Below are 221,675 nucleotides of genomic sequence, written 5' to 3'. Positions count from 1 at the left end.
AGGCTGTTATCTATTTCCAAAGAGAATTACAGGTTAAATTTCAGATCAAGCATATATAAAAAAATAATTTTAATACTCACGTCCTCCAGCTTCCACTCCCCATCACGTCGGGGTCACCATTTGTTAGAAAAATTGCATGAGGAAACCTTGAAAATTGATAATCTGTCACCGACAGATTATCAATTTTCAAGGTTTCCTCATGCAATTTTTCTAACATTACTCATTAATCATGATGTGTGACTTGTGGCCACTGAAGAGATAAAAGGCATACTATGCAGGAAATGTCACTTCCTGTTTGAGCAATGGAGGAGGGGAGACGTTTGAATGTTTTCAAACAGTGACACCAAACCTCAGAATCACTCTCATTTAGGAACGAGCTTGGTGGACAAACCGTGTTTGCATTTTTTCAGCATGGTATTCGGTATTTTTGTAGCTTTGAGCCCAATGGTTGACAACCAGAAATGTCCCATGCAAAATGCAAAGAAAAGGAAAAAAAAAAACAGTCAGACGGCAGGTCTATATATTGTTTTTTAAGGGAAAATCCTGCTTTCTATAACTCAAAAAATTGTTGGCGATAAAAATATTAGATGACGAGGAAACCCTTTATTCCCACCTACATTTTTTTATGAATGGGGCTCTTTCTTTCTGTGCACATTAAGCATGTTCATATGGATAGTATGGCAAAAGTACCAGGATGTCCTACTACATCTGGTCATATTTTGCAGTATGCAAGCCTGAATGCTTCTGGCTGTCTTACCCACAATCCTCTGCTCCATATATTTGTATGTCCCGTTGTATAAATACTGCATGCAACAGTACGAACGTTGTAAAAGCAGCTGCAGTTTGTACTAAAAGTAAAAAAGAAAAATGATATGATCTAGAAAGCAGATCTCATTTTGCCCTATGTTCTTTACCTGCAGTGGTTTAATGGGACCTGACAGGAGAATTAGTGCTACCAACTAATCAAAGCAGCTCCTAATATTTGCACAACAGCCGTCAAATTAATTTGCATTTTCCTTTGTTTAAAATTTGCTCTAGTATTTGGATGGAAACTTGGCTTGTGACCAAACACCAAACTGTCATCAGATATGGTTTAAAGAACCTGGTCTCACAGGAATCCGTGAAATAGCCACGGATTCGCTTAACTCAAAATCCGTGGAATAGCCACGGAATCACTCAAATTTCCGTGAAACTGACACAGATTTTGCTACAATGCAAGTTAATATTTGTTCCTATTGGTTTGTTCCAAGTCACGTGACTTTTAAGGTCCCGGCGGTCAGAACAAAAAACATGGCGGACAGTTCTCTCATTTTTAGTGAAAAAAAATCAATATTCTGACTTAGTTTCTGCATAAAAATGGATTTTGATCACATTTCTAGCGAGAAATATATGTTTTATTTTCTAAATATTCACTCAGTGAATGTACATAATCACTTTGTATGTTGGAATAGCCACGGGATATGACTGTCATTAACTTGCATTGTAGCGAAATCCGTGTCAGTTTCAAGGAAATTTGAGTGATTCCGTGGCTATTCCACGGATTTTGATTTAAGCGAATCCGTGGCTATTTCACGGATTCCTGTGAGACCATGTTGGGTTTAAATGTTGCTAAAAATGCTGATGTGGCATTATCTTTTTTTTTTTAACATTGCCCCGCCCACTTCAACCTAGTGCAAAGAGCACAAATAGAAAACTCTGTCATGTGAAATAACCAAAACTTTTAAAATTTTTTCAGAAATCGGTGTGTGAATGTAAGATCCCATTAGCTGATGGAGAAAGTTTCACTGTCACTGTATCAGTTTAACACGTGTGTCCAAATGAATCAGTGTTAGTGTGCAGAACACTGACAGAGCTGCCTGAATTTCAAATGCTTCTTTTTTAAATTTTCTTTTTTAACCAGTGTATCCTGTTTGTTAACTTTCCTCACCTTTATATTCAGTCTGAATCAGTCCTGTAAGTGTTGGATCGGCCTGTTGATTTAGGCCACAAAAGGGAAGAAACATAACATGCCGTCTACTTTTTTTGCATAGTTTTGGTTGGTTTTGGCTTGCTTGCTGTGGAGAGATGAATGTGTTTAACTCTGTGGGGATTTGTTGAAAACAAGCTTGTAGGACATTTAAAAATATATATATTATAGCCGTTTCTCTTTTATTCTTTTTTTTTTTTTTTCCTTACAAATGAAACATTTGTATTCTTCTTTTTGATTTTGTTTCTTGAACATAGAATAACTGGATATGCTCCACCAGGCAGCTGCATTGCTTATCGGGGATAGTGGACTTTCTTTTTCTTTGCATATTTTCTATATGCATGTGAAATAACAAGCATATCTGCTCTGCTAAGGTGGTTATGGCAGCGTTGGTTTTACTTCTATGTGGACTGCATCATTCTAGAAAAAGCTTCTTCTTTTTTTGACATTGTAGTTTACACACGGGCAAAAAAAAACTTCAAAAAAAGAAAGAAAAACTGCAATGAGGGGGAATGTGAATAGCATGTGAAGCACTTGTTATCAACACCATGGGGTTATTTTTTATTTTTCTAAGCTAGTGTTTTTAAATGGTCTTGGTTTACAGAACTGTAAATAGACATTTCCATTTCTTATCTTTCTTCTTCCTTTTCTTTTTTTTTTTTTTTTCCAAATAATTTCTTTTGTTAACTTTTATACGGTTCCAAAGAAGTCTGTGGCTCAGACTTTGAACTAACTAAACAGTGATTTCAAAGGTTTTTATCTGTTGTTCTGATGCCCTGAATGCATCCACATTAACAGCAGGAGCCAAAACAGTCATTTTAATTTTCTAATCTCCAGTAATCTTTTGTTTTTATGCATATCAGTTCATGTTCTCCCAAACAGTGTTCTGTTTGTTTGTTTGTTTGTTTCCAGAAATTATCCTACAGACTGTACATTGAGGTAAATTACATAAAAATGTAGAATAAAGATAGTTTTTCATAATTTGCTTGTGGTTGTGTTGTTTGTATCCTATTACAGTGACAAAAAAGACACAAAATTACAAAAAAAAGATAAAAATGACTGAAAAAAACACTAAATTACTTAAAAAAGACACAAAATGCCCAAGAAATACACAGAATTACCCCATTAGCCCCAACCAAATATTGAGTCATATAGATGGACATATTTTTCAGAGGCCAACATTTCCATATTAAACAATTTTTTTTTAAATTGGTCTTTTGTAATATTAATTTGAATTTTAGGTCTTCATTAAATGTAAGCCATAATCATTATAATTAGAAGAAATGAAATAAATTAAGACATTAAATGTTTCATTCTGTGTGTAATGGATCTCTAAAATGTGTTATTTCCACTTTATGAACTGAAATATTGACATAAATAAACTTTTCTATGATATTCTAATTTATTGAGATGCACCTGTATCTTATTCAGAGGAATCCTATATCTCGGCTGTTTTCATACTTAACCCTTAATAGGGTGCACATTGAAATACTTGCAAATTCCAAATTTCAACCCGAGAGAATATTGGAGGATATTACATTCTGTCAGAATGTGTAAAAAAACATACGGAAATAATATTTTGAGAAAAGTTTACGAGATTAAAGTGGCAAATCAACGAGAAAAAAATGTGAAGATTTATGAGGTTTAAAGTGGTGAATCTGAGAGAAAAAAAGTTGCTTTTTTCCCCACTTTTTTCTCGTAAATCTGCAACTTTTTTCGCACAGATTTGCCACTGACTTTTTTTTTTTAACCATATTACATATTACAACTGGGCTGGATTAACCCTTTATCAGGCAAAAAACTATATTTGGTCACTTCAGGTAATATTTCGAGAAAAAAGTTGCAAATTTACTAAATTAAAGTGACAAATCTACAAGAAAAAAAGTCGCAGATTTAAGAAATTTAAAGTGGGAAAAAAAAAACTTTTTTCTCCCAGATTCACAACTTTAACCCTTAATAGGGCACTCATTGAAATACTTGCAAATTCCAAAAAAAAAATTTCCGAGAGAATATTGGAGGATATCACATACTGTCAGAATGTGTAAAATTACATACAAAAATAATATTTTGAGAAAAAAGTTTACGAGATTAAAGTGGCAAATCTACAAGAAAAAAATGCGAAGATTTATGAGGTTTAAAGAAGAAAGAAAAGTTGCTTTTTTCCCACTTTTTTCTTGTAAATCTGCGACTTTTTTCGCGCAGATTTGCCACTTTAAATCTCTTAAATCTGCTACTTTTTTTCTTGTAGATTTGCCACTTTAATCTCGTAAATTTGCAACTTTTTTCTCGAAATATTACCTGAAGTTACCAAATATAGTTTTTTGCCTGATAAAGGGTTAACCTTGGGACAGAGGAGTGTTCATTTGGGTGCAATCTGCAGATTCACCGCTCAATGCCACTTAATTATACACACTAAAGGCAAGTAAAAATGCTAGAACCAAGAGTTGAACCAAGATTAAAGTGGCAAATCTACAAGAAAAAAATGTGCAGATTTATGAGATTTAAAGTGGTGAATGTGGGAGAAAAAAGTTGCTTTTTTCCCACTTTTTTCTCGTAAATCTGCAACTTTTTTCGCGTAGATTTGCCACTTTAAATCTCTTAAATCTGGGACTTTTTTTCTTGTAGATTTGCCACTTTAATCTGCAGATTCACTGCTCAATGCCACTTAATTATACACACTAAAGGCAAGTATAAATGCTAGAACCAAGAGTTAAAAAAACACTTATTCTGCAGTATAATATACAGTCATGGAAAAAAATATCAGACAAAAATAGCTGATATGAGTTTAATTTAAGAACTGATATCTAGACATTTTCCATGGTTTTGTTGGTAAAAACTAAAATCATTATCAAGAAAATCATGGAAATGTCTAGATATCAGCTGTTAAATTAAACTCTTAGCAGATTTGCCACTTTAAATCTCTTAAATCTGCGACTTTTTTTCTCGTACATTTGCCACTTTTTTCTCGAAATATTACCGGAAGTTACCAAATATAGTTCTTTGCCTGATAAAGGGTTAACCTTGGGACAGAGGAGTGTTCATTTGGGTGCAATCTGCAGAATCACTGCTCAATGCCACTTAATTATACACACTAAAGGCAAGTAAAAATGCTAGAACCAAGAGTTGAACCAAGAAAAAAATGCACAGATTTATGAGATTTAAAGTGGTGAATGTGGGAGAAAAAAGTTGTTTTTTTCCCACTTTTTTCTCGTAAATCTGCAATTTTTTCGCGCAGATTTGACACTTTAAATCTCTAAAATCTGCAACTTTTTTTATTGTAGATTTGCCACTTTAATCTAGTAAATTTGCAACTTTTTTCTCGAAATATTACCCGAAGTTACCAAATGAAAGAGGAGTGTTCATTTGGGTGCAATCTGCAGATTCACTGCTCAATGCCACTTTATTATACACACTAAAGGCAAGTAAAAATGCTAGAACCAAGAAAAAAATGCACAGATTTATGAGATTTAAAGTGGTGAATGTGGGCGAAAAAAGTTGCTTTTTTCCCACTTTTTTTCTCGTAAATCTGCAATTTTTTCGCGCAGATTTGCCACTTTAATCTCATAAATTTGCCACTTTTTTCTCTAAATATCACCTGAAGTTACCAAATATAGTTCTTTGCTCGATAAAAAGGGTTAAAGCCTTGACAGAAACATTTCAAAGCAGCAGAGCTTTATGTTGAGTCCATTGAGTCACCAACTGTCTGTCTGTTAATCATTCACTTTTTTATTAAACCACCAGCTGGAGGAGGCAATGGGAATGTCGTCATCAGGTAGAAGAAGCATTATGGACAGCACATGGGTACAGTAGCAGCATAGGGATGGACAAAAGACCAGTTAAACAGGCCTGCAAAGCATTCACATAATGGAAGGATGATAATCTGCAGAGTGTGTGAGAGAAAAAGATAACGTGTGTGTGTGTGTGTGTGTGTGTATAACAGAATATTGAAAGATCCCAGTCGCAGCTGATGCATCCCCCAGTGTTTCCTGTTGTGCGTTTTGGACTTTTGAATTGTCATTATGCTTCTCCTGTCAGGCACTGAGTCTGTAAAGCGGAGTATGAATGTCCCAAGCACAATCTTACAATGCGATCATCATTCATTGCTGTATCTCTGGAGTGATTGTCCCTGCAGAGCAGGAGCGGGGCCTGTTGCATAGGAGCACTTTCAAGTAAACAATAAACAACAGCGAACACAGCTGCAAACAATGCAGACGCACTCTGTGTCCGGTTATACAACCGAGACGCCCCTCGTGGCCGAGCAGATGGAAGGGCTGTTTGTCCATGTGTGCTGTGTTCAGGGGCCGTTACACACACTGTGGATTACATGTGGAAACAGCGACCACCAGTGGTTACAAACTGCAACTGAACATTAAATTAATTCAGCTTTAGGACACTGATGTTGCCTGTAAAGTGGCAAGAAAACTGCCAGCAAATAATACAACACCCGTTCTGAAAAAAGTTGGGACACAGTGTAAAACATGAATAAAAACAGAGTGTATATTTACAAAACAAAAGTCTATCAGTTTCAACATAAAATACATTGACCTTGTATGGTTTTTTAAAAATCAAATTGTCAATTTCTGTTTTATTTACTTTGAAAGAATGTCCCAACTTCTTTTGAATCGGGGGTTGTACATTTAATGTTAATGAACAGGCCTGGATGTGAAATCAAAGTATATGTTTAGTTAAAGAGTTAAACCTCTACGCCCCTAAAGATATAAAGTAAACAGAATTATTCTACACTATGTAGCTTTAGAAAAAAAAAAAATCAAGCATACAGTATCTTAAAACTCATTCCTGTCTTTATGAGGTAAAACAATAAGATAAAGCAAAAAACAAAACAAAAAAAAAAAGACTTCAAGAAATAGTTGGACATTTACACTTTATAACTTTTTTTGCGAAGAATTGATGAGAAGATTGAGATCCCTGTGTGCTAAATATGAAGCTAACATACAGTCTGTTAGCTTAGCTTAGCTTAGCTAGCATGAAGACTGAGAGGAAACAGCGAGCCTGGCTCCGTCTAAACAAAACAAAATTCACCAAAAATAACATGACACCGTTATAAAGATGGGCTTTAGACATGCTGTTAGGGTTTTTGTTTTTAAACTTTTGAACAAAGACAAAAGAGTTTACAGTTTTTAAGCTAAGTAATTTACCCATGGAGCTAGGAGACGTTAGCTTAATTTAGCATATAGATGAAAGATTACTAATTAATTAAAAAAAGTCAGAGGAATATGAGTTTCTATAAGCATGTAACCAACTGAAAAAAAAGAAAGTGTCTTTTTTAAAATTTATACTTTGTTTTTTGGATATATAACTTGCAAATTAGCGTAACGTATAATGTATAATATTGCAAAATGTAAAGACGCAGAGCTCTTTGTGTGTTTTTGCCATATAACTTATTTATCAACTGATATATACAAATAAATGATGCATATTAATTGTATAAATGAAACTCTTCCACCTTTAGCCATAATTAAAATTGCTGAACCAGTTTCTTTTTAGTTATAAAATTACACTAATTTACTATAAACCAGCAACTGAATTGAATAAACAAAGCCTGTTAGCTAATTAGCTAATTCCAGAGGGAGTTAGCATACAGTGTGTATGGTCTATCCTTTTGTCTACTACAAAAGTTCAACATTTTTTAAATTCTTTATCTGGGAAAAAAAAAACGCAATGAGGAAATTCACAAACAAACACTTTTTTTCAAACACTTTTTCTTTTTTTTTTTACACCTGAACACAGATTCAGGCTAGCTCGCTGTTCGTCCTGTTTCCAGTCTTTATGCTAGGTGTTATGCTAACTGCTAGCTGTAGCTTCATAAGTTGCGTAAGAAAAGTGAATGGTATCAATCTTCTCATCGACTGTCAGCAAGAATGCAAATTAGCATTTTTTCCCAAAATGTCAAACAATTCTTTAATTGCGTGTTCTTGAAATTGTAGAAGAAATAAACATATGTTGTATATGGGTACAGTGTTTCTAAGATAAAATGAGATTAATATAAATATCGCTCTTTAATAGCAGCCAACATTTGTGAAAAATAGTTTAGATTTTGATCTGAATTAACTCAAGAATTATTAAATAAGGATTATAATCTACATTGTGTGGGGGGCAGCCAAAACAAGTACAAGTCTAGTCTCTTTCACATTCACTGCTTTAAAAAAAAAAAAAATAGCCTTCATGAACCGAACCGCCGGTACCACACATGCAAAAAAACTAAAAAAAACAAAAACAACAACAAACAAAAATACATTCACACACATAGACAGTGGAAAAGCATAGCTGTGTATCATTCATGGACATGTTTAATGTCGAGGTTACTTTTTGTGACGTTGATGATGCTCAACATGTTAGATGAGGTCATTAATACTGTGCATTTATCAAGTTTGATTATGCGTAAAATTGGCCCAAAAAAAAGAAAGAAAAAAGACATAACCTCCACATGCATAGGCGCCAATTTGGCACTTTGACATTACCCGCCACCCGGTAACCCCCCTCCCCTTCCAATATATATACATATATATATGTATATATATATATATATATATATATATATATATATATATATATATATATGCATGCATAGGCGCCAATTTGGCACTTTGACATTATCCGCCACCCGGTAACCCCCCTCCCCCTCCACTATACATATATATATATATATATATATATATATATATATATATATATATATATATATATATATATATGCATGCATAGGCGCCAATTTGGCACTTTGACATTACCCGCCACCCGGTAACGCCCCCTCCCCCTCCCTCCCCCTCCACTATATATATATATATATATATATATATATATATATATATATTCTCAGACGTTGTGTTTGAGGTCAAAGGATGCAAAAACATGAAAGAGACAAAGAGAAAGAGAGACTCACTAATAAGGACAATTTAGCTTGTGGATGGCTGCAGTTTAGCATTTTTCAAAAACAAAAAGAAACAAAAAAAAAAACAAATATACATATACATACAGTACATACATACAAATATATCTGTCAATTTTTAATACAGTGATTTTTTTTTATTCATAATCATCTCTTAAATAAATTGCTGTTCATTGCACTTTGTTAAAATAATTAATTATATGATTTCTCTTTAAAGGCAATAGTGTGATTTTTTTAAAGGTGAAAAAGATAGTGTACCATAAGCCTGATTTAGGATAATAGTAAAAATAACAAGATCTGTAATATACATAACTGTATCTGTAAAATACCCTCACCTCCTCATATACATGAACGGATGTTCGTCTCCATATATGTAGCATGTCCTTTTTGATATGACACGTGTGCCCCACGCACACCTGTGTGTACATGCTCGTGCATGCTCGTATGCCAGTTTATGTCATATCTCCACGCATACATATATACATACAATATTATAAAATAAATAAATACAGGAAAACATTCTTGGTTCGTGGTTTTAACGGTTTCTTTCAAAGCGGTTTTTGGTGCAGTCTTTGACCAACCGTACTCTCTTGTTTCGCTTGTTTGGGTTTGAGTCCTCGCTGATGGGACCAACAGTCGACTGAGCCTCCCTGAAAGATGCACGGGTGTGGGGGGGGGGTTGTATTTGTGTGTGTGTGTGTGTGTGTGTGTGTGTGTGTGTGTGTGTGTGTGTGTGTTTGAATATGTGTGTGTGTGTGTGAGCAAAAGCAGTCTGTGTCCAGTGTAACAAGGGGGGACCAAAGTCTTTGGCCTGAGGAGAAAATACAGCAAATGTTGTGTTTTCTGTGTATGTGTGTGTGTGTGTGTGTGTGTGTGTGTGTGTGTTTGAATATGTGTGTGTGTGTGTGTGTGTGTGTGAGCAAAAGCAGTCTATGCCCAGTGTAACAAGGGGGGACCAAAGTCTTTGGCCTGAGGAGAAAATACAGCAAGTGTTGTGTTTTCTGTGTATGTGTTTGTTTGTTTGTGTGTGTTTGTTTGTGTTTGTGTTTGTTTGTGTGTGTGTGTTTGAATATGTGTGTGTGTGTGTGTGTGTGTGTGAGCAAAAGCAGTCTATGTCCAGTGTAACAAGGGGGGACCAAAGTCTTTGGCCTGAGGAGAAAATACAGCAAGTGTTGTGTTTTCTGTGTATGTGTTTGTTTGTTGTTTGTTTGTTTGTGTTTGTGTGTGTGTGTGTGTGTGTGTGTGGGGGAACGGGACAGGGTTTGCATGCACTCTGTCGTCCTCTAGTCCAAGTCACCGCTATGAAAGTGTCAGATTGTCCCAAAATAGAAGCTCAGCCACAGGAACTGTCCGAGGGCACCCTCTGCCTGTCCGAGGGTGTAGTACAGCAGGGATTCTGACAGCGTGCAGGTGGGGGCGTTCAGGGTGACGCAGCACCCGTCCCCCCCACTGCCCCTCCATGAAAGGGTCTCACTGACTGACTGGGGGGGCTACTGGTTGGAGCAAAACCCTCACTCCACCCGCCTCCGCTTCCCTCATCTCCATCTACGCCAGCGCTCTGTGTGTGTCCACTAGACAGGGTGGAGGGTCTGGGGTCTCCACCGGGCTCGGCGGGGCTAGATGGGGCCCTCGTTGTGGGCGCTGTGGTTGCTCCTGCTGAGGCCCACACAGTTCTGCTGCTGGTTAAGCAGGTGGGACGTCTCGTTGGCCACGGACACGGACACGGCGGGGGTGGTGGTGCTGGTGGTGCTGGCGGTGGTCGTCGTGACGACGGCGGGAGGCTCCACTCCGTCGTGGAGCTCCGTCAGCGTGAGCTCGATCTTAGTGAACTCACTGTCTGTGGATTGGGGCGTTTTGTCCATCCGGGACGCCATTACAGCGTTCTGGTACTGTTGCCGTGTTACCTAGGCAACAGAGAGAACACACATATAAGACTCTTTGACCTTGACGATATAAATGTTTACTTTTACGAGTGAATAATTAAAATTACAAAGCAAATAATTTAATAATAGAAACAGCACAACATGATGCATTTCTTGCTCCTTAAACGATTCAGAGATGCAAAGACAGCTACAGGTTCTAATAATAAAGGGCTGGAACCAGGCGGCAACCTCCGGGTCTGAACAGGGAGGCAAACCAGGAACTGTGTTAACCCACTGACGCCGGGAAAGCATTACCGCATTTCTACCATTAAAACCGGGATCGCTGTTGCGTCACTCTAGCATTAAGGCCGGCACAGCGGATATGTCATTTTGTAGTATTTGTATTTTTTTTCACCTATTTTCGGTCTCTTGGCCAATGAAATGCATCAGAACATGATCAGAATACATGCGGGAGTGTCGCAATGCATCATGGGACTTTTCCAGAACTTTAAATCATGGAGGAAGACGACTATAGCGGAGGCATATCTATATATATATATATATATATATATATATATCTATATATATCTATAGCGGAGGAGCTCAGCAGGAAGTGACGGAAGAGATCTGATGAAAACAGCGCCGATGATTTTATTGCTGATCTGGACTTTGAACCCTCGGAACCAATCGACCGACATTTATGGATGAGGAATATGTTTTTAGACGACATATTTTCACCGAAGAACAGACAGATTTGTGGCCATCTGGAGATAATAATAATATTAATAATATTATATTAATAATAATAATAATAATAATAATAATAATAATAGATTGTGATGATGATATAAGAAATCATGACTGTTTATGTCTTACATTACTTTATGTGTCGTTGAGTACCCTGAAAAGTGCAATATAGATAAATTATATTATAATTATTTATTATTATGATTTTTTTATTTTTTTATTACAGTAGGCTAATGAGAACTATGTCTTGTTCTTCCAGTGGTCATATCATGTTAGCATCTTGCTAATGGGCATGTATTAGTATTATGCATAGGATTTTTATTCAGTCAAATGTAACATTTGCTGAGTTTGTTGATTTTTTAAAAAACTTTATTGAAGGTTTGGACAAATAAACTCAACTTCTCATGAAAGCCACGGGTATAAGCTCTCAAATACTTTTTGAATTTCATTTCTATCTGCCACAGAGGCTGAAAAATCTTCTGTTGAATTTCCAGAAAAACTTCAGGTTTTAGGGGCTTCTTTCAAAATCGCCCAGAGGTTTTCCAGCATGTTTTCCAGCCGTTTTAGGCCTAAATGGGTTAAATGAAATACCAACAGTAGTCGCCATGTGCAGGAATCTCCTCTACCAGCATCAGTCTCCACACCTGTGAGCCTCGGTGTGTCTTTCTTGCTCACCTGTGCGTGTTCTCACCTTTATAAACTGCAGGTCTGTGCGCGCTCTGACGGAGTAGTCAGGGACGTAGATCTGCAGGAAGGAGTTGAGCTGGTTGTTGCTGCTGCCGAGAGTCGGGGTGATGGCGTCTATACGATCGCTTCTGTTCAGAGAGTCGGAGTGGTTGAGTCCAAACGGCCGCGGAGGAGATTTATTTTCTGTTAGGATGATGATAAGAATACAATTAAAACCCCCAACTAGCTGCTCCAGCTCCGCTGTCAAAGGGACAGATATAAAAAATCTTTCCTGCCACATGCCATCACACTTTACAATAACAAATAATAACCTGGTTCATTACATACCGTCGATATGCATTTTATGTGTTCTTTATGCACACTGTTCATTGCACCTTATTTGTTTCATAGCACCAACATTTTTATACTGTATATTCATATTTATTCTGCACTGGAATTCTACTCCTTAATACAGGGCTGTCAAACTCAAATACACAATGGGCCAAAATTTAAAACTTGAATAAAATCGCGGGCCAACATTGAACAAATAAACCTTTTAATATATACCAAACATGTTTTGCTTTAACATTAAATATGGAACCAGCAACGCTTATAAACATACAATATATAACTAAATAGTGCAGACATGCAAAATCAAATTTCAAATAAAAAACACATCAATGTCATTAATTTATTAAATAAAAATTAAATAAATATCGTATGCCTCTTTTCTATTTGCATCCTTCTGATTTAAATATCAAAATAAAGTTTTTCAACAGGTTAATACATTTAAAAATAAAATAACAATAATAAATTTAGTATTAGCGGTAAATGCGCCGTATAATACCGGCGGGTCAGCTTTTATAGTACAATAATTATAGAATAATTTGGTATTGCCTCGCGGGCCAAATAAAATTACACTGCGGGCCAAATTTGGCCCGCGGGCCAGAGTTTGACACCCCTGCCTTAATACATACTCCTTCTTTAGACACTTTATTTTTACATTACATTTTATTGTATTTTATTGTATTTTTATATTTTATTGCTTGAAGTATGCCTAGGTTGTTCTTTTTATTTAATTGTGTTGTTATTGTCTCTGTGTGTAATGCTGCTGCTACACTGTAATTTCCCAGCTTGGGATAAATAAAATCTATCTATCTATCTATCTATCTATCTATCTATCTATCTATCTATCTATCTATCTATCTATCTATCTATCTATCTATAGTAGTAATGCAAAGAAATGCAAAACTTTCAAAACATTCAAAACTACATTTATACTGGAGCAGAGACCTTTTGGTGCAGACTACTTTCTGCTAAAACGTTTTATTATGGAAACCTCACACTGCACATGTCTTGTCTCTCCAGTGTGTTCAAATCTACAAAAAAAACCTCAAGAACAAGAACAATTGCTTGTGGAGTTTTCTTATAGGCAGAATTTGAGAGCAGGGTGAGGAGTGTGCAGTATTGTTCACTTGAGCTGCTCCACAGCTTCAGCAGCACCTGAGATCCTGTGTCCTGGTGACTTTTTTCCAGGTCAAGTGTTTGACATTAGCGCAGCGGCTTGCTGTGATGTATGGAAATCTAATTTCTACGTAAATCTTTAGGCGAGGGGCATTTCATACAGCAGTTTTTATTGAGTCGGTGGTCTCCAGTGATGCTGCTTCCTTCCATGTGCTACCACATACACTTGTTCTTTTTTTTCCCTTCTAATTTTTTAATTAAAGGCAGATTATGTTTTCCACTTCTTAAAGAAGCCTAGTGAAAATCACACACAACAAAGTGGAAACGGCTTGACCAACGCTAATGCTACTACGCCGACTGGAATGTATGTAATCCCATGTTGGAATATGTGTGTGAGCGTGTGTGTGCGGACCCAACGCAGTGGGCCAAAGACCTGGCATGTGAACTCTTGCGGATTAGTACTCCACTTCTAGGGGCCGCAGGGACCGGGTCAATACAAAAAAAAAAGAAAAACGGCAGTGTGTTTGTCCAGGATACACACATAATGCATTTACGTATTGTACATGCAGACACACACTGAAACGTGTGCGCAGCGGGGCGTCAAACTGTGTGAAAGAGGTGCACTGTAGGTCACCGCTAAAGAGAGGAAGAGAGTGTGTTTGTTCAACTGCATTTCCGGGTACGTGTGTGTGTGTGTGTACTTGTTCTTCCTACATAGTGAGGACCGGAACACGTTTTTAACCAACAGAGTGGTTTTATTCCTTGGCTTTTAACCACACATGAGACTCTGCTCTTGTTTTTAGTGTTTTATGGTTTGCTTTTATTTTTTTTTTTTTAAATTGTCTTTTAAAAAGCAATGAATCTATTTATTTTAGTGTTTATTTCCTGTTTTATTTATTTTATTGTCTCTTGTTCTGTTTGCTTATGTACAGCACTTTGTTGCGGCTGTTGTTGTTTTAAAGTGCTTTACAAGTAAATTTGAGTTGAGTTGAGTTGAGTTTAAAAAAAAAAAAAAATTTGGGTCTTTTTTTGGGTCAGTGTGTGTCTTTTTTAAGTTATTTAGTTTTTTCTGTCATTTTATGTCTTTTTTTGGTCATTTTGTGTCTTTTTTTGGAAATTTTGTGTCTTTTTTTGGAAATTTTGTGTTTTTTTTGGTCATTTTGTGTCCTTTTTAAATAATTTTGTGTCTTTTTTAGTAATTTTGTGTCATTTTTTTGGTAATTCTGTGTCTTTTTTGGTCATTTTGTTTCTTTTTTAAGTATTTTTCTTCTATCATTTTGTGTCTTTTTTGGTAATTCTGTTTATTTTTTTGGTTGAGTGGGGGTCACGGAAAACATGCATGTTAAATTGGGGGTCGCGACTCAAAAAGGTTGAGAACTACTGCACTAGACTGTCTTACAGCCTCTAGTTGTGTACAAACAAATAAACATGGTTATTAAAGAATTTATTAGACTGTTATACTGTTTCATTAGCTTGGCAAACTGCTGTACTTGTTCTTCCTACATTGTGAGGACCGGAACACGTTTTTAACCAACAGAGTGAGAGCATTTTTGCGTCTTGTGTCTTTTTAAAAAAATAAATAATTTGGGGTCTTTTTTTGGGTCAGTTTGTGTCTTTTTTAAGTAATTTAGTTTTTTCTGTCATTTTTATGTCTTTTTTGGTCATTTTGTGTCCTTTTTAAATAATTTTGTGTCTTTTTTTTGTAATTTAGTGTCATTTTTTTGGTAATTCCGTGTCTTTTTTGGTCATTTTGTTTCTTTTTTAAGTATTTTAGTTTTCTTCTATCATTTTGTGTCTTTTTTGGTAATTCTGTTTATTTTTTTGGTTGAGCATTTTTGCAAAGTGAGGACATTTCGGCCGGTCCTCACAAAACTAACTAAAATCATAGTGAAAATGTCCTTTGTTTTCGTCTTTGTCAACTTTTTTCATACATAATGAAGATTGATGAACCAAAGGACATAAAGGCAAAATTTACTCTGACCTCTTTTAATCTCCCACCCAACAAATAACCCATTACAAAAAAACTACACTGAAAAAAATGTCTGTAGATTTTACGGCGAAAAACTGTTAAACCATGACAGTAAAAGACCGTAAAATGATAAATGGGTTATTTCAGTTTCAGTAACAATTAAACACTGTAAATGTATATATCAGCCAGAACAGTATTTTTACAGGTTTTAAATTAAAAAAAAAACCCATTACTCTATTACTGTAAAATACATTGGCACCGTGTTTGTAACAAAAAGCATCACTGTAATTTTTGCATTTATTTTTTGTAAAAATACTTTTTCTCACTGTTAAATGTACTAAACACCATATCTCTAACAGAAATAAACTGTAATATTTAATGGTAAAATCTTTAATTTATGCGGCATTCATAAAGTATTTTCTTGTCAATTATATGTCAAATCCTTTGATGGAAAAACCTTTTATTCATACGGTAAAAAATTGAATAAATGCAATCTTAAACGTGAAATCAACAGTGCCAATATCTTTTTACCGTAATATTAGAAAAAAGTTGCACCGTATTTATTACGGTAACGTTCTGGCAACCACAGCTGCTGTTTTTTTACCGTAAAAACAACGTGGTTTTTTTTACAGTGTACTAAACTAAAACTATAGCATTTCAAAAAACTAAATACTAATCTTAAACAAACAAACTCACTCGAAAACTCATTAAAACTAACTGAATTTGAAAACAAAAAAATCACAACGAACTAATGAATAATTCAAAACTATTATAACCTTGCAAGGGAATTCACTATTCCAATGAGGGCCCTCACAAAGATAGAAGTACAAGAATGTGTGTGTGTGTGTGTGTGTGTGTGTGTGTGTGTGTGTGTGTGTGTGTGTGTGTGTGTGTGCATGCTCTGTGTACATGTGAACATATGTGTACGTGCGTGTCTTTGTATGTGCGCTCCGTGGTGTCCGGCAGGGGGCTGTAACTGTAGGTCTTGTTTATGTAGTCAGAGGGTCAAAGGTCAGGGGCGAGGGGGGCGGAGCCTGGTCCGCTCTGGGGCCTCCAGTCTCCGACACCATTCAGCCACTTGACTAATGGCTCAGGGGACGAGGGCGTTAAGTCTCAATCTGAATCTGTTTTCTTCTCTCCCTCTTTCTCTTTCACTTACACACGCATGAATATACAGTACGTGTTGCATTCAGGTACAAACAGTAACTCTCAGACATGCACCCATTGACACACTTTTTTTCCACACTTGTTGAAGTTTACAAAGCATGCATGCGGGGTTAAACTTTGAATATAATCTTCTGTTTTACTTTTTCACTTCAGCAAAACTAACACTTATTGATGCAGTAATTATTATTGCACTATACCTTGATTGTTTGTTTTTACTCTTCCTGTAAGTTGCTTTGGATAAAAGCGTCTGCTAAATCACTAAATGTAAATGTGGTTGTCAGGGACATTAAACGAGCCTCTAGTCGTGTACAAATAAACATGGTTATTAAAGAATTTATTAGACTACTGTTTCGTTAGCTTGGCAAACCGCTGGTTAGCTTGACCAAATACCTGGAAAACTAGTCAGAATTTGATCATCCTCAGCTGTACTGTATTTAGTGCTAATGCTAGCATGCTAACATCTAAACTAATGGCAAACATTACAGCTTCAGAGCATCAGCATGTTAGCATTGTCAATGGGAGCATGTTAGCATGCTGGTGTTAGCATTTAGCTCAAAGCACCAGTGTGCTGAAAAACAGCCTCAGAGAAATCACTAAATGTAAATGTAAATGTAAATATTTGGTAACGCTTTATAATAAGGTCCTTAATAACCATTAATTAACAAGTAATAAGGCATTGTTCTCGCTTTAGATCCGGTAGTTGCAAAAAGCATAGTTAACTTATAGTTAACTTATAATAGATGAGCAATAAAGTATATTTCAATATCAATAAGCAAACAAAATAAGATTAATAAAGGCATGGCAAAGACATAATGGGTGGGTCATGGGTGTTTGTAATGCCATTATTAACACTTATATAAGCTTATAAACACACAATAATGTTAATAATAAGCATCTTGTAAGGACTTACAAGGGCCTTATTACTTGTTAATTAATGGTTATTACAAGGACCTTAATATAAAGCGTTCCCAAATATTTTTTCAAACAGGTGATATTATTAGTTTGGCATCATATGTGAGAATTTTTGGTTTATGTGCTGTCCTGCTTTTGTTTTGTTTTGTTTGTTTGTTTTGTTTGTTCTTTTTTCTCGTGCTTTGTCTGACTGGAGACTGCAAACTGAATTGCCCTATTTGGGATAAATAAAGTTTTTTGAATTGAATTGAATTGAGAATGTGTGTAAATATAGAGAGGAAAGACGATCGTACCTGGAGATCCTGCTAATGATTCAGCCCTACTGACCACAAACGTACGAGACAGGGACAGAGGCACTGCAGGGAGAGAGGGAGGATAAAAAAAAGAAGAAGAGAAGAAAGAGGAGAGCATGTCAAAACCATCAACAAACACAGTAAACTCTACTCTACTGCACTGTAAAAAAAATCTGTTTAATTTACGGTAAAATACCGGCAGCTTTGGTTGCCAGAACTTCACTGTAAAAAATACAGTGACCGTATGTAAATGTAAATATCAGCAAAAACTGTAATTTATACTGAATAATCCCATTACTTTTAGGATAATTGTGTCATCATGGTATTTCTCCATTAATTTTACATCAAAATTTTATATTTCATATACAAAAAATTGACCAGAAAAAAGCCACAAAATGACCAGAAAAGACACAAAATGACAGAAAAGACACAAAATGACCAGAAAAGACACAAATTGACCACAAAATGATAAAAAAAGACACAAAAAGACACAAAATGACCAGAAAAGACACAAAATGACAGAAAAGCCACAAAATGACCAAAAAAGCCACAAAATGACCAGAAAAGACACAAAATGACCAAAAAAAGCCACAAAATGACCAGAAAAGACACAAAATGACAGAAAAGACACAAAATGACCACAAAATTTACCAAAAAAGACACAAAATGACCAAAAAAAGGAAACAAAATTACCAAAAAAGACACAAAATGACCACAAAATGACCAGAAAAGACACAAAATGACAGAAAAGACACAAAATGACCAAAAAAGACACAAAATGACCAAAAAATTTAGCAAAAAAAGACACAAAATAACCAAAAAAAAGACACAAAATTGACCAAAAAAACACACAAAATGACCAAAAAGACTTTTGTGGCAGTTGAATTTAAAGTTTTATGATATTCTTTGATTTACAGTAATTAAAAGTATTCACTACGGTGATGTACAATGTTTAATTTGACAACCTATTTCTGATGCAATTTGACAGTGTTTTACTGTCATTTCTACAAAGGTTTTTTACAGTGTGTCATCATCATTTAATTTCTGATTTCTGACTGCTGAATGGCAGTAGAAGATTATTCTCCTGTTCCACCAGTAGGTGTCTCTCAGGTCTCACCACCCATTGGATCAGAATAGTTTGAAGGCTGAGAATAGAACTGTAGTTTATGAATGAACTAAGAGGATCACTAGGTGACGCATTTTATGATGTCACTGCAGGACAGCCTTGTTTTACTATCATTGTTCTTAAATATTCATCAAAGGGAAAGTAGGCTTTTAATTATGGAAGCTCCGTAACTGATCTGTCCTATATTAGTCTAGATGGATTTCAGAATAAAGGCCTCCTATAAGAAGTGAGGAGCATTTATGGGTACAAGTCAGGAACCGGCCTACCTTACATATCTCAAGGGTGCTGAGTCCAAAAAAAATGGTTCCCAAACGAAATTTTGAGTTTTTGACCTTCTAATTTGTATCAAATGGCCACCAAATTGCCCATCTTGCTCAGTCCATGGAACATTTTCCCCTTAGTTTTTTTGTAAGTAGGCAATCAAGATGAGGAAATTAAGTTTCTGGATCTATAGTCTAGAGTCAGAGCAAGGATATAGTGGAGGCTCAGTGTCTTTTTTATGTATATTTATATATATATATATATATATATATATATATATATACAACTGGAACATTTAAAAGTGATATTGATAGAATATTTATGTTTTTGCATATATACATATATATATATATATATATACACTACTGGTCAAAAGTTTTAGAACACACCAACTTTTCCAGAATTTAATTGAAAATGATGCAGTTTAATGTCTCAGTGTACTCTGAAATTAATGCACATTTGCAACATTTAAAATTCTTGATTGAGCATGATAGTGTTTTGAAAGTAAAAAAAAGATTCAAAATCACATTTTATGTTGGACTAAAGGACTAAAAAAAGACACAAAATGACAAAAAAAACCACCAAAAGACACAAAATGACTAAAAAAGACACAAAATGACTTACAAAGACATGAAAAGAATTAAAAAATGGACAAAATAGCCCGAGACTCCATAGAGTTAAGTTGTTAACCCATTTCTTGTTCCCTGAAAAAGGCCTACTTGTATAATTCTGAAATGTACATTATTTTTCAGTTTTGGTTCAGCTTACCTTTTTTTATTTACCTCTGGCAGTTCACCACTTACCTTTGTACCCTTTCAAGCTGTTCATTTGACTTGAACTGCTTGAATTTCAATAAAAAACTGGAAAAATTGGGGTGTTCCAAAACTTTTGACCGGTAGTGTATATACATATATATATATATATATATATATATATATATAAAGACACTGAGCCTCCACTATACTCCACTATACTCCACTTGCTCTGACTCTAGACTATAGATCCAGAAACTTAATTTCCTCATCTTTGATTGCTTACTCACAAAAAAACTTGGGGAAAATGGTCCAACAACTGAGCAAGATGGGCAATTTGGCCGCCATTTTGATATGCAAATGAGAAAGTCAAAAACTCAAAATTTTGCTTGGGAACCATTTTTTTGGGATTCAGCACCCTTGAAATAAGTAAAGTAGGCCAGTTCCTGACTTGTACCCATAAATGCTCCTCACTTTCACTTTTTGGACAATTCCGTCTAGACTAATATTGGAGCGGTGACACAAAGGACAATGTGAAGACAGATAAACAACAAGGCTAATTTAATTTATATTTCTGCTAAAAGGCTTTTTAACATCTTCACACCAGCACTGATATGTTATATATATATATATATATATATATATGCTCTCTAAGTACAGGAAGCTTGTGACTATATCGATTCCAAATAACAGAAACGTTTGAACACACTGTTTGGCCTGTCTTTTCATTCTGTTTAAACCAAATATTTCTGCACAGTTGCAGATACAGATTGATAATATTATTAGTATAATACTATTTGTTGAATTGTTGAATTCCAGCTTTGGCTGCGGTAATCCGTATTTGTTGGCACTGCAGTGAAACAACTGTTTGCTGAACACAATACAGCTGCAGTCTGGTAGTTTTCTCAAAAAATGAATAACAACATTTGAATCAAACAGAGAATTATTTTTCCAAAAATTAAACTGACTTAACCCTCTATGGTACGCATTATGATGCCAGTTAGGAAAAAAAATGTTTGGAGTGTTTTTTTGTCTTAAAATAGACAAAATAAACATCTGTAGAAATGAAATATATATACATATATACAGTACAGGCCAAAAGTTTGGACACACCTTCTCATTCAATGCGTTTCCTTTATTTTCATGACTATTTACATTGTAGATTCATCAAAACTATTAATGTGGACACATGTGGAATTATGTACTTAACAAAAAAGTGTGAAATAACTGAAAACATGTCTTATATTCTAGTAAGCAAAGGGTGGTTACTTTGAGGAATCTAAAATACAAGACATGTTTTCAGTTATTTCACACTTTTTTTGTTAAGTACATAATTCCATATGTGTTCATTCATAGTTTTGATGCCTTCAGTGAGAATCTACAATGTAAATAGTCATGAAAATAAAGAAAAACGTATTGAATGTATAATATATATATATATATATATATATATATATATATATATATAAATATATATATACTATATACATATATATAGAATCTCACACACACACAGTTCAGATCATACAAACTCAGGAATTTGTCAGAAAAGACACAAAATGGCCCAAAAAAGACACAAAATGACCAAAAAAGGAAACAAAATGACCAAAAAAGACACAAAATGACAGAAAAGACACAAAATGACCACAAAATTTACCAAAAAAAGAAACAAAATAACCAAAAAAAAGACACAAAATTTACCAAAAAGACTAAAACACATGAACACCTTAACACAGTGGAGACAGAGCTGACTTCCAAAATTATTTGGCGACCCCCAGAAATCATCTCGCGACCCCAACTGGGGTCCCGACCCCAAGGTTGAGAACAGCTACCATAGAGGGTTAAATCTTTGTTGATACCTGATTTCCCTTCTAGTCCAGGTGTGTCAGTGGGAGATCTTACCTGGCGAGGCTGTCAGAGCCATCATCCCGTAGAAGGAGAACGGTCCCGCTTCAAACTTCATCCCCTCTTTTCCCGCCTCCACCTCCACCTTCCCCTGTGGCACAAAGATCCACATACGACAAAAAACAAAGAGTTAAGCACACTGTGTTCTTTAAAATGTGTTCCTTACCAAGGTTATTATAGTTAATGAAAACTAACGAAATAACGAAAACTAGAATTGAAAAAACATTTTCGTTAACTGAAATAAAAATAAAAACTAGAGTTTTTAAAAAAACGATAACTGAAACTGTATTTTGTGGATACAAAACTAACTAAAACTAACTAAAATTATAGTGAAAATGTCCTTAGTTTTCGTTTTTGTCAACTTTTTTCTTTCATAATTCAGTGTTTCTATTTGAACATGCAACACATGGTGAATATGTTTACTGAGACTGGGATGTTTACACTAGAACCAAAATTCAAAACAGTTAATAACCTTATTGGGGCTGAGATGATAAACCAAAGGAAATAAAGGAAACATTTATTATGACCTCTTTGAATCTCGCACCCAACAAAAACCCCGTTACAAAAAAACTTAAACTAACACTAAAACTAATAAAAACTAAACTAAAACTAAGCATTTTCAAAAAATAAAAACTAAACTAAAACTAGCAAACTCACTCTAAAAACTAACTAAAACTAACTGAATTTGAAAACAAAAATTCACAACAAAATTAAAACTAAAACTAATGAAAAATCCAAAACTATTATAACCTTGTTCCTTACCTTGACCACAGGACCAAAATAATAATTATCACACTTGTTTTATTCCTAATTAACTTCCATTTGCTCACTTTCAGTGTGGAGCATTAGTGCGTCACTGTGTTAATGAGCCTTTCTATCCAGGATTTCCGCTACAGCTTTACAGTTCTCCCTGCTCGAAATCTGCCACTTTTCCTGCTCAGATATATTTATTCATTCTGTCCGTGAGTTCAGAACAAATCCACCCTCCCTGTTTCCTTTTTACTACTTGTAGAAAATCTGTTCTCTGTCTAATAGCTCACAATCTGCTGCAAAACCTCGAGAGTCTCCAGGGCAGTGACCCGACACTCATCCAGGGCTGCTTCACTATAAAATGAAATATGAAATATACAAAGTATGTGAATGTAAGTAACATATTTGTTTTATATGAAGGACACTTTGCTATGTTATTAATATTATTACTATTACTATTATTATTATTATTATTATTATTATTATATATACTGTTGCTGACATTACTTTTATTATTATTATTACTATATACTGGTATATACTACTATTATTATTATACTGGCCTTATTATTTATTTATTATTTATTATTATTATTATTATTATTATTATTTATTTATTATTATTATTACTATTATTATATATTTCTATATTACATATCATATTATTTTATTTATAATTATTTTATTTATTTTAATTTTATATTGTTACTATTTATTAGTACATATTATATTATATATTATATACTGTACTATTATATATATATATATATATATATATATATATATATATATATATATATACATATATATATATATATATATATATATACACTATATACACATCAAAAGATGAAAACTAAAGGACATTTTCACTATAATTTTAGTTAGTTTCAGTTAGTTTTGTAACCACATAATACAGTTTCAGTTAGTTATCATTTTTTTAAAACTCTTTATTTTTATTTCAGTTAACGAAAATGTTTTTTCAATTCTAGTTTTCTTTATTTCGTTAGTTTTCTTTAACTATAATAACCTTCAGACTGAAGAGGAAGACTCTTTGTTTGCTACATATTTCGAGACTTTCAGACCTGTTTTCAGACTGTAAGGCTGCATGAAGGTCAGCAGCACTTGTTTTGATCTGCTTTTGAATAAATAATTGTAACACTATCGCCGGATTTCTTTTAGGTGTCTGCAAAGAGACGGAGAGGGAGAAATGAGCGGGAGGCTATAAAGCAGCTCTACTGACTTTACAGAGTAAGAACAGTGCAGCAGGATAGACACTTGGTCATGAAAACATATAAATACACTTATTTTGCTTTTTATTTGTGGTGTTTTTTTAAATTTACCCTCTGAAACATAACCAAATCTGAGCTTTGATTTCAGCAAAATCACTTTCTTCCACACATTGCATTTGAAATTTAGCAAAAAAAAAAATGTGTTCACAATAACCAGATTAATATCTGAGAAGCCATGAACAACAGTCGAATGACAAAAAAATTGTGAAAAGCCAGATAAACTTCAGGCTGTTTGCACAGAGCCGAGAGGAGAGGACAGCATGTTGTCAGCACAACAGTTTTTACATATAGATTCCATTTATTTCTCCACTTAAAAAAAAAAAATAGATCAAAGAAATTCAATTTGCGGCCCTTTTGTGTCTTTTTTAGTAATTTTGTGTATTTTTTTGTCATTTTTGTGTCTTTTTTTTTTGTAATTTGTGTCTTTTTTGGTCATTTTGTGACTTTTTGGGGTAATTTTGTGTATTTAAACATTTTTTTTTGTGTCTTCTTTGGTAATTCTGTCTTTTTTTTTGGTAATTCTGTGTCTTTTTTTGGTATTTTTTTGTCTTTTTTTGGTACAATATAAGGCATTCTAACTTTGTTATACTTCACAAAAGACATGTTTGAATTCTAGCCATGACTGTGCTGGTCCTGAGTGCATTGAGTAAAATGTTGAAAACGACCTGAAACTGAAACTGAAACTAAAACTAAATGGGCTTCACAGCATTAAAATGGACACTAACTTCATCAATCAATCAATTCCTTCATACCAAAAACATGTTTGTGTATATTGAAGTGTTACAGCATGTGTTGTATCTGATACATTAGTATCAGTAATGAGGTTTATCTCGTATTGTTGCTCGCTTTAATCCAGACCGCCTGCAGTTCAATCATACCAAGCATACCTCTGAAGGATGCGTGGCCCTGTGGGAACAAACCTGCAGTCCAGCTTAGACCACGGGTCTCAAACTGGCGGCCCGCGGGCCAATTGCGGCCCTTGTGACGATATTTTGTGGCCCCCACCTTGATATGGAAGTTTAATGTGAGTTTTATATGAATGGCACTTTACCGTGTTGTGTGTGGAAGGTCCCTTTAATTACTTTTTTTGGGTAATTTTGTGTCTTTCTTTTTTGTTAATTTTGTTTCTTTTTTGGGGTAATTTTGTGTATTTTTAAAAAATAATAATTTTGTGTCTTTTTCGGTAATTATGTGTCTTTTTGGGGGTTTTTTTTGTCATTTTTGGTAATTCTGTGTCTTTTTTTGGTAATTTTGTGTCTTTTTAAAATAATTTTGTTTCTTTTTTTGGGGTCATTTTGTGTATTTTAAAAAAATAATAATTGTGTGTCTTTTTTGGTAATTCTGTGTCTTTTTTGGTCAGTTTGTGTCTTTTTTTAAATAATTAAGTTTTTCTGTCATTTTGTGTCTTTTTTGGTAATTTTGTTTCTTTTTTTGGGTAATTTTGTGTATTTTAAAAAAAAATAATTTTGTGTCTTTTTTGGTAATTCTGTCTTTTTTGGTAAGTCCGTGTCTTTTTGGTAATTTTGTGTCTTTTTAAAATAATTTTGTGTATTTTTTTTGTCATTTTGTGTCTCCTTTGTCATTTTGTCATTTTTAAGTAATTTAGTGTTTTTTCAGTCATTTTGTGTCTTTTTTTTTGTTGGTAATTTGTGTCTTTTTTTGGGGGTAATTTGTGTATTTTGTTTTTGGTAATTTGTGTCTTTTTTTAAAGACCTGTAAATTGTTTAGTAGGTGTAATTCTTATTTTGACTAGAATCCTATGTGAATTTTATTGCACTGAGTCTGTCACTAAGCTGCAAGAAATAATGTGTGTTTTTTTTAACATTAAAGCATCTAAACATGTAGTAGTACAAAACCCCCAAAATGTGCTTTGTGCTGTAAATCATTTTAAATCCAGGCATTCAGCAGTGTGTCCAATTGTGGACCTTTTCAATAAGTCCTTGACTTTGTATTGGCTGTGTCCACTCACCTGCAGTATGAGGATGAAGTAATCCACGGGCTTGTTCCTGTGGAAGAGGTAGTGCTCCGCCGCCCGCTTGTTCTTCTCATCGTATTTCAGCTCCTGGATGACGTTCGGGTGTTTCAGCAAACGCAGCAGAATCTTTTCTGACATTTGCACAGGTGCGAACGGCTCGACCTCTGGAGAAGAGACAGACAGAGACAGAGAGGTTTGAAACAGAAACACAAACACATGGAGCTGATACCGGGCTAATAGTATTTTATTTACACAATAATGATTTTTTTTTTTAGTATTAACTCTATGGAGTCTTTTTTGTCCATTTTTTAATCCTTTTCATGTCTTTTCGTGTCTTTTTTGGTCATTTTGTGTCTTCTGTGGGGGTTTTTTTGGTCCGTCTGTCTTCTCATTTTGTGTCTTTTTTGGTAATTTTATGTCTTTTTTTGGTCATTTTCTGTCTTTTTTTTTGTCATTTTGTGTCTTTTTTGGGTCATTTTCTGTCTTTTTTTGTCATTATTTCGTCTTCTGTGGGGTTTTTTTTGGCCAGTCTGTCTTCTCATTTTGTGTCTTTTTTGGTAATTTCATGTCTTTTTTGGTAATTTTGTGTCTTTTTTGGTAATTTTGTGTCTTTTTTTGGTCATTTTGTGTCTTTTTTTAGTCCTTTAGTCCAACATAAAATGTGATTTTGAATCTTTTTTTTAACTTTCAAAACACTATCATGCTCAATAAAGAATTTTAAATGTTGCAAATGTGAACAAATGTTGCAAATCTAACATATAAGAGGGTTCCATCCAGTTCTATCATTTTATACTAAATCTATTTGAGCTTGTCTCCAGTTTTACTTGGTATATCATCATCAAACTGAAACTGGCCTCATGGAGTTTACAGCCAGAACTTTAGAGGTAAATTGAAGGTAAATTTAAGGTAAATTTGCTTTGTTTTCTAGTCCGGATGTGATGAAGAAGTCATGCTTTGGAGCTTTTGGAGACTCCAGAGGGTTAATTATTACATATTTTAAGGTTCTGGAGTCTGGATGGAGATTTCTCATTAATTACAAAAAAAATAGGCCTCATGCAAAAACTCCTTGTACAAACAGATTCATTCTTTAATGGCACAAAATTAATAAGTTGTCCAGATGTGTGGTACAACTCACGTACAGAGCTATACAGATAAAACCAACTCAACTAGACTATGTCTATATACATAATTAAATGTGCTATATTGTATATTGTACAATGCTACATAAATACTGTGAACTTTTAAAAACGCTCAATTCACAAAAAATGTACACATCACAGCCCTAACTTTTGAACAGTGTATCCAGACTGTGAGTGGTCTGCTCCAGCCAGCTAACAGCCAATCAGCTCCTTGGACTGAGCGGCGGTGATATGTGTCAGCTGGCTGATGGCTCCACCACCAGGAACTAAACTCCCTAATAGCCTTTAGAGGAACTTAATCAACGCTTAGCTGCTAGGTCAAAGTTCTGAAGCAAATCCAACAGCAATGAGGCAAAGTGAACCGCTGCTGCTGCTGCTGCTGCTGCTGCTGTAGTAGTAGTAGTGCCTGTTCAGAAATCCATTTCCCAAGGGAAAGCGGGTGAAATATTTCACATTTTACACTAAGTATGTCCACTTGTGTGAGAACCCCGATCATAGGCCAAAAAATGCTGGATGTGATGTCACTGAGGAACGCGTGTAAGCAAACAGGGTGGTGTTTTTAAAGCTGTGAGCTAAGATCTCAACATGCAACCCTCAGTGCATGACACGCAAGCAAATAGACGCCTTTTTTTGGATCCGTGCACAGTCTGCACAGACATCCCGTGCCGCGCTCCCGAGAGGCCTTCCACCTCCTCAAACACACACACACACACACACACACACACACACACACACATGCAAGCAACACAACACGCTTGTTGTGAGTCCTCACACAACTCATTCCCTCACACACACAAACAACAGATACTCATTCTACACACATACTCACTCCTCCCTACACCCACTTGCCCAAAAAACTCAAAGCCCGTACGGACACACACACACACACACACACACAAACAGCTCAAACACACACACACACTTTCCCCACAGTGAGGGGCTGAGGGCACACTGGGGGAAGTCAAGCAGCAACGCAGCCCACTTGCCTGTTGCTAGGAAACGCAGGGTAGCCAGCAGAAGCTGAGGTGATATTTTAACCTTCATTTCATTGTCGGTAGGCTTGAAGGCCGAGAAATCCTGCTTCCTTTCCCGATGGGTGATTTTCTTCTTCGTCTTGTTGTCAGCTGAGGAGAGAGAAAATGAAAAGTTGAGCGTAAGACACAAACTTAAAAAACTTGTGCTGCGACAGTAAAAAGGTGGATCCACGCCACTCCACAGACAGGGAGCTGGTCCTCCCGGGTCACAGGGTGACTAAACTGGAGTTACCCAAAGCTTATTGCTTTTTCTGGAAATGTAGCTGTGGCGTCCTTCTCAGAACTAAAAGAGAGCTATAGGGGGCTACACTGTTAGCTTACCACATTCTTAGCATTACTTAAAGCCATATGTATTAGGGCAACAAATAGACTGGCACGTACTGCATGTCTGCAGGCCTCACCAGCAGGCCTTTGTTGGTGTAAAACGTCTTTCAGTGTCTAGAAAAGTGCTATAAGTGCACTGTAAAAAACCTTTGTAGAAATTACAGTAAAACTCTGTCAAATTGCATCAGAAATACACTGTAAAAAATGTTTGTAGAAATTACAGTAAAACACTGTCAAATTATATCAGAAATAGGGCGTGAAATTAAAAATGTAATATCACCGTAGTACACTTTTAATTACCGTAAATCAAAGAATAGCACAAAACTTTTACTTCTTTCTGTCATAAACTTTAGAAAACACAGTTTTGCTGTAAAAAATATTAGATTTTTCATTTAAAATGAATGGAGAAATACCATAACGTCACAAGGACATAACTACCCTAAAAATAATAGCAGACCAAAGGACCTAACAAAGGACCTAAAATGACCAAAAGAGTCACAAAACGACCAAAAAAAGAGACAGAAAATGACCAAAAGAGACACAAAACCATCAAAAAAGACACAAAATGACCAAAAGAGACACAAAACTATCTAAAAAGACACAAAATGACAAGAAAAAAGACAGAAAACGACCAAAAGGTACATGAAATTATCAAAAAAAGACACAAAATGACCAAAAAAATACGTAAAATTATCAAATGAGACACAAAATTACCAAAAAGAGACACAATAGGGATAAAATGGCAAGTGATTTTTCAGTCTAAATGACAGATTTAGCTGATATTTACATTTAAATTTACAGTAGAAAACCCACTCACTGTATTTTTTACGGTAAAGTTCTGGCAACCACAGCTGCCGGTATTTTACCGTAAATTAAACAGATTTTTTTTACAGTGCAGGTTGTCAAATTAAACATTGTACATCAGTAGTGAATACTTTTAATTACTGTAAATCAAAGAATATCATAAAACTTTAAATTCAACTGCCATAAACTGCAGAAAACACACAGTTTTAGTGTAAAAATATAAAATTTTGATGTAAAATTAATGGAGAAATACCATGATGACACAATTATCCTAAAAGTAATGGGATTATTCAGTATAAATTACAGTTTTTGCTGATATTTACATTTACATACGCTCACTGTATTTTTTACAGTGAAGTTCTGGCAACCAAAGCTGCCGGTATTTTACCGTAAATTAAACAGATTTTTTTTTACAGTGTGGTGTAACAGTGCAGTCACCTCTTCACTGTATTAATACGTTAGGAAATAAACTACTACACTAAAAAGTGTGACTGTGCAAAATGATTTATTGCTCTGTGAGTAAAATGTAAAAAAAAAACAACTTTCACCATTGTTACTCCTTCAGAATCTAATTTAATCTTAAATGAAAAGCAAAAGGCAATTTTTTATTTTCAATAAATCTTAGCTGTCAACAAACCCTAATTTGAACTTAGTTGAACTGATTTTTAAAGCTGCTATAAGCAATATTTCATACAAACAATGAGTGATATGTAATATTAAAAGCTCTTTCCCGTTTTAGCATCTATTAGCTCATTGTTTTGGTTTTCCTGCCATAACTGACTTTAACTTTAAACTGATGTTTTCTAGATGCAGCAGGCAGTTGTTTTCATCTACAGATCAATAAAATCAACTGTACGCTACCTGCTAATGGCAGATGGACAAAATTGCTAGCTTGAGAACATATAAGAAGGGCCAAGAAAAGAAATAATATTGTGTTACTTATTTATTTATTTGTCAGATGGACACTAAAACAACTCCAAATTAATTCTAATGTCTGACAGGTCAAAGATAATGGAGGACAATTTAAAAAAAGTTGTAAAGTCAAGGTAGATTTACCTTATATCTTGTTATTTATGGCAATCAACAGACATTTATTTGCTAAATGCTACACAATGTTCACTAGAAAGTCACTAACTGTGTCTATTTTATCTGTTTTTATCTTTTATCTGAAATAAGCAAATACACTCCACAGAGCTGAGGGAAACTTTTCTTTGGGCTCATTATCATTCACATCACATGTTGTCATTTGGTCCTTGGTAAATATAAAAATATTGACTTATGCAGCTTCACTTATGCACTTATATTTTTTTTTTTATATGGGCAGAGCAAATAAAAAAAATAGATGTTCTGGTTTTCATCAATGTTTGTATAATGTTGCCATCATTTCGTTGTGTAAACTTTTTTATTTTATTTGTTTATTGTATTGTATTTTAGTTTTTTGTTTATATATGTATGTGTGTGTATATATATATATATACATATATATATATATGTGCATACGCAAGATATCCGAGTATTTTTTAAATGTTTTATTTATTTTATTTTCATATATATGTATATATATATATATATATATATATACATATATACATATATATATGTGCATACGCAAGATATCTGAGTTTTTTTTAAATGTTTTATTTATTTTATTTTTTTATATATATGTATATATATATATATATATATATATATATATATATATATATATATATATATATACATACAATACAATACAAATACAATATATATTATTATTCTTTTTTAATTATTATTATTGTTTGTGTGTCTGTTTGTTAAAAATCAATAAAAAAGCTGTTGATGGTAGCTTCACTATTTAAAAATCACAGATTTGTGCAGGATGTCCCTCGTGCCACTTGTGTTGATTCTCTCTGACCAGTTAGTGTTTCAGGTTATTATTTAATATATTTACTGCTGTTCGAGTGGAATTAAGGAGGCATGAGAGGTTTAAGAGCTGCAGAGACAGAGAACTTACTGTACAAGTCGGTCTCGTCCAGGATCTCTGACTTGATGATTTCTTCAATAACGTCCTCCAGGGTGACAATACCCAGAACCTCGTAGAAAGGGTCTCCCTCACCCTCATTGTTGACCCTCTGAACTATGGCCAGGTGGGATTTTCCTAGCAAAACACACACAGATACACAAACAGAGGTTATAAAGTTAGGGTCATATAATGATAAAGGGAGGTAAATATAGGTCAGAAGGGAACAAACAAGGTAGGGACACAGATGGCTAGTTCCACTTTGATCCAATTTATAGTGGAGCAATTTAACATGAATCACAGATAAACACTTCATACATACATAGGATTTTATTCTGTGCTAGATAGTGTTGTGACTGCCATAACACTGAAGTTGCAGTATGTACACTACCGGTCAAAAGTTTTAGAACACCCCAATTTTTCCAGTTTTTTATTGAAATTCAAGCAGTTCAAGTCAAATGAACAGCTTGAAAGGGTACAAAGGTAAGTGGTGAACTGCCAGAGGTAAATAAAAAAAAGGTAAGCTTAACCAAAACTGTAAAATAATGTACATTTCAGAATTATACAAGTAGGCCTTTTTCAGGGAACAAGAAATGGGTTAACAACTTAACTCTGTGGAGTCTTGGGCTATTTTGTCAATTTTTGAATTCTTTTCATGTCTTTGTAAGTCATTTTGTGTCTTTTTTTTGTCATTTTGTGTCTTTTTTTTGTCATTTTGTGTCTTTTTTTGTCATTTTGTGTCTTTTTTTGTCATTGTGTGTCTTTTTTTGGTCATTTTGTGTCTTTTTTTAGTCATTTTGTGTCTTTTGGTGTCTTTTTTAGTCATTTTGTGTCTTTTGGTGTCTTTTTTTAGTCCTTTAGTCCAACATAAAATGTGATTTTGAATCTTTTTTTTACTTTCAAAACACTATCATGCTCAATAAAGAATTTTAAATGTTGCAAATGTGCATTCATTTCAGAGTACACTGAGACATTAAACTGCATCATTTTCAATTAAATTCTGGAAAAGTTGGTGTGTTCTATAACGTTTGACCAGTAGTGTACTACAGCAGTGTGACAGAGCAGATCATTCACAGAGCAGGTTCACTAGAAAGTCACTAACTGTGTCTATTTTATCTGTTTTTATCTTTTATCTGAAATAAGCAAACACACTCCACAGAGCTGAGGGAAACTTTTCTTTGGGCTCATCATCATTCACATCACATGTTGTCATTTGGTCCTTGGTAAATATAAAAATATTGACTTATGCAGCTTTACTTATGCACTTATATTGGTGTTTAATGTATGCAAACAAAAATTAGCACCATTCAGAATGAACGTATTTCATTGATTTTTACAGTAGACTAAAACACAGTATAGTGCTGAAGCTAGTTGCAATATTGTTGCATTATACAATGTAGTCACTTTTTGTAAATAGAGCATATTACTGTCTGAAAGCCAATTACTACGAATTAAGCAATGTAACCTCAGTAATTTTAATATTCCATATACTGAATGAGTTAGTTAAGTAAAATACAGGCATTAAAAAATGTGGACTGTTGATCCAATTTATAGTGGAGCAATTTAACATGTATCACAGATAAACACTTCATACATATAGTCCGGCGGCTTAGGACCAGATTTGGGAAGAAAGGGGACACGTCGGACAAAAGCACCATATTTTTTCCACATTCTCTCTGTCACTATAGGTTTCAATTTTTGATAGGAGCCACTTCATCAAGATTGCAGATCAGAGATGGCAGCCATATAAAATCTATGAGAACCAATATATCTTCTAAACCCCTTAGAAGATCAATCTTGGTGTCAAAATCTACATTTTCTGGGTCAAAGAATAATTTAAAGCTACTGAGAATCATCACTAGATGATCAAATAGATATGTTCATTTTGGCCATGTATTTACATAATTATTAGATTCCAAACATTTTCAGCTCAGGATTCCCTGCTGCAGCACTTGAAGCGAGTTGCCTACCAGTCTGGGTGAAAATGAACATTTCTATTTGATCAAATAATCATCTAGTGATATTCTCAACAGCTTTAAATGATTTCTTGACCCAGAAAATGTAGATTTTGACACCAAGATTGACCTTCTGAATGGCTTGGAAGATGTACTGGTTCTCATAGACTTTATATGGGTACCATCTTGATGAAGTGGCTCCTACCGAAAATTGATACCTATGATGATAGAGAGCAAGTGGAAAAAATTTGGTGCTTTTGTCCAGCGTGTCCCCTTTATTTAGCTAAGCCGCCTGACTAATAGGCTTTTATTCTGTGCTAGATAGCGTTGTGACTGCCATAACACTGAAGTTGTAGCAGTCTGACAGAGCAGATCATTCACAGAGCATCTGAAGTTAAATGTCCAGGGCTGCAGCACAATGGTAATCCAGCAGTGCTAGCAGAAACAGACAGACTGACAGTCAAACAGTCCTAAATGTCATCACACGAGTCCCCTTAGCCCTCCCTCCCTCCACATCTGTGTTCCCAGGACCCTCCTGTGAGCTGCACCATCTGAAAAGGCAAAAAAAAAAAAAGGAAAAAAGAAACAAACTGCCGTGTATGCAGAGAATACTGTCAAGCAAAACGCTAAACAAATTCTTTGCCTTTTCTCAGCTTGTGATCATTTAAAAGGAATTTTCCAGAGGCCCAGGCTAATATTAGCCCCTGCAAAATGAAGTTTCCATTCCGCCCCGGCGATATTCTCACCGAGCGAAAGGAACAGACCGGGCGAAGCCTCCGCTGTGTGATCAGATTGTCTCGGAATGGGCCGTTTGCATGCAGATACACCTTGGTGTAAATAATGGAGGACGTCAGTGTGCTGCTGTGTGCATGCACGTGCATGAGTGTATGGGTGCGCTAGTGTGTGTGTGGAGAACACAGGTGCATCACTGATTCGCTGCTCACATGCTGTTTCAGCTAATGTTGGCTCTTTTGGTGCAGGCAAGCACAGGCTGAGAGGGCTGAGGGCTGATCACCAGCAGTGTTTTATTGCACTGCAGCTCACTGCTTCCTCCCAGCGCGATGACAGCACACTGAAGTGCAGCAAACAGAGCCTGAGAGTCTGAATGTGAGAATGTTGTGAGCATTAGAACCAGAAATGATGCTTTCAAGAAATATACTCAGGTTACGCCTAATAGGCTGGCAGCATAAGATCCCCAAAGAGCAGTTATTAATAATGTATAAAAATGTAACAGCAGGCAATATTCAAGACTTATTGTCAAAGTGTCCAAGAACAGAAGAAGTCTTTTTATTTCTATTAAGACGTCTTAGTATGTTGCTTTATCACTGAGGGCTGGGTTTAACTAGGACACACACATATGGAGCCTCAGTGGGTTAAAGCAATCAGGGCTCAGAAGTCCTTGAGCAAGCAATTACTCTAAAAGGCAAATGGAGTGGCCAGCAAAGCTCAGTACAGTGAAACAGATCAATGCTCACTTCTCTCCCTTTAATGGCTCCACTCCACTCGTGTCAGGTTTATAAACAAGGCTTCCAAATTTAGGTTTATGGGGAAAGAGTGTAGACTTAGTGTCACTATAATCTGGGACAAAATAAAAATAAAAATCCAATGAAGTCTCTTGTGTTTATTTCTTGTCATTTAAAGGAATAGTTCGACCTTTTGGGTACTTTTCTGAAAGCTAAACTGGACATTAAACAGACTTTACCACCAATGTCCCATCGAGCTAGGGCTGGGCAATACATCCATATAAAAGACATATCAATATATTTTTTAATGTGATATGGAATTAGACCATATTGCATATATCGATATAGTTCAGGGGTTTTTTTTGCTTTCTCTATATATAACTTCTTATAAACCCCTTACTGGGGTTTGACATATTTTGTAATGTTTTGTTATTCTTTTCTCATATAAATATATTTATTTCAGAAAAAGATTGGCCTATTTTTTTTCATACACTGTAAAAAAAAATCTGTTTAATTTACGGTAAAATACCGGCAGCTTTGGTTGCCAGAACTTCACTGTAAAAAATACAGTGAGCGTATGTAAATGTAAATATCAGCAAAAACTGTAATTTATACTGAATAATCCCATTACTTTTAGGACAATTGTGTCATCATGGTATTTCTCCATTAACTTTACATGAAAATTTTATATTTTTACACTAAAACTGTGTGTTTTCTGCAGCTTATGGCAGTTGAATTTAAAGTTTTATGATATTCTTTGATTTACAGTAATTAAAAGTATTCACTACGGTGATGTACAATGTTTAATTTGACAACCTATTTCTGATGCAATTTGACAGTGTTTTACTGTAATTTCTACAAAGGTTTTTTTATAGTGTAGGCTATTTCTATTTAAGATTTTTTTTTATTAAAATGTGCACTTTATGGAGCTATGATTTTTAAAAAAGGTTCTCCTGTTGTTATACAGTATTTATGTTCACTGAAATAAACGGTTTCAATAAAACTACTTGTGACATGTCATATTTGACTTTGACTTTGCGATAAAAATATCGGGATATATATCGTATATCGATATTCAGCCTAAATATATCGGGATATAACTTTTGGTCCATATCGCCCAGCCCTAGCCATTGTATGAATAGAGCGGGTCATTGTCCTGAGAATTGTCAGCTAGCAAGAGGGCGTGTAAATAACCTTTCTATCATTGGACGTATACAAAACTGCAAGAATAGAAACAGCTGAGGCTAAAGAAGAAATGTAATTTAGACGAAGATGGCAAAGAAAATGTCTAACTGCGGTGACAACGAGATTCGGGAATTTCTGTCAGATGCGAGGACGCTTAAAGTATTTCCACACTGCAAAAAAAGCCAACTTGTATTTTTTGCCTAAAACAGTGATTTAAGTTGGTAAAACTTGTAAATATAAATTATTGACATTTAGGGCAATAATGTAAGTTAGCACAACAAAGGAAGCCAGTTGTCTGCTCAAAAACAAGTTAGTGAGTTGTTGTTACTTATATCTTTAAGTTGGGGTTCACAACAAGGGACAATAGTTCTGCTAACTCTTATTTCTTTGTTGTGAAATTCAGTCACTAGCGAAAGCTAGCGGCTAACTGATGCTAGCGGCTAACTGATACTACAGCTACCTGATGCTAGCGGCTAACTGATGCTAGCAGCTAACTGATGCTACGGCTAACTGATGCTAGCGGCTAGCTGATGCTAGTGGCTAACTGATGCTAGCGGCGCTGCTTGTTACAGCTACAAGAGTAGCCATTAGCGTATCAAAGCTAACTCAAAATTGTGGTTGCAACATTAGCTGACATTTCATAGCGGCATTACAATCGTGCCAATTCAGCACATTGCAGAAGTTAGCAGAAGTAAGGATTAAAAGTTAATACAATCTAAAATTATAAATTCAAAAATCTGAATTCAGAAAAAAAAAACTTAAAATATTTAGTTTAATTGTCCAACTTAAAAAAATTTTTAAGTAAGGAAGTTTGTTGCCTTGAAATTTTGAGTTCACCCAACTTTTCTTTTTTTGCAGTGTAGTAGATAAGAATGCGTCTGACATGGACAATCTGCTGTTGTGTGTTACACATGTGAAACGGCAAAAAAGCTTTAATTATATGCCCAACCACTTTGATGTCCCTATGGTAACCACTAACTAACTACCGCCAGCATCCGCTTAGCTTAGCTTAGCATAGCATAAAGACTGGAAACAGGGGAAACAGCTAGCGTTGCTCTGTCCAAAGGTAACAAAATCCAACTAAAAAGCATTTAAACTAAAAGCATTTCTAAAGCTAACTAATGACATGGTTTATTGTTTGTTTATTCCGTCAAAGAAAAAAAGTTAGATGGGTTTGGGGGGTGGTTTTGTACAGAATTATTCCTTAGCCGGACCCGTAACTTCCTGAAGTCTCTGCTGGCTGGCTGACAATCTCATAGTAATGACAAAACTCCAGGAAAACAAATAAACCAACAAGATATTCATGAGCACCACAAAAATCTGACAGATCTGGGCTGTTTCCTTTATGCTAAGCTAGGCTAACCAGCTGCTGGTTGTAGCTTCATATACTGTATATCATGTAGACTGAACTATTCTTTTAAGGGAATTTGATCAGAAGCAAGAATTAAGTCGATTTATAATCTACTTCCAAAGCATTCAACCTCTTCAATTTACGTATTAACTGTTCAATAGATAATTAATGTTTACACATTCCAGAAAATCCTTATGGTTATGATCTCTCCCCATATATATCCAACTTATATCATATGGCTGACGTTTCAAACCAAGATCAAGTGTCGACAACTGAACAACTTTATGTGAGATTTGGTTGAAAGCTCCTAAAAAAAGATGGTGAGTTGACTTTGGGTTGAGATTATCGGCAAGGCCAGTCATTTTAAACAATATGTAAGCTCACTGAATCCTTCATGTTAAATAAAACACCTATTTATTTACCAGTGAAGCTTCCCAAATTAATATAATATAATTAGGGCCGGGACTTTAACACGTAAATTAAGATTAACGTGTTAAAAAAATTGATGCATTTTAATCGCACTTATTTTTGCACCGCGGAACGTTTCTCACTGGATGAGTTTCAGGCGGACCGATTATACTGGAGCACCAACTAGCGTTCCCGCTCACTGAACAGAATCTCACACGCACAGTTCAGATCACCCAAAAAAGAAACAAATGACCAAAAAAAGACACAAAATGACTAAAAGAAGACACAGAATGACCCAAAATAACCCAAAAAAACACAAAATGACCCAAAAAATACACAAAATGACCCAAAAAAGACAAAAAATGACCAAAAAAAAGACACAAAATTACCAAAATAAGACACAAAATTACCAAAAAAAGACACAAAATTACCAAAAAAGAAACAAAATGACCAAAAAGGAAACAAAATGACCAAAAAAGACACAAAATGATCTTATTTTTGCACCGCGGAACGTTTCTCACTGGATGAGTTTCAGGCGGACCGATTATACTGGAGCACCAACTAGCGTTGATGAGTTGAGACAACAACAAACCACAGTGAACATGAAGGAAGAAGCTGATGAGACCTTTGGTTGGCCCCGTGGATGATGGGACATTTAGTTACTAAAAACCAACGGATGGAAGCGTCCATAAGAGCATGGTTGTGTTGCTAGGCAACAAGGAATTCACATATCACCGCAGCACATCCAGCCTCAAGTATCACCTCAATGCTAAACATATAGCAGCTAGCGGCTAGTGTGCTAGCTAGCGTGGATTGTGTTTTACTTCAAAAACCAAAGTATTCTAGTTTACAGTAGGTCTACCTACCTATAGGCTACCTGGATTTATGAAATGTACTATATTTCTAAATATGCTATTGCTACACTTAATGGCAAAAATTGCACTGGTCTGTTGGACTTGAACCAAAATAAACAATATTTTTGTTGGTTAATCTTATGTATTCAGTCATTATTCAATGTTATACTAAAAATCCATGTGAAAAAAAATTACTTCTCACTGTTCTCAGGTCAAATATTTATATGCAATTAAAATGCGATTAATTTCGATTAATTAATTACCAAAGCCTCTAATTAATTAAATAATTTTTTTTAATCGAGCCGGCCCTAAATATAATATACACTATGCAATAAGGCAAAATAGAGGAAACTTTCCTGTACAACACAATGTAATCCGGAAACAACATCGACACTTTAAAAATTGAAATTAAAACATCTCTGCAATAATATCAACAAAGCATTGTGAGCATTGTAATGACTTATGTATCTTCTGCAGGGATGTAGTATACACTACCGGTCAAAAGTTTTAGAACACCCCAATTTTTCCAGTTTTTTATTGAAATTCAAGCAGTTCAAGTCAAATGAACAGCTTGAAAGGGTACAAAGGTAAGTGGTGAACTGCCAGAGGTAAATAAAAAAAGGTAAGCTTAACCAAAACTGAAAAATAATGTACATTTCAGAATTATACAAGTAGGCCTTTTTCAGGGAACAAGAAATGGGTTAACAACTTAACTCTATGGAGTCTTGGGCTATTTTGTCTATTTTTGAATTCTTTTCATGTCTTTGTAAGTCATTTTGTGTCTTTTTTTTAGTCATTTTGTGTCTTTTGGTGTCTTTTTTTTGTCATTTTGTGTCTTTTTTTGGTCATTTTGTGTCTTTTTTTTGTCCTTTAGTCCAACATAAAATGTGATTTTGAATCTTTTTTTTACTTTCAAAACACTATCATGCTCAATAAAGAATTTTAAATGTTGCAAATGTGCATTAATTTCAGAGTACACTGAGACATTAAACTGCATCATTTTCAATTAAATTCTGGAAAAGTTGGTGTGTTCTAAAACTTTTAGCCAGTAGTGTATGTTTGAATACAATGTGCAACTGTTCTTGTTATTGTGTCATGGAACGACAGGTTGGTCTTTATCAGAGGAAGAGGATCAGCCAATGGGAATGTGAGTCAACATAACCTCACCTTTCTGACACAAAACAAGGCCCGACCTCCGACCTTTTATGCGAGTCAACTGATAAGAGGTGGAGGACATCACACACAATCTGTCCTGCTCTCCAAGAGGACATGTGCTCACACTCACTAAACACACAAATGTAACAGCGCGACTCAGTTGTTTGACAAGTTAAACTTAATCACATCAGGATGTTTGTTCACATCAAGAACACTTTCCATCACCTCCTTCAACCCCAGTTTCCTTGGGGTTAACTATTAGAGATGACCTGTTGTAAGAGTTTAAACAGAGGCCACATAGGTCACTAGTTAAAAAAAAAAAAACAAGAATGAATGACAGGGGGAAAAAATGAATGGGAAGCTATTTGGTAGAAATTACAGAGAAACTAATGTTTATGCAAAGTTTGAGAACGTTTATTCTAGAGTCTGTCCCATGGGCGACAATGTAAGAAGAAAGACATTTCATGAATTCCATGGAAGCGAAACAATATACCACCATTCCCCTTTATAAATTCAGAATATTTACTTGGAAATCATAAGGCTACATGCTTCACTAGTGACGTTTATTTAAAAAAAAATATTTTACCACGCTAGTGACGGGGCTCCAAGGATTGCAAAGTCAGTCACTTGGTCGCTTAAACCAGTAGTTCTCAACCTTTTTGAGTCGCGACCCCCCAATTTAACATGCATGTTGCCTGCGACCCCCGCTCACTGAACAGAATCTCACACGAACAGTTCATATCACCCAAAAAAGAAACAAAATGACCACAAAAAGACACAAAATGACCAAAGAAATACACAAAATGACCAAAAAAGACACAAAATGACCAGAAAAAGACAAAATGACTAAAAAAAGACACAAAATGACAAAAAGACACAAAATGACCAAGGAAATACACAAAATGACCAAAAAAGGAAACAAAATGACCAAAAAAGACACAAATTGACCACAAAATGATAAAAAAAGACACAAAATGAACAATAAAAGACATAAAATGAACAAAAAAAGACATAAAATGACAAAAAAAGACACAAAATTAACAATAAAAGACATAAAATGAACAAAACAACCCCGAAATGACCAAAAAAAGACAGGAAATGACCAAAAAGACTAAAACACATTTACACATGAACACTGTAACACAGTGGAGACAGAGCTGACTGAAAATGATTTGGCGACCCCCAGAAATCATCTCGCGACCCCAATTGGGGTCCCGACCCCAAGGTTGAGAATAGCTGGCTTAAATGATCACTTTTTCTCAGAGTGAATTTGGATGGATTGCTATTAAACTGCTGTTAAAATCAGCACATTACAGTTGTCATTGTGAGCATGCTAGCATGCTAGCAAGCAGATAGCGTCAATTTCGTCTGTTTGCAAAAAAAAAAGCTACTGCTCTCAAAGCTGCTGTGTGGGGAAAATGCACTACCAATAAGTTAAACAACCAGAAGTTTTTAATATCTGAAAAATTTAAGAGGACAAAAGTGGATATTAGCCAACATTAGCTTGCTAACATATAGCTAACATTAGCTTACTAACAGCCAACTTGTCCTCTCTGGTCGACATAGATTGCTAAAATAATCAAATGATATGTTTAAATCTAATCGTTTTAGCTAGAAACAGACATTTTTTCGGCCCATGGTTATCTAAAAGTTAACGTTAAATATACTCGTTTCAGTATTGTAACTGCTGATGTCTTACACCTCTCTCCTCTTAAAAGTTAGTTTTTTTGGTTCAGCAGTTTATAAAAACTTAGTCCTGGTTCTTTAACACATTGATAGTACGTGCTACTAGGGCTGGGTGATATATCGATATAAAAAATATATCGATATATTTTTAAATGTGATATATATACATATGATATATGTGATATCGATATAGTTCCATTTTTTTTATTTTCTTTATATATAAATGCTGCCTTTACTAGGGTTTGTCATATTTAGTTCTTTTGTAATGTTCGTTATTCTTTTGTCATATAAATAAATTTATTTCAGAGAAGGATTGGCCTATTTTATTTCATAGGCTATTTTTATTTAAGATGTTTTTTTATTTAAATGTGCACTTTATGGAGCTTTGATTTGTTTTAAAAAGGTAATCCTGTTGTTATACAGTATTTATGTTCCCTTAAATGAACGGTTTCAATAAAACTACTTGTGACATTTCATATCTGGCTTTGACTTTGACTGGACATTTGCTCTCACTTTGGGATAAAAACATCAGGATATATATCGTATATCGATTTTCAGCCTGAATATATCGGGATATATATCCTTCATTCGATACAATTTCAATGGAGAGAGGTGGTTTGTTGTTCTACGTGTTCTAGTATAAACCCAAAATAGCATTAAACTAAACTACTACTACTACTACTTCCATATTGAAATGCATTGTTCTTTTTTCCCTGCACAATATTCATTTATTTATTTATTTTAGGATGCTGGTAACTGTTATGTATCATGTAACATTATGTCAGTGGTAGCTGAACAATATTGTCCAAGTCACACACTTTTCAAGGTGAATGGATATATTGATTTATACACAGATGCCTTCATCTGTAGTGCCTTACAAGAAGTAAATAGATTTTTTTTAAAAGCCAGATCAGCAAAGATTTATGATCACAAGCTTCTAAAATTATCTTTAGTGGGACTATTTTATGTTAACCCTTTGATGCACAACATGCGTCAAAAATGACCCACATTCATTCCCCATGTTATTAAATGTTTGCTGTGTGTTTCTGTGCTCTATCTTTTGATATCAACTTGTTTTGTGACTGAATATTCCAAGTATTCTTTAAATATCTTGTTTTTGATAACAACAGATCATTATTTCCATTTTGCCTCTCATACTATAGAAAAAAAGGTTTTGTATTATGACATAGCTAAGTATTTGGCTAAGTAGCTTGCTAAGCTAACTACCTAGCCAAGAAGTTAGCTATGTAGTTAGCTTAGCAAGCTACTTAGCCAAAAAGTTAGCTAAGTAGTTAGCTTAGCAAGCTACTAAGCTAAAAAAAATGGATATGGGTAATTTTTTACCCATGTTGTGCATTCGAAGAGTAGTGACACAAAAAGGGATTTTATTAAAAAAAAAGAATAAAGGAAAACATAAAATTAGGATGTATGATGATCAGAAACAAAGTAATTGAGTAAAACCTGGAATACTGAATGATGAAAATAATTTATTGCAAAGATATAGAACATAAAAACTCTGTCGGGTCACTTTAGACCATGTTGTGCATCAAAGGGTTAATGACGGTTTAAAAGTTGCCATTTTATAAGCACTGTACCCATGTAAACTCCTCTTCTGGTGTTGTTGTCTAAAGTCTATTTCTGTCTCTGTCAATATTACACACACACACACACACACACACACACACACACTTTCGCACAGTAGCCCCAACTCGTTTTGTCTCGCAGTCCCACAAGAGGAGTGCATACTTTCCAGTTTCCCACAAAGACAAAATACCACACCAGTGACAGAAAAAATGCAGCTTCTGTCTTCCATAAATATATTACGAGACAATGACAGCCTGTTTATTCATAGCTCCTTAGCTGCTGTTGTGGCAGGGGGTTTTGTGAGGGGGGCAACTGGAGGTAGAGTGGGGAGGCCGACCCTCTGGACCCACTGGAGCCTGGAAGTTGGCAGCAGGCCACGGGGAGAGCGTGTCCTTGCGAGGACCAGTCGTCTGGGGTCCTATAAGCCACCACTGCTGCCTGACATCTGGGGCTGTCTAGCTGGGCTGAGGCTGAATGCATGCTGGGTAGTCCAGCACACAGGCACACTGCACACATCAGGGTCAGGGGTCAATTCACTTTCAATTTCATCCATTAAGGGAGCATGTTTTCTTGAAATGCTTTACTCACTAAAAGGCTCTTGCGTGTGATTTTCTAAAACATTTCTGAGAAAAATGGTTGCGTAATTAGACCGGTAAATGGCAGTTTCAGTTTACATTTGTAATTGGGTGACACACACACACACACACACACACACACACATACACACACATGGGATTATTTTGTTTCCCCTAACAACAAAGCAGCAGATGACTCAGGTACCAGGAAGGGCTTAGTTTCACTGAGGAGAAAGTCAGGGGGTGCAATGCATTTGTTCAGTTGTGTGCATTAAAACGCTGCCTGCAAAAGGATTAAGATGCACAGTAAAAAAATCTACTCCACAGGCATGTAGCCAGGATTACTGAGGTCACAGTGATTTGTAAACATCAACAGATCATTGATTTGATGTCCTGATATATACTGCACTAAGACAAAACTGGATGAGCGGCTCATCGATCCTGCTTTAGATTTTGACAACAGAAAAGAAAAGCTCATTGTGGTGGATTTTTGATTTAGAATCGGAAACGTAAATAAAATGTAAACTTAATTCCCAGGGAAATATACACAGAGTATTAATTTTGCCCCCAAATGACAGCTGCAGCCCTGCTACCAGGCTAATATTCAATCAAGACCAACTTAATCTAGCTAGTCCAAGTCAAATCCAAAACCAGTTCCGGCCAAATGAACACCAATAGCTGAGCTTGAGACCAAGACAATTCCAAGTCCAGCAAGGCCCGCAACCAAGACAAGTACAAGACTTCAAAAAAGACTTGAAACAGACTCGAGTATGGCAGCCCAGTCTGCTACATACACTGTCTGAAGATACAAGTTTATTAAATCGATCTGTAGTTCTCAACCTTTTTGAGTCGCGACCCTTAATTTAACATGCATGTTGTCCGCGACCCCCGCTCAACCAAATAAATAAACAGAATTACCAAAAAAGACACAAAATGATAGAAGAAAACTAAAATACTTAAAAAAAGAAACGAAATGACCAAAAAAGACACAGAATTACCAAAAAAATGACACTAAATTACTAAAAAAGACACAAAATTATTTAAAAAAGACACAAAATTACCAAAAAAAGACACAGAATTACCAAAAAAGACACAAATTGGCCCAAAAAAGGAAACAAAATGTCAAAAAAAAGAAACAAATTGACCACAAAATTACCAAAAAAAGACACATAATAACCAAAAAAAACACAAAATGACCAAAAAAAGACAATAAATGACCAAAGAAGACAGAGCTGCCTTCCAAAATGATTGGCGGCCCCCAGAAATCATCTCGCAACCCCAATTGGGGTCCCGACCCCAAGGTTGAGAATGGCTGAAATAGATGGCACTCAATTGATCAAGAAAACTTTAAAGTATAAATCAGCATGACACATTTTAATGACCAGTGTGCCAAAAATATCTGTCACAACATATGGAGTGAATGGGGTTCACTTGGTAAATGGAGTGCACTTACGTATATATATATATATATATATATATATATATATATATATATATATATATATATATATACTTTACACTACACACTACTCTCATTCACCCGTTCACACACACATTCATACTGGTGGCCACCATTGGGAATTCATTCACACACTGATGAACGCAGCATCAGGAGCAATATGGGGTTCAGTATTTTGCCCGAGGATACTTCAACATGTAGGCTGCCATGGACGGGGATCGAACCACCGACCTTCCAATCAGTGGTCGACCACTCTACCAACTGCACCACAGCCGCCCCAACAGTGTGGAAAATACTTGATCTGATACATGTGAAACAGCAGTTTTTTCAGTTTCCACCCTGTAGATTGACAACTCTTGATAGCTGCATTGGGCCAAACCAACAATCCATCCATCTATCTATCTATCTATCTATCTATCTATCTATCTATCTATCTATCTATCTATCTATCTATCTATCTATCTATCTATCTATCTATCTATCTATCTATCTATCTATCTATCCATCCATCCATCCATCCATCCATCCATCCATCCATCTATCTATCTATCTATCTATCTATCTATCTATCATTCATTCATTCATTCATCCATCCATCCAACCATCCATCCATCCATCCATCCAACCATCCATCTATCTATTTATCTATCCATCCATCCATCCAACCATCCATCTATCTATTTATCTATCCATCCATCCATCCAAACATCCATCTATCTATTTATCTATCCATCCATCCATCCATCCATCCATCTATCTATCTATCTATCTATTTATCCATCCATCCATCCATCCATCCAACCATCCATCTATCTATTTATCTATCCATCCATCCATCCATCTATCTATCTATCTATCTATCTATCTATCTATCTATCTATCTATTTATCTATCCATCCATCCATCCATCCATCCATCCATCCAACCATCCATCTATCTATTTATCTATCCATCCATCCATCCAACCAACCATCCATCTATCTATTTATCTATCCATCCATCCATCCATCATCCATCCATCCAACCAACCATCAATCTATCTATTTATCTATCCATCCATCCATCCATCCATCCATCCATCCATCCAACCATTTATCTATCTATCCATCCATCCATTCATTCATCCGTAATCCAAAGCCAGGCCTGAGAACCTCCACTCCGGCCTACAGAGACCAAGCCGTGTGCTCTTTTCCACCATTCCCAGCTTATTTATGGAATGCAGCTTTGTCATATTTTTCCATAGCGCAATTTTCCCCTATAAATAGGCCCGTAAGGCTCGGAGAGTTGGGGTGGGAGTATGAGGGGTCAGTATCTGTTGTGGACACTCATCATTGCCCCCCTCCCTGTCTTGCTCTCCCCCTATTTTTCCAAATATTTGAGCACTGACAAATATAGTGCAATGTTAGGGTGATGGGAACCCATTGGACCGTCTTTCTTCTAAATCTACCTCCAGTGAAAGTTTCCAGCCATTCTGACCCATTTTTCCACTGACATGGACAAAAACTTCACCCTGATGCTGGTGACATGTCGACTATTTTAAGCTTCTTCATTTCCATAAACATTTAGTCTGAATACACATGCAACAAAATAACAGCATTCTGTGTCTTGGCCTGTTTTATCTGGAGACATAAGTGGAATGTGTGTCTGTCTGTTTGTTTGTGTTTATAAGTGTCTGCATTTCCTTGTCTGCAAGTATTAAAGATACAACAGATGAAATGATGTTAATATAAATAAGGGAACAGATTATCCATATTAGGTCACTTAAAGGGGAAGTACAGCTGCTTCTCTAGAGACGCTCTGAAAGGAAAAACTAAGAATGATGTCACTTCAATTTGACCACACAAGGGATTCTTTGGGTTCCTCTTAGTCATAATTTAAAAAAAATCTTACACCCCCATGTCACTGTGTGAGAACTGGGTTGAAATTTTTTTACCCGTAGAGACTGAAAGCTGGAAAGGAAAATCATAAATTTCCCCTGCAGTGCAGCGTTCAGGAGAGGCCAACCGCTCTGAATACTCGGTAGCTAATATTTGAACAAGCTAATGCTAAGACTAGCACACACTAAAAATTCCAAATTATGGAAGTATTTTCCAAACACATTCTTCTGCATGTAATTGAAGCTGCTGATGATCACGTGTTTCTTTATATGAGAAAATTAATAATATAAGCTAAATCAACCATCATCTTGTTTATGGTTAGAAAGCATAGAAGTAACCATGGAGATTAAAAACAAAGCGCACACAGCATTAAGCTTGTTATTAGTTTTGAGAAGACGTTTTGGACGTTTTGGAAAACAAAGCTTCGCTCCGGCTGAGCTGATGGTGGCGTTATCTGCTCTCGGACTCGTTCTTGCCCAAAGATAGCAATTGATTAATAGTATCCGCCCCTCCCACACATTCATTAGTGCAGCTATTCTCAACCTTGGGGTCGGGACCCCAATTGGTGTCGCGAGATGATTTCTGGGGGTCACCAAATCATTTTGGAAGTCAGCTCTGTCTCCACTGTGTTAAAGTGTTAATGTGTTTTAGTCTTTTGGTCATTTAATGTCTTTTTTTGGTCATTTTGTGTCTTTTTTGGTAATTTTGTGGTCAATTTGTGTCTTTTTTTTCCTAATTTTGTGTCTTTTTTGGGCCATTTTGTGTCTTTTTTTGTCATTTTGTGTCTTTTTTGGCCATTTTTTGTCATTTTGTGGTCAATTTGAGTCCTTCTTTGCTTAATTTTCTGTAATTTTTTTGGTCATTTTGTGTCTTTTTTTTTTAAATCATTTTGTGTCATTTTGTGGTAAATGTGATTCTTTTAGGGTAATTTTGTGTCTGTTCTGACAAATCCCAAAGTATCAAGTTGTTACTTTCCAAGGAGTCTCTGGCTTGAAGCTGACTGTTACACACTCAGGAGGTCAGAATGGACCTTTAAACTGATAGCAAAGGACTTAGATTAAAAGTAACAATAAAATATAAAATATATATATAAATGCACAGACAGAGAGATGTTTTAGTTGTTGTCTGCTTCATTATTTGTCCAAAATTCGTTGTATCAACTGAGTTTGTATGATCTGAACTGTGCGTGTGAGATTCTGTTCAGTGAGCGGGGGTCGCGGACAACATACATGTTAAATTGGGGGTCGCGACTCAAAAAGGTTGAGAACTACTGCTCTAGAGCAGCCATTCTCAACCTTGGGGTTGGGACCCCAATTGGGGTCGCGAGATGATTTCTGGGGGTCGCCAAATCATTTTGGAAGTCAGCTCTGTCTTCTTTGGTCATTTAATGTCTTTTTTTGATCATTTTGTGTTTTTTTTTAGTCATTTTGTGTCTTTTTTGGTCATTATGTGTATTATGTGATCTAGATAAGATCGGTTTGACGTAAAAGAATCGGCCGATTGTCGATCGATCGGTGCACCCCTAATGCGCATACAAGTTAAAAAATCTTTGACCTTTCTTCAAAAGAGTCTCCTGGATAATTAGGGCCTCGGGGCAATCGCACCGAGCACTGGTCCCATACAGCAATAGCTGTAGCAAAGGCCCGAGCACTATTGTTATACTGTGGATTTCTTCTTCTTCCTCTTTCGGACCCAATTTCGTCCCGCTACTAGTCCTACAACTTGAAGAGTTGCAGGACAAATTATATATCAAAACATGCGGTTTGATCTGGATCAGTGTGCTATTACTTTTCTCTACATAATACGAATTTTTCACAAAACTGCCCAAAATTTTGCATTGAAATGAATGGGACGGGCGACAAAAAATGAGCGAAAAAGAACAATAATTGGAGATTTTTAAACGTCTACTTCTCCGGCATAATTTCACCTAGAGACTCCATTTAAACTTTAAACAGTAGACACAAGTCTTGTGTATCGGTGTATTAATCCACGTTTCGATAGGTCATATAGTTTTTTATCAATCCCTGTTCAATGACCATGATCATTTTTGGAGAAATTCTGAGATTATAATGGGTGTGTATTGCACGGAATGTTCATGTCACAGTGTGTGACATCATCGCCAGAGTGTAGAGGGAGAGAAGAAATTGTCAAAAAATAAATTTGTAAACTGTGCTCCAGGCCGCAAATTCCACTCTACAGAAATAATTTATATTTAGAAATGTAGGAAAATTTGTCTTCTCACTCACAATCCTCTGGTAAAGCTGTCAGAGTTATAGTTTGGACGTAGGACGCAAAGATGCGCCACCAACACCACCAACAGCCTCATTGGGTCCCATATTAAAAACGCAGGGAGATTTCTAAAAGAAGGGAGATGTAATAGTTTTTTTTAGATCGCTCTAACAAAGCTATTTTTTCATTTTTCTTAAAAAAAAACATATGTAGACGTTCCGGAAGAACTCGGGACGCTCAAAGTGAAGTCGGATCAATGATAGGTATTATGGTTTTGCCAAAAATGCTTTCTGTTCGAGGCCAGAAATTCGAGTCTGTCCACCTCTGGCAGCTGTCACTCTTTCGGAACATTAACAGCTGCAGTTAATTCTGTTGATTGCTTTGATCTGATTGCCTTTGATCTTTGATGTGATTAGAGTTACAGATACTCACACACACACACATGCACTAAAGTGCGCACACTCCTTCAGGAAGAACTCAGGACGCTCAAAGTGAAGTTGGATCAATGATAGGTATTATGGTTTTGCCAAAAATGCTTTCTGTTCGAGGCCAGAAATTCCAGTCCACCTCTGGCTGCTGTCACTGTCAGGTGTCAGTTAATTCTGTTGATTGCTTTGATCTGATTGCCTTTGATCTTTGATGTGATTACAGTTACAGATACACACACACACACACATGCACGTAAGCGCTCACACTCCTCACACATGCATACACATGCTTCAAACACACACGCGCGCGCACACACACACACAGGTAACTTTATGTTATTTTAATTACACCCACACACACACACACACACACACACACACACACACACACACAGGTAACTTTATGCAATTTTCGCTACACACACACACACACACACACACACACACACACAGGTAACTTCATGCGATTTTCGCTACACACATACACACACACACACACACACATTTTGAAGTTAAAGGGCATAGTTTGAAATCTCTGAAGAGTCTCATCATAGTGTACACACACCGGCAGTAGCCCCCGTGGCCCTTTCAAAATTTCCCCAGAGGAAATTTTCTAGTTTACCAATGCTGTAGTGTTATTTAACTAATTGGTTTCATTCAGGCTATCTCAATATCAAAAGTGTGCGTCTAGGTGAAGTTATGATATCTGATATGGGGACTAAATACCACATGTTGTGTCCCTGAGCATCAGAAGTCCGTTTGGCCCATAAAAAGGCTGGCATGCCAACCGTCGTGTCACAATGTTTGTGCTTTCCCCGACACAACATTCTCACAAATCGCTCTGGAGCTCAGATTGAACTAATAGTCATTATTTCCCAACCGATGCAGAGTTATGCTTAACATGGTGTGGAAACATATTCCAGTGTCCAAAACCATAGCACTTTATTTTGTTGTTGACATTTAGCTGTAAACTAGAGTAGTAAACTGGTTTCATAGTCTAAGGCAGCTATTCTCAACCTTGGGGTCGGGACCCCAATTGGGGTCGCAAGATGATTTCTGGGGGTCGCCAAATCATTTTGGAAGTCAGCTTCTGTGTTAAAGTGTTCATGTGTTAATGTGTTTAAGTCTTTTTGGTCACTTAATTTCTTTTTTTTGTCATTTTGTGTGTTTTTATGTCATTTTGTGTCTTCTTTGATTATTTTGTGGTCAATTTGTGTCTTTTTTGGTCATTTTGTTTCCTTTTTTGGTAATTTTGTGTCTTTTTGGGGTCATTTTGTGTCTTTTTTGATCATTTTGTGGTCAATTTGTGTCTTTTTTGGCCATTTTGTGTCTTTTTTGGTCATTTTGTTTCTTTTTTGGGTGATCTGAACTGTGTGTGAGATTCTGTTCAGTGAGGGGGGTTAGCGGACAACATGCATGTTAAATTGGGGGTCGCGACTCAAAAAGGTTGAGAACTACTGGTCTAAGGCCATTACCTTTGAGTTATGGGGACGGTCTATAATTCACTAATCACTTAGCCAGAGAGCTGAGAAACACACTTAAAATAAGATTAATTTACACACTAACACACACATGGTTGCACACACACAGTTGACAACACAAGGAATTACAGATATACTGATATATATATATATATATATATATATATATATATATATATATATATATATACATACTACTAATTTTAAATTTTAAATTTTAATATTGCCTCAATATCAAAACAAAACAGGCACAACATTTAACTGCTGACAACAAATACTGTCACACGTGTGTGGGAAGATACAGCACAGAGACTAAAATGACAACTACTGGCCTAAGAACCTGAAATATATATATATATATATATATATATATATATATGTATATATATATATACAAATATATATATATATATATATATATATATATACAAATATACAATAAAAAAAAAATACAATATACATACAAAACACACTGCAAAAAAGCCAACTTGTGTTTTTTGGCCTAAAACAGTGATTTAAGTTGGTAAAACTTGGAAATATAAATTATTGACATTTAGGGCAATAATGTAAGTTAGCACAACAAAGGAAGCCAGTTGTCTGCTCAAAAACAAGTTGGTGAGTTGTTGTTACTTATATCTTTAAGTTGGGGTTCACAACAAGGGACAATAGTTCTGATAACTCTTATTTCTTTGTTGTGAAATGCAGAAAGCAAACTACACGCAGGTATGCAACCCTTATCATGTTTCAACTTACAGTTGTGTTGACAAAAATCAGAATTCAGAGTTGAGCAAACTCAAAAACAAAACTTAAAATATTTCGTTTAATTGTCCAACTTAAAATTTTATCGAAGTTTGTTGCCTTGAAATTTTGAGTTCACCCAACTTTTCTTTTTTTTCGGCCCCGTACGACTGAGTTCATCAGTAAATTATATTTATTTTCCCCTTGGTTTTTAGTGATATTTGTGCTTGTAAATATCACACTTTGTAAAAGCAAAGTTAAAAAGTTAAAAACGGCTGCTCCTGCAAGACTTGTGCTGGGTCCCGCGGGATCCCAATCCCACTGTGACCGATCTTGTAAAATAAAAAAAAGTGTATATCCACGCCATTATTCTTATGTTGTAAATTTCCTGGGGACAAGCTACACCCTTTCTCCAAATTTCATGAAATCAGGCGTTTTTTTCCATAATCCTAATGACGGACGGACAAACCAAACTAAAAACAACTCCTGGACGGAGGTAATAATTCAACAATAATATGATATTTTCAAGCTTTTCAGATAATTCAGTGGTCATGAATAAATGTAGTCTAGCTATAGTAAGCCAGGGTGGTCTAACACCATGTTGTGCTCATAAAGCTTTATACACTTGGTGACAACAGAAATCAACAAGTAGCAGATGTCTACTTGCTCACTTATTTCAACCCTTTGTTAAACTATATTTTAACTGGGCTGCACTATAGAGCAGACTTATTCCTGTGTGACCTTAACCAGCTTTGGGTTTGTGTTTAGTCACAACAACAATATAGTTGGCATGATATGGACTAATCAGGGTAACACAGAGAAGTTAAGGTTAAGTTTGCTCACAGCTCCTACACTGCAAAAAAGCCAACTTGTGTTTTTTGGCCTAAAACAGTGATTTAAGTTGGTAAAACTTGGAAATATAAATTATTGACATTTAGGGCAATAATGTAAGTTAGCACAACAAAGGAAGCCAGTTGTCTGCTCAAAAACAAGTTGGTGAGTTGTTGTTACTTATATCTTTAAGTTGGGGTTCACAACAAGGGACAATAGTTCTGATAACTCTTATTTCTTTGTTGTGAAATGCGGGAAAGTGGTGAAATTTGGTCATTAGCGAAAGCTAGCGGCTAACTGATGCTAGCAGCTAACTGATGCTAGCGGCGCTGCTTGTTACAGCTACAAGAGTAGCCATTAGCGTATCAATGCTAACTCAAAATTGTGGTCGCAACATTAGCTGACATTTCATAGCGGCGTTACAATCGTGCCAATTCAGCACATTGCAGAAGTTAGCAGAAGTAAGGATTAAAAGTTATTACAATGTAAAATTATAAGTTAGTCCAACTTACAGTTGAGTTGACAAAAATCTGAATTCAGAGTTGAGCAAACTCAAAAACAAAACTTAAAATATTTAGTTTAATTGTCCAACTTTTTCCAAATTTTATCGAAGTTTGTTGCCTTGAAATTTTGAGTTCACCCAACTTTTATTTTTTTGCAGTGTAACCGTCATTAAGGGGCCTTATTGGTCACAAGATCACTCTGCTGCTACTAGCCAGTGGTGTTTCACTACACACACACACACATACAGTACAGCCACACACACGCACACTGCTGGAATGACATTGTTGTTCATTCAGAGAAGCAGCTTGCTGTCGTAGCTGGCTGCGTTTGTTGTTGAAAGGTCCCCTGGGTGGAGATTCCTTTGGGCCTCAGTCATAAGGAGAGGCATCAATGGGAAACCAGTGGGGATAAATGAATGGGCCTGTGGTCAGGTGCTGCTCTGTTATGTGAGTGTTGCAACTGCTGAATGGTGAGCACATCGCACAACGATGACAAGAACTGGGGGTGTTTTTAAGTAGCAAAACACATGAAAGTAGTCCATTAGGATCCTTAGCTTTAATATTTCTGAGTTAAACTAAAAAACAACGGCAGCTAGTTTACCAGAGCTTAGTGCTGAAAACATTATGATTCATCACTGTGGTCTCATTTTCTGTTCTTTCTTGGGAATGCAGGTTTGGCTGCTGCCATGATATATAGCATCTATCTACACTAGCAGACATTAGCATACTCTCTTCTTACAATGACATATTCAAAGCTCTGTTCCACAGTGACTCCCTGCAGTGGCAGTTCTGGACCAATTTTACTGTGGGAGCCGATATTTAAGCATTCAAAATCTTTGAATGTCTTGAAAAAGAGACAAAATGACCAAAAAAGAGACAAAATGACCAAAAAAAGACACAAAATGATCAAAAAAAGACACAAAATAACTAAAACAGACACAAAAAAGACAAATAAAGGACACCAATGACAAAAAAGACACAAAATAACTAAAAAAAGACACAACAACAGACACAACATTATCAAAAAGGACAAAAAAAAGACAAAAAAAAAAGACACAAAAAGACACAAATGACCAAAAAAGACACAAAATGACCAAAAAAGACACAAAATAACTAAAACAGACACAAAAAAGACAATAAAGGACACCAATGACAAAAAAGACACAAAATGACAAAAAAGACACAAAATAACTAAAAAAAGACACAACAACAGACACAAAATTATCAGAAAGGACACAAAAAAAGACAAAAAAAAGACACAAAAAGACACAAATGACCAAAAAAGACACAAAATGACCAAAAAAGACACAAAATAACTAAAACAGACACAAAAAAGACGATGTGTTCAGCGACAGGGAGTAAGTAGCTTTTTGTGATTAAAACAACTTTAACAACTACATCAAGAAGGAAGAACGTTGCCAATATCATGATATGCATTTCTTTAACCATAAAAAAAATATACTGATATTATCATGAACGATACGATATGGCACACCCCTAATACCAAGTTCAGATTTGAGAGACTACCTAACCTCGCCAATTAAAGAGCAATTAAAGAGTTTAAGTCCATTTCTTTAGTTTCTCCCTCATCCTTTCCCTCCTGATGTGTGCTGTAGGTGGAGGGAACAGCTCTGTATCTGTGTAATTCTCCGTATCGTGCCACATTCGCTAAGCCACGTCCGCTTCTGGGCAATCCAATCAAATTTGGAGATTTGATTTTAAGCCCTCTCATAGTTACACTCCACCGATTATTCTGTTTTCACTTTGAAATAATTCAGGTTATAGAAGCTATAAAGACAGTCCATCGGCCGCTTGACTCCGTGTGACTTTGAGCTCAACGCTGTTATTTGCTTTTATTTATTTTTATGCATGTTTAAAGTTGAATGCGACACAACATTTCGCTTACTTGCTCAGGTGTTAGTAGCAGCACATTTTGTGTGCAGTAAGCCGTTGATCATTTGAGCGGATCGCCCACTAATCAGAGGGTTGGCGGTTCGATCCTCGGCTGTGATGTGTGTGTGAGTAGGTGACTAAGAGTAAAGTAAACTAATTGTAAATATAAGATATAAGATATAAATGCGATGATAATTCACCTGTTTTATATATTGTGCACATCCTTAACCAGTGTGATACTGTATGAATGTGTAATAAACAGCTGACGTGTTTTTTAACAACCCTTCTAACAATAATAATAATAATAAATAAATAATAATAAATAATGACACAATTCAGCGTCACTATTCACTTGTGACCCAGAAAGAGCAAGCTAATTAAACACCTGAAAACCCGCATTTTTGGCAGCGAGCACTCAGAGCTTTGAAACTCATAATTAATACCTTAATAAAAACAATTAGCCGTGGCGAAATCCTTAAAGCTAGAATGAGCTAAGTACTCTACAAAAAGCTCCCGTACTTTGTGCAATGAGCTTTGAGAATGTGGGTTGTTGAGGAAAACATGCACAGTCTGCAAGAACGTCGTGCATCCAGTGTTGTTTTTATTACATTACTGGCTACATTAGGAAAATATGATCCTGGTTTTATACACTACCAGTCAAAAGTTTTAGAACACCCCAATTTTTCCAGTTTTTTATTGAAATTCAAGCAGTTCAAGTCAAATGAACAGCTTGAAAGGGTACAAAGGTAAGTGGTGAACTGCCAGAGGTAAATAAAAAAGTGAACCAAAACTGAAAAATAATGTACATTTCAGAATTATAGGGCCTATATAATATATAAGGCCTTTTTCAGGGAACAAGAAATGGATTAACAACTTAACTCTATGGAGTCTTGGGCTATTTTGTCCATTTTTGAATTCTTTTCATGTCTTTGAAAGTCATTTTGTGTCTTTTTTTGTCATTTTGTGTCTTTTGGTGTCTTCTTTGGTCATTTTGTGTCTTTTTTTGGTCATTTTGTGTCTTTTTTTCGTCCTTTAGTCCAACATAAAATGTGATTTTGAATCTTTTTTTATTTTCAAAACACTATCATGCTCAATAAAGAATTTTAAATGTTGCAAATGTGCATTAATTTCAGAGTACACTGAGACATTAAACTGCATCATTTTCAATTAAATTCTGGAAAAGTTGGTGTGTTCTAAAACTTTTGACCAGTAGTGTATAAATGAGGACTCCAGTGGAAATATCTCTTTTGTTCAAAGAACAGTACACCTTTTTTTTAACCTGTAGCTTAAAGACATAGTATGCAGGAATTGTTGTTTACTGTTTGTAAACACAACATTCAAACTTAGCCCCTCCTCCACAGCTCAATGAAAGCTAAAGCAAACCTCAGATCCGCTCTCGTTTTGGAACAAGCTTTGTCCGTTTTTGGCAATTCACTTCAATTTGTTTGCGTTTTTTCTGCAATGTGTTTGCTATTTCTGTGGCTTCGTGCCCAAAGGCAGATGCCCAGAAACATCCTGAACACTGCCAAATAAAAAGAAAGACGAGGAGAAGCCACAGTCTCTGCAGAAACAGACCACCAACACACACTTCTAGTGGGTCATAAGTGATGTTGGAAAGGGTTTATTTTTGTATTTAAGGATATACACAGTCGCCCATAAAGTTTCCATGAAATGACTGCAACAATGTGATTTATTCTTGACAGATAAAGTGTATATCTTCTCAAAACTTTATTAATCTCTTCCAAACACATCACAATGAACATGAAACCACAATCAACAGAAGATTGTGTATGTAAACAAAATCATTTCACCTTTATAGGGCGCCATGTATATTGTTTTTTTCTTGTAATTTTATTAGCTTTATTTACGAAGGGAATGTTATTGACACACAGGGTCTCATTATAAAGAGTTACCTGTTGGAAAATTTGGCACAGCTTTTTTATTATAATGATAATAATAATAACAATAATAATAATAATAATAATACATTGCATTTATATAGCGCTTTACTAAACACTCAAAGACACTTAACAGGGAATAAATAAATAAACAAAGAAAAAAAAAGATTTTTGAAGATGGACAGTGAAAGGGAGTCATTTTAATATCTATATTATATTAATACTGAGTTTTAAGGAGTTAAAAAAGTGTCAAAAAGCTGTAAAGGTAGGTCTGTCATGATAACAAATGTTTTAGGTCGATGTATTTTCCCAGAAACTATCATGATAAATGATATTATTGTTGATGTCGTTTTAGGACATTTTATGCCACTCATATAATATTAGAGCATAATGATCCAAGTCAGCTTTTTCAACAGCAAATAATTTTTAAATCTCAAGAATGTTCAACATTGGAATTGAATTGTGGAAAAGAAATATTAAATATATTATATATTAAAATGTTCCCTTGGCACCAATTCCATTTTTCCACCAAACTTTCTGTAATTGTGCATCGAGTAACAGACTCACTGTGCTTCAGTCGCATGTAAACAACAATATATCGAGTCCAGAAAAAAAAACTATCATGTCTATTTTATATATCGAACAATAAGTTGATATAGTAATTATCGTGACAGGCCTACCTAAAAGTAGGGCTGGGCGATATGGACCAAAAGTTATATCCCGATATGTTCAGGCTGAAAATCAATATACAATATATATCCTGATGTTTTTATCCCAAAGTGAGAGCAAATGTTCAGTCAAAGTCAAAGCCAGATATGAAATGTCACAAGTAGTTTTATTGAAACCGTTTATTTAAGTGAACATAAATACTGTATAGCGACAGGAGTACCTTTTAAAAAAAAAAAAAAAAAACAAAGCTCCATGAAGTGCACATTTTAATAAAAAAATATCTTAAATAAAAATAGCCTATGAAATAAAATAGGCCAATCCTTTTCTGAAATAAATATGTTTATATGAGAAAAGAATCACGAACATTACAAAACAACTAAATATGACAAACCCTAGTAAGGGCAGCATTTATAAATAAAGAAAATATATTTTTTTTAACTATATAGATATATGCAATATGGTCTAATTCCATATCACATTTCAAAATATATCAATATATTTTTTAGAAAAAAAGTTGCAGATTTAAGAGATTTAAGGTGGCAAATCTGCACGAAAAAAGTTGCAGATTTACGAGAAAAAAATTGCTTTTTTTCCACTTTTTCTCGTAAACCTGCGACTTTTTTTGTGCAGATTCACCACTAAATCTCATAAATCTTCACATATTTTTCTTTCTTGTAAACTTTTTTCTCAAAATATAACCCCCCTCCCCTGGGTCCTTATGTATTTGTTTACACATTCCACAGTCCACATTCTGGCAGTATGTAATATTCTCTAGGGTTGAAATTTGGAATTTGTAAGTATTTCAATGAGTGTACCTTAAGGGTTAAACTCACTAAACACAACTCCCTAAAAATGAACTGAAGGAAGGAGGGAATAATAAACGGAATAATAAGTGAGGCTGGAGGATCAGCTGGGGATAGGGTTAAAGCTTGGAGCCTGGATCTGGGGATAGGGTTAAAGCTTGGAGCCTGGATCTGGGGATAGGGTTAAAGCTTGGAGCCTGGATCTGGGGATAGGGTTAAAGCTTGGAGCCTGGATCTGGGGATAGGGTTAAAGCTTGGAGCCTGGATCTGGGGATAGGGCTAAAGCTTGGAGCCTGGATCTGGGTCTGGAGGGTCAGCTGGAGCAGTGGCAGGGGCCTGCAGACCATAGTGGGGCTCTACTAGCAGTTTCCCCCCTCGCTGTTTGCTGGGAGACACCAGAGAGGGGAAAAGTGCAGACATACCAAGAGAACTGACTGACCTAAAAATGCATCTGTGCATTTACATCAAAGCTGCATACTGTAAGCAGATATCTGGTTTCTATCTGCTTTATTTCAACACACGGATGTGGTGAGAAAAATGATCAAAAAACAGTGTTTTCCAACTGCTTTTCCTCTGTTTACACTTACATAATACATGTCTCACTTGTGTCACATTGCATGTAAGAAGTAAAAGAAGCTAATAGGACAGTTTTTGGAGTTTGCTTCATTCAAATTTGAAGCTTGGGCTGTATTTTTCACAATCTGGCAACCCGTTATCTATCTGTTTGGTAATGATTTAACCTCTGATATATATACACTATAGGTCAAAAGTTTTAGAACACCCCAATTTTTCCAGTTTTTTATTGAAATTCAAGCAGTTCAAGTCAAATGAACAGCTTGAAAGGGTCCAAAGGTAAGTGGTGAACTGCCAGAGGTAAATAAAAAAAGGTAAGCTTAACCAAAACTGAAAAATAATGTACATTTCAGAATTATACAAGTAGGCCTTTTTCAGGGAACAAGAAATGGGTTAACAACTTAACTCTATGGAGTCTTGGGCTATTTTGTCCATTTTTGAATTCTTTTCATGTCTTTGTAAGTAATTTTGTGTCATTTTGTGTCTTTTTTTTGTCATTTTGTGTCTTTTGGTGTCTTTTTTTGTCATTTTGTGTCTTTTTTTGGTCATTTTGTGTCTTTTTTTAGTCCTTTAGTCCAACATAAAATGTGATTTTGAATCTTTTTTTTACTTTCAAAACACTATCATGCTCAATAAAGAATTTTAAATGTTGCAAATGTGCATTAATTTCAGAGTACACTGAGACATTAAACTGCATAATTTTCAATTAAATTCTGGAAAAGTTGGTGTGTTCTAAAACTTTTGACCAGTAGTGTATATATATTTACAAAGAAAATCATTTTCATGTGAGCTGTTACAGTCATTTTAAAGTACCAGATGAAAGTGTGCGTTGCAGAACGTCAACTGTTAATGAATGAGGAGCCACTTTTAGTGCAACTAAGTGTATTAATTATATGTATACATCTTGTATTTGCAATGTTTTTTTGCAAAAAAAATGTAACTATTAAATGAAATGTATGATGCAAGTGTTTATTTTTAATATACAGATGCTAGTTAATTGGGTTCTACGGTGGATTTTCTCTTAAATAGTTCTCTGGCTGTGTTTGAAAGCATGAATTGGTCACCTGCACTTCTGTGAATGACACTTTGGCTTTTGCTAATTAATGCTTTCGGGCGGCTGGTGCCAATTTCTCACAAAAACCTTGACAAAGTGGAGTGAGAATTTCCCACATGCCCCCGAACAGACTTTGAGCTGAGATTCCCACCAATGTCTTAAAAATCCATAGACTGATGAATAATTAAATCAAAAGGCATCATGTAAGTGTCTAGCCTCGAACGCTCAGCCCCTTTTTGTTGTTTTATTTATTATTGATGTGTTTCACATGGCCGGCCGAAATGAAACACAAGCACTGCTGAAGTTTCGGAAAAAAGTAGGCTCCATCAGCTGATTGTAAAAAAAAAAAAAAAAGTGCTGGTGTCTTTCGGGCCTGTGAAGGGCCCGTCTCGGGCTTTTCCTCCTGCCAGTAAATGGAGAGACGGACAGTGTGCCCGGTGTTATCAATGAAGCCAGCCTCTTGGCTCTCCAAAAAGTGCAGCTTGGAAGGCGTCCATGGCAGGGCATTAGGCCTGGAGGTTTGTGTCGTTTGTAATTTATAACACTGAGGGAAATGGGCAAGAGGACAATATGGAGAGAAGAGGGAGAGAGGGAATGTGGGAGGAGGGGGATGGGACTGCTTGCTGCACAAGCAAGTGGCTCTGCTTCCCTGAGTGTGCTGCACAGAGCCTGGTTACTAGGCTGAGCAAGCTGGAGGGCTTTCTGTCCCTCTGAGGCACAGCCTGAAAGGGCCTTAGTTCTCCTTTTGCTCCAGTCAAAGTTAGACAGAAACCACATCAAGATATGTTCATGTAGAGATACATATGGAGAGAAAACTAACTGTGCTTGCTGCAAAGAATAAGTGAAATATTGACATCTTTACGTGTTCTGCTACATGTTCTGCTACATGAAGAAAAAGAAACAAACACCCACACTGCAAAAAAGCCAACTTGTATTTTTTGTCCTAAAACAGTGATTTAAGTTGGTAAAACTTGGAAATATAAATTACTGGCATTTAGGGCAATAATGTAAGTTAGCACAACAAAGATATGTTCATGTAGAGATACATATGAGTGCAAATGGAGAGAAAACTAACCGTGCTTGGTGCAAAGAATAAGTGAAATATTGACGTCTTTACACTGTATGAGCTTTAATTTTTTTTTCAATATTGCCTGATCTGGGGGTTGGACAGTCGTCACTTAATCTTTTTTTTTTGTGTGCACTTGTTTACTTTGAGTTCATTAGTCTATTTTATCATATTATCTCTTATATTTCTTTTTGCCCCAGATAGAAAGTTTGTTGTACGTCCCTAAAACGAGTTTAGGGTGCTCTGACACCATGTTCTGCTACATGTTCTGACCTGAAGAAAAAGAAACAAACACTAACACTGCAAAAAAGCCAACTTGTATTTTTTGGCCTAAAACAGTGATTTAAGTTGGTAAAACTTGGAAATATAAATTATTGACATTTAGGGCAATAATGTAAGTTAGCACAACAAAGATATGTTCATGTAGAGATACATATAAGTGCAAATGGAGAGAAAACTAACCGTGCTCGGTGCAAAGAATAAGTGAAATATTGACGTCTTTACACTGTATGAGATAGCAGCTAATGACAGCTTTACTGTGCACTTAGTTCTCCTTTTGCTCCAGTCAAAGTTAGACAGAAACCACATCAAGATATGTTCATGTAGAAATACATATGAGTGAAAATGGAGAGAAAACTAACCGTGCTTGGTGCAAAGAATAAGTGAAATATTGACGTCTTTACGTGTTCTGCTACATGTTCTGCTACATGAAGAAAAAGAAACAAACACCCACACTGCAAAAAAGCCAACTTGTATTTTTTGGCCTAAAACAGTGATTTAAGTTGGTAAAACTTGGAAATATAAATTGCATCATTTTCAATAAAATTCTGGAAAAGTTGGAGTGTTCTAAAACTTTTGACCAGTAGTGTACATATGAGTGCAAATGGAGAGAAAACTAACCGTGCTTGGAGCAAAGAATAAGTGAAATATTGACGTCTTTACACTGTATGAGCTTTAACATTTTTTTCAATATTGCCTGATCTGGGGGTTGGACAGTCGGCACTTAATCTTTTTTTTTGTGTGCACTTGTTTACTTTGAGTTTATTAGTCTATTTTATCATATTATCTTTTATATTTCTTTTTGCCCCAGATAGAAACTGGGGACACCGTGGCAGTGGGTTTGTTTGTTGTACGTCCCTAAAACGAGTTTAAGGTGCTCTGACACCATGTTCTGCTACATGAAGAAAAAGAAACAAACACCCACACTGCAAAAAAGCCAACTTGTATTTTTTTTGCCTAAAACAGTGATTTAAGTTGGTAAAACTTGGAAATATAAATTATTGACATATAGGGCAATAATGTACACTACCGGTCAAAAGTTTTAGAACACCCCAATTTTTCCAGTTTTTTATTGAAATTCAAGCAGTTCAAGTCAAATGAACAGCTTGAAAGGGTCCAAAGGTAAGTGGTGAACTGCCAGAGGTAAATAAAAAAAGGTAAGCTTAACCAAAACTGAAAAATAATGTACATTTCAGATTTATACAAGTAGGCCTTTTTCAGGGAACAAGAAGTGGGTTAACAACTTAACTCTATGGAGTCTTGGGCTATTTTGTCCATTTTTGAATTCTTTTCATGTCTTTTTTTGTCATTTTGTGTCTTTTTTTTGGTCATTTTGTGTCTTTTGGTGTCTTTTTTTGTCATTTTGTGTCTTTTTTTAGTCCTTTAGTCCAACATAAAATGTGATTTTGAATCTTTTTTTTTACTTTCAAAACACTATCATGCTCAATAAAGAACTTTAAATGTTGCAAATGTGCATTAATTTCAGAGTAAACTGAGACATTAAACTGCATCATTTTCAATTAAATTCTGGAAAAGTTGGTGTGTTCTAAAACTTTTGACCAATAGTGTAAGTTAGCACAACAAAGATATGTTCATGTAGAGATACATAGAAGTGCAAATGGAGAGAAAACTAACTGTGCTCGGTGCAAAGAATAAGTGAAATATTGACGTCTTTACACTGTGTGAGATAGCAGCTAATCACAGCTTCACTGTGCATCACAAGGTGTTGATGAAGAGAGAAGACAGTAGATTAAAATAGATGCTTTCATAAAGTACCACTACCTCATGTTCCACTGCTGCTCTGTACCTCTGCAGCTCACTAACAGCGTGACAGACTATGATTTTCACAGCCAACCTGATTTAGAAGGAGCTGCACAAATTTGCACCCGTCGGCCCTGAAGGCAACACAGAGATCATCATCATTATTCTTCTTCTCCTCCCAGCCATCATACACTGACACTAATAGCAGCAATTTCCTTCATTTCATAAGAATGACATAACGCACAACACCCAAACGACCATGATCATATCTTAAATACTTAACTGCAGTCCAAACAAACATGTCTTTGATGACCTCCTCTCATTAGAGACAAAAAGAATATGACTTTTGTATAGATTTGAATAAAAAAACGAAATAAACCGCTAGTTGACGTCCTTTAGCGAGACAAGATCTGCTGCAGAATGAGAACTAAGGATCTCTGAGTTGTGTACATAACAGATTATATTCATGGTGACAAGGTTTGCTACGCTGATTAAATGCTCTTGAATTAACTTCATTGCACTGTTAATGGTATTTTACTTTCAAGTAATGAGATCTGTCGTTAAATTCACAATTGCCTTTTATCGTTCAATCAACACTGAGGACGTCAAACAAGGGTCTCACAAAGCTTGAGACCCAAAAAAACCAGAACCCAATCTCTCATGTGATCCATACGGACACCTCAGAGCTGCTCATTTGTAACTGAAATTTTATTTTTATTGTTCACTTTTCAGTGGTTCTCAAATTTTTTCTGTCAGGCAGAAGGAGGAAGACTCCAACAAAATTGTCACTTTTATTGAAAGAAACATCAATATTATAACCATTATTTTCACTTTTCTTTGAGTAATTTGTTGTGCAAATTAAAAACGGGGGAAAAAAATTATTTAATGTGAAAGTGATCTGTTTCAATCTGAAGAGTCAGCTTTTTCAAAACCAAAATGGCTCAGTTCAAAATTTTGATTCAAAACAAAACTTCTGAGCCTGAGCTGAACATAGTTGTGATACTATTTTTCAATTAAATTTTTTTTTACTTTAAAATAGCAGTTTTTCATGTAGTGCATTACTTAGTGACTGTTTGTTATTATGTGTCCTCAGTTTTGTCTGTAAATTGAATCATTCGTTCCAAGTAATATTCACTAAACCAGTTCATTGGCTTAATTAGTTGATATTTCCAAGTAAAATGTAATTGAGGGACATCAGTGAATCTGCGATTTACTTGTGTATTTTCATTAAAAAAAGTGGTTCTATTAAATGAATATTACTTAGAAACAGCCTGAGTAAATATTACAAACACTTTCTGTGTGGAAAAATTTTAAAATTTTTGTATTCTGTTACAATACATGTAACTCAAAAGATTGCTCCCTGAACTATACTTTTCCAAATAAAAATATGAAATGTGAAAGTGATCTGTTTCAATCTGAAGAGTCAGCTTTTTCAAAGCCAACATGGCTCAGTTCAAAATTTTGATTCAAAACAAAACTTCTCATCTCTTCTCTGACATGATTTTCAGAATATATATATTTTCTTTAAATCCTCAAGAGAACTGAGCTGAACATAGTTGTGATACTATTTTTCAATTTAAATTTTTTTTCAATATTGCCTGATCTGGGGGTTTTACAGTCGGCACTTAATCTTTTTTTTGTGTGCTCTTGTTTACTTTGAGTTTATTAGTCTATTTTATCATATTATCTTTTATATTTCTTTTAGAAATATCTCTTAGAAACAGTCTGAGTAAAGATTACAAACACTTTCTGTGTGGAAAAAACTTGCCTAGCTTTTTTTTAAGTAACTTGCCTATGTACACTACCGGTCAAAAGTTTTAGAACACCCCAATTTTTCCATTTTTTTATTGAAATTCAAGCAGTTCAAGTCAAATGAACAGCTTGAAAGGGTCCAAAGGTAAGTGGTGAACTGCCAGAGGTAAATAAAAAAAGGTAAGCTTAACCAAAACTGAAAAATAATGTACATTTCAGAATTATACAAGTAGGCCTTTTTCAGGGAACAAGAAATGGGTTAACAACTTAACTCTATGGAGTCTTGGGCTATTTTGTCCATTTTTGAATTCTTTTCATGTCTTTGTAAGTCATTTTGTGTCTTTTTTGGGTCATTTTGTGTCTTTTTTTAGTCGTTTTGTGTCTTTTTTTGGTCATTTTGTGTCTTTTTTTAGTCATTTTGTGTCTTTTGGTGTCTTTTTTTGGTCATTTTGTGTCTTTTTTTGGTCATTTTGTGTCTTTTTTTAGTCATTTTGTGTCTTTTTTGGGTCATTTTGTGTCTTTTTTTAGTCGTTTTGTGTCTTTTTTTGGTCATTTTGTGTCTTTTTTTAGTCATTTTGTGTCTTTTGGTGTCTTTTTTTGTCATTTTGTGTCTTTTTTTGTCATTTTGTGTCTTTTTTTTGTCATTTTGTGTCTTTTTTTAGTCCTTTAGTCCAACATAAAATGTGATTTTGAATCTTTTTTTTACTTTCAAAACACTATCATGCTCGATAAAGAATTTTAAATGTTGCAAATGTGCATTAGTTCCAGAGTACACTGAGACATTAAACTGCATCATTTTCAATTAAATTCTAGAAAAGTTGGTGTGTTCTAAAACTTTTGACCAGTAGTGTATATACATACATACATTAGTTGTTACAAATGAAGCACTAACCTCTTCCATTACCAGCTCATCCAGTATGTTTGTCTCTCAGTCTGCTGTTATGATAACAGCTCTGCTGTCATGTCAGTTATACATTATAAATAAGCTGCTAACGCCTCGGCCTCTCAAACTGAAAAAAACAAACACAGGTCCAGAGCGATCTCTGTTTTGGGAAACAGCTTATTAAAAGGAACGTGGGGGTGGTTGCATTCTAGATTGCGTAATATCACATTTTCCTCAGTAGTGCATGGCTACAGATCCTTGGCAACATGTGCTGGAAGCAGACTCAGCTCCTTAACTACATCCACAATACACAAGTAGCAAAGCTTTTCATCAGGAAATGAATCACCAGAGAAGTGACTCGCTGATGAGTGTACAAAGAGTTATTACAAGTTATTAGAAAGAAAGGATATGAACTGACATGTATAACTGTGCAGGGGGAAAAAAAAACCTCAGTATAGAGCAGTAGTTCTCAACCTTTTTGAGTCGCGACCCCCAATTTAACATGCATGTTGTCCGCGACCCCCGCTCACTGAACAGAATCTAACACGCACAGTTCAGATCATACAAAAGAGAAACAAAGTGACCAAAAAAAGACACAAAATGACTAAAAAAGGAAACAAAATGACCAAAAAAAGACACAAAAAGACACAAAATGACTTAAAAAGACACAAAATGACTTTAAAAAGACACAAAATGACGTAAAAAAGACACAAAATGACTTAAAAAAAGACACAAAATGACCAAAAAAAGATACAAAATGACTAAAAAAGACACAAAATGACCAAAAAAGGAAACAAAATGACTTTAAAAAGACACAAAATGACTTAAAAAGCCACAAAATGACTTAAAAAGCCACAAGATGACCAAAAAAAAGACACAAAATGACTTAAAAAAGACACAAAATGACCAAAAAAAGGCACAAAATGACTTTAAAAAAAGCCACAAAATGACCAGATAAAAAGACGCAAAATTACAAAAAAAGACACAAAATGACCAAAAAAACTAAACAAAATTACCAAAAAAGACACAAATTGACCAGAAAATGATAAAAAAAAGAAACAAAATGACCAAAAAAGGAAACAAAATGACCACAAAAGACACAAAATGACTTAAAAAAAAGACACAAAATGACAAAAAAAAAGACACAAAATGACCAAATAAAAAGACGCAAAATTACAAAAAAAACCCACAAAATGACCAAAAAAGGAAACAAAATTACCAAAAAAGACACAAATTGACCAGAAAATGATATAAAAAAATAAAAAACTGAAAAATGATTTGCCGACCCCCAGAAATGATCTCGCGACCCCAATTGGGGTCCCGACCCCAAGGTTGAGAATAGCTGGTATAGACAATAAATGACACTGTTCCAGAAGAGACCCTGGTGACAATAAGTGGCTCACATTGATCCTACTCACTTTCTGTGTCCAACCCTGGACCTCCTCTTCATAGCAACCCATTGTACCTCTACTGTTTGTGTCTTTTGATACGTCACTGAGAAAATACCGAGGCGAGAAGCCCGGATCACAGAGGTTTAGATCAAAAGTCTTCCATGAAAGAAATTCACACAATTTGCTCTTCAAAGTGAGGTTTCATTACACGTCAGCTTCAAGGCAACAGGGACTTGTTTTGATTTTTAGACGGCTGGATTTTCTATTGAACCTTTTGTTTGTTTGCACACACAGAGGACGATGTTCAATTTCTTGTTCATTTTAATGCCTGGTACAACTAAATATACATTTATTTGGACAAATATAATGATAACAACAAAAATAGCTCATAAGAGTTTATTCTAAGAGCATATATATAGCAATTTTTCATGGTTTTCTTGATAATAACCAATGTCATTATCAAGAAAACCATGGAAAATGTCTAGATATCAGCTCTTAAAATAAACTCTTTTGAGCTATTTTTGTTGGTTTGCCAAGTACACTGTAAAAAAACTGGCAGCTGTGGTTACCAGAATATTTCCGTAAAAAATACAGAACATATGTCAACATCTTTACAGAACAACTTGTAAATTTTACATCCTAAAACTGTAGTAATTAAAAAAAACATTAAAAAAACATTTTAAGGTTGTTTATACTGTCCTTTACTGCTAATTTAACAGGATGATGCTGCTTTTATACTAATTATTTATGCAAAATTTGCTTATTGTGCATTGAATACCAGTAAATTAACATTCAGTTATTATTTATTGTACACTGAGTACCAGTAAAATTTACAAGTTGTTCTGTAAAGTTGTTTACATTTGTACTGTATTTTTTGCAGAATTATTCTGGTAACCACAGCTGCTATTTTTTTCCTGCAAAAGCAACAGAACTTTTTTACAGTGTAGTTGGCAAACCAACAAAAATAGCTCATAAGAGTTTATTTTAAGAGCTGATATCTAGACATTTTCCATGGTTTTCTTGATAATGATATTGGTTATTATCAAGAAAACCATGAAAAATTGCTAGATATCAGCTCTTAAAATAAACTCTTATGAGCTATTTTTGTTGTTATCATTATATTTGTCCATTGTACCATTTTTTTACAGTGTAGGCTGCAGCTAATAATACCAAATATAGCAAGCAGACACAGTTGTTTGTGTGGTTTCTGTAGAGAAGCAGCACATGATGGAACAGCCTACCTGAAGACTGGACCACACACAAAGCAATCATTGCTAGTAAACTCTTTGCGACTTAAAAATGACTTTAAAAAAAGACACAAAATGACCAAAAAAAGACACAAAATGACTTAAAAAGACACACAATGACCAAAAAGACACAAAATGACTTTAAAAAGGCACAAAATGACTTTAAAAAAAGACACAAAATGACAAAAAAAAGACACAAAATTACCAAATAAAAAGACGCAAAATTACTTAAAAAAGACACAAAATGACCAAAAAAAGGCACAAAATGACTTAAAAAGACACAAAATGACCAAAAAAAGACACAAAATTACCAAATAAAAAGACGCAAAATGACTTAAAAAAGACACAAAATGACCAAAAAAAGGCACAAAATGACTTAAAAAAAGACACAAAATGACTTAAAAAGACACAAAATGACCAAAAAAAGACGCAAAATGACTTAAAAAGACACAAAATGACAAAAAAAGACACAAAATGACTTAAAAAAGACACAAAATGACCCAAAAAAGACACAAAATGCCTAAAAAAAAGCCACAAAATGACCAAAATAAGACACAAAATGACTTAAAAAAGACGCAAAATGACAAAAAAAAGACACAAAATGACCAAAAAAAGACACAAAATTACCAAATAAAAAGACGCAAAATGACTTAAAAAGACACAAAATGACCCAAAAAAGACACAGAATGACTTTAAAAAGACAAAAAAAGGCACAAAATGACTTAAAAAAAGACACAAAATGACACACAAAGCAATCATTGCTAGTAAACTCATTGCCCAACAGCCGCTCCGTGGTGTTTTTGTGTTAAAAACGTAGTATGGGGTGGCCAGAAGTAAATAAATGTAAAGTAAAAGTCATAATGCCAGATCAGACAGGCTTTGGGAATGCACTGCGCCTGGATTCACACTCCTCAACTCTTGTACTAATCGGGTCTTAAAAGCCTACTCCATGTACCAGAATCTGAAGAATGTAGGCCAATACAGAAGCTTCCAACACAACAAACTCAATCGGGACAATATCTAAGTCACCAAAAGTCAATAATGCATTAATTCATTCATATTTCACACACAATCAACAACTCTTTTTTTAAATAAATGTGATTTATTACATCACAAGTGGAATTTCTATAACAAACATACTCTACAATGTCACTATGTTTGACACAAGCATCCTATATTCCTTCTATATTAGTTGATTTATCACCATTAACTATAATAATATAACCTCTACATGACTAGACAGTGTTTTAGAATGATTTTCTATCAAATCCACCAGTTTTCATTCCGCTCAACTTGGATTGAAAACTCCTTATTTGTGCACTCAAGGGCACTCTGACATCCCAAACTGTGTTTTCAGGAAAAACAAACCAAGTAGAGAAACAAGAAGCGAACATGTTGTGAATAGATTATGTCAGTTTGGTTGTTTTTCACTAGAAGTTAGAAGGAGAATAAGTCTCCACATGTACACAGATATTCTCCTGCTGCATTCTCAAAAAAACAAAAAACAAACAAAGACCCCATTAGGATATTCTTGATGATATTACAAAATACTGAAAAATATATAGAAAATAAGATTTTTTAGTCTGTATAAATATATAAAACGAAAACCAATCATACATCTAAAATATGGTGTAAATTGCCAGTCTCAACAGTTGCCAAATACAATTTTTTTTTTACTGTTGTCTCTTGAGTATTAGCAAATAATTAAAAATAACCATCTACAGGGTACGGGGGGGGGGCATGCCAACCTGGAGAATTTGTTTTCATAAAAGCAGAAATTTGGTGCCTGTCAGACATTTTAATGCCACTCTTCCATCATATACACTGATCTTTGATGATATTTGAATTAGGTATTGTAAAGGAGAATACCACCAACACCACCAACAGCCTCATTGGCTCCCATATTAAAAACGCAGGGAGATTTGGAAAAAAGGAATATGGAACAGTTTTTTTAGATCGCTCTAACAAAGCTATTTTTTCATTTTTCTGAAAAAAAACATATGTAGACATTCAGGAAGAACTCAGGACGCTCAAAGTGAAGTCGGATCAATGATAGGTATTATGGTTTTGCCAAAAATGCTTTCTGTTCGAGGCCAGAAATTCCAGTCTGTCCACCTCTGGCTGCTGTCACTCTTTCAGAACATTAACAGGTGTCAATTAATTCTGTTGATTGCTTTGATCTGATTGCCTTTGATCTTTGATGTGATTACAGTTACAGATACTCACACACACACATGCGCGTAAGCGCGCACACTCCTCACACATGCATACACCTGCTTCAAACACGCACACACAGGTAACTTTGTGATTTTAATTACACACACACACACACACACACACACACACACACACACACACACACACACACACACACATTTCGAGGTTAAAGGGCATAGTTTGAAATCTCTGAAGAATCTCATCATAGTGTACACACACCGGCAGTAGCCCCCGTGGCCCTTTCAAAATTTCCCCAGAGGAAATTTTCTAATTCTATTTTCTATTTATTTTCTTAAACAGCAGCAACTATAACAAAGCAAATTCCCCCCTGGGGATCAATAAAGCATTTCTGATTCTGATTATTGACCCTGACATAGACTTTGTAACTGTACATTTATGTGTAAACATATAAAAAGAAAGCAAGGTTAGAACTAGCAATGTTTTCTACACCATTGCACAAAATGTCACCTCATATTTGACGCACACTCACCAAAATCAAGCCGAAAACTCTGAAAATGGGGTTTCTGAGCACCCTGACCTTGGATAAAATTTTACAAAATGTTTATTTTTCAGCGATCTGAAATGCAATTTGCATAAAAGGCCAAAATATCGTCACCCTGTAAAAATAATCGCCTATTTCATTTTTTCAAGTTTTGCGGGAAACACAAAAAACTTCACCAAAACTGTAACATATGACATTTATTGATCATTTCACTCAAAAAGGATGTAACAAAGGATGGCTATTGGCATAGTAATAACACTAAATTATGTAAATTAAGAGAAATAAATGACTTAGGCAATTTTTTTTAACATGCCTTTGTGACTTAAGCAAGATATGGTAACACTTTATTTTGAAGGTGTCTACATAAGAGTCACGTCAGAAACATGACATAACAACTATCATGAGCATTAATGTCACTTCAAAGTGTCATTAATGTTCATGACACATCCCATGTCATGTTTATGACACGCTCATGTCACTCTAATGTAGACACCTTCAAAATAAAGTGTTACAATATCTTGCAATGTTCAAAAAATTGCCTAAGTCACATTTTATTTTGACTTAGGCATAATAAATCTGCTTAAGTCACACACTTGACATAGGCCATTATGTTAAAGGGGTAAAATCACATGATCTGATCAACTGAGGATGTAGGTGATTTTACCATAGGAGGCTATGAGGAGATGATTTAGGCAAAAAACATTTTTTTTTTTTAACTTAGGTGATTATTTTACCAGTGTGACGATATGAACTAGACCTGAAATCCTGGAAACCACAGAAAGCTGCACTCATTAATAATATTGCATAACTGTTCAATCAAAGGACAATGTTGCAGGGTTTGCTATAGTGACAAACCCACTAAGCAACTGTTTTGGTTTCAGTCCACAAACTAAACTCATGGAGCCATTAGAGATCAGACAGCAGAGTATTAAGCAGGTAAAGAGCCAGATATTTCCCCTAAGGGGTTGGTGTAAATCCAAAGAGTCTTGGAAAGAGATTAAATATTGACTTCAATTTGCCAGAAAGCTGGGAAAATTATTAATTGATTGAATTAATTATTAATTAATTAAAAATGTAATGGCGGTCTGATAATTACACAATTACATTTTTTCCCCCACACAATAAAGACGCATGAATAAACATTTCCTTTGTAAAATGTAAAATCAAAAACTGTAATATTAATTAATTAATAAATGCAGGCTATTCAAAATGCACTTCATCTTAAAATAAAGCATAGAAGAAGTTCTCTTCTTCCATTTTTCCAGCCTGTGTTATGATGACGGGTTGTTTAGCTCCACGCTCATTTAAACTTGCTGCAATTTTTGTTCAACGCGGCTCAAAATATTATAACATTTTCCCGACTTATGTGCTTTCTGCCTCTGATCCTGAGCCTGTCATCATCCTCTTTGCTCTTAAAAGTGGAAGTTGCATGATATTGAAACTGTGTTTCAGATGAATTCAAATGCGAGAGCGCATTGTTGTGATGGTGATTATTTAATTATATGTGTTCTGGTCATTTAAGCATGATTAAACATGCCGCCTTCAATATGGCTATAAAAAAGCTTATTGCATTTTGACCGCTGTGCTAACACATTTGCCACAACAACATTAGCATTTGACATTAACTGTGAAGACAATGACACAGTAACTGTGATGGATCACCTAATGTACTTTCACAAAGATTCAAGTCTCGGCAGAAAACTGTTGGCAGTATTATAAAAGTATTCACAAATACATGAAAAACAGCTTGTGGGCCTTTAAATTGAAAGTCAAGAGTACAATAGAGGAAAAGTTACCATGCAACAGGTTTCTACAACACTAGTTCTGCCTTCTCTTTTAAAGTGCTGCCAGATGTGTTACATGAAAACTCAAACACACACTTAAATGATACAAAGGTGTTGATTAAATAGAATAAAATGCTCAACAACTGCTTTCATAAACGAACTATGTGGTGGTGAAGCTTAAGGCACAAAAGGCACAAAAGATGTCTGGAAAAACTAAGATATTGTGCTTTTTTGTGTTACTTACTACACTACCGGTCAAAAGTTTTAGAACACCCCAATTTTTCCAGTTTTTTATTGAAATTCAAGCAGTTCAAGTCAAATGAACAGCTTGAAAGGGTACAAAGGTAAGTGGTGAACTGCCAGAGGTAAATAAAAAAAGGTAAGCTTAACCAAAACTGAAAAATAATGTACATTTCAGAATTATACAAGTAGGCCTTTTTCAGGGAACAAGAAATGGGTTAACAACTTAACTCTATGGAGTCTTGGGCTATTTTGGCCATTTTTGAATTCTTTTCATGTCTTTGTTAGTCATTTTGTGTCTTTTTTTGGTCATTTTGTGTCTTTTTTTTAGTCATTTTGTGTCTTTTGGGTTCTTTTTTAGTCATTTTGTGTCTTTTTTTAGTCATTTTGTGTCTTTTTTTTGTCATTTTGTGTCTTTTTTTAGTCATTTTGTGTCTTTTTTTGTCATTTTGTGTCTTTTTTTGGTCATTTTGTGTCTTTTTTTAGTCCTTTAGTCCAACATAAAATGTGATTTTGAATCTTTTTTTTACTTTCAAAACACTATCATGCTCAATAAAGAATTTTAAATGTTGCAAATGTGCATTCATTTTAGAGTACACTGAGACATTAAACTGCATCATTTTCAATTAAATTCTGGAAAAGTTGGTGTGTTGTAAAACTTTTTGACCAGTAGTGTATGTTGTTTGTAAAAAACGACTTGGCACAATCACGTTCAGCATCAAAATGACATTCCACACAAGAAATAAATCTACTACTAATGTCGTCTCCTCTAACACAAATTCTAGTGAAATGCAGACAAGCTTTGATTCGAGGTAATTAGTTCTGATAAAGTGAGCGGCTGGCAGGAGGAGTCTTGCTGAGTTCAAAGGGGAGTCCCTCATCAGGAAACATTAAGTGTTCTTACCAACATGATGCCATTTAATCCCAACACTTGTTGCCGCATTAGCACCAAGGGTTACCGAGCAAACACACACAATTTCTAGACATTTTGCTATGATACGCTCGGCACAAACACCCAGAAAGAATAGCAGCATTTGAATTAAATCACAAAACTGCTGTCAGTATTTCAACAAGGCCAACAGAGAAGAGAGTTTCACTTTAAGACAAAGTACTGAGCAAAGAGACCGTGAAGGCTGTTGAATCTGAATTAAGCATAGATTGGCCTATATTGCAGCAATCGGGGAACTAGTTCAAGACGTGCCAGGACTCATGTAGGCTCTTTTACACTGGGGACTCTCAAACAGTGGAGCATGTATACCCTGGGCTATAACACACACATCTGAAACCAGACAGCCAGCTGAGAGTTTGGTCATTTATCATTTTAGGACGTATAGGACAGTAGTTCTCAACCTTTTTGAGTCGCGACCCCCCAATTTAACATGCATGTTGTCCGCGACCCCCGCTCACTGAACAGAATCTCACACACACAGTTCAGATCACCCAAAAAACAAACAAAATGACCACAAAATGACACAAAATGACTAAAAAAGGAAACAAAATGACGAAAAAAAGACACAAAATGACTTAAAAAGACACAAAATGACCAAAAAAGGCACAAATGACTTTAAAAAAACCCACAAAAAGACACAAAATGACTTAAAAAAAGACACAAAATGACCAAAAAGACACAAAATGACTTTAAAAAGACACAAAATGACCAAAAAAGACACAAAATGACCAAAAAAAAGACACAAAATGACTTAAAAAAGACACAAAATGACCAAAAAGACACAAAATGACTTAAAAAAGCCACAAAATGACCAAAAAAATACACAAAATGACCAAATAAAGAGACGCAAAATTACAAAAAAAAGACAAAATGACCAAAAAAGGAAACAAAATTACCAAAAAAGACACAAATAGGCTCTTTTACACTGGGGACTCTCAAACAGTGGAGCATGTATACCCTGGGCTATAACACACACATCTGAAACCAGACAGCCAGCTGAGAGTTTGGTCATTTATCATTTTAGGACGTATAGGACAGTAGTTCTCAACCTTTTTGAGTCGCGACCCCCAATTTAACATCCATGTTGTCCGCGACCCCCGCTCACTGAACACAATCTCACACGCACAGTTCAGATCACCCAAAAAAGAAACAAATGGACCAAAAAAGACACAAAATGACCAATAAAAGACACAAATGACCAAAAAAAGAAACAAAATGACCAAAAAAGGCACAAAATAACAGAAAAAGACACAAATTGACTACAAAATGATAAAAAAAAAGACACAAAATGACTAAAAAAGACACAAATTGACCAAAAAAGGAAACAAAATTACCAAAAAAAAAGACACAAAATCACCAAAAAAAGACACAAAATTACCAAAAAAGACACAAAATTACCAAAAAGACTAAAACACATGAACACTTTAACACAGAGGAGACAGAGCTGACTTCCAAAATGATTTGGCGACCCCCAGAAATCATCTCGCGACCCCAATTGGGGTCCCGACCCCAAGGTTGAGAATAGCTGATCTATAGCAGGGGGCCACAATTTTTCATGTTCACTACCACAGGGCCACATATAGGAGCGTGCACTTAACCAGATATGATGAAACTGCAACTTTAAATATGTTTACAGTGCAGTAACTTAACTTCATGCTCAAATGCATGTATAACAGTATAAATAAGAATACAAAAGGTTTGAAGCAAATAAAAAATAACCACTTACTGTGATTTTTTTTTTTTCAGTGCAAGAACAGCAGACCAACATTAATTGCAAGAAGTAATTTTGTGCATTTTTACACTGCACTTTTAAGATTTCATGCTCAAATGTAAGAATTTCAAGCATTTATAAGCAATTTATCCAAAACCCAAGCACTTTTTAAACCTTGAAAATTTAAATTCAAGCATTTTCAAGGATTTCAAGGTTTTCCGATGAGGTAGGGGTAGTGTTAGAGTACATTAAAACATCTTTAAAAGGAAGAAGCTCCATCAACTGAGTAGAACCTGACTGATGTGTCAGATCGATGATATCATAGGCTAAGAATAATACATTTATTTAATTAGCACCTTTTAAAAACAGCTTACAAAGTGCTTTGACAGAGAGCAGTCAGTGGCGGTTCTAGACCAATTTTACTGTGGGGGCCAAGGAGGGGCCAGTGTTTAATCAGAGGGGCACATTAGCACATGAAAAAATGGCAAAGATGATATTTAAGCATTCAAAATCTTTGAATGTCTTGGAAAAAGACACAAAATGACCAAAAAAGACACAAAATGAGAAGACAGAATAACCAAACAAACCCACAGAAGACATAAACGTGACAAAAAAAGACACAAAATTACCAAAAAAAGACACAAAATAACTAAAACAGACACAAAAAAAGACACATAAATGACACCAATGACAAAAAAGACACAACATAACTAAAAAAGACACAACAACAGACACAAAATTACCAAAAAAAGACACAAATTACCAAATAAGACACAAAATGATTTACAAAGACACTTAAAGACATGAAAAGGATTTTAAAAATGGACAAAATAGCCCTATAAGACTCAATGGAGTTAAACTATTATACAATGTTCACATTCTGGGTTCATTTTGTGTACAATGAGATATTGTTTGAACAAAAAAATGTTAGAATTGTTCCATTGTTCATTGTTATAAATTGATCATTTTATTATTAATTTGACCTGGAGGCCCCTGTGTAGAACCACCACTGAGAGCAGTTAATTACAAGATGAATGAAGCCATAAGGCTAAAAAACATTAAAAGAAAAAACAATAAAAGGCAGTGTAGGAACACTCACAAGACCTTCTCAGATACAGAATTAGAAGATAAAAGGAGCAAAAAAAAAAAATAAAGAAGTAAAAAGGAGCAGTGAGATAGAAAGCAAGCCTATAAAATTGGGTTTTAAGAAGTAATTTAGAAGAAGTTACTGACTCTGACGGAGAAAGCTCGCTCTTCTTTGGTTTTTACTTTAGACACATTTGTTTCAATTGGTATCGAACAATATTTTGTCCAATATGAAAACTGTTTTAAACATATAATGCAGAAAATGATTCTTGGGGTTATTTAGAAAAGGTGTCATATAGCTATTAATTTAATTTTTATGCATTCTTTATTTAAATGGTCAGCAACAGGACCCATATGTTTTTTTGAGACGGATAACGATCCTGAGTTAATTATCTGTAAAATTCCCTGATTTTACACACTGTTAAAAATGTCTGTAGATTTTACGGTGAAAAAACTGTTAAACCGTGACAGTAAAAGACCGTAAAATGATAAATGGGTTAATTCAGTTTCAGTAACAATGAAACACCCTAAATGTATGTATCAGCCAAAACACTATTTTTTCCTCTCTTTTTTTTTTGGAAAAATACATCACTTCACTGTAAAATACACTGGCACAGTGAATATAAAAAATATACTAACATATTTACAAGCCATCACTGTAATTTTTAGCATTTATTTTTTGTAAAAATACATTTTCTCACTGTTAAATGTACTAAACACCATATCTCTAACAGAAATATACTGTAATATTTAATGGTAAAATCTTTAATCAATGCAGCATTTATAAAATATTCTCTTGTCAATCACATCTGCCATATGACAAACAGCGTTTCTTTTGATGGAAAAACATTTTATTTTTTACGGTAATATTTGGAATAAAATGGCAATTTTAAATGTGAAATCAACAGCGCTAATATCATTTTACCGTAATATTAGAAAAAGTTGCACCGTACTTATTACGGTAAAGTTCTGGCAACCACAGCTGCCGTTTTTTTTACCGTAAAAACAACTTTTTTTTTTACACTGCACATACGGCAGCTGATATATCGTTCTTTAAGTAAGAGGGTGTAAATGTAAGGAAATAAACAGTTTTATACACTGGCAAATGAATTGTGTTATACAGTAAAATTAACCCCGGTAACACTTTACAATAACCAACTAAGTGATGTTTATAGATGTTTTATAGACCAATTATTAACCATTTACAAAGTGCTATACATATTTAATCGTTAAATGTTTTAAACCAATTTCTTAAAGGTATATGAATCATTTCAAAATCATTAACATACTAAATATGGTGTTAAAATGTTAAAATGAGTGCAACTAACACTATTAATAAACTATTCATCATAATTTAATTGTTTGTTATTGGTAAAGTAACTTTAAACTTACATTAATATACCATCTATTTGTCATTTATAAATTATTTAGTGAGTTAAACATTAATCAATTATGTATTTACCATTCTAAATGGCCTATAAACAGTTTATAAATGATGATTAAACATTAAAAAACTGTTTACCATTTATAAATGATGGTTATTGTAAAGTGTTACCTTAACCCCTTTTTTTTTTTTTTTTTTTCAAAAACTACTTCCTGTTCAAAGACAATGCTTAGTTTTTGTACTGATCAGATCCTACTGATCCAAAATATCTAGGAGAAACTAACAACACATGCCAAACAAAAGCTTGGGTCTCAGGAGGTTAAGTAAGAAGCCTTCTGAGGACCTTTGTGTCATGATATCAGTGCAATATTGGAGAACAATCCATAAAGGTCTATTTTCACTCCAACTCAGATAAAATCAGTGTCAGTATCGCTCTTGATATCAGTCTCAAAAACTCCACATCAGTCGGTTCTATCATTCAGACACCAAGTTTAAAAGGCCGAGATGAAGATGAGAAGAACTGAGCGTTTGTGATTCAGGGTTCATACACTTTAGCAGTGGTCAAAATACAAGAATTTTTTTCAAGCAACATAATTACCAAAAAAGACACAAAATGATAGAAGAAAACTAAAATACTTAAAAAAGAAACAAAATGACCAAAAAAGACACAGAATTATCAAAAAAATGACACTAAATTACTAAAAAAGACACAAAATTATTTAAAAAAGACACAAAATTACCAAAAAAAAGACACAGAATTACCAAAAAAGACACAAAATGGCCCAAGAAAGGAAACAAAATGTCCAAAAAAAGACACAAATTGACCACAAAATTATCAAAAAAGACACATAATAACCAAAAAAGACACACAATGACTAAAAAAACCCACAAAATGACCAAAAAAAGACATTAAATGACCAAAGAAGACAGAGCTGACTTCCAAAATGATTTGGCGACCCCCAGAAATCATCTCGCGACCCCAATTGGGGTCCCGACCCCAAGGTTGAGAATGGCTGGTATAGGATATTCAGGGTTCGTACACTTTAGCAGTGGTCAAATTCAAGCACTTTTCAAGGACTTTCAAGGTAAATTTTCAAGCTTTTCCAGTATCTTCCACCTGTTGTAACCTGCATGTTTTAGATGAGTGCTTACATACTAAAAGGGGAGATTTCACTGAACCATAGCAACAGAGATGGTGTTACACTGTTAGGAGGAACGCTCTTCATTTCAGATAGGCTACTCATTATTTTTTACATTGAACATGTGATTATCTATATCAGGGGCCACACTTTTTCATGTTCACTACCACAGGGCCACATATAGGAGCGTGCACTTAACCAGACATGATGAAACTGCAATTTTAAATATGTTTACAGTGCAAAAAAAGAAAAGTTGGGTGAACTCAAAATTTCAAGGCAACAAACTTCGATAAAATTTTAAGTTGGACAATTAAACACAATATTTTAAGTTTTGTTTTTGAGTTTGCTCAATTCTGAATTCAGATTTTTGTCAACTCAACTGTAAGTTGTACTAACTTATAATTTTACATTGTAATAACTTTTAATCCTTACTTCTGCTAACTTGTCAGCTAATGTTGCGACCACAATTTTGAGTTAGCATTGATACGCTAATGGCTACTCTTGTAGCTGTAACAAGCAGCGCCGCTAGCATCAGTTAGCCGCTAGCATCAGTTAGTCGCTAGCATCAGTTAGCCGCTAGCATCAGTTAGTCGCTAGCATCAGTTAGCCGCTAGCATCAGTTAGTCGCTAGCATCAGTTAGCCGCTAGCATCAGTTAGCCGCTAGCATCAGTTAGTCGCTAGCATCAGTTAGCCGCTAGCATCAGTTAGCCGCTAGCTTTCGCTAATGACCAAATTTCACCGCTTTCCCGCATTTCCCAACAAAGAAATAAGAGTTATCAGAACTATTGTCCCTTGTTTTGAACCCCAACTTAAAGATATAAGTAACAACAACTCACCAACTTGTTTTTGAGCAGACAACTGGCTTCCTTTGTTGTGCTAACTTACATTATTGCCCTAAATGTCAGTAATTTATATTTCCAAGTTTTAGCAACTTAAATCACTGTTTTAGGCCAAAAAATACAAGTTGGCTTTTTTGCAGTGTACAGTGCAGTAACTTCACATATTTCATGCTCAAATGCATGTATAACAGTATAAATAGGAATACAAAAGGTTTGAAGCAAATAAAAAATAATCACTTATTGTGATTTATTTTCTTTCAGTGCAAGAACAGCAGACCAACATTAATTGCAAGAAGTGATTTTGTGCATTTTTACACTGCACTTTTAAGATTTCATGCTCAAATGCATGTAGTTGTACTGAGGGCCACTTCAAGTGAGGGTGCGGGCCGTATGCGGCCCCCGGGCCTCCAGTTGCCCATCCCTGATCTATAGTCTATAGATGGATATAGTCAGATTGCAAGAGAAATACAGTAAGAATTTCAAGCATTTACAAGCACTTTATCCAAAATCCAAGCACTTTTTAAACCTTGAAAATACAACATTTAAATTCAAGCATTTGTGTCTGTTGTGAGTAGGGTTGTCAAAAGTATCGATACTCAAAAAAATATCGATACTAAAATGTTGTATCTGGATATGATACTCATTTTCAAAAGAATCGAGTATCTGAAGCTTGTTATCATAGTTGCGGTTTCTTTTTGCACAACTTGTTTTTTATTATAAATATTTAACCTGTGGTTCTGTTAATTTTAACATGTTGCATTTTTCTTGTTAATAAAAATCATCATGAATCATGTTCCTCTTTAAATACTTTTAAGACCAAGCTCAAAAAATCCCTATAGATATTCCACACCTTTGTATTTGTTTTGTTTAAATTTTGTTTGTATTTTTTTATTTTCATCTAGCTATGTAATTTAAGTAAAGTAGTTACTTATAGGTTTAAGAGGGAGGGTCGCGTATATAAGCCCTTTGGGCTTTTTGATCTTTCCTGCATTTTCTTTTACTGTTTCTTGTACTGTTATTTCCTAACGATTGTATGTTTTTTTAAGTGCAAACAACAATACATAAAAAATAAAAATAAAAAAAATAAAAGTTGTGATCAAAGCAGGAAGACAAGCAGGAGAAAAAGATTTTCCTTTTCTATCTTGGGTCAAGTCCCAGCACTGCAAAAAAGCCAACTTGTATTTTTTGGCCTAAAACAGTGATTTAAGTTGGTAAAACTTTGAAATATAAATTATTGACATTTAGGGCAATAATGTAAGTTAGCACAACAAAGGAAGCCAGTTGTCTGCTCAAAAACAAGTTGGTGAGTTGTTGTTACTTATATCTTTAAGTTGGGGTTCACAACAAGGGACAATAGTTCTGCTAACTCTTATTTCTTTGTTGTGAAATGCAGGAAAGTAGTGAAATTCAGTCATTAGCGAAAGCTAGCGGCTAACTGATGCTAGCGGCTAACTGATGCTAGTGGCTAACTGATGCTAGCGGCTAACTGATGCTAGTGGCTAACTGATGCTAGCGGCGCTGCTTGTTACAGCTACAAGAGTAGCCATTAGCGTATCAATGCTAACTTAAAATTGTGGTCACAACATTAGCTGACATTTCATAGCGGCGTTACAATCGTGCCAATTCAGCACATTGCAGAAGTTAGCAGAAGTAAAAATGAAAATGTATTACAATGTAAAATTGTAAGTTAGTACAATTTACAGTTGAGTTGACAAAAATCTGAATTCAGAGTTGAACAAACTCTAAAACAAAACTTTTTTTTTTCAAAAATATTTAGTTTATTTGTCCAACTTAAAATTTTATCGAAGTTTGTTGCCTTGAAATTTTGAGTTCACCCAACTTTTCTTTTTTTGCAGTGAGTCCCCCGTCCATCTGGCCTCCTGTATTCCAGTTAGGCCAGTATCCTGCCCCCCCACTCCCCCCGGGGCAGAAAGCACACATAACCTGCTCTGAGCTCTCCAAACATCCATACAGTAGATCCTTCCTCCTCATCTCACACGGCCGGTTACGCTGCATGTGAGCCAGTGAGTAAATAACTTTCAGGAATATCACACATAACTCAAAGTCAGAGGGGCAGCTACATTCCTGTTTCTGACTCAACTCCTTGGTTTGGTCCCAAATGGCACTCTGACCCACTCATTAAGCGGTAAACCTGCAGCTTGACAAGCAGCTCCTGGATGACAGTAATTGTTGCAATCGCAGACGGAAAGTAATTAATGACGGGGTCAGAAGTTTCCAGAGGGGTGTCCGCCTGGATTAAAAACTTCTGCATGAATTTGACTGTAACCCCTGACCTAGGGCCTAAATGAGCCGTTCATTTAGTTCTGATTTAATTATTTTTACATTGAACATGTGATTATCTATAGCAGGGGGACACACTTTTTCATGTTCACATATAGGAGCGTGCACTTAACCAGATATGATGAAACTGCAATTTGAAATATGTTTACAGTGCAAAAAAAGAAAAGTTGGGTGAACTCAAAATTTCAAGGCAACAAACTTCGATAAAATTTTAAGTTGGACAATTGAACAAAATACTTTAAGTTTTGTTTTTGAGTTTGCTCAACTCTGAATTCAGATTTTTGTCAACTCAACTGTAAGTTTTACTAACTTATAATTTTACATTGTAATAATTTTTAATCCTTACTTCTGCTAACTTGTCAGCTAATGTTGCGACCACAATTTTGAGTTAGCATTGATACGCTAATGGCTACTCTTGTAGCTGTAACAAGCAGCGCCGCTAGCATCAGTTAGCCGCTAGCATCAGTTAGCCGCTAGCATCAGTTAGCCACTAGCATCAGTTAGCCGCTAGCATCAGTTAGCCGCTAGCATCAGTTAGTCAGGGTCGGGCAGATTATTGAGCCGTTCATTTAGTTTTAATTTAAGGGTTAACATTAATTCAGTTAGATTTCTGAGATGTCTGATGGATTATTTTGTAAAAACATGATATCATTTTGTTGTCTGTTTGTTTGTTTTTTGTTTGTTTTTGATGTTTTTTTATAACCGGAATAAAGCATTTATTCATTCATTCAAATTTCTGAGTAGACTGCCGTGCTGGTAGATTATGCTAAAAAATCATAATCAGGATTATTCTGGTCAATATTGGGGTCACAATTATTTAACACGATTACTCATTGACTTTGGAAACGTCATGCATTTATGTAACTTTTAAAATGATTCAACTGAAAAACAAGAAATAATAAGAATGTATGAAAAAGAGATTAATCAATTCAATAAACAGTATGTAAATATATACATTTAAATAAATAATATAATTAATATATAATATAATAATTAATAATAATATAATAATATAATAATTAATTAATAATAATATAATATTATAATAATATATAATAAATAATATTATATATATATATTTAACATATTCCAGTTAGAAGAATGAGCAAAAGTTCACCTCTGTGAAGGAAAAGCCAGGGTGTACTGGATTTATAACACATTATTATTGTAAAGAGCTTTATTGTAAAATGAATTTGGGCTCAAAAATTGTTTTATCTCTATTATCTTGTTTTTTATGATCATATGGAGTGAACTTGTAATTAAAACTAAAACAATAATTCAACGAATCACCCAGCCCTAGACCTTAATTACTTAAAACATTAGTATTACAGTGAATTATGTATGGTTCAAATCAAATCAAATCAAATCAAAAAGCCTTTATTGTCATTATATAGACCAGCTATTCTCAACCTTGGGGTCGGGACCCCAACTGGGGTCGCGAGATGATTTCTGGGGGTCGCCAAATCATTTTGGAAGTCAGCTCTGTCTCCACTGTGTTAAAGTGTTCATGTGTTAATGTGTTTTAGTCTTTTTGGTCACTTAATGTCTTTTTTTAGGTCATTTTGTGTCTTTTTTTTGTCATTTTGTGTCTTTTTTGGTAATTTTGTGTCTTTTTTGGATCATTTTGTGGTCAATTTGTGATTTTTTTGGTAATTTTGTTTCTTTTTTTGGTAATTTTTTGTCTTTTTTCAGTCATTTTGTGTCTTTTTTTGGTCATTTTGTGTCTTTTTTGGTCATTTTGTGTCTTTTCTGGTCATTTTGTGTCTTTTTTGGTCATTTTGTGTCTTTTTTGGTCCTTTTGTGGTCAATTTGTGTCTTTTTGTTTCCTTTTTTCAGTCATTTTGTGTCTTTTTTTGTAATTTTGTGTTTTTTTTTTGTCATTTTGTGTCTTTTCTGGTCATTTTGTTTCCTTTTTTAGGTCATTTTGTTTCTTTCTTGGGTGATCTGAACTCTGCGTGTGAGATTCTGTTCAGTGTTGGGGGTCGCGACTCAAAAAGGTTGAGAACTACTGATATAGTTCACTATACAACGAAATTGAAAGTGCCACTGCATGCGGTGCATAGTAAGATAATCATAACACAAAACAACATGAGTAAAGACATTTAAAATACCGAGCTAAACAAGGACAACAACAAGAACAAGGACATGTGATGTAATAAATAAGTATAAAAATAAATACATGGCTACTGAAAGTGCTATAATTTATAAATGAGGTGGATTGTATGTTTTGCACATATCAATTGTATTGCACATATCCGTCTTATTGCACCTTTTAATTAATTTATCCTGTGTGGGTGTTGAGAGTTTAAAGTGTATAATGTGAAGATAAAAACATCGGTAACACTTTACAATAACCATCATTTATAAATGGTAAACAGATAGTTTATTAATGTTTAATCATCATTTATAAACCGTATATAGGCCATTTAAAATGGTAAATACATATTTTTATGAATGTTTAACTAACTAAATAATTTATAAATGGCTAATAGATGGTACATTAATGTATGTTTATAGTTACTTTACCATTAAAAAAACCATTCAATTACAATTAATAGTTTATTAATAGTTTATTAATAGTTTTAGTTGCACTCAAAATAACATTTTTAACACCATATTAAGTATGTTAATGATTTTGAAATGATGCATACACTGTAAAAAAAAAATCTGTTTAATTTTCGGTAAAATACCGGCAGCTTTGGTTGCCAGAACGTCACTGTAAAAAAATACAGTGAGCGTATGTAAATGTAAATATCAGCAAAAACTGTAATTTATACTGAATAATCCCATTACTTTTAGGATAATTGTGTCATCATGGTATTTCTGCATTAATTTTACATCAAAATTTTATATTTTTACACTAAAACTGTGTGTTTTCTGCAATTTATGGCAGTTGAATTTAAAGTTTTATGATATGACAGATGACAGAAAAGACACAAAATTACCACAAAATTTACCAAAAAAGACACAAAATGACCAAAAAAAGGAAACAAAATGACCAAAAAAGACACAAATTGACCACAAAATGATAAAAAAGACACAAAATGACCAGAAAAGACACAAAATGACCAAAAAAGACACAAAATGACCACAAAATTTAGCAAAAAAAGACACAAAATAACCCAAAAAAAGACACAAAATTGACCAAAAAAACACACAAAATGACCAAAAAGACTTTTATGGCAGTTGAATTTAAAGTTTTATGATATTCTTTGATTTACAGTAATTAAAAGTATTCACTACTGATGTGTAATGTTTAATTTGACAACCTATTTCTGATGCAATTTGACAGTGTTTTACTGTAATTTCTACAAAGGTTTAATTGGTTGAAAACATTTAAATATTAAATATGTATATAGCAGTTTGTAAATGGTTAATAATTGGTTTATAAACCATCTATAAAGATCATTTAGTTGGTTATTGTTGTTATATATCCCGTCCTTCCTGCAGCTCAGCCTCTAATATGACCATGTTATGGCTTTTTTTGTAACAGACTTCAGACGGCTATGCAGCTCGGCAAGCGGCATCAAATTAATTAACAATGACTTACAATACAAAGCACTTTGAACTGAGTGTGCGCTGCGAACAGAGCCAGATTGACGGTGACCTTTGACCCCGCAGCCCTCCCTACAACTGTTGCTTATGACTTCCATGAGAGGCTGAAGGCGAATTCCCTCTGGCACACGGCCAGACGCACAAACACTCAGACACCGCACGCCAGCACCGGACCTACACTGTAAAAAAAAATCTGTTTAATTTACGGTAAAATACCGGCACCTTTGGTTGCCAGAACTTCACTGTAAAAAATACAGTGAGCGTATGTAAATGTAAATATCAGCAAAAACTGTAATTTATACTGAATAATCCCATTACTTTTAGGATAATTGTGTCATCATGGTATTTCTCCATCAGTGGCGGTTCTAGACCAGTTTTACTGTGGGGGCCAAGGAGGGGCCAGTGTTTAATCAGAGGGGCACATTAGCACATGAAAAAATGGCAAAGATGATATTTGAGCATTCAAAATCTTTGAATGTCTTGAAAAAGACACAAAATGACCAAAAAAATACACAAAATGACCAAAAAAGACACAAAATGAGAAGACAGAATAACAAAAAAAAAACCCACAGAAGGCATAAAAATCACAAAGAAAGACACAAAATGACCAAAAAAAGACACAAAATGACCAAAAAAAGATACAATAACTAAAACAGACACAGAAAAGACACATAAATGACACCAATGACAAAAAAGACACAAAATGTAAAAAAAAAAAAAAGACAAAATAACTAAAAATGACACAACAACAGACACAAAATTACCAAAAAAAGACACAAAAAAGACACAACAACAGACACAAATGACCAAAAAAGACACAAAATGACTTACAAAGACATGTAAAGACATGAAAAGGATTCAAAAATGGACAAAACAGCCCTATGAGACTCCATAGAGTAAAACTATTATACAATGTACACATTCTAGGTTCGTTTTGTGTACAATTAGATATTGTTTGAACAAAAAAAAGGTAAGAATTGTTCCATTGTTCATTGTTATAAATTGATCATTTTATTATTAATTTGACACAGGGGCCACAGCAGGGGCCAAGGGCTTCTTCACAGGGGCAGTGGCCCCTGGAGGCCCCTGTGTAGAACCACCACTGTTCTCCATTAATTTTACATCAAAATGTTATATTTTTACACTAAAACTGTGTGTTTTCTGCAGTTTATGGCAGTTGAATTTAAAGTTTTATGATATTCTTTGATTTACAGTAATTAAAAGTATTCACTACGGTGATGTACAATGTTTCATTTGACAACCTATTTCTGATGCAATTTGACAGTGTTTTACTGTAATTTCTACAAAGGTTTTTTACAGTGTGGATAGAACTCCGGTAGCAACATAATGTGGACTCGGTTTGTTTAACAGAGTTCACAAAATAAAAACTAACCCGAGTACACAGACACACCTGAGGACTCAGTGGCAGCTGCTGCCAAGATTTTAAGTATTTAAGGTGTTTTTACCTTTGAGAGAGTGTATTTGTTTTTATTTTTTAACAAACCTGGTATGAGAAAAGTCATAAATTAAAGTTTTAATCATTATATAACAACATAAAGTCGTTTATTTGGTCCAGGAAAAACAGTCTTGAGGATTATGCACAAATCTTAAAAAAGGACAGCATTAACTTTAATTTAGAGCAGGGATGGGCAACTTAAATATTAATAATAAAAAACAACTTGTGCAAAAAGAAACTGCAACTATGATAACAAGCTTCAGATACTCGATACTTTTGAAAATGAGTATCGTATCCGGATACAACGTTTTAGCATCGAAAAAGTGTTTGGATTTTGGATAAAGTGCTTGTAAATGCTTGAAATTCTTACTGTATTTCTCTTGTAATCTGACTATATCCCTCTATAGACTATAGAGCAGGGATGGGCAACTGGAGGCCCGGGGGCCGCATACGGACCGCACCCTCACTTGAAGTGGCCCTCAGTACAACTACATGCATTTGAGCATCAAATCTTAAAAGTGCAGTGTAAAAATGCACAAAATTACTTCTTGCAATTAATGTTGGTCTGCTGTTCTTGCACTGAAAAAAATAAATCACAGTAAGTGGTTATTTTTTATTTGCTTCAAACCTTTTGTATTCTTATTTATACTGTTTATACATGCATTTGGGCATGAAATATGTTAAGTTACTGCACTGTAAACATATAAATATTGCAGTTTCATCATATCTGGTTAAGTGCAGGCTCCCATATGTGGCCCTGTGGTAGTGAACATGAAAAATTGTGGCCCCCTGCTATAGATCAACTATTCTCAACCTTGGGGTCGGGACCCCAATTGGGGTCGCGAGATGATTTCTGGGGGTCGCCAAATCATTTTGGAAGTCAGCTCTGTCTCCACTGTGTTAAAGTGTTCATGTGTTAATGTGTTTTAGTCTTTTTGGTCATTTTGTGTCATTTTTGGTCATTTTGTGTCTTTTTTTTTGGTGATTTTGTGTCTTTTTTGGTAATTTTGTTTCCTTTTTTTGGTCAATTTGTGTCTTTTTAAGTCATTTTGTGTCTTTTTTTTATCATTTTGTAGTCAATTTGTGTCCTGTTTTGTTATTTTGTGTCTTTTTTTAGTTATTTTGTGTCTTTTTTGGTAATTTTGTGTCTTTTTTTATTCATTTTGTGTCTTTTTTGGTAATTTTGTGTCTTTTTTTGGTCATTTTATTTCTTTTTTAAATCATTTTGTGGTCAATTTGTGCCTTTTTTGGGTGATCTGAACTGTGCGTGCAGTTTCATCATATCTGGTTAAGTGCACGCTCCTATATGTGGCCCTGTGGTAGTGAACATGAAAAATTGTGGCCCCCTGCAGCATTTAAGTTGCCCATCCCTGATTTAGACGAATGTGTAACAGGTGTTTAAATTAGAGTTATTGCCATCCTGGGCCTGGACCAACACAAGTTAATATGAGTGTTAGGTAGATAGTTTAGCTATCAGGAAGGGATGGGACCTAAAACAACTTGGATGCAAACTGACAAGTGACGCCTTAAAACAATCAGAAGTTTATCAAAATTGCAATGTGTACAAGTTGCAATATTTACTAAATGCACAATCTGTGTCAAAATATCACTCGGGATAAAATAGTTTGTTCTGCAGAAATGTTTCTCCCTACGAATCGTATTCTGCACACTGGAGAAAAAAAATCTTTCTTTGGTTCAGGTCCTCACCAAAAAATGATAATTTTGATAAATTTCTCAATGAAAAAAACATGATTAACCATGCAAATATGATCTTTCATTCCAATATACCGATTGACATCAAAATAATTGCAATAAGATACTTTTTGTGCTGCTCTATCATACTTTTTATTATTCAATACTAAATTATTTGAGTTAATTGAGTAAAAGCCAAGCATTATTATGATTATTATTATTATCAGTGTATGGTGACAGCTCCTTTAAGAGTAATGATGATTCTGATCATCATACAGTGCACTGAAAAAAGAACCAACTTAATTGAATTGTTTCATTTGGTAACACCTAAATGAATTAAGTTCTTTCAAATTAATTTAATAAGTTAGATTAACACAATTGAATTTAATTGAAAGAAATTAATTTGAAAGAACTTAATTCATTTAGGTGTTACCAAATGAAACAATTCAATTAAGTTGGTTCTTTTTTCAGTGTAGCATACGTCTGTCAGGGATGTAGTAAACTGTAGTAAAGATATTTCAGGCTATTTTTGCGATAACGATATTCTTGACGATATTAGGAAATACTTAAAAAGATATAGAAAATATATATTTTTTAGTCTGTATAAATAAATAAAAATCTAAAATGTAGTGTGAAGTGAAAATCGCAACAGTTGCCAAATGCAAAAAAAATTACTCTTGACTCTTGAGTATGAGCAAATAATAAAAATAACTATTTAGGGGTTTCGGGGGCATATTTTAATGACGTTTTGTAAAGGAGAATAAAGGTTCTTGTATGTTTTATTTAAGACATCTTATTTTGACAGTCTTCTTGTAAATTCTGGTGGTGGATTCTCTTAATACACTGTGCTCTTATTTTGAAAGCTGCATGTGTTTAGCGACAGAGAGTAAGTAGCTTTTTGTGATTAAAACAACTTTAACCACTACATCCATAAGTAGGAATGTTGCCAATATCATGATATGCATTTTTTTTAACCATAAAAAAATATACCGATATTATTGTGAATGATATGATATGGCACACCCCTAACCACAAAATGTGAACATATGGCCTTAGAGTGGTTAATTTGAAAATAATCTCACACTCATACCATGCAGCATGTAAAGGAGAGTTTGAAAAAGTGAGTGACAGGAGTCATAAAACAACGATCTGTTGATCTTAACGAATCACGACTCTGTAGTCTAACAGTGGCAAAAGAACATTAGATGATCACCGTGAGAAAAGAGCATCTACACTGTTAAAAACCTTTGTAGAAATTACAGTAAAACACTGTCAAATTGCATCAGAAATAGGTTGTCAAATTAAACATTGTACATCACCGTAGTGAATACTTTTAATTACTGTAAATCAAAGAATATCATAAAACTTTAAATTCAACTGCCATAAACTGCAGAAAACACACAGTTTTAGTGTAAAAATATAAAATTTTGATGTAAAATGAATGGAGAAATACCATGACGACACAATTATCCTAAAAGTAATGGGATTATTCAGTATAAATTACAGTTTTTGCTGATATTTACATTTACATACGCTCACTGTATTTTTTACAGTGAAGTTCTGGCAACCAAAGCTGCCGGTATTTTACCGTAAATTAAACAGATTTTTTTTTACAGTGTATCATATCGAACATTGTAAACACTGTAACTGCTAAATTAAAAAAATCTGTTTAATTTATGGTAAAATACAGACAGCTGTCGTTGCCACTGTACTTACTGTACAAATTACAGTGAGTGGGTGTAAATTTAAATGTAAATATCAGCAAAAATTGTAATTTAGATGGAAAATCACTTTATTTTTATGGTAATTGTGTCCTATGGTATTTCTCCATTCATTTTACATGACATTTTTATATTTTTACAGTAAAACTTTGTGTTTTCTACAGTTTAAAAAAAACAAAAACATTTCAACATTTTGATGTAAAGTTAATGGAGAAATACCATGGTGACACAATTATCCTAAAAGTAAATTTACCGTAAATTAAACAGATTTTTTTTTACAGTGTACAGCGGTCATATTTGGTAAATATTTTATTGTAATAATGTAGCAGAAAGCGGCCCGATGCTCCTCTATAACGCTCGTGTTCTTTTTTTGTCTGAAAATGACCAAAAAGGTGAAGAGAACTGATGTTTCCTGCTGCTGGTGCATGTCAGTAAACAGTCAGCTGTGATGAAAACAAACAAACCCCCCTAACTAGTTTATTATGTAATGCTAATTTGGCATGGAGAACTACACCTAATTTCTGGTAATGGAGCTGAATGATTTGCTCTGTTTTCCTCCCAATTAATCCTCTTAAAGCAAAGTGAATATTCTAATGAGCACGCAATGCATAAATCAGGCTTTTTTCCTCCACATTTGAAGTATTGATGAATCAGTTGTTGTGATCAGGTGTGTACAGGTGTCACATGGTTACTCCTATAGCTGCATATATGCACTCAAAAAAATAACTTGTTCCCAGAACAAAATAAAATGATGGAAATAATTTCCACCTGAATAAAATGCTTTAATTTAGCGAGAAACAATTTTGTTGAACAAAATGTAAATATGTTGGGTCAACATGATGTATTTGCGTTACTGTAAATTAATTACCAGGGGTCAGTCTAACTAGATTTATAAGGGTAATTGTAACATAATAACATAATTTTCTTGGGCCATTTAAACTTGTATGACATTATTAAGAGTTACTTTATTTAATAGGGTAGTTACAACTACTTTTTAAAATAGTGCAGTACATGAATTAATTGTGCTGAGCCAACAAAACAAAGTGAGGTTGAAGTGGTTTAGCCTAGAAGATTACCTTTATCATATGAAAATGAACATAATAGTAATTATTCAGAAAATAAAGAATTTTTAGACTTTAGAGTATTATATTCAGCAATTTAATTAGGTTGTTTTAACATAAAGTATTCTAGTAAATTTTAAAGTGTTGCATTTTATGCTAAAACTACATGTTTTAAAACTGTTCAACCACAAAACATCATTTTATTTAGTAGAAGCTACATGTTAGACTAAGGAGAAGGTATCAGACACCCAGTTTGCTTTTTTTGAGTTTATAGTGGACATAAAGAAAGAACCACATCTGCACACACTGCTGGGAATAACTTATAGTCAGGCGGCTTAGCTAAATAAAGGGGACACGCTGGACAAAAGCACCAAATTTTTTTCCACATGCTCTCTATCACCATAGGTTTCAATTTTTGGTAGGAGCCACTTCATCAAGATTGCGGATCGGAGATGGCAGCCATATAAAGTCTATGAGAAACGCTATATCTTCCAAGCCACTTAGAAGGTCAATCTGGGTGTCAAAATCTACATTTTCTGGGTCAAGAAATCATTTAAAGCTATTGAGAACATCACTAGATGATTATTTGATCAAATAGATATGTTCATTTTCACCCAGACTGGTAGGTCTTCAAGTGCTGCAGCAGGGAATCCTGAGTTGAAAATGTTTGGAGTCTATGTTCACGGGAGAGTGCTGATAAGCTGCAATGTACACTGCTCAAAAAAAAAAATCAAGGGAATGCTTTCATCTCATGTCAGATCTTGATCAACAAATTATTTACAGTGAGTCATCTAGTGATATTCTCAATAGCTTTAAATGATTCTTTGACCCAGAAAATGTAGATTTTGACACCAAGATTGACCTTCTGAGTGACTTGGAAGATTTATTGTTTCTCATAGACTTTATATGGCTGCCATCTCCGATCCACAATCTTGATGAAGTGGCTCCTACCAAAAATTGAAACCTATGGTGATAGAGAGCATGTGGAAAAATGTTGGTGCTTTTGTCCGGCGTGTCCCCTTTCTTCTCAAATCTGGTCCTAAGCCGCCGGACTATTATTAGTCAGAGGCAACAACAGAGAGGGGGGATGGCTATGTATTTTTTTGGTCATTTTATGTCTTTTTTTGATAATTTCATGTCTCCTTTGGTCGTTTTCTGTCTTTTTTTTGGTAATTTTGTGTTGTATTTGATAATTTTATGTATTTTTGGGGTCATTTTGTGTCTTTTTTAGATAGTTTTGTGTCTCTTTTGGTCATTTTGTGTCTTTTTTGATGGTTTTGTGTCTCTTTTGGTTGTTTTCTGTCTCTTTTTTTGGTCGTTTTGTGACTCTTTTGGTCATTTTAGGTCCTTTGTTAGGTCCTTTGGTCTGCTATTATTTTTAGGGTAGTTATGTCCTTGTGACGTTATGGTATTTCTCCATTCATTTTAAATGAAAAATCTAATATTTTTTACAAGCCGCCTGACTATTAGTGAGAGGCTACAACAGAGAGGGGGGATGGCTATGTATTTTTTTGGTCATTTTGTGTCTTTTTTTGATAATTTCATGTCTCTTTTGGTCGTTTTCTGTCTTTTTTTTGGTAATTTTGTGTTGTATTTGATAATTTTATGTATTTTTGGGGTCATTTTGTGTCTTTTTTAGATAGTTTTGTGTCTCTTTTGGTCATTTTGTGTCTTTTTTGATGGTTTTGCGTCTCTTTTGGTCGTTTTCTGTCTCTTTTTTTGGTCGTTTTGTGACTCTTTTGGTCATTTTAGATCCTTTGGTCTGCTATTATTTTTAGGGTAGTTATGTCCCTGTGACGTTATGGTATTTCTCCATTCATTTTAAATGAAAAATCTAATATTTTTTACAAGCCACCTGACTATTAGTCAGAGGCAACAACAGAGAGGGGGGATGGCTATGTAGTTTTTTGGTCATTTTGTGTCTTTTTTTGATAATTTCATGTCTCTTTTGGTCGTTTTCTGTCTTTTTTTTGGTAATTTTGTGTTGTATTTGATAATTTTATGTATTTTTGGGGTCATTTTGTGTCTTTTTTAGATAGTTTTGTGTCTCTTTTGCTCATTTTGTGTCTTTTTTGATGGTTTTGTGTCTCTTTTGGTCATTTTGTGTCTTTTTTGATGGTTTTGTGTCTCTTTTGGTCGTTTTCTGTCTCTTTTTTTGGTCGTTTTGTGACTCTTTTGGTCATTTTAGGTCCTTTGGTCTGCTATTATTTTTAGGGTAGTTATGTCCTTGTGACGTTATGGTATTTCTCCATTCATTTTAAATGAAAAATCTAATATTTTTTACAAGCCGCCTGACAGAGGCAACAACAGAGAGGGGGGGATGGCTATGCAGAACATCAGGTAAAGTGTGGGTGAGGTAAACATCTTTCTTAAACGCCATGCGCATACACCCACAACACATGGGGGGGAGGGAGGGGGGTTTGGGTGGGGGGGGGGGGGGCTGGAGGGTGTTAGAGGCTGTTATTCATTATCCACACGACTGCATTCCAGGGCTGGACAAAAGGAGTTATCGCCACCATCATTCAGAGGCAACAAGCACAAGAGAGGTAAGAGAGGGATTTAAGCAGGTTCTCAAACAAGATGCCCCCACCTGATAACCTTAGCACTGCCGTTGCACCATTCCCACATGTCCTAATGCATTCACCAGTCAGAGAGAGGGAGGAAAGAGTAAAAAAGACTGAATGAGAAGAAGGCAAGGTAAGGGAAGAGGAGGAGAGCAAGAGGAGAGAAACTGTGTGAACATTAACACTGAATGGAAGCGATGGAGGAAGATAAGAACACCTCCTCCTCCTCCTCCTCCTCCTCCTCCTCCTCCACTTTACAGGAAGTGACCAGTGAGGCAAGTGCACCTCACTGCTGATGCTTCAGTGCTTTTGTGAGGCGAGAAATGCCAAAACAACACTTTTTTTTTCTCTTCACTACCTGGAGTTTCTTGTGAAATCTTAAAGAGGACACCCCCCCCCCACACACACACACGCACACACACACACACCTCCTTCTTTTCCTGAAGATCAGGTTTTAAACTTTGACTCACACAACTTGACCTTTTGATGGACCAAGAGAGCAGAGCAGTGCATGTAGCGTTTAGTATTAATCTACCTGTTCACCTCCCTCATCAAAGGGAAGGGGAGGGTGGACAGGTGGGAGGTCAACCAGCTTGTGCAATGACCTTTGACCTCGAAGTCAAAAGAGATTAAACTGAAAATGAGAAAGCTCTGTGACACCTTAACTTAAATAACACATGTATAATAAATAAGAATATATGTGCACTTTGTGCAGTTGCCTCACCTTTTTTAAACTCCTCCAGCATTGCATCCAGCTTGGTGTCATTGAACACAAAATGTAACGGGTGGCTGTAAAACTTTGTGATGGTTTTGAGAGGGGTGCAATCATCCGGGTCCACAAAGGCCAGGTCCTTGACAAAGAGCAGATCCACTATGTTGGACCTCTCGCCCTCGAAGACCGGGATGCGCGTGTAGCCGCTCTTCATAATCTCAGACATGGTGTTGAAGTCGAGGGTGCCATCCCCGGGGATCATGAAGCAATCCCTCAGCGGCGTCATCACGTCCTCCACGGTCTTAGTCCGGAGCTCCAGCGCGCCCTGGATGATGTTCAGCTCCTCCTTCACCAGGTCGTTGTAGGGGTCCGTGACGCGCAGCATCTCCAGCAGCTTCTCCCGGTTGTACACGGTTCCTATCTCCTGTCCCAGGAGGTAGTCGAGGAGTTTGCTCACCGGGTAGGAGGCAGGGAAGGTGAGCAGCATGAAGAACTTGGTGAGGAAGATGGTGTTGGCCCCGACAGCCAGGCCGTGTCTGGAGCAGATGGCCTGGGGCACGATCTCTCCAAAAATCACTATTCCTATGGTGGACATGACCACCGCGATCAACCCGGAACCGGCGATATCATCCAGCAGGATGGTCAGCGTGGTGTTCACCAGCACGTTCCCCAGCAGGAGCGAGCAGAGCAGGTAGTTCCCTTGGCTCCTCACCGGCTCGATCTTTTTGGCGTAATTCTTCTCCTTCTCCGTGCCGCAGTTCTGCACAATCTGCAGCTCCATGGGGTCCAGAGCCATGAGCCCCAGGTTCAAGCCGCTGAACATACCCGACAGGCACAGCAACATGGAGATGAAGATGACCTGCAGCCAGAAAGGCAGCAGAAACTTTTTCTCCTCCACCACTATCACTTTGGTGTCATCTCCATCGTGGTAGATCCAGGTGTTCTCCGTCCACGGGTCGTGCATGCCGGCCGCGGCCGGGGTCGCGGTGGCGATGCAAAGGTAATAGGACTTACTCCTCTCCGTCTTCCGCAGAGGTTTGACCTCGATCTCAACTATTCCGGACGTCTTTCTGTTCAGGATGATGTTGGGTAATATAATTATATCCGAAGTCCTAATACCGCAGGGATGCAAGCCGGACGAGTCCTCCTGGCTCTGGTTGTCCCCCGAGGAGCTGTCAAGGCTCCCCACCGTCCTGCTCCGCTCATGTTCCGTGAAAGAAATTTTGGACCACGTCTCGTTGTTGATGTTCTGCCCGTAGACCCTTAATTTCACCCGAGAGCGCTCGCTTACGCGCAGGTAGCCCTTATCCATGAAGGAAATGTCGTCCGTGTCCTCCAGTCGGAGCCCTATGATGACGGTCTCCTCGGACCCGTCCTTGCCACTTGTCGGGGTGACACAACAGCCAGTGACAGTTAAGAAAATCATCGCCAAAGCTCGGACCCGGTTAAGTGACGCCATTTTTGCAGCGGTGGGCGCTCGGGATGACGGCTCTGCCATATTGATAACCATTGGCAACCAACCTGCTGAATGAAAAGGGCTTTTAAAAATCAGAGCCAGTCGGAGTCCGCCTTCATCTCCGCCGAGGGTCTCCGTGACTTGTGCATCGGGACCTGCTCGTTCCCACTACGTGTCCGACACTGATGACTCGCAAGCGCAGGCTTATGGGCCAACTCGTGCCTCCCCTGATGTCCCCGAGACAGGCGACGGCAGCGGCCAATCAGGAGGCGCCGTTGGGCGGGAGGCGGGGCGTCCGCAGCCTCCTCGGCCAATCAAATTCCAAAACAAGTGCACCTCATGTTAAGAGACAGACAGGACTCTACTCGTGACTTTTTTAAACATATATCTAAGTACAGGAGACATACAATACAGTCACCCTGTTAGAATAATCTCCTAACTCTTTTTTTTTTTTTCAAGTTTTGCAGGAATTACTAAAAAAACTTCACCAAAAGTGAAACATATGGCATTTATTTGAATTTGAATTTGAATTTATTTTATTTGATAGGGACAATGCAGTTAGCATAGATACAGGACATGCATCTGATGTGCTGCATACAGAGATATAGCTTCAGCTAATTTTCAACTCCCGTCCCTAGTTGGGCTTTTACAACTACATACAAAATCACAATACTAAAAAAATCCAATATACAATTACACCATCTACAAAATAGAATAAAATTACAAACAATTACAATATACATTTACCCTGAGAAAAAAAAAAAAATATATAAAATAAAATAAACCCTGTATAAATATAGCTTGAGTTTAAAATCATCATAAATCTATACAACAATAAAGGAGAAAAGAAAGAAATAACAGAGAAAAAGAAAGAAAGAAAGAAAAAACAAAAAAAAAACAAAAAAAAACAAAAAAAAACTACTTGACACTACTATTGATCATTTCACTCAAAAAGGATGTAACAAAGGAAGGCTATTGGCATAGTAATAACACTGTGTGTAAAAATATTTCAGATCTGTATTCTTCATCATCATTAGTCGTAGATTGATAACCATTGCATACAGTTTAGAGTTTTAGAGGTGACTACTGAAGTCCTATTACAAATAGGCAAATACTAATTGTCATCATCAATAATCTGACAATCATTTTTTTTGATCGTTGGGTCTCTAAAATGTCAGAAAATAGTGAAAAATATTCATCCTACTTTCTCAAATCCCAAAGTGATGTCTTCACATGTCTTCTTTTGTCAATCCAAAAACAGAGAAAAGCAAATTTTCTCCACATTTAAAAGAGATTTAGAAAAGCAATCCGACATTTTTTGCATGAAAAATTACTTTGGCCAATCAAATTCCAAAACAAGTGCACCTCATGTTAAGAGACAGACAGGACTCTACTCGTGACTTTTTTAAACATATATCTAAGTACAGGAGACATACAACACCGTCACCCTGTTAGAATAATAGCCTTACTCTTTTTTTTCAAGTTTTGCAGGAAACACAAAAAACTTCACCAACCTCACCTTGCAACTTCATTTATATGCCATCACATTGTACAATAACAAATAGTCTGGTTCATTACATACTGTCTATGCACTTTATGTGTTTTTTATGCACACTGTTCATTGCACCTTATTTGTTTCATAGCACCAAAATGTTTATACTGTATATTCATATTTATTCTGCACTGGAATTCTATTCTACTCCTTCTTTAGACACTTTATATTTTATTGTATTTTTATATTTTATTGCTTGAAGTATGCCTAGGTTGTTCTTTTTACTTTATTGTGTTGTTATTGTCTCTGTGTGTAATGCTGCTGCTACACTGTAATTTCCCAGCTTGGGATAAATAAAGTATATCTATCCTGTTCTGTTTCTTAAACAGCAGCAACTATAACAAAGCAAATCCCCCCCTGGGGATCAATAAAGCATTTCTGATTCTGATTATTGACCCTGACATAGACTTTGTAACTGTACATTTATGTGTAAACATATAAAAAGAAAGTAAGGTTAGAACTAGCACTGTTTTCTACACCATTGCACAAAATGCCACCTCATATTTGACGCACAATCACATCAAGCCAAAAACTCTGAAAATGGGGTTTCTGAACACCCTGACCTTGGATAAAATTTTACAAAATGTTTATTTTTCAGCGATCTGAAATGCAATTTGGATAAAAGACCAAAGTGCATAGAAAAACTACATCTTAAAACATACCCACATACATATCGTCACCCTGTTAAAATAATCGCCTAACTCATTTTTTCAAGTTTTGCAGGAAACACAAAAAACTTCACCAAAAGTGAAACATATGACATTTATTGATCATTTCACTCAAAAAGGATGTAACAAAGGATGGCTATTGGCATAGTAATAACACTGTGTGTAAATTATGTAACTTAAGAGAAATAAATAACTTAGGCAATTTTTTTGAACATGCCTTTGTGACTTAAGCAAGATATGGTAACGCTTTATTTTGAAGGTGTCTACATAAGAGTGACACAAGCCTGTCATAAACATGACATGACAAGTATCATGAGCATTAATGTTACTTCAAAGTGTCATTAATGTTCATGACACATCCCATGTCATGTTTATGACACGCTCATGTCACTCTTATGTAGACACCTTCAAAATAAAGTGTTACCAATATTAGTGTCAACAATAAAACACTGATAAACTAAACTGATAACTAAACAATCTCCCTCTAGCTCTTCTTTGCTGGGTTCTTATCTGATGCCTATGAATGTGGCAAATTGTCAAAGAAGTGATGATGTTAATTGATGTTAACAATTATTTTAACAGTGAGACGACATGTACATCAGGGATGGGCAACTTAAATGCTGCAGGGGGCCACAATTTTTCATGTCCACTACCACAGGGCCACAAATAGGAGCGTGCACTTAACCAGATATGATGAAACTGCAATTTTAAATATGTTTACAGTGCAGTAACTTAACATATTTCATGCTCAAATGCATGTATAACAGTATAAATAGGAATACAAAAGGTTTGAAGCAAATAAAAAATAACCACTTACTGTGATTTCTTTTTTTCAGTGCAAGAACAGCAGACCAACATTAATTGCAAGAAGTAATTTTGTGCATTTTTACACTGCACTTTTAAGATTTCATGCTCAAATGCATGTTGTTGTACTGTTTATTGCACATCAATAAAAATGGGCACAGTAACATGGTCACCTACACAATATCATGCAATAAAATAAGACGTAAATAAATACTACTCTATAATGTTACACCTATATTGGGGCTGTCAGAGGTATTTATTCTACTATATGGTAATTTCTGAAGCACTTCATGTTTAATAGCTCCATTAAATTGCATTACTTTTTTTTTTTTTTTTTTTAAACAAACAACAAACCTCCTGACGGCGATGCAAAACCACACTAGTGATTCCCAAAGTTTTTGAGAAGTGGCCCCTGGAAAAAATGAAGCAGTATCTACTTGAAACTTTCCATCACAGCTTATGTTGTGTTATAGGCGGTTTAGGACAAGGAATCATTTTTCTTTCTCTGATTATTTTTATTTTGAAGGGTTGTAAGAGGCTTGAAGAGAGTAACAAAAATATTTCAGATCTGTATTCTTGATTGATAACCATTGCATACAGTATAGAGTTTTAGAGGTAATAGGCAAATTCTAATTGTCATTATCAATAATCTGACAATCATTTTTTGATCGTTGGGTCTCTAAAATGTCAGAAAATAGTGAAAAATATTCATCCTACTTTCTCAAATCCCAAAGTGATGTCTTTACATGTCTTTTGTCAATCCAAAAACAGAGAAAAGCAAATTTTCTCCACATTTAAAAGAGAATTAGAAAAGCAATCCGACGATTTTTGCATGAAAAATTACTTTGATTAATTGATCGACAAATTAGTTGTTGATTATTTTCTGTTCAGTCACTGACAATGACTAATTGCTGCAGCTCTAAATCATTTTTAGAGCTTTTTTTGTTAGACTTAGCAAAAAAAAGACCAAGCCACCAAATGTGTGCAAAAAATGAACATTTGACATTCAATTGATTGACAAGATTTATTATCCTGTGACAGAAATCACATAAAATAATTAACAAAATAATGCTAAAAATCAGTTTAAACCCTTTTGCGAAGCATACAATAATGCAAAAACTTTCCATATGCAATCAAATCAGTTAAATTAGAGGTTTTACTACAGAAGTAGGTTCATTTTTTAAAGTGTAAACATCCTGATGAATGTAAGAAATTTAAATGTCTGCGATTGTAGACAAATGGGGTTAAAATCCTCATAAGAAGGTACTAATACTGTTCCTGATCATGTACAAATTGTATAATTGTGGGTATTTGGATATTGCCTTGATACAAAGACAAAATGTATCAATGCAACATAATTATTCAAATAAATTAAATGAATCAAACTGAGTTGATATACAGGGAAATATGCAAAGAACACATATAAATCACATATTTATGTGTAAGTAATTCATCTCAGTTACTGAAATCTCATTTTGAATGTTAATAAGACACATAATAATGATGCATAAGGCTTGATTAAGTCAGTACATTTAAACTACTGTACTATGCATACACAGTATGATGCTGGTCCTGCAGCTCTTCCAACCATCACTTGCAGCAGGAAGCAGACTTTGTGCTGCAGCACCCCCCAGTGGCCGGAGCTGCACTGTGTTTCTGCAGCTGAGCAGCCAGCTCAAAAGGATCCACAACTCCTTCCTGTATCAAAAGTTCAACAATGAAGAAGTCAGTAGGAGTTTATTATTACAGTTTTAAACATTATTTATTTAATCCAAGACAGCTGTAAGAAAAGTAGAAAAGTTTGTGTCTTTTTTTGGTCATTTTGTGTCTTTTTTTAGTCATTTTGTGTCTTTTGGTGTCTTTTTTTGTCATTTTGTGTCTTTTTTTGGTCATTTTGCGTCTTTTTTTAGTCATTTAGTGTCTTTTGGTGTCTTTTTTTTGTCATTTTGTGTCTTTTTTGTCATTTTGTGTCTTTTGGTCATTTTGTGTCTTTTTTTAGTCATTTTGTGTCTTTTTGTTCATTTTGTGTCTTTTGGTGTTTTTTTTGTCATTTTGTGTCTTTTTTTAGTCCAACATAAAATGTGATTTTGAATCTTATTTTTACTTTCAAAACACTATCATGCTCAATAAAGAGAACGTTTGAAAGGTAAATTCTCACTTTTTCTGATTTTCTAGCATTTAACAGTGATTGAACATTTGATATAACAGCAGAATAAAAAGTTGCTGCCTACCGAGCTTTTAAATGCATGTTTACACCTGGTGTCTGACACTGGTTGTTCATTAAATCAGCATTTCACAGTAGCTGTGCTTTCAACAACAAGACCAAAGGCTTTTTATTACTATTATCTCCAACTAGCCATGTTGATTAGAGACAAGCATCTCGGACCTGTCCAAAGGTACAAGTTTAGATAAATCACCCTGATTTTTAATCTTTGCTCCACAACAGCAAAAAAGAAATCCCTCAATAGCAGAATAAAATGACACCAAATCATTTTGGAAGTCAGCGCTGTCTTCTTTGGTCATTTAATGTCTTTTTTTGGTAATTTTGTGGGGGTTTTTAGTCATTTTGTGTCTTTTTTGGTCATTATGTGTCTTTTTTTGGTAATTTTGTGGGGTTTTTTAGTCATTTTGTGTCTTTTTGGTTATTATGTGTCTTTTTTTGGACATTTTGTTTCCTTTTTTGGGTCATTCTTGTGTCTTTTTTGGTAATTCTGTGTCTTTTTTTGGTAATTTTGTGGGTTTTTTTAGCCATTTTGTGTCTTTTTTGGTCATTATGTGTCTTTTTTTGATAATGGATAAGTTTAGATAAATCACCCTGATTTTTAATCTTTGCTCCACAACTGCAAAAAAGAAATCCCTCAATAGCAGAATACAATGACACCAAATCATTTTGGAAGTCAGCTCTGTCTTCTTTGGTCATTTAATGTCTTTTTTTGGTCATTTTGTGGGGTTTTTAGTCATTTTGTGTCTTTTTGGTTATTATGTGTCTTTTTTTGATAATTTTGTGGTCAATTTGTGTCTTTTTTTGGACATTTTGTTTCCTTTTTTGGGTCATTTTTGTGTCTTTTTTTGGTAATTTTGTGTCTTTTTTAGTAATTTAATGTCATTTTTTGGTAATTTTGGGGGGTTTTTTAGTCCTTTTGTGTCTTTTTTGGTCATTATGTGTCTTTTTTTGATAATGGACAAGTTAAGATAAATCACCCTGATTTTTAATCTTTGCTCCACAACAGCAAGAAAGAAATCCCTCAATAGCAGAATAAAATCACACGAGTGATTAAAGGATTAGGGTAGTCATTGAAAAAACATATAGCGGTGTTTGTAGATGTGTGTGTGTGTGCACAGAACGACCATGAGAGCCGATAAGATGGCATTCCTCTAGCTGAGAAGAGAACATTCCTTCCTGTTCAAGGTTCCCCGGCAGGACTCCACAGTCTGGTTATGACTCCAAGACAGCTGCTTGACCTTGTGCGTGTGGATGTGTGCGTATGTATGTTTGAGTGGGTATGTGAGTGAGTGTGTGTGTGTGTGTAAGAACTTGCAGCATGGTGCACACATGCATGTGTGACTGTGTGCACAGCTAAAACACCGGGGCTCTCTGGGTGTGTCACATACTTGAAACTGATACGACAAACACACTGACCTCTAGTGCTGGAAGAAAAAAGACATTTTTCAAAATACAGGAATTTAGTTATGACCAGGCGGCAATCTCCGTGTCTGAGCATGGAGGCCAACCAGGAAGTGACTTAAGCCTGCAATCCACTGAAAATTCCAGCAGGGGGCGCTAAGTTTGGCTGCAAAAGAAATCCGCCCATTCATTTCAGTGCAAAATTTGAAAACTTCTGACTTGATTTATTACCTCAATCACTAGTAAAAAAAATCATCTTCAAGACAATTTGATGTCAATAGTTGTAATAATGGCCCCATTTAGAAGAAAATAGAAGATAAAGAATCATATGATTTGGGGCGGGGCTACCTTTGATTGACAGGTCACTAACAAGGCGAGCCGTCATCAGGAGAGAAGCAGAACAATGCGTATCCACGGCAACGTGTCAATAAAGTTATATATAATGCAGGCGGCAATCTCCGTGTCTGAGCATGGAGGCCAACCAGGAAGTGCCTTAAGCCTGCAATCTACTGAAAATTCCAGCAGGGGGCGCTAAGTTTGGCTGCAAAAAAAATCTGCCCATTCATTTCAGGGCAAAATTTGAAAACTTCTGACTTGATTTATTACCTCAGAAATTTTTTTCAGGACAACACTATGGTCTCAATCACTAGTAAAAAATCATCTTCAAGACAATTTGATGTCAATAGTTCTAATAATGGCCCCATTTAGAAGAAAATAGAAAATAAAGATTTGTGTGATTTGGGGGCGGGGCTACCTTTGATTGACAGGTCACTAACAAGGAGAGCCGTCACCAGGAGAGAAGCAGAACAATGCGTATCCACGGCAACGTGTCAATAAAGTTATATATAATGCAGGCGGCAATCTCCGTGTCTGAGCATGGAGGTCAACCAGGAAGTGCATAAAGCCTGCAATCCACCGAAAATTCCAAAAATCTGCCCATTCATTTCAATGCTAATTTTGAAAACTTCTGACTTCATTTATTACCTCAGAAAATGTTTTCAGGACAACACTATGGTCTCAACCACTAGTTAAAAAATCTTCTTCAAGTCAATTTGATGTCAATAGTGTAAATAATGGCCCCATTTAGAAGAAAATAGAAGATAAAGAATCGTATGATTTGGGGCGGGGCTACCTTTGATTGACAGGTCACTAACAAGGCGAGCCGTCACCAGGAGAGAAGCAGAGCAATGCGTATCCACGGCAACGTGTCAATAAAGTTATATATAACGTTATATAGATAGAAAAGAGGACGTTTACCGATTTGGTCTCATAACTTTGACCCTTTCACTGTATTTTCACTTAATGACAGTTTATTTGAACGTTTTGTTCAGTAAAAATGTCTTGTTCAGTGTTTGGTTGGACTAACAGACACTCCAAGGAGTCGCTGCTCAGTTTTCTGAGGTCAGTAACAAACATTTTGTTTTTGTTTTTTTTGCTAGCCAAAACTAACATCCCAGTTAATGCTAACATGAATTAGCAGCAGCTTCTCTCAGTCAGGTTGAGGTGTAGAGAGGCTGTAGTCAGTGATCAGATCCCTCTCCTCCTCCACAGTCCAAATATGGTCTGCTTCCTGTATCGGAAACAAGATGGCGACGCAAGATGGCGACGAGCGTAACGCTGAACTCGAGGCTTCCAACGGGCCACAAACCAACGGGTGACGTCACGGTGACTACGTCCATTATTCATATAGTTATAAAACTTTTCCACAAATCAACAAAAATAATTGAAATGTTGGAGCTGAATACAGCTAATGTGATTTAAAAAAAATAATTGTGAATGTAGTGAGGCTTTTATGCAATTTTTCAAAATAAGAGTTTGCCGAAACATTAACTTAGTTTCAAAATGAATGATCAAGACTGTGTCCACCCCAAGCTATGGTTTATAGCAGCCATTTTCAACCTTGGGGTCGGGACCCCAATTGGGGTCGCGAGATGATTTCTGGGGGTCGCCAAATCATTTTGGGAGTCAGCTCTGTCTTTTTTGGTCATTTAATGTCTTTTTTTGGTCATTTTGTGGGGTTTTTTAGTCATTTTGTGTCTTTTAGGTTATTATGTGTCTTTTTTTGATAATTTTGTGGTCAATTTGTGTCTTTTTTTGGACATTTTGTGTCTTTTGATGTCTTTTTTTGGTCATTTTGTGTCTTTCGGTGTCTTTTTTTTGTCATTTTGTGTCTTTTTTTGGTCATTTTGTGTCTTTTTTTAGTCATTTTGTGTCTTTTGGTGTCTTTTTTTGGTCATTTTGTGTCTTTTTTTAATCCTTTAGTCCAACATAAAATGTGATTTTGAATCTTTTTTTTACTTTCAAAACACTATCATGCTCAATAAAGAATTTTAAATGTTGCAAATGTGCATTAATTAAGAGAGAAATCCCTCAATAGCAGAATAAAATGACACCAAATCATTTTGGAAGTCAGCTCTGTCTTTTTTGGTCATTTAATGTCTTTTTTTGGTCATTTTGTGGGTTTTTTTAGTCATTTTGTGTCTTTTAGGTTATTATGTGTCTTTTTTTGATAATTTTGTGGTCAATTTGTGTCTTTTTTTTGATAATTTTGTTTCCTTTTTTGGTAATTCTATGTCTTTTTTTGTTAATTGTGTGTCTTTTTTAAGTAATTTTGTGTCTTTTTTTAGTAATTTAGTGTCATTTTTTGGTAATTTTGTGGGTTTTTTTTGTCATTTTGTGTCTTTTTTGGTCATTATGTTTGCATTAGTTTGGGTTTAGGTGACGTCACGGTGACTACCTCCATTATTCATATACAGTCTATGGTTGTGACACTGACCTTAGGTTTGACTCCACAGGACTCGCTGGCGCCTCCTGCTGGCTGGCAGGTGAAGTCCTCCTTAAACCTGGAATGGGTCAGGATGGAGGCCACCTCTCCATCAACCTCCACCACTTCATCCACCTGTGATTTAAACCCACATGTCACATTATTTGCATAAAGCCCACAAGCTGAAGACACTGAGCTGTTTCTACTGTGAGATCTTCAGACCTTGAATGTGTACTGGGAGTCAAACTGGAATCGTTCCTCTACTCCTGTGATGCCGCCGTTATATATGACCTGACAGGACTTGGTGTTGCCTTTAGGGACCTTAAACAGGCGGTAAGTGGCAGAGGCAAACTTGAAGTCACCTGTATTGTCAAAAAAAAGGTAAGAGAGAATCAATAAATCTATCTCAAAATACACTACCGGTCAAAAGTTTTAGAACACCCCAATTTTTCCAGTTTTTTATTGAAATTCAAGCAGTTCAAGTCAAATGAACAGCTTGAAAGGGTCCAAAGGTAAGTGGTGAACTGCCAGAGGTAAATAAAAAAAGGTAAGCTTACCCAAAACTGGAAAATAATGTACATTTCAGAATTATACAAGTAGGCCTTTTTCAGGGAACAAGAAATGGGTTAACAACTTAACTCTATGGAGTCTTGGGCTATTTTGTCCATTTTTGAATTCTTTTCATGTCTTTGTAAGTCATTTTGTGTCTTTTTTTGGTCATTTTGTGTCTTTTTTTAGTCATTTTGTGTCTTTTTTGTCATTTTGTGTCTTTTTTTAGTCATTCTGTGTCTTTTGGTGTCTTTTTTTGGTCATTTTGTGTCTTTTGGTGTCTTTTTTTGTCATGTTGTGTCTTTTTTTGGTCATTTTGTGTCTTTTTTTAGTCATTTTGTGTCTTTTGGTGTCTTTTTTGGGTCATTTTGTGTCTTTTTTTGGTCATTTTGTGTCTTTTTTTTTAGTCATTTTGTGTCTTTTGGTGTCTTTTTTTGTCCTTTTGTGTCTTTTTTTGGTCATTTTGTGTCTTTTTTTAGTCCTTTAGTCCAACATAAAATGTGATTTTGAATCTTTTTTTTTACTTTCAAAACACTATCATGCTCAATAAAGAATTTTAAATGTTGCAAATGTGCATTAATTTCAGAGTACACTGAGACATTAAACTGCATCATTTTCAATTAAATTCTGGAAAAGTTGGTGTGTTCTAAAACTTTTGACCAGTAGTGTATTTATTGGACATTTAAAAAGGGATCCTTAAATTGCACAAACACAATTTTGAGGTTTTTAAATCCTCCTTAAAAACACAATTTTTCTCCCTGGCATTTAATCAAGTTTAAGTGGACATCTTGCAAAAAACAAAATTGTATTTACATTTTTTATTTATTTTATTCTATTGTTGCACTGTGTTTATGTATTTTAGTATTTTCGTTTTTACCGGATTTCCTGCAACTGTGATATCTGTACAGCACTTTGGTCAACCCCGGTTGTTTTAAATGTGCTTTATAAATAAAGTTTGACTTGACAATTAGAAGCTAGTGACAACAGTTTAATGTGCATTAAACATTAACCAGAGCAGAGCATGACACATTAAACAAACACTAGTTTTTATCTATCTAAATCAAGATAACTGTAATTAAAAAAAAGAACGATATCAGCATGACTAGCATGATTTAAGCACTTCCACACTGGAAAAAACAATATAAAATCTATATAAAAAGAATAGAAATGTTATTAAAACCACATATTTTTTTGCATCTAATGTTGATGTACAAAACTTTTCCACAAATCAACAAAAATAATTAAAATGTTGGAGCTGAATACAGCTAACGTGATTTAAAAAAGTGATTTTTAGTCATTTTGTGTCTTTTGGTTATTCTGTGTCTTTTTTTGATAATTTTGTGGTCAATTTGTGTCTTTTTTTGGACATTTTGTTTCATTTTTTGGGCCATTTTGTGTCTTTTTTGGTAATTCTGTGTCTTTTTTTGGTAATTTTGTGTCCTTTTTAAATAATTTTGTGTCTTTTTAAGTAATTTTGTGTCATTTTTTGGTAATTTTGTGTTTTTTTTTGTCATTTTGTGCCTTTTTTGGTCATTATGTGTCTTTTTTTGATAATTTTGTGGTCAATTTGTGACTTTTTTAGGACATTTTGTTTCCCTCTTTTGGTAATTTTGTGTCTTTTGTTTCTTTTTTGGCCCATTTTGTGTCTTTTTTGGTAATTCTGTGTCTTTTTTAAATAATTTTGTGTCTTTTTTAAATAATTTTGTATCTTTTTTTAGTAATTGAGTGTCATTTTTTGGTAATTCTGTGTCTTTTTTGGTCATTTTGTTTCTTTTTAAAGTATTTTAGTTTTCTTCTATCATTTTGTGTCTTTTTTGGTCATTATGTGTCTTTTTTTGATCATTTTGTGACTTTTTTAGGACATTTTGTTTCCTTTTTTTGGTCATTTTGTGTCTTTTTGGTAATTTTGTGTCTGTTTTTTTTTTCTTGGGCCATTTTGTGTCTTTTTTTTGGTAATTTTGTGTCTTTTTTAAATAATTTTGTGTCTTTTTTAGTAATTTAGTATTTATATTATATATTATATTATATTATATTATAGTAGTATAAAAGTATTTTTAAGGTTGAGAACTACTGGTTTATAGTAGAGACGAGCAACTAATGTTATAAACAAAAAAATAAATGAATAAGTGACAAAGAAAGAACAAAACAGCATCAAACCCAGAACGTCCTGCAGCTCCTTGTTGTCCACAGTGATGATGTTGGCGGTAACCAGCCGTGGAGGGCTGAAGCCCACTTCTTCAGCCAGCTGCAGGAGATCCTTCCACCACAGCGCTCCGCCAATACACTCACCTGCCAAAATAAATCACAGAGTGAAACTCTGGCTCGTGTGTCTGTGAGCTTTTATGGGAGCAGGATATTAATTTGACGCACCCCACAGGACTTTATGATTTTTAATTTCCTCGGTTAGTCTTCCACTGCTGTAGACGTCACTGAAGTAGAGCTCACCGCCGTCCTAAAGAGCAACAGTTACACAGTGTATGTAGTGGATATTCATGCAAATTACATAGAAATTGTTACATCTAATTTGTTTGATATACTATGGCTGACTGATAAGAAAATAAATGAATAAATAATATATTTATTTGACATTAAGTAGCTTAATTTATAGAGAAACTCTCTTATTTTGAAGTGTTGAGTACCAGGGTTTAGGCCTAGATAAGTATTTTTTTACTTCAACCTACTCCCTTTTTTTCTGACCAAAATGATATAAGGAAATGAATATTAAGCTAACTGGTTCTTATATCTATCGTATTACTTAGACGGGGCAGATGCATGTATTTGTATAGGGCTATATATACTGTATGTGTGTGTAAATGTTTATATGTTTATGTACATCTGTATAATGGTGTCTAGTAACTAATGAAATAACGAAAACTAGAATTGAAAAAACATTTTCGTTAACTGAAATAAAAATAAAAACTAGAGTTTTAAAAAAACGATAACTAACTGAAACTGTATTTTGTGGTTACAAAACTAACTAAAACTAACTAAAATTATCGTGAAAATGTCCTTAGTTTTCGTTTTTGTCAACTTTTTTCATTCATAATTCAGTGTATTTATTTGAACATGCAACACATGGTGAATATGTTTACTGAGACTGGGATGTTTACACTAGAACCAAAATTCAAAACACCCAGAACTGTAAGAGTTAATAACCTTATTGGGGCTGAGATGATAAACCAAAGGAAATAAAGGAAACATTTATTATGACCTCTTTGAATCTGGCACCCAACATATAGCCCATTACAAAAAAACTAAAACTAACACTAAAACTAATAAAAACTAAACTAAAACTAAGCATTTTCAAAAAATAAAAACTAAACTGAAACTAGAAAACTCACTCTAAAAACTAACTAAAACTAACTGAATTTGAAAACAAAAATTCACAACGAAATTAAAACTAAAACTAATGAAAAATCCAAAACTACTATAACCTTGGTATGTATACGTATATGCATCTAGCCTACGTTGTTGTAGTTTATGTTGTTGTTTATCTTTCGGTTCGAAAAGAAGAATTAATCAAATGAAAAGAGTTTTGATTGGAAAGTGAGACCAAAGATCCAGTGAAAAGCTTTGTACCTTGAGCACGCTGTGGGCTTCAGCCAGGACTCGCTTCTTGTCTGGAGAGAGATTCACCACGCAGTTGGAGCTACGGCAGAAAATCAACAGTTCAACAAAATGTCTCAAGAATTACACCTCAGAAACAAAGAGAGAGAAGGAAAAGTTCTTACATGATGATATCAAATGAGTTCTTTTCCAGACCGGCTTGTGTCAGGGCCTCGATGTAGCCCTGGACAAAACTGACATTGGGCTTCTTGTAGCCGAACTCCTTCATGTGGTAGTCCACGTACTTCCTGGCAATGTCAAGCTAGAAGAGAACACACAGTTATGTTTTAAAGCTGAATTTGCAATATTGCGTCTCTCGCTGTGTGATCAAAAAGCTGCCAGCGTTGTTACATGTTAACACCTGAGTTAGATTCACTTCAGTTGGAATTGATTTTCAGATTTAGTGACTTGTATGTTTGGCTAAAGACAGAATGCACTTTTAATGTATCGTAAAACAAAACAATGAATGTTAATTATCACATTAGTGAACGGAAACATGATTTTAGGGTTAAAAATACACTTTAATGTGTCAAAGTAAAAATTTTTGTAAACATGTCAAGTCTTTTCATCAAAACATAAAAAGAAAGAAATGGTTTTAAAAAATAAAAATAAAAAAAATAATATAAATAAAATCAAAATCACATCCTTGCAAAAGCATTTAAACTCTATCACAATACTCTTACAAAGACATACTTATACCTAAATTGATAGGCAACTTGAAAATCAGAAAAAAATAACATAAAGATAATAATGATAATTCGAAAATCATAATAACAGCCTTAATAATTCAAAGTAAAATTTAACATACAATGTATGTTAAAAATTAACACTCAAAGTGAAAAGGAATAACACAATTTCGAGTTAAAAGTGCACTTATGTGGTGTCATAAAACAACACCAAGGGTGTCAAATATTCAACACTATAAAAGAGTTACAATATTAACGCGTTTTAAAGTGTAATTTTAACTCAGAAAAAGTGTTAAATTTAACACTCTGAGTTGAATTAACACTCCAGATTCTGCTGTGTCCTGTGTCCTGTGTCCTGTGCGGTGTACGTTACCTGGTCCTCGGTCATGTCGATCCCTGTGACGTGGCCCTTCTCTCCCACCAGCTCACTCAGCATGTAGCAGTCCCTCCCGCTCCCACTCCCCAGGTCCAGGATCCTGCAGCCCTCCAGGGACTCTGGCACCACCAGACCACAGCCATAGTACCTGAGGGAGAGGGACACCCACTGTAATCAATCAATCAATCAATCAATCAGACTTTATTTATATAGCACTTTTCATACAAGCGAGATGCAACACAAAGCGCTTTACATAAAAAAGAAAGGAGAAAATAAATAATGATAATAAAAAGATAACAAAACATAGAAACAAACACCCTCCGCCCATCCCATATATATATATATATATATAATAAAATATAATAAAATAAAAATAATAAAATAAAAAGGTAGATAAAAAAGATAAAACAATAAAGTAAAGTAAAGTAAGATAAAATAAAATAATAATTAATAATAAATAGATAGATAATAATAAAAAGATATATATAATAATAAAAAATAAAAGAATAAAAAAGTAAAAGTCAATAATGACAATGGAAAGTATATATATATATATATAATAAAATGTAATAAAATAAAAATAAAATAAATATGATAAAATAAAAAGCTAGATAAAAAAGATAAAACAATAAAGTAAAGATAAAATAAAATAAGATAAAAAGATATATGTAATAATAAAAAATAAAATAGTAAAAGTCAATGGAAAGTATATATATATATATAAATATAATACAATTTAATAAAATAAAAATAAAATAAATATAATAAAATAAAAAGCTAGATAAAAAAGATCAAACAATAAATAAATAATTAAGATAACTAGAGCATGATAAAAAATATATAGAGAGAGATAGACTAATAAATAGTAGCAAATAAATAAATAAAAGAGAGGATGTAATAACACTAAGATGCATGAGCAGAAAAATCTCTAAAATGGTTCAGGTAAAAGCCAAGTTAAAAAGATAAGTCTTAAGTTTGTTCTTAAAAGCAGCAGCAGTTCTTGAAGCAGCAGCTGAGAGTGTGACAGACAGCAGCTACTAGCGGCGACCTGTCGGTGACGTCATGGTGAACTTTCTTCAGCGCCTGGCGGATGAAGGCTGGGACGGGCTGGGCCGGAGCCACACAGGCGTTGGTCTTCAAGTCGCCGGTTTTCTGCAGCTTTTTGCCGTAATAATCCTGTTGGAGCAGAAAAACAGCTTGAATAAAATCGCGGGCCAACATTGAACAAATAAACCTTTTAATATATACCAAACATGTTTTGCTTTAACATTAAATATGGAACCAGCAACGCTTATAAACATACAATATATAACTAAATAGTGCAGACATGCAAAATCAAATTTCAAATAAAAAACACATCAATGTCATTAATTTATTAAATAAAAATTGTATGCCTCTTTTCTATTTGCATCCTTCTGATTTAAATATCAAAATAAACTTTTTCAACAGGTTAATAAATTCTGCCTTTCTTTTCTCCATTTTTGGGAAGGGGTAGCTGGGAGACAGCTCTAGCTTGAGGTTGCTATGACGACTGTCACCGAGGAGCGTTTCTGGGTCCTGTCCTGATTGACGCGCCAAAACAACAGCAGGGCATTGTGGGATTTGTAGTATTAGCTGTAAATGCGCCGTATAATACCGGCGGGTCAGCTTTTATAGTACAATAATAATATAATAATTTGGTATTACCACGGGCCAAATAAAATTACACTGCAGGCCAAATTTGGCCCGCGGGCCAGAGTTTGACACCTCTGAGTTAGAACATGCAGTGGTGAGGAAGTACTTCTTTACTTAACTATAGTAAATATATATATATAACTATAGTACTTTTACCCAGTGGCGGTTCTAGACCAGTTCTACTGTGGGGGCCAAACAGGGGCCAGTGTTTAATCAGAGGGGCACATTAAAAAAACGGCAAAGATGATATTTAAGCATTCAAAAACCTTTATTTTAGCTTATTTAAAAATCTCATTTAAGTATATTTGGAATACATTGATTGAAACAATGAGACTCACCAACAATAACAGTTATTTTTGACATTTCTCATTTTTGTGACTAAGTACTTTTTATTTCATTTTGAAAGTGCAATACAGTGAGAATTATCTTTTTTATTTTTTATTTACACAAGCTTTTATTGCACAATTAAACTATTATACAATGGACACATTCTGGGTTCCTTATGTGTACATTGAGATATTGTTTGAACAAAAAATAGGTAAGAATTGTTCCGTCGTTCATCGTTATAAATTGATAGTTTTATTATTAATTACCCTGAAAGTACTCTGTTACAAGTAAAAGTCCTACATTGAACTTACGTGTAGGTATGGAAGAATAATCAGGAAAATGTAATTAAAGTATTTAAAGTAAAAAGCAGATACATTTAACCTGGGACTGTTATATTATTATAAATTATTATTAACCAAAAAGAGCTTTTGTATCAGCATTTACGGAGTTAAATTGTGGAATAAGTTAAGTGTGGAAGTACATGGACATATGTAGACTGTAGTTTTGTAATACACATGGTAATTGTATTTATGTTTACAATATTTATATTTATATAGTAATTTACAATATACATGTATAGGTATTTACAATGTAATATAAATTGTTTATAGTATATATATATATATATATACTATAAACAATTTATATTACATTAAACAATATAATAAACAATAAACAATTTATATAACAATATAAATTGTTTATAGTATATATATATATATATATATATATATATATATATATATATACTATAAACAATTTATATTACATTGTAAATATATATATATATAATTGTTTATAATATTTGTATGTGACTATATTGATTATTCATATATATATATATATATATATATATATATATGTATATAGATATAGAGACCTGTTAAGGGGTAGGACTCGATAAGTTTTTTTTACTTCTTCCTACTCTCTTTCGAGCTTGCAGAAAGTGTCTGTTTTCTCAAAAAAAAAATTGTTTTGCTTTTTTTGTTTTGTTTTTTATTTATTCATCTATTAATATTTAAACTTGTTTTTTTGTTGTTTTTTTTACTTGCTTGCATGTTCGAAATAAAGACAATCAATCAATCAATCAATCAAATTATATTATTATTATTATTACATGCATTGTTTCAAAATCAGGATTTAATTGTTGTTAGTGGTTGTGGTGTGGCTTTGTACTGTGGTATCGTCGTTTTCATTGTTGTTGTCGTCCCTTATATTATTCTATGTATGTTATTTGTGTTTACATTCCGTCTCATTTGTAAATATCTTTGTTTTTCTAAAGTCTTTGTTGTCTAGAATTGTGTTTTAGTGTCTTGTTTTCATATTGTGGCTCCTAATAAGTAATCCACTGGTTTTTTTTGTTTATTCCTTAATACAAAAATAATAATAAAAAAGAAGTGGCGCACGTGATGTTTATTACCTTGACGTCCACGTGGATGCTGCTGTCAACGAAGCCTTTTGCACACGCGCTTAAAAAAAAAAACAGCAGTTATTAAACAAGTTAACTTCAAACTGATTTATTACAGTAACTGTTAGCTACATGCTAACTGCTAGCTCACACTGCCGGCTGGCCAACGATAAAGACAATTAAAAGTGGATTTATTCCAGAAGTTAACAGCTACCAGTTATAATTTAATTCATAATTGATATATATAACGTTACTATTAAATAGCTGTTAGCGTCTCGTGTCAACGTAACATGTGAGGGTCGAAGTCTGATTACCTAACATCACCTGAAACACTTTAAACACTTTAAATGAGACACGAGGCGTGTTTACAGCTTCTCACCTGCTGTTTTCAGCCATGGTCCCAACTAGTGTTGATAAATTCCTCGTTTTGTAGATGAGAGCCTGCAGCAGTTGTTGCTTTCTGCAGAACAGAAACATGAGAGTAAAGTTCACTTCCTGCTCCACAGCACAGCCTGTCTGCAGCACCGGAAACCACAGCTGGAGCCGCTTTTATCTGTCATGTAGTCCTGATAAGGCCAAGTGAATTATTTATTTGCAGCAACAGATACATTATTTTTCTTAATTTTTCTAAATCATTTTTTTTAAGCTCAAATGGTGTTTAATTGATTTATATAAATTCATATAAACCATGCTTTCTTTTTAACCCTCTATGGTACGCATTATGATGCCTGTTGAGAAAAACATGTTTTGAGTGCTTTTTTGTCTTAAAGGTGCACAAGTGAAAAAGAAAGTTTTTAAAATTATTTTAACATCGTTTATTTAATAAACAAGAAGATGTAAACAAGACGATACAAGATTCAGTAGCTTCAACAGGGTACAATACATAACATTTTAAATCTACATTATAAAAGGAACTTTTTAACCGGTTTCTTGTTTGAATTTTGCCTATAGGCAACATTGTACCATTGAACCAACGACGCATTAAAATGAATGTCTTGAACAGTCAAAGTGTATGAAACTATAAAAAATGAAGGTTTACTCACCTATAAGTAGAAATATATTTTTCCAGATGGATAATGGCCAGGAAATTATGTTTTGAGTGATTTTTTTTGTGACCCAAAATGGCAAAGTTGTTTCCCTTGGAAAAGTCTGCAAAATAGGGTTTCAATATGGCCTCCTGGGTTCCCAAAACTCTTCCCTCTTTTTTAAAGTATCGCATCACTCAAAAACACACATTATAGAAATTTGACAGGCCAAAAATGGGTAGGTTGCCTGAGGGCAACACCGTACCATAGAGGGTTAAAAATTGTGCACTCAAAGGAATAATAATAATAATAATAATAATAATAACAATACACAGCAAATTGAGAAGAGTTGCATTCTTGGTATTAAACTAAACATACACTCGTAGAGTTAATTATACTCTGGATAGAGCTAATCCATTAGAATTAACTCAGTCGATAAATAGTTGTTGTCAAAACCGAGTGTAAAAAGGAAGTGTCATTAAATCAAACCTGTAAGTGTAAATGTTTAAATATTAAGTCCGAACTTCTTACTTTAAACTCTGATCCAGTAATTCACATCTCAAGTGTGTGTGTGTATATATATATATATATATATATATTAAATAGTCCTCTGAGAGAGTTAATTGCTAACACTACAAAGAAGTATTAAAAAAAACCTAACACTGGTTGGTGTTAGGCAGTGTTAAATTTTAAATCCAAAAAGAGTCCAATTTACACAAACTTAGTGTAAAGGTACCAACACTCGATACAGTGTTAAATTAACAGTTTTTTATTTATTCATTTATTTTTTGTCTTGTTTATTTATTCACTTATATTTTTATTTATTTATTTATTTTATTTTGTTTTATTTTATTTTATTTATTTATTTTATTTATTATTATTATTATTATTATTATCATATGTTCTTGAAGAGTACCTATTGTGACATTTGATATACTTAAGTGGACATTTGACTCTGACGTTATATTGTGTATACTCTGTTTTGACATGTCATAGTTTGTGTCTAGTTTTTATTTATTTGTCTTTTATTATTATTTTTTATTATTTGTGTATGTATGTTATTTGTCACTCTGAAAATTGACAATAAAAATATTTTGAAAAAAAAAAGCATTAAGATTATCTCTTATAGTGTTAATTTGGGTATGCTGATTTAACTGTGTACATTTAATTTATATAGCGCTTTTCTAGACACTCAAAGGTGCTTTCATTAAAACAATTTCATTAAATTTTGCCCCCGGAACCCCTAAATGGTTATTTTTATTATTTGCTCATACACAAGAGTCAAGAGTAATTTTTTTGTATTTGGCAACTGTTGAGATTTGCACTTTAAACTAAATTTTAAGTTTTTTATTTATTTATACACATGGACATCTTTTTAAGGTTTTTCCTAATATCGTCAAGAATATCCAAAAATAGCCTGCAATATCGTGATATTCTTTAAGGGCCATATGGCCCACCTCTAATATCAAGTCCTAAAAATGAGCCCGCTACGCCCTCCGAATAAAAAATACTTTAACCCATTTTTGCAAACCAACATTACTGAAATGCACTAAATCTACGCACAACACTTTGCTATGTTATTAATATTATTACTATTATTATATATATTATTATTATATATACTGTTGCTGACATTACTATTATTATTACTATATACTGTAATATACTATTATTATTATACCGGCCTTATTTATTATTATTATTACTATTATTATTAATATATATTTATATATTATATATCATATTATTTTATTTATAATTATTTTTATTATTTATAATTATTTCATTTTATTTTATATTGTTACTATTTTAAAAAAATAATAATAATTATAAATAATAAAATAATAATTATTATTATTAATTAATTATAAATATTTATTTTATTTTATCCGATTGCGGATAAGCAGTTAATGGTAATGAATGAATGAATTGTTACTATTTATTTATTATTACATATTATATACTATATACTATACTATTATTACAATTATATACCGTCTAGTCACTATAGCATTGTTGCCATCATATCATCAGTATAATTATAATTACCATCATCTTGCCAACCATCCTACTAACTGATCTGCTTTTTTTAACTTGTGTCCTTGTTCTATTCTGTGTTTTTTTCTATTGTTGTTTTTATTTATGCTACCTCAGTATTTTATTCTATTGTATTTTATTGTACTTGAATACCGGACTGCTGTGACAACCGAATTTCCCTTCCGGGATGAATAAAGTAATCTATCTATCTATCTACACTACCGGTCAAAAGTTTTAGAACACCCCAATTTTTCCAGTTTTTTATTGAAATTCGAGCAGTTCAAGTCAAATGAGCAGCTTGAAAGGGTCCAAAGGTAAGTGGTGAACTGCCAGAGGTAAATAAAAAAAGGTAAGCTTAACCAAAACTGGAAAATAATGTACATTTCAGAATTATACAAGTAGGCCTTTTTCAGGGAACAAGAAATGGGTTAACAACTTAACTCTATGGAGTCTTGGGCTATTTTGTCCATTTTTGAATTCTTTTCATGTCTTTGTAAGTCATTTTGTGTCTTTTTTGTAATTTTGTGTCTTTTTTTGGTCATTTTGTGTCTTTTTTTAGTCCTTTAGTCCAACATAAAATGTGATTTTGAATCTTTTTTTAACTTTCAAAACACTATCATGCTCAATAAAGAATTTTAAATGTTGCAAATGGGCATTAATTTCTGAGTACACTGAGACATTAAACTGCATAATTTTCAATTAAATTCTGGAAACGGTGTGTTCTAAAACTTTTGACCAGTAGTGTATCTATCTATCTATCTATCTAAATGAAGTCTTCAAGCAGATTTTCCACACACAAAAAAACCCACTCTACTCCGTCTTGACAACCAAAGAGTCAGCTTGAATTTAAAAGGGCATTTTTATTGAACATACATCCATCTCGGTTGTTTGTAATAAATGGCTTATGATCAGAACATTCAAAGAATATGTGCAAAAAACCACCTTACACACTCTGGTGAAGAAAGCAAAGGTGTCTTTGGCGAGATGCCCCTGATCGTGTTAAGCCGTCTACTGTATTGTTAGTCAAACGTACCCTTCACACAACTTAAGGATAAGTCTTCTTTTTTTTTTCACAACAGAAAAAATAATAATAATAATACCCATAATGAGAAAGAAAATCTGTTCATGACGATAAAGCTAATGATTCCATAGAAATTATGAAAGCAACTATTTGGTTCACAAACATGTTACAGAATATAATATACACATTTTCAAATATAAAGTGGTTCTGAAGTTGTATACAGTTCCAATAATTTCTTTTAAAGGATTCAGCTGATATGAAAAATAGCTTGTTTTGGTACTACATGTACCACAATCACACACTTTCTAGCTCACAAAAAGCATGACCATATAAAGCACTTTAGAGTGTTCAGGCATTCATGGGTTAAGATTCAATCATCTTAGCAGTAATACAGACAGTTCACCTTACAATTTTTACTTGTGCTACGTTTTGAGTGACATCTTTTCTTTTCTTTTTAGTGTATAAATAGTAATCTGTGAGATCAATGGCTGAAACATTTGTGCTTTGCAGACTTTGTGATGTTTGCATTTTTAACGGTGCTCCAAGAAATCTGAAAAAACAAAACAAAAAAAAACAAAAAAACACTTGCAAGACACACTGACATGTAGAATCACTAACACTGCAAAAAAAGAAAAGTTGGGTGAACTCAAAATTTCAAGGCAACAAACTTCGATAAAATTTTAAGTTGGACAATTAAACTAAATATTTTAAGTTTTGTTTTTGAGTTTGCTCAACTCTGAATTCAGATTTTTGTCAACTCAACTGTAAGTTGTTCTAACTTATAATTTTACATTGTAATAACTTTTAATCCTTACTTCTGCTAACTTCTGCAACAACCTGGTCTCACAGAAATCCGTGAAATAGCCACGGATTTTGCTTAACTCAAAATCCGTGGAATAGCCACGGAATCGCTCAAATTTCTGTGAAACTGACACGGATTTCGCTACAATGCAAGTTAAAGACAGTTAATAAGTTTTTCCTATTGGTTTGTTCCAAGTCACGTGACTTTCAAGGTCCCGGCGGTCAGAACAAAAAACATGGCGGACAGTTCTCTCATTTTTAGTGAAAAATCAATATTTTGACTTAGTTTCTGCATAAAAATGGATTTTGATCACATTTCTAGCGAGAAATATATGTTTTATTTTCTAAATATTCACTCAGTGAATGTACATAATCACTATGTATGTTGGAATAGCCACGGGATATGACTGTCATTAACTTGCATTGTAGCGAAATCCGTGTCAGTTTCACCGAAATTTGAGTGATTCCGTGGCTATTCCACGGATTTTGAGTTAAGCGAAATCCGTGGCTATTTCATGGATTCCTGTGAGACCATGTTGTCTGCAATGTGCTGAATTGGCACGATTGTAAAGCCGCTATGAAATGTCAGCTAATGTTGCGACCACAATTTTGAGTTAGCATTGATACGCTAATGGCTACTCTTGTAGCTGTAACAAGCAGCGCCACAAGCATCAGTTAGCCGCTAGCATCAGTTAGCCGCTAGCTTTCGCTAATGACAGAATTTCACCGCTTTCCTGCATTTCACAACAAAGAAATAAGAGTTATCAGAACTATTGTCCCTTGTTGTGAACCCCAACTTAAAGATATAAGTAACAACAACTCACCAACTTGTTTTTGAGCAGACAACTGGCTTCCTTTGTTGTGCTAACTTACATTATTGCCCTAAATGTCAATAATTTATATTTCCAAGTTTTACCAACTTAAATCACCGTTTTAGGCCAAAAAATACAAGTTGGCTTTTTTTGCAGTGAAGTTCCAGAAAGTGGACAAACTAAAATTTCACTTCTAAAAAGGTTCACAGAGCACGATAACAATCTAATCAGTGGCATTTTTCATGGCACAATCATCATCAAACTGCTGTATTACACCTCCTGTATGATTTGCATTAAAAGGTTTTGATTGATTTAAAACATTCAAGCTCTTAAAGGCGTTACAGAGAAGAGACATTAACAGAACTACGTGGTCTTTGTTTTCTATCTGCAGTGCAGGATTATACATATTGCTTGTTAACTTGTATTGTTTGTCCATCCTACAAAAACACATGCTTCTCAGAAATATACTGTTGCACAAACTCTTGTTTATAGATATTCAGATCATTAAAAAAACAATCCCTCAGCTGTTATTCTTATTGTATTACCTCATGTGATTTTTTTTTTGTTTCCTTGTCTTTGCTTTTATTGTTTTGGTTTCTGTTATTTTAATCTAAACTAAATTCATCTTAACTTTTTTCAGTTCTTCCTCATTTCCCACTCAACTGTTACTGACATTTTGTCAAAAATCACCCTGTTATATATTACAAATTACAAATAATATGTCAGCCACTTGCTCCACAATGATTTACCTTCCTATAAAGTTGAGTAAGGGATAGGGCTGGGCGATAATTCAATTATTGATCATAACAAGCACACACTGAATTAAATTATCAGAAATTCATATGTATATGTGTATGTCTGTACAAACCTTTTTTCTCTATAATCTCACTTGAAACCGTTATGTCCATTTTGCACTAAAGGTCTTAATTCAATGAGAAAATACTTTTCCATCATTAGTCTAGACGGATTTCAGAATAAAGGCCTCCTATAAGAAGTGAGGAGCATTTATGGGTACAAGTCAGGAACCGGCCTACCTTACAGATCTCAAGGGTGCTGAGTCTAAAAAAAATGGTTCCCAAGCAAAATTTTGAGTTTTTGACCTTCTAATTTGTATCAAATGGCCACCAAATTGCCCATCTTGCTCATTCAATGGACCATTTTCCCCTTAGTTTTTTTGTAAGTAGGCAATCAAAGATGAGGAAATTAAGTTTCTGGATCTATAGTCTAGAGTCAGAGCAAGGATATAGTGGAGGCTCAGTGTCTTTTTTATGTATATATATATACACTACCGGTCAAAAGTTTTAGAACACCCTAATTTTTCCAGTTTTTTATTGAAATTCAAGCAGTTCAAGTCAAATGAACAGCTTGAAAGGGTACAAAGGTAAGTGGTGAACTGCCAGAGGTAAATAAAAAAAGGTAAGCTTAACCAAAACTGAAAAATAATGTACATTTCAGAATTATACAAGTAGGCCTTTTTCAGGGAACAAGAAATGGGTTAACAACTTAACTCTATGGAGTCTTGGGCTATTTTGTCCATTTTTTAATTCTTTTCATGTCTTTGTAAGTCATTTTGTGTCTTTTTTTTGTCCTTTAGTCCAACATAAAATGTGATTTTGAATCTTTTTTTTAACTTTCAAAACACTATCATGCTCAATAAAGAATTTTAAATGTTGCAAATGTGCATTAATTTCAGAGTACACTGAGACATTAAACTGCATCATTTTCAATTAAATTCTGGAAAAGTTGGTGTGTTCTAAAACTTTTGACCAGTAGTGTATATATATATAAAGACACTGAGCCTCCACTATATCCTTGCTCTGACCCTAGACTATAGATCTAGAAACTTAATTTCCTCATCTTTGATTGCCTACTTACAAAAAAACTAAGGGGAAATGGTCCAACAACTGAGCAAGATGGGCAATTTGGCCGCCATTTTGATATGCAAATTAGAAGGTAAAAAACTCAAAATTTCGCTTGGGAACCTTTTTTTTTGGATGCAGCACCCTTGAAATAAGTAAAGTAGGCCGGTTCCTGACTTGTACCCATAAATGCTCCTCACTTTCACTTTTTGGTCAATTCCGTCTAGACTATAATAGGTTTTACCATATTTCATACAGACAATTTATTTGTTACCACACACACACGCTATATATCTTATTTATAGATATTGAGATTCGAAATGACCTGTGTCAAAATAGATTATTATTATCATATCGCCCAGCCCTATAAAGAGATAAATATCCCTTAAATGATGAAAACACATATAGCTATTTTTTCCCCCCAAACAGAACAATTTCCTCTAAGACTGAAGGGCATAAATGCATTAGATTGTCAGGGTAAAAAAAAAACAAAAAAAAATTGTTAAAAAGCCGTATTTTGGTGAAATATCACACTAGTCCAGTCAAGAAATCAGCCTGAATGGACCCTTCAGGAAGCTGCTATAAATTCCAAAATAAAAGCATGGTAAAACTGTGCTACTATGAAAATCCAATACAAAGTGTAAATGTTTGAAGCTGGTGAAGATGGTGATCTATTGAAGTGACTGACACAAAAGTTTGAGGTCTAACGTTGCCGATCTAAGTTATGATCTCTAAGATTTTCTATTCTTTTCTTTAGTTTTGGTACCTGCTTTCTCTTCATCTCTCAGTTTAACTGAAACATATCATTGTTCATCAGAGTTCTGCTTTTTTTTTTGGTTAGGCACATACTACAAACATTCATTCAATCAATCAGTTTTTATAAAATGATTGTGTACAAAGTCAATATGTTGCATTCCCTACTAACTACTCACAGAGGTCCATTTCTTATTATCTTGCAACAAAAGCTAAGACACTAAATCAGGTTCTGTAATTTAAGACTGAATTAATGAAAGGATTTATTTATTTGATTGATTTTTTTTTTTAGCAAAAAGCTTCATTTATAAAGATAAATACATTTTGTGCAAAATAAGAACTGCTCACATGAAGATTTTGTAAATGCACTTATACTTCTCTATCACTAACGGGGCAGATAGAGAGCAACAGAAACAGACACAAGGCAGAGCGGTTTTCAATCGCTGAAAAAAAGCACTTTAGAAGTCTAACGGGACGTCACACACAGTCTTGTTCTAGTGTCCCGGTACAGTATCAGGCCCCGTTCACACCAGGACGCTCGCGGGTGAAAACGACAAAATATTTTAACGGAAGTGCCTTTCGTTTAGACGGTGACGGCGTTTTTGGGGGCTTAAAGACGCAAAAATCTGAAACCACCCTCCAAAGTGTAAAAGTGTAATCCTCTCCTCCGTAGCGTGTCGTCTACACTGACAAGACACAAAACTCTGATCTGATCTGCTCACGTCACGTATGTGTTTACGTCACATACATGCTCCAGTACAGGAAATAAACAAACATGGGATTATTTCCATGGTGGGACCTTCAAGCTGCTCTGGCAGCTCTAATAAACTTACAGGAGTCTTTCCACCAAATGTCCAGGATATGTACAGATAGTATTAGTGAACAGAGAAGGATCTGGAATTACCTCCATCACATTCTGGATGCAGCGATTCGTCGGAGGCGAGCCAGACGGCTTTGGAGGAGACCTGGGAGATCTAGTGATGGTGGAGAACTTTGTGGAAGGAGGAGTAATGGACAAAAAAAGACACAAAATGACAAAAAAAAGACACAAATTGACCACAAAAAGAAAACAAATGGACAAAAAAAAGATACAAAATAGCCAAAAAAAGACACAAAATGACAAAAAAAAAGACACAAAATGGCCAAAGACAAAAATTGACCACAAAAAGACGCAAAATAAGCAAAAAGAGACACAAAATGAGCAAAAAAGACACTAAATGACCGAAAAAGATGCAAAATAACCAAAGAAAGACACAAATTGACCACAAAAAGATGCAAAATGGCCAAAAATCAGCCAGACAGCTTTGGAGGAGACCAGGGAGATCTAGTGATGGTGGAGAACTTTGTGGAAGGAGTAGCTGATGAAAATGTGTGGCGTGAAAACTTCCGCATGCCCAAAGATGCTCTTATGGCTTTAAGTGATGCCGCCTGGCTGCATACAATCCAATTCCACACACTTTTGCGTCACCGTATGCAGCAGATTTCCTCCCGAAAACGCTCGTCTAAACGAGGAATAAAAAGTGAAGACGCAACGCCACTTTTGCGTCTTCTGTTCAGACCGTCCTCGTGTGAACGGGGCCTCAGTTTGCAGAAGCACACCGTGGTAAAATCCAAGTTGCACTCATGCAAAATGTTCCTGCTGTGTTTGTTTTTATCATGTAGTTTCCTGCCTGCAGAGAACAGATTTGCAGAATTGTTATGAGGAGAGCTGCGTGCAGCGAACGTCCCGTCCTCACGTCACAGCTATCGAGTCTTTGACGGAGCGTCAGTAGCTTCGGTTGCATGAAAAGGACAACTGAAGGACTGTTAAAGGGCTTTACTGCCCAGACATACACAGGTTAAGGCCACTGGTCCAGTGTGGGGAGGAGCAGGCTTTCAATCACACTGCAGGTGAGATTCCACTTCCTGCTCCCACGACTGTTAATCTAAGATGCACACATTCATAAAAATACTCACTCAGAAAGTATTTAGACACGACACACTTGCTATTTCCAGCAATTTCATTTTGTCCGCTTCTGAATATTATTTCTTAGTTTCTTTTGTTCGGACAAGGGTAAGTAGGAGATGTTTTTACCTGACATGTCTTCTTCTGTTAGCCTGTTAGCACATACACACTGTACTGCTACAGAGCTAACTGTTAGCCTGTTAGCACATACGCACTGTACTGCTACAGAGCTAACTGTTAGCCTGTTAGCACATACACACTGTACTGCTACAGAGCTAACTGTTAGCCTGTTAGCAATTTGCAGACTGGAGGCTAAGGGGTTAACATCCCCTCCGGCTCTGCAGCTGGGAGAGACTGCTGCAGGAGGACTGGGAGTAAGAACGAGTCTCCAAAAGTCTCCAATAACACCAGAAAAAGTCGCTGGATTTGTCGCCAGTCACTTTTTTGAAAAATAGTCTCTAAGGGGGTCTGAAAAGTTGCTAAATATATCTTCTTCAGAGGAGGAACTCCACAAAAAGACACGTCACAGCGATCAGCTGACGCCTCTGAAGAAGACTGAAGTTGTCAGTGGAAACATGTCAGGTAAAAACATCTCCTCCTTACCTTTGTCTGAACAAAAGAAACTAAGAAATAAAACACACTTGCTGGGATATAAAAGCCTCCGTGCTCCGTCTCAGGTGCTCCTCTCCTTCCTCCTCCACGGCGGCGAGGTGTTTTTCAGCCCTGCGGCTCAGTGCTGCTGTGGAGCGGCGCCTCCTGCTCGTTGATGGTGTGGAGGAGGAGGCACACGGGGGGGTGGAGGGAGGCGCTGCTGCCCATCTGGTGAGCCGGCTGAGGAGGAGGTGCTGTCGGCCCGCGTACGACCCGCCTCTCCGGCCCGCCGCCCAGCGCCTGCTGCTCCTCCTCCGCACCGAAGGAGGCTCGGTGGCCGCAGCTGTCGCAGAAGTCACCCACCTCCTCTCCCTCCTCCTCCTCCTCTTCCTCTTCCTCATCATCTCCCTCGCGCCCCAGCAGGCTCTCTAGCTCCCTCAGCTCCTTTCCTTCCTGGCCCTCCTTCCCTCCAGCTCCGCTACTGCTCCCCCGCGTGCCGCAAACACACACCTCGATCCCAGAGTCCCCCGTGAAGCGCCTCCTCCTCCCGTTGGGGAGGCGCTCCTTGTCCTCGGCGGGACCCTCCGACGGCTCCTTCAGCAGGGGGTCCTTGCAGGAGTCGTCCCCGCTCTCGTTTCTTTTCTCCTGGCTGCTGAGTCCCTCTCTGCTGAGCGATTCTGACAGCAGGATCACGGCCGACTCTTGAGCCGTCTGCAGGGGCTTGTTGTCAGGTTTGGGCCTGAAGTCTGTGGTGGGGGGCTGAGGGTCCTCTATGCTGGGTCTGCAGCACAGACTGTCGGAGACCGGCGGCACCGGAGCCGGCTGGATGGTTGGACAGTGTCCCTCCTGCTGCTCCGGAGCCAGAGGACTCGTGGCCACTGAGGACGGGCCGGTGTGTAAGGCACTGTAGGGAGGGGGAGGAGTCGGGGGACGGTTGACCACCTCTTCATAGTCCGGCAGGAGGTAGTTTGGCAGAAACCCTGCAGGAAAAAATAAACATTCATTTGCATAAGTACTGAAAAAAAGTACAAAACTGAATACACTGTAAAAAAAATCTGTTTAATTTACGGTAAAATACCGGCAGCTTTGGTTGCCAGAACTTCACTGTAAAAAATACAGTGAGTGGATTTTCTATTCTAAATTTAAATGTAAATATCAGCAAAAACTGTAATTTGGACTGAATATTCCCGTTATTTTTAGGGTAATTGTGTCATTCATTCACACATCATGGTATTTCTCCATACATTTTGCATGAAAATGTTACATTTTTACAGCAAAACTGCATGTTTCTTCCAGTTTATGACAGAAAAAAGTAAAAGTTTTGTGCTATTCTTTGATTTACGGTAATTAAAAGTGTCTAATACGGTGATGTACAAATTCAGTGAGCGTATATAAATGTAAATATCAGCAAAAACTGTAATTTATACTGAATAATCCCATTACTTTTAGGATAATTGTGTCATCATGGTATTTCTCCATTAATTTTACATCAAAATTTTGAAAAACATTTTTTTTTTTTAAACTGTAGAAAACAAAGTTTTACTGTAAAAATATAAAAATTTCATGTAAAATGAATGGAGAAATACCATAGGACACAATTACCATAAAAATAAAGTGATTTTCCATCTAAAATACAATTTTTGCTGATATTTACATTTAAATTTACACCCACTCACTGTAATTTGTACAGTAAGTACAGTGGCAACGACAGCTGTCTGTATTTTACCATAAATTAAACAGATTTTTTTAATTTAGCAGTTACAGTGTTTACAATGTTCGACATGATACACTGTAAAAAAAAAATCTGTTTAATTTACGGTAAAATACCGGCAGCTTTGGTTGCCAGAACTTCACTGTAAAAAATACAGTGAGCGTATGTAAATGTAAATATCAGCAAAAACTGTAATTTATACTGAATAATCCCATTACTTTTAGGATAATTGTGTCATCATGGTATTTCTCCATTAATTTTACATCAAAGTTTTATATTTTTACACTAAAACTGTGCTAACAGGCTAACAGTTAGCTCTGTAGCAGTACAGTGTGTATGTGCTAACAGGCTAACAGTTAGCTCTGTAGCAGTAACAATATCAGCATAAACTGTAATTTATACTGAATAATCCCATTACTTTTAGGATAATTGTGTCATCATGGTATTTCTCCATTAATTTTACATCAAAATTTTATATTTTTACACTAAAACTGTGTTTTCTGCAGTTTATGGCAGTTGAATTTAAAGTTGTATGATATTCTTTGATTTACAGTAATTAAAAGTATTCACTACGGTGATGTACAATGTTTAATTTGACAACCTTTTTCTGATGCAATTTGACAGTGTTTTACTGTAATTTCTACAAAGGTTTTTTTTACAGTGTACATTTTAAAGGCAAAGCCCACTAACATGAGCTCCTTCAAAACAAACATCACTGTCCGACCCTTAAAAATTCCACTATGACCTCATTGAACTTCCCAGACAAATATTCAAACATTCCCAAAGCAATAGGGGGAGAAATATGACAAAACAAGTGAATTTCTGGGTCGATTCTGTGCTGAAGGCCTTTGCAGCCCTGTGTTAGATGGTGTTGCAACTCTGGCGAGGCACCAAGAGAGCGATACGAGCTGTTTCCTGTAAACTGGGGCATGCAAACAGGGACGGTTCTGACGCTGTGTGAAACCAGGATACATATCAGTGCAAACATTACATTTGAGGCAGGGATCACTGCTTTGTTGGTCGCTAGTTTTAAAATCCTCAGTTTGATTGAACTCGAACATTACCGATTAGAAACGGATATTAGAAAATGAACATTAATATTAGTTTTTCTTTCCAAGAAGAATTGGAGGAAGCTGCTGGACGACAACAGACCTGACCAGGTGTGCTGTGAGTCACTGCAGCTGGTCGGCACGGTAACGGGGTCAAGGAATAAAAATGCACACAAACAGATTTAAGGAGCAAACACTATACACTGTGTGCACTGGTGTTAAATTAAAGTTTTCTGGGTAACAAAAGTGCTTCTGCATATAAAACAATTTTAGTCGTACAAAGAGGAAGAATAATAATGCAAGCAATGAGACGATTCTTTCTCTGTCTCAGTGAAATAAACTGAAAGATGTTTGGAGAAAAGAGGTGTAGGACCTGGAACAAGCCAGAAATATCTCTCATCCGTTTGGATTTAAACCCGATATTCTGACCAGTTCGCCTTATTTTCTCTCTCAAGCTGACTTGGCAATGATGAGTGAACCAACATGACAAAATATAATGTCAACACGCGCCATTTGTAAAAGCTGGAGAAGCAGTGTTGCCAACTAAGTGACTTTGTTGCTATATTTAGCAACTTTTCAGACCCCCTTAAAGACTATTTTTCAAAAAAGTGACTGGCGACAAATCCAGCGACTTTTTTTGGTGTTATTGGAGACTCGTTCTTACTCCCAGTCCTCCTGCAGCAGTCTCTCCCAGCTGCAGAGCCGGAGGGGATGTTAACCCCTTAGCCTCCAGTCTGCAAATTGCTAATAGGCTAGCAGTTAGCTCTGTAGCAGTACAGTGTGTATGTGCTAACAGGCTAACAGTTAGCTCTGTAGCAGTACAGTGTGTATGTGCTAACAGGCTAACAGTTAGCTCTGTAGCAGTACAGTGTGTATGTGCTAACAGGCTAACAGTTAGCTCTGTAGCAGTACAGTGTGTATGTGCTAACAGGCTAACAGTTAGCTCTGTAGCAGTACAGTGTGTATGTGCTAACAGGCTAACAGTTAGCTCTGTAGCAGTACAGTGTGTATGTGCTAACAGGCTAACAGTTAGCTCTGTAGCAGTACAGTGTGTATGTGCTAACAGGCTAACAGTTAGCTCTGTAGCAGTACAGTGTGTATGTGCTAACAGGCTAACAGTTAGCTCTGTAGCAGTACAGTGTGTATGTGCTAACAAGCTAACAGTTAGCTCTGTAGCAGTACAGTGTCTATGTGCTAACAGGCTAACAGTTAGCTCTGTAGCAGTACAGTGTGTATGTGCTAACAGGCTAACAGTTAGCTCTGTAGCAGTACAGTGTGTATGTGCTAACAGGCTAACAGTTAGCTCTGTAGCAGTACAGTGTGTATGTGCTAAAAGGGTAACAGTTCGCTCTGTAGCAGTACAGTGTGTATGTGCTAACAGGCTAACAGTTAGCTCTGTAGCAGTACAGTGTGTATGTGCTAACAGGCTAACAGTTAGCTCTTTAGCAGTACAGTGTGTATGTGCTAACAGGCTAACAGTTAGCTCTGTAGCAGCACAGTGTGTATGTGCTAACAGGCTAACAGTTAGCTCTGTAGCAGTACAGTGTGTATGTGCTAACAGGCTAACAGTTAGCTCTGTAGCAGTACAGTGTGTATGTGCTGCTGCTGCAGGAGGTGTTAGCTTAGTGATCTCTGTTTGTTTGGACATTCTGTGCACACACTAAAATATGTTCCTATTGTTTGTTTAAAAGTAGTGCAATAAAAATACAGATGTTTTCCCTAACATGATGAATAATCATGATTAATAATCGGGATTACAATATTGATTAAGATAATGATGATTATCATTTTGGCCATAATCGTGCAGCCCATCATTTTTTGTTTTTATTGTATTCATGCATATTTTATTTTGTGCGGGCAGTACATTTTACATTTTATTTTATTTATTTTTATCCCATTTTTAATTTATTTTATCTTATTGCATCTTACTGTTCTATTGTTTACTACATCTCTTTGTATTGTGTTATGTATTTATTGTTTGTGCAGCACTTTGGAAACCTTGTGTTTGCTAAAATTGTGCTATATAAATAAAAGGGATTGGATTGGATTGGATGTTTTTTTTTTATGTTGTCTCTTACTGAAGTAGAAGGGCACAGAGGGGTAGTTGTGTGCTTCGCGGTAAGCGATGAGGTTGATCTCGTGCTGCCGTTGTTGCTGCTGCAGACGGTGTTTGGTGCGACGATGGTGACAAACGCAGCAGCAGCTCAAGATGAAGATGATCGCCCACACCAACCAGAACCCTGAGGAGACACAAGCAGCAACACACTCACCTTCTGTTTACAGCTAAATAAATATGAAGACAATGTGGTATTTTAAAATGAACTCAGATTGGAAACGCTCAAATTAAGAGACTTAGTTGATTTTAAAATATCACAATTTATGTTTAAAGTAATTCATCAAAAAGTTCCACAAAGTATTCAGGGGTTGTTTCAGGTCAGAGTAAGTACACATGCCCTGAGAGGTATATGTGTACTAAAAACACCTGATAAGGACCAATTCAAAGTATCACTGCATTACAAGTAAAGGAGTGAGAATATGGAACAACTGCAGCGATTAAATTAAATCATGCTCAACAATTGTTAAGTTAAAAACGCTTATGAAAAATGATATGCCAAAAAAAGTATGGATGAGGACGTTCTTGTAATTGCCTTCAGTGTTTTGATTTGTTTGCTGTTTTTTTGTTCATTTGTTTTCTTTGCGGGAGTAATAGAAATTCTCAGATCTAAGTTGTTTGAGAGACTATGGTTGACATAGAAAATAAGTAAATAAATGATAATAATAATAATACATATTTATTTGACATTACGTGGCTATATATAGAGAGATACAATTTCTTATTTTTGAAGTGTTGAGTATCAGGGTTTAGGCCTTGATAAGTATTTTATACTTCAGCCTACTCCCTTTTTTTTCCGAACCAAAACGATATAAGGAAATGTATATTGAATATTAAGTTAACTGGTTCTTATTTCCATGTTATTACTTAAACGGGGCAGATGCATGTATATGTATAGGGCTTTATATACTGTATGTGTGTAAATGTTTATATATTTATGTACATCTGTTTAATGGTGCCTATGTGAGTATGTGTATGAATATGTATATGCATCTAGCCTACGCTGTTGTAGTTTATGTTTATTTATTTTTTTTCAGTTCGAAAAGAAGAATTAATAAAATGAAAAATGAAATGAACTCATGCACTGATGAATAGATTTCAACAGGAAAGGAAAGACATCATGTTTAGCTGCTGGTGATGTAACATTAAGAGCCTGCGGCTAACATAAACACAACACTGCAGATCAGATTCTGCCAACATCTGCTTCTAACATTATGAAACACTTGCATGCTTGTATACTGTATGTTTTGCATTATGAATTTTATGGCACAGAATCAATTGACGGGGTCCAAGTCCGTTCTTATCTCCACAACGAGGCTCTGACAGATTTCTCTCCACACTCCATATATGACACACAACACAGCCAAACAACGCAGCACACTGAGATTATTTGAGAACAATCTGTGCTTTTTCCATATGACATCAAGTCCTCATTTTCAACAAAGGCATTCCTTGTCCAACTGCACTATCTAGAATCCAGTCTAAATAGCAGCGGGGAACAAAAACTGGCTCCAGAAACCAGTTTATGTTTACTGTGTTTGAAATAAATGGGAAGCCACGACGTCGACACAAAAAAATGTGGGAACTTTACTTCAAGGCCGACAGGGCAGAGCAGTGAGATTTTCTCTGTAAAATAAAAGTGTAAACTGCAAAGAAAATACAAACTATGAACCCAGTACAGAGCATCTCTGCTGAGGTGTCATCTGGATTTGCCAATTTAATTTTGTAAACAGTCTCAATTTAATAATGATGTTGAAGAACATCAGCAAAATTATTGGAAGTTTTTATGTAGTTATTCCCAATGCTTGATATTCTCAGAAATCAGACAAAACCATTTACAGCATGCAACTAAAACAGGAGAATGCTGTGGTGACATTTTCTCAGGAAAAGCATGACTAACTGACTAACTGACTATGTTAGTCAGTTAAAAGGAAGCAGGAGATCTTTCTTTAGACCATGGGGCTCAAACTCGTGGCCCGCGGGCCAATTGTGGCCCTCGTGATGATATTTTGTGGCCCCCACCTTGATATTAAAGTTTAATGTGAGTTTTAAATGAATGGCACTTTACCGTGTTGTGTGTGGAAGGTCCCTTTAATTACTTTTTGTTGGTACTTTTGTGTGTTTTTTTTAGTAATTCTGTGTCTTTTTTTTAAAAAAAATTGTGTCTTTTTGGTAATTTTGTGTCTTTTTTAAAAAATAATTGTGTCCTTTTTTTAGTAATTTTGTGTCTTTTTTTGGTAATTCTGTGTCTTTTTTTTGTAACTTTGTCTTTTTTAAAAATGATTTTGTGTCTTTTTTTAGTAATTTTGTGTCTTTTTAAAAAAAATAATTTTGTGTCTTTTTGGTAATTTTGTGTCTTTTTTAAAAATAATTTTGTGTCTTTTTTTAGTAAGTTTGTGTCTTTTTTTAGTAAGTTTGTGTCTTTTTTTTGGTAATTCTGTGTCTTCTTTTTGGCTATTTTGTCTTTTTTTTGTAATTTTGTGTCTTTTTTAAAAATAATTTTGTGTCTTTTTTAAGTAAGTTTGTGTCTTTTTTTGGTTATTTTGTCTTTTTTGGTAATTTTGTTTCCTTTTTCAATAATGTTGTGTCTTTTTTTAATAATTGTGTGTCTTTTTTTAGTAATTCTGTGTCTTTTTTTGGTCATTTTGATTCTGCCTCCAGCAGCCCCCAGGTAATTAGAGTTTGAGACCCCTGCTTTAGACCATTTCAACCTTTGACATTATATTTTGTGGTTATGGCTGATACTGGGGCAGGCTCAGCAAAGACAAAAAGGAAATAAGGCACCAAAGAACAAAAGTTTTTTTTTTTAAAAGGGACAGTGATCGAGTGAAAACATGAGTCAACCTTGTTTGGTCATTAGACGGATGGAGAGAATTGTTGGATTTGAAAGGATTCAAACTTGATCCTGAATATAGCCCTCTAGGTATGGAATATGTCTGTTTTATTTATGAAATATATTGTGAGATGTGCTGTTAAATAAATGAAACAAAACCTAGTTGTATTTCATTTATTTCTCCTATCTAGTGCAGTGAGTCTGAAATGTGCTTTTTCATCTAACTGGTTTTAAGCTTTGGTTCCATATAAATGCATGTATGCAGTGAAATTGACCTAATATTACTAACATAATGTAACTAATCACAATAAATCCACGATGACAGGATAAATGATATATTCTGTATTAGTTCCTGCATGTAATCATCACAAGTTATGCATTCCTTACGCCATTTAAACAGCCATGGCATGTCAAAAACATTACAACTTTTGTATTCACAAGACGTTTTTTGAGCAGTTTTACACGGCGTAAACAAATAGCAATCACCTGAGAATCGTACTGCAATTGAGAGGTTATGACCACTTTTCTATACTATTTTCTGTACTATACTGTTTTCCCCATACCCAACCTCAAAGTCAGTGGTGGACCAAATCTGACTTTCCATATAGAAAGTGAGAAATAACTCGGACAAGACGATTTAATGTGACAGGGTAAAATATACAATGTAAAATAAGACATTTAATACTGCACCTACACATGTTCTTACAGTACATCACATGCAAAACAGAAAAAAAAGAAGAAAAAAAAAAAGGTACAGCTAATGCAAAACATACCTGAATTTAGAGTTAATTTAAAATGTTTTAACATTTAAAAAACTGGAATGACTTAGAGCTAATAAATAACACTCAACAAGTAAAGAGCTGTAGATTGTTTTATTATAGAAATGTGTGTTAATAAGGTGAAAAAAACTCAGAAGTAACCATTGTTAAACACAGGAACTGGGACATTGCGATTTAATTGTTTAACTGCAAAATTAAATTCCATCAAGAATTGTTTAGTCAAATCAGAGAAAATTCTTAGTCTTTTCATCTCACTTCAGTCTTTTTATTTCTCCACAATGAGAGTCAAACGGAACTCTAAATATCGATACTTGGCGGCCATGAATCGATATAATATTGCCACGCAAAATATTGCGATACTACGCTGTAACGATTTCCCCCCCACCTCTATTAAACAAGACATTTCTCTGAGACATACCGACTTTTATGGCTAAAAGATATTTCAATAAATGTGTGTTATTTTACACTCAGGGTTAATTATTTAAACAATAAAAGTGGAGGGTTTTGATGCATCCTCCTTGCAACAAAAATCAGCCTCTGATCTCAGAAGCATTTGTGACATAATAATAACTTTTGGGGATGTCTCTGTGTAGTCGTTGTCATATTCCTGATGAGCAGCTTGCAGCTCTGCAGCCCCACACACATCACCGTCAGCTGGACCTGAGAAAGACATGTACAATGGCTTACAATGTCTTCAAAATGTAGGTTCACAAACATCTGCCACATCAGTTCAAACGCTGATCATTTCTGGCTCGATGTTTTTTCTCACCCACCTGGAAGAAGAAGTTGTCTCTCTGCTTTCTGGGAAGAAGGACATCCAAGAAGCTGTTCGGGGGACCCGGCAGTCTTGCGGGGACATTTGATCTTGAAGAACCGTGTTGAGTCTGAAAATGTAATCTTGTCCGTCTCCAAAGCAGATATAGTCATATAGTCAGACTGTGAGGCTTTTCCACAGCATGTCCTTGGATCTGAAGGAGTTGTATGACTTTGACCTGGTTTCCTCTTCCATATTTAGTTGCGGTGTAGTAAGTGAAGGTGGGCACGTGTTCTTTCAGGAATGTTTGTGGGTTAGTAGTGCTCTCCACATTTAATCTGTCACACGAGGCCATGTGTCTGAAATAGTCGAGCTTATGGGATCTGGCGTTGACGCTGATGAGCCGGATTAATGTGATCTGTTCTATGATGTTTGAAATTTCATACATTCCTCCTTGTTCTTGCATTCCACTTCCTCTAAACATCACAATCACCTTTATTACTATTATCTTTCCTGCAGCTTCAAGTCCGCCCTGGTCCTGCAATACACCAAAACCTGCTTTTTCTGCTGTTTCACCTGTTGTTGAAACATTACTTTTTTTTTATTTTTTTAACATTATTATGTCATTTAGCTGACGCTTTTGTCCTAAGCGACTTACAATAAGTGCATTCAACCTGAAGGTACTAGCTTTAGACCACAGGAATCAAGGAAGTAAATAACTTTAAGAGCTAACTGTCATCGCTACAGGAGTGCTATATGTTAGAGAAGAAAAGAAGAGAAAAAAAACAAAAAAAAAACAAAAGAGCATTTAAAAAAAATAAAAAATAAAAATATATATTTTTAATTTTTATTTTATTTTAAATGCTCTTATTTTGTTAGTTACTGCCTTTTTATATGCAAAATACCAACTATTAAGGTGAAATTAAGCATTATTTGTGTCATTTTTTTAAGGCCGACATAAATATTCAATCAATATCACTTTTAAATGTTCCAGTTGGTATTTTGCATATATATATATATATATATATATATATATATATATATATATACATAAAAAAGACACTGAGCCTCCACTATATCCTTGCTCTGACCCTAGACTATAGATCCAGAAACTTAATTTCCTCATCTTGATTGCCTACTTACAAAAAAACTAAGGGGAAATGGTCCAATGACTGAGCAAGATGGGCAATTTGGTGGCCATTTGATACAAATTAGAAGGTCACAAACTCAAAATTTCGCTTGGGAACCATTTTGTTAGACTCAGCACCCTTGAGATATGTAAGGTAGGCCGGTTCCTGACTTGTACCCATAAATGCTCCTCACTTCTTATAGAAGGCCTTTATTCTGAAATCCGTCTAGACTAAATAGGGAACTCGCTGTATCAATATATTTGCTAAAAACTACACTTGTACATTTTTGGAGATGTAGAAATTGAAGAAATATGCATATGTTCTGTATTTTTCATCTCTGTGGGATACAATTGTAAAAAAAAACAATAAAACATATCAACAAAAAAAATATATATATACACTACCGGTCAAAAGTTTTAGAACACCCCAATTTTTCCAGTTTTTTATTGAAATTCAAGCAGTTCAAGTCAAATGAACAGCTTGAAAGGGTACAAAGGTAAGTGGTGAACTGCCAGAGGTAAATAAAAAAAGGTAAGCTTAACCAAAACTGAAAAATAATGTACATTTCAGAATTATACAAGTAGGCCTTTTTCAGGGAACAAGAAATGGGTTAACAACTTAACTCTATGGAGTCTTGGGCTATTTTGTCCATTTTTGAATTCTTTTCATGTCTTTGTAAGTCATTTTGTGTCTTTTTTTTGTCATTTTGTGTCTTTTGGTGTCTATTTGTCATTTTGTGTCTTTTTTTGGTCATTTTGTGTCTTTTTTTAGTCTTTTAGTCCAACATAAAATGTGATTTTGAATCTTTTTTTTACTTTCAAAACACTATCATGCTCAATAAAGAATTTTAAATGTTGCAAATGTGCATTAATTTCAGAGTACACTGAGACATTAAACTGCATCATTTTCAATTAAATTCTGGAAAAGTTGGTGTGTTCTAAAACTTTTGACCAGTAGTGTATCTCCCGCTAAGAATCATGGGGGCCAGGAATACTGTAGATACAGAGAGAGGAGTGATAAAGATTTTTTTTTTTTTTAAATCAGTAAAAACATGTACTTACACCAGAGCTCATAGTAGTAGCTGCAGCACTGAGACTCCCCGCAGCAGTGTCCCGACTCACAGATGTAGCTCTGGTTGTTCACACCTTCACAGTGCAGTAAACTCTGCAAGAGAGAAGCAGTGTCACTTTAAAAGGAAAGTATTATCAACATCTTAACTTTCAAAAAAACTCAAACATCCAGAGGCATCCAGTTACAGTGTGCAGTGCCAATAAAGGAAAATAACAGAGCCCCCCACTAGGTTTCATGTTTTATTTTCTGACTCATGCAGGGTGAAGTTCTGTGTTTTGTACTGGTCAACAGGTTTCATCGCCAAAGGAAAAAAGAAATCTCTGACTTGATCGACAACACGTGAAACTAAAAAGTAAAATTAGTTTGGGAAATATTTTCCCTTATCTCGTCCTAACCGGTTCAGTCGACTGCTTTTAGAAACTACATTACACTGCAAGTTCAATTGAGTGCAAGTGTGTATTAAAAAGAGTGATGTCAGGAAAGCATATATATATTTATATATATATATATATATATATATATATATATATACACAGATACGTATTTGGTAAGTAAAATACATCAACACTTTCAATATCTCAAAAATGTTATATTTCCCAATGTTTGTACTTATTACAAACCATACTACTTGTTTAAATATGTATGCATTTATGGAACTGGGTTCTTGTTTCAGTAAACTGGAGAAAAAAAAGTGCACTAGCTCCAGAACAATTGATCAGAAATAGGCTTTTTCCACGGAAGTCAAGTTGACATACACAGTCACAGCAAGTCACAGTAAAGCAAAGGTGTGCATGAATAGAGCTGCTTCACCTGGCTGACTGTTGCTCTTTAGGTTCACTGGGATACTTGAATAGAAGTGAGACACCAGTATTACCTGTCATGTCACCTGTGCTCTTTGACAGATGTGACAGAATGCAAGAAAATCGCTTCAAAAGCCTGCAGTGAAATTGTCATTTGTGGTTGCAAAGGTGTAAGTGTCTGTGGTGCAAGGTGCTCATGCAGGAAGGCTCACTGGAATTGCACAGATCTTTGTAGTTGCAAATGTAATAGATAATTAAAGTTAAGCTTCATCAATTAAATGTATGCACGTTATCCATTTTTCAGAATACATGCACTGTATATGACCTATATTCATATATTTTCGACTGCTTAGGAACTGAGTTGGAAATTACATAAATACATGGCCAAAATGAACATATCTATTTGATCAAATAATCATCTAGGGATATTCTCAAGAGCTTAAAATGACATTTTTGACGATTTTTTGACACCAAGATTGACATTTTAAGTGGCTTGGAAGATATACTGGTTCTCATAGACTTTATATGGGTGCCATATCCGTTCCGGAATCTTGATGAAGTGGCTCCTACCAAAAATTGAAACCTATGGTCATAGAGAGCATGTGGAAAAAATTTGGTGCTTTTGTCCGGCGTTTCCCCTTTATTTAGCTAAGCCGCCTGACTAACACTACTGTCCCGCAATACAACTAAACTAAAATTCTCTTTGTGAAGTGGAATTTAAAAGTCATATGTTATATGTTGATGTCTGATATTTGATAACAGGTATTGTATTATGGTGGGGTTTATTTCTTACACTGTATACAGTTTACAACAGGGGTCCACTGGAGGTAGACACAAAATGACCCAAAACACACAAAATGACAGAAAAAATACACAAAATTATTTTTTTAAAAAGACACAAAATTATTTTTAAAAATACACAAAATTATTTTTTAAAAAGACAAAAAATTACTTTTTTAAAAAGACACAAAATGACCCAAAACAGACACAAAATTACAGAAAAAATGCAAAAAAATATTTTTAAAAAGACAGAATTACCAAAAAGACACAAAATTATTAAAAAAGACATTTAAAAATAATTCAAAAAATTACCAAAAAAAGTAATTAAAAAGGGACCTTCCACACACAACACGGTAAAATGCCATTCATATAAATCTCACATTAAACTTTCATATCAAGGTGGGGGCCACAAAATATCGTCACGAGGGCCACAATTGGCCCGCGGGCCGCGAGTTTGAGACCCCTGGTTTATAATGAAGATTGGTTAGCAGTGCCTTTGTACAGTTAGTATGTAAAGGGTTCCAACACCATTTTCAAAATCCAATTCAAGCATTTTCAAGGTGCATTTTTTAGCTGTGGTAAATTACAAACTTGTGTAGAGAACATATGATAAAATATGGTTCAGTGATTATTTCACTTCTTCGATCACATTAAATTAGATGTTTCCTGCTCGAAAACACAAAGTTTAATACTTCAAAGTGTCACCTGTTTGTAATTAGTCTGTGCATTTATATGTATTTTTTATTATTATTATTATTTATTATTATTATATATATATTTATGTATTATTTATTATTACTTTTAATCTAAGTCCTTTGCTATCAGTCAGCTTCAAGCCAGAGACTCCTTGGAAAGTAACAACTTGATACTTTGGGATTTGTCAGAAAAGACACAAAATTATACCCAAAAAATAATCAAATTGGCCACAAAATGACATAAAACGACCAAAAAAGACACAAAATGACCAAAAACAGACACAAAATGACCAAAAAAAGACATTAAATGACCAAAAAGACTAAAATACATTAACACATGAACACTTTAACACAGTGGAGACAGAGCTGACTTCCAAAATGATTTGGCGACCCCCAGAAATCGTCCTATATAACCTAAATTCCAAGCATTTTTCAAACCTTGAAAACACCAAATTAATATTTCAGTGCTTTCAATGGTCTCGGATTGGATCAGAGCCATTTTTAACATGCCTGGCTTTGATATTTGTTCCAATAACGATAAAACAGCCAACATTTATACTTAGCTCTGGAGTAAACAAGTCCTAACCACTTGTGCTGGTAAGCTGCTTGAATTTCATCACTGTTTAAGGCCCATATCAAGTGCAAATTTCTGAACTGCAGCCAGTACAAAACCACTCAGTATATTGCTGCAGGACTAACACACAACTTCCATTAAGAGCTTTGGCTCTAATCACAACTACAAAGTATCAGAAGGTGTTTCCCTCAACAGCCCACTTTCATCCAAAATCAATTAATCTTCACTCAGAACACAAATGACCAAAAAAGACACAAAATGACCAAAAAAAGACACAAAATGACCCAAAAAACACACAAAATGACCAAAAAGGCACAAATTGACCACAAAATGATAAAAAAAGACACAAAATGACTAAAAAAAGACACAACTTGACCAAAAAAGGAAACAAAATGACCAAAAAAAGACACAAAATTACCCAAAAAAGACACAAAATGACCAAAAAAAGAAACAAAATGACCAAAAAAGACACAAAATGACTTAAAAGTCACAAATTGACCACCAAATGATAAAAAGACACAAAATGACTATAAAAAGACACAAAATGACTAAAAAAAAGACACAAAATGACAAAAAAAGGAAACAAAATAACCAAAAAAAAGACACAAAATGACCAAAAAAGACACAAAATGACCCAAAAAACACACATAATGACCAAAAAGGCACAAATTGACCACAAAATGATAAAAAAAAGACACAAAATGACTATAAAAAGACACAAAATTACAAAAAAAAGACACAAAATGACAAAAAAGACACAACTTGACCAAAAAAGAAAACAAAATTACCAAAAAAAGACACAAAATTACCAAAAAAAAAGACACAAAATTACCCAAAAACACACAAAATGACCAAAAAGGCACAAATTGACCACAAAATGATAAAAAAAGACACAAAATGACTAAAAAAAGACACAACTTGACCAAAAAAGGAAACAAAATTACCAAAAAACCCCACAAAATTACCAAAAAGACTAAAACACATGAACACTTTAACACAGTGGAGACAGAGCTGACTTCCAAAATGATTTGGCGACCTCCAGAAATCATCTCGCGACCAAAATCAATCAATCAATCTTCACTCAGAACGTCTGGAACGGTCAGTATAGCAAACTAGCAGCTTCGCCTGATAAAAAGTAAAACATGACTAAGCGTATCCATCACACACGAGATGATAATGAGCTCAGATAGATCCGCATGGTGCTAAAGACAAGGCAGCACTGTAATCAAAGGTCTGTGGATTTTTCCAGGAAGATCCCTCAGATGTTTTCTTCTAGATTAGTTTAATGATTAGCTAGCTAAAGTTCGGTAAAAGGATAGTCCTGCTATCTACAGATTACCAGCGCAGGGCCCAGATTACGAGGCATGATGATGATGATCCCGGGTCCAAAAAGTCCCAGAGAAGTCCCTCCGACCTCCTGGGTCATTATCCCACAAAAGAAGTCCAACAGCTCTCAGACATACTCTCACTCTCTCTCACTCTTTCTCTGTCCACCCCACACACACACACACACACACACACACACTCCAATCCAGGCCCAAACAGTGGACAAGGATTGCTCTACGGAAATTTCCAAACAGCAGCGGCGAGCGAGCTCCAAGCTGGGGCCGCCGCATGATAATAAGGCGTACAAAGAGAGCAGTGAGAGGTGTGTGTGTGTGTGTGTGTGTGTGTTCTTGTACTTCCTACATTGTGAGGACCAGGACACGTTTTTAAACCAACAGAGTGAGGACATTGTTGCAAAGTGAGGACATTTCGGCCGGTCCTCACTTCTTTAAAGGCTTTTTTGAGATTTCAAAAACTAGAATTGAAAAAACAATTTTGTTAAGTGAAATAAAATGAGTTTTTTAAAAAAATATTGAAAATGAATTAACTGAAACTGTGTTTTGTGGTTACAAAACTAACTAAAACTAAAATTCACAACGAAATTAAAACTAAAACTGATGAAAAATTCACTATTCCAATGAGAGCCCTCACAAAGATAGAAGTACAAGAATGTGTGTGTGTGTGTGTTTTTGTGTGTGTGTGTGTTCTTGTACTTCCTACATTGTGAGGACCAGAACACTTTTTTAACCAACAGAGTGAGGACATTGTTCCAAAGTGAGGACATTTCAGCCGGTCCTCACTTCTTTAAAGGCTTTTTTTGAGATTTCAGACTTTGTTTTAAGGGTTAAAGGTTACATGATAATTATATTTAACTGAAACTGTATTGTGTGGTTACAAAACTAACTAAAATTATAGTGAAAATGTCCTTCATTTTCGTCTTTGTCAACTTTTTTCATACATAATGAAGATGGATCAGGCAAAGGAAATAAAGGCAAAATTTACTGTGACCTCTTTTAATCTCCCACCCAACAAATACCCCATTACAAAAAAACTAAAACTAAAGCATTTCACTCTAAAAACTAACTAAAACTAACTGGATTTGAAAAATAAAATTCACAACGAAATTAAAACTAAAACTAATGAAAACTAAAACTATTCTAACCTTGGTAGGGAATTCACTGTTCCAAATTACCAAAAAAGACACAAAATTACCAAAAAAGGCACAAATTGACCACAAAATGATTAAAAAAAGACACAAAATGACTATAAAAAGAAACAAAATGACTAAAAAAGACACAAAATTACTAAAAAAGGAAACAAAATAACCAAAAAAAAAGACACAAAATGACCAAAAAGGCACAAATTGACCACAAAATGATTTAAAAAAAAAAAGACACAAAATGACTATAAAAAGACACAAAATGACTAAAAAAAGACACAAAATGACTAAAAAAAGACAACTTGACCAAAAAAGGAAACAAAATAACCAAAAAAAGACACAAAATTACCAAAAAAAGACACAAAATTACCAAAAAGGCACAAATCACTCTACTAACTAAATCACTCTAGAAACTAACTAAAACTAACTGGATTTGAAAAATAAAATTCACAACGAAATTAAAACTAAAACTAATGAAAACTAAAACTATTCTAACCTTGGTAGGGAATTCACTGTTCCAAATTACCAAAAAAGACACAAAATTACCAAAAAAGAAACAAAATGACCAAAAAAGGCACAAATTGACCACAAAATGATAAAAAAAAGACACAAAATGACTATAAAAAGACACAAAATGACTAAAAAAAGACAACTTGACCAAAAAAGGAAACAAAATAACCAAAAAAAGACACAAAATTACCAAAAAAAGACACAAAATTACCAAAAAGGCACAAATCACTCTACTAACTAAATCACTCTAGAAACTAACTGGATTTGAAAAATAAAATTCACAACGAAATTAAAACTAAAACTAATGAAAACTAAAACTATTCTAACCTTGGTAGGGAATTCACTGTTCCAATGAGGGTCCTCACAAAGATAGAAGAACAAGAATGTGTGTGTGTGTGTGTGTGTGTGTGTGTGTGTGTGTGTGTGTGTGTGTGTGTGTGTGAGGAGAAAGAAAAGCACAGACACAGAGCAGTTACACAGGAATGATTCGTCACACACCAGATCAGCACAAATCAAACTGCTGACTTTCAGTGTGGACACAACCTCAAACTGATAGATTAGTCATTTCTCAACAGCTGTTTCAAACCTTATCAACATGACATTTAAGATGAAACAACAGCCCAAACACGGAGAGAGATTTAAGTGTCCGTGTAATAAACACATGATGTTCTGTTCCTCCACTTTGTCTCCGATAGCTGTTTTCCCTGACTCACGTACTACTCTCCACCATATGCTCTCCACTTGGCAGGCTGAGTGCTTTTTTGAAATTCGATACAGAAAAACATCTTATTTGTTCGGGTCTTCACTTCAGCCCGCGTTGCAAAAAGATATTTTTGCAAGAAGATAATTTTGAAAAAGGATCGGAGTTTCGTCAACAGGCCTTCATAAAGAAAAAGCGCTCCATCTAATCTTGCATATTATTTATTTTTAAGACACAAAATGACCAAAAAAAGGAAACAAAATTACCGAAAAAGACACAAAATGACCGAAAAAGACACAAAATGACCAAAAAAGGACACAAAATGACCAAAAAAAGGACACAAAATGACCAAAAAAAGGAAACAAAATGACCGAAAAAGACACAAATTTACCACAAAATGACCAAAAAAAGACACAAAATGACCAAAAAAGACAAAATGACAAAAAAAACAACCACAAAATGACCAAAAAAAGCACACAAAATGACCGAAAGACACAAATTTACCACAAAATGACCAAAAAAGACACAAAATGACCAAAAAAAGGACACAAAATGACCAAAAAAAGGAAACAAAATGTCCGATAGCTGTTTTCCCTGACTCACGTACTACTCTCCACCATATGCTCTCCACTTGGCAGGCTGAGTGCTTTTTTGAAATTTGATACAGAAAAACATCTTATTTGTTCGGGTCTTCACTTCAGCCCGCGTTGCAAAAAGATATTTTTGCAAGAAGATAATTTTGAAAAGGATCGGAGTTTCGTCAGGCTCCATCTAATCTTGCATGTTATTTATTACTTTTAATCTAAGTCCTTTGCTATCAGTTTAAATGTCCATTCTGACCTCCTGAGTGTGTAACAGTCAGCTTCAAGCCAGAGACTCCTTGGAAAGTAACAACTTGATACTTTGGGATTTGTCAGAAAAGACACAAAATTACCCCAAAAAAGAATCAAATTGGCCACATAATGACATAAAATGACCAAGAAAAGACACAAAATGACCAAAATAAGACACAAAATGACCAAAAAAAGACACAAAATGACAGAAAAAAGGAAACAAAATGACCGAAAAAGACACAAAATGACCAAAAAAGACAAAATGACCAAAAAAAGGAAAGAAAATGACCAAAAAAGACACAAATTTACCACAAAATGACCAAAACAGACACAAAATGACCAAAAAAAGACACAAAATGACCATAAAAAGGAAACAAAATGACCGAAAAAGACAAATTTACCACAAAATGACCAAAAAAGGACACAAAATGACCAAAAAAGACACAAAATGACCAAAAAAGGACACAAAATGACCAAAAAAGACAAAATGACCAAAAAAAAGGAAACAAAATGACCAAAAAAGACAAATTTACCACAAAATGACCAAAAAAAAGACACAAAATGACCAAAAAAAGGAAACAAAATGACCAAAAAAGAAACAAAATGACCAAAAAAAGAGAGACAAAATGACCGAAAAAGGACACAAAATGACCAAAAAAGACACAAAATGACCAAAAAAGAAACAAAATGACCAAAAAAAGGACACAAAATGACCAAAAAAAGGAAACAAAATGACCAAAAAAAAGGACACAAAATGACCAAAAAAAGACATTAAATGACCAAAAAGATTAAAATACATTAACACATGAACATAATGACCTCACAAAATAACTTGTGTGGCAGGAAAAATTAGGTCATCTGAGACGATGGCTGAGTAACTTGTAACAGACAGTGACCGGGCGAAGAATCTGCCCGGACCAGATTCCTCCGTCTCCGTCTAAACAGCCGACAACAAAACAATCCAGCTCTCTCATGCCATACCAGCAGATTAAAGGCAGATTTGGTTACCGTCCCAGAAATGATTGCTGCCTTAGAAAATAATCAACTTTAATATGAGAAGCTGTTGAAGTGAGGAGACGATGAGAACGCTCCAGATTCCCCTGATGACTATGAATACTGTCCCAGAGATACGTGGCTGCAGGTTTTAGGTAATCCTGACTGCACGGTCCCAGTTGATCCTGCAGGACTTGGCAAGTTAGCTGATGCACGTAAAGACCTCGCTGACCCCTTATTTATTATTCTGTCCAGCAACAAAGAAAGGTGCTCTTTCATAGTCATCAAGGTTATGCAGAACAAAACCCTGCTGACGTGAAAAAGACACAAATTTACCACAAAATGACCGAAAAAGACACAAAATGACCAAAAAAAGGACACAAAATGACCAAAAAAGACAAAATGACAAAAAAAAAACCCACAAAATTACCCAAAAAAGAATCAAATTGACCAAAAAATTATATAAAATTAAGCAAAAAATGACTCATTGACCACAAAATGACCAAAATAAGACACAAAATGACCAAAAAAGACACAAAATTACCAAAAAGACACAAAATGACAAAAAAACAAACAGAAAATGACCCCAAAAAAGACATGAAATGACCAAAAACACTAAAACACATGAACACATGAACACTTTTACACAGTGGAGACAGAGCTGACTTCCAAAATGATTTGGCGACCCCCAGAAATCATCTCGCGACCCCAATTGGGGTCCCAACCCCAAGGTTGAGAACAGCTGTCCTATATCATCTAAATTCCAAGCATTTTGACCTCGCTGACCCCTTATTTATTATTCTGTCCAGCAACAAAGAAAGGTGCTCTTTCATAGTCATCAAGGTTATGCAGAACAAAACCCTGCTGACGTGTTTCTATCTTAATGCTACATAGTCTAGACGGATTTCAGAATAAAGGCCTCCTATAAGAAGTGAGGAGCATTTATGGGTACAAGTCAGGAACCGGCCTACCTTACATATCTCAAGGGTGCTGAGTCCAAAAAAATGGTTCCCAAGCGAAATTTTGAGTTTTTGACCTTCTAATTTGCATATCAATATGGCGGCCAAATTGCCCATCTTGCTCAGTCGTTGGACCATTTCCCCTTAGTTTTTTTGTAAGTAGGCAATCAAAGATGAGGAAATTAAGTTTCTAGATCTATAGTCTAGGGTCAGAGCAAGGATATAGTGGAGGCTCAGTGGCTTTTTTATGTATATACACTACCGGTCAAAAGTTTTAGAACACCCCAATTTTTCCATTTTTTTATTGAAATTCAAGCAGTTCACGTCAAATGAACAGCTTGAAAGGGTCCAAAGGTAAGTGGTGAACTGCCAGAGGTAAATAAAAAAAGGTAAGCTTAACCAAAACTGAAAAATAATGTACATTTCAGAATTATACAAGTAGGCCTTTTTCAGGGAACAAGAAATGGGTTAACAACTTAACTCTATGGAGTCTTGGGCTATTTTGTCCATTTTTGAATTCTTTTCATGTCTTTGTAAGTCATTTTGTGTCTTTTTTTGGTCATTTTGTGTCTTTTTGTCATTTTGTGTCTTTTTTTAGTCCTTTAGTCCAACATAAAATGTGATTTTGAATCTTTTTTTTTACTTTCAAAACACTATCATGCTCAATAAAGAATTTTAAATGTTGCAAATGTGCATTCATTTCAGAGTACACTGAGACATTAAACTGCATCATTTTCAATTAAATTCTGGAAAAGTTGGTGTGTTCTAAAACTTTTGACCAGTAGTGTGTATGTATGCAAAATACCAACTGGAACATTTAAAAGTGATATTGATTGAATATTTATGTCAGCCTTAAAAAAACCACACAAATAATGCTTAATTTCACCTTAAAAGTTGGTATTTTGCATATATATAAATATACATAAAAGACACTGAGCCTCCACTATATCCTTGCTCTGACCCTAGACTATAGATCCAGAAACTTAATTTCCTCATCTTTGATTGCCTACTCACAAAAAAACTTGGGGAAAATGGTCCAACCACCAAAGGCCGCCATTTTGATATGCAAATGAGAAGGTCAAAAACTCAAAATTTGCTTGGGAACCATTTTTTTTTGATTCAGCACCCTTGAAATAAGTAAAGTAGGCCAGTTCCTGACTTGTACCCATAAATGCTCCTCACTTTCACTTTTTGGACAATTCCATCTAGACTATAACAGATTTAAGACAAACTCCAGCTATTACAAAATTACTAAAAATCAAGTTTTGATAGAGAACTTTTAGTTAAAGTGGACGTTACTGGCACCCTGAAGCCAAACACTGGCAGTTTAAACAGGCAGGTTAAGGCAGAACACTCTTGATAGACTTCTGAGCTATACTTTGTGTGATGACTGTTACTTAAAGTGCCCCTTCAGACAAGTTTTAACGTGTAAAAAAACTCACACTCACAAACATCTTGTTCAACATGATCTTCCCACATAAAAAGTAAAACAAAACTTTGAGAAAGTGCAGGAATCTTCTCTTTCTCCCTCATTGAGGGATTCTGGATCTCACCACTGCTGCTGCTGCTACACTAGGTTGACCGCTGACAGAGCAGTGCAAGATGGCCACTGGTAGCATCAGCGTCTGGTCTAATTTCTCTGTTACACGCTGCATTGTTTTCTATCATCCCCATTGGGCCAACCAACCGCTGCAGCCCAAACACAGTATTGAAGTGCAGCTGTTCTCAACCTTGGGGTCTGGACCCCAATTGGGGTCGCGAGATGATTTCTGGGGGTCGCCAAATCATTTTGGAAGTCAGCTCTGTCTCCACTGTGTTAAAGTGTTCATGTATTTTAGTCTTTTTGGTCATGTTGGGGTTTTTTTGGTCATTATGTGTGTTTGTCATTTTGTATCTTTTCTGGTCATTTTGTGTCCTTTATTTGGGAATTTTGTGGTCAATTTGTGTCTTGTTGGGTCATTTTGTTTCCTTTTTTGGGGTTATTTTGTTTCTTTTTTTGGGGTTATTTTGTTTCTTTTTTTGGTCATTTTGTGTCTTTTTTGGTCATTTTTGTTCTTTTTTGGGTTATTTTGTGTCTTTTTGGTCATTTTGTGTCTTTTTTGGTCATTTTGTGTCTTTTTTTGGGTCATTTTGTGTCTTTTTTTGGTCATTTTGTGTCTTTCAGGGTCATTTTGTTTCCTTTTTTGGTCATTTTGTGTCTTTTATGGTCATTTTGTTTCATTTTTGGTCATTTTGTGTCCTTTTTTGGTCATTTTGTGTCTTTTTTGGGTGATCTGAACTGTGCGTGTGAGATTGTGTTCAGTGAGCGGGGGTCGCGGGCAACATGCATGTTAAATTGGGGGTCGCGACTCAAAAAGGTTGAGAATAGCTGCTCTAGTGAATGTTTCTCAGTTTCTAAGTTATGTTACTGCCTTTCATTAAGCAAATAATGCATGTAAATTGCTTTCCATAGTACGGTGTGTGTGTGTGTGTGTGTGTGTGTGTGTGTGGTGGAGGGTTACATGGGTCCCTGGCTTATAGGCTGGCTTTATTTTTATCCCATGATGTCATGTGACTGGAGTAGTTAACTCCGTTTTACAAGCTCTTAGTCAAAGTATTAGGTAAAAAAGCGCTCACAACTTTTCTTTTTTTTTTTTTTAATAGGTGCCATAAATAGCTGTGTAAAAACACAGAGATGCTAACTAAAAACATCACAGTAAAAAAGCTCATATTAATAAGAAATTTACATTCTTGACAGATCAAGAACTGAAACAATGCAGGTATCGTGGATCTATTTGCTGATAAACTATAAAAATGCAAATAACCAAGCTGTAGATTAGATTAAGAAAGGATGCCCTGTTAAAACAGTTTGATATGGAGCCATAGCCCTTTAACTTTTACTAAAGTGTCTTGGTTATGCTTTGGAGGGTTAGTAAGACATTTTTAAACAGTAATCTGTGTACTGAAGTGGATCATTTACACCAGTAGTTCTCAACCTTTTTGAGTCGCAACCCCCAATTTAACATGTATGTTGTCCGCGACCCCCGCTCAACCAAAAAAATAAACAGAATTACCAAAAAGGACACAAAATGATAGAAGAAAACTAAAATACTCTAAAAAGAAACAAAATGACCAAAAAAAGACACAGAATTACCAAAAAAATGACACTAAATTACTAAAAAAGACACAAAATGGCCCAAAAAAGAAACAAAATGTCAAAAAAAGTCACAAATTGACCACAAAATTATCAAAAAAACAAACAAAATGACCAAAAGTCACAGCATTACCAAAAAAATGACACTAAATTACTAAAAAAAGACACAAAATTATTTAAAAAAAGACACAAAATGACCAAAAAAGAAACAAAATGACCAAAAACACACAAAATGACCAAAAAAAGGAAACAAAATGTCCAAAAAAAGTCACAAATTGACCACAAAATTATCAAAAAGACACATAATGACCAAAAAAGACACAAAATGATAAAAGAAAACTAAAATACTTAAAAAAGAAACAAAATGACCAAAAAAGACACAGAATTACCAAAAAAATGACACTAAATTACTAAAAAAGACACTAAATTATTTTAAAAAGACACAAAATGACCAAAAGACACAAAATGGCCCAAAAAAAGAAACAAAAGACACAAAATGACCAAAAAGACACAAAATGACCAAAAAAAGAAAACAAAATGTCCAAAAAAAGTCACAAATTGACCACAAAATTATCAAAAAAAGACACATAATGACCAAAAAAAGACACAAAATGACTAAAAAAAAGACATTAAATGACCAAAGAAGACAGAGCTGACTTGGCGACCCCAAGAAATCATCTCGCGACCCCAATTGGGGTCCCGACCCCAAGGTTGAGAACGGCTGATTTACACTATGAGCCTCTGATAAGAACAGTGCTAATGACGAGTGTTAATCATAATGTCTGACACTAACAAGTGATTAGTGGTGGTGATAATACTGTGTCACAGATAAACTAGAGCTGACTCTGTGTTGTATAAAGTAGGAGTGAATGCAAATATCAGACATATTTCAGGGTCATGTGATGAAGCTTTTGCTTTTGGCCACCAGCCTTACAAGCACCAACAAATTATTTCTCTTCTCAGGCATAATTTCAGTCAGGTTTTTCTTAAAATCATGACAAATAACTGCCTGCAAATATGCGTTTCGTAACTCTATGGTTTATGCTCTCATGCATGGAGTGATAAACAGATACGGACACGGAACGTGATACCAGCACGTGACAAGGTTATAATAGTTTTGGATTTTTCATTAGTTTTAGTTTTAATTTTGTTGTGAATTTTTGTTTTCAAATTCAGTTAGTTTTAGTTAGTTTTTAGAGTGAGTTTTCTAGTTTTAGTTTAGTTTTTATTTTTTGAAAATGCTTAGTTTTAGTTTAGTTTTTATTAGTTTTAGTGTTAGTTTTAGTTTTTTTGTAATGGGCTATGTGTTGGGTGCCAGATTCAAAGAGGTCATAATAAATGTTTCCTTTATTTCCTTTGGTTTATCATCTCAGCCCCAATAAGGTTATTAACTCTTACAGTTCTGGGTGTTTTGAATTTTGGTTCTAGTGTAAACATCCCAGTCTCAGTAAACATATTCACCATGTGTTGCATGTTCAAATAAATACACTGAATTATGAATGAAAAAAGTTGACAAAAACGAAAACTAAGGACATTTTCACTATAATTTTAGTTAGTTTTAGTTAGTTTTGTAACCACACAATACAGTTTCAGTTAGTTATCGTTTTAAAAAAACTTTTATTTTTATTTCAGTTAACAAAAATGTTTTTTCAATTTTAGTTTGTTATTTTGTTAGTTTTCGTTAACTATAATAACCTTGTAGTGGAGTAATTTCACAGTGTGGTATTAGTACTTTTACTTAAGTAAGAGATCTGAATACTTTTCCCACCACTGTTGATAACCAAGGTTATAATAGTTTGGGATTTTTCATTAGTTTTAGTTTTAATTTTGTTGTGAATTTTTGTTTTCAAATTCAGTTAGTTTTAGTTAGTTTTTAGAGTGAGTTTTCTAGTTTCAGTTTAGTTTTTAATTTTGAAAACGCTTAGTTTTAGTTTAGTTTTTATTAGTTTTAGTGTTAGTTTTAGTTTTTTTGTAATGGGTATGTGCCTTTATTTCCTTTGGTTTATCATCTCAGCCCCAATAAGGTTATTAACTGTTTTGAATTTTGGTTCTAGTGTAAACATCCCAGTCTCAGTAAACATATTCACCATGTGTTGCATGTTCAAATAGAAACGTTGACAAAAACGAAAACTAAGGACATTTTCACTATAATTTTAGTTAGTTTTAGTTAGTTTTGTAACCACAAAATACAGTTTCAGTTAGTTATCGTTTTTTTTAAAAACTCTAGTTTTTATTTTTATTTCAGTTAACAAAAAAGTTTTTTCAATTCTAGTTTTCATTATTTCGTTAGTTTTCGTTAACTATAATAACCTTGGTACGTGATAACAATAGTAATTGGATTTTTTTTTTTTTTAGTAGAAACCCAATTGTGACTCTGTGCCTTGATGCCTTATCAGGACGCAGAGACAGAGTGGAAGTTACACCTTCAACACTTTGGTGAACTTTTTCGTATCTGTTTCGTATCTGTTTATTTCGGTCACTACTTGTCATCAAAACAAACCAGAAAAGAAAAAAAAACATTGATCAAAGTAAACAACATGTAAACAGAGAGAGGCTGAAGCAGCTTATTACACCAATCTGCTACAACTCAAGTAAATTTAAAAATTAGAAATGTACAATCTGTTATTTATCAACAAAAGAAATAAGGAGTCACAAAAGAGAGAAAAGAAAGAAGCTTATTATTCATTACTCTAACTTATATAAATTAATCATCCTATTTTTAAGTAATTTTTTGAATAAGTTAATGATATTGCAAGTTTTTCAAGTCTTTCTCCAAATTGTTCCATAAATTAACAGCTGTTACCGTGGTGCATGGTGATTTGGTGTTGGTTCTGGTTTTTAACTTTTTAAATATACACACCCCTCTGAAATTATAAAGGCTATAGAGATATTTGAGCACATTAGCTACTGATAAAACAAAGAGGGTCATATCTCATATCTCATATGAAAGGACTGATTAAGTCCTGTTATGGGTGATAACTGACAAGTTTTCTCATAGCAAACAGCTGACATTAACAGTCACTCCAGATTCTTAGTTCCGTAGCACTTCACTCAGTGCTTTGAAAACAGCAACGATAGGGGCTCCAATGACGCCTAAATCTATATTAAAGAAGCACTTCTGACAAATCCTTGAGTCTTTTATCAGTAAAAATGCAGAAGGAGGAATGCAGAATGTTGTTATTTGGGTTTTTTTTGTTCATTTTGTGTGTGTTTTTTGTCATTTTTTATCTTTTTTTAGTCATTTTGTGTCTTTTCTGGTCATTTTGAGTCCTTTTTTTGGAAATTTTGTGGTCAATTTGTGTCTTTTTGGGTCATTTTGTTTCCTTTTTTTGGTCATTTTTTTCTTTTTTGGGTTATTTTGTTTTTTTTTTTGGTCATTTTGTGTCTTTTCTGGTCATTTTGTGTCTTTTTTGGTCAATTTGTGTCTTTTTGGTAATTTTGTGTCTTGTTTGGTCATTTTTTGGTCATTTTGTGTCTTTTTGGTCAATGACCAGTGCTTTGAAAACAGCAACGATAGGGGCTCCAATGACGGCCTAAATCTATATTAAAGAAGCACTTCTGACAAATCCTTGAGTCTTTTATCAGTAAAAAAAATGCAGAAGGAGGAATGCAGAATGTCGTTTGTGCATTTTTTTTCACTCCTGCTATTGCAGGTCACACATGCTTGACAGAAAATATTGCTAATAGGCTGCGTTTCCACATACAGTCTTACTAAAGAGGTTGCAAGTTTTTTGGTTTCACTCTCATAATACCCTCAAAAAACAGTATATACTTCAATTTTTGTGCTTATCAGTGCGCTGTGCATGCCCTCACAGTTTTCACTTAAAAGTCATATGACCAAGAATAATTGCTCATGAGATATATTCTATACTGTGTCAATTGCTAAGAAGAAACAGTCCTGGATGCAAACTAATTACATCTATCCACCCACTTACATCACTCATGTGTTAGTGTAGTCATAAGAAAAATCAAAAACATGAGAATGAGACTTTTAAAAATATCCCACTTGGCAGATGCAAGTTTTTTGGGGGAAAGGACTTCTTAATTTCCATCTCCTGAATATGAAAACTGAAACAGTGAATTTAAAAGTGACTTGTGGATTCTTGGCTGTAATATAGAAACAGAGGCACACTCAGTAAAAGTACTAATACCACACTGTGAAATTACTCCTCTACAAGTAAAAGTCCTGCATTCAAAACTTACTGAAGTAAAAGTACAAAAGTATCAGCATCAAAATGTACTTAAAGTATCAAAAGTATTCGTTATGCAGAACGACCCCACTCAGATTGGTTTATATATTCTAAATACATTATAAGATAATTTGTATTAATGCATTTATGTAAATGGCATTATAATTTTGTAAAGATAAGTCTAATTTTAACTACCTAATATACCTAATATATCACTTTAAATGTATGTTTTCATGTTAAATCTCGAACTGAAATGTAACTAAAGCTGTCAGTTAAATGTAGTGGAGTAAAAGTAAAAAGTTACAAATGAGGAAATACTCAAGTAAAGTACAAGTACCTCAAATTGTACTTAAGTATAGTACTTGAGTAAATGTACTTAGTTACATTCCACCACTGTGTAAATATATATTTTAACTTTATCAATAGCAGTGGTGTAAGAAGTAGCTTGTGACACCACACTGGAAAAATACTCAATTAACAGTTAGCATTAAAATATGTGTAATAAGTAAACAAAAAATCTCGACATGCTGCCTTATGAGGGCATCAGAAAAGAGCAAACTTGAGACTTATCTTTTTAATTTGGCTTTTACTTGACCCATTTTTTATTTTTTGCTGATGCATCTTAGTGTTACAACATCTTCTCTTTTATTTATTTGCTATTATTTATATAATTATAGTAACATTTCACCACTGCCTAAACGTCCTTCTAATTGCCATTAAACTCTCACAATAACGCACTAATAATCATCTTAAACGCATCTTCATTTCTATAAGAAGTAGATAAAACTACTCATCATCACACTACAGGAAGTATTTTCTGTTTTGCTAGCAAAGATTAAAACAAGTACCAATAGGTGCTAGTTTTTGTTGTGTCTACCTGTGTGACTGCATTCATACCTGAATAACTGCTTTTTTTTGGTAATTGTGTCTGTTGTTGTGTCTTTTTTAGTTATTTTGTGTCTTTTTTTGTCATTGGTGTCATTTATGTGTCTTTTTTGTGTCCGTTTTAGTTATTTTGTGTCTTTTTTGGTCATTTTGTGTGTTTTTTTGTCATTTTTATGTCTTCTGTGGGTTTTTTTTTGTTGTTCTGTCTTCAAAAGTATTTTCTGTTTTGCTAGCAAAGATTAAAACAAGTCCAGTACCAATAGGTGCTAGTTTTTGTTGTGTCTACCTGTGTGACTGCATTCATACCTGAATAACTGCTTTTTTTTGGTAATTTTGTGTCTGTTGTTGTGTCTTTTTTAGTTATTTTGTGTCTTTTTTTTGTCATTGATGTCATTTATGTGTCTTTTTTGTGTCTGTTTTAGTTATTTTGTGTCTTTTTTTTGTCATTGGTGTCATTTATGTGTCTTTTTTGTGTCTGTTTTAGTTATTTTCTGTCTTTTTTGGTCATTGGTGTCATTTATGTGTCTTTTTTGTGTCCGTTTTAGTTATTTTGTGTCTTTTTTGGTCATTTTGTGTGTTTTTTTGTCATTTTTATGTCTTCTGTGGGGTTTTTTTTGTTATTCTGTCTTCAAAAGTATTTTCTGTTTTGCTAGCAAAGATTAAAACAAGTCAAGTACCAAAAGGTGCTAGTTTTTGTTGTGTCTACCTGTGTGACTGCATTCATACCTGAATAACTGCTTTTTTTTGGTAATTTTGTGTCTGTTGTTGTCTTTTTTAGTTATTTTGTGTCTTTTTTTTGTCATTGGTGTCATTTATGTGTCTGTTTTAGTTATTTTGTGTCTTTTTTTTTGTCATTGGTGTCATTTATGTGTCTTTTTTAGTTATTTTGTGTCTTTTTTGGTCATTTTGTGTGTTTTTTTGTCATTTTTATGTCTTCTGTGGTTTTTTTTTTTGTTATTCTGTCTTCAAAAGTATTTTCTAGTCCAGTACCAATAGGTGCTAGTTTTTGTTGTGTCTACCTGTGTGACTGCATTCATACCTGAATAACTGCTTTTATTGTTTATGCAACTCACTCGTGGGTAAAATGTCAACGCTTTACTATAAACACAACAGCGCGAGGCCCTGACTCACGAGTGTCCCTTTACCTCAACAATGCTAACTAAGTTAGCTTCCAAAGCTAGCACCCAAACTCTGCAACCATGCAAACATCTTCCTTGACAGCCCGCTATAAAGTTAAATAACCCATATCTAACGACAACACATGCATATTAAAGCACAATAGCGGCTGGGCTTAGTGGTTAATAAGACAGTAAAAGGTGTAGCTGTGCAGTTTGCTATCTTAGCAGGGAAACTAGCCTTGTTTTTGCCTGCTTACCCTGTCTGCTGCGGACTCGGTGGGGGTGACAGAGCCGACAGCGTGCAGAAACAGTCCCATTTTAAGAGCCGGATATGCGCCTCTCATTCCTCCAAAAACTGGCTACAGTCTCGGCAAAAAACATGCAAACACTGTTGTTGTTTTGCAAGCTGTTTAGTCCGTATATCCTCAACTACTCGGCGGCCCCTGTGGCGCTGAGAGGCCGCTGCATGCGCCGCCTCCTCTGCGTCCTGGACATTTCAACAAGGCAACGGAGTTGCTGCTGCTGCTGCTGCTGGCGCAACTGGTTGCCGTCGGTGCCACTGGCTGATCCAGCTGTTACACAAGCCGTTCCTCCTCCAGCACAGCCTCCCTCTGCCTCACTCTGCTGGGTGTGGCGTGCTCACCTCGACCCGATCCATGTGCGCAACGTGATGGGCGTTCAGTTGCGTGGATCGCCACTGGTTTTACGGACTGAGCCGTGATTGGACAGCCCGGGCCAGCTGGGAGGAGACTGACCAATCAGCGATCGGTGCGTCTCTAGTGCATGGCCTTGTTGTCTTCCTGGGTTCCACTTCTCCAGTACATTGAAACACATGTCCAATGAAGTTTCCACATCAAGGCCGGCTCCACGCAGGGGCAAGAGGGGGCCGAGCAGTGGCGGTTCTAGACCAGTTTTACTGTGGGCAGTGGTGGAAAAAGTATTCAGATACTTTACTTAAATTACATAGCTAGATGAAAATAAAAAAAAATACAAACAAAATTTAAACAAAACAAATACAAAGGTGTAGAACATCTATAGGGATTTTTTGAGCTTGGTCTTAAAAGTATTTAAAGAGGAATATGATTCTGTTAGATGTTTTATGTCGTTCCACAGCACCTTGATAAACAAATGAGAATTTGGCAACAGAGTTCCTACAGAAAGGAATATGTAAATCATTCTTTCTTCTTTTAAGATGTGCATGATAATAAGAATTAAACTCAAAGTAACTATGAAAAAAGTTAGGCAAAGATGCAGGAAGGCAAATTACTTTATACATAAGAACCCCTGTTTGATACTTATTTACCTCATAAATTGTAAGTAGTTGCAATTGTTTAAATAATGGTTTAGTTGGGGCTAAATAAGAAGTCATCATCTCCTCATGACGCCAGCCACCTATGGTAAAATCACCTACATCCTCATCAGATCATGTGATTTTACCCCTTTAAGATAATGGCCTATGTTAAATGTGTGAATTAAGCGGATTTATTATGCCTAACTCAAAATAAAATGTGACGCAACTTTTTTGAACATGCCTTTGCGACTTAAGCAAGATATGGTAACACTTTATTTTGAAGGTGTCTACATGAGAGTGACATGAGCGTGTCATAAACATGACATGGGATGTGTCATGAACATTAATGACACTTTGAAGTAACATTAATGCTCATGATACTTGTCATGTCATGTTTCTGACAGGCTTGTGTGACTCTTATGTAGACACCTTCAAAATAAAGTGCTACCATATCTTGCTTAAGTCACAAAGGCATGTTCAAAAAATTGCCTAAGTCATTTATTTCTCTTAAGTTACATAATTTACACACAGTGTTATTACTATGCCAATAGCCATCCTTTGTTACATCCTTTTTGAGTGAAATGATCAATAAATGTCATATGTTACACTTTTGGTGAAGTTTTTTGTGTTTCCTGCTAATCTTGAAAAAATGAGTTAGGCAATTATTTTAACAGGGTGTTTGTTATTCAACCGTGTTTTATTTTAAAAGGGTGAGAAGAGAATGGGGACACCTTACCAAAGGCTATGTCAGAGTGAAGCTTGTAATAATGAAACTAATGTGGAAATATTTCATCTTCATTTTAAATGTCCTTTTTTTTATCCCCCCTTAATAGGTTTTATCAAATGCACCAAACACCAAAAAAAAAATTATAGTAATTAAAAACCTACTTGGCAATAAATCTGTTTCTAAATCTGAAATGAAGGAAGACAAAATAAGAGATCTGCTGTTACCCTTTGTACGTTTTATTAACATTCTTACATTTAATAAAAATATGCAGCATCAAGCATCTCCAATATTAAAATGTATTTTAAGGGCCGGTTCATTCAACTTGCAAAAATCATATATTTCCACCTACATTGAGTAGAATCTAGCCTTGCAGACAGTTTGGGATTTACCTGTTAAAGTTTGAAATATTCACCTCTGAAACCTTTGCTTTCAGCCTTTTGTAATGGGGAATTTACAAATCAACATCTAACAGCAACGTTCCTTTCAACAATGCTCTTGGTTACTTACATACATAGCTTAATCTGGCTAAACAAAACATTTTGTATTTGATTTTTAGGGCTTTTAAATGTTATTTTTGGTCGGCAGCATGAGTTTCAGAGGTGGACATCTTAAAACCTTGGCACATACCAGTCAAACAATCATTAAGGAAAGATACAATTAGGGTTAAGTAAGAAAAATACACTACTGGTCAAAAGTTTTAGAAAACCCCAATTTTTTCAGTTTTTTATTGAAATTCAAGCAGTTCAAGTCAAATGAACAGCTTGAAAGGGTACAAAGGTAAGTGGTGAACTGCCAGAGGTAAATAAAAAAAGGTAAGCTTAACCAAAACTGAAAAATAATGTACATTTCAGAATTATACAAGTAGGCCTTTTTCAGGGAACAAGAAATGGGTTAACAACTTAACTCTATGGAGTCTTGGGCTATTTTGTCCATTTTTGAATTCTTTTCATGTCTTTGTAAGTCATTTTGTGTCTTTTTTTGGTCATTTTGTGTCTTTTGGTGTCTTTTTTTTATCATTTTGTGTCATTTTTTAGTCCTTTAGTCCAACATAAAATGTGATTTTGAATCTTTTTTTTTACTTTCAAAACACTATCATGCTCAATAAAGAATTTTAAATGTTGCAAATGTGCATTAATTTCAGAGTACACTGAGACATTAAACTGCATCATTTTCAATTAAATTCTGGAAAAGTTGGTGTGTTCTAAAACTTTTGACCAGTAGTGTATGTTGTTTTAGAGATTTGATTGCACCCAAGCCTTTAATCTGTAGAATAAAATCATTAAAATCATTCAAGTCAAACAGGGCTCTTGCATGATCTGTGAGCAGTAAAACATCTTTAAAATTGCTTATTTAAGCGTAACTGCAGATTACACTGTCACCATGATTCTTCGATAAAACCAGACACGACATTGTGATTTAGTGAATCCTCACCAGTCCCTTTCATGAGGGTCTCTGTAGGGAATACCTAACAGACTAAAAACATCCTTCTCTGTCTGAGTAACAAACGCAGTGCCGCCGTACACCTTCACGCTGCCCTGACGCACCACGTCTTTGTTCAGCGAGTGCTCCGATAGGCTCATCTGTTTGGTCTTTGCCATCGCTCTCATTGAGCGGTTGAAGTGCGCCGACCCGGTGAAATACATGAGAGCGCAGGCGAACTCGTTGTAGGGAACCACGATGACGTCCAGCCTGCGGTGGCGTTGGCCCGGCCCCGGCAAACGGCACACACCCATATACTTCTTCTGTTCGCCGTTCTCCTCGTGGCTCACCAGGTCGTCTGTCAGAAACCCTGAGAGATACACAGTGTGTTATTTAACCCTTTATCAGGCAGATAACTATATTTGTTAACTTCAGGGAATATTTCGAGAAAAAAGTTGCAAATTTACTAGATTAAAGCGGCAAATCTACCAGAAAAAAAGTCGCAGATTTAAGATATTTAAAGTGGCAAATCTGTGCAAAAAAAAGTTGCAGATTTACCAGAAAAAAGTGGGAAAAAGCAACTTTTTTCTCCGAGATTCACCACCCTTAATAGGACACAAATTCCAATTTCCAACCCTAGAGAATATTGGAGGATATTACAAACTGCCAGAATATGTAAAAAAAAAAACATATGAAAATAATATTTTGAGAAAAAAGTTTACGAGATTAAAGGGGCATATCTACGAGAAAAAAATGTGCAGATTTATGAGATTTAAAGTGGTGAATCTGCGAGAAAAAAGTTGCAGATTTACCAGAAAAAAGCGGGAAAAAAGCAACTTTTTTCTCCCAGATTCACCACTTTAACCCTTAATAGGACACTCATTGAAGTACTTGCAAATTCCAAATTCCAACCCTAGAGAATATTGGAGGATATCACATACTGCCAGAATGTGTAAAAAAAAAACATGAAAATAATATTTTGAGAAAAAAGTTTACTAGATTAAAGTGGCAAATCTACCAGAAAAAAAGTCACAGATTTACGAGAAAAAAGTGAAAAAAAAAAAGTTTTTCTCGCAGATTCACCACTTTAAATCTCATAAATCTGCACATTCTGTTCTCGTAGATTTGCCACTTTAATCTCGTTAACTTTTTTACCATTAATTTGAGATTTTTTTCTTACAAATTTGTAACTTTTTTTTACTGTTAATTTGAGATTTTTTTCTCATAAATTTGTAACTTTTTTCTCAAAATATTACCCCCCTCCCCCGGGTCCGTATGTTTTTTTTTTTTTACACATTCTGGCAGTATGTAATATTCTCCAATATTCTCTAGGGTTGAAATTTGGAATTTGCAAGTATTTCAATGTGTGCCATATTAAGGGTTAACCCTTTATCAGGCAAAGAACTATATTTGGTAACTTCAGGTAATATTTCGAGAAAAAAGTTGCAAATTTACTAGATTAAAGTGGCAAATCTGCACGAAAAAAAGTTGCAGATGTACGAGAAAAAAGTGGGGAAAAAGCAACTTTTTTCTCTCAGATTCACCACTTTAACCCTTAATAGGACACTCATTGAAATACTTGCAAATTCCAAATTTTAACCCTAGAGAATCTTTGAGGATATTACATACTGCCAGAATGTTTAAAAAAAACATGAAAATAATATTTTGAGAAAAAAGTTTACGAGATTAAAGTGGCAAATCTACAAGAAAAAAATGTGCAGATTTATGAGGTTTAAAGTGGTGAATGTGGGAGAAAAAAGTTGCTTTTTTCCCACTTTTTTCTCATAAATCTGTGACTTTTTTCACACAGATTTGCCATTTTAAATCTCTTAAATCTGCAACATTTTTTCTTGTAGATTTGCCATTTTAATCTAGTAAATTTGCAACTTTTTTCTTTCTTTTTTCTTTGCCTGATAAAGGGTTAACCCTTAATATGGCACACATTGAAATACTTGCAAATTCCAAATTTCAACCCTAGAGAATATTGGAGGATATTACATACTGCCAGAATGTGTAAAAAAAAACATATGGACCCGGGGGAGGGGGGTAATATTTTGAGAAAAAAGTTACAAATTTATGAGAAAAAAATCTCAAATTAACAGTAAAAAAAAAGTTACAAATTTTTAAGAAAAAAATCTCAAATTAATGGTAAAAAAGTTAACGAGATTAAAGTGGCAAATCTACGAGAAAAAAATGTGCAGATTTATGAGATTTAAAGTGGTGAATCTGCGAGAAAAAACATTTTTTTCCCCACTTTTGTCTCATAAATCTGTGACTTTTTTTCTTGTAGATTTGCCACTTTAATCTAGTAACGTAGCCTGATCTTTACTGATTAACTGGAATAAATCCATGTGGTTCTACGACCTCACAGAGAGACATGGGGACCCCGTTTTGATATCCACAGAAGTTACCAAATATAGTTCTTCGCCTGATAAAGGGTTAAGTTTCTCCCAAAGAAAACAAAACATGAGATCATCCTTGACACCCAATAAAGCTGCAGCTTACCACTGTCATGGAGGCTCTGTAACACTTTGCTGAAAACCCCCTTGTGGGACTTGCCGTCAGGATGAGAGATCAGTATGTCAACATCGCCACATGTGGCCTTCCCCCGCCGGTAGGAGCCACACGCCATGGCCACCAGGCCCGGCTCTACGGCCTGGGCAGCACCCCTCACCTGCACATGCATCCAAAAAAAAAGGCACAAAATAAAGGCTATCAAGTATCTTTTTAGAAGGAGGGCATGGAGTTTAGATATTAAGGAAGATATTGAAGAGGCTGAGTGGACATCAGCTTGTTTGAAAGCTCAAACCATTAATACTCGAATGAAATTGCTACAGCACAAGTCGTTAATGTGGTTAATGTGGTGCCATATTAAGGGTTAACCCTTTATCAGGCAAAGAACTATATTTGGTAACTTCAGGTAATATTTCGAGAAAAAAGTTGCAAATTTACTAGATTAAAGTGGCAAATCTACTAGAAAAAAAGTCACAGATTTAAGAGATTTAAAGTGGCAAATCTACTAGAAAAAAAGTTGCAGATATACAAGAAAAAAGTGGGAAAAAAACAACTTTTTTCTCCCAGATTCACCACTTTAACCCTTAATAGGACACTCATTGAAATACTTGCAAATTCCAAATTCCAACCCTAGAGAATATTGGAGGATATTACAAACTGCCAGAATATGTAAAAAAAAAAAAAAAACATATGAAAATAATATTTTGAGAAAAAAGTTTACGAGATTAAAGGGGCATATCTACAAGAAAAAAATGCGTAGATTTATGAGATTTAAAGTGGTGAATCTGGCTTTTTTCCCACTTTTTTCTCGTAAATCTGCGACTTTTTTGCACAGATTTGCCACTTTAAATCTCTTAAATGTGCAACTTTTTTTTCTTGTAGATTTGCCACTTTAATCTAGTAAATTTGCAACTTTTTTCTCGAAAGATTACCTGAAGTTACCAAATATAGTTCTTGTTCAAAAAAAAAAAAAAAAGTATCTTTTTTCCCCGCCAATATTTGGCTTTTCAATAAGAGAAAACCCCAGGGTTTACTTTGTATGTTCTTTTGTTTTTAAGCAAGCTTTTACCTGTTTCCAGCCAAATACTGGGAGGCAGACTTGCTAAAGCATCACATATTATTCTGACAAGCCTGAGGGAGTACACATGCTTTTGTCATCTATCTAATGTGCACTTTCTATCTGGCAGCTTTGAAGGAAAAAGAAAAAATCCAAGTAATACAATATGAAAACAACTAGCGTTGTACTCTGTGCTCTGGAGTGAACAGGTATCTGGCTAACTTAAGATGCAGCAAGTTTCGGGAGTTAGTTTTCCCCTTTGGGATGCTCCACTTTGTGAGAACACAGTCTGGATTTTCCATTATCAAGCAGTCAAGGAAAGCTGACACAAACGTTTTCCTACTTCAAGCCTTCAGCTTCCAAATGATTCAGGAGTTAGAGGGGTCTTTGTCACAGATATCTCACCTCTTTGTGTTTGAATAAACACATTAAACACGTTTCAGTCGTCATCACAGAGTTTTACATGTAGATATTAGGGAAAAATGACGATGCATTACCACTTTCTCTATGGCTGCTGCTTCTTCTCTGGGCATCCGGTCCAGGAAGTCATCGTAGTGTTTGAGTCCTATTTTCTGAGTGTTGCTCAGGTGGGCTTTTGTGCGGATGTCCTCCAATGTGCGAAATCCCTAAAAGACAAACAGCGTTTTTTTTAAATCTTCAAAGAATACGGTATATTATTGTATATGTATATAAGACATTTGCCTACGAATCCACGCTGATACATTCATTCATTCATTATCCTTAACCGTTTATCCTAACTCAGGTCACAAGTGGACAGCCCTCAGTCTGTGTGTTCTCACCTGGCAGAAACATGCGTCTCCACATTAGGCTTGTCAAAAGTATCGATACTAAAAAAGTATCGACACTAAAACGTTGTATCCGGATACGATACTCATTTTCAAAAGTATCGAGTATCTGAAGCTTGTTATCATGGTTGCAGTTTCTTTTTGAACAACTGTTTTTTATTATAAATATTTAACCTGTGGTTCTGTTCATTTTTACATGTTGCATTTTTCTTGTTAATAAAAATATTTCTATTCAATTTTGGGGTCTTTGTTTTTATCCTGGTGGTATCGAAAATGGTATCGAGTATCGAAAATTTTAGTATCGTGACATCCTACTCCACATGCATCAGTGACCACTTGTGATCTGATTCCACCTCCCCGCTCTGTAAGTTAATTAACACGTACATCATTTCTGTTTGAGAAACACCAAATGCGTTGCTGTTTTTGACCGGCGGGGGGCAGCAGTGCCCCTCCCGTGCCTAGTCGACTGGAAATAAAAGAGGAAGAATAAATACTAGTAGTAGTAGAAGAAGAAATCAAAAAAATACACTCTTTGGCGTGTTCCAGGCAAACCTCATCACCCCAGATGTTTCTACTGGCCGTTAGAAATAACGCACGTTTATGCCCAGAGGGTGCTGCTTGGTTATGACACAGTCAGTATTGAGTGGGGCATGTTAAAGTTTAAAAAAATAAACTTGTTTGTGCTCTCTAGTGGACAAGTTATGTATTGGAGATTGTTTTTTAGTTACCTCAACGAACCTTTCACCTTGTTGCAAGTTCTTGTTAATTATCAGACAACGTATATGCAAATATCAATATATGGGCCATAAATGAATATCAGTCATATATATATTTATCAATAAGGCTATAATCCAGAGTTAGAATCTGGACTGTATTTCTACTATCGGAAAAATCTGTTAGTACAAGCAGATGCCTCGGGGTGAACAAAACAGCTTTGTTGCAAGGAAGTTGAACTTGTTGTTGGAAGTGTGAGCTTGGGGGCACATTAAATCCAAGCATGCTTGTCATATTTTGGATTTGGATATGCATGTTTGTCTTACTTGTTGATACCACAGCTGTGCAGTTTTACTTCCTGCGCCCCAGATGTTAGTGAAGAGCTCCAGGACTGGCACCGCCTCCCCGATGTGATCTAACTTCCGCAGGTGACCACTCTCCATGATCTCATCAATTTTGTCAGCCATGCGTTTTCCTATTCCAGGGATCTGACAAGCCTCCTAAAAACAAATGAAAAAAATGGTTAGGATACAGAAAGGAATGGACACAAAATAATCCTTGTATTGTCCACTAAAATACAGGGTTCGTACACTTTTTCAGTGGTCAAATTCAAGCACTTTCTAGGACTTTCTAGGTCCATTTTCAAGCATTTCCAGTACCTTACAACAGTTGTAAAAGGCATGTTTTAGATGAGTACTTCCATACTAAAAGGGGTAATTTCACTTAACCATACCACCAGCAATGGTATTACACTTTTTACAACTAAAAGTAGTCTTCAGTAAGAAGATACAGGGTTGAGCAACAAGAAACATCTCAAGAAGACAAGAAGACCCAGGCGGAGCGGTCTTCATTTCAGATAGGCTATAGGCTATTCACTTTATATTTTTTTTTCCATTGAAAATGCAGTAATCTATTGTCAGATTGCAAGAGGAATACAGTAAGAATTTCAAGCATTTATAAGCACTTAATCCAAAACCTTGAACACTTTTCAAACCTTGAAATTCAACATTGAATTTTTTTGAATGTCGATATCCGATTTATTTTTTAATTTTTTTTCATTTTGTCTTTATTTAGAATCACAATTCAATATCACATTACAACAGTCATCACCGTTTTGATAATAGACACTGTGATCCATATTTTCAGATTTTCATAAACAAACGAACGAACAGAACTTGGGGTTGTTTCCATCTACAGTAAGTAGTAAAAAACAGATTAAAACATTTTTTTAAAAAGAAAGTTACACAATATTGAACAAAAGAAGGGCGTTTCGGGGCGATACAATCTCCACTTCTCCCAGATTTCCTCAAATTTGGCTTTTTGGAGCCTCACAGAGAAAGTGATTCTTTCCATTACAAAAATGTCATAGATGATGTCATACCACTCGTCTATAGATGGGCTGTCTGGCTTAAGCCATTTCCTTGTTATAGCTTTTTTAGCAGCTACACTCAGTATGCCAAAAAGGTATTTTGTGTTTTTATTTGAGGATGTAGAGTGCAGAAGCCCAAAAAGAAATTCATCCCAATTAAAAGCAACGTTTGTCCCAAATACTGTCGAAATTCAAGCATTTTCAAGGATTTCAAGCATCCGTTCGAACCCCGCCCACAAAATAATCCTTGTATTGTCCACTAAAATAGTCTGTGTTCTTGTTTGTGTGTGTGTCTTGCTGCAGCATGTCCAGCAGCTGTACGTGTTAGTGACACTAGCAGGAGCAGAGCGTACCTGATATGATGTAATGGGCTTGTGGTAACTCTTCAGGGCGTTGACAGCCTTGGAGTAGCCCAGCGCCCTCCACTTGTCCCCCTGGTGTGTGTAGGCCTTGGCCAGCACTTCTAGTTTGTCCGTGATGTGTTTGTTGAAGTTATTAGTTTTGGACTGAGAGGACTGAGCACAGACCCACTTCCCTGAGACCGCCTTCTGAGCAGCAGAGTCCGGACCGGGGTCCAGGCTTGGACCAGGAGCTTCTTCTTTTGGGTGCTGGCCAGTGATGAGAGCCTCCAGGTCCCTCTGAGAGACCCCGTCTTCATCTGCTCGCACTTCTTCTTTAGTGTCTGGGACTGCCTGAAATATTATAAACATAAATACCATAAACACCCAATTATCATATATGTCACATCACAGATCTTCGACATTTAGGGGTAGTATTTTTGAAAAAACATCATAAAGTCTGTTGTAATTTCAGTGGTAAATGTGACATACAAGTGAAAAGTAGATACACATTCATCATTGCCCTACATATTTGCAATTTTTCTTCAACGCAACTCAAAATATTATTACATACATATAATATATACAGTACAGGCCAAAAGTTTGGACAAACCTTCTCATTTAATGTTTTTCCTTTATTTTCATGACTATTTACATTGTAAATTCATCAAAACTATTAATGAATACATGTGGAATTATGTACTTAACAAAAAAGTGTGAAATAACTGAAAACATGTCTTATATTCTAGTAAGCAAAGGGTGGTTACTTTGAGGAATCTAAAATACAAGACATGTTTTCAGTTATTTCACACTTTTTTTGTTAATTACATAATTCCATATGTGTTCATTCATGGTTTTGATGCCTTAAGTGAGAATCTACAATGTAAATAGTCATGAAAATAAAGAAAACGCATTGAATGAGAAGGTGTGTCCAAACTTTTGGCCTGTACTGTATATAATATATTATTGTATATTTTGTATATTGTTAAATGTCTTTTCTTAGATTGTTTATTTTTTATCTTTATCTTAAAAATTGTGTGAAACTTTGCGGCTGTAACAAAGACATTTCCCCACTGTGGGATTAATAAAGTCAAATCTGAATCTGAATCTTAGGGGTAGTATTTTTGAAAAAACATCATAAATGTGTTCTATCTGTGGTATATCCCCCATCATTTTCCTTTAAGGATAACTGGCTCTGGGTTATTATGGGTTCATTGTAGTTATTTCTCTCATCCTGCCCATGGCTGCTCTCTAAGACGCTATGTTGTACCACCTGTCTCTTTACACCCCCCACCTCCCAAAAGAGCCCAGTCTGCTCTGATTAGTCAGCATTTCAGGATTCTTCTTCTGCATTTGTGCTGTGCTAGTCACTGTACCAGCGTCACTGCAGCTGGAGCCAAGTAGGTCTACAATACTACAGGACATACCTATTACAACGCTGGCTCCAAGAAGCTAGGACGCTGTGTAAAACAGAAATAACCACAGAATCCATCAAATCCAGAATGTGTATACGTGTGTAGGTTGCATTCTGATTTCATCATATTTCTTTTTACAGCATCTTACATTTACATTTAGTCATTTAGCAGACGCTTTTATCCAAAGCGACTTACAGGAAGAGTAAAAACAAACAATCAAGGTATAGTGCAATAATAATTAGTGCATCAATAAGTGCTAGTGACAATTCTTTGAGGACTAGAATTATCGTGTGGTGCTAGGAGAGATCTTAACTTCTTTGAAATCAGGTTTGTACATGACACACCCTCAATAGTTGCAGTTTGGTTAGGTTTAAGCACCAAAACTACATGGTTAGATTAAAGAAAAGATTGTAGTTAGGAATAAAATAACTACATAAAATTGGAAGTTAATTCAGGGGACATGCTTCTTGCCAGAGCAGCCGGAGGAATGACATTAAAAGGAGTATAAAACCTTTTTTAAATGTAAAAAAGTATATATAAATAAAAACCTCTAAACCATGGGTCTCAAACTCGCGGCCCGCGGGCCAATTGCGGCCCTCTTGACGATATTTTGTGGCCCCCACCTTGAGATGAAAGTCATTTTGTGTCTTTTTTGGTCATTTTGTGTCTTTTTTAGTAATTTTGTGTCTTTTTGGTAATTTTGTGTCTTTTTTGGTCATTTTGTGTCTTTTTTGGTACTTTTGTGTCTTTTTTAAGTAATTTAGTTTTTTTTCTGTCATTTTCTTTCTTTCTTTTTTTGTCGAACAGCTGTGTATGTAATGTAAACACTGCAGTAATATTCCTGGAGCAGGTAAGCATTAATATAGAAACACATAAATGTATGCATTATTTGAAGCTTTGGCCATTTTTAATATAAAATTTCAACATTGAAGATTATATAGATAAGAAATATCATTATAGGTCCCATTCAGACTTTTACACGAACAAAGACTTGTTTCCTTTATGTGTTCAACATGTAGCTTTTGTCTTCTATTGTGACTAACTGAAGGGCTAAAGCTGTAAAAGCCTGTAGACATGAGCTGTAACCCTACCAGGTCTGTGGTCTCCTCCTGCTTGCTGTGATGTGACTCTGGCTCTGTGATAGTTTCTGCAGCTGGCTGGACGTTCGGCAGCTGCTCTTTCACGTTTTCCTGCTGTGGTTCAGGTTCCCTGTGTGATGGAGAACATTACAAAATGTTATAAGCCTGACAATTTACTAAATGATCTAATAAATATCTGCTGTCTCAATGTAAAGTCTGTTGTCATTTCAGTGGTAAATGTGACATACAAGTGAAAAGTAGATACACATTCATCATGGCCTGCATATTTGCAATTTTTCTTCAACGCGACTCAAAATATTATTACATACATATAATATATATATATATATATATACACACTACTGGTCAAAAGTTTTAGAACACACCAACTTTTCCAGAATTTAATTGAAAATGATGCAGTTTAATGTCTCAGTGTACTCTGAAATTAATGCACATTTGCAACATTTAAAATTCTTTATTGAGCATGATAGTGTTTTGAAAGTAAAAAAAAGATTCAAAATCACATTTTATGTTGGACTAAAGGACTAAAAAAAGACACAAAATGACCAAAAAAAGACACAAAATGACTAAAAAAAGACACCAAAAGACACAAAATGACTAAAAAAAGACACGAAATGACCAAAAAAAGACACAAAATGACTTACAAAGACATGAAAAGAATTCAAAAATGGACAAAATAGCCCAAGACTCCATAGAGTTAAGTTGTTAACCCATTTCTTGTTCCCTGAAAAAGGCCTACTTGTATAATTCTGAAATGTACATTATTTTTCAGTTTTGGTTAAGCTTACCTTTTTTTATTTACCTCTGGCAGTTCACCACTTACCTTTGGACCCTTTCAAGCTGTTCATTTGACTTGAACTGCTTGAATTTCAATAAAAAACTGGAAAAATTGGGGTGTTCTAAAACTTTTGACCGGTAGTGTATATAACATTTTCCCTGACTTAAAAGTGGAAGCTTGCGCATAACTTTGTTGCATTAAATTGAAACAGTGTTTCAGATGAATTCAAATGTGAGAGCGCATCGTTGTGATCGTTATTATTTTATTATATGTGTGTTCTGGTCATTTGAGCATTATTAAACATTCCGCCTTTAATATGGCTGTAAAAAAGCTTATTGCAATTTTTTTTTTTTGAAGGTGCGGGGGGAAAAAGTTTGTGAACTGCTGCTGTAGAGTGTGTGATAAACTGGAAACATCATGAGATACAGACAGTTGGTTGATAAAAAAAAAAGTAATATTAGGCCATTAACCTCTTGGGTAACAGAAGGCTGTAGTTGTCCACATTCAGCAGTTGTTTCTCACTGATGCACGAGCTCAACCAGATGCATTTCACCAGCTGGACTCTAGAGGGCATACAATCCACTTTCAGCAGGCGTAGCGCCCGCTCACGCTCCATGCCGTCATCCACAACAACATGAGTGACAGCGGGACACAGGGAACTCTCCGTCTGTCCTCCATTCTGCTGGATTTGCCTTTGAAAAATTTGGCATCTAGCATTTCCTATTCCAGCAGGCAGGATGAACACTGTGACACCGTCAAAAGTGCTTCCTGGGACAGAAGAGAGGAACATGTTACAATGAGTCCACATGGAGCATTTTCTGGCTTCTACTTGTGTTAACAGTATTCATTCATCCTCACAAACACCAGGAAACTGGACCATATTACACCGCTCCTTGAATCACTACACTGGCTTCCTGTGAGTCAGAGGAGAGATTTTAAAATCTTACTGCTGGTCTACAAAGCTCTGAATGGTCTCGGACCAAATTACATGCTTGGTCTGCTACCTCTCTATGAAGCATCCAGACCCCTTAGGTCATGGGTCTCAAACCTGCGGCCTGCGGGCCAATTGAGGCCGTCATAATGATATTATGTGGCCCCCACCTTGATATGAAAGTTTAATGTGAGTTTTATAGGTATGGTACTTTACCGTGTTGTGTGGGGAAGGTCCCTTTAACTACTTTTTTGGTAATTTTGTGTCCTTTTTTTGTGGTAATTTTGTGTCTTTTTTTAAAAATAATTTTGTGTCTTTTAAAAAAAATAATTTTGTGTGTTTTTTAAATAATTTTGTGTCTTTTTTCGTAATATTTTGTATAGGCCTATATATATTTTTTGTAATTCTGTGGTTTTTTTGGTCATTTTGTTTCTTCTTTAAGTAATTTAGTCTTTTTTGGTCATTTTGTGTTTTTTTTGGGGTCATTTTGTGTCTTTTTAAGATAATTTTGTGTCTGTTTTGGTATTTCTGTGTATTTTTTGGTCATTTTGTGTCTTTTTTAAGTCATTTAGTGTTTTTTCAGTCTTTTTTTGATTATTTTGTGTCTTTCTTAAGTAATTTAGTTTTTTTCTGTCATTTTGTGTCTTTTTTTGTTGTTGTAACTTTGTGTCTTTTTTTGGTTATTTGGATACTGCCTCCAGTGACCCCCTGGTAATTTGAGTTTGAGACCCCTGCCTTAGGTCATCTGGAACTGGCTTGTTGTGTGTCCCAAGAACAAGAACTAAGCGGAGTGAGGCAGCTTTCAGTTATTCTGCTCCTCACCTGTGGAACAAACTACCTGTAGATGTGAGGTCAGCTCCTTTAAATCAGGACTAAAAACACTATAGTTTACTGCAGCGTACTCTTAACTTTAACACTTATCTGCTCTACTCTACTGCCCTTACTTTTTAACTACGCAATGTTTGACTTGTGCTTTTTATTATTTTATCTCTTTTTCTTATCCTGCTGTATCTTATTTTATCCTATTTATATTTTTATTTCTATTTCCCTGTTTTAATTGACTGTTTTTACTGTTTTCAATTGTGTCTTGCTGTTTTTTATGTGTATGTAAAGCACTTTGAACTACCTTGTGTTGAATTGTGCTATACAAATAAACTTGCCTTGCCTTCATTATTAGTATTCAATGTCTATCACTCTGGCAGAGGTTCATGATTTTTCTTTTCTTCACATTTTATTAGTCACTCAGTCACTCACACACACACATACAGCTACAACCTGTGACATCACATTCCTCAGGTCTCTTCTTTACTGGGGGTGCATCCTTTCCCTGAAACACTTTGGCTCTTTTAACTTTGGGAAAGGCTTTCATAATCCCATGACGAGGCTCCATCTTGTTTCTTGAAGGGGGGCACCAGTGGCCTGTGACACGAAGAGAAGAATTACAGAGTTATCTATAACTTCAGAGAGTATGACTAATTGTGCACCATACGATACTTAATTCTAACCCTGACAATGTAATGGAATCACACTGAAAGTTTGACTGAATGTAAAGTATTAAACCTTTTAAAAGGAAATCATTATTTTTCCTGCTATAGTTAGCTTTTTATACTTCTGCTATAGTTTTTAAAAGTTTTTTTTTATCTCTAACTTTGTTTTGGATTGAGCTTTTATTACTATTTTATTCTATTTTATTTTATTGTTTTACTGTTTTTAGTATTTAATTGTTTTTATTGTTTTTATTTATACCTATTTGTGTATGATTTATTCTAATTTAATAACTGTACAGCACTTTGGTCAACTGAGGTTGTTTTTAAATGTGCTCTATAAATAAACTTTGACTTGACTTGACTTTAAAAGTTTTTTTTTTAGTAAAATACCCAATTAAAAGGTCTTGCATTCAACATTTTAATTAAGTCAAAATATGTAAGTTAAAGGTAAATCACATATTATGCTGACAGACTACTGAGTGATTTTTTTTTCTTCTCCTGGGTAAAACTAGTAGAAAACAGAGCATCAATGATCGAGCTTTGAACATGGTTGGCGATTTAATATTATGATATAATATTATGATTTAAATATTATAATATTTTAAATATTATTACTCATGCATTCATGTGTAAGAAGATACAATTTGATAAATAGTAAGTAGAATAAAAAGTATAAATAGTAGATAAAATGTCCCACTCAAGTATGCTGGAAATTTCTTCAGAAAGTTACATATAATTTAAATATTTGAGTAAAGCACATGTACCTACAATTTTTCATCTGGTACTGAAATAAATGTACACTCCACCACTGCATTTTGACTGACGCCTGTTATCTCGAATTACTTTCACTTTCACATTTTGTCGAACAGTTAAAGTTCCTGCAAACAAAAATCTGCTTTGTCAACATGGGTGTGTACACTTTCTAGTATCAGGAGATAACTTAGTAACAGTTATAACACTTGGACACAGGACTAGCAAACAGTGGGAACTGTTTCAGCTTGTACTCGGTGCAGATAAACAACTATCTGACACATGAAGTTAATCTTGCTGCGTAACAGAGCCTGAAAAATCGATTTGTGATATCACAATCTACAGTTAGCATTAAATGTTAGCTTATGCTAATGTTAGACACATAGCAAACAATCAACGTTAAGACTGTTTAAATTCTAATTTTCACTCGATCTTTACATTACGCTTTGATTCATTTGAACGCGTTCACATTTAATTGAACATCCGAAGCAGAAGACTATAATAATACTGTAATATTTTGTCCCTTACCCCAGTTCAGAAGGAACCATACATACAGAAAACAGCAAAACTGACAACACTCATTTCAAATGTTTCACTTCCGGTTCATTTTTTCTTTCTATTTTTTTTTTTTTTTAATTAAAATTGGATATAAAACACACCAACAATGTACATAGTACGCCCGTGGTTGTTTTTAATGACATTGAAGATTATAGAGTTAGTTTTAAATGTTGTTTTTTTACTATTTATTTTTTGCATTGACCTCGGTTGCCGTGGTGACGGTTTAAGACCGGAAGTGGTCCCGTGCAACAGAAACATCTTTAGAAACATGGCATATCCTGCTGTATCTTATTTTATCTTATTTATATTTTTATTTCTATTTCTCTGTTTTAATTGACTGTTTTTACTGTTTTTAATTGTGTCTTGCTGTTTTAATGTGTATATAAAGCACTTTGAATTACCTTGTGTTGAATTGTGCTATACAAATAAACTTGCCTTGCCTTGCCTTCATTATTAGTATTCAATGTCTAGTTCAGAAGGAACCATACATACAGAAAACAGCAAAACTGACAACACTCATTTCAAATGTTTCACTTCCGGTTCATTTTTTCTTTCTATTTAAAAAAAAAAAATTAAAATTGGATATAAAACACACCAACAATGTACATAGTACGTCCGTGGTTGTTTTTAATGGCTTTAAAGATTATAGAGTTAGTTATAAATGTTGTTTTTTTTACTATTTATTTTTTGCATTGACCTCGGTTGCCGTGGTGACGGTTTAAGACCGGAAGTGGTCCCTTGCAACAGAAACATCTTTAGAAACATGGCATATCCTGCTGTATCTTATTTTATCTTATTTCTATTTTTATTTTTATTAAAATTGGACAAAAAACACACCAACAATGTACATAGTACGCCCGTGGTTGTTTTTAATGGCTTTGAAGATTATTGAGTTAGTTTTAAATGTTGTTTTTTTACTATTTATTTTTTGCATTGACCTCGGTTGCCGTGGTGACGGTTTAAGACCGGAAGTGGTCCTGTGCAACAGAAACATCTCTAGAAACATGGCAGTGCAAAGCTGGATTGATACCCTGAAATCATCAAAGAAAACAGCTTTGATACACGACGGTGAGTAAATTACAAAGAAGAACAATGAATTATTAAAATAGAAACGTTTTCTTTGGTCAACTCGCCAGCATACGTATCGTTTAGTAGTCATTTCTAACCAACTAGCTAGCTTTCTAGCTAGCATTAATGTTGCCAGCTAACAAGCAGGTGGCACAACTGATCCTGTAACGCAGTAGTTCTCAACCTTTTTGAGTCGGGACCCCCAATTTAACATGCATGTTGTCCGCGACCCCCGCTCACTGAACACAATCTCACATGCACAATTCAGATCACACAAAAAGAAACAAAATGACCTAAAAAAGGAAACAAAATGACCACAAAATGACCAAAAATGACACAAAATGACCCAAAAAAGAAACAAAATAACCAAAAAAAGACACAAAATGACCAAAAAAGAAACAAAATGACCAAAAATGACACAAATGACCCAAAAAAGAAACAAAATAACCAAAAAAAGACACAAAATGACCCAAAAAAGAAACAAAATGACCAAAAATGACACAAAATGACCCAAAAAAGAAACAAAATAACCAAAAAAAGACACAAAATGACCCAAAAAAGAAACAAAATAACCAAAAAAAGACACAAAATGACCCAAAAAAAGAAACAAAATAACCAAAACAGTCACAAATGGACGACAAAATGATAAAAAAAAGACACAAAATGACCAAAAAAGACACAAATTGACCACAAAATTATAAAAAAAAAAAAAAACACACACACACAAAAAAAGACACAAAATGACCAAAAAAGACACAAATTGACAAAAAAAACACACAAAATGACCAACAAAAAAAGACATTAAGTGACCAAAAAGACTAAAACACATTAACACATGAACACTTTAACACAGTGGAGACAGAGCTGACTTCCAAAATGATATGGCGACCCCCAGAAATCATCTCGCGACCCCAATTGGTGTCCCGACCCCAAGGTTGAGAATAGCTGCTGTAACGAATAACGCAGTTAAACACATCCTATAAAAGATCAGTCCATCACCGCACAGCACAATTTTCATAAAGTTTACATTGTGACTCACTGCTCTATGATTGTCTTTGCAAACGACTCTATGGAGTCTTGGGCTATTTTGTCCATTTTTTAATCCTTTTCATCCTGCCTGTATACACCACTTAAAAATGTTCAAATGCCATGTTGGTATATCTTTTTTTATTTTTTATTTTTTTTATTTAACCTTTATTTAACCAGGGAATATCCCATTGAGATTTTTCAAGGGAGCCTTTTTCAGCACAACCTCACCTATATGACCTAATAATAATTTATTTTTTATCCTGACTTACTGGATCAACATTTTGAACCAAAAAGAAACAAAGAAAAACCTGTCTGACTGTATTTCATTAGTGTCTTGTGTGTTTAGCGTAACAATTTTGGTCATTTTGTGTATTCTATAATCATTTTGTGTCCTTTTTTTGGTAATTTTGTGGTTTTTTTAGTCCTTTAGTCGAACATAAAATGTGATTTAGAATCTTTTTTTTACTTTCAAAAAACTATCATGCTCAATAAAGAATTGTAAATGTTGCAAATGTGAACAAAGGTTGCAAATATAACAGATAAGGGGGTTACATCCAGTTCTATTATTTTATACAAAAAATATTTGACCCTGACTCCAGTTATAATTGGTATATCATCATCAAACTGAAACTGGCCTCATGGAGTTTACAGCCAGAACTTTAGAAGTATGCTGCTGCTTTGTTTTATAGTCTGGATGTGATGAAGAAGTCTGAATGCTTTACAATAAATTGGATTGGATTGGGTTAGTACTGGAACTAGTTGGCTTGTTTGCGCTAAACTAGGACTATATTTCAGTACTCTGTTTTTTGTGCGTGTATCTAGTTTGTTTGATAAATCTTTACATATTCTGCCTCCAGGAAAAAGGAAGATACACTACCTCTTTACAGATGGCAAAGAAATGGCTGAGGAGTATGACTTGAAAACAGATGAACTCATTGGTAAGCAAGTAGTCTCGAGGTTCACGCTTCCTTGCTGGTATTCTCAATTTAAATGGCACAAGTTGATGTATCTAATAAAAACGTTTTCGTAAAAACTTTTCAGTACGAAAGTGGCGTCATAAAAGCACACTTGGAGCCCAGGGCCAATGGCAGGTAGAGGTCGGGGAGCCACTGGCAGCTCCTGTCATTTCTTCAGACTCGGAGGTGATCAAGGAGAACTGCTCCAATGTGGGTTTGCATTTACACTCTCTAAGACAGTAGTTCTCAACCTTTTTGAGTCGCGACCCCCAATTTAACGTGCATGTTGTCCGCGACCCCCGCACACTGAACAGAATCTCACGCGCAGTTCAGATCATACAAACTCAGTTGATGCGACGAATTTTGGACAAATAATGAAGCAGACAACAACTAAAACATCTCTCTGTCTGTGCATTTATACATTATATTTTATTTATTTATAGATTTTATGACACAAAATGATCAGAAAGAGACACAAAATGACCACAAAAAGACACAAATTGACCAAAAAAGACACAAAATGGCCAAAAAAAAGACACAAAATGGCCAAAAAACAAACAAAATGACCAAAAAAGACACAAAGTGACCACAAAATGATCAAAAAAGACACAAAATGGTCAAAAAAGACACAAAATGGCCAAAAAAGACACAAAATGACCAAAAAGAGACACAAATTTACCACAAAATGACTAAAAAAACACAAAATTATTAAAAAAAAGACACAAAATGACCAAAAAAAGGAAACAAAATGACCAAACATGACACAAATTGACCACAAAATTATCAAAAAAAGACACAAAATGACAAGAAAAACCCCACAAAATGAGCAAAAAAAAGACATTACATGACCAAAAAGACTAAAACACATGAACACTTTAACACAGTGGAGACAGAGCTGACTTCCAAAATGATTTGGCGACCCCCAGAAATCATCTCGTGACCCCAATTGGGGTCCCGACCCCAAGGTTGAGAACAGCTGCTCTAAGACATATAATCACAGTGGAATCACTTGAGTTCCTCATGTGCATTTTTGTTTGTTTTTAATCAGCTTTGATTTCTGTCAGAGAAAACACCAGTAAAAGTCATGTCTGTAGAATGGATTTGAATGTTTGTGTTTCCACAGCCTGTATTCATGCGTAGAGACACAAAGAGCAGCTTCCAGTGGAGGATCCGCAACCTTCCCTATCCCAGAGACGTCTTCAGTGTTTCTGTGGAGCCATCTGACAGATGCATCATCATAAAAACCTCAAACAAAAAGTAAACATACATTTTCCCTGACCATCTTCTCATTCCTGTGTTGTGCACCTATTGCATGTAGTTCTTGTGTCCTCCCTATAGATGGCACTGTTTACAATCCATTTGTCTACACAGTGGTGTTATAAACCTATGACATGCTCTCCTTGTCTTCCAGGTATTATAAGAAGTTCAGTATAACTGATTTAGATCGCAGTCAGCTGCCGCTGGACAACTCCGCACTCAGCTTCACTCACGCCAACAACACTTTAATTGTCAGCGTAAGTCCTACACAACAATGACAAATAAATCAATCTGTACCACTTATGTTACCCAATACTTTAATATAACTTATTGATATTACTTTAACTAAGCTTGTTAACAATTCTTAGTATTGTATTATAACCTCAAATGTTAAGTGCAGTAGTGAAAGTTCTCAAATCGGAATAATTAATTATCTTAAAAAAGCTTAAAACATTTTTTTTTTTAATTTTAAAAGTCATCTTAAAACCTATTTTTATTCCTTGGCTTTTAACCACGCATGAGACTCTGCTCTTGTTTTTAGTGTTTTTATGGTCTGCTTTTATTTATTGTTTTTCATATTGTTTTAAAAAGCAATGAATCTATGTATTTTAGTGTTTATTCCTGTTTTATTTATTTTATTGTCTCTTGTTCTGTTTGTTTATGTACAGCACTTTGTTGCGGCTGTGGTTGTTTTAAAGTGCTTTACAAATAAAGTTGAGTTGAGAAAAGAAAAAAAAAACTTTTTAATTAAAACATTTTATGCAAATCATGAGGAATCAATACTTTTTTTTTAATTAGATGTTCTACTGTCCTGGTACCTGTGCACCTGTTGCTTTTTTGACCATACAACAATATTTTTTATGCCTGTAATAAATGCTCTTTTTGTAATATTTGCTTCATATTTTTACTCTCTGGGGCTAGGGAGAATGTTGAAGTAATTATTTTTTTTCACTCTTGTCTAGTACCAGAAACCCAAGGAGACCTTAACCCTTGAACAGGAGCTACTGAAGGAGCTGAAGAAACTGAAGGGGACCGGCGAAGGGGACGTCGACTGCAAAACCCAGTGAATCCGGACTGTGGGAGCGAGAGGCTGATTCTGCGTTGCATTTAAAGCAGAACCTCACTACGTCATTTTCCAGTCACATGTGAGCCCACGTTTATTTTTCTCTCTTGGATCCCTTCATTAAGAAGACCTTTGCACAGTGCCTTGTCAATGGTTTAAAGCTTCTTATTGTGTTTACTAATTGGGGTTCATTTATCAGAGATTTTAGTGTTGAAAGCTGCAATTTATATTTGATACCGATACCAAAATAAATAACACATGATGTGGATAACAAACAGACTTATCAACTTTGTTTTTATTTCTGCAAAAAAAATATTTAATTATCAGTTTCATTGTATCACAACAGTGTCTATTTTTGCTTCTTGTTACCAAACCTACTAGGGAGAAAAAAATTTTGATGGGGGTCACATAACCTACCACCCTTCTTTCATTGATGTCCTTGTAAAACACTCAAAACACACAATGCCTCATCCCTGTTCGTTCCGGGGTCACTGTTACGAGCACATCCCATTTGTGTTAACTGAATACCCTCATGTTCCTTGCATGTAGTGGGCCACCCTGAAAGCCATTACTGAAACTCTGGACAGCAAGCAAAGCTAGTGTTACTGTTTCCCTTTACAACACAGGGTCACTCTGACTCTGGGCTCTCCAGCTAAAACTACACACACACAAGTTAGAACTATGTGCAACTGTTGCAGGGCTTTGGTCCAAACGGATTTGATATTATTCTCTAAGAAGAAGAAGAATTATAAAGATGATATTTCACCACTTTGGGTTTTTGAATTCTACACACACTACTGGTCAAAAGTTTTAGAACACACCAACTTTTCCAGAATTTAATTGAAAATGATGCAGTTTAATGTCTCAGTGTACTCTGAAATTAATGCACATTTGCAACATTTAAAATTCTTTATTGAGCATGATAGTGTTTTGAAAGTAAAAAAAAGATTCAAAATCACATTTTATGTTGGACTAAAGGACTAAAAAAAGACACAAAATGACCAAAAAAGACACAAAATGACCAAAAAAAGACACAAAATGACTAAAAAAAGACACAAAATTACCAAAAAAGGACAGAAAATGACTAAAAAAAGACACAAAATGACCAAAAAAAGACACAAAATGACTTACAAAGACATGAAAAGAATTCAAAAATGGACAAAATAGCCCAAGACTCCATAGAGTTAAGTTGTTAACCCATTTCTTGTTCCCTGAAAAAGGCCTACTTGTATAATTCTGAAATGTACATTATTTTTCAGTTTTGGTTAAGCTTACCTTTTTTTATTTACCTCTGGCAGTTCACCACTTACCTTTGTACCCTTTCAAGCTGTTCATTTGACTTGAACTGCTTGAATTTCAATGGAAATGGAAAAATTGGGGTGTTCTAAAACTTTTGACCGGTAGTGTATATATGACAAGTACAGAAGGAAGAGATTTGCATACAGTCATGCTTCAAAATGAGTCAATTTAAAAAAAAAAACACTGTCCAGTCAGAAATACTTAGACAGTGGAAAAAAAATAGCAGTGTCCTTTAAAAAGAGACAATGGCATTTAAATATAGCTTGTGATTCCTTGCATTTTTTAACACTTGTCCAAACCCAGAGAGCAAGATAAAACCACAGGTTTCTCTCACCATTGTGCTTTGTCTTCTTCCAGATGGAAAGAACAGGAAGACAAGAAAACTTTCTGAACCCAGCCTGTCTTGTTGTTTTGCAAATTCTTCTGAGGGACTTTATTTTTTTTAACCCTATAAAGCCTGAACCATTAAATAATTGCCAGAAAATTCTTCTTTTTTTTAAACTGGAGTGTTTATTGAACCTGCTGACAGATAATTTAAAAAAAATCCAAAAACAATAGGGATATATGATTCTAATTTGTATCATATTTGATACATCAGTTCTTTTTGTGCAATTTGTTGCTCACAGTTTGTTTTTCTTGAACTAACAAAAACATATAAAACCCAACATTTTTAACCTTTTAAGGCTTTACTTTCTTTTAACATTTTCCTCAAACATGCAAAATATTTTTTTCCATATAACACAACATCATACATCTGCTGATATGAAGTTTTCACGCAGCAATGACTGATCCACCAGTGGAACCTGCATATAATTTTTGCTATATCTTGTATTTTTGTGCAATTTGTTGCTCAGTTTTTTTTTCTTCAACACATGTATACATCAGGTTTTTCAGGAAAATAATATCACACTGATGATGTATAGGTCTCAAAAACTTGTGTATCAAATATGATACACTTGGCTTTATAGGGTTAAAGTTTGACAAAAATGCATTTATACATACTTGATTAGGTATTGTTTGTCTTTGTGGTTTTAACCCTTTGATGCACAACATATAAACACCTTCTAATGCACAACATGGGTCAAAAATGTAATTTCATGCTGGCTGTGTGTTTGAATATCTTTCTTTTTTTTAAATTACAACAGATCATTATATCCATTTTTCCTTTCATACTTTATGTAGAAAAATAGTTTTTGTATTATTACAAGCTTGTGCATTAGAAGTGTAGTGATACAAAAATGATTTTTATTCAAAAAGTAAGAAATGAAAACATAAAATTAGGATGTATGATGAGCAAAAACAAGCTAATTAAGGAAAACCTGGAATACTGAAATTGAATTAATTTATTGCAACGATATGGAATATAAAAACTTAGTCGGGTCACTTTAGACCAGGGGTCTCAAAGTCGCGGCCCGCGGGCCAATTGTGGCCCTCGTGACGATATTTTGTGGCCCTCACCTTGATATGAAAGTTTAATGTGAGTTTTATATGAATGGCACTTTACCGTGTTGTGTGTGGAATGTTATGTAATGTAATTTTGTGTCTTTTTTTTTGTAATTTTGTGTCTTTTTTATTATTATTATTATTTTTAATTTTGTGTCTTTTTCTAATAATTTTGTGTCTTTTTTTTTAGTAATTAAGTGTATTTTGGGGGTCATTTTGTGTCTTTTTTTAAAGTAATTTAGTGTTTTTTCAGTCATTTTGTGTCTTTTTTGGGGTCATTTCCTGTCTTTTTAAGTAATTTAGTTTTTTTTCTGTCATTTTGTGTCTTTTTTTTTTGTAATTTTGTGTCTTTTTTTTTTGGGTCATTTTGATACTGCCTCCAGCGGCCCCCAGGTAATTTGAGTTTGAGACCCCTGCTTTAGACCCATGTTGTGCATCAAAGGGTTAAAAGGTATGTGTTGATATTACTTTAACCCTATAAAGCCTGAACCATGAAATAATTGCCAGAAAATTCAATTTTTTTTAAAACCGATTGCTTATTAACTTGCTGACGAATTTTAAAAAATAAATAAATTGCATATATGAATTCTAATTTGTATCATATTTGATACATCAGGTCTTTTTGTGCAATTTGTTGCTCACAGTTTGTTTTTCTTGAACTAACAAAAACATCAAACAACAACATTTTTAACTTTTCCTTTTTCCTCAAACATGCAAAATACATATTTTTTCCATATAACACAACATCATACATCTGCTGATATGAAGTTTTTTAATGCAGCGATGACTGATTCATTTGTGGAACCTGCATATCATTTTTGCTACATCTGGTATTTTTGTGCAATTTGTTGCTCAGTTTGTTTATCTTCAACACATTTATACATCAGGTTTTTGATGATGTAGAGGTCTCAAAAATAACTGTATCTAATATGAGACGCTTGGCTTTATAGGGTTAATATATCATGTAAGATCTGTTATGCAGATGCCCTAAATACCAAAGATACATTCTGACATCTTCTTTAGTTTAACGCTTTACAATCTTCACAGCTCTCGCCGCTGTCAAAACAAATTCCCGCGGCAGCAAACAGCAACTAACAAATTGGACATCCAGCTCCTGCAGTGTGAGAGCTGTTCAGGGTCTTCTTCCTCCCCTGTCGTTTGGCCTCTGATGGTCATGCTCAACTGCTTCTGGGAAGAGGGTTTCTTTTCTGCCTCCCTTTCATTCCCGAATGCCTCTTCCCAGCCATTCCCCCTCTTTCAGCCGATGCCACATTTTGCCACACAGGCCCCGATGCTTTTTCTGCAACCCTTCAACTCCCTCTCCGCAAACCTCCCCCTCCAGCCCTTTACCCCTCCCTGTGTGACTGGCTTCTTTTTGATAACTGACCCCTCCTCGTGTTATTATTCGAACCCACTATTGTATAACATGCCCTTTTATATGAGGTTTCACAAAGGGCCCATTTGATCAGAGGGTTACGGTGTGCGATCGTGAGAAATGCAACTACATGGTGGTAACCTTTGTTTGGGCCAAAATGGTGGGCTGACCTCATCGCTTTTAATGCATAGCTCGGGCCATTCAGGCCCAAGTCTCACTTGCTGAGCACATTGAATTCAGTAGCCTGTCACAGATATTGCCCCTCAGTTATCTGGGTCTCCAGCTTGAAGGAGAAGAAGAAGGAAAAAAAAAAAAACAACAGTTTTTGTGAGCGCAACCAACAATGTCTGCTGGCTCTCCGTCCCAAAACAAGCACACGAGAGAAAAAGCAGCTTGTGAACTGATTCTTTAGTGGTTTTAATATACACTCTACAATAAATATTTCCATCATTTCACGTCATTTACATTTTTACAGTAAAAATATATTCATATATGTAGAAAAAAAAAAAAAACAGGTTAAAAAAAATCTCCAGAATGGCCTCCTAAAGGCAGGATAGCATGTCGACTGAGACTCAGATGCTGTAACCACAAGAAAACCCACAGATAGCTGCCGTGTCTAGCTTCATTGTACTCATTTCTCCATTAAACATTCTTTGTTGCCATTTGTTGTTGTCTTTCCAACCTGGTCTCACAGAAATCCGTGAAATAGCCACGGAATCGCTCAAATTTCCGTGAAACTGACACGGATTTCGCTACAATGCAAGTTAATGACATATGTCATATTTTTCTGGCGAGATCTTCACCACAAAGTGATTATGTACATTCACTGAGTGAATATTTAGAAAATAAAACATATATTTCTCGCTAGAAATGTGATCAAAATCCATTTTTATGCAGAAACTAAGTCAAAATATTGATTTTTTTCACTAAAAATGAGAGAACTGTCCGCCATGTTTTTTGTTCTGACCGCCAGAACCTTGAAAGTCACGTGACTTGAAACAAACCAATAGGAAAACTTATTAACTGTCTTTAACTTGCATTGTAGCGAAATCCGTGTCAGTTTCACGGAAATTTGAGTTCTCTCATTTTTAGTGAAAAATCAATATTTTGACTTAGTTTCTGCATAAAAATGGATTTTGATCACATTTATAGCAAGAAATATATGTTTTATTTTCTAAATATTAACTCAGTGAATGTACATAATCACTTTGTATGTTGGAATAGTCACGGGATATGACTGTCATTAACTTGCATTGTAGCGAAATCCATGTCAGTTTCACGGAAATTTGAGCGATTCCGTGACTATTCCACGGATTTTGAGTTAAGCGAAATCCGTGGCTATTCCACGGATTTCTGTGAGACCAGGTTGTTGTCTTTCATGACGATATTGTCGAGCTCTTAACTGCCCCCCCCCCCCCCCCCCCCCCCGATTTAATAAGTAAAGATCCTGTCCTATAAAGTCTGTCTGAATTGGAAATAACTAGCAGATTAGATAGTCAATGGTTACATACAATCCAGTACAAAGAATTACACAAAGTCCACAAAATGAGGCAAAAAGTGTATGGGCACTTGACTGTAAAAGTTAATTTCTCTGGGAGCACTTGTTGTTTTCCCTTGTAGTGGTTCTTGTGTGCTGGTTCGTCCACAGTTCTCCCTCAGTGGTTCCAGTCCTCAGCGGCCCCCTGAGCGCTGCTGATGGGAATGTTTAGTCCGCTTGCTCAAAGGGTGCGCGGGGACACGGAGAGGAAGGACATCAAACGGTCTCTTCTCGCTCAGCAAGTGCCCCCTGGGTAGACGCTTCATGAAGTGGGCCTCCCTCTGGTGCTGCTTGGTCTTGGAGGCCTTCCTGGGACGGCCCTTGCGTGTGAAAGCCATGTACCAGCCCTCGTACTTGGCGTTCTGCAGCGCCGTGTAGTTGTTTTCCAGAACGATCTCAGTGAAGATGCAGTCTTTGCCTCGACCTTTCCGCTGGGAGAGAGAAAAAAAAAAGGGGGGAGAAGTTGAGGTATGTTGGACAATCTCCAAGTAGCGGAAACATCGTCTTTATTTTCCAGACAATCAAATACATTTTGGAGCCTTGAGACGGCTGCTCAGACAAACTCCAAATCAAATTTGTTCTGACTTCAAAAGGAAATCTCAACAATGTGTCGCCATAAGCTGCAAATCTGGAATAACAGTTCCAAGAAACAAACAAACTTCAAGATGTTGCTGCGTTTATATGCAGCCACAGAACTATGAATTCCAGATTACCTTGCCGATCAGCTTCCCCCTCTTGTTCATGCATATGTAGTATCCTGTCTTCACCCCTTTAATGCGGACACGACTTCCAAAAGAGTCCGTCTCCACCTCCAATTTAGCTGCACAGACAAAACGGGTCACAAGTAATGAGATGACACAGTTGTGACAGGGTGCAGGCGTGCAGATTATGATGTTACAGAGTGTGAGACAAATGTATTCTTTATGCATGCTGGAGACGGTTAGAAACTGGAATTACATCACGTCATCATTTCAGTGGCGGTTCTACACAGGGGCCTCCAGGGGCCACTGCCCCTGTGTAGAAGCCCTTGGCCCCTGCTGTGGCCCCTGTGTCAAATTAATAATTAAATGATCAATTTATAACGATGAGCGACGGAACAATTCTTACCTATTTTTTGTTCAAACAATATCTCATTGTACACAAAAGGAACCCATAATGTGTACATTGTTTAATAGTTTAATTGTGCAATAAAAACTAAATATAAAGATCATTCTCACTGCACTGCACTTTCAAAAAAAAAAAAAAGTAATTGTGCACAAAAATGAGAAATGTCACTGTCGTACAAAAATAATTGATAGTGTTGGTAAGTCTCATTGCTTCAATCAATGTAGTTCTTCCAAATATGAGACTTTTAGCTAAAATAAAGGTTTTGAATGCTTAAATATCATTTTTCATGATCATTTTTGTTGTGTCTTTTTTAGTTATTTTGTCTTTTTTTGTCATTTTGTGTCTTTTTTTGTCATTGGTGTCATTTATGTGTCTTTTTTGTGTCTGTTTTAGTTATTTTGTGTGTTTTTTTGTCATTTTTATGTCTTCTGTGGGTTTTTTTTTGTTATTCTGTCTTTTTTTGGTCATTTTGTGTCTTTTTTGGTCATTGGTGTCATTTATGTGTCTTTTTTGTGTCTGTTTTAGTTATTTTGTGTGTTTTTTTTGTCATTTTTATGTCTTCTGTTGTTTTTTTTTTGTTATTCTGTCTTCTCATTTTGTGTCTTTTTTTGTCATTTTTATGTCTTCTGTTGTTTTTTTTTTGTTATTCTGTCTTCTCATTTTGTGTCTTTTTTTGGTCATTTTGTGTCTTTTTTGGTCATTTTGTGTCTTTTTCAAGACATTCAAAGATTTTGAATGCTTAAATATCATCTTTGCCATTTTTTCATGTGCTAATGTGCCACTCTGATTAAACACTGGCCCCTCCTTGGCCCCCACAGGAAAATTGGTCTAGAACCGCCACTGCATCATCTAATGGTTTTAAAACGATCATGAGCAGCGAACCAGAATCATGAAGATGACAAATAAATTCCCTCTTAACCCTTTTATGGTCCAGTAGCCAGCCGCCTTTAACAAAGCATGGGAGCGCTCCAAAATCGCAGCAAATGATAGTGATTTTGCACGACGCGATTGTTGTCGAACGTCTGTAAATGCTGTGCTGTGATGCAGCTCAGACTGATGACCGGTGGGGATAAAGGAGAGTGAGAATACTGCGGTCAGGGACACAGCCACAAGCACAGAGCAGCGGTCAGATTTGGGCTGGTTACAAGAGTGACACCCACTTAGGATGTGTAGCCAATGTGTGCATGACTGACTCTCTTTCCTCTGTGTGTGTGTGTGTGTGTGTGTAGGCCGAGAAAAATCTAAAAGACAAAAGAGCACACAGGAGAGGCAAGGAGAGGAAAAGGTATAAAGTGAAGATGCTGACTTCACCGCTCCTTATAAATTGAGTCATACATTGAGTTGTAAAGCAATGAAAATTCCTCATAAAATGTGCCTCCAAAAAAGCAGGCAGCAGGCAAGAGAATCTGGTTGGTGGCTGTGGTGGAAAGATGGCGAGGAACACCAAAAACCCTTCGGTGACAGGATTTCTGCTCCCTTTTTTTAAGTTTTTAAGATGGTTTTTCCCTGCTGGAATCAAAGAGTCTCTCCCTCAAGTCCATCATAACAGGTGTCAAGGACTTTATACACTACCAACCCACTAGAGAAATAATAAATCATCTTCATGAGACCATAAAAGATGGCAACACAGATGCCACTAACTATGTTTACAATTGCTACTACTGTTGCTCCTGGCTCCAGCGTTTTCCTCCAGGCTGCCAAAGAATACATAAGTTATACTGCTTTTCAACACCGCCCCGCGCACCATTGGATTTAAACAATTCCCGTGTTCGTAACGTGAACATGTTTCCAATTTTATTGTTTTCCCGAGGTTAAAAAGCATTGAAATGTAAGAAAAGATGGCCTCTAGCTGTCAGCGGGTATGATAGATCTGGCTATAACACACCAGGGCAAGAAAAGTTTCTTCTTCATTTCAGAGACTATAAAAAAGAAAAAAGCTCTCTCCATGAATAGATAAACATATGTGGACATTTGTTTGGCTATTTTACAATATAACTATGTTTAATATGTAATTATATGCCAACTCGGGTGAGAGTTTTGCTAGGCTATTTAGCTTAATATTCAAAAGTGAATTACTCTTGTAATATCTTGCATATTTCCCTTGTAAATTGACTTTACTGCCCTTGTCATGCTGTTAGGTGAGACATATACTTTATTAACCTGAATAGATAAACACATGGATATTTGTTTAGCTGTTTTATAATATAACTATGTTTAATTATGCAGTTAACACCATCTCAGGTGAGAGTTGTTATTTCGCGTTATTTTGAATATGTATTTAGTAAATTGACAGCTGCTTTTGTCATGAAGCTTATGAAGACCTACACCTGTTTAATTGATTTAGAATTATGTTTTTGTAATTATAAACTGTGTTATTAAGCCTGAATAGATTAACATGTGGGTGTGTTAAGCTGTTCAAATGAAATTATGTTTAAATATGTTATGATATCCCACTTCAGGTATGAGTTTTGTTAGGCTATTTAGCAAAGTGTTCAAAAGCTAATTAAACTGCATATTCTCGCGATGTTTTGAAAATGTATCTCATAATTCTCGCCATTCTGCTGTCGCTTACTGAGACCTTTAATTGTTAAATAGACACTTAATTGTTGTTTTTGCAATTTTACGTTTAATTAGCTTTATAATTAATTTCTATCACACTTCCTCCATGTTTTTCTTCTTCTTCTTCTTCTTCTTTTTTCAACTTTATTAAAGCAACATGGTACAATACACCAACAAAACGCCAAAGTTTTTATAGCTTTCATGTTGGTAGATTTCTTAAAAGCCTTAATATATTGTTTGATTTTATTTCCAAAGACAAGAAAGAGAGGTTTTTGATTAACGTAACAACATTTATGGATATGCCATTTGGCTAACTGCATCATGAGATTGATGATATAGTGTTGTTTTTCGCAAAAACAATACTATATCATATATATACATGTTTTTTTGCAAAAGGAAAGTCAGTGAAACCAAACAGTTTATGTTCAAGGCACAGGGACAAATGAGGTTCAATCGAAAAAGAAATCAGGTTATAATAAATATCTTCCCATAATTTAGTTGAGAAAGGGCAAAATAAATGAAAAACATCTTCAGGGTGTCCTTCACAGAAAGAGCAGTTTAAATCTATGTCTTTCTTAAATCGTTGTAAAAAAGAAAAAAAAACTTTAGATGGGTAAAAAAATTCTGTGAATTATCTTAAAAGATACTTCTTTAACCTTATTATTGATTACATCTAGCAGGTAAATTCCAGATCTTTTTCCAGTTAAGGTTATTAATAAGGTTATTCCAATATTCCATATGGAGTTGATCCATGTTTTTCTTCTTACCGTGCACCGCTCCGTCGTCCCCGTTGGCGTTGACCCTCTTGTTGGCCAGGACCTGGACGTGCTTCCCGCTGGTGCGGCTGTACAGCTGGTAGGTTCGTGTCAACCTGCGGCTCGTCCGGTCCGACAGCCGGCTCTGCTCGGTGACATGCTGCTTGAAATTAGGAGGCGACTGCACAGTGTTCTGTCGGACAATAGAAAACACATGTCATGAAATATGAAATTGCTTTTTAATGTTTTGTTTTTTTTGTTTTACTTTGCAAAACTCATGAAAACCTGAAAAAAGTCTGCAGAGTGAAACTTGCCAGTCAAACAGCCGAGGCCCACAGTTCATTATGTCATTCATCACACTTAAATCAAACATCCTGCTTTGGCTTCTTTCATTTATTTCTACGTGAACAGTATCTTTTTTTTTTTTTTAGAGATGCTTTCAATGACCCTCGGGGGGATGACATTTCCCCCTGATAGGTTTTTTTTTTTTTTTTTTTTCTTTACCACCGATGATCTTTCACCCCTTCTTGACTTCTTTTTTCTCAATTCAGCCGTTCTCCATCCACATGTGTTTTAACAATTACTTTTTAGGCTGGAGCTTACCTCTTTTCAAGATGTTTGAATTGTTGCCAATTGCCATAGCACTCATAATAAAATGTTTTCATTGTTATTGCAGCCTATTGCAGATGTAGAGACGCTGAACTATAATCCTCTTAGCACGGCGCCTGCATACCTGTTAAGTTTTACCTACTTAATTATAGAACTTTACGCAACATTAATGATTTTTATTGAAGTGAAAATGTGCGTTACCTGTGCGTAAAAGCAAAGCGCCGTGAACTGAAGTAACCTGTGGGAAAAGAGTGAAAGAAATATTAGTTATAAGATCTAACCTGTTGCTCGAATTCAATAAGAGGTAACTATATTATCTTTACATGGTTTTACTTACAGATAACCTAACCTCGATGTTCTCAGCCTCATCTTGTAATAGTTCAAATATTGCTTCATGAATACTCCACTGTTTCGCTGCTGGAAGCTCTCGGAAATAAAGTTCCTCCTGATGGGGATTTCAGCTCACTTTTATCCCCCTCTTGTGACACATAGAAGGTGAAAGCCGTGACAATTAAGAGATCCAAAAACTGTCAGGGTCCCATGCAGATACAGGATCCACTCTCCTCCGCTTTACAGAAATATTAAAAAAAGTCCAGAAGAGTTTAAAGGCGCTGTGGTGCCAATCCAAACTAAAAGTCCGGAGAAAAAAGCGTCGCTGTCACCAAAACCACCTCCATCACACACATCCTCTCTGTGTCAGTCACTCCTGCAGCAAGGAAGCTCTTGATTCAAGTCGAAATAAATCCTCTCTGACAGTCTTTGACAGAGCTGTGGCGATTATTTTTACGCACGGGTCTTTTTACGCATCGGTGGTCAGATGCGCGCTGTGGATTTCCTGAAAAAATGACAATCTAAATAAAATAATAAAAAGGTTTGAATGAATCCCACGACAACCAACACGACTTTACTGGTCTGTCGTGCAGTTCCAGCAGCGATGCTCCAGCTGTCCCCGCTATAAGATGCACAGATAGTAAAAGTCCAACGTCAAGCTTCCTCCCACACGTGTGTTTCTTGTGGTCGCCTCCAGTCCACATACAGCATCTGTCTCCCTCTACATTTAAATACTTTAACTTGCGGGAAAGTCAATATCCTCGGCGAGAGCAGGCGGAGCATTCGAGCCGGAGCCAATTTGAAACTGAATACTTATTAAAACACTTTGCCTGCACCTATTTGCTCACAAATCCACAAGCACAGAATCCATCAATAGCTTGAATGTATAGAATTAACCAATAAGAACCCAGACCCAGTTATCCATAAAGGAAAGTTATGGGGCATATATCACATTTATTTTGGGGTTTTTTTTTGTGTCTTTTAAGTAATTTAGTCATTTTTTTCCAGTCATTTTGTGTCTTTTTTGGTCATTTTGTGTCTCTTTTTAGTAATTTTGTGTCTTTTTTGTGTCTTTTTTAAGTTATTTAGTTTTTTCCTGTCATTTTGTGTCCTTTTTTTTTTTTAGTAATTTAGTGTTTTTTCAGTCATTTTGTGTCTTTTTTGGTCATTTTGTGTCTCTTTTTAGTAATTTTGTGTCTTTTTTGTGTCTTTTTTAAGTTATTTAGTTTTTTCCTGTCATTTTGTGTCCTTTTTTTTTTAGTAATTTTGTGTTTTTTCAGTCATTTTGTGTCTTTTTTGGTCATTTTGTGTCTCTTTTTAGTAATTATGTGTCTTTTTTGTGTCTTTTTTTAAGTTATTTAGTTTTTTCCTGTCATTTTGTGTCCTTTTTTTTTTTAGTAATTTTGTGTCTTTTTTGGTCATTTTGTGTCTCTTTTTAGTAATTATGTGTCTTTTTTGTGTCTTTTTTTAAGTTATTTAGTTTTTTCCTGTCATTTTGTGTCCTTTTTTTTTTTAGTAATTTTGTGTCTTTTTTGGTCATTTTGTGTCTCTTTTTAGTAATTTTGTGTCTTTTTTGTGTCTTTTTTAAGTTATTTAGTTTTTTCCTGTCATTTTGTGTCCTTTTTTTTTTAGTAATTTTGTGTCTTTTTTGGTCATTTTGTGTCTTTTTAAGTCATTTTTTCTGTCTTTTTTAAGAAATTTAGATTTTTTGGTCATTTTAATACTGCCTCCAGCGGCCCCCAGGTATTTTGAGTTTGAGACCCCTGCTCTAGAATATTTAGTGTTTGTTACATGGGTGTCACCGTGGGTTCTTATGGGTTAAACAATATGAAAAAATATAAAGTATCATGAAGAGATGGGCTTATTTATGGGTTAGACCTAAATAAAAACTAATATGAGCCTGTCTTCCAAAAATATTTTAACTAAGCATTTAATCACAATCACACTCACTAATCTAATTCATGCATATGTCATATTACTGTGTTTTTATCCATGTAAAATCACACTTAGTTTTCTACAAGCAGAAATGTCCACATGGAAAAATTCCCTGGCATGTACTTAAGAAAATCTACAGTTACATTAACTTATTCCCTGGCTGCAGGTTAGAGGTTGTTTGGTGGTCCCTCAGGACAGACCTTGATGTACTTTTTCATCCTACATATGTAAGTAATATGTATTCCATGTGAACACATGACACAGAATGGTTTTCACATAACATCTAAAGCCTTTGCCCTGGATACAAATGCTCTCTCGCTCACAATCACTCTTCCATAACTTTTTCTCAAACCTGGTTTGATTTTCAAAAGTGTGTCCCGGGCCCAGCTCTGCTACTTTCACAGCATGGCTTCATACACTACATCATGCAATTATATTGTAATTATTCTTTGTGACAACAAAGCGGCAGGGTTTCCTTCAAGGGAACTTGACTGTTACACTCTTGTCTGATAGGGAAGAAAGGGGGGCGGTGGTAACACGGGACACTTTGACCTCTGCCTGTCAGGAACTAACTCTTAACTTGATCAATTGGGTAGATGCCTTTTTCAATCCAACACATGAAGAAAATCGCTGTGAATAAAGATTCTCAAGTAGTTTATTTCCCTCTCCAAATTAAGTACACTACCGGTCAAAAGTTTTAGAACACCCCAATTTTTCCAGTTTTTTATTGAAATTCAAGCAGTTCAAGTCAAATGAACAGCTTGAAAGGGTCCAAAGGTAAGTGGTGAACTGCCAGAGGTAAATAAAAAAAGGTAAGCTTAACCAAAACTGAAAAATAATGTACATTTCAGAATTATACAAGTACCGGTAGGCCTTTTTCAGGGAACAAGAAATGGGTTAACAACTTAACTCTATGGAGTCTTGGGCTATTTTGTCCATTTTTGAATTCTTTTCATGTCTTTGTAAGTCATTTTGTGTCTTTTTTTGGTCATTTTGTGTCTTTTGGTGTCTTTTTTTGTCATTTTGTGTCTTTTTTTGGTCATTTTGTGTCTTTTTTTAGTCCTTTAGTCCAACATAAAATGTGATTTTGAATCTTTTTTTTACTTTCAAAACACTATCATGCTCAATAAAGAATTTTAAATGTTGCAAATGTGCATTAATTTCAGAGTACACTGAGACATTAAACTGCATCATTTTCAATTAAATTCTGGAAAAGTTGGTGTGTTCTAAAACTTTTGACCAGTAGTGTACATTCTTAGGATTAACAGCCAACTACTATTACAGCTAATACGGTAGATGAAGTATTGCTTTTGAAATTGGTACAATTACTTTTATCCAGATTATGCCCAAATATATTATACCCTAAAGATGCAAAATCTTACTCTACCTATGCTGGATTTCTTACCTGACGTTCAGGTAAAATACTCATCTTTCTTCTATGTTTTGTAACACAAAGATGTAAGATATGTACCAGATTATAAAATAATAATGATTTAAAGGCACACTCTGTAGGTTTTGTCGCTTATTGTTTGTAAGCACGACGTTCAAACTTGGCCCCTCCTCCTTGGCTCAACAACAACAACAAAAAAACAGATTCACTTTAGTTTCTGATTGAGTTTTGTCCGCTTGTATTTGACTATATTCATATATTGCTATATTTGCATTTTTTCCAGTTCCGTGTTTACTAATTTGTTAGCTCCATGGCCAAACACTGACGGCCAGAAATGTCCCAAACATAACAAAAAGAAAATACAGCCAGGGTTATTTTTGTATTAGTCTATACAGTGTTTTTATGTTTTTGGAGGAGATTTGGATGGAAATGACACATGTTACACAGAAGCCTCCCCTCCCCTACATCACTGTTGTGAAATGGTGAAAACTGTGAATGTATAGGCCAAAGCTAAAAAACAGCAAACCTTGAGGTGTGTGCGTGTCCATACATATGTTTATATCAGAATAGAGGCGCTAATCTACACTACACTGCAAAAAAAGCCAACTTGTATTTTTTGGCCTAAAACAGTGATTTAAGTTGGTAAAACTTGGAAATATAAATTATTGACATTTAGGGCAATAATGTAAGTTAGCACAACAAAGGAAGCCAGTTGTCTGCTCAAAAACAAGTTGGTGAGTTGTTGTTACTTATATCTTTAAGTTGGGGTTCACAACAAGGGACAATAGTTCTGATAACTCTTATTTCTTTGTTGGGAAATGTGGGAAAGCGGTGAAATTCGGTCATTAGCGAAAGCTAGCGGCTAACTGATGCTAGCAGCTAACTGATGCTAGCGGCTAACTGATGCTAGCGGCACTGCTTGTTACAGCTACAAGAGTAGCCATTAGCGTATCAATGCTAACTCAAAATTGTGGTCGCAACATTAGCTGACATTTCATAGCGGCGTTACAATCGTGCCAATTCAGCACATTGCAGAAGTTAGCAGAAGTAAGGATTAAAAGTTATTACAATGTAAAATAATAAGTTAGTAAAACTTACAGTTGAGTTGACAAAAATCTGAATTCAGAGTTGAGAAAACTCAAAAACAAAACTTAAAATATTTAGTTTAATTGTCCAACTTAAAATTTTATCAAAGTTTGTTGCCTTGAAACTTTGAGTTCACCCAACTTTTCTTTTTTTGCAGTGCATAGGTTCAGTAGGCTTCAGCATATTATTGTCCTAATGAGCCTAAACCAATTTTTGCACTCTTATCTGTGATTGTTCACAAAAGCAGGCTGGTGTTCTCTGTATGAACACTATGGGAAACTTTCACACAGCCCAGCTGTACGAGAGTAACATATAACATATATATAATTGTGTGAGTTTGGTCAATGTCTTAGCTGTAAATCAGTCATTTCAGCCAATGCAGGGGATTTAGAGGGTGAAAATGGACCTGCCTTATTAGTTCCAGCGGGACACTGCAACAAGTGATTTTGCCACCTGGAACAATTCAGCTCTTTGTTCTTTCATATATTGACCCCTATGAAGCAATGATCGCACATCCTAAATCTGAAATCCACATGCATGATAATTAAAGTGATTGAGTTTTATGAAGACCACACAATGACTCATCAATAGTGTATGTTTGACTGTGTGAACCCGCAGATTATCTCTGTCACGAGTCATTTAAAGAAAATTTGATTAGGAAGAGGAAACCTGGAGAGATGGTGGGTTTCTGTATATGTGAAACTCACTGTAACAGTCCAACATGCATAACTCAGATTTATTTTTTCAGAGGCAAAGTCAAATACATTATTCTAAAGCTTTTTCTTCTCTGAAGTGAATTCGAGCCAAAGGTTTCCTTCCAGATATGCAGATAAATAAATCGTTTTTATCCACAAAAATGTTCATATCTGTCAATGTTCCAACAAGCAGGCAGTATTTTTTGTATTGTCTTTATTCCCCAGTTTACTTTCTTGTGCAGTGGCGGTTCTAGACCAATTTTACTGTGGGGGCCAAGGAGGGGCCAGTGTTTAATCAGAGGGGCACATTAGCACATGAAAAAATGGCAAAGATGATATTTAACCATTCAAAATCTTGGAATGTCTTGAAAAAGACACAAAATGACCAAAAAAGACACAAAATGACCAAAAAAGACACAGAATGACCAAAAAAGACACAAAATGAGAAGACAGAATAACAAAAAAAACCCAACAGAAGACATAAAAATGACAAAAAAAGACACAAAATGAGAAGACAGAATAACCAAAAAAAACCCCACAGAAGACATAAAAATGACAAAAAAACACACAAAATGACCAAAAAAAGACACAAAATAACTAAAACAGACACAAAAAAGACACATAAATGACACCAATGACAAAAAAAGACACAAAATGACAAAAAAAAGACACAAAATAACTAAAAAGGACACAACAACAGACACAAAATTACCAAAAAAAGACACAAAATGACTTACAAAGACATGTAAAGACATGAAAAGGATTCAAAAATGGACAAAATAGCCCAATAAGACTCCAGAGAGTTAAACTATTATACAATGTTCACATTCTGGGTTTCTTTTGTGTACAATGAGATATTGTTTGAACAAAAAAAGGTTAGAATTGCTAAAATTGACCAAAGTCAAATACACGGTCGCCCATGAAGTTTGAATTAATATTTTTTTTACCTCTTTCCATGAAATGATTGTGACAATGTGATTTATTCTTGACAGAAAGTGTATATCTTCTCAAAACTTTATTAATCAATCTCTTCCAAACATATCATAATGGAAATGAAACCATAATTAACAGACGATTGTGTCTGAAATCGAAATTATTAATTTATGGGCGACAATGTATCTTTAAAAAAATAGTTAGGATAATTGCAAATGCTATTAACTTTTAAAATGACATGCGTATATGAGATGTTTTTTAGTATAGGTTTAAGATCAGTGTGTTGTCATGCTTTGTTAGCATGGCATTAAATCATGTAAAGTGAGTGAATAGTTTTGTGGAAAAGAGCGACTTACTTACATATTAGCATTCATTTTGTTGAAAAAGTGCCATAAAAACATAAAGATCCTGTGCAATATTTTGGGGAATAAAACTTTCATAAATAGTCATAACCACATCACATAACCACATCAAACAACCAACATATAATGTATATAACATGTTAATTAGTGAGCTGTAGAGGTGCTGGTTGGTGTGTTTCTGTACCTTAGCCAGGCTGGATGTTTCCCAAAGTTTCCAGTGTTTATGCTAAGCTACGCTAACCGACTGCTGGTAGGTTCATATTTAATGTACAGACCACAGTGGGTGCACTGCAAAAAAGCCAACTTGTATTTTTTGGCCTAAAACAGTGATTTAAGTTGGTAAAACTTGGAAATATAAATTATTGACATTTAGGGCAATAATGTAAGTTAGCACAACAAAGGAAGCCAGTTGTCTGCTCAAAAACAAGTTGGTGAGTTGTTGTTACTTATATCTTTAAGTTGGGGTTCACAACAAGGGACAATAGTTCTGATAACTCTTATTTCTTTGTTGGGAAATGCGGGAAAGTGGTGAAATTGGGTCATTAGCGAAAGCTAGCGGCTAACTGATGCTAGCGGCTAACTGGTGCTAGCGGCGCTGCTTGTTACAGCTACAAGAGTAGCCGTTAGCGTATCAATGCTAACTCAAAATTGTGGTTGCAACATTAGCTGACATTTCATAGCGGCGTTACAATCGTGCCAATTCAGCACATTGCAGAAGTTAGCAGAAGTAAGGATTAAAAATTATTACAATGTAAAATTAAAATATTTAGTTTAACTGTCCAACTTAAACATTTTTCGAAGTTTGTTGCCTTGAAATTTTGAGTTCCCCCAACTTTTCTTTTTTTGCAGTGTGTAGCTTTCTGATCTGAATGGAAGCAGAAGTGCCTTAAACCTGCATTCTTTCGAATGACCAGCAGGGGGCGACTCCACTGGTTGCAAATCCGATTGCATAGGAGTCTATAAGAAAATGTCCCTACTTTTGATTTACTACCTCAGGAAACATGTTCCTAATGGTCTCAATTGGTAGTTTCAAGTCTTCTCCAAAACTGTATGAGTAGTTCCTATTCAGAGTAAACTTTACGATACAGCAGGTTATGCTTGTTTAGTAATCCATATTCATGTCTTATGTATGTTTATATAGCTGTGAACTTGTCTTTGGTTGTTCATGTTTTTTGTGTTGTCTTTTGACCCTTTTTTTTGTTATTTTTCCAGTTTATGAAAGTTATTTTGTAACATTTTGATCACCTAAAAATGCTGGTTGTTCAGTTGTACTAAGACTCTACGGAGTCAGCTGTTCATTTTGTTTGGAAGCCTGTTTTTTTTTAATAGCCACAATTAACCCATTCAAGCCAGGAAAGCGTTACCGCATTTCTACCATTAAAACCGGGGGCGCTGTTGTGTTATTCTACCATTAAAGCCGGGAAAGCGGATACATTGTTTTGTAGTATTTGTAGTTTTTTCCACCTATTTTTGGTCTCTTTGCCAATGAAATGCATCAGAATACATGTGGGAGTGTTGCAATGCATCATGGGACTTTTCCAGAACTGAAATCATGGCGGAAGACGACTATAGCGGAGGGAGCTCAGATATAACAGCTATAAACTCTCAAATACTTTATGAATTTCATTTCTATCTGCTACAGAGGCTGAAAATCGATTATTTAGTAGGAAGAGTTGACACTTCTGTTGAATTTACAGAAAAACTTCAGGTTTTAGGGGCTTATTTTAAAATCGGCCATAGGTTTTACAGGCATTTTTTTTTTACAGGCATTTTTTTTTATAGGCGTTTTAGGCCTAAATGGGTTAACATACCAATTAATATCACAGTTAACCTAAATTACAATGCTCCTTGCTAACCACGCTAACCTTGCTCGCCAGCTAGCGAAAGTGTAAGCAGGTGATTTTGTGTTTGCTGTGCTATTGGTACCTGGTAACCACATTCTCATCCAAAAATAACTTCTGGCGCCAAAAAACCAAGATGACCAAAATGCCAAACTGGAGGCTTCACAATGGTTATCGACCAATAGGTGACAACACAGCGGCTAAGTTTTATAAAATCTATGTGATTTCTTTTCTGTTATACTAGGTGATGTTACACACTGCAAAAAAGGAAAAGTTGGGTGAACTCAAAATTTCAAGGCAACAAACCGATAAAATTTTAAGTTGGACAATTAAACTAAATATTTTAAGTTTTGTTTTTGAGTTTGCTCAACCCTGAATTTCTCTGGCACGATTGTAACGCCGCTATGAAATGTCAGCTAATGTTGTGACCACAACTTTGAGTTAGCATTGATACGCTAATGGCTACTCTTGTAGCTGTAACAAGCAGCGCCGCTAGCATCAGTTAGCCGCTAGCGTCAGTTAGCCACTAGCTTTCGCTAATGATCGAATTTCACAACAAAGAAATAAGAGTTATCAGAACTATTGTCCCTTGTTGTGAACCCCAACTTAAAGATATAAGTAACAACAACTCACCAACTTGTTTTTGAGCAGACAACTGGCTTCCTTTGTTGTGCTAACTTACATTTTTGTCCTAAATGTCAGTAATTTATATTTCCAAGTTTTACCAACTTAAATCACTGTTTTAGGCCAAAAAACACAAGTTGGCTTTTTTGCAGTGCAGAGACAAGCAGTTATATTATTAATTTAATTATATTGTTGGGGAAAAGATTTATTTTTAAAGCTGTCAATGCAGATTCTTTGAATATTAATCAATTTAGGATGCTTATTAAATGTTATTTTGTTTTGGAAGGTTATATTGCTAATAGGAATGGTGATGTTGGACGGTATTTGGAAAGGTGGGAAAGGTTTATTGAAGTGGAAGGCTGGCATTTAACTTAACCCTTTTTTATTTTCTCTTAGGTTATCAAGTTTACTGATATACTGTATGTTTTATGTGGTAATTATGTTTGATGTTTGTTTGTTTTGTTTAGTTTTGATGTGTTAAGGTTCTTGTTTATTATTGTGGTTTTATTTATTTATTTGGGTTGGTTTTGTGATTTTGTTGTTGTTGTGTTTTTTGTTTTGTTTTTGTTTTTCTCTCTGTGTTTGTCCATTGGTGTTTTGTGTTGTGTTTTGTCTAAATTAATAAAAAAAAATAAAAAAAAGTTTTATAAAATCTATGGTAGTGACATGTGAGTGGTAGCAACCTTCTCCTCTAAATCTCAGCAAGAAAACAAAAGTGTAATTTCCAAAATGTTGAACTATTCCTTTAATTACACACAGCATCTTGTTGTTACAAATAGTATATGCCCTACATACTTTACTGCTTTAACCCATTGAAGCCTGGAAAGCGGATATGTCGTTTTGTAGTATTTGTATAAGCTCTCAAATACTTTTTGAACTTCATTTCTATCTGCTACAGAGGCTGAAAATCTATTATTTAGTAGAAGCGTTGATACTTCTGTTGAACTTCCAGAAAATCTTCAGGTTTTAGGGGGTTATTTTAAAATCGCCCAGAGGTTTTAAAGGAAGTTTTAGGCGTCAATGGGTTAAAAAAAGACTTGACTGAGAACATTTAGTCCAGTTCTGTACAGTCGATACGTCTCTCTGACTTCACCAACAGCCACTTACAATTTAGAAACAATTCCATCTCTGCTAACGTAACTGGCATTTGGTTAAGGTGACCTGTCAGACAGGTTTGGCTTAAATTCTCCAGACTTTACATGAAAGGTTCCTCTGAAACATGATCAAAAGCTATCATTTTTTATTCTCGTGTTTTACATACCTAACTGGCTGCTGCCTCACTCCTGAGATCCTCTAGTGACCGGCTTTTCTGGCCTCTTAATGAGTTTGAGAAGAGTTGACCCAGGTCCAAGTTTTGTCCCAGATCCCGACTCCTTTTGTCTATACTCTTTGTCTCCCAATGCTGCTTTTCTCATTTGGATCACAGTTTGCTAACTAATGCTAACAAAGCCCTGGTATCAGCGAATGAGGCACAAAAACAGCAATCACTAGACGCTGTGAAAAAGAGGAACTTTTTGGCAAAGATGCACATTGGTTATTCTTAGAAGAAGAGTGACTGAATGTCTGAAAAGGCCTCCGAGCAGACTACCATTCAGTGAGAGGTATTATTCCCTCTAGCTAATGTGAGACATAAAAATACACACTGTTGCATAAGGCAGAGCCAATGGAAAGGTAGACACCATAGAGGAAGAGAAAAAAACCGAGCCAGCGTGTGTGTATGTATGAGTATGGAAAGAAAATGTGGGATGTTGTGATTCCCAGTGTCATCTGGTAGCAGTGTCGCTCCGCTGGCCGCCCAAACCTCAGCGGCTTTTTAGAAGAAACACTCTTCAATCACCTGTTGTAATTATGCACTACAGCTCTGCTGCAACAACGTGAACCACATAATGTGCCTGTAACCACTTCACCACACTTACCTTGAACTGGCTGCAGAGTGCTGACAGTCTGTTCCTGGTGCGTCTGCAGGATGACATGTGCATTAATGAAACACTAATGGATTTAACCCATAAGAACGTATGAAGAAGAAGAATGGTGACACCCGTGTAACAAACACTTTAAATCTTCTTGAATCTCCCATATTCAATTATGAGTTGTAACTGACTTATTAATGACTGAATAATGTTGCATAATAAGAACATCCTTTGGGTTGCCAGGTTGTGGCTGGTGTTGGTCCTCCTTCAGTACTTGTTTTGTCTTCTTTGCATTTGAGCTCATGGTGAACTCTGACCTTCTAGAAAATGGTGCAGGATCTGGACCAACATTTAGTAATGAACTACTTTACTACATTTCTAATTGTCAGACTTTTGTTTTTTTCTTTGGGAGTTCATGCTTTTCGTTGTAAGAGTAGCAGAGGTCTTTTTGAGAATACCAAAGCCTGCACTGTTAAAAAAGATAAACAATAGCTACTCAATAAAATTGAGGCAACAGATTGCATGCAATATTATTAATTAAATCTAAATACGTTACAAGTTGAGTCAATAACAACTTAACAGGAAGTGCCTCTCAATTAAAAACGGACTAATTCTATTGTGTTGGATTCATTCAAAATTCTCTTGATTTAGAATAACGTACACATAAAGATTATATTTAATGTGGTCAGAATAAGTAGATTCTATCTCAAACATTTTTATATTAAAGTTACTTAAACAACTGCCTCAAAATCAAGGACGCATTTATATTTAATACATTTTATCAAATATATTAAGTAAAATGAAATGACTACAGAATCATTTATTACAGTGTGTGTGTTCAGGGCGTGCTGAATGCAGTGAGAGTGGACGAGTGAGCAGCAGAGCAGAAAAGAGTTTTACGTTAAGCAGAGTGTGTTTGTATATGTGAGTGTATAGGTGCACTGTTGTCTGACACAGCAGAGGGAAAGACAGACTTTATTCATGGCTGAAAATCAATGAAACTTTCAGGCCAAATTTAATTAGGAAGAGAGAAAGTTAGGGAGAGAGAGAGAGAGAGAGAGAGCAACTGTGAGGTTGCCAGTTGAATCAAGCTCTTTAAAAACAAATGTTTGACTCGTCGGGGTCATCCCTATTTATTACCAGCTCATAATGACTTACTGACATGGCCGAACAACCCTGTCGGGGGCCACAGGGGCCCAAATATCCTTTTGGTTCCAAAAGATCAAGATTGCGACAGCCAAAATGCCAAAGTTGAGACTTCAAAACGGATCGCTGACATCACAGTGGCTACGTCCACTTCTTCTACACCAGACCTGGGCATTAGAAATCAATACAACAGCAGTGCTCTTATTTTGAAGGGCGATTTATGTATGTGCATGTATGCATACACACCTGCAGAGTTACCTTTTTACCTTGTCAAAACACTTATTGCTTTTTGCATAAAGTTAATAAATTGCTGGTTTACTGCATAACCAACCTGGTCTCACAGGAATCCGTGAAATAGCCACGGATTTGCTTAACTCAAAATCCGTGGAATAGCCACGGAATCACTCAAATTTCCGTGAAACTGACACGGATTTCGCTACAATGCAAGTTAATGACAGTCATATCCCGTGGCTATTCCAACATATGTACATTCACTGAGTGAATATTTAGAAAATAAAACATATATTTCTCGCTAGAAATTTGATCAAAATCCATTTTTATGCACAAACTAAGTCAAAATATTGATTTTTTCACTAAAAATGAGAGAACTGTCGGACATGTTTTTTGTTCTGACCGCCGGGACCTTGAAAGTCACGTGACTTGGAACAAACCAATAGGAACAAATATCCATGGAATAGCCACGGGATATGACTGTCATTAACTGGAATTGTAGCGAAAATCCGTGTCAGTTTCACGGAAATTTGAGTGATTCCGTGGCTATTCCCCGGATTCCTGTGAGACCATGTTCTGCATAACATACATGTTCTATAATGTTTTTGTGGTTTGAATGTATGTTGTTTAAAAAAAATGGAAAAGGGAGATAATAATTGAAGTTTTTACTATTTTTTGCTTCTATATTTGAGTTACTCCAGATAAACAAAGTCTTATCAAAACATGTTTTCTTACCAGTAGCAGCTTAAACCAGATCATTTACTGCATTTTATAAAGCGATGAAATTAATATTGAGCAGATTTTAGTTCAGAGTTTTTGTCCGGCCCTCGCAACCTTCGCGGTATCTCATGTGGCCCCTTGGGAAAATTAACTGCCCACCCTTGTTCTACACAGTTCACTGACCTCAAAAAGCCTCCAAAGTAACCAGATCTCAAGCCAATAACATCTTTGTGATGTGGCAGAAAAAGGAGATTTGCATCGTGGATGTACAGCTGAAACTATGTCAATATGGGCCGAAATCTCTAATGAATGTTTCCATCCTCTTGAGTCTATGTAAGGAAGAATTAGGGCAGTTCTGAAGGCCAAAGGGGTCCAACCTAGTACTAGTAGTCTAGACGGATTTCAGAAAAAAGGCCTTCTATAAGAAGTGAGAAGCATTTATGGGTACAAGTCGGGAACCGGCCTATCTTACATATCTCAAGGGTGCTGAGTCTAAAAAAAATGGTTCCCAAGCGAAATTTTGAGTTTTTGACCTAATTTGTATATCAAATGGCCACCAAATTGCCCATCTTGCTCAGTCGAAACTGCTTCTGTTTCTAAAGCTAAGTTCCCAGTTCATGACTATTGTAACTGTACAGGGTTGACTTTTTGGTAACGCTTTATATTAAGGTCCTTGTAATAACCATTAATTAACAAGTAATAAGGCCCTTGTAAGTCCTTACAAGATGCTTATTAACATTATTGTGTGTTTATAAGCTGATATAAGTGTTAATAATGGCATTACAAACACCCATGACCCACCCATTATGTCTTTGCCATGCCTTTATTAATCTTATTTTGTTTGCTTATTGATATTAAAATATACTTTATTGCTCATTGCTTTCAAAAAGTGAAAGTGAGGAGCATTTATGGGTACAAGTCGGGAACTGGCCTACTTTACTTATTTCAAGGGTGCTGAATCCAAAAAAAATGGTTCCCAAGCAAAATTTTGAGTTTTTGACCTTCTCATTTGCATATCAATATGGCGGCTGTTGGTTGTTGGACCATTTTCCCCAAGTTTATTTGTAAGTAGGCAATCAAAGATGAGGAAATTAAGTTTCTGGATCTATAGTCTAGGGTCAGAGCAAGGATATAGTGGAGGCTTAGTGTCTTTTTTATGTATATGTATATATATATATATATATATATATATATGCAAAATACCACTTGGAACATTCAAAAGTGATATTATGATATAATATAATATAATATTTATGTCGGCCTTAAAAAAATGACACAAATAATGCTTAATTTCACCTTAAAAGTTGGTATTTTGCATATATATATACATGTATATGTATATATGCTCCTCACTTTCACTTTTTGGTCAATTCCGTCTAGACCAGCTATTCTCAACCTTGGGGTCGGGACCCCAATTGGGGTCGCAAGATGATTTCTGGGGGTCGCCAAATCATTTTGGAAGTCAGCTCTGTCTCCACTGTGTTAAAGTGTTCATGTGTTTTAGTCTTTTTGGTCATTTTGTCTTTTTTGGTCATTTTGTTTCCTTTTTTTGGTCATTTTGTGTCTATTTTTTTTATCATTTTGTGGTGAATTTGTGTCTTTTTTTGTTATTTTGTGTCTTTTTTGGTAATTTTGTGTCTTTTTGTTGGTCATTTTGTGTCTTTCTTGGTCATTTTGTATCTTTTTTTGATCACTTTTTTCTTTTTTTAGTCATTTTGTGTCATCTTTTGGTCAATTTGTGTCTTTTTTTGGTCATTTTGTTTCTTTTTTTAGTCATTTTGTGTCTTTTTGTGGTCATTTTGTTTCATTTTTGGTGATCTGAACTGTGCGTGTGAAATTCTGTTCAGTGAGCGGGGGTCGCAGACAACATGCATGTTAAATTGGGGGTCGCGACTCAAAAAGGTTGAGAACTACTGGTCTAGACTATAGTGAGGTGTACTTTAAAAAGTGGCCAGTAGGTGTACTTTGTTTTTTATTCGAATGAGGGTAGACAAGAAGTCGACGCCTTTCCTTTACCTTCTATAATTGTATTTTTTTGTTGTCATCAAATGAATTTGGACTGATGGAAAGACAGCGTGAGAGGGACAGTAATGGTGCCATTAAAATGAGGTAACCAGGATGGGGGGGTGGGGGGGGTGGGGGGTGTCTGTCTACCTTTCAGTCACCCGGAGCAGCTCAGTCACACAGCGATGATGATTTGGTGAGTGTGCTATGTGTGTTAAGTGAGTGTGTATGTGGTGGTGTCACGGTGCCAGCGCCTGAGAAAATTGTTACGGTGAGAAAATTTGGAAAATCAAGTCAAAGTTCTCGCCACCGAATGACGTTTGAAGTACTTACTCGTGTTTGAGCGGAGCGGGGAGCTTGAATGACTTTTTAACTGGATGAAACGACTGTCTGGGAATGACCCCGGTGTGTAGAAGTGATTAAGGGGACCCAATTTTGCCATAACCCAAATGTGTTTGCATAACGACTTTGAGCGGTGTTCCTGGTGGTATTAACTAAAGCTCTCTGCTGAAGCCTTTAACAACTGTTCAGTACAGCGGTTCTGTTGTGCTATTTCTCATGCTAGGCTTGTTTTCAAGCATCTCAACAACAATTTAATCCTTCAAAAAAGCCTTTAATGACTCATTTGGTCTCGTCAGAACAGATGAAACTGAAAGCGATGAAGACAAAAAGGCCCACAGTGGCATCCAAATGAATTCCCCGTGAGGAAAGGTGTGTGTGTGGCGTGGCGTGGCGTGCTGGCAGTGAGGTAGAAAGCTGCAAAGTTGTCGTTGGCTCCGTGGAAGTCGTCTTCCTTCCCAGCGACTTGGATGTTTCCCCCTGTATTTCACCCCCATAACCCCCCACCCCGAATGGAGCGTGATTTACTGTCTTGTAAACACATAGGAAGTAGCATTGAAAACGGTTTAACAAAGTCAATAAAAGCAGACATCATTCCTGGTATCGGGGGGGGCGCGAGGGGGAGGGCGAGGGGGAGGGGTGGCTGAGGGCAGGTATCCTCCCCTCCTTCTCCGGTTTCCTCCTCCATCTCCGTCTTTTCTCCTTGTCTGTCATCTGTGTCCTCTGTTCCTTTTCTCCCTCTTCTTTTGAGTTCCCCTGTTTTCATATCATCCTCTTTTTCCCTCTCACCCTCTTACACACTCCCCCCCTTCTCCTCCTCTTTCGCTCTCTCTCTCTCTTTCTGCCTTTTTTATTTCATGCGTTGGGCAGTGGACAGCCAGAGCAATGGCTTTAACAGACCTACCTGCAGGGCTGCTTAGGGCGGCTCTTTCATCTGGGCTCTGGAGAAAGAAGCCCCCGGCCCTGAAACAGCTGTGTGGACCTGGGAGTGAGAGGACCATGAAAAACGCAGAGAAGAAAGAAAGGAAATTCAATGGTCCTCTGGGAATCATACCTCCCCATGCCTCTCTCTTGCTCTTTTTCCTCCTTCTTTCTTTCTTTCTCCTTACCTTTCTCCTCCTCTCTTTTCTTTATCTGTCTCTTGCTTGCTCATTATCTTACATAGTTTTGTCTGTCCTTCACTGTAAAAAATGTTTGTAGAAATTACAGTAAAACATTGTTAAATTGCATCAGAAATAGGGCATAAAATTAAAAATTGTGTATCACCGTACTAGACACTTTTAACTACCGTAAATCAAAGAATAGCACAAAAATTGTACTTTTACTGTCAAAAAACTGTAGGAAACACACAGTTTTGCTGTAAAAATATAACATTTTCATGTAAAGTTAATGGAGAAATACCATGATGTCACAATGAAACAATTACCCTAAAAATAACAGGACCTTTCATTCTAAATTACACATTTTGCTGATATTTATATTTACAGTGGAAAACCCACTCACTGTATTTTTTACGGTGAAGTTCTGGCAACCACAGCTGCCGGTAATTTACCGTAATTTTAACAGATTATTTTTTGCAGTGTTCAGCTCTCTTATTTATTGTTCTCCATAAAGTTTGTTTCTATCAAACCTGAAACAACTCTGCTTTAGAATCACATCTGCTCCAGCAACAGATTTCACATGCTCCCTTTCAACCACTAAAATCACCAAATTGCTTGAGAACAAATTGAGATGCAAGGAGAAATCCTCGGCGTCAGAGAAGGTCAACCGTGGACTGAAAGAGGGCCAGGAGCAGGGCCAGACTCAGCTGTGAGAAAGTGAATTCAGGAAATTAAACATTTATAGTCTCATAATAAGCTGAAAAAAAGTGCAGCCCTTTGCCTTTTGCATTTAAAAAAAAAATGTATTTAATGATTAACTATTTTCAGTTTTATTAATCCTGAAAGGTTTGGACTGACTGTGGCTCTGTAAGACTTCCATCTTCAAAGCTAACACTTAACAGATTTTGCAGATTTCAGATATTGGAGTTTGTGATATTAATATTCAACATCATACTGTGCAGGACAAACATCTGTAAAACTCAGAAGACATACAACATGTGTTATAAGAAAGGAACTCTCTTACAAATTGTCTTCATTTTTTCCTTCAAATATAATGGTAAAACATGATAAAACATTAATAATAACTCATTAAACAGGAGGAGGAGAGGGATCTGATCACTGACTACAGCCTCTCTACACCTCAACCTGACTGAGAGAAGCTGCTGCTAATTCATGTTAGCATTAACTGGAGCATTAACTGGGATGTTAGTTTTGGCTAGCAAAAAAACAAAAACAAAATGTTGTTACTGACCTCAGAAAACTGTCCAACTTAGTCCAACCAAACACTGAACAAGACATTTTTACTGAACAAAACGTTCAAATAAAATGTCATTAAGTGAAAATACAGTGAAAGGGTCAAAGTTATGAGACCAAATCGATAAATGTCCTTTTTCTATCTATATAACGTTATATATAACTTTATTGACATGTTGCTGTGGATACGCATTGTTCTGCTTCTCTCCTGATGACGGCTCACCTTGTTAGTGACCTGTCAATCAAAGGTAGCCCCGCCCCAAATCATATGATTCTTTATCATCTATTTTATTCTAAATGGGGCCATTATTAGAACTATTAACATCAAATTGTCTTGAAGAAGATGTTTTACTAGCGATTAAGACCATAGTGTTGTCCTAAAAAATTTTTTGAGGTAATAAATCAAGTGAGAAGTTTTCTCATTTTGCATTGAAATGAATGGACAGATTTTCTTTTTGCAGCCACCGTCAGCGCCCCCTGCTGGAATTTTCGCCGGAATGCAGCTTAAGGCACTTCCTGGTTTGCCTCCTTGCTCAGACCTGGAGGTTGCTGCCTGGTTATATTAAATATCGTCCTTATAAAGAAATATTACTTCTTATTATATTGCATGCAACAGCTGTAATTTATGTCATATACAGGTTTAAACAAGCAACATTTGAAGATTTGGGTTAAGGAAGCAATTTGTGACCTGTAGGGCTGGCCCCTATTGGACTCCATTCACAGAAAGCAACTCACGACCAGCTCCAGTTCTTCCTGTCATTTTCCCCTTCTTTCCAGTTTCCTCTTATCTTTTATTTCTTTTGGCTATGTTGGGAGATTGAATGTAGCCAAGGTGGAAGTGTAAAACGGTGCAGTTCCTCGACTGGCCACTTGAGGCTGGCTCAAAAAGTGAGTCAATCCCCATCGACCCCCATGTTAAAATGTCCAACTTTAGAGCTGAATTAAACATGTTTACAGCCTGGTATTAAAAAAACGGTTATTGTCTCTGTAGCTAATAAATATATAGCTAACCTGTTTAAATGATATCAAGACTTAACATCATGCTTAAGCCATGAGTTAGGTGGATTCAAGCACTGCCAAGATGGCAACGCCTGGTGCCACCACACTGAGCTTCACAATGGCTCTATAGAAACTTGTAATTGTCTTTCCTTTTAGCCTCTTTGCTAGTAGCAAGTTGCTTGACTATGTATGCTACCTGTTTGACCATATCCTGGACAGATAGCATACAAAAGCCTTGTATGAGCTTATTTACTGAAACCATTGCCTATTTTTACATGCTAAGACTCAACCAAAGAGCCAACCATTCATCCCTTGGTTTGAGTTGAGTCACTGAGTTACCCTTAAGTCCACTGATTTTACACATCAAAGTCTGTTTACAGGTCTTGTGGAGTACGACTCCAGATGTGAAAAAAGTTGTATAAAGCCTTTGTGGCTCCAGAGGGAGCTGCACAAAGACTGATTAATTGCCTCAGCTGACATTTGGGATGAAGACGACTAGAAAAATCTGGGAGTGTGAGGTTAGAAACAAGTGAGGTTGCCAGACCTCTGTAGCAACCTTATCTCTGGTTGCTGCTAGCGGCTACTAGCATAATGTATTGGTGGTTTTGACAAGAAAGAGATAAAAAAGAGGATATCTTTGGTTCAGTTGCATCAATTTTGATACTTTCTCTGTCCATCATGAATCCAACACTGTTATGAGTGCAATGCTAAATTGGTGGAGGACTCTTTTAAAGAAAATATTGAACTGCAAATTGCTCCCATGTGTAGCTTAATAGCCTAATTTTATTTTCCACTGCTGTACCATTCAGAAAGCAGTAACAGCTTTAAAATTATTTATATTTAAATGCACGTCTTTAATACACATTGTATTAATTGTTTCATAGCTTAATGAATCCATTTAAGATTTTAGCTTAGTGAAAAGCATTCCCATTAAATGTGTGCAGCGCGGTGATACAACAGTGACTCAGGTTTAGGGCTCTAATGTGCACATTAAAGGCAGCATGAGACAAAGACTAATAGACAAATTTCTCATCTCTAGCATAATGTATTTCAGCCTCAGCTTCTGAAAAATAAGAGAGAGGAGCTGGAAGTTTTGGAGCTGAACGTAATGTCCCTCATGCATCATCACCATCAGTCCACTCTGTGGTGAGATCACCGTCCTGGTTTTAAAATTCCTCACACTCCTCCAAGTGGTGGGATATAATAAAAAATGAGCAATTGGTGACAATCCATACCATCCCCATGGGTACTGCTCAAATAGCCTCTCCGTTTTATAACCGTTCAGTTTTAGGCTTTCTAATCCTATTGTTGCCACTCTGTACATACCAGTCATACTGTGCACTGTCTCTATTAGTTGATTTGCTTGTGTTGGACAGCTTTATACTTGCTTGGATGTATCAGTGTAGTGACTTGGTTCCATGATTGCTTTAGATTGCTATAAGTGTGCACTTATGGCAATCTCCAGTTTTAGGATGTGTATCTTTGGCCAGGGAGTGTGTGTGGGAACAAGAGTAGTCAAGTACGCAGAAGCTCAATTTGGTGTAATTGACTTTCCTTGGTGTGCAGCACCTCTAAGCTAACAAGTGCCATGTGTGGTTTTTGCGGTCGCATCATGGTGGACATTTATTCCAATTAATATCATGTGTTAGCCATGTGTGTTTTCCCTGCATGCACCAAATGTTTCACTGTTAACCGGCACAGGTAGCTGAGGAGTGGATTTGTATCAGAAATGATGACTTTAGATCCGACTTGACAAAATCAAAAAAGACTTGCAAATGGAATGACTCATGGCTTGACTTGGACTTCAGCTTTTTAGCATTTTGACTTGATAATACTTGATATATGATCCCTTCTATATGTGATTGAAGTACAACCTTAGCATTCTCAAAGTTGAGTTGTACTTTTTTTTGACAAACTTTTTGTAATGTACTTCAGTAGAAATGTATGACTATATTTATATTATGACTATGTTGTTAAAATCTCATTTATGTTTAGTGAAGAGCAAGGTTATTATAGTTAACGAAAACTAACGAAATAATGAAAACTAGAATTGAAAAAACATTTTCGTTAACTGAAATAAAAATAAAAACTAGAGTTTTTAAAAAAACGATAACTAACTGAAACTGTATTGTGTGGTTACAAAACTAACTAAAACTAATTAAAATTATAGTGAAAATGTCCTAGTTTTCGTTTTTGTCAACTTTTTTCATTCATAATTCAGTGTTTCTATTAGAACATGCAACACATGGTAAATATGTTTACTGAGACTGGGATGTCTACACTAGAACCAAAATTCAAAACACCCAGAACTGTAAGAGTTAATAACCTTATTGGGGCTGAGATGATAAACCAAAGGAAATAAACGCAAAATTTATTATGACCTCTTTGAATCTCGCACCCAACACATAGCCCATTACAAAAAAAACTAAAACTAACACTAAAACTAATAAAAACTAAACTAAAACTAAGCATTTTCAAAAAATAAAAACTAAACTAAAACTAGAAAACTCACTCTTAAAACTAACTAAAACTAACTGAATTTGAAAACAAAAATTCACAACAAAATTAAAACTAAAACTAATGAAAAATCCAAAACTATTATAACCTTGGTGAAGAGCGAATTATGACTTTTTTTCTTGAAACTCAGCGTTTAGACAGGTAGTATGGTACGGATTCCCCCTCTCTTGTCTAAAGGTTAGCTTAACTTTAGGCTGGAAGCAGGGAAACAGCTAGCTAACAGGTAATATCTTAAAACTAATCAGGTGAAACTTATTCAGATTAAGAAATAAATAACAACTTTTGGACAGAGCCAGGCTAGCCGATTCCCCCTATTCCCTGTCATTATGCTAAACTAAGCTAAGCTAAGCTAAGCTAAGCTAAGCTAAGCTAAGTTGCTGGCTTTAGCTTCCTATTAACCATACAGACAAATAAGTGAATTTCCCAAAATGTTAAACTATATTTTTAAATAAGTTTAATTGTAAGAAAGTACATCATACCCCAATAAAGACTCTATTTATTCCAGTGCAGGAACACGGTTACGGTACACAGTATCATTTTGAAACATACTGCTAACTTTCTTCTAATTAAACTGTGTTATTCATATTATCTTGAAACAGACAGCATGCTGAAACCTAAATGTCTAGCAATCGTAATTTTCTTCTTAAAAACACAACATAATTATGTATAAAAAAGCCTGAAATAGTGCACAGTAATATTTAGCTTCATGGCATTCATCCACGGAATATGAAAACTACAAAAAATCCCCATAGACCCCCCATGTTAAAATGTCCAACTTTAGAGCTGAATTAAACATGTTTACAGCCTGGTATTAAAAAACGGTTATTGTCTCTGTAGCTAATAAACATATAGCTAACCTGTTTAAATGATATCAAGACTTAACGTCATGCTTAAGCCATGAGTTCGGTGGATTCAAGCACTTCCAAGATGGCAACGCCCGGTGCCACCACACTGAGCTTCACAATGGCTCTTCAGAAACTTGTAATTGTCTTTCCTTTTAGCTTCTTTGCTAATAGCAAGTTGTTTGACTATGTATGCTACCTGCTAACTTTCTTCTAATAACACTGTGTTATTCATATTATCTTGAAACAGACAGCATGCTGAAACCTAAATGTCTTGCAATCGTAATTTTCTTCTTAAAAACACAACATAATTATGTATAAAAAGCCTGAAATAGTGCACAGTAATATTTGGCTTCATGGCATTCATCCACGAAATATGAAAAACTACAAAAACGCTTTCTCTGATGACAGGGAAGTTCCCCTTCTGTCACGTTAAAACAACATCAGCAGAAGTTAGAATAGCAAGAAGAATCAGATCACACGTTTTCCATTCCCTTATTGTCAAGTGTTTTAAAGGCCACTTAACAGAGGGGACTTTAATAGTATCATAACACTTATGGATTACTAGTTAAGTATTCCAGCAGCTCTGTTTCCCTCCTCAGTTTAAAGCCAACTGCCGAAGATGTAAAAAACTGACCTGTGAATCACCTGGCCCTTCTCTCTCTCCTACTCACTCCTCCTCAGGAGAATCTGCACAGAGAGCGAGACCGCAAAATGTGCAACGAAAAAAAGATGAAGGGACGAGAAGTTTAGGTGGGGGCTCCTGGTTAACACGTGGAGTTAAATGCGGCAGGTAACAGAGTGAGAAAGCAGAGAAGGAAAGTCCACTTTAAGGCAGCGGGGGAAAAGATAGAGAGTGGACAGGGCTGGTGTTGAGTGCTGTTGTGTTTGTTTAGTCCCCTTCAAAGGAAAGCTTAATTATTTTACCATGCTGTGCCTGCAGAGACCGCAGGATTCATGGGCTGCTCTCAGCTCCTATCTCCTCCAACCAACGGAGGGCTTAACCCTTAAGACACTTCAAACATTCATGTCCAAGAATGTCAGATTTGAAGTTTCAGATTCCTAACAACAAAATCTTGTGATCTTGACATACACTACCGGTCAAAAGTTTGATGGAAAACACCCCAATTTTTCCAGTTTTTTATTGAAATTCAAGCAGTTCAAGTCAAATGAACAGCTTGAAAGGGTACAAAGGTAAGTGGTGAACTGCCAGAGGTAAATAAAAAAAGGTAAGGTTAACCAAAACTGAAAAATAATGTACATTTCAGAATTATACAAGTAGGCCTTTTTCAGGGAACAAGAAATGGGTTAACAACTTAACTCTATGGAGTCTTGGGCTATTTTGTCCATTTTTTAAATTCTTTTCATGTCTTTGTAAGTCATTTTGTGTCTTTTTTTGGTAATTTTGTGTCTTTTGGTGTCTTTTTTTGTCATTTTGTGTCTTTTTTTGGTCATTTTGTGTCTTTTTTTTAGTCATTTTGTGTCTTTTGGTGTCTTTTTTTGTCATTTTGTGTCTTTTTTTGGTCATTTTGTGTCTTTTTTTTGTCATTTTGTGTCTTTTTTTGTCATTTTGTGTCTTTTGGTGTCTTTTATTGGTCATTTTGTGTCTTTTTTTAGTCATTTTGTGTCTTTTGGTGTCTTTTTTTGTCTTTTTGTGTCTTTTTTTGGTCATTTTGTGTCTTTTTTTAGTCCTTTAGTCCAACATAAAATGTGATTTTGAAAAAAGAATTTTAAATGTTGCAAATATGCATTCATTTCAGAGTACACTGAGACATTAAACTGCATCATTTTCAATTAAATTCTGGAAAAGTTGGTGTGTTCTAAAACTTTTGACCAGTAGTGTATATAATTACAATATCACTTTTTATTCAGTATTCATGTTTTTCCATCCCTGGAATCCACTTTTGATTGATAAAATATCTCACCCCGTGATACCGAGCCAACTGATGACTGTGCACACATTTCCTGTCCAACAAAGCAAAGAATCCTCACAAAGATGAATCACTCTCTGCGGCTGCTGGACTGGTGCTCACTGCCTGCAGAATAGTTTGCTTTTCAGCAGTGGGTGCAACAAATTTGAACTGGAAACAGGTCAGTCACAGTGTCACAGTATGTAAAAGTGTTAACTGCCCATAAAGTAGCAGCAGTATAGATGTTAAAAGAATAGTTTGACATTTTGGGAGATACGCATTATTTGTTTTCTAGTCGAGAGTTATGCTACATTCACATTGATTCAGGCATCAAACCAGAGTTCATTTTAATGGGCGAGAGCAGGACAGTAAAATTAGATCAGGCCTGAAGAGGAATACTGCCAACAATAATGGTAGATGGCATTGCCAACCCAAGTTTGCATAAGTTTTGCTGTCCTCAATGACGCAATTTAAAACCGGACGGTAGGAAACATCGCCAGTCTGGACCATGAGAAGCTAAACATGTAAGAGCAATTACAACTGCAATTATATGATCGCAACTTGAAATCCTACCAGGATAATTTATTTAATATATTTTATTCCATTCATTTTTTTCAGTTTCAGTTTCAGTCAACTTTATTGTCAAGTATGCCACATGTAAACACATGACACAGATGAAATTGCACCGGACCCACGGTGCAAACAAGCAAAAACAATGACATTCAATAGTGCAAACAAAGTGAGGTAGATAAAATGCAAAAATAATATAATAAAGTGAAATGTGCAGTCCCTGAGTCAGTGTTGTGAGTAGTGGTGGGAGGGAGATGTGGCAAACAATACATCACTTTAGCAAAATATCACCTGCAAGTTTTGTTTTTCTGTCCTGATATTTAAGTCAGATGGGGTTGTCCATTTGCTGTATGCCTGAATCCATGTAAATGGAGCATTAGATATGAAGATTGATACCACTCTCATGTGCTCTTATGGTAAATGTGAAGCAGCTGCCAGCAGCCTGTAAGCTAAGCATAGCATAAAGACAGAAATCAGCTAGCCTGTCTCGATCCAAAGGCAGAAAAAACGCCTACCAGCACCTTAAGAGTTTTTTTCTGCCAGAAATAACAGAAATAACTTGGTTAACTTATCACCAAGTTATTTCTGGTTTGTTAATTCTGCACAAAAACTGTTATGATTACATTACTTGTGATCAAAGCTAGTCAACAAATTTGCGAACACAGCCAAACATCAAGCAAGTGCACCAGCACAAGACATAACAAGCCAGCTAATATTACTCACTAGTCCTACTGATCGAAAAAGGAAAAAGACAAGATCGGTGTTGTCTTGCAGCCTTTTATTTGGCATAGCCCTCTCCGGCGACTAAAAGCCTGATTTACTCTCATCCGACAGCCTCTTGCTCGGTTACTCCATCTTATCGTCCTCCATCAAGGTTCTCTTCGCCTCTGGCCTAATATCTGTAGAGGCAGCAGAACCTGGTTCAGTTACCCACTAATAGTCTAGACGGAATTGTCCAAAAAGTGAAAGTGAGGAGCATTTATGGGTACAAGTCAGGAACCGGCCTACTTTACTTATTTCAAGGGTGCTGAATCCAAAAAAAATGGTTCCCAAGCGAAATTTTGAGTTTTTGACCTTCTCATTTGCATATCAATATGGCGGCCAAATTGCCCATCTTGCTCAGTTGTTGGACCATTTTCCCCTTTCCCCACCATTTTTTGTAAGTAGGCAAACAAAGATGAGGAAATTAAGTTTCTAGATCTATAGTCTAGGGTCAGAGCAAGAATATAGTGGAGGCTCAGTGTCTTTTTTATGTATATTTATATATATGCAAAATACCAACTTTTAAGGTGAAATTAAGCATTATTTGTGTGGGTTTTTTAAGGCCGACATAAATATTCAATCAATATCACTTTTAAATGTTCCAGTTGGTATTTTGCATATATATATATATATATATATATATATATACACACATATATATATATATATATGTATATATACATAAAAAATACACTGAGCCTCCACTATATCCTTGCTCTGACTCTAGACTATAGATCCAGAAACTTAATTTCCTCATCTTTGATTGCCTACTTACAAAAAAACTTGGGGAAAATGGTCCAACGACTGTGCAAGATGGGCAATTTGCCATTTGATATACAAATTAGAAGGTCAAAAACTCAAATTTTGTTTGGGAACCATTTTTTTTAGACTCAGCACCCTTGAGATATGTAAAGTAGGCCGGTTCCCGACTTGTACCCATAAATGCTCCTCACTTCTTATAGAAGGCCTTTTTTCTGAAATCCGTCTAGACTATAACCCTGCTCCTACTTTGGCCTGACACCAGCATCGGTGCCTGTTAGCATTCCCCAGGGCCTGAAAACTTCTTCCTTCCAGTGTTAATAAGCTCCTGTGTTAGCGGTGTACACACCAACACTTACCTTTTGCCCTGAACTTGTAGTGCTAGCAGCATGCTAGCTGAGCTAACTAGTTGACTACAGCTGCAGTTAGCAGTTAGCGTTACTTTAGCAACAAATAAAGCTTTCTGTCCATCAGAAAGTCAAGGCAGGACATGAGATGGAAAACAAGAGAGCATTTTCTCCATAAAATGTGGTCCAGTTTCATCAAAATCAGTGATATAGTTGGTGATGTGTGATTTAGTGCTGTGAAGTCACTTCTCGCGGGAGATCGCACTCACTCGCACTCACCAAAGTTGCATATAGTGTGAGAACAGGCATTCAGGACACAAAGTGGGAATGACAGAGGCACCAGTCTTCCTATTACAAGTCATTCTAGCATCAAAGTCATTTTGAAGCTGTTATTTAAGGGAAAAGTAGTTGCATGTTGCTGCTTTAGCAGTCATAGTGGTTTGCCAACTGTTTTGCTAGCCAACCCAGTTGCAGTGTTGCTCTCATTACTTGTTGAACCACTGGATGGGTTTGGGCTCTATAAATGTGTCGGGGTAGAGTCCAATAACCCGTTTAAAGTCCTGACACATGGTGGAGAAACCAGATTTTTACACTATTTCAAGTTCTTTTTAATTTAAAAGATGTGGTAAAGGCTTACGTTTACTAGATATTTGACACATTCATAACACATCTATGAATACACCATTGAACATCTGTGATACATGCTTTTCAATACATCTGGGCCATAATAGTTTATCCATGACATTACTTGACTGCAGCTGGCTGAAGGTGTGCATGCTCGGAAAACGACCCATTTCACAGCTTTAGCGATAAGAAAAGGAGCAAAAGGAGTTAAGACTGGTTGTGTGGTGGTGGTATGTTTTATTCGGTAAAGGCTGAGAAGTGCTTTTAAATGACACAAGTACTTTTACTCCACTTTTACAGCTGCCATATCATGTACAAAAGCACAAGGATTTTGAACATCCAAACTTTGTGACTCCTTCAAATAAATTGTCTAACAGGAATAGTGTCAGTGATCTTGTTCACTCGGTCCTGGCAAGCACACAGCAGATCACTTTACATCAAATGGGAATGCCAGTCACTTTAGGAATTTATATGTGTTATTACTATGGTCTAGACAGTCTAGGACAGATGTCATTGAGATGTAAAATTGGACCTGTTCCATAAAAGAAATGGACTGTGCATGATGGTGACAGTGTCTGCAATGAAAAGGGTGTATCATAGCACGGAAATCATATTTTCCTTGAAAACATGTAAAATATAAAAGTCACTTTTTTCAACTTATTCCCAGCTCAATATCAGGTGTCTCAGAGTTTTAGCTGAAGAAACAATATCATACTGTAAAACAATAGAGATATTGCTCCAGCAGTATCATAAAGCTTTCATTTAGGGAAACCTTTCAAGAAATTTCAAGTATTTTCTATCTGTATTTGCATTGGAAGTATGTTAAATTACTTCTCCCCACTGGCAGAGTTTTTTCAACCGTCCTTTTAAGAAAAATAATATTTTAAGAGCCCTAACTAGATTAAATGACTTGTAAGATTTCCTGTGGTGTGACAGCACCCAGGGTGATTTTTCTGGGAATACCATTTTCTGCTCCATAACTACCAATAATACAGACTAAAGCTCGTTGGGGTATAAAAAGAAATAAATACTCTGAGGACTCACAAAGTCACTCCTTCATCTGCTGAGCAGTTCCAGATTTTACTTCTCAATGGCATTTCAGCTTATAGACTTTGGGCTGTGGTTTTCTGGCCATTGAGTTGACTTGTTCATTGTCACATAGTCTGGAAATTAACAGGTAATATATATATCCAACAAATAAAAAATATTAATTAATAGGCGAAAATTGGCTTTGCCTTAGAGACTGTGTCCTCTTAAGGCTTTGTTTCTCCTTATTGATTATAAAACAAAGTTGTCAAGATCAAAATACTTACAATACAATGTCTACATGCACTGTAAAATGTTTTTACAGTAAAACACTGTCAAATTGCAGAGAAAAAGGGCGTAAAATTTATAATTGCATGTCAGCGTAGTGGACACTTTTAAATACCGTAAATCAAGGAATAGTACAAAACTTTTGAAAAACTGTAGAAAACACAAAGTTTTACTCTCAAAATATAAAAATTTCATGTAAAATGAATGGAGAAATACCATATTGCCACAAGGACACAATTACCATAAAAATAAAGTGATTTATCATCTAAATTACAATTTTTGCTGATATTTACATTTAAATTTACACCCACTCACTGTAATTTGTACAGTAAGTTCTGGCAACGACAGCTGTCTGTATTTTACCATAAATCAAAGATATGTTTTTAATTTAGCAGTTACAGTGTTTACAATGTTCGATATGATAGTTCAGTGTGTTAGCATGCTAACAGTTGCTAACACTTAACACAAAGTACAGCTAAGGCTGATGGGAATTACTTAAGTTTTGTAGTTATTTAGCCCCAAAAGTGAGTCAATCCCCATAGACCCCCATGTTAAAATTTCCAACTTTAAAGCAGAAATAACAACATGGTCTGTGGAATAGCGACGGATTCATTTAACTCAAAATCCATGGAATAGCCACGGAATCACTCAAATTTCCGTGAAACTGACACGGATTTCGCTACAATGCAAGTTAATGCCAGTCATATCCCGTGGCTATTCCAACATACAAAGTGATTATGTACATTCACTGAGTGAATATTTAGAAAATAAAATATATATTTCTCGCTACAAATGTGATCAAAATCCGTTTTTATGCAGAAACTAAGTCAAAATATTGATTTTTTTCACTAAAAATGAGAGAACTGTCCGCCATGTTTTTTGTTCTGACCGCCGGGACCTTGAAAGTCACGTGACTCGGAACAAACCAATAGGAACAAATATCCATGGAATAGCCACAGGATATGACTGTCTTTAACTTGCATTGTAGCGAAATCCGTGTCAGTTTTACGGAAATTTGAGTGATTCCGTGGCTATTCCACGGATTTTGAGTTAAGCAAATCCGTGGCTATTTCACGGATTCCTGTGAGACCAGGCTCAGAAATAAACATGTTTACAGAAAACTGCTTCTGTTTCTAAAGCTAAGTTCCCAGTTCATGACTGTTGTAACTGTACAGGGTTGATTATTTGGTAACACTTTATATTAAGGTCCTTGTAATAACCATTAATTAACAAGTAATAAGGCCCTTGTAAGTCCTTACAAGATGCTTATTAACATTATTGTGTTTATAAGCTTATATAAGTGTTAATAATGGCATTACAAACACCCATGACCCACCCATTATGTCTTTGCCATGCCTTTATTAATCTTATTTCGTTTGCTTATTGATATTAAAATATACTTTATTGCTCATCTATTATAAGTTAACTATAAGTTAACTATGCTTTTTGCAACTACCGGATCTAAAGCGAGAACAATGCCTTATTACTTGTTAATGAATGGTTATTAAGGACCTTATTATAAAGCGTTACTGATTTTTTTTATATACCTGTCCTGTTTAAATTATAATAAGGCTTAAGGTTATGCCTTTTGGTGCCTTTTGAGGTGTTGAAGCCACCCACTTTGAGCTTCACTTTCAGAAATCTATGACTGACATCACAAGGACAATGTCCATATTTTGTTCAGCCTATGTATTCATACAGTTCATGTTTTAAAAAGCACGTCTCTCTGTATTCTCAGTGACATGTGATGCTCTTTCTGCTCCCGGTCCACAGAGGCATGTACGTTGTCTAGTTAAAAGACAAGTAATGAGTTTTCTGGGGTGGTTTGTGACTGTATGTCAGTCCCAAAAGGGATTGTTTTTCTAACTTGCTCCCTCCACAGGGAGGTCAGAGAGCAAGGTCAGGAACAGAGCAGCATCCCTTCAGCAGGACAACTACTTATTGTCATTCATGAAGGCTTGAACATGGGCCTTTGAACTGTCTGGAAGTCTTTTAAGCCTCACTGGACTGTACTGGACTCGGTTTGCACAGAGGAACATTTTGATATTTAGTGTAAAAACAGAAAATGATCATACATGTTTGAAAATATGTTATTCTTCGTGCAACAGTCTATTTGGTTTCGTTTTGTGTGACTGTTGTTTGTTCTTAAAATCATACAATTTAAATCTAAGGATGTGTACAACATGTTTAATGTTGACACCAATGTACCCTGATGTAGGTATAGCCCTCTGTTTTTTTTTTTGTATACACATCAATAAAAATATGAAACACAAAAAATGAGATCAGATAGATGGAAAAGACAGGAGAGGGAGGGATGATGGGGAAGATGGAGAGGTGAAACTGGAAGACGGGGAGAGGAGCGAGAGGTCCTGTTTCCATGATGCAACTGTTGGGTTTTACAGGGACTTTTACTGCAGGATTGAGACGGTTTGGTCAGAGAGAATTGGATTAGGGTGGCAGCTTTCAATCCCCTGTACATCAGTAAAACACTTATCACATAACAAGATACACTGTAAAAAAAAAAAACTGTTGTTTTTACGGTAAAAAACTGGCAGCTGTGGTTGCCAGAACGTTACCGGAATAAATACGGTGCAACTTTTTTCTAATATTACGGTAAAAAGATATTGACACTGTTGATTTCACGTTTAAGATTGCATTTATTCCATTTTTTACCGTATAAATAAAAGGTTTTTCCATCAAAAGATTTGACATATAATTGACAAGAAAATACTTTATAAATGCTGCATAAATTAAAGATTTTACCATTAAATATTACAGTATATTTCTGTTAGAGATATGGTGTTTAGTACATTTAACAGTGAGAAAAAGTATTTTTACAAAAAATAAATGCAAAAATTACAGTGATGCTTTTTGTTACAAACACGGTGCTAATGTATTTTACAGTAATACAGTAATGTTTGTTTTTTTTAATTTAAAACCTGTAAAAATACTGTTCTGGCTGATATATACATTTACAGTGTTTAGTTGTTACTGAAACTGAATTAACCCATTTATCATTTTACGGTCTTTTACTGTCATGGTTTAGCAGTTTTTCACCATAAAATCTACAGACATTTTTTACAGTGTATTTCTCCATTAATTTTACATCAAAATTTTATATTTTTACACTAAAACTGTGTGTTTTCTGCAGTTTATGGCAGTTGAATTTAAAGTTTTATGATATTCTTTGATTTACAGTAATTAAAAGTATTCACTTCGGTGATGTACAATGTTTAATTTGACAACCTATTTCTGATGCAATTTGACAGTGTTTTACTGTAATTTCTACAAAGGTTTTTTACAGTGTGCTAGAAGGAGCTGTTGTGGATTTCCAGTTCAGAAGGAGGTGACGTTTAGCAATTGATCTCATTTTCTATCTACGTTTCCCCACTCGGCCTCTGCCCGATCCCTCCTTCCTGTACCCTCCTCTATCCCTCTTCCTCTCCTCCTGCCATTTATCTGTCTCTCCTCCCTGCTGTTTCTGTCCCCTTTCCCCCCTCTTCTTCCCCGTTCCCCTCTTTCCCTCTGTAGTCTGCAACCTGTGGAACCAATTAGACCTTGTAAGCGGGGGGCTTCTGCCACTGTCGTGTGGTCGGTTTAACCTGCCGCTCCAGAAAGGACCTCGCCTCAGAGCGCGACCACCACCACCACCACCTTGCCTGCCTCAGTGGGTGGGTTTTGGGTGGGGGGGGGGTGGCCACAGGAGCTCAGGGACCACCAAGGCTCTTTTGAACCCCTGTCCTCAGTAAAATCCCAAATGTGGGGTTGACTTTCTTTAAAAGACAACGGATGGGAGCCAGTGGACAGTTTCTGAAATGACAGTAAAATCACAGAAATGCCGTGAAAAATAATCATAAAATTCATCCCTGTAGAACCTGATAATGTAATAAATTCTCGATAATGTAATAACCCCGATAATGTTATAAAAATCTGCACTTGAGTCCATTGAAAATGTAATAAAACCTGATAATGTAATAAATTCCCGATAATGTAATAACCCCGATAATGTAATAACCCGATAATGTAATAACCCCGATAATGTAATAAAAATCTGCAATTGAGTCCATTGAAAATGTAATAAAACCTGATAATGTAATAACTTCCAGATAATGTAATAACCCCGATAA

The 221,675-nt window shown here is 35.4% G+C and overlaps 6 protein-coding genes and 1 long non-coding RNA gene across 8 annotated transcripts; 2 read left to right on the top strand and 5 right to left on the bottom strand.

The window, feature by feature from the left end:
* Positions 1-10,101: 10,101 nt before the first annotated feature.
* Positions 10,102-96,907, bottom strand: cnnm2b (cyclin and CBS domain divalent metal cation transport mediator 2b). 2 transcript variants are annotated; one of them, XM_059351038.1, is made up of 8 exons: positions 95,272-96,907; positions 31,309-31,452; positions 28,140-28,277; positions 26,009-26,178; positions 21,995-22,088; positions 17,954-18,016; positions 12,174-12,352; positions 10,102-10,777 (listed from the first exon to the last, which is right to left on the bottom strand). In XM_059351038.1, exons 1-8 carry the CDS (start codon positions 96,767-96,769, stop codon positions 10,490-10,492), a joined length of 2,574 nt encoding a protein of 857 aa, XP_059207021.1. In that variant the 5' UTR covers positions 96,770-96,907; the 3' UTR covers positions 10,102-10,489. The 2 variants fall into 2 exon arrangements, with proteins under 2 accessions (XP_059207021.1, XP_059207080.1); XM_059351097.1 differs by lacking the exons at positions 10,102-10,777; positions 12,174-12,352; positions 17,954-18,016; positions 21,995-22,088 and having other exon boundaries at positions 26,025-26,178; positions 28,192-28,277.
* On the top strand, positions 31,744-192,251 carry LOC131988464 (uncharacterized). The gene is made up of 2 exons (XR_009395875.1): positions 31,744-31,833; positions 192,082-192,251. It is a non-coding gene; the product is annotated as an uncharacterized LOC131988464 (long non-coding RNA).
* On the bottom strand, positions 100,756-115,239 carry as3mt (arsenite methyltransferase). Its single transcript, XM_059352211.1, has 11 exons — positions 115,134-115,239; positions 114,767-114,815; positions 112,394-112,521; positions 111,343-111,493; positions 110,409-110,545; positions 110,257-110,326; positions 109,048-109,129; positions 108,835-108,966; positions 106,351-106,490; positions 106,141-106,263; positions 100,756-101,437 (listed from the first exon to the last, which is right to left on the bottom strand). The coding sequence occupies exons 1-11, from the start codon at positions 115,229-115,231 to the stop codon at positions 101,330-101,332; spliced, it is 1,218 nt and encodes a 405-aa protein (XP_059208194.1). The 5' UTR covers positions 115,232-115,239; the 3' UTR covers positions 100,756-101,329.
* On the bottom strand, positions 124,392-156,336 carry wbp1lb (WW domain binding protein 1-like b). The gene is made up of 4 exons (XM_059352322.1): positions 155,951-156,336; positions 137,029-137,131; positions 130,437-130,598; positions 124,392-126,578 (listed from the first exon to the last, which is right to left on the bottom strand). The coding sequence occupies exons 1-4, from the start codon at positions 156,035-156,037 to the stop codon at positions 125,725-125,727; spliced, it is 1,206 nt and encodes a 401-aa protein (XP_059208305.1). The 5' UTR covers positions 156,038-156,336; the 3' UTR covers positions 124,392-125,724.
* Positions 158,536-171,567, bottom strand: poll (polymerase (DNA directed), lambda). The gene is made up of 8 exons (XM_059353428.1): positions 171,428-171,567; positions 169,692-169,989; positions 168,435-168,552; positions 165,944-166,282; positions 164,548-164,721; positions 163,199-163,327; positions 161,636-161,804; positions 158,536-159,500 (listed from the first exon to the last, which is right to left on the bottom strand). The coding sequence occupies exons 1-8, from the start codon at positions 171,540-171,542 to the stop codon at positions 159,139-159,141; spliced, it is 1,704 nt and encodes a 567-aa protein (XP_059209411.1). The 5' UTR covers positions 171,543-171,567; the 3' UTR covers positions 158,536-159,138.
* Positions 173,752-178,617, top strand: dpcd (deleted in primary ciliary dyskinesia homolog (mouse)). Its single transcript, XM_059352634.1, has 6 exons — positions 173,752-174,015; positions 175,902-175,982; positions 176,086-176,210; positions 177,124-177,257; positions 177,412-177,514; positions 178,220-178,617. Exons 1-6 carry the CDS (start codon positions 173,790-173,792, stop codon positions 178,322-178,324), a joined length of 774 nt encoding a protein of 257 aa, XP_059208617.1. The 5' UTR covers positions 173,752-173,789; the 3' UTR covers positions 178,325-178,617.
* Positions 183,865-189,659, bottom strand: fgf8b (fibroblast growth factor 8b). Its single transcript, XM_059352750.1, has 5 exons — positions 189,342-189,659; positions 189,206-189,242; positions 188,408-188,588; positions 184,688-184,794; positions 183,865-184,405 (listed from the first exon to the last, which is right to left on the bottom strand). The coding sequence occupies exons 1-5, from the start codon at positions 189,398-189,400 to the stop codon at positions 184,109-184,111; spliced, it is 681 nt and encodes a 226-aa protein (XP_059208733.1). The 5' UTR covers positions 189,401-189,659; the 3' UTR covers positions 183,865-184,108.
* Positions 192,252-221,675: the final 29,424 nt, after the last annotated feature.

The sequence above is a fragment of the Centropristis striata genome, chromosome 1, assembly GCF_030273125.1.
Source record: "Centropristis striata isolate RG_2023a ecotype Rhode Island chromosome 1, C.striata_1.0, whole genome shotgun sequence".
NCBI lineage: Eukaryota > Metazoa > Chordata > Actinopteri > Perciformes > Serranidae > Centropristis > Centropristis striata.
This window is presented reverse-complemented; position numbering and strand designations above follow the sequence as displayed.

Bases quoted from the DNA above. Each gene is read 5' to 3' on its own strand.
- cnnm2b (XM_059351038.1), bottom strand. From the start codon at position 96,769: ATGGTTATCAATATGGCAGAGCCGTCATCCCGAGCGCCCACCGCTGCA. The intron at 26,179-28,139 runs GCAAGTGGGCTG...TCTCTTCTCCAG, and splicing joins CCTGCGTTTCCTAGCAACAG to AGGTCGAGCCGTTCGCACCT. The intron at 18,017-21,994 runs GTAAGATCTCCC...CTCTCCCTGCAG, and splicing joins GGCTCTGACAGCCTCGCCAG to TGCCTCTGTCCCTGTCTCGT.
- as3mt (XM_059352211.1), bottom strand. From the start codon at position 115,231: ATGTTTCTGTTCTGCAGAAAGCAACAACTGCTGCAGGCTCTCATCTAC. The intron at 112,522-114,766 runs GTAATAAACATC...CTGCTCCAACAG, and splicing joins GCATCCACGTGGACGTCAAG to GATTATTACGGCAAAAAGCT. The intron at 106,491-108,834 runs GTTTGATGCTGT...TTGACAATACAG, and splicing joins GGAGCTGCAGGACGTTCTGG to GTGACTTCAAGTTTGCCTCT.
- wbp1lb (XM_059352322.1), bottom strand. From the start codon at position 156,037: ATGAGAGGCGCATATCCGGCTCTTAAAATGGGACTGTTTCTGCACGCT. The intron at 130,599-137,028 runs GTAAGTACATGT...GTGTCTCCTCAG, and splicing joins CTACTACTATGAGCTCTGGT to GGTTCTGGTTGGTGTGGGCG. The intron at 126,579-130,436 runs GTAAGAGACAAC...TTTTTCCTGCAG, and splicing joins CTCTGTGCCCTTCTACTTCA to GGTTTCTGCCAAACTACCTC.
- poll (XM_059353428.1), bottom strand. From the start codon at position 171,542: ATGGAGCCTCGTCATGGGATTATGAAAGCCTTTCCCAAAGTTAAAAGA. The intron at 168,553-169,691 runs GTTAATGGCCTA...TCCATCACACAG, and splicing joins AGCCTTCTGTTACCCAAGAG to GGAACCTGAACCACAGCAGG. The intron at 163,328-164,547 runs GTAAGACAAACA...TTTGTCTTTTAG, and splicing joins CACAGCTGTGGTATCAACAA to GGATTTCGCACATTGGAGGA.
- dpcd (XM_059352634.1), top strand. From the start codon at position 173,790: ATGTACATAGTACGCCCGTGGTTGTTTTTAATGGCTTTGAAGATTATT. The intron at 175,983-176,085 runs GTAAGCAAGTAG...AAAACTTTTCAG, and splicing joins GAAAACAGATGAACTCATTG to TACGAAAGTGGCGTCATAAA. The intron at 177,258-177,411 runs GTAAACATACAT...CTTGTCTTCCAG, and splicing joins ATAAAAACCTCAAACAAAAA to GTATTATAAGAAGTTCAGTA.
- fgf8b (XM_059352750.1), bottom strand. From the start codon at position 189,400: ATGAAGCAATATTTGAACTATTACAAGATGAGGCTGAGAACATCGAGG. The intron at 188,589-189,205 runs GTAACGCACATT...ATTGTCCGACAG, and splicing joins CGCTTTGCTTTTACGCACAG to AACACTGTGCAGTCGCCTCC. The intron at 184,406-184,687 runs GTAATCTGGAAT...TCTCTCTCCCAG, and splicing joins GGGGGAAGCTGATCGGCAAG to CGGAAAGGTCGAGGCAAAGA.